The 288358-nt window shown below is 37.9% G+C and overlaps 1 protein-coding gene across 2 annotated transcripts; it reads left to right on the forward strand.

The window, feature by feature from the left end:
- Positions 1-66182: 66182 nt before the first annotated feature.
- Positions 66183-220938, forward strand: SATB2 (SATB homeobox 2). Of its 2 annotated transcripts, XM_070956821.1 has the most exons (11): positions 66198-66366; positions 109280-109456; positions 129052-129178; positions 129832-129955; positions 139577-139679; positions 149706-150178; positions 171657-171869; positions 176848-177003; positions 188070-188267; positions 201153-201155; positions 220483-220938. In XM_070956821.1, the coding sequence occupies exons 1-11, from the start codon at positions 66198-66200 to the stop codon at positions 220936-220938; spliced, it is 2199 nt and encodes a 732-aa protein (XP_070812922.1). The 2 variants fall into 2 exon arrangements, with proteins under 2 accessions (XP_070812923.1, XP_070812922.1); XM_070956822.1 differs by lacking the exon at positions 201153-201155 and having other exon boundaries at positions 66183-66366.
- Positions 220939-288358: the final 67420 nt, after the last annotated feature.

A 288358-nucleotide genomic window follows, 5' to 3' on the forward strand; every position in this document is an offset into this window, starting at 1 on the left:
CAGGTTCTTCAAAGAGAGAAGAAGAAGATACCGGAGCCTCAGGTTGAGTTTGAGATTTGGCAGCTGGAAGACCCAACCCAGTTGTGATTTGGGCTTTATGTAATAGCGAACGAAACATCTGCGGGCGGAAAAGGCCCACAAAGGAGGGCTGATCGGGCTCTAGGCCCTCATCCTCAGATAAATCTTGATCAATCATGGCCTGTTCCTCGTCCCCTGAAAGGGATCCCTGACTGATTCTAGAAGGAGAAACAGGTCGCTCTGGGTTGTGTGATGAAGCCTGCAAGGGCTGAGAGGCGACTGAAGGAACATGGCGACTCAAATAATCCGACACCTTTGAGGATGCCTTTTCTTGCAATCCCTGAGCAATGCCCTGTTTAATAGACTCAGCAATCAAATGGGCTAAGGCCGGAGTCAATTCTAGGTTATGGCCTTGAGAAACTGGAGGTACTACATCCTTGGATGCCTGGGGAATCACCTCAGAGGTCTGGGCTGATTGCGGATTGCTGCTTTGAAAAACCCCCGAATTGAAAACCACAGCTGCCTCTGGATTAATACAATCATCCGTAACCGAAATATCAGGTGATAGATTAGGCAACCCGCCAGATGAGGAATTGGCTTCAACAGGGGTATTCGTGGGAGCCGGTTCAAGCGAAGGACCTGGTTGTACATTAGCCAAGGAAGCTGCTTTATTGCAGGCCTTTTCTATGGCCTTATGACGCCTTTCCTCATCCCTGGACCTTTGGGTCTCATGGGATGCCTGGGTTCTAGGTTTCTTGCTCTGAGTGCCCGAGGAAGCCTCCCCTGCTAGGCCTCTGTGCTTGTGGGAACGTTTCCCCTTGCTGGAAGTAGCTTGAGCCCTGGCGTCCGCCATTTTAAACCGGGCTATAAGATGGCCGCTAAGGTCTACAATTTCAGAAAGGCCCACCGTTGGCCCGTGAGGGCGTGACTCACTGTTTGTTGAGGAGAAGCAGTTGAAACGGCCGAAATCAAAGTTGCAAGTGCTTGCCAGCCGGTCAAAGCACTGCCAAATAAAGCACGAAATTCCCAACGCGCTGTAAAGCCGCTAATAGGTGGAACTGGGCCGCCCGGGAAGAAGGAGGCTAATCCGGACCACGTGAGCCTCTCTGTTAGAGCGCCAGCCAGCCGGCATGGACACTTGAGAAAACGGAGCTCTCGGCGCAGAAAAATAGCCGCCGTCCAATGCTCTCCCGCCGCTGCCCGAGCTCCCCAGGCCGAACGCTACTGAGCGAACTCGTGTGCGTGGCCTAATTGATTGGCAGCCGGCAAGCTCACCGCCGAGCGGTCTTCAGCGGAGCGGAACAGGCTCTCTCGCTGGAACGGGCTGCTACTCAAACCTCAATTCAAAGAGACAAGTTTTTTTTTTTTTTTTTTTTTTTTAGTGAGAAATCCGACGAGCTGTCACTAGACACGACTGGTCCTAACTCGACCGAGTCGAAAAACTGACAGCTACAGCCAGGAGGAGGGACTTTCTTGATCTGCAGACCCGGTCCAATCAAAGCTCTACCTAGTCTCCACCCATCCTGACTGCCGTGCCTGACTACAGGAGAATAATTATGTTCTCATAAACAGTCCATGACCAACCCCTCTTGAATTCTTTTATAAATAAATAATAACTTTATTGTCATTGTATGTGTATACTCAGTATACCCATACAACGAAATTTACTTAACACCCAAAGACCAGGTCCAACACAATAACAATCCCCCAACACACCCCCACCCACCACAAATTCCCCACCCCTAAACCACCCAAACCTAAACCACCTTTGACCCTTATTTGGTGCCAATTTAGTATTGAACTTTAGTTGACTAGATTCTAGGCTTGAGCAATGAATCTTTTGAATGGCAATTTAAAGTCCTAATCCTGGCATTAAGACTGTAATTCCCTGCACAGACTATAATTCCCTGCACAGATAAAAGTCAATGGCCCTTATTTCCATGGAAGTCTCTCTCAGATCTTTCCTTATCTGCATTAACCATGACAAAAGCATGCTCTGGCTACTTCGTTTTTCTGCCACATCTCCATTCTATTCCTTTCATATCCAGCACAGGCTGAAGCCATCCGTGGATGTACTGCAGTTACATTAGGTCCCCCCTCCTTATTTTGACAGTGTCTAAGGAGCCTCAAGGTGAGTGATGGTGATTGGAAACTACAGACAATCTCATATTGGATTGTTTTTGCCAATTCAAAGATGGGTATAGAGCCCCAACTTAGTCATAAGGAAAGCCCTGTGTAAAGAGCTTAAATCAGGATGTTGGATAAGACACATTAGGAGTCAGGCAGCATACAAATTTAATCAATTAATACAATAAAATAATAAAATAAAAGCTATTGGAATAGTTTATGATAGATACTCTAGTCAAACATCCATGTATTCATGCTTTGTACAAACTTATGAACAAACTATTTAGGGAATCATGGTGAATTATTGGAAGAAGAAATTTCATCTACAGTAGTTGGGCAAAAAATAGTGATCTGTTTCACTAAACTGAGCACAGATTATTTTCAATATTGGCAGTGAGTTATATTCCTATCAGCCCCAGTAAGGATGACCACTGGCAAGGAAAAACTGAAGTGGAAATTCAAAGTATTTGGCAGGCACAAGATTGTTAACTCTTGACTAAGAATTTTCTTTAGTATTAATATTTTAGATTTCAGTTGTGGCAAGACAGCTGTATTGACAGAATGTAGATTTGAATAGGAGTGTGGAAAAGCTTGAAACAAATTAAATAAAAATATATAAGTATCTGATCTAGATAATGCACATCTCACTTGCTTTGTGGCCTTTTCCCTATGGAAAGCATTACATAACATACTTCCACAAGAAATTTGCCCATAAAGTAGATAGAAATTGTTTCTTTTTCTTTTTCATGGGGAGGTGGGGGGTGATATAAAAAAATGCTCACCATGTATGACAGCATGATTCTCCTGAAATATGCAGATTCTCCTTTGACTGTCTTTTGAATGGGCTGTTATCTTGGTGCAGTTCTATCTTCACAATGAAAAATATCTTCTTCTAAAGTATATAATTACCCTTTGTCACTTGTAAATTTCCTCTGGTTTCAGAGCTCATTTAATAATGCCAAAGAGAAGTTAACAATAAAGGATTCCTGCCAATTTAGCACCTTGTACATAATGTACCTATAATGATAGTTTGATTGCCTGTGCCCATTATTTCCAGCTTCTGTCTATTTTCTATTACTACACAGAGAGCCATTCTCCTTGCTGGAAGATGAATACAAGGGATGAATACAGATGTTAGCCTATAGAAATTGTTGCCCACAAAATGGCGTTCACATTAGTCTGAATCTCGATTTCAGTTGGGGCTAATAAACACAAACAAAGTTCTCCATCTCAAAGGCACATGGCAAATCAGAAGGATGTTTTGAATAAGAGCTAACCAAGCCCTTCATTCTTGGTTGACTATGCCTTTGAAATATCCTGTTGGGATGGTCCATCTTGGGGCTGAAATAGTACCTCTGGAGAGGTAAGGGGAGGATAGATGTTCCAGTCCATAATACCCAACATCTGGAATTCAGCCTTGTTGGTTGAATCAGCCATCATTTGTTGATCCAAATAACAGAAAATAGAAGGAATTGTGTGCTGGAAACTCTAATGGTGTGGACTGGGAAATCCCAGGGAAAAAGATATTTTACTTTAAAAAGGGCATACTTGTATATAGTGCCCACTGACTGAATAGTAGTCATACTTCCTAGAAAGATCTATCTTTAATGCCAACTAACCTTGTATTCTTCGAAATATGTGGATAAATTTCTGATAACAATTCATGTTTCTGTCCAGTTCAGTATTTTCTGCCAGACATAGCTGATTACATTTAGTTGTATATCTGATTTTGTAGTCTAAAACTCTTTGGGTTTCACTCTGCTTGCTTTTTTTTCACTCAGGGTTGCCATTGCTCAAGCCAAAGTTTGCAAGAATATGTAAATAGTCTGTACTAACACCCTTTTCTCCCCCCCGTCCATCTCTCCCTCCCTCTCTTTGTCCATATCTCTCTCTCTCCCTCTCCCCCTCTCTCTCCCCTCCATCCATCTCTCTCTATCCCTCCCTCCCTCTCTCTCTCTCTCACACACCCACCCACTAGAACATTATAGACTGTTCCTTGTAATGACTGAATTTAACAATGTAAAAAAGAGATGCTCCTTTGAGAACCTCTGAAATGCCTGTACCATAGTTAATTCTGAAGTGGTCACAATAAAGCCCTTTGAAATGTTTATGTGGAAAAAGATCACACCTTAGGATAATCTCTTTAATCGCAACAGGGTTTTTTCCTTTCTTTTTTTGTGCCTTCAATTCAGTTTGGCTCTTGACAACTACCTGGAGAAGTCCCTGCAGTTTTCTAGGCAAGATTTCAGAAATGGTTTGCCTGTGACTGTTTCCCAGGGCTGAAAGTGAGTGATTGGCCCAAGGTCATCCATTGTGCTTAACTCACAATCTGTACTTTTTAACTATGTCCTTGAGGACTGGCTAGGATCACTGCCTGGGATCTTGCAAATTGATGGCATGTATTTAAAGATAAAACATTAAAATAAATCTAATTAGCTAGTCTATATGTTCTCCTATTTTATTGCACATTGTTGTGAGTGAGCACAATTCAGGTAGGACGAAACATTGCTTTTGCAGTTCTTATAAACAGTCTGAAATTGTTTTCTGTTTAATTTAAAAAATACTACAACTACACAATTTCTAAAAACTACATAGTTTTTAAATGTTATACTATTATATCATAATCTAGAAAGAATGGCCAAACTGGCAAACATTGTAAATATGATATGATTTGCACATAGTTTGAAGACTAAAAAATGTCAGTCTTGGTTATCTTAATTATGAATTAAGAGCAAGCCAAGACAAAACAGAAAATGCCAAGCCAGAATTACCATAGCACTAAGTGAGGAGAAAGATGATGCACTATTATGAAAAACAAGAACTTCATTGTGGAAGAACTTTTTTATATAATTGATGGAATGATAATGTATGTTTGACTGGAACTATGTAAACATTATATTATTTGTTAAACCATTTGTACTTTTTCAGATTAGCTTGAATACTTGCAAAAACAAGAAAGATTATATTTTTGCAGAAGTGGACCTTGGAGAAAAAGAGGCTAAGACAGTGGTTCTCAACCTGTGGGTCGGGACCCCTTTGGGGGTCGAATGACCCTTTCACAGGGGTCACCTAAGACCATCCGAAAACACATATTTTCAATGGTTTTAGGAATAATTTTATGGTTGGGGGTCACCACAACATGAGGAATTGTATTAAAGGGTCATGGCATTAGGAAGGTTGAGATCCACTGGGCTAAGATAAGGAGCTTCTCTTTGCCCTGATATCTTCTTGAATTTTTGAAAAAGAATTGCTAAACTTTATCATGGTGTTTTCATTAAAATCTCAAAATTGCCTGCCAATTTTGGTTGGATTAAATCATTGGATGGATGATGTTGAGCTTGGATTTAGCAACTGACTTGAGACTTTAGAAATAGAAGAATTTAAAACTACGCCAACTTTGGTCTGACCTAAGTGTAGTACATAAAATTATCTGCCACAATGCCCTGCCTGTCAATGACTACTTCAGCTTCAACCACAACAATACACGAGCAAATAATAGATACAAACTTAAGGTAAACCTCTCCCAACTCAATTACAGAAAATATGACTTCAGTAACAGAGTGGTCAATGCCTGGAATCCACTACCTGACTGTGGTTTCTTCCCCAAACCCCCAAAACTTTAACCTTAAACTGTCTACTGTTGACCTCACCCCATTCCTAAGAGGTCTGTAAGGGGCATGCATAAGTGCACCAGCGTGCCTACCATCCCTGTTCTAATATTCCTTTTTACTTACTCTTTTCATGTATTCAAATTATGTTTATACTTTTACTTGTTATCTTATATATGCTTGACAAAATAAATAAATAAATAAAATAAATAAAGAATTTTCCTGTCATCATTAATGGAAAAGAATATATACTGCAGTGACCCATAGCACAGAAAAACTGTGGTTTGTGCTTGTTGGAGCTGAATGTGTTCCTATCCTTTGTTCCCAGAGTTCATACAAGAGCTGTCTACTAAATTGATTGCATCCTCAAATTAATTGTAAGACTTCTTCCTGACCCTATGCAGACTTGGAGTGGAGGTAGGGAGCTTGAGACCTCAGAATATCTTTCTGGCTTTCTGGCTTTGTGGTCTCTTCGATCGATCTCTGTAATAGAGATCGATGGAAGAGAATAGATACAGTATCTTGCCATTTACTAATCTGAATAAGCAATAATTCAGTTTGTCTTTATCTTAGACATCTGTCTGAAAGGGACATAGATTGGTACCAGGCCTTCAGACTGGTGTTCTAGATGATCTGTGATAATTATTTTCCCTAAAATAATCGAAGTAAAATAAAAAAAAATATAACCATTCAAGTCAGAATTCAATATCCAAGGAGAATAACCAGTTAGACACTGAACTTGGCTCCAAGTATAAACTCAAGATTTTCTATTGGATTTCAGTAAGATAAGGGCCTAAACATAGGTATTTATATACATACACACTTTCACACACTTATATCCTAACCAAAAAATCTCCATTTTTGGAGAATAAACCCTGATGTGGCCAAATTGACATTGTTCATGCACAAAGAAATCTGTATTGGCAGACAAGAGGAATCCTGAGGATTTCAAAAAAGCAAAATACACTGAAGGGGGAAAGCACCTCAAAGAATCACTCCATCCTCACCCCCTCCAAAATAACCCAAGCCTATGAGACCCAAACATACTGAGCAGCTAGGGAATGCTGAGTGACTATTAGTGGTGAAAAACAGACAATAATAGAAGAGAGAACAAGAGAGAATTTAGAGAGCATGGCTGGTTGCCTAGAATTCTGAACAGGAGCTTTCCAAATTGAATGATTCTGTTGCAAAATCTACTTGTATAAAAATATAATCTGTTCCCTTAAAGATGTAGTCTAGGGCTACCAGATCTGAAAAACTGCTAGACAGCAGCAAGGAGATATAGAAAACTCATAATCCCTTGCTGCAATTTAGTAGTTGTTCAAATCTGATTCAGATCTGATCAAATTTTGGGCAAAATTTAAATGAAAATGACTCCTAATCAAACTCCATCTATGCGGCACACATTCTTCCTGCCTTTGCTTCTAACATATTGTCATAATAGCCTTCAGTTTCACTCATTAAACACCTTAAAAATAACTAATTATTGTTACTCTAGCTAATAAACAATAAAGTAAAACTAATAAAAATAAGTATGAAAATATCATCAAAATAATTACGGTCATTCAGAGTTTTAAAAGTTGTGAAAGTATGAAAAAAGAAATATCTCAGATGACCCTCTCTAGAGAATGTGCTCCAAATGTGGGTGTTGCCACTGAGAAGGCCCTCACCTCATTAAGCAACTGATATGTCACTTTCTGCTAATAATCTGAGTTGGTTTAAATTACTTCATTCATAATAGAATAGAATTCTTTATTGGCCAAGTGTGATTGGACACACAAGGAATTTGTCTTGGTGCATACGCTCTCGGGGTACATGGAAGAAAAGATACATTTGTCAAGAATCATAAGGTACAACATTTAATGATAGTCATAGGGAAACAGTCAATATAAATCGTAAGGATACCAGCAAAAAGGTTACAGTCATACAGTCATAAGTGGGAGGAGATGGGTGATAGGAACGATGAGAAGATTTATAGTATTGCAGACTTAGTAACTAGTTTGACAGTGTTGAGGGAATTATTTGTTTAGCAGAGTGATGGCGTTCAAGAAAAAACTGTTCTTGTGTCTAGCTGTTTTGGTGTGCAGTGCTCTATAGCATCGTTTTGAGGATAGGAGTTGAAACAGTTTATGTCCAGGATGCGAGGGGGTCTGTAAATATTTTCACAGCCCTCCTTTTGACTCGTGCAGTATACAGATCCTCAATGGAAGGCAGGTTGGTATAATCGTTTTTTCTGCAGTTCTAATTATCCTCTGAAGTCTGTGTCTGTCTTGTTGGGTTGCAGAACCAAACCAGACAGTTATAGAGGTGCAGATGACAGACTCAATAATTCCTCTGTAGGAGTAGTAGAGAGTAGAGAGATGGAAGAGAAGGGGAGAAGAGAGAGGGATGGAAGAGAGGGGAAATCAGAGTAGGAGAGAGGGCTAGACAGGGAAGAAGAAAGGAGGAGAAGGAGAAAGGAAGTAGAGAGAAGCAGGAGAGGAAGGAAAAAGAAAGTAAGAAGGAAAGAAGAGAGGGAGATGGCAGGATTGAGAAGAAAGTTTGCTGTACAACAAAAAAGATGAAATGGAAGAAAGGCAACCCTGAATATATATAAATATACTAAGATAAAGAATGAATGGTTAAAAAATAAAAGAGAATAAATTTGAATAAGCAGGAAAATTAGAATTTAAGGGTGAATGAAGATGTTGTTTATATAAGTAAGCAAAGAAATATTGAGATATGATTAAAAAAAGGGAAAAAAGAAAATTGTGGCAAAAATTGTAATTGAATAAAATGTATTTGAATTTGATAAATTGTATAAGATAAGATATGGCCAATACTCTGTTAAAAATAGATGTGGGTGAATGTCGGGGGGGGGGGACCAATAAAACTTGATTTAAAAAAAAAAAAATTCCTCTGTAGAACTGGATCAGCAGCTCCCTGGGCAGTTTGAGCTTTCTGAGTTGTAAGCAGAAAGCTACACAGAAGAGATGTCATTTCATTTTTTTTCTTTTATGTTTTGTTCAAAATGACACCCACATATCTAGGCCTTTTTAATACCTTCAAATTGAATAATCACATCTTTATTATGGTCATAGGCTAGCATAAGAAGGCAGGGATATAAACAAACCATTAATAAAATGTACTTCTCTTCTTATAGAAAAATAGGAGAAAGACAAATTTATTTATTTGTTTGTTTGTTTGTTTGTTTGTTTGTTTGTTTGTTTGACTCATATGCTCCCATCTCATCTAGAGGTGATGTTGTAGTTAGTGTTACATCCACTTTTTAACTTAATGCTGAACTTTGCTTTCAGTTCCTCTCTCCTCAGGCTGCTCTTTGTGCAAGAGTAATCTCAGGTAATAGAGATTGGCTATGTTGGCACACTACACTTTTTATGTTATTAAGGTAACCATGGCTATTAATGCAATTATATTGAAACATATATAATTATTTACGTAAAATTATATATTATAATAGTTACTTATTTGAAATGTCTTTGAGTATTAGTAGCTCGGGTTGGTAGTTATGTTGTTGGTTTGAGCTCCGAGCTTGGCGATTTGGTTGCAAACATTATAACTACCAACAACATAACTACCAACCTGAACTACTAATACTCAAAAGACATTTCAACCAACTTCGGGTGTCCAATGCTAAACACCTTCACCTGCAGAGAAGCTTCCATGCACCAGCAGCTATTCTCCCACGCACTGAAGATGTCTCCTTGAATGGGGACGAAACTTTGCAACTTCATCGCCAAGCTTGGAACTCAAACCAACAACATAGTTACTTATATTAATATCATAATGGTTTCCTCTGTTAACTTTCTGGATTTGCACAATATGTAGACGAACTTCCTAGCTTGGGTTTTGGCAACATATTAAGATATACATAGTTGGTTATTTTGTGTTTCCATATCACACATGACACAGGCATTGTAAACCCCAAGTAAAGGAAGCTAATAATATACTGTACATTTATATATAGGGGTGTGCTGAGCATCTTCAGAATGTATGCTATTTGTAAAGCAGCTGCATAAATCTATAAAAAAATATAACAGGCTCAGCAAGTTGAAAAGCAGTGCCTTCTGTATGCCCCTACTGGTTCTGAAGCACCCTTTCAATCAAGTGGCACAACTTTACCATTTTATATATGTCTGCCGAAGGGTTCAAAGGTAAGGGACTGCAGTTTCAGATTACCACATGATTTGTGTTTAAGATTCACTGCAAACAGATAGCAGTGTAAAAGTTGAGCTCCCATTGATATAACTAAAAAGCATTTAATTCACTTCTGATGACATCTGCTAATGACAATAAGGCACATTCAACCCAATCCTACCAACATTTGCTCAGAAATCAACTCATTATGGATCAATATAATTTTACTTCCTGATAAGCATCATTAAGAGTTAAAGGCATTGTAACTTTTTTTTTTTTTTTTTTGCTAAATAAAGCTCTTTATGTATCTTGAGAGAATTATACTATCCTACTGGGCTGATTCCCCCACTGTGGACTTCTGTTGATACTTTGGACTATATACCCGTCTCCCAAACAGCAAGGCATGCTGTCTCGGGATAATGGAAGCTATAGTTCAGAAAGGCTGCTACTGTATTGTACTGCTCTCTTTAGGGAAAAAGCAGTGTTCTGTTGGTTGGCATGGTGGGAAGAAGTCACCTGTTCTGACAGACGTTAAAGGTGCGAATGATTTAATCTTTTGCTGCATCATTTACCTTTCATATAATTTTTCATAATATTCTGTCATACAATTACTAATTTTCCCAGGCTACTGGTGTTTAAACAAAGGGCTTGTTCACTGCCAGCCATCTTCAATTTCAGTCTGACTCTGTGTTGACAATGATCATAAATGAGTAGCAATTATGATTTTATTTGCTGCTGGAAGGGCTGAGAGTTAAATATTCAACTTCACTGAGAGCAAAGGGAAAGCAAAGGAGCTCACCAACATATGGGCTCCTCCCCACATCCGTACCTTCTAAAGACTTACCCATCTTACTTAGTCTTCCAGCTCATACTTGGGTAATTCCAAGGGTTCAGTGTAGATGGAAGTAGAGAAATCATGCTGGTCAGTAGTGGATTCCACTTACCTTCGCTACCAGTTCTGAATTGTGAGCGCGCGCATGCACGCTCACAGTTCCAAACCGGTAGCAAAGGTAAATGGAATCCACTACTGACCAGCATGATTTCACTACTTCCATCTACACTGAGCATCCGTGAGGATGTCTGGGCGGGTGGGCTGAGCCTCCCACCACTGCCACTACCAGTTCGAAGAAAGGTGGCTATTTGTGAGAGAGTACCCCTGCAGTCTCCTAAAAAATTGATGCAGGAAAAAAATTTCCTGCCTAAGCAGGGGACTGGACTAGAAGACCTCCAAGGTCCCTTCCAACTCTGTTATTCTGTTCTATATGCACTTCTCCAGAATAATGGGGAAAAGATGCTGAGAATTGTGGATGGAGGAAAAGCTCAGCAGAAATCAGCTTTTCCTGCCTCTCTCCCCTTTCCGCTGTTGGGAATGGACTGAGCAGAATTCTATTGGGGTTCAGTTTATCAGTAAAATCCTAATTCCAATGCAGTATCTTTGATATACTTTTTTTAACATTTACATTTAATCAACTGATTTCTTAGGAAACCTGGTTAATTGATGGAAAACAAGACTTATCATAGATCATTGGTTAATTTTCTGCCTTCTCAGGTTTGAGGAGGCCAGGTATATTGGAGAATGGAGTTCAAGAATAATGGGAAGTACTATCCTCTGAGTTCCTGCATGACTCCAGGTTAAAATGAACTGAAGGGGATACTCATTTTATCCATCCTTTGTCCCTTGGTAAGGCCATTCACACACCCTCCTTGCCCTGACTCAAAAGTGTCCACATCAAAGACATATCTGCATAATAATGCTTGTATGTTATAGCCAACCTGTTGCTGAGGTCAGCTGAAGCTGGAATGAGGTGTTATAGACTGAAAGTCAGTTTTCCCTTGGAAATCAGAGGAATGAAATAAAATTCAAATCAATCTATAGTCCTAGTTATCCTTGCTGAATAAGGAGAAGAGAATATCTTCTTTAGTAGCGATGTGATTATTGATTTTCCCCCTGAACAATAATTAGATAATTGGCTCTTTTAAGTGGCTTTTTTGTTCATATTTCAATATTTGTTTTGATGGCAATTTGAAAACTGAATATTTTTTTCCTTCCTCATTCCTAGGTGGTACAAGATTTTCCACTTTTACCTCCCTCCAATGCAAATATCAAAAAAAAAAAAAGACCAAATTTTAACAACAGCGATTTTTACAAAACTTTAATTACAAAATGCTGATATATTCAGTTCAAAAGGAATACAAGATTTACAGTACATGGAATAAAACATCAATTTAATTTGTGCCTTGATCTGATTTTAATAACATTGAGGGAGTTGAGCTCTAGTTTAAGCTGGAGATGGAAGAAGACTGAGAACTATTTTATATTTTGAAATTGGCTTCCTAAACAAATGTGTTTGAACTGTAGCTCCCAGAAATCTCAGCTAGTATGGTCTTCCCTTTCCCTACCTTCTTTCCAAATTCTATTTTTAACCTAGGATTTAGCAGCAGAGAGGGGAAAAAATTAAACCAGTGCAGCAATACCAAAATTATGGTACAAAAATCAAGATGGTAGCCTAAAGATGCATAACTCTTTTTTGCCAACTTTTAGTGGTCACCAGGATTTTTGCTACATAGATTTGGTAGCCCTAATATAGTCTTTTGGGCCAACAACTTGGAAATCCTAGAAACTGTCACTGCAGCATAGCCAAAAAAACCTGTTCAAAACTAGTCATACTAGAGAAGGAAGTCATTTCCTTCTCATTTTATCCTGCACTTCTTAAGAGTTACACCAGTGGGCACCATTCCTTTTCTGTTACATGATGGAGCCTTGTGTTTGTTCATTAGAGGTCATCATTGCAAAGTAAGCAGAATAAAACCCAAAGGATTACCTTTGGCTCACATGGCCTGTGTAAAACAAGGGAAAATAAAGAACTAACTATAAGCTAAAGAATTGAATGTATGCTTTAATAGGCTTAAAAGAGGCAATAAAGTGTTCAATCGATTTAAGGATAGGCTAGGTTTATATTGATCCCCCTTTCTCCAGAGAGAGAATAAAAGTAGACTTCAGTGGGAGGGTGAGTAAGTTGGAGGAAATGGAACTGACATCATTCCCAGTCTGTTTTTCTCTCTGAATCATTAAAATATATTTGTTTGCCTTATTCTTCCTCAACAGACAAGAACTTATGACCCAAACACCTGCCAAATACAATTAATGAAAGTTGTACATAGGATCAAAATGCAGGGTGCTCAACTGTGTCTGTGCATGTTGGAAATCACCCTATGAGTGTCTACTTCTGGTTTAGTGATTAAAAGCGTAGGAAACCCTGACAGAAGGAAGGAAGGAAGAACTGGCAAGCCATCAATAAATTGGTTCAAGAAGTCTATTGGATAATCTTTTCAAATCTCTTTTTATATTGTCCTTTCCATTTCAGTGTGAATACGCTTACTTCTTTCTTTTATTCCATCCTGAAAATAAGTCCTCCACTGACCAGATTTGGAAGAGGGAAAAGCTCATGGTCCTGGTTGGTAGTGGGGTCTCTGATCTGTTAGCTCCAGCAAATATGTTGCATCTTGTGACTTCCTGGAACACATTTCTAATTCACTTCCTTTTCACTCTCCCAGACAGGAATGCTTTACTCCCACAATCTCTCCTTGCCCCAGACCCTGGACATTTAATGTTGGCAAGGACTGCAAGAAAATGTTGAGGACAATTTGCAGGTGTTTCATCCATGAAAATATACTGTATCCTAGTTTCTTCTACTTATAACAAAAGAGCCTCTCCTGTCTCCCTTGGTGCAGCCAGCAAGGACTTTTGAACACCTTGTATTTATTATGTTTGGAACCCATTTCATGACTTTCCTGGACATTTCACACATGTAACTTATGTCTATCCTATAAAATAATAATGTGCACTTACAATCAATGTTATTTATTGAATCAGCCCCCAAATCCCTACAAATGCAAAATGAAGCAAAATATAATGTTTGTCAATCATCTCTAAAAGAAAGTAAAAGTGAATACAACTAATGCTGGGATATTTTTATAATATATGCTTTAAATTATATTGATATGCTATAATGCATGCTTCCTAGGACTAAGAGAAACAGACTGGCTCAAGGTCACCAAGATGGTTTTATCTCCAAGCCAGGACTAGCACTCACCATCTTCTAGTTTCTAGCTTAATGCCTTCAGCACCATACCAACTGTCTCTCTAACATAATGTATAGCTTAATGTAATGTAATCGCACATGTACAATTGAAATACTTTTGTATAAAATGTATAAGATGTTTGTTCTGCTTGAAATAACATTTGGTGTCTTTGACTCAAAAGGCAGCCTGGCTGAGAAATTTCATATGGATTATTGGGCAGGAACTCCTGCCAGAAGGAAGTCCCCATGGTCTCCAATAGGAATCAAGATTCCTGTGACTTCCAAAAGCTCCCACTTCAACTGATGCTGTCTTATGTCTTGGAATTACTGCTCCAGTAGGATTTCTATATACAACTGTTTCAGACATCTGAATCCTGAAGCTGCTACCTCATTTGTGAGATTTGTGAGGGTAGAAATTAATGTTTTTAAAACTTCCTCAAATACAAGGAAAATTACTACTTAGACTACTTCAGTGCATGTGTCCTTATACAGCTTTCCCCAAACCAGCCACTTGCATACTGGCTGGGGACTGGGAAAATATTAGTCCCATGCATCTAGATCTTTATAGGCTATGGAAAGTGGCCAAATGAAAGATGTGTGACAGAGGAATCCTTATCTAGACATGCAGTGGAAACCAAATATGTTTTTAATATCTTTATCACTTTTTGGTGTAAATCTCTGTCAGCTGAAGTCACATTTTGAGTCTATCCCAGCTAAAGATCAAATCCCAGTTTTGAAAAGAAAGCCCAGCCCATGCTGATTTGAGGCCATATTTTAAAATAATGCACTTGCCCTATTTGTATGCAATAAAAATTACTCATTTGGACTGTCAAATACACATACCTAACTAAATAAATCCCTGGAAAATACCCTTTGAATAGTGCTGCTAGCCACCTGCTTTAAACTCATACCACACCTTGCAGTGGCAGAATTCTTGGGCTTCTAATACAAAATCTGGCTTAGAATGAATAGCTTTTCCCCTTCCAACCCCCCTCCTCCCCCAGTGCAATTGATGAGCATCTCTTTAGCCTTCCACAATCTGGTGCCATGCAAATTGTTGTACTTCCATCATCCACAGCCAGCATGGCTGAGGGATGGGGTGGGTAAAAATAATGAGAGCCAAAGTCCAGCATCAGAATGTGAGAGGCTGCCTTTTCTTGAGAATAATCCCAGCTGCCTTTCTTCTTGGCCCAAAATATGTGGATTTTCCAGGCTGCTTTCATAAATGTCCCCCGAGTCCAGTCATCTTTCCCCTGAAGTAGTTCTGCTTATTCCAGCATCCACAGCCATGAAAAGGGAGGTCTGGGTCTAGGATTTCGTTAATTCTGCTCCTAAATCTTTAACATAGCAGGACACACAAAGATGTAGCAAATAAGCAAAACTTTCTGGGCGTTAAAATGGGGGAAACATCACACTGAGAAGACCACAAAGCTCTGACCAAATCCTTTCCTCCTGGAACTTCCTTCTCTTGACCAAAAGCTGCAGCAAGCTTTGTGCATATGCACATGCACGCACGCACGCACACACACAAACAAACAAACAGAGCAGACAGAAAGGCCTCACCCAGGTCTGAACAAACTGACTGAGTTCAATCTGAGGGCGTGTAGCTACTTCCCCTTCAATCAAATTGTAGAAGTGATTGAAACCTGAAGTTAATCTCTGATGCATCGGCTTCTTGAAAGGGTGGCACTTGCTGTTTCAGGGAAGCTCCTGATAGCCAGGAAAGAGGGCTCTGTGATTGAAATCCAGATAGCAATGGCGTGCTGCCTGGATCTCCAATTTTTTATTTCCCTACCTGAAGATTTTATTTCATTTCTACACTTGAAGACACTGGCAAATGCCCTGATCTTATGTCCTCAATCATCGCAGAAGCATATTCCTATTTGCCAATCACATTCTTTCTTGTTGCTGCTGCTGCTTCACTTGTTGTTAGTTGCAAAGTCGTGTCTGACCTATCGTGACTCCATGGATAACTTTCCTCCTGGTCTTCCTGTCCTCTACCATCCCCTGGAGACGTCGACTGCTTCAGTGACTCCATCCAGCAACCTTCTTCTTTTGCCCTCAATCATTCCCAGCATTAGGCTCTTCTCCAGTCAGTCCTTCCTTCTCATTAAGTGGCCAAAGTATTTGAGTTTCATCTTTAGGATCTGGCCTTCTAAAGAGCAGTCAGGGTTGATCTCTTCTAGGACTGACTGGTTTGATCGCCTTGCAGTCCAAGGGACTCGAAGGAGTCTTCTCCAGCACCATAGTTCAAAGGCCTCAATTCTTTGACACTCAGCCTTCCTTATGATCCAACTTTCACAGCCATACATTGCAACTGGGACAACCATAGCCTTGACTATACACACTTTTGTTGGCAGGGTGATGTCTCTGCTTTTTAGTATGCAATCTAACTTTGCCATAGCTTTCCTCCCCAGGAGCAAGCATCTTTTAATTTCTTGGCTGTAATACCCATGTGTGGTGATCTTGGAACCCAGGAAAATAAAATCTGTCACTACCTCCATTTCTTCCCAATCTATTTGCCAGAAATTGAGAGGGTTGGGAGCCATGATCTTAGTTTTCTTAATGTTGGTTTCAACATTAAGTGCAACTTTTGCACTCTCCTCCTTCACCCGCATCAGAAGGCTCTTTAGTTCCGCTTCATTTTCTGCCATTAGAGTGGTATCATCTGCATATCTGAGGTTGTTGATATTTTTCCCAGCAATCTTAATTCCAACTTGTGATTCATCTAACCCCACCTTTCTCATGATGAACTCCGCATATAAGTTAAATAGGCAGGGTGACAGTATATACAGCCTTACTGAACTCCTTTCTCAATTTTGAACCAATCGGTGGTTCTGTGTCCAGTTCTCACTGTTGCTGCTTCACTACAAACCATTAAAAAGCCTATCAGTTGAAAAGGGGGAAATGCCAAAGTAAAAACCTGAGAATAGTTCTGGGTTTCTCTCCAAGGCTGGCTTCATTTCACTCCTCCTGTTCCCTGCTTCCTTTCTGTGTTTTACCTTCTGTTAACAGTCATCACTTTAGGATCACTGAATCTGCTTAGTCCTCACAGGGCTGAGTTTGGGGATATTTTTACTTGTTTAACAATGTTTTCGTAAATCTATCTGCTACTAATGCAAAACAGGTGATTCCTCTGAGCTGATCCCTCCACGCTGTTGCTTACAGGCTCTGTTTTGGTTACAGTGCTGTTGACACTGATCCATGGAGCCTGAGACTGGAAGGAATTGTCCCACGGCTATAAGAACTTGGTGCCAGCAGAGGCTGCTTGGTAACTGACCAGTATGACTCATATGCGCAGGGTCCAATATGAAGGCTAGTTTGACACTGGTTGCCTAATTGGGAGAAAAATGCTTGAGAGGCACATTGGAAGTCCATTATAAACCCAAGAACATCTGGTTGGATTGCTATGTATAAATAAAAGTATGTTTTTATATTAAAAGGTTATAAGGCAGATCTTCATTGTGTACTCCTTGGATGTTAAAAACCTACAAACTTCAAAAATACGAACAACTTCAAATCCAAAGCTGACTACCAACAGCACAAAGCTGGAAGATTTTTGAATATGTGGACTCTTTTTTCTTTCCAGGTAAGTACAGTAAATATGAATTTAAACATTGGATTCTGTTTCTGCGGGAAGAATGCTAGGATCTTGTTTTGTGTGTACTACTGGGCTAGTTAATGACTGCAATAAAGTTATCTAATTTGTGTGTGCTATTAGGATAAATATTTTGCCCTTATTTGCTGGCAAATAAAACCCACTGATGCAGAAAGAGAAAAGAAATTGTTACAAGATTTCCCCCCCTCCTTTGAAAGTGATATTTCCTAAATTGGCCCAAGGGCAGAATATGAGGCATCTTATAAATGCCTTCATAAATAGAGGTGAAATGATATGGGTGGCAAATACATTTAATAATAAAATAAAATAAATAAGTTTGTTTGGGTTTTTAAAGTAACTGAATAGGAAGTTAGGAAGAAGCTGAATATTCTATTATTTATTTTGTTTTTACCTGCCCAACTCCAATTAACTTGAGTCAGACCAATGATCTATCTAGATCTGTGTTACTAACAGGTTTTAAATGTGCAGTGTTTCCTGCTTTATCTGGAGACATCAGATATTGAAATTAGGGCCTTTTGGCAAGCAAAAGCAAGAGGTTTGGCACTGAGCTATAGTTCCCCCCTTCTATTGGCCAAAGTGAAAAAAATAATTGTCTCTCCCTTGTAGAGATTCTTATATGCCCACTGCTTGAGTATAAAAGATCGGCACTTGCTTCATTTTCTTCTAAACAATGCTCAGAATACCTGCAGGGCTGCAAGGATCAGAAATACAGTTTGTTTTCTATTTACAAAAACTGAAGAGGAGCACAAGCACCTTCCTTCCTTCCTTCCTTCCTTCCTTCCTTCCTTCCTTCCTTCCTTCCTTCCTTCCTTCCTATGGGCAAATGAAACTAAACTGATTCTGCTACGAATCTGATCGTGTCTGCCATAAAGCATATACTTTCTCACCTTTACCAATCACGACAATGTTGATGATATTATTATAGTCTCTATATAACTTCTTTCATTATTTATGGAAAAGAGGTTTGCCTTTAAAGACTAGCCTGCATTTTGTGCATTCATGAAGCAGTATTGTTTTTTTTTTAAGGGCACTTGCCATATTACTAGTTTTGACCACCTCAATATTATACCAAAAATACTGCAGCGTGGGCAGGCTGATTCTTCTAGAAGTTGCCAAATACATTCACATATGCATGAAGTGCACCCTGTTCTTAATTTTTCAAAAATGCAAGTATTCTATAGCCTTTTGGAATCAGGGCCACTTCAAAAGAAATATGGACACAATTTCTGGCTGAACTTCTACCTAGCCCTTCCGTCCATATGAGCAATCCAGTTTAAATGCCTGTCCTCCTTGCATGTGCTCTTCCAAGGACATTAGTCAAATATTGATGGCTTCTGCTTATGTGATGCAGATAGGCAAATAACTTCTGGCTTGAACAGGAATATTAACATATGATCTCCCATACAGATAACAGAAATGGAAGTTTCAACATAGCTGCAGATGGGATAAACTTTACCCTTTAGTAAATGGATCAGGCATAGATAGAAAACCAATAAATACTTATAGTCTTTTCAATTTTTTTTTCTACTTCCCATATTCTTTCTACTGTAGTGCCATAGGAAGAAAAATCTGAAATTTCTGGCTGGAGACTATTTTACTATAAAGATAGAACATGTTGAGTCCTTTTATAAGTTTATGGCACAGATAATATTTTATCTCCTGGATTTCCTGGTTCACATTGCACATATGTTATCTTATATATTGTAAAGCAATTAATGAATCTCATATTTTGCTGAAGTCAGAAGGATGAGACTGAAAACAGTTCCACACTACCAGTATTTCCATCCTCCAATCCTCCAGTTTAAAAAATAACCCATCAACATCTTCAGTTCTTCCAACCTCAACATGCAGAGAACACCAAGAGCCAATCGTCCCTTCTTTTCAGCTGATCAATAAGAAAGTGCAGAAAATGTCATCCAACCTTGAATTCCAAACCAAAATCTTATTTCTACTACACATAACGACAGATGCTCAGTTGCCGATGTTTTAGGTACATTTAGTTCTATATATTTATTTGGAGTTTACTCTATGGTGAAAAGCTGTACAATTATCAGGGAAGACAGACTGCAAAAAAATGTAAACAAAAGCATTGAAAGCCTCCCGAGGCTTCCCAGATGCCTTGTTGCATTTACAATAGCCTGTGAGCTGTAAAGATGAAGTGATAGCATTCTGACTATTTTGCAGTTGTGGTTGCATGTTACTCAAGCAGTTGAATTGAGAGAGGGAGAAGAAAAGTTCTGATTTCTTTCTGGAACCAGTCAACTTAGTTGCCCCAAACAAGGTGAAAGGTTTGAATTTTAAATGGGGTAACAACAGGGGTATCAGCCACCTTATATTCACCACCTAGTGAATGTTTACTAATGGTATCAGGAATTCCACTGTACATCCAGTATCACCTCCCCTCCTGCCATTTCAGTTAGTAAACTGGGCTTTTTTTTCTTTAAACAACATAATCCAGAGCTTCTTTCTAGAATTGCCCTTTCAGAGAAAGATTCAATGTGTGAAAACTTTCCAATGTAAAAAACAAAACATGTTCTGCAGTGATTAAATTTAATCACTAAAAATGAAGAGGCGTGCAAACCCGATATCATCTCCTGCCTACAACCTAGATAAGCAAGAATTCTGTCTCAGGTGCTCAGTCAACAGCAGGTCCTCAGACAGCGGTTCAAAAAGGCCTGGTGAACTGTTTGGCCCTGACCAAATTATCAGGTGCATTGTTGTAAGTGGAGGTGGGCATTCACTTCCAGAGGAAAGCTGGGGATCGTTGCTATACCTGATATGGTCTTATCCACCACTTACCCGCCTCCTAGTATTCATTATGCTGTACTTACACAGAGGCTAGAAAGGATTGTACAGAATGCTGCGAAAAAGACAGATATTATGAGAAATTAGCCTACTCTAAAAGCCAGAAGAAGAACAGGCTGGAAATTAGAATTACAGACAGACAAGGAAAGCTTTATATGAACTCAGAATAATAAGGAAGGGAAATGTGTTTCTACCCATTGACTATGTAATTACTTCTTTGAGGGCATCTGAGAGGCATTTTGTCAGTTAGCTTAAACAGAGGCGGTCTTTGAAATGCAAACTTCTGCTTAAGATGTTTGTCTTTCCTCTGATTTCTCCTTCCCCGCTTCCATTCACGGTTTTTGCCACTGTGCTGCTTAGGGAGTTTAAGAAAAAGTCCCTCCCTCTCTCTCTCCCTCCACCCCTTTAAATAAAACTACATTTTAAAAAGTCTCTACAGTGAAACAAGAAACTTAAGACTATCTTCCAGAAGCAAAACCAACCCCCCTTTTTTTTAATTCAGAAAAGTAACTAAAGGAAAGGACACAGTGGAAAGTTTAATAATTACGTACAGGTGCAGGCTTGTCATGGCTGTTGTTAAGGCACAGAGAAGGCCAGATTGGATACAGACTCTTTGAGACAATCAGCCCCTTTTGGGCAAGCTCATATTGTATCAGTAAGTGCACATTGTCCATTTCAGGCATCTGGTCCTCAGCGTTTAAGGCCAGGAAGTAGTTAGTCACATATATAATATCAGGTTGGACTCAACAACTGGGGATTGCAAGGACGAATGCTCAGTTTCTTGATCTGTCTGTACCTGTAATGTTATTAACCCATTGCTCTTTCATGAACATTCCAGTTATCTCTCTGATTTTTTCCCCGTTTGCCTTCTCTGCTGTCTTCCTCTTCATTTACCTTGGCAAAGTTTACCCAAAGCATGTGAGGTTATACTTGCTAATAATATCTTCAGGGGAGCAATCCATCTTTATTTGGTCTAAAACCGATTGATTAGTTCTTCTTATAGACCAGAGCACTTTCAGGAATTTATCTCCAAAGTCATAATTTGGAGGCATCTATTTTCTTCCTCTCACTGTTTCTCAGTATCCCACTTTTATAGCCATACATTAACCAAAACCATTATTTAATTACTCCAAACTTTGTTGTCAGTACAGTGTCTTTATTTATGATCTTGCCCATATTTTCATTCACTTCCTCCTTTTTTACGTCTCCAGAATGCTGTTTATTTTTAACTCTTCATAGCTCAAGGAAACAAAACTATAATTTTGTTTCTTCATTGTTAAAATGCCTAGCATGCAAGCTAGCATTACTTTTCTATTTAATTTTAACTTGTATTTTTCATTTTCTCTCTCACACGCACTCTCACACACACATTATGTGTGTAATTTTTATTAAAGATTTTTTTAAAAAAAGGAAGATTATATTAGAATCTAATATAAAAAAGAGGGGAAAGAAATAAATTTGCAAAGTTTGGAAGCTGTTTTTTTGTATCTTTTTTCTTTCTTTTCTATTTTTCTTTTCTTTTTTCCCTTGCATTTTTCCTTTTGTTTTGTTCATTTGGAAAATATATTTTAAAAAATATTTAGAATGATCAAAATGCAATGCCTTTCCTATTAGAAAACTTATATACTTATATACTTATAAGTCATTTTTCCCAGGTCTAGAAAGTTGATGTCTGAAGGGAGATGTCAGCACTTCAAGCTGCATTTATTCTAGTGCTGACATAAGAAGGAGAAGCGGAGGTGTCTGGAAAGGGATGTTTGACTTTTCACCTACTTATTTTCCCTGGAGATAATATCCCCTAGGAGATGGGATGGGAGGGGGGAAATTCCTTTGAGCTGGAGCAGTAGATTAGGGGTAGAGTGACTTGGAAGATGGCCAATGAGTGCAGAGGAATGGGGAACGGAAAGGGAGGGTTTTGGGTCTGGAAGTCAGTGTTGGCTGCGATGGAGTCGGAGTTAGAATGTCGTGCTTAATAAATGGGAGTTTTTCATCAAAGACTTTGTTTGAAATGCAATTTATTTGAGACAACCTCGAAACCTGACAGGAGACATACAGTAGTAGAGATTCACAATAGAAAGGCATGTGCTAGTGCAGTTATGGTCCTAGGATTAGAATTAAGGAGATCTACACTCAATCCACACATAGTCATGGAAGCTCAGAAGCTGACTTGGGCTGGTCTGTAGTGTTCTATGTAGGTATTAAAAATTATAGAGAGGTAAGTATTCATTTTGTAAGTACTTTTGATTGACCCCATTTCCCAGCAATATCATTCAAATAACATTAGACATCCACAGACATCCATAAATTCATCAGGGATGCCTGCAGGAAGAAAGTCTTGTTGGCTTCAAGGGTTGACTGATAAGCTACATCTGATTACAGTTTACTGTGTTGTCTAATTTATAAGTATCTTATTCATGGTTAGTACCAGACTCAGACACAAAGCCTTAGAGTATCAGACAATCACTCACATGAGTGGTATGAAAGTAGTGAGGAGAAAAGGCTTTCTTTTTTATTCCCACTGATAAAATAAAGATATTCACCAAATATTAGTGCTGTAAACTCAGGAAATATTTCAATCCAAACTTACAGAATTCACTGATACAGTGATAAGTGTTAGCTTTAAAAAGGGCTCAACACATTCTTGGTAGGCAGAACCTGGAATGACTGCTAAGAGGCAGTTCATATTCAGAGCCAGTGTGCTGTAAATGAATAGTGGCCATCTCGGTGCTCACTGTTGAAAACTGAAAGTTAGTCTAGCTAGCTAGACTAACTTTCATCCAGCAGGGCCTTGTTTTGCCATACACAATGAGTGCATAAATTACCTACATAGCCTAGTTCATGATCAACCAAAAGAAGAGCAAAAAAAGACCTTGAATTTGCTACCATTTGATTTTGATGCACAGAGGTAATTTCAAATCTACATTTTTGTTGAACTGTTTATTAGAGGTTCCAAAGGATCTTCCTATGGTGCTCATAGTAGGGAGTTCTAGGCCTCAACTCTGTCATAACAGACTCCTCCAATCTTGAACCTTTCAAATGTGTTGGAATTATAACTCTTAGGCATTTCAACCAAAGCGCCCATTGAAAGATTATGGACTGGGGAAGCTGAGGCAGCAGATCGTCTCAGAAAGAGACGCCCAACGTGAGTCCTGTTCCTTCTCTTTTCCTCTCATCTGCCAAGCTCTTTTCATAAACATAAGGGAGGAGAAGAGGAGGGAGAGAAGATGAACAGCAAGAGGAAGCCAGAAGCAGCCATCTTCAGGGACCTGGTCTGACCAACTCCCAAAGCAGAATTGGAGAAACTTTTTGCAGCAGCACCATGGTGTGCCTTCTGTGGACAAGGGGTGTGTGTGACCAACCTCAGGAATTCTGTTGGGCTTCCTAGCCAATGACAGGCTTTCCCATGAGTAGCTAGCCCATTTCCCCTTGAAGTTACTTTAAGATTTGTTTTCTTCCATAAATGAAAGCAACCTGTGGCCTGGAATTTGCCTGATGATGTTCCATGCCTTAATTTCCCCCTGCTTTGCCTTCAGTGTCTTCATTAGCTGTTGTTTCTAATTTCTTTTAAATGAATCAGGAAGCCTAGTTTGGCTGCAGTAAGTAAACTGTCTTTGCAAGAAATAAGGAAACTGTTAGATAGGAGTAGCTGCCACATTGTGTGGGTTACTTAATTTTCTTAATTGAAAATATATGAACAAAAATAGACCTCAGACTTCCTTTCCTTTCCTTCCGTTTTCCCCTTAACTAAAAAAACATCCAAGGCTATAATAAAACCAATTGATGTTTTATATAATGGGAGAAGGAAGGGAAGAAAGGCTGGTGGGTAACTTATTATTTGAGGATTTCTGCATTCCCTTCGCTAGATTATAATTATAATAATATTCATTCATGCAGTCTACAACAATGGCACTCTCTGCCCCAAGGTTATTATTTTTCTAGACTCCTCTCAATGTGATTGCTCTGAAAATAGCATTGTTTCAAACAGAAGCAACTACTTGATATGTTTACTTTATGGGAGTGAATGAGGTTTGGAAGTTCATGGAAATTTTACTGTGTGAATGCTTCAGATGCATTGTCAGTAAAGATGTATTACACAGACACAATATAGACCAACTCATAAAAGTAGGCCCATAAAATCAACCTGGAAATTTATGTATAGGGGTTTTTGTTGTTAGAAAGTCTCCTTTACCTAAGGAGAAAAACAGAACAACCAAGGATGTAAAAGTAATGGGAGTAGGAGTGATTTCCAACTTCCTGCTGGTTTTCCCATTGAGTTTCCTTGTGTGTATATATGGTAGGGAGCATTGGAAATCTCCCCTCCCCTTCCATTCCCTTTTCTTCAGGCAGGTAAGTGGCTGCTGCCTCATTGGGGGGGAGAGAGGGATTGGGGGACTGGCTGGAATACTATCATGGGACATTGAAAATGAAGATCACATGATCCCAGCAGCAGTCCTGCAGCATAGCAGCAGTAATGGCACAGAAGGAGCCATACTTTCCCAAATTTCAATCCATTTGAAGTCATAGGTCCTAGATTTTCGATGCATTCACTAAATTAGCTCATTTGAGATATCTCCTAAAATTGTTGCCCTATCATGCACCATTTCACTCAGTTCAAGGTCATAACAACAAGCATTTTAATCGCATATAAAGATTATTTCCATGACATGTTGAACCGCAAACTAACCAAAAACATTTTGGCTGCCATTTTAAGTAAACTAACCTGTTTATTGTTCTCTGGAATATGCAGTCCCAGGCAACCAGATTGAAAAAAATGCTATTTATATTAATTGTGGCTAACTATGTTAATCTCTAGTCAAGCCTGCAAAAATGTCATTTTTCTCTGTATGTAAATAGTTGTTCTTGCGATGTAATCTCTTAACCAAAAGAGTGGCACTCGCTAAAAAGGAAGGGATTGAGATAAAAACGGATGTACAAAGTAATTGCCAAAACTCCCTTGCAATAAGCTTCCAATTACCTTGAGTCACCCCATCAAATAGAGCAGTTGTGCTTCTGCAGACAACAGCTACTAAATAACATCAAGCTACAACAGAGAGTTTTAAAGATATTTTCACCCCTGTGGTTCAGCTAAACTGATGGAAGAGTTGGGAGAAGAAAGAAGAGGAAGTCTGTGGTCTGTTTTTATATGCTTGCATCTGGATTACAATTTATTTATATGTACTAGAGCATATGTACTAAGACAAGGCTGGGTTCTTGAACCCAACCTCCATTCCTGTGGTATGGGTGGCAGGAAATAGGACATTTGGGCAGATAGCTGTTGAGGGGCGGGGGGCAGGTGTCAGGTGAGAGAATGGAAAAAGAAAAATTGGAAAATAAATTGCGAAGACTTTAACTTCCTGTTCTTCTTTAACTTCTGTAACGTCAGAAATATCCATAAAAGTGATGTCTTGCTTAGAGGTGGAAAGCAGAATGAGGATTTTAATGCAAACAAATGCAAAAGTATAAAGTATGTAAGTCAAAGAGCTATTCCTCATTAGTGTTTTAATTCATCCCTCACCCCCTTGCTGCAATGTTGAAAATAACTCCTGTCTTAAATAGGATTGTCTGAAGTATGCTCTCTGTTTTCTTTTCATGCACTTTTCTAAGCTAGTCCTTTGCCCTCTTGGACTGAGAGCGAATATTTTCAGATTAGAAATTGATCACTATCATGGTGGAATAATCCATCAGATACTGATCCAAAGAAAGGGTCTAAATATATCTTCTCTCATGCCCAAGATGTACCTCAGTTTGCCTCCCTAATAAGAGTACTGGAAGCTGTCTAGCATTTTCACATTTGTTTCTTTTTTGGTCTCTTGTTAGTGAAATGGTTTGGTCTCTTGTTAGAGAAATGGTTATTTTTAAGAATGGGAAAAACTGGCATAAAACTGAGTTGGGCACAAGGTCAAGGCAATATCACATGATGAAGGTGGAACATTAGAGTCCCGGGGCCAACATTGTCAACTAGGCAAAGCAGGAATCAAAATATTGTAACACTGACTGTAAAGAGGGAAGGAATTCTAGGAATGCCATGTTAGAAAATACATCTATAATAGCAACTTCATTAGAAACTGTGCTTAGGGTTAGGGTTGCCCAGTTCAAGCAAACGTCCTTGCTTCCAGCCTAGTTTAAATTATGCTACAACAAAAACTGGACAGAACATTTTGCAGCATAAGAGCAAATTGCCCAGCATTAAATGCAAAAACAGGAGTGAACTTCATCAAGAGTTTGAATCATTAGAGTAGGTTTTGCAAAAACAACAACAACAACAAAAAATCAAGCAATTTCATTTATTTAAATCAGATAATGTGTCTGTTTCCTATTCACATGTGTTCACTATGTTCTTCCACAATAAAATCCAAAAAGGTCATTTCTGAGGCCTATATTTTACTCTGTATAGCTTTTAAATACTTTTCACTCAAAGACATAGCACTATTGCTAGAAGTTTCTGGATAGTTGGAACAGGACATAAGGGGTGATTACTCTTAACATTCTGTCTTTCTTCATTTTTTTCCTAATCTCTTGACTTGGTCATTGATTAGGCAATGGGGAGAGAACAATTGGAAGCACTCAAGACAAGAAGAGCAGGAGCAAGTTTCATTCAAATTACAGTCAGAAAGGTTTACAAGGAGTCCTGGGAATGCTGTGGAAGTGATTTGAGCAAGTGGTTGCTACAGAGAAAGATCCCCAAATGTAAGTATGCAACAGAAAACCAATTCATGTTGACCCCTGTGATTATGTTAAATTAACATTATGGGGACATCTAAGTTTAGAAATGGCAAAGTAATCCTTTTGCAGACAAATCGGGATAGAGTGTGTAATGTACACCTGCAATCATTCATTCTTTTTACATATATGTAACTGCTTTCAATCTGATCCTCTTCCTCGTTCTCCCTGCCAAACTACCTCAATATTATTTTTTCATACTAGTAGCTCATGTTTGTATTCAATCCAAATTCATTCAGCATCCATTCATTCTTAATCTGATGTTATCTTGTTTCACTATGCATACTTACTTGATAGACAATTCCCACTGCATTCCACTTACTTTTATTTTTCATGAGATACCCAGCTCTCACTTTCATAAAACAAAGTTCCCAGAAGGATGGTGTTATCCATAGCCATTTTGCTTTTTTAGGGAAATATGGCACATAACTACTCTTCAACCAACATTTCAGTAAATGTTCTACCTGCTATAAGAATTTCGGTTCATGAGGCAAGAACTAGCAGTACCCACACTAGACAGGGCCTTAAAGAAAATATACCACAACTGCCCAGCTTCAAGACCAACAACCGTTGGACTAGGTAACTCAATTTACAAGGGAAGAAGGAAAAAACCCTAAGTTTCAACCTCTGAGGATATAAACCTCTTCACTCCTCACACTACAGCAAGCTATCAACTATTCTATATTGTTCTTATCTGCAATAACTTCTTGCTTAGACAAGCTGTTTCTATGACATGTCTGCCAAATGGAGCCAAGATGTTAAGGTAAAGGCAGGGGTGGGTTCTAAATTTTTTTACTACCGGTTCTGTGGGCGTGGCTTATTTTGTGGGTGTGGCTTGATGGTCATGTGACAATTATTTAGGATTTAGCAGAGGTACTGGTCTACCAGGCTTTTAACTGCTTGCAGAGCTGTACCGATCTACCCATTTATTTTTGCAGGCACTGATCTACTCATGTATTTTTGCAGGCACCGGTCTACTCATTTGTTTTCTTTTAACACTGATCAGCTGTAGGGCAGCCCTTTGAAACCCTGCAGCAAGAATTTAAACAGTTTTTTTCCCTTTAGCCATCAGCTGGGACTCAGGAGGCAGCAATAGATTGGGGGTGGGGCCAAATAAAAGGTAAAAATAACACGGGGGTGGGTGGGGGGACGGGGGGGTAGAACTGGTTCGTTGATGTCATATCGTCACCGCTACCGGCTCAGGAGAACCAGGCCGAACCGGGAGGAACCCACCACTGGCTAAAGGTAACATAGCAGATGTATGAGCTCTTGAGTTCCCCACCCAGAAACCTTGTTTTACACCCTGGATCTGCCTTTAGATTTTGGGATACTGGCTTAGTAGTTCCTGCTTCTGCCACCTATCTTCCAGGGGGATGATTTGCCTGGCATACTCTCCCTATTCCTGATATGTATGTCAGAGCTCTCACACTCTGTGCTGCCTTTCTGATAATTAAAAAATAAATACAAAACTTGAAATAATTTTTATAATACTATTTCTTGGCTACATAGCATAAAGATATGTGGCTAAACAATAACAGCTGCTCATACAAACAGAAAACAACATCTTAAATGAAACTTAGTAGATACTATGAGCAGGCCACAAGACAGTGGTTGCTACAAATGAAACAAGCATTCTCTGCCCAGGACATTACCAATTTCAAAGTAAGAGTACTTAGTTCTCCATCTTAACCATGGTGATATCAACATGATGAAATATACACTCTTTCCCCTTGTAGTTACCCATGCAAAAATAAATAATAGATCCAAAATCTGTACAAAGAATATTTTTATTGGTAGATATGCTCCCATCTCCTCCCCCTCCTCCCCTCCTCCTAGCACCTTTAGTTGTAGTGGGAGATTTTTATTATGGTTATTGACCTGCATTACAAACAAAAACTCATAAAAATAAAAGCAAAGTAAAAGCAAAGCAAAATAAAATATTTCAGTTAGGAGTGGGTTCATCAGCGGATAATAAAAGTCTGTCTAATTAACAAAATTTAGTTACATTCAAGGAAACTGAATCATATTGATCTGATAATAACAATTGTACATAAAAAAGATTGGAATTTCCCAGGTGTTTTACCAGGTAAGATGTTATAAGATGGGTCTTTGAGTCCATATAGAAAGTACCAATGGACATGAAAATAGTTTCAACAGCCCCTTAGCTAGAGGGGTACAGTCTCAACTCATAGGGGACTTTTAATATTAACCCTCCAAAACCATTGTGGAGAGGAGTGTACTAAAGTTATTGCTCTTTGGATTGTGGAGGAGATAGTAGACCATACTTTTTGTAACCCCCAAGAAGCAAAAACCACATAATTTTCAGGAAGATAACTTTAATTATTGTCTTGGACAGAAAAGACTTCACAACTGTACATTCCCAGTCTCAGTTTAGTGAGTAAATTAAAGCAGAATCTCTCTTAAATGCTTTCTTTCCATATCTCTTACATCTGGACTTCTCAAATAATCCAGCTTCTTCATCCTAAACTTTTCCATAGTATCTCACATTCTTTTCAACCTCTATCTTATCACTTCTCTGGTGTTCTGCCCCCAAATTCAGAAGGATCATTTTTGTTTTATTTCTAGCAGAGGAATGGGATGGAATACTCTGACTCTGTGTAAGTGACGAAGAGCCATACCTACTTATAGGAGTGGAGATTGTGTGATTGAATCTACAGACTACAGTCTACATTTGTAACAGATGACATGTCAGGGCATCTGTGATTTACTTTTGAACCCAATACCAAAGTACACAAATTCATCTACTTACTCAAGTTTTTTGCCATTTATATATAACTTATCATTATTCAATACATTTACCTTTCAAACATAATCTACCTGGGTTTTGATCAGTAATTTGCAGATCTATACTTATTACAACCTAATGTTCAATGCATATATTTTGGTTTATCAGCTAATAATGTGGCATCATCTGCATATAACAATATGTATACATTCACATGGCAAACTGACACAACTCTGACATCACCATTAGCATTTCTTTTACATTTATTCATAAATACAGTGAATAACCAAAGGGAAATTACACACCTGTGTTGTGCTCAATGTTGAACCATTTGCTAAGTCAAGGGTGTCAAACTCGCATTGTCATGTGATGTATCGTGACTGTTTTCCCCTTTGCTAAACTGGGCGTGGGCATGGCCAGTGAGTGACACATCTGGCTGGCGGGCTTCAAGTTTTACAGCCCTGTGCTAAGTAGTCCATTTATTCTCATGTATGTATTATTTTCATCATATCTTACTCCTATAGCATTCAGCAACTAACTTCAGTATTCATACAACATGTTTTATAATTCAAACTTATTCACTTTATCATACATTTTTTCTACTTCAACCAACATGCAATAAACTTACTTTCTGACATTCATGTTTCTTAATGAATGTCTAATGAATCTAATGAAAAGAAAAGGTTTGGCCTGTGTACCTTCTGTCTGATTATGTGTACCCACTGATAAATTATTACACTACGTTTCCCAAGTTTTTCTCATAGTCATCTTTTATGCTCTTATGATTAAAATTCTGCCAAGCATTTTCCTAGGCAGACTTAAAGACTCTTCTATTGATTTTGCAGGAAAGATTGAAAGCAAACGAGGTCCAGGCAGAGGAACATCAAAACCTAAGGGACTGGTTTAGACAAAACTCAGCAGCACTTTTTCATGTGGCTGTTGACAAAAATAGGATTGCCAACATGATTGCCAATGTCTGATGACGGATATGGCAGAAGAAGAAGAAGAAGAATTGATTTTGCATTAATCTTGTTACCTTTTTCTTGAACAATGGTGGTATCCTTCAGCATGGATGCATTTTTTGCTCATAGTTAAATATGTTATGCATCCCCTCCATAAGCAAACCATGTCTATTGTTTAACAATTCACCATCTAATTCTTGCAGTTTTAATGTATTGTAACATTCTCATTTTGGTATAAACCAAAAAATGGGGCAGTACTGGAGTTCAGGAGGTTTTTATTCATTTACTTATACTTTTATTGTTTTTAAAACAGTGACAAAAAGAAATGGGGAAAAACCGTGCAAAGATGAAAATATGTACATTGTCAAAGACAATAGAAAATTCTTTTAAAAGAAAATGAGGAAAAATACAACAAAGGGGGAAAAGTGTTATATATCATAGTTATATAAATATACTATAAGTATAAATATACTTAAATAATAATTGCATTAGACAACTATATATAGAATCATAATTATTTACTGTTAAAACAGTATTGAATATCAGGAGTAAGAGTCTCTTAGGACAAGCTGAAGGAAGTGGGTTTAATTACAGGCACTATTTCAAATATTCTGTGGTTACATAGAGAGAAGGGAATGAAGAAAGATGTAAGTAGGAATCAGGAAACAGTATTTCTTTTTTCTGTTTGCCCTGAAAAAGAAAGAAAATTATAATTTTACTCAGTGGCCATTGCAGTACAAGAATGCAAATGCACAAATAAAAGTAGAATAAAATGTACGGAGATTTAAAACCAAATTGAACAATACATCAAAGCATAAAAGCATTATGACCATTCATTCCCTTTATTGCCAATTCTAATCTCAAAGAGAAGAGTTGTTGGAATGTCTGGTTACTGTAGGAATCTTTGCAACCTGCTCAGTAATATGAGAATATATTGAAATATGGCAAAGAGATGGAACAAATAAAAAAAATGTATGATAAAGTGGATGCAAAACTTCAAAGAAATAATCATAGTACAATACTGTGGTTTACTTAAGAGAAATCTAATTTAAGAGAAATTAATATAAAATGTGTTACAGATGGTATATATCTACACCAATAATTATGATGATAGACAAATCGTATAACAATAAATGCTGACCATGTTGTAGCAAAGAACATTTTTATTATGTGTGGTGGTTATGTAAAAGAAAATTTCAAAAGTACCAGAAAGAAATACACAAAAGATGCTCTGAAAATCTTAAAAGTAAGATTTGAATAGAAACCACACATATTTTTATTACTTATGATCTCAGAAAACCTAAATGAAAAGTAACACGATAAGATATAAGTTGCTGCAAGAACAGATTTGGCGCAACATTGAAAAAGAATAATTTTGTTGACAATACAAGATTGGGAAAATAAAAAAGAAGAATATGCAGCAATGACAAAATCGACAATATATAATAGAAGTTCAAGCAAATTTAAGCAAGAACAACTGCTTTTATTTACTACCTATTACACAACAGGGCAAATTTAGACATGTCAGGGCATTTATTAATCCCATGTTTGGCTCTGGGACTAATTACCCTGGTTTAGAGGAGATGAATCGAGGCTTATTCCAAGTTGCAATATTCTGAAAAGAAACGCGAGAAAGGTTTCTAATAAAACTCATTTATTTGTTATAAAGAAAATAAAACACCTCACTAACTAAGAAAAGTTAATTGCTACATTTTTGAAAGTAATTCGGGCCGGCTATGTCAGCCGGACCTTGCTGGAAAGAGAACAAAGGAAAGAGAAGTGAAGGAATGTGGGTGGATGGACATGCGTAGTAGCTTTTGATAACAATTCTTGGCAAGGTACGGAGAGTCAGATAGTCCAGAAATAATGAGCTCAGCTGGTAAATAAAATAACGCAGTGACATTCCCCTTCTTTGCCAGTTGAGCGAATATCAGTTCATCATCAAATAAGGCACATCTTCTCGCGCAGATACTCGTGTTGAGCTGCTGGAAGTGGTTTGTTGAGCATATCAGCAATTTGATCATGTGTAGATACATATTGCATTTTGACAAAACCTTTTTTCACTAAGTGCTTTATGTTTTGGTAACGAATGTCAATGTGTCTGGACCTAGAACCTGTGAAATGAGATTCAGAAATATAAACCACCGATTCATTGTCTTCCATCACGGTGATCGGTCGGATTGGGTGTGTCCAGATATCTGTGACTAAAGCATCAAACCAAGTTAGAGAATTACATGCATCTGAAACACAAGCATATTCAGCTTCAGTAGATGAACAAGAAACAAAATTCTGCTTACGTACTTGCCAATAAACAGGACATCCATTTAAGAACATCATATAACCTGAAGTACTTTTGCGTGATTTCTTATCACTTGCCCAATCAGAATCTGCATAACAACATAATTCTGCATAATCAGTATGTGTTGGTTCTAACAATAACTTCAAATGTTTAGTGTATTTTAGGTTTTGGCTTTAAGTAATAAACACCACCAATTAATATGGTTTCAGCAACAATATCTCCATCTTTAACTATGTAACTTGCTTTTTCAAGGTGGTGAACCTGAAAATTTAATGTTCTAGACAAGTGACTCTGACTAAGCAAATTACAGGTTGCTGTTGGTATGTAATAAACATCAGGAATGAATGCATCGAGCTCTTCAACATAAACAGTTCCTTTTCCTTTAACCTGACAAGGATGATTTGAAAAAGAATAAAGTTCACGTAGTTCTGGTTCAGGCTCGTGCATTTCTGTGAAAAGTTCCTTTCTGTAGGTAACATGCAATGCTGCATCACTGTCCAAAGTCAACAGGAGTCGTCTGTCGTACTCTGGTTGAGGTTGTGGATCATTGGTTAAAGCCAGTGTGGCGAGTGGAGTTTGTGGATCACGCCGGGGACCACGACGACCTTGTCTACCGCCTCTGCCTCTGCCTCTGGAATCTGTTCCTCTGGGCTGGTGCGTGACGGGAGCTGGAACTCGTTGGGGACAATCCCGGGTGGCATGTCCCACACGATTGCAGGTGTTGCATCTTGGCGTCCTTGGAGCGTAGGTCCTTCCTTGGAAGGGGCGCCTAGCTGGAGCTTTTGATGCGGGTGGTCCTCTCAGGTGTGGCTTGGCCAACATGAATGCCTCTTCTTCAATTAAAAGTCTACAGACATTGTCCACTGTGCGTTGAGCAATTGGGACTTGGTTAATTTTTGTAACAGCATCTTTCCATTCATAATTCAAAGAGTTAATGATGATGCTGATCATTTGAATATCTTCAATGTTATGGCCTCTTTCTCTCAATTCTGTTCTCAGACCTTTCAGTTTGGTCAAATGTCCTCCAATTTGTTCACCAGGTTTCAATCTCTAACCGTGGAGTTCAGACATGAGTAAACATGAAGATTCAATTGAGATAGGCCTGTAACAATTTTCCAATTCAGCCCAAATTTGTCGGGCCGTTGTATTTGGTGGAAAAGTGACCTGCAGTTCAGTATCCATGGACATCAATAATGTTGTGCGAGCCCTTATCTCTAAATCTCTTATTGCATAAGTCCAAGGTTGAGCAGGTGGGTTAAATACCATACAGTGAGTACCTTCTCTAAGAAGCAATAGTGTAATCTCACTGACCCAGGCTTTGTAATTGTGTCCTGACATTTTTAGTTTTGACTCACCAGTTAGTGGAGAGACAGAAAATGCCTGGTGAGGAGCCTGCATTTGGTACGCTGGCTGTGCTGGCAGAAATGCCTGTGGTATTTGCTGTGCCTGTTGTGGACCTAAAAATGGTCTTGGTTGTGCCATTGGAGGTGGGCCAGGAGGTGGCCCTATTTGCACTTGTGGCTGGGGCACATATGCAGGCATTTGTAGCTGCTGTGGCTGATGCACTGGAATCTGCTGTATTCCAGTTGCCATTTGTGCTTGATCTGCAATATTGGCATGACCTGCTGGAGATGCAGTCATTTGCCTTTGCTGTGTTCCATCTAAAAGGGCACCATCACCACCAGGGGGTGTTTGAGTTTGGGCCTGTGGAAACACTTGTGGCATTTCAGCTTCCTGTAGTAAATTACTTTTGCCAGCAGATGGTGCTGCACCTTTGGGCAGCTTTGCATACGTGGCATTGTATGCTTTAGAGTAGGAGTGGTTATGTAAGACATGTGTAACTTGATCAGGGAGACTTTCATGTGACGTATGCAGTGCTCTTTGCCTTAATTGGCCTGACACAGGATCCACCAGGGGGAGTGTCTTTGGCTCTGAGCAAGAAGACAATATGGCGCTTTTTGAAAAATTTAAGTTATCTCCCTTATCTTGCTCAAGCATAGATATAGCCATTTTTGCCTGGGATAGCTGCTGTTCATAGAGTTTTATACGGTCACGAAAGGCTTTCATAGCCAGCTCATCCAGGGTGAGCTTAGAGCTTCGAGGAGAATAATGAATTGTTTCTCTCTCTGCGTGGGAGGAATTTTGCTCAGCAGTGTGCTTTGGCCTTGCATCGAGCGTTACAAATTCAGAAGGTTCTGGGAAGACTTTTTCAGAGCTTGGAAGATCAGAAGAAAATGTTACTGACCTCAGTCATAAATCATCATCTTCAAAAACAGCTTCTGTCTTATCTCTCAACATTTCTGTTCCCACAGCTTCTTCTTGTTCCAGGCGTGTGGCTGTAGTAAGGGGCTGGAAATCTGGAAACCTCCTTTCTGCCACCTTCTCAGCAAAATACATTTTGTATTTGTTTTACTTCTGTTTCGGCATCTCAGCAATATAATTAGCGTACCTCAGTAGCTAAAAACTAATTGCCTATGCGCTCTTATCAGAAGTAACAAAACAAGGAAAAAAGCCATAAATCAAACCGTCCTCGTGCTATCAGATGTCAGGGCATTTATTAATCCCATGTTTGGCTCTGGGACTAATTACCCTGGTTTAGAGGAGATGAATCGAGGCTTATTCCAAGTTACAATATTCTGAAAAGAAACACGAGAAAGGTTTCTAATAAAACTCATTTATTTGTTATAAAGAAAATAAAACACCTCACTAACTAAGAAAAGTTAATTGCTACATTTTTGAAAGTAATTCGGGCCGGCTATGTCAGCCGGACCTTGCTGGAAAGAGAACAAAGGAAAGAGAAGTGAAGGAATGTGGGTGGATGGACATGCGTAGTAGCTTTTGATAACAATTCTTGGCAAGGATACGGAGAGTCAGATAGTCCAGAAATAATGAGCTCAGCTGGTAAATAAAATAACGCAGTGAAAAGACATATGGAATATGTTTTCTGGAAAAAAGATTATAAGACCAATTAAAAATAATGGATGAAAGGGCTTTAATAGATACTAGCAATGATCTTCAATGTGCACTATAAAAGATAAAAATCTAAATTGTGGTCAACAGTAAGAGAAACAAGTGGAAGACATGAAGAGAATGTGTCACTAGCATGTTATCCCACAGTGTTTTTATTTGTGCTTAGTAGTTGTTTTCTTTGTTTTATTTGTCACTATCTAATACAGATTTTGTTCCTTCTATTTCAGTATGCTAATAGTAAAAATATTAAAAGAAAACCATAAGAATACTTCTTCATGGATTTTGTCACAATTTAACATCTGTGAATGCCATTCCATGGCCAGGGAAGATATGACAAGAGAGTCCTTCTTGGATTGACCTATATTTGACAAGTAAACAACATCAATATGTTTTCAATTCTCTGCTACAACAGATGCATTTATGATTAACCAAGAGAAAGAGATAATTTCTCCCATCTAGGACCGTGAACAAACTTAGTGCAACGAAGCTTTCTTCAGTAAGGGAAAAGTTAGTGTACAGAGAACATGCTTTATCAGAATTTGTTTTAAATTTATTATGCACTTTGAAAAAAATGACAATGGCTGATGATTTCCAAGTTGAACCCAGAGTCCTATTAACAAATCTGGCTTCTTAAATGCACTCTGTGCTCTCTATTTGGGGCAAAGCTTATATAATACAGATGTTCTGTTGGGTGATAAACTTGAATAGAGTCTCCTATGTCAATGATTCTTGATAACATCTAACAGCAGTCCTGTGGTATTTGAAGAAACTTTTCTCAATGCTGAAACATTCATTAGTCAGTTTCTATTAATAGAAATGCTATTGGAATCTCAGAAAAAGGGCTGTAATTCTTCTGGTAAACTTGTTTTGTGAACTCTCCGGCCTTATTTTTGTCCCCCAAATCTCTGTACCATTAATGCTTAAAATCCAGTTTTCTCTACATAAATATTGTGCAGGTTTTCTAAATGTCTATCACTATGGAAGAGAAATCAGAGTACAAGTACCCTTATGACTGGCTGCTTAGTGACCATTTGAAATTATGACCTACCTGAAAAAAAGAAGATTTTTGATCTAGATCTAAAGTTCTGACAGTTGCCCCTCCCATGGTCATATGACACACTTTGAGCACTCAACAAAATGGATTTTATGACTGTTTGCAGTGTCTGATAATCATGTGAGCATGTTTTAAAATGGTTTTGTAGAAAACTGGCACTTCAAGTTTTCAGCAAAACTGTGCTATAGGAATAATGGATTTGCTTAACAATCCTGGCATTTGTACTTAAATGACAGCAGTATTCCCTTAATGACCGTCACAAAAAAAAATCATCATAACTAACTTCTTTTATGACAGTTACAACTTGCAACCATAATGGGAAGACTCCATTACAGTCATAATTTGAGGACTACCTATACTGTATTGTAATAGAGTTGTCTCAGCTTTTTGACTGCCTGCTTATAGACGCTCTATGTATCCTCCTCTATAGCTGCTGTCTTTGACACCTACACTACGCATGGCATGCTTTCGTGATCTCATGCTGACATTGATCTTAATTGTCTTGGATTCCTTTTTAAAAAATTTTTTGCAGAAATCATTCATCTTGGTCAACCCCCTCATAAGATGATGAGGGTAAAGACATACCACAGAGCTTGTTTCCATGTATACCAGAAGAGGCATGTTCTCATCTCAATAGATGGAGAAAAAAACATGAAATTCAAATTCAAATTTAAAGTGATACTCATTGCTGAAATAAAAATTAAAAGAGGAAAGAACCTGTATTGTAAGTCTGTTTCATGCCTCTTTTAATATATACACTATCTGTTAAAGCTTAGGAGGGTCCTACCAGGGGTGAAATGCTACTGGTTTGCAATAGTTCAGGCGAATCAGTAGTGATAAAAACTACCGGTTTGCGCGAACCGGTAGTTAAAAAAAGCTACTGGTTCATCCGAACTGGTATTTCCGACGATCAGCAGTGGTCGATCGATGTGCTGCATGGTTTATATTCGCTAGAAAGCAGGAAATCCTGCTTTCCAGCGAAGCTAAATCGCATGGCACAGCTGTTCTTCCCCCTCACTGTTCTACTTATCTTCCCAAGCCTCCTTTTTCCACACTCCTTTGTGAAGTGTGTGTTTAGTGTGCACTGTGCATACACACGCAGCATGCTTTTAGCATGTAATGCGCATGTGCTCATGTGCAGCGTGCTTTTGGCACACACATAACAATCCCCAAACACCCCCACCCACCCACCACAAATTCCCCACCCCTAAACCACCCAAACATCCACACAACAGACCAAGTAATGCTATCCAACAGCTCACTGATGGTGGCCCTTTAGTTCATTGTTGAGTGCAATTATAGCTCTGGGATAAAAACTATTCAGAAAACGTATGGTCCGAGTTTTAATTGTTCTGTATCTTCTGCCAGAAGGCAACAGTCCAAAAAGATTGTAAGCAGGATGGGAAGAGTTTCTGAGAATGTTATGCAACTTCCTCAAACAGCGAGATTCGAAGATGTTGTCCAGGGCTGGTAGCTGGAGTCCGATGATATTCTGGGCAGTTTTAATGATTCTCTGTAGAGTTTTTTTGTCTGCTACAGAGTTGCTCCCATACCATGCAAGAATGCTGTATGTCAGGACACTCTCAATGGTGCTGCGCTAGTAGGACAGAAGTAGATGTTGAGATAGATTTATCTTCATGAACATTCTTGGGAAGTACAGCCTTTTCTGTGCCTTCTTCACAAGCATGTTAACATTCATAGTCCATGCGAGGTCCTTCGAGATATAAATGTCCAGAAATTTAAAACTACCAACCCTCTCCATCTCCTCACCATTTACTGTATGTACAATGGTAAATGTACATCTCTCTTCCTCCTGAAGTCAATTACAAATTCTTTAGTTTCATTGTTGTTAAGTGTAAGAAGTGTAAGTGTATTTTCTTTATACCACAATGTCAGCCCTTGTACTTCCTTTCTATAAGCAGACTCATTGTTCTTATTAATGAGCCTCACCACTGTCGTGTCATCTGCAAATTTAATAATTCCGTTGGTGTTATACAATGGGGTGCAGTCATGTGTATATAAGGAATAAAGGAAGGGCTTAGCACATAACCCTAGGGGGCTTCTGTGCTTAGTATCAGAGTAGAGGAATGGTGAGATTCCATCCTTACTGCCTGTGGCCTATCTGTCAGAAAATCCTTTATCCACAAACAAATCCTCTGATTTGTACCCAAATTGGACATTTTAAAAAACAACCTGTTGGGTAGAATGGTATTGAAGGCAGAGCTATAATCCACAAATAACAACCTTACATATGTTCCCTGTTCCAAATGATTCAAAAAGTAACTTTGAGACTAGTCCTCACATTTATCACCATTGCAGCATCCTGCAGTCATGTGATTGCCATTTGTGTGTTTCCCAACTGCTTGTGACAAGGTGAGTTAATAGAGAACATGGAAGTAAAATTGTAAGCCACGTGATGTTTTGCTTAACAACTCTGGTGATTCACTTAATGACCAAAGAGATTGTAAGCCCATTGCAATCTTGTGATGATTTGGCGCTAAGCAATGGAGTTGCTGATCCCAATTCCATTTGCTAAATGACAACTTACAGTATGTATATACAGGTAGTCCTCAACTTATAACCAAAACTGAGCCCAGAATTTATGTTGCTAACTGAGAAATTGGTTAAGTGAGTTTTGCCCCATTTTACAACTTTTCTTGTCACATTTGTTAATTGAATCACTGTAGTTGTTAAATTAGTAACACGGTTGTTAAGTGAATCTGGTTTTCCCATTAACTTTGCTTGTCGGAAGATTGCAAAAGGTGTTCACGTGACCCCGAGACACTGCAATCGTCATAAATGGGACTCAGTTGTCAAGCATCCAAATGTAAATAATGTGACCATGGGGATGCTGCAACGGTCATAAGTGTGAAAAATGGTCATATGTCACTTTTTTCAGTGCTGTTGTAACTTCGAATGGTCAGTAAGTGAACTGTTGTAAGTCGAGGACTACCTGTATTGTAAGTGAATACTGTAGAATAAAGCACCAGCTTCTTGTTTTTTGAAAGCTTGCCTGATACTTGTACAACTACTGTTTATTTTCTCCATGATTCCACTTTACAGATTCAGTAAACTAACAGTGAATAGCCAATCAATTGTTGGGTCCCTTTGATTTTACTTTTATAAACTAGAATAATTGAACTCTTCAGACACTTCTGTAGGTACCATATTTGCCTTTGCCCTTACGAGGTTTTTGTATCCCAACTAGACAATCCAAGACCCAGTTGGTCATTGTTTCAGACATATTTCCTTACCTAAAAGACAAACAGAAAGACCACAGGGGCACAAAATCAATGGGATTGACTTCTGACTTCCTGATGGCTTCCCCATTGACTTTCTTTGTGAGGAGCTGACAGAAAGCTGCCAGGAATTAACTTCCTTCCTTCCTTCCTTCCTTCCTTCCTTCCTTCCTTCCTTCCTTCCTTCCTCCCTCCCTCCCTCCCTCCCTCCCTCCCTCCCTCCCTTTCTCTCTCTTTTCCTTCCTGCCGCATGAAGTTTAGACTTCCTGCCAGTTTCCCCATTGATGTAATTTTAAAAAAGGCATTGTGCAGGTAGGGTGTGTGGGAGTATGGTAATAGTTGAGAAGGGTATGCAGGGATTCACAGACATGCATGAGAGGTACAGGTCAAGGAAGCTATGCACAAGATGTCCATTTCAATCAAATAATGAAAGTAGGGTATGGCATAGACTGGGAAGGGTGTGCAGGGATGTACAAGGGGTGCCACATGATTGAAGAAGGTTCATGGGGCTTGGCATGAGTCAGGAAGGGTATATGGGGTGTACAAGAGGTGCCACACAGGTTGATGAGAGTGCATGGATAAGTGCAAGAGGTGCCAGATGATTCATGGAGAGGGTATGAAGGTGCAATGTGATTTGGGGAAGGTGAATGGGATGTTGTATGGATCATGAATGGTGTGTGGTGTGTGTGTGATATATGGCATGTATCGGGAAGGGCACATGAAACTGCAGCACAGGTCAGAAAGAGTGTGCAGGGGTGCGTGAATAGCCAACATGACATAAGCATAGAAGGGCTGGGGAGGTGGCATAGGTGGGAGAAACTTACCTGAGAAACTTGCTTCCCCATTGCCAATGCTTCCTGCAAAGACTTTGCTTTTGGGAAGCTGGAAGGAAGTATGGCAATCATGATCAAATGTATACTTCCTGCTGGCTTCCCCATTGACTTGTGGAAAAATATCAGGGAGCATTGGAATGACAATCATGTGACCATGATTAACTGTGGCAACATGATGCTGAAGAGGCCACAACGTCCCCAAATTTCATTCTCACTGGATTGATGGGTCCTGGTCAGTTAGTCCATCTGAGATACTTTGTTGGTTGAAAACTTGTTCCCATATGACGCACCATTTTGTCCAATTGAATGTTACAAACAGACAAACAGACACAAGAATTTTAGTAGTAAATAAAGTAGATCTTGCATCGTGGCAGGAGATACTGGTAGCTATAAAGAAAGATTAGTAAAATCAATGTGCTTTTTTGGTCCCAAGTGACTCATTGTGGGCAACTATTTCAGGTTTTATTTGAGGTTTATGTTTGTTTTTGTGTGATTATTTTTGATTTTAACATTGTTCTAATTTTCTTATTTTTAATTATTTGGAGGGGGATTGATGTTTTACACTGTCCAGAGACCTTTGGGGTATCTACATATTATTGGTTTTTATATAGCAATAGAGTATTTAAGATGCATCTCTGTTTTAGAGATGAACCTGAGTCATTGAGAGCTGGGTGGCATACAGGTTTAATAAATTATTATCTCCCAGAAGTCTGGTAATTTTTTTCAGTAAGTGCTGAACCACATGACTGGGCATATATTTTTGTTAATAAAATGACTGTATCTTTAAAAAAGTTGTTTGTGTAATATACTCTTTCTTGAATTGATTCTACTGATCCATTTTTTCACATGTCATTTTGCTATGGATTCTCTATATGTTTTAATCAAACCAGATAATGTAATTAGGTACTTCTTTCTTGATGCATTTGATGACTAAAATTGTAATCTCAGGTGGAATTTATAGAAAGCATAAAAAGCTTCTATCCTGTTATCATTATTTCTTCATTTAACAGAATTATATATTTGAACTGACAAAAACTCAACCTCTAGCTGCTGTCTCCTATTCATTCTCCTAGTCACCCTGCTTAACCAAGTAATAATGGCATTTTTGAACAAATTAGCTTCTCAAATTATGTAAATAAGGCATTATCACTTTCATTCAATCAAGTTTCCTGCAAACAATTACAAAAGAACTGAAGGAATTTTAGCATTTCTAGATCCATATTTATACATTTAATAGTCTGGTAATGAGTAATCCTGGTTTCCTACCAATATATCAGTATTAGATTAGGTGAAATTGCCTCATAGACTTCTGCTGGTTTTTTGACAAATTATTTGGGTTAAATTTTGAAGAAGCCACTGGGCCCTAGTTCACACTGCTTAAATAATATACCTTAAAGTATGTTGAAATAAAAGTTGTACTGTTCCCCCTTTATAGCCAAAGAATATAAGTTTGAACTAATATAGATCTTGCTGAATTTTTTCTCTTGGATCCTTATTTCAGTGCAGAAATCCCCATTAGATTACCTACAGTACTACAGTTCAGGGACTCAAATATGTGTAGTCACAAGGAACAATTAGCTTTAATCAACATAAACAGCTTGTGGAATAAACATATTCCACAAAGCACCGCACCCATTTCACATTTTGGATTTGAAACTTAGCTGAGGACTCCTCAAACCCTAGCATGCTCTGGCTCTCAGAGCTTTTCCTAATTAGATAGCAAGTATTAGGATTCTATAGGCCCACCTGAAAAAGAAAAGGAGACCCATATCTCAATGGTCTGAAACGTTGAGTTTCTAACTTGTCGACCCACTACTGTCTTAAAATGCCACCTATATCCTCTTTACTATTATATCTTGGACTTCTAGCACGGTAGGTGCCTTGGCTCCGTTGTGCTACATTAAACAGGGCATAGGTTCTGCAAACCTTTCCAACCAAGTGACATGGGTTTGAGTGAGCTGCTTAAGTTCATAAAGTAATAGATATTACTCTCAGGTATATGCTCCTACAGCAGAAATCAAGCTGCTTTGAAAAAGGCACGTTGGGCTGTCAGGAAAGGACTTCATATGCCAGATTTTTGCCGACGTTACCCATAGTGGGACTAGAAGCGAAATTCTTTGCTAATTTAAGGGATGTGCGAAACGTGCTCTGCCCGAACCTTCTGCGCCCAGGATAGCTATTCTCAAACCACTGTCGCTTCATCAGTCCGTGCTCGGAACAAAAAAGCCTGTTTCGGAGTACCGGCCAAAACGCTGCTGTTTTGGGGCGGCAGTGGTGGTGGGGGAAGTGAGAAAAGGCGACGGCTGGAAAGAGCAGAGGAAATAGCGGCAATGCACCCCAGACAATCTCGGCGTCGGCCAAGGCTGGGATAGGAAATCTTGAAGCACCAAATTAATTGGGTTTATCTGCCGGTAAAGCCTAAAACCCGGACAGCAATTTCGCAAAGATTGACCTCATCTGTCATTTGGAAGGTCTTGTTTGAGCGCAACTTCAAGGAGTGAACACAAAATCGATGGGCGCCTGTCACCATTTTACCATATTTCAAAAACCATAACTGCGCAAACCACGGTTTAGCGGAATTTGTGAACCGACGTCCGAATCTGGCTCCCAACTCACAGAGCAGCCTTTATATGAAGGTTTCGAACAGGAAGAAAGCTGCACGCAAGAACTGGGATTTCCCCAAACTATGTTAAAAATGCGGGTGACTACTTTTTAAACTGAATTCAGACAACATGCTTAATTCGATCCCTGGATTAACCCATTTTCGGGATTTCAGATAAACTGTAAACCATTTACTACCTGAATTAAATGAATTTTCCCAACACACTTAAAAATTAAAAACCGATGAAAAAATTAACTACAGTTCAACTAGCTATACAAATGCCATTCCTGAATTTTTAACTTGGTTAAAAACTCTCCAACTAAAGAGTTTAGTTTAGGATTACTGTTCTGTGTAATCTAATCTAATCCCTGTTTATGTAAACACAAAATTCGCATGTGTGATCAGAACCATCAGTCTTTTAAACAAACTTGCTTATCCTGCAATGGTATATATTTGCCAAATAGAATTATAATAATAACTCGGGACAATTCTAGCCCACTTAATTGGGGGAAGGAGATAAGTAGGGGTGTTATCATGAAAATCACTGAGATACCTTTGGAGTCTAAATAGGATTGCTGAGTGCACATTAGTCTGATGCTCATTGTCAGAAAACCTGCTGAATTGGAAGATAATTTACTTTTGAGAAAACTTGCAAAGGACTTGCTGGAAGAGCCAACCATCTATTTTATCAATACAGAAGGATTAAACACATACCTTGAGCTTCTGAGTGAATCAGAAGGACTATCAATACAATTCTAGATATGTTTGCTCACTGAGTTCCCTGAGACTTATTCTCCAGTGAAGGTAGAAATAGTGGGTAGCTTAATAAAAATGTCACTGTATGTGACTGCTGTAAAAAGAAAAAGCAGTCTATTATTGCAATTAAGAAGGACGTTTGAAATATAACAGCCAATTTCCTTATAAAAGATGTGGTCATCACGCCTAAAAGTTATCGTAGCCTTGGGATAGTTGTAACTAAAATGAGTAGAGGGCTAAAATAGTTCCTTAATAGGGAAGGCTGCCGTATCAGTGCTTTTAGATTAGGGGGGAGTCTGCATTATAAAAGTAAATACAATTATATATGGCACCAAAAATGTGGATATAAACAGTTTTTTCCTCTTAACAATGTAAACAGTTGAGATTGCCTATTAAAACTAAGTGCCGGGAAAAGCATGATCAATAAAAAGCAGCACTTTTGTATCGTGATGACGACTTAAGCTGTAACTCACTGCCATCAGGCATGGTGACAGTCCCAGTTTAGATGCACAAATTTCTAGAAAATTGAGCTATAAATGCCTATTAGCCTTGAATCTGGAATCCCCTATACCAGCTCCTAGGGAAAAAGAACTGGTGGCTACAACCCCTTCCTCCTTATGTATTTGGGCTTCTTCAGTGCATCTGGATGATATAATGGGACATTGAAAACTGTGATTATCTAGAGATATAACCCTCTTCTGATCCTAGAAGAGTCTTGCATTGTTAAGAATGATAAGAAGTGAAGACTACCAAGAGCTTCCTTGCCTGAATTGTGGCTACAGTGGGCTCTTGAGTTTTAAGAGACTCTCTCAAACTTCTGCCTTTTCAGTACAGCACAAAGCCCAGAAACACTCCCCTCCCTGCCAGGTAGGAAGACAGCAGAAAGTTCATTTCCCTTAAAAAGAAAGCAATGGATCAAAGATGATGCTGGAGCATGCCCCCATCTGTTCTAAGAAGTTGTAAGTCCTACTTTTATGAATGTGTTGCAGAGAGAGAGGTTTATAATTTCTTTCTTCACCACTGAAGTTTACCAGGTTTCCAAGTTTAAGCAAAAACAAGCGTCCTCTGCAATTAAACCCACACATCCTCACACATGCCACAAAATGGAGTATTTGCAGATTGTTGAAAACATCAAATCTTCCACTGCACTGACAAAGCACAGACACAACATTGGGAGGAAGGAGGGGGAGAAAAGTCTTGGGGGGGGAGGACGATAAAGGAAAGGAGAGGTTGTGAGCCTCTGCTGTAGGTGGATTTTAGCTTGGACAAATTGGCTAGTAACAGTGGAAGATGTAGCAGTCTCGTGACCAAGGACTCCTTTCAGGTGTGCCAAAAGTCCTGCGTGCAAAACAGGACAGAGGAGAAAACACAAATTTCATAACCTATGAATCAAAGGATTCCCTGACTCAGACACCCATTCCCAAATTCACCTGCCTAACCGCTTCTAATCCTAGAGAGAGGTCTCTGATTGGGCAGGTAATTCCTGGCAGATCCAGGCCAGTGCTTTTTTCACACCAAGTAAGCTTGGTGCAAACTTGAAAGACATAAAGAATGACGTAGCCCACAGTTGAAAACTTACCTAGCTTTCAGCTACCACGGGAAATAAGAATACTAGTATTTGCTATATATAGCCTTGATAAGATCCATTAAAAGCATATGTGGGGACAAAACCAAGAATTCTGCTCTGAAAACTTTCTGATTTTCTTCATGAGGACTTGCATTTGAGCAAGCAATGGTGTCTGAAGTCTGGGAGATTTCTAACCTATGATATTTACCACTTGATGTGAAATCCACTAGATAGAATCCAGCCCAAATTAGCAGAGATTCTTTGGAAGGCATTTAGGAGGCTTTTAAATATATATTTTATTACTTCTTTTTCTGAGAATATATAACACTTGGCATCAGCTCTTGGAAAAGCAATGTAACACCAAACCTAATGAAATGTTCAACAACTACTCATCAGGGACAGGCCGATTGGCTATTACGCGCCAAGAAAGGTTCTCCAGGGGGAGGCTGTGGCATCTCGGCAAAGTGTTTCCTCCTGCTCTCCTCCCCAACAGTCTCCTCTTCTTTGGCCAATGAGATGGAATGGATCCTCTACTCCAAGTCTTCTCTGCTGACTGCAGGGGAGCTGAGTGGCTCCGGTGGTCCCCTTTGCTTAGCCTCCAGACAAGCAGTCCCTGGCACCTCCCCCCTCACCTGTGCTTTTCTAAAGTGGACGGATCCGGAGAGAGAAAGGGATTGGGCTTAGCCACTGCATCTCCACGGGACCTACTCCTAGGCTCTTTCCGATTTCCCCAAAGCAGAGACTCAGTTGAGAGGGTTACCCATTTCTTTTGACCACTTCCGAACCTCCGTTATGGAGATTACTGAGTGGGTAAGAGTAGTCTCGGGGCTTCGGCGGCCCAGCTAGCCTTCAAAGGTTGGAGGAGGCCTTGGGACGTAAATCGACGAAAGCTTCGAGCCTCCCAACCTAAGCAAGGGCAGGCGAACGAGCGGGCGAGCGACCCGTCTCTTAAGGGCGCCGGCTTCCCCGGGCGAGCGGCAGGCTCTCACCTGTCGATCAGGGCGCTTTCTTCAATCAGCGGCAATAAAGGTGGGGGTGGGGGTTGGTCCCTCTCCCGGAGTGGCATTAAAAGGCAGAATAATTGCCATGGGAAGCGAAGAAGGCGAGGCTTGCTCGCCGAGCTCGGAGGGAAGGAAGCTCGCTCGCTCCCGCACCGTCCCACCGTCCTCTGGGGCGAGCGCGATGGGAAGCGGCGAGGCGAAGTAGCGGGCGTCGCTGCCGCGGGGGAAGGAACCGGAGTATACGAGTGCCGACGGTGCTCCGGATCGGTAGGAGGGCGTCGCGGTGCTCCCGGGAGGCCTGCTGGAGCGGTGAGCGACCCAGTGTACTTCAGGCAGAGGCTGGAGGGCTGCGACGGGAGGGGCCCCCACCCACCCATCCCACCCCCCCGCCCGCCTTGGGATTCGCGCGACTGGAAGCGCTTTGGGGCAGAGCCGCCCGACGTGCACCAAAGCGGTCGGCGAGAAGCTCCCGCCCCAGTGTAACCCGGACAACTGGGAAGGGGCTTTGAAATATGGCCTGCGGGGCGGGCTGGGGCGGGGCCGGAGCTCTTCCACGCGGGAAGTGGGTTCAGGAACTCCTCTTCAGCTGCGGGCTTAAATGGAGAGGGGGCGGTGTGTGTGTGAAACAGGCCTCCAGGGAGAGGCTCGCAAAGGACCCACGTACCGTAGTCTACAAGTTTCAACCTTCTTTTCCGTCTCTCTCTTCCTGGCCTGCAGGGATGGTTCTTTCTACCCCCCCCCAAAAAAAAACTCGCTGTCCCGGTGATAGTTTTCCTACATTTGTACAGTAATCTCTCTCTCTCTCTCTCTCTCTCTCTCTCTCTCTCTCTCTGTGTGTGTGTGTGTGTGTGTGTATGTGTGTGTCTCTTGAGAGGGGGCGGCCGGCATTCGTTTACCTGGCCTTAAAAAGCGCTGCTGGGAAAATCTCCAGCGCTATCCCCCGGGCGACAAATCAGGGTCCGGGTAAAACAGGGGGGCAGATTCCATGTTTCTAAGCAGAGCTGGATCTGGCTTTGAACTACATTTACAGGAGTTCTCGTTGTCCCATGGCGAGCAGTGAAGTGAATGGCCTTTCGCGAGTTCTGCTCTTTTTTGGGCTGGAGCACAGTTGCACGTGGGTGCGCGCGTTGTGTCCTCGGCTAGGAGTAAAACCGGTGGGTCAAAATGTGGTTGGCTCCAGTGCGGTTTTCCGAGGAAACCGAGAAGGGGAACCTAACGTTGCTCGTCTTCGGTTATTCCCCCCGCGCCCCCCCCCGATAATCAGCGGAGGATAATACACGGCAAATCTGCCTTTAGTGAGAAGGAGCGGAGGATGCCACGAGGTTTCCCAAGCCGGCCGCACCCAACAACCCCCCACTTTACGTGCAAGGTGCTAATCGCGTCCAGACGGCAGTGCCTTGAAAGCACCAAAACCAATTCCGAGGCTGTTCCGGCGCTGCGGGTCCTGTGGTTTGTCACCAGCCGAGGCGTGGTGGCTTTGTTCGTTCGCCACTGTGGCCTTAAGGAGCCGCTTTGAGCGATACAAAGCCCGCGCATGGCTTTGTAGTTGGATTCCACGCAGTTTGGGGAGCCACCTTCCCAATTGGAGTTCAGGGCGCCCTGAAGGAGCCTGTGGTTTTCTGAAATCGGAAGCGCCCCCACTATTTGTCCTAAGACGCTGCGCTCCGTGGTCACAGCTGGGCCTCAGGGAGGTGCCCTTCTTTTGCACCCAAATACCTTCGTGAAGTAGCCACAGGTGTCAACGCCCTCAAAGGGGCTTCTGCATTAAGAAGGCGGCATCAAGCGGTAATTGGATGAGGGCTTTAGGATTTTCTCGCGTTTTCTTTAAAAACTTCGTGGTTGATTTTCCTCGGAGCTGCTGCTAAAATTCTTGTTGCTGCTAAGATCAACCTCGGTTGACCGGGAACGGTTAACTTAAAACGAACTGGGGTGACAATAAAAGAGCCCGAGCGGCGAAATATTTCCAGAGCGACCTTTTCAATTCAGCCTATGGATTTCAATCGAAACCTTCCTTTGTACCCATTAAAAACCAGCCGGATTCTCCCTGCTTAAAATCGCCCGAAGCGGACCCTTCTCCTGCAAGTTCAATAAGGCCGGAGTCCTAGGCCGGTTTCTCTGGCTGTGAAATTTGTTAAATTCGATGGGGCTTTCATCCAATAGACACAGGTCTGGCCTTAAATCGCTCGATTGTGGTATTGCAAATTACGCAGAAAGGAGACCTTTAGCCTGCAGACGCGGGATCTAGTTCCCGCACCCGCCCACTTCGTCTCTCAGATCTGATAGGCGATTTTTGTCCTTGCAGTTTTGTGCTGCATTTCCCCAGTTTCGTCCTAATCTTGTTCTGTATGAGATTCAGAAGACCATTTTTGGTTTTTTTTAAAAAAAATGACCCCGTCGATTATTTCCGAATAAGAGTTTTCAAGTTTAAAGAAATGGTATCTGCAGGTTAACTCTGTGGCTAATTGTCTATATGTAATATTTGTGAGGATGCAACATTTTTTTTTAAATTATTGTGCTGACCACTAAAGAAGGAACTGGGTCCCAGTGTTTTATTTACCTGATGTTAAAACTAGAAAGGTCATTTACCTGATGTTAAAACCAGAAAAGGTTAGGTTGGATGCATCCCGAAGTGTGCCCATCTGGTCTTAAGGGGATTTTCTCATAGGTACTTCAAGTAAAAATTGCCGCTTAATTTGGTGGAAAATAAAATCAAGCCATATGAAATGTAGGTCGTCTGTAAGATCGATAATACTAGTGGGAGAGTTTGAGAGTCTTGCCCTCAGAGAGTATAAATGTATTCTCAGAGGCAGGCTGGCCAGCCTGTTGCATTGCCCAGAAATGTGGGCATGTGCTAGCACCCAAAAATCATCACCTGCTCCAAGTCCTCTCTCTTCCTTCTCTGCACTTGGAGCTTCCTTTGGCTGACTTCTAGGCAGCAATTCCCCTCACGCATTTCCCGCAGGGCTTTCCAAAGGCGCTGGCTCCAGGGATCCAGCTCGTTGGTATCCCCACCCCCACCCCGAACCTCCTAGCTAGGTGCACACTCACTCTCCTCGCTTCCCCCCCAAGGTTGTTCTTTTGGCAGAGAGGAATTGGGATGGAGCAGTGGGAGAAATGAGTGCCAGCTGGAGGAATCCTACAAGTTCACCTGCTAACCATACTCCTCAATCCTAGCTAGATCAAGGTTTTGCTGAATTGAGATACGGTAGATAGGGAATTTCAGACCTAATCCATGGTTTATAAATGGCTGAGGTAGCTTAAGGAGAACCAAACGTAAGTGCATCATAATGGTATACTCACATCATTCTTACTGTTGTGCTAGGCTATGGTTTACTGAATTAACCCAACGTTTTAGGTCCTCATTGCTCCCAGAAGTGCAGGGCTGAGTTGTATAAGAAGAATAAAATGTGATGTGCTACTATACAGTCGTGAGTATTGAGTGTTGTATAAAAATATTCAGACTTCCCTCCTAGCCTCGCTTTTCTCTTCCTGGTCTGCACTATGGTAAAATGAAATACCTTAACTTAAAGAATAGCAATAGTACTTAGACTTATATACCGCTTCACAGTGCTTTACAGCCCTCTCTAAACAGTTTACAGAGTCAGAATATTGCCCCCCCCAACAATCTGGGTCCTCATTTTGCTGGCCTTGGATGGAAGGCTGAGTCAACCTTAAACCAATGAGCATCGAACTGCCGAATTGCTAGCAGCCGTCAGTCAGCACAATTAGCCTGCAGTACTACATTCTAACCGCTGCACCACCACGGCTCTTAAAGATTTTTATAAATAGGCACAACTGCAGGTTGCTGCTTCCAGTAACTTGGTTTGCTGGGACTTTTCCCAGGGAGCATCCATAGGGAGCTCTCTTGATCAGAAGTGAACCTTGCTTGTGGATGCAAATTCATTAAACATGAAGCCACAATATACAAGAAAACAGGCACAAACTATTTCCATTGCAACTAAAAGATCCAACATATGGTCCAGCTTTTTGCAGCCTGAAATTGAGAGATTAATTGTTTATCGTGAGACAACCTGCAAGAATCTCAAAGCACTTCCCCATGTGTTTGTAGTGGAGACATTATTCCTACAAATATTTTATCCCTTCTCCCACTCCAGAGCAAGTTGTGGAAAGGAATTAGCCTTAGGAAATGCAGCTTATTTGGGAAAAAAAGAGAGCAAATCAATGAGGGTATAGGTGAGAATTGAACTCCAGACTGTTTTGAATTCCAAAGAGGGTAGCTTTAGATTAATTCTTTCAAAAGTTAAGCAAGTCTTTATTCCGTACTTGGCTGATATGAACCGCGAGACAGAGTTTTGTTGAGCTATCAATGGCTCCACCCCACTCCCTTCCTTGAGTTTGTACAAGGTTGCTACCTAAGTCTTCTGAGAAAATACAGGTTGCATCTCACTTTACTTAGCCATTATAAAGCACTGCCTACCTGCTGACTTCTTTCTCATGCTTCTTTGTAATGAAAAAATGGGCAATATTGTTCTTGGGGATCCCAGCTAGATGCTCAAGCAGTGCTACTTTTTCTCTCCCCAAAGGTGGAACCAGGAGCTTCTTCTTTTTTTAAAAAAAAAAGTGCCACAGAGTCACATTTGGACCCATAGCATAGAGACGCCATCACTGTGGAGATGTATATTCCCAAAGAACGTGCAGCACAAGCCACAAAGGCAAGACAGCAATCCTGGGATGCTCTCCCTATTCAGCAGGGAGTACCATTGATTTCCATGGTTTTTTTTCTTCAAAGAGCTTAGGTAAGGGATAGTACTCCACATGACACTATTGATTGCCTTCCTCAAATCAGAGCCTTCCAAAAAGGATGGACCACAACTCCCATAATGCACAGCCAGTGAGCCTGAAATAGAACTTATGGAAACTGGAAGACAGCAGGTTGGAGAAAACGGCCATAAATAGATAGCGATTATTTATTTAACACATTTCCATGCCAGAGCGATGGAAATGACACCTGGTGACATCCATAGAAAAAATACAATATAAAATATACTTAGTAAAAGAAATAAAACTACAATGGCACTATAACAATGCAAAGAAAATAAAAGAGGTGGCAACATCAAATCAAATAAAATGACGGCATGACTTTCTGAAACAGGTCAGTCATTAAGAGCTTTTCAAAGACCAGCAAAAGAAAGATTCCTGCTGAGCATCGTGACCTTGTTCTAGCCCTGAACTTTCAGCAAGGGTCCATCCTTGTTACTAGGACTTGGAGGTACCTGGACATCGATTACAATGGAAACTACCGTATATAGCTTTCATTCCAGCGAATCGCCTAGATAAGCTACATTGCCTTGAAAACATTTCATTTTACCAGGATAAATTGAAAATTCCCGAGGAGATAACTGTATGGACGACAGGATTCTGGGAGGCTTCGGCGGCCCAACCAGCCTACAAAGATTGGAGGAGACCTTGGGACGTAAATCGACGAAAGCTTCGAGCCTCCCAACCTAAGCAAGGGCAGGCGAACGAGCGGGCGAGCGACCCGTCTCTTAAGGGCGCCGGCTTCCCCGGGCGAGCGGCAGGCTCTCACCTGTCGATCAGGGCGCTTTCTTCAATCAGCGGCAATAAAGGTGGGGGTGGGGGTTGGTCCCTCTCCCGGAGTGGCATTAAAAGGCAGAATAATTGCCATGGGAAGCGAAGAAGGCGAGGCTTGCTCGCCGAGCTCGGAGGGAAGGAAGCTCGCTCGCTCCCGCACCGTCCCACCGTCCTCTGGGGCGAGCGCGATGGGAAGCGGCGAGGCGAAGTAGCGGGCGTCGCTGCCGCGGGGGAAGGAACCGGAGTATACGAGTGCCGACGGTGCTCCGGATCGGTAGGAGGGCGTCGCGGTGCTCCCGGGAGGCCTGCTGGAGCGGTGAGCGACCCAGTGTACTTCAGGCAGAGGCTGGAGGGCTGCGACGGGAGGGGCCCCCACCCACCCATCCCACCCCCCCCGCCCGCCTTGGGATTCGCGCGACTGGAAGCGCTTTGGGGCAGAGCCGCCCGACGTGCACCAAAGCGGTCGGCGAGAAGCTCCCGCCCCAGTGTAGCCCGGACAACTGGGAAGGGGCTTTGAAATATGGCCTGCGGGGCGGGCTGGGGCGGGGCCGGAGCTCTTCCACGCGGGAAGTGGGTTCAGGAACTCCTCTTCAGCTGCGGGCTTAAATGGAGAGGGGGCGGTGTGTGTGTGAAACAGGCCTCCAGGGAGAGGCTCGCAAAGGACCCACGTACCGTAGTCTACAAGTTTCAACCTTCTTTTCCGTCTCTCTCTTCCTGGCCTGCAGGGATGGTTCTTTCTACCCCCCCGCCCCCCCAAAAAAAACTCGCTGTCCCGGTGAAAGTTTTCCTACATTTGTACAGTAAACTCCCTCTCTTTCTGCCTCTCTCGCTCTCGGGAGGGGGCAACGGGCTTTCGCTTGCCAGGCTACGAAAGTGCTGCTGGGGAAATTTCCAGCGGAGTTCCCCGGGCGACGAGTCAGGCTGATAAGTGGGGAGCAACTTCCGTCTCTTTTAAAGGCGGGCTGCGCCTGGCTCAGGTCTACATTCAGGCAGGGAGCAAGCTTTTTCTTGAGAGGCGGCGGGTCAAGGACCCCGGAAGGCTTTTTTCAGGTTTTCTGGTGGGAACTGAGTGAGATTTCTTAAGAACCACTAGAAGGAAAAATCAGAAGACCCACCCGACAGCGAATGTATCCACCGACCCCGTTAACGCCCGACGTTTTCCTGGGAGCAGTGAAGTGAATGGCCTTTCGCGAATTCTGCTCTTTTTTGGGCTGGAGCACAGTTGCACGTGGGTGCGCGCGTTGTGTCCTCGGCTAGGAGTAAAACCGGTGGGTCAAAATGTGCTTGGCTCCAGTGCGGTTTTCCGAGGAAACCGAGAAGGGGAACCTAACGTTGCTCGTCTTCGGTTACTCCCCCCGCGCCCCCCCCCGATAATCAGCGGAGGATAATACACGGCAAATCTGCCTTTAGTGAGAAGGAGCGGAGGATGCCACGAGGTTTCCCAAGCCGGCCGCACCCAACAACCCCCCACTTTACGTGCAAGGTGCTAATCACGTCCAGACGGCGGTGCCTTGAAAGCACCAAAACCAATTCCGAGGCTGTTCCGGCGCTGCGGGTCCTGCGGTTTGTCACCAGCCGAGGCGTGGTGGCTTTGTTCGTTCGCCACTGTGGCCTTAAGGAGCCGCTTTGAGCGATACAAAGCCCGCGCATGGCTCTGGGTAGTTGGATTCCGCGCAGTTTGGGGAGCCACCTTCCCAATTGGAGTTCAGGGCGCCCTGAAGGAGCCTGTGGTTTTCTGAAATCGGAAGCGCCCCCACTATTTGTCCTAAGACGCTGCGCTCCGTGGTCACAGCTGGGCCAACCTTCGTGAAGTAGCCACGGGTGTCAACGCCCTCAAAGGGGCTTCTGCATTAAGAAGGCGGCATCAAGCGGTAATTGGATGAGGGCTTTAGGATTTTCTCGCGTTTTCTTTAAAAACTTCGTGGTTGATTTTCCTCGGAGCTGCTGCTAAAATTCTTGTTGCTGCTAAGATCAACCTCGGTTGACCGGGAACGGTTAACTTAAAACGAACTGGGGTGACAATAAAAGAGCCCGAGCGGCGAAATATTTCCAGAGCGACCTTTTCAATTCAGCCTATGGATTTCAATCGAAACCTTCCTTTGTACCCATTAAAAACCAGCCGGATTCTCCCTGCTTAAAATCGCCCGAAGCGGACCCTTCTCCTGCAAGTTCAATAAGGCCGGAGTCCTAGGCCGGTTTCTCTGGCTGTGAAATTTGTTAAATTCGATGGGGCTTTCATCCAATAGACACAGGTCTGGCCTTAAATCGCTCGATTGTGGTATTGCAAATTACGCAGAAAGGAGACCTTTAGCCTGCAGACGCGGGATCTCCACTTGAAGGAATTATTACCTCTCGATCTAGTTCCCGCACCCGCACCCTACGGTCCCCTTCGTCCCTCAGGTGATTTTCTCTTGTAACTTTCCGCTTGAGCCAGAAAATTAGATTGATCTTACCTAAGATGGACATGGGGGTGAGCCTTTCACTTCATCAAACATACTTTAAATCAGGTCAGAACGCCTGATTATCAGAGATAAGGCTGAAAGATGACCCGCCTCATCCCCAGTTTTTGAGCTCAGGGGAAATTTCCAAAATGTGGACATCCCTTCAAGTAAGAATGGTATCTCCACAGTTGTGGCCTAAACTGTAAGACTAAGTTCTGTGACACATTTTTTTCTCACGGAAAACTTTTTTTCTTTTATTAAATAATTCAATCTTATTTCCAAATAAACGAAATTTGTTACCCAAAGAGAGGATTCCTGCTAAGGAATATTGCAGTTCTGTACATACCACACTTTTGAGGAAATCTCATTGAATGTAATGATCTGGGAGAATATGCATTCAGGCTGCATCCATGCTACCCTTTTTTTTTCCTGTTGTGTTCCAGTTGCTTGTAAAGGACTCTTTGGTGAATAAAAAACTTTTTCTGGCAAATCTTGGATTCAGATTCAGATTCTGGTAGCGACTCAGTGCTTTAGAAGTTGTTGGCAAGGTGATGCACCTTGGGGTTCAAATGCCAAGCAGGCAGTATGCCTGTCTTTCTCTAAAACAATATCAACACATGTTGCTAACGAAACACTGTTGAAAGTGTTTCAAGCAATTGTCTGCGGACCATAACTATGTTTTGGCTTGCTAAGAAGTTTATGCACTTTCCCAGAGATAGAAGTGCTCAAAAAACACATGGTGTTCACAAAGGAAACTGAGTTGTTCCACTTTGAAGGTAAAGAGTCTTTCCCACTGAGGGGTTCAAATCAGGCTCAAAACAAAACCTTCCATTTACACCATGCACTGCTACCATTTTGCTATTCCACAGAAATTATTCACGTTGCCATCAGGTAGTGGAACCAGTGCAAAGTGGATTTAGGTTGGAGTCGTTAGTGCTAAATAGACCTGCAAGTGAGTTGAGTGGGAGAAGTGAAGGAGAGTTGTTCCCTTTTTATGCAAGAAAGAAGTTTGGTCTGTTCCTCTGGGCTGCATTCCGAAAGAGAGGCTACAAAAATCCTCAGGATTTGCTTTCTAAATTTAAGGCTGAGAGTTTAAGTATACATAGAAATTGCCTGGAGAACTCAAGTCTTTTAAGAAAGAAGCAGATATTTTTGAACCTAGTCAATAGTAAATCCTGCTGTGTTGGGAATGAAAGCCAAATGTTTTAGGAAACTGGATTAGCTACCTTACAGAGATGGAGTGTAGGTGAGGGAGAGACCTAATTTGCTCCATCAGCAACACATTTATCAATCTCTGAAATGAGCTGGGTTCATTTTACTAAGGACTGACATTTAAATCTGGTTACAGAAGGGAAACTAGATAATAGAATTTTTCTTTCCTGGATGCTTCTGTGACCAGTGACTGGCTTCTGTAATCTAAAACCTGTCACCCTATGCTTGCTGTTGAACCTACTAGCCAGAGGGGAAAAAGCCCATCCAGCTTCTTCCAAGGTCACAGGCCTAGGACTGGATGTAAAGGTGGTCAGTGTCAGTTCAAAATGCTACATACAATTTTTCTTATGCAATTTTTCTGAATATACTGATCTCAGATCAAGTGGATAGCTAAGGCGGCAAGACAGCATGGGGACACCTTTTGCACCTGTCTTGGGAAGACTTTTAGCAAAGACTTTCTGCCACTTCTCTTCTCACCCCATCCCAATATCAAGGATTTTTTTAATACTATATAAAAGTGGTAGTTGTTATGCAAACTTCAAGTTTGAGTATGCAGAATCAACACAAAGTCTGGCAGCTTCTGGCTGGCTTTGCTAACCAGGACTAAACCCTTTTGTCACCAACCTATGCCATAGCATTACTGTGATCTCAGCATAAGGAGAGTGAAGAGATAACTGGTTCATTTTAGCAGTAGGACAGCTCCATTGAAAACTTGCTGGGCAGCCAGCAAGGCACTGCTTCCCAGTCTGAGGGGCTTCTCGGGTCTCTCTGCATCTCTTTTCCCCCCTCCCCCCAAAAGCTTTTGAATTTTTCTGCCCTGAGTTCCAAAGGGGCTTAGTTTCTCCTCTCGATTTGAACACAGGTGCCTTGCTGGCTTTAGAGAGCTAAATTTATCTGACTTGAATGGCAGTAGCATTGCATGTTGCTAGAGGCAAACAAATTAGAGGGAAACTCATGGAGGGAATTCCTTACCTCAGCCCACCCAAAATGGGCTTACAGAATGGCCCTTCTATAGCACAACCAGTCTTTTACTTTTGCTGTATCTAAAGTTCAGCTGAACAGACTGAACACAGGGTGGCGCTGCCTGAAGGACAAGCCTTCCTCAAGGCTGGGATATGCTAAACAGCCCTTTCTGGCTGAAGCCCCTAAGTCCTTCTTTCCCTCCTGATTATTTCCGATGGGATTTATTAAGGGCAAGATCAGAGCCAACATGCCTGCATTGATAGAAGCTGTTTTACTCTGAAGAAGTTGGTCCAGACTCCAGAGCCTGAGAAAGAACAGGCCTCCTGGTTCACAGTGCCAAATGCTGGTCTGCTTAGAGAGAGAGATAGAAGAGAGGGAAGGCAAACAGCCAGGTTTCCCCTTTTTTTGCCACTGTAAAAAGGCCTAAATTGCAAGTGACCAACTTTAAGAGCTCAGTCTGTGCCCCAGTGCTGGTGTAAAACATTCTTCTTGATTTGAGGATAGAGGCAGTAGGAGTTGATCTACTGTCGTGGATTAACATGCTCAATCCCTATTGAGAAGGAAACTTGTTTTTGTGCCATAAAGGAGAGCCGGAAGCCCACAGCCCACCCCTGTTCTCAATACATTCTGAAGCTGGGAAATCAGCAGCAACAAAGCTAGTTTGCCTTTTTCAGGTTAAGTCAGAATTTTCTTGCCCACAATTCAAATCAGGAGTTGTCAACTTAGAGTTAGGGTGCTTGATTTTCTTCTTGGCTTCTTATTTAAACTCTTGCAAGAACTTGTCCCTTGTGCCCCCCTCCCCCCCAGCAAGCACAGTTCAAGCTCTTAAACCTAACTTGCATTTTACATTTTAAATCTTTCTCAATAGGTGGACAAGTCATTCACTATGGTACTTTCTGGCTCTGTTTGAAGCTGGGAGGTACAATTAGACATCACTTTGTTTCAAGGGATATATGTACATGCATGAAGGTATGCATGCACACACACACACACACACACACACACCACACAGATTCCATGGGGATCTGTTTGAAAGAGTCAGCTCCAGTTAGTCAGACATGATTATATCACACCAGGTCATGGAATAACTTTTTAATTTCATTCTCTGTTCTCCCTGACCTTGGCTAAGCATCGAATCTAGCTTAGGCTGCATCTCTATAAATGACTGTTAAATATTAGAGACATTTGTTACTGGTACAATATCCAGACTTGTGTACAGGTAATAGGGAACTGTACTTACTTACTATTGTCTACCTTTCTCTCCAGATGTTATAGGTATTCCTCTTATTTAGCCTGTTTATGGCCTAAAATGTGCAAAACCATGTGTTTTGTTCTGTGCTGGCTATATGTGTTTTGTCAAGCTAGGCACTGTGGTTTGTAAACCATGATTTACATTTTAGCCAGTTACAATCAAATATAGTTTATTCAGTAAATCATGATTTATCAGTATGCAGTATGCAGCTGGGTGGATGTTTATTTTTTCTAGCAATTTTAGAAATTCTGTTATGTCTAAATTGTCCCATCACACACTGGCTTGGAACCAAAGTCACCATACATCCCCTGAAATTCATTGGGTGCAAGTATTAGAATTGGCTCATACCCCAATTCTGTTTTACAAATCTGCCCCTTCCCCTATTATCCTTAAAACATCCCTGCGCTATACAATTGTTAATAAATTAATATTTGATAAATTGTTCTGAAAGACCAGGACTCAAGAAGGGGATCATACTCAGCATGTTTGCTGAGACCCTTGTTCTTCCAAAACTAATGGGATTTACTTGTGAGCCTTCTAGTCTGAAGATGACACATGACCTTGCCTAACTGCTAAATTGTATTGTTGAATCCTGGCCCACCCAGGCAGATATGAAATCCTCATTTTCTTCTGGGCAGGACTGGACACTGGCAGGAGTGGAATGGGATGAAAAGCTTTGCTCCAATAATTTAGCAATAAGGAGCAAAACCTTAGAATTTGTTGTGGCTGCCTGTCTTATTATTCTTGGACTAATTTTGCAGAGTCGATGGGCAGGCTGCTAGCCTCCAGAATTGTGACAATGTTAAATTTTGCTGTGGTCAATGAGATGTTCTAGCTCCTGAATGGCTTGGATGTTGTGGTATGCCTGAAGAAGGCTGTATTAGTCTTGCTAGATCCACATACAGGAGATCTTTTTTTTGACTCTTGGGACCCCTGGGAGAAATAACATTTCTTTCCATGTCGAGACTAGTTGGAAAGTGATTTGTAAAGAAAAGACTCACCCAAACCTAAACCTGACTTTTGGATTATGAATTGTTGCTGACATCAGTGTCTTATGCCAATACAGGCACCTGGGCATAGATGCGATTGGGTAGGGTAGGGAAAGGACTTTCTGACAGAATGCTGATATGAAACAAACTTATAAGTGAGAATGTCCTTAGAATTAAAATAATATTTGAAAGGGAAAACTGAATTATTATGGAAGCTACATAACTGTAGCATTAAAATAATTATATTGGGGGTTTATTTAATATTAGTAACACTAATAGTAATAACAAGAAGCCTCCTGATTTACATCAATGCACATTTTGATCCAAAATTTCACCACCAAACAAATCTCAACTAAATGCCAGTTTATGTTAGTTCTGAATTATTTTTGTTTTTTAACTATCCTAAGATTAAAGAATGCCCCCTTTAAATGCTGAACACTTATGATTATTGAAGTGTGCAAACAGATTTTATATTTAGAAGAGGGAAAAAATAAGCAAAGCATATTTCATTTGAAACATATGTTTTATTGTAGAAATTTATAAATATATTGGATACATATTTATTCCACTTAACCTAAATACGTTTAGAACCATAATTTCCTGTTAGAAGTTACTATTTTTTTTAAAAAAAACTCAGACAACTCCACAAAATTGAATAGTGATGTTGAAAGGTATAGTTAAGTTTGTGGATCTTAAATTATAACTTGCTGAGTTTTTAAATTATAATGGTTTAAACTTTTTCATAATCCAAGTTTATTTTCAGAAGCCATGCAGGAAGTTTCACAAAACTTTAAATCCACTACAAGAAAATTACCGTTATTCATCAGGAAATAAATGGTGAAAGTATGCAAATTACTCTTAAAACAACAGCACTGCAACCAACTGTATATCAGTATTTAACTGAATGCATTATTCAAAGTAACCCTGGGAGTGGCTAAATAATTTACAACAGTTTTCCTAAAATCTTTTATAAAATATTAATAGTTTATAAAATATGAACAAGTGAACAATCCAGTTGCATTCAAGACTGAACCTGGAAATCCAGTAATCAGGTTATTCACCCAGAACTGTGATGTTAAATGTGATCAATGACCAAATGCATATTCAGATCTTCACTTCTCAGATATCATAAAATAGCTCATTTAATGAGGTTGGATGAACTCTCTCTAGCCACCCACATAATCAGCAGTAAGAATAGTGACAAACCAGTCAGGAGCAGAAAAGATCTGCCTGAAACAAATCTTATTTTCCCACCAGAAATCTCAACTTCTGAAACTAGAAATACTTCTTCTATTTTGACGACCAATCTGGTTAATAAAGGTAAGCGGAAAATTACTATTCTACTGCTAGAATCAAAAGATTAATTTTTTTCTAGAAAATGCCTCTGGCAATCATCCCGTCTCGTTTAGTTTAGGACTTTTTCCCCTCTGCAATTTCGCTTCTACATTTTTCCCAACCTCCTTTTCTGAAACAAGCACAATGTATTTCTGCTAATTTGAAGAGTGGTTCTTTCTGATTCTTTCAATACTACGACTATAATTCTTTCAAATGAGTCTCGTAAGCATTCATCATGGGCAAGCTTCAAGAACAAAGTGTAAGTACTGCATCGCCTTTTACTTTCTCCTGGCAGAACGCTTTTGAAATGTCAAAAAAAAGAGAAAAGTTCTCTACAGATTTTCAAGAAAATATTGACACGTCTTACAAGTACCATTTGTGCAGGGACAAGGGGGGGGGGGGAGTGTAAATTCTCTGCGGAAAAACCATGACTTTTCCAGGGATGGTTGACACCCTCGCCCTACTCCGATTTAAAATGGAAATAACTTGGAATTAATCTCTTACCCTAGTCAGGGGTTCTCCGTAGTTCCGGAGCTGCCAACCAGCAGCGCTTCCTAGAGTGGGGGGTCTCTATCCCCAGATGGCCACAGAAAGGTCGACGGAGAGGCGAGCTGCAGCAGTCTAGCCTAGTAAGTCCATCCTCGTGAGATGGAAGAAGAGCGCGAACGCCGCGTCTTTCCCCTCCAGACTCCCGTTCTCGGCGGAGCCCGAAGTCCAAAGTCACCACCTCGCTTTGTGCCTCTGCCGAAGGCTGGAAGCGTCCACCGCAGCGGCTCGCAAAACTACTAAAGGAGTGTTGGTCTTGGGAGGGATGAGGAAAATGAGAGCCGAGACTCTTCTTTTGCTTTTCAACCGGATACAGTCTCCAGCGAGATTACATTAAGTTTACTTGGTCTTTTTTTTTTTTTTTTGGGGGGGGGGGGGGGTTCTTCGGCCCCGGTTGTAAAGGTTACCCGGCTTCAGCAGCCTCGGCGCATAGGAGGCGCTTCGCCGTAATTTTGCGGCAGCTACTGGGGTTCGCCGGTTCTGCTCACTCGTGCATGACAGTTGCGGAAAGGCTTTCACTTCAGGACGTCAGAAATATATATCTGACAGAATAGGGTGTTTGGTGGTGGGGACGCACCAAGCCCTTGCATTTCTTTCACCCCTCTGACGGTGAAATACCTGGGGTCCGCCAGAGGAAGTCTAAACATAAACATACCCTCTCGGGAGCCCCAAAGGCGGTAGATCCGCGTGGGTTAAGACAACCTAATTTTGCGTGGGCTAAATGCTCGCCTCGATCTACTCGTCGGCGAATAACTCTTCTGAAGGAAGAGGAAACTGGGTTTTTTTTTTTTAAAGTCTCTTCTTCTCCCCCGATTTTTTTTTCTTCATCTGTTTTCCTGAATTTTATATTCGTAATGAAGCTGTTTGGGAAGTCTAAAAAAATCAATCCTGGGAAAAGTTAACGCGAACCACTTTTTTTTTATTTTTACTGTTGCCAGGATAGCTTCGTGGACGTGGCCACGAATTCCTCAGAAGTCAAGTTTGACTCCAGGCAGGCGTTGACAGGACGATACTTTTTCTTCGTTCTTCTTTAGTGAGGGTATATCTGAATTGCCTCCATCTCAACGGCTCTCATTCAAACTAATTCCCCTCGTCCTGCTACTCTTCTAAACGGCCGAAAGAATCCACATCCTCCCAAATCTTTATAAAAACGTTCTACCGTTGCCGCGATTAGAAAAAAACCGCACAACCCCGAAACCCATTCAGGCTGAGGGGATTTTTTTTTTTTTGACCCTCTAGCGCCACCGTAAAATCAAGTACTCTTAAGGGGGCCAAGAATTTTGCTGAGCTGCAGCAGGAATGCTGGTCCTTCTCTGGCAGTTGGGCGGACGAACGGCCGGGCGCGCGCGGGGCTTCCCCCAACGGCAGCGCCGAGGAAGGCGAGAGGAGGAGGAGGAGGAGCAGGGCGAGGGTGGGGGGAGAATTCGCCAAGACGTCTCCGCCTGACGGAGGGAAAAGGATTCCTGCTGCACCACCTTAAGCGCTGAGCAGCCGCCGGCGTTGAAGGGAGAGAGGGTCTTCAGGGTCTCCATGGCTGGGGCCGGCGGAGGGAGAGAGGCGGACAGGGTCGGTTATTTCTCCCCCCTCCCCCTTACCCAGGATTCCGGGAGAAGAAAGCGCGCTCTCGTGCTGTGTGTGTGTGTGGGGGGGGGGGGTGTTCCGGCCCCGCGCTCAGCGTCCGTTAATTCTCCCCAACGGGTAGCGCCTTCGGTAGCGCCCTGTCGCCGTTCCAGCGAAGGCGTCCTCTTCACCTGAGCTCCCTTCTCTGGGCGCGGATCCTACCGCTTGTCCTCCGCTCTACCCCACCTCTCGGCACCTCTCCTGAACGCCGTTTAAGGGAACGGCGGCGCCGGACGAACTGGGACCACTCACTCACCCTTCTGCCCCCGGACCCTGCAGCTCCCGAAACGCTCGCTTGCTCACACGCGCGCACGCAGGACGAAGCGGCTTTGCTCCCGCGCGGACTGTTCCCCGCCCAGAGAGGAGCGGTTGGCCACCCAGCGCCCCTTCGCCTCGGGAAGGAAGAGAAAAAATAAAGAAAAAATAAAATAAAATGCGGTCAAGGAGGGCTGACTCCCCGCACCCGCCCTCCCCGCGGGACTCGCGCACCGGCCCCCTCCCTGCGCTGCGGGGGAGGGCCATGTGCATTTGTTTTGAGGCTCCGTCGCCGCCAGGCCGCTTGGAGGAAGAGACTGACGGGAAGGAAGCGCCTGGAATGGATACCGGGCTGGCGCTGCTCCAACCCTCCCGCCCTCGCGTCCCGAGTGTCCTCCCGCGTGGCTGCTCGGCTTCACTTTTACAGCTGTAGCTGGTTCGCTCGCTGCCTTCCCCCCCTTCCCGCTCCCAATTTCACCAGCTCCCCTCCTGCTAATCCTGCCCCTTTCCTTCGTAATGCCGCCTCCTCGCTTCTCCTCCCAAGCTCCCCCGCCTGCTCCCTTTGGGTTTGCCTGGGTGCTTGCGTGAACCGCGTGTTTCAATTTATTATATATTTATTGGGCTTTAATTCACTGACAGGCGGCTTCCTCTTTTTTTTTTTTTTACCTCCTCCCCTCCTCACCCCCGGTCTTTCTCGCCTGCGTGGAAACGGCCCCAGCAAGCAGCAATTTGTAAAATTCTAGCCGGCCGCCTCGGGAAGGGCTCTATCCTGTCAGAGTGATCCCGTAAGATAAACGCAGATACTATTTTGGGGAACTAGGAAGAGAGGAAGGAGGAAGCAGCGGGGGGGGGAGAGAAAGTAGGAGGGATAGAGAAGGGAGGAAGCGGGGCTGTTGTTATTTTGGATTCCAAGAATCGGGAGGAGGTAGAGAGAGGGAGGGAGGGAAGGAGAGAGGGAGGGGAAAAAAAGGCATCACCACCATCACCACCACCCCCAAAATTCCCAAAGCAAAGAAGGACAACCCCAGAAAGGACTCACTTTGCCTGATGACTCAACGCAACTAATAATCATTTGTCTCCTCTCTGGCGAATCCCTCGTGTTGCTGCTGCTGCCGCTGCCGCTGCCGCCGCCGCCGCCGCCGCCGCGGCTGCTTATGCTGGATAGAAAAAGGAGAGATTGAAAGTGACACATCGGGCGCAGCTCGCGGCTTACCGGAGATCAGAGCACCGGCTTCTGCTGCCGCTACCGCCGCTAGTCCGATAGAGTGTCCCCCTTCGGAAACAGCCTCTCCACCCCTTTGCTTCCCCCTCCCCCTCATTTCTTTCCCCCCTTTTTGCCGAAGGGCTGAGAAACCGCCCCCCGTCCCCCCCGCCTCCTTCCCTCCCGATCCCAGAAGTCTCACCTCTCTTTTCCAGTTACCACCTCGGGTGCCCTTTTAGGAAGAGCTCTTTCCTCAAAGCATCAAGCCATTTCAGGCGCAAGACGACCAGGCATCCTAACTCGGGAACGAAAAAAAGGGGAAAAAATAAGAGCCCCCCCCCAAAAAAAACTTAAGGCGCCAGTGGGGGTGGGGTACTGGGAGAAGCGAAAAAGGCAAAGAAGAAAATAACATAGCAAGAGGAGCCAAGAAAACTTTTCATCCTGGATTCTCTACTTTTGATCCATGGACAGAGCCCAAGTCAGCCAAGTTACGGACAGAGTATAAGCAGTAAGTACTACTGGAAAGCTTAGCCGAACTTGCCGCGGTAGTCCTGAAAGATGGTGGAAAACGCCTGCTCAGAACAAAATAATTGACTTAATAGAAATGTAATAACTGACTTGAGTTGCTTCAGGTTGAAGTTTCAATGTGATATGTTACTCCATTTTATTTGTTTCTGTGTAACTCTAAATCGCTCTTATGCTGTCTCCCCCACCCTACGTTGTGTAGTGAAGCTTGAAAACGCAATCTGTTTGAGATAGCATTTCAACACAAAATTCTAAATCGGCTCTAGGATTATAGGCATATGAGGAGAAATACTCGAGGAGGAAAAACGCTTTTTCCCCCCTTCTGAGCGAAACTATTTTTTCTTTGCAAAACAAAAAACAAATCAACAGACGAATCAAAGGTTAGCCTAACATCCCTATTACTTAGCAAGTGTTTACAAACGGAAAAGATAGCAAATATATGCTGTTTTTAAAGGTTTGTTTAATAGTTTGAAAGTGGGGCTACATTCTTAAGTACTTTTAGCTGGTGTTATATATTTGCTGCTTATTTCTTCAGACTTTATCCAGAATAAGATCAATCTTATTCAATCTTATAAGACTGAAAACTTATCCACAGAAGACAAATTCCTTGTGTGTCCAATCACACTTGCCCAATAAAGAATTCTATTCTATTCTATTGAAATGCGTTAGCTATCTAACTGGATGACTATATTGGTTCATGAGTTATTGTATCTGAAATGCATTATCTCTTTTAAAGCTTAGGCTTTCTTATTAACACATTTGTTTGCCGAGTCCACGGCTTTTATAAATTGCATTCTTTTTCTAAAAGAGAAACTGGAACAGGTAAATAGTTCTGATAATAGTAAGGTTTATAAAGCCAAAGTTAAATGAACGACCAAGTTCTCTAAAAGATAACGTGTAAGATACTCGTTAGCTGACGGTACCCCAAGCAGCATAGGAAGATGTTAAGAAATCAGGTGCAAAACTGTGCCAAGCAGCTGCCGTTATTTCTGCTTGAAGGACTCTCCTAGTTAAATGTAGATGTAACTAATTGACACTTGATCTGGATGCTTCTGAAATGGTATTTCTTGTTTGTTTCTTTCTCCCTCTTTCTCTTTTTAGGTCCTTGCTCATTTTATTGTGACCTGCCTGTGGGAACGTTGTCTCCAACTCAAAGTAATATGGATCGGAGAAGTGAAAGTCCCTGCCTAAGGGATAGCCCAGAGAGAGGGAGCGGCAGCCCTGATGTCAAAGGTCCTCCCCCGGTGAAGGTGGCCAGGCTTGAACAGAATGGCAGCCCTATGGGAGCCAGAGGGAGGCTCAATGGTTCTGTCACCAAATCAGTGGGAGGTAACAAACCTAGCAGAACTAATGTATGCATAACAGTCTGGCGGCTGAGTTATAATAGCACAAGGTCTCAGGGTTCAGGTTGGCGTAGCTTGAGTGTCTTGGTGTAAGATTACGGAAAGAAAGTCAATGGCAAGCAGTTAATGCCCACTTTAACTGATGTCTCTCATCAGTAACCAATAGGCTCATTATGGTTAAATAAAGTGGCTTATGTAGAAAGTGGCATATCTTGGGCACTTTGCCATTTTATATCTGGAGTTAACTTCTTTATGATGCAGTAGAGAGTGCCTTCTTTTTCCTGGAATGCTTAAAGTTGTTAAACACTTTGTCTTAACAGAATACATAAAAAATGTAGATCATCTTTTATTTAAGGGTACTTGTCATTATCTTCTAAATAGTTATATATCTATATTTGGACCAATGTCAACGTATTTAGCCCGTATGTAGTTTTTTATTTATTCTGAAATGGCTTGCATTAAATAAACTATATTAAAAGGGGCTCTTAATTTAGCCCCAAAAATTCTCTATTTTTGTTAAATGCGTTCTGTGCATTTCACACTTTTCATTATATTTCATTCTTAGAAGGATTTCAAAATCTTTAAAATATAGAAAAAGGTCATTTCAAAATCCATTCTAGGTTAATATCTTAGATAACTTAATATCACAAAAGAGTGTACCGATTTTACTAATTAAGGATATGAGGAGAAATATCATAACCCTTTACCTTGTGTCTTACTTGTCACAGAAACTCAGAGGGAATTGGTGTATTATTTCTTTATCTGTTCTTAGTTTAATTCAGTTGAGATTTGTGAGATGTAGTTTAGGAGTTCAGGTGGCCTTCTAAATCTGTAATCTTAATCCATTTAGAAATAATAGTTTGGTATCACTAAGTAAAATATAATGCAAAATAAATATATAAGCCAAATCATTTTTTTATTTTCTTTTGAAAAACTATTTTGTGTGTGTGGAGAAGTATATATCTATTTTAACACTTATGTTGTTTGGATATTATAATTATAGATACTTCATATGTTCTATATAATTTTATACTTTTAAATAATGCCATTTCAGTAATCAATATTTTAAAACCTTTACAACATATAGTTACTTTAAATATTTCATTTTTGAATGTCATAGTTCCTTCATCTTTCACTTCAGTCGCTTTAGGTTTGGAGGTGGACATTATAACAAGGTCATCTTTGGGTGAAGTTTCTAAAGTAGAAGGAGATAATAATGGCAAACTCATAGTTCTCTTAAATATAAAGCATGTTGTAATGCACATGACAGCATTTTTACCGTTCAGCACTTTATTAAAAATGGATCTCTTTACAAATATTGGGTTCTTTGATAAGAAAAGTACAGTGTAGCACCATTGCACCCTTTTTAACAGTTCAACCATTTTGTGTGCATTCTTCGCTTTCCTGTTCAGTAGAGATTAGTAATTGCTAAAGATTACTGAAAAGTTGTATCTTACCTGTCTCTCATTCTGTCTCCCTTGTCCTCCATTTTAGTTATTTATATATTCTTAGGTAATTTAAATGGTTTTTTGCACTGGATAAAAAATATTCAATGGTTTCAGAGCTTTGATGAATGTATCGGGTTGTTTTTAGTATTCTTATCATTGTAATCTTAGAGATAAGAAAAAATAAATAAGTTATTGAAAACTATGAAAGTAATAACAGTTATTGATTTGTTGCTTGGTATACTTTTTGCAACTGTTTCAAAATGAGCCATGGAGGAGAATGGGACAAATTAAGAACATTTATTTTGAGGAAATGTTTGTAAGTTTGCATTGTTGCTTTCTGTTGATCTGTTAAATACATTGCGGAATGAGAGGTTTTTAATTTTTAAAAAATATTATGGAGGGGTTTGCAAATCTTGCCTTACTACTACAGGGCTTTGCCACAAAAATTCTCAATAAATGGTAATGATATCAAGTGTGACAAGAGATTGAATTTTATTCATTTTATTCATTTCTCAGGGTCATCTTCTAAGAACTTATCTTTTCATGCAATGCTAATTGTTTTAAATTAATAAACTATATTATAGTATTAACGTTCTGTTTAATGCAGGTTCTTGTAATTGTAGCACCTGCTTGCCAATTGAATGGAAGGCACTAAGAATAATTTCAAAAAACATTCTTAATTCTATTACACTAAATACTAAGGCAATTATATATTAAAATAGTTAAATTAGACCATCTTAGGAAGTGGGTGATAGATAAAATTGATGTAAATTTTATTTTAGATGCTGTAAAACTTTCTGTCTTATAAAATCTTCATGTTATTATGCTTCAAAAGTTTACTTTGTAAAAATGATCAACAAATCTCTTCATAGAATTAAGCATAAATTATTGAAAAAGATTGCCTTGTTTCAAATAGTGCATTTTTATAGAATAAATTTATCCTTTTAATTACAATACAACCCAATATTTGTGAAGACATCCATTTTTAAAAATAAATTGCTACAAGTATATATGCTGCCATGTGCATTACAACATGCTTAATCTGAATTTTATAGTTTTGAAGATAGTAAATTATAACAGAAAGGGAAAGCGGTTTAGAGAAAGGAGTAAACTAAGGAATCTTGCTACACTGAAGGAATATTTGGTATGTAAAACAATAAAAACATCTCTTGAGATTGTCCAAGTATAATTACTTAGTTTTAAATATAATACATAATTTAGGAAAATTACAAGTTCTTAAAATAGTACTGTAGTTTTTTTAAGGATCACCAGACTGTAATTATCTTATTTCTGTTGGGGAAAACAAAAAAGCCCATTGATACTTCCCATACGATTTTAAAGCACACTCTTTTCTTTATCCCTCCAAATATTATTTGTGCAGACCTAAGATTATAACATTAGTTATGTTAAGATGCATATCTCTGAACATGAACTTGTGGCATATCCTTTTTCAAATTTTTATTTTGAGATGTAGAGAAAAATTACAGAAAACTTTTGTTGCTAATGGCAAATCATGTGTTTTTGAGTTAACACATCTTATCTTTTACAATATTAATTTCAGTAGAACTAGTCAAGATTAGCTGCTGCTTTTCTTTTTGCCTCCCCTTTCTTCTGGTATTCTAGCATTGCAATTCCTAGATGCTCTGTTTTAACCATCTATGTAATAAAACAGAAATGCTGTAATATGTTCATGATTGGCAGGATTTATAGTAAGTCTGTGGGAGAAAAAAGCAAATATCTCTTTAAAATACATATGACGCCTGGGAGAGAGGTTAAAGCAAGCAAGAGCTCTGGGGTGTTGACAGCTTTATATCCCTGCTGGGTAACATTCACTTACTAGAATTGGCGTCTTCTCTCAGTTACTAATTTGCTCCATAAGGATTTTGAAGAAAAGAAAAGGACGATTAATGGCCAGGAAACTCAGATTTCTAAAAATGCTGAATAAAATTATCTGTTCATGACTCGTCAGTTTTTATGTACGTTTATCTTTATTAGTGTTTTAAAACCTTAATAAGACTGTGATCGTCATCTCATTAATTTAGAAATGAGGTCTGTAAAAATCGCTAAGTTGCCTTAAAATTAAATCTCTTATTTTGTTCCTAAGTTAAATACAGAAAAATAGTATAACATGCCAACATCAGATCTAAGAAACAGAGTGCATAAATCTGAAGTTGACATGTTATACTATCTATTTTCATACTTGATTCATTCAGTTTGTTTCTTGAGTTGTATTATAAGGCTGAAATCCACATATTATCAGGTCTTGTATATATTTTTAGACTGATTTAGAAAGTATAGGTTTTGCTTAAAGAGATATCTAGTGGGTGAATGTTTGAATGAAAAGTAGTGTTCTGTAGTTTCTCAATATATTTCAAAGTTAGTATATCATATAGTTCACATGTTCAATCAAATTTGATATTTTTAACATAGATGATAAGCTTATTGAAGGTCAGATCCAGTCACATTGATACTTATTAAATCAGTCCAGTGAATTCAGTGAGTTTATCATGACTAATTTAAATGCCATTCTTTTTAGTGGTTGTATTCTAAGGATATCTAGGCTGGAAGCCAGCCTATTTCTATTCAGTGTATGTATATATTTCTCAAACTGGCTTAGCAGGAAAACATCAAGCTTATACAGTTTACTTAACAATGAATTCAGTGTTGCATAGTACCAAATAGGATTTCAGTTTTTGTTTTAAGACCTAGCATGTCATTGTTGAAATCTTTATGTTTCAAAGATTAATGCTGTATCTAGTAGAACTGGGCATAGGGAATTTGTTATTATCTTTTATTATGGTTGCAAGGGTCATGAGGGGAAAATCACAGTTAGCTTTTCATTGAAACATTAAGATGGATTCTATAGTGATGAGGATGTTCTAATGTGTTAATGGAATAATATTGATGACAATTGTTAATATACTTTTCTCGCAAATAAAGTTGCTTTTGCAACTGAGTGGCAATAACACTATAGTGCTGAAGCTTTCAGTTTTTCTCCTGTTGGTATTGTTTTATATGTGTAGCAAGTACTGTATAATGCAATAGAAAAGTAATCTAGTTTTAGCCATTGTAACAGATTTTTATTATTGCTTGATTTTGGAATATATGTGGTTTACATAAACCTGAAATTGTAGTGCTTTTTAAACATAATATCAATTTAAAATATTGTAAAACCTGTTTATTTTACAGTGTTAATAGTCAAAATTAAAATCTTCAAAATAATTGGGAAATAATAAGCTGTTTAGTAAGTTAGAAATTGAATATTTTAAGAAATCAGAATTTATGATCATTGAGATTTATTTTTGGAGTCAACTATCTCAACATATTTTGTCTTCTCATAAGAATATAGCTCTTTTGTTGGCTTCAGAATTTGGTCTTTTAGTTTCAAGATTATGCAGTTCTATATTCTGACTGAGCATACTGTATAATCCAATAAAGAACCTGGGACTGGTGTTTTACATAATTTTGGAACACATATTCTGAAATACTTTACATAAAGTTATAACTTTGATGGATTTCAAACATCCATCAACATGAGTTGTAATGCTATTTATTTATTTGCTTCAAAGACAAAAAGATTAGCTTGATGAAGAAGAGAATGGCCGATGCCATTATATAAACTAATAACAAAGTCAGTGTAGTGAAGGAAAAAACAAGGAATCCAGCCTCACCTCTAAAAGTAGATGTGAGAATGCATTCTGAATAGATTACAGTTTTATATAGAATGTAAGTACTGTAGTTGTTTAGAAATGATGACTTCATTGGGAAAAAGTATACTCAGAACATTATAGATATATAGTATTTAAATTTGTGATACTATTCTTTTTCTTTCTTTCTTTCTTTCTTTCTTTCTTTCTTTCTTTCTTTCTTTCTTTCTTTCTTTCTTTCTTCCTTCCTTCCTTCCTTCCTTCCTTCCTTCCTTCCTTCCTTCCTTTCTCTCTCTCTCTCTTTCTTTTTTTTTCTTTCTTTCTCACAATTATTTCATTGGGAAATGAGCATAATTGATAGAGTTCTTTTAAACTGTGTGAAGAAGGAAAATATGTTCTTATGTATGTACTTGGAAGTAAGTTCCATTAAAGTAATAAGATTTGCTATACTAATTTGTTTCCATTCAATCCCTCTTCTTATATTTAAGTACTTGGTAGGATGTTGGACTGATTTGTTCCCTAGTGAAGTACATGCAGTTAGACTTGTTATAGATGAAAACTTTGTCCTTCAGTCTTGCAGAAAGGCACACATTTAAGACAATTACTTTTTAAAATGATGGCTATGAGAGTTTATTTGCTGAAAACCTGTTATGTAGATGTAGGCAATATATGCATTTCTCTATAACATGTATGTCTAATGTATGTTTAACTTGGGTAAATATGGATATATTAGTATCAGTATAAGACATATGTTTCAGTAGTGCAAATTCCTTGAACTGAAATTGAAATAATGTCAGCTGAAAGTTAAGAGGAGGGAAAATAGTCTAGGAAGTTGTATTATTTAGTCAATCTTGTTAATTTATGTGAAGAAGTTCAGAGACAGGGAAGTGTTGTTTTAAAAGCAAAATCAAGGCTGGCTGGGTGACTTTAGGCCTGTCACTCTCTGTCAGTCCAACTCACCTCACAGGGTTGTTGTTGTGGCGAAAATAGAAGGAGGAAGGAGTATTGGTATGTTGGCCTTGAGTTATTTATACAAATAATAAAGGTGGGATGGAAATAATAAAACAAACAAATAAATATTCTGAGTTAATAATTAATTTATTATTTCCAAAGTTAAAAATAAAAATGGAATTATTTGAAAAAAATAAAATAAAATAATATCTTTCCCGGTTTGTAGTATAATAAATAACCCAGGTTAATAAATATGCAATATAATAACTTTAATAAATAAGTAAGGGTATAATAATATACGAGTAAATTATTGTTTAATAATAAATAATGAATAGTTATAATTAGCAATGCATTTTTTAAAAAACATGCTACAGTTGGGAATACCTGTAAATTAAGACTTGGAAAATTTTAGTCTTATATGTGAGTAGGTAGTTCATTCAATGTTGTTCAACATCACTTAATTACATGTAAAATAACATTAGCTGACTTAAAGTTGATAGAGTTATTTGCTGGGGAAAGGCTGGTAATTGTTTTGTAGTTCTATATATTAAACCTCAACATCTTCTGCTATTAAAACTAAGTTGTTTGAAAATCCTTATTAGGTTTCTGGTACAACTCTTGTATATAGGTTTGAGTGAAAGAAGAATTGAAAGCATTATCTTTCTGGAGGATATTGACTTTCAACCATAGTGTCTGTTTCAAAATGTAACTCTTTTTTTCCTTCTGAGATAATGATGAATCAATCTTATTTTAATTGGTTCCTACTGTATAAACTCCACAGAAACAGATGCACTTTCATACGAAGACATTCTATAAGTGAAACTCTGTTTTAAGACCCAAAGCCACAACTGACAAACATTCAAGAAGCTGATGATTTCAGAGAAATATATTTAATTATCTTTGCGATGCTGAATTTTCCTACCATATTTAAGTTAAGTATTCATCATAGAGTGTTAAATATTTATCATATATATTATATATATGAATAAACTTCAGTTATTTGGAACTACTTAAAACACCTAAAAATAGATCACTGATGTGCATGAATTATCCTCCCAAAAGATTACTATTAATGATGTTATCATTAAGAAAGTAGGTGTTTCTTTGCTTTTATTTTATTAATAATACATTTTTTTCGAACAATATAATTATTTGAAATTAGGGAGAAATAATATATCATTTAAAAGAAACTTTAATTAAATTGGAAAGAAAATTTTACAATCAATTCTCCTTTTTCTATATTAAATGCATATAGAAATATATGCATATTTTTGGTATGTTATAATTTCTAATACTTAAAATAAAATTAATATGCACATGCAAATACTTTGCAAACTTGATTTCTGCAAATCTAAGTAGTTTAGATAAGTAATGTATAATTATTATCTAATGATATGTATATATTTCCTGCAACAACTGAAAATGTAGCATTAGGGTATTTGATAACAGTGTATTCAAGCATTTTGAAATGCTTTATCATATGAAAAATCTAGTTTAAGCTGTTTCATCAATTTATATATGTGACTGATAAACTTGAGCTCCAGGATGAATTCTGAAAAATGTAAAGTGGGAATGTATTTAGTATAATTTAAAGAAATTAGGTACACTTAAATTTATGGGATTTAAATATTTCATATTGTACTTAATAATTTGGTTTTTGGCAAAATTTATATATGTTTTATGTGATTATTATGAAAATGTCACAACCATAAGTTTCGCTATAAATAAATGGTATTCTATTTTTTTGTACTTTGTAAATTATTTTCTAAATATATTCTATTCTGGAGTCCTTTTTTAAGGTTTAAGTTCTTTAACTGCTCATCAACAGAAGAACAAATAGTAGAAATTTAACAAAGACTGTCTCACCATAATGTAAAGACCTCAGTGAAAATCTGTACACTGTAAAAACAACGATTTCATATAAGTTATTTCACCAGCGATGTATTATGAAATGACTCCATGCTTTTGATAATTAGCCTGTAAATCACATAACTGCTTTATGTTTTCTTTGTATATGTATTTTTAAAACTATTTTTGATAAAAGTAGAATACAGATAGTTTTGATTAATCCAGTCATCATATAGGAAACATTGAATATACCATGAAACAATTGAATGTAGCCATGTGAATGATGTAGAAGTCACTGAAAAAAATTCAGTAAACATAGAAATACAGTACTGCTTGTGATCAGGAAGGATTGCTTATATGCCTCAGTAAAAATGGGAATTAAGACTTTTTTAGCTCTAAAGTATTAAAGCATATTGTATTGTTAGAAATTAACTGTCTTGAACGGAAGTTTATTTGCTAACAACAGGGACCGTGTTTTGTTCATACCATAGGAATTTGCAGAGTTCTTGTTCTTCCTTTGCCACAATGTCAAATTTACTACAGACAGTTCCCTAACTGTCTATGGAGTAGAGCATGGAAAGGGAAGATATAAATTGATTTACAAATAGTTTCCAATCATTTAGTGAACAGAAATGACTACTGTTCCATGACTTGCTTTTTTATGTCATTTGCAGGTGACAGTTTGAGCATTAGAACATGTTCTAATATATCCATACTGATTCCTAATGGTAATAAGACTGTAATCTCCATCTGATAATTTTTGTATCTGAGCACAGAATAAATTAATTTAAAAGTTAAACATATAGTGCCTTGTATCTTAATATTGCCAGTATTTCTACAAATGGTGTTCGCCAAGCTTGCTAGATCACCTGAGTTTTTAAAAATGAAATAACTATCAGCTACAGCCAAGTGTTTTGAAAGTATACTCATCTGCCCTGTAAAGACCCAAACTAAACAGAGACAATAGGCTTTTATCTTGTTGAAGGGAATGGCAGATAAGTGTTTGCCAAATAACTATTTTGAAACAGAAGATGTCCTCAGTGTTACCATTTTATGAACTGACAACTCCTATAGCCATTTTGAGGGGGCATCCAGAACATAGTTTCAAAAATTGATCGGCTCCTTAAAATGCTTGGGGACTCTCGTCTTAATTTATGATTCTTTCTTTTGCATTCATTGTGCATGGAAAGTAGAATGTCAGCCACTGTGTCATACTTAAAGCAGTATAACATTTTCTGGCATCTTCCCCAACATTTTATTTGCTGCTTATACTTATTCCTTTTGGAATTATTGTTTTATATTTTTTGCTCTCCTAGTCATGTATTCATCCATATGAAAGTATATCCATGTACAGTTTAACTTGCTTGCATGGACTACATATAATATTGTTGGAAGTGCAAATTGACCAATCTGTGCAAATTAATAATGGAATACAATTTATGCAATTCTGTGTTACTATGAAAAGAAATTTGATTCCAAATAAATTTTCTTAGGATTATAGCCAAAGCCAGTACCTTTGAAGTTTATGAGTGAATCAATGGAAATACATTGTGTTATGCCAAAATGAAATATTTCAATTCTAAAAAGGATCCTTATGCAAATTTTTTATACTATGGCATTTGCCCTTCATTTTAACTAAATAGATTCATTGATAAATAAAGCTTATTTTCAGTCATTTCATTATTAGCTATTTATTACATGTAGCAAAGCTGGGTTTGAGATTTTTATATTCTGGAATTTAATATTACAATTTAGAAGACAATAGATCTTTGAGAGTTTTATTATTAGTTGATTACTATGACACAACAAAATAATACCCTAGCTGTAGGCCTAGTATTTACTAGACTAAATATAGATTTAGGTCCTAAAATTCATACACTGCCGAGATGCTATATTTGACAACAGCTCCTAGGTAGAAATTCAGTCAATATAAATATGTTGGATTAGTTTTTTGTATTTAGATATTTTTTCTTAATAATTGCTGGTTTTATGCCTTGTGAATAACCTATGTAATATGTTCATTTTATGTCACAACTTAATATGCTTATTTCTAAGATTCGATATTTTATATGGTATTTGCTAAAGGAATAAAATTTTGATTTCTGGGTTATGCATTACTATGCAGTAAAAGGTGCCTTTCATAATGCATTTTCCCAATTTACAAATAACTTTTTTTACTATAATCCTTGCATATGAGCTGAGTACCATGATAGATGTCTCCTTAAATATTATAGTAAAAGAAAATGACTTGTATTTTGAGGCTGTCAATAGTTTATGTTGTTTTGGACCAATTTCCCAAGCAGTGATAGAAAACAGATTACAATAACAATTATACAGTCAGAAGATGCAATATCCATTTCTGCTTTAATTGAGTGAAAGAATAATAAAAACATCACTAAGAAAAATGAGATGGATCTGTCACATTACCAATTTTTAGACCTTGAGAAAATGCAGAGAAACTGAAGTAGGTTTACTTTATCTCATCTTGTTAACTAAAATTTTATTTATAGTAGAAAATATGTTACTTGCATTCACAGATGTGGACAAGGTTTTAGGAATTGCTGTTTTTCAGATGCTAAAGTAGAGTGAAATATTCAGGTTTGTGCTGAACTGAGACGCTTCCTATTGTCTGTATAGTTTTTTTTTCTTTGTTTTTTGCAATCGGAGCATTCATAGCCATTTTATAAAAAATGGATACAAAACTACATTATGTTCCTAAGCTATATTTCTGGTTTGATTCTCAACTTTTCTTTCATGACTGAAATATTCACATTAATGAAATGGACTTCCATACCTCAACTTTTCTCTCTGTAGATTCCTAAAGTCCCTGAAAATTTGGCTATGCTATGTGAGGAAATCTTAGGAGTAATCAGAAATTTTATGTGCATATGTAGAGGAAAGTTAGGAAATATGCCCTCAGCTACATGAACAGAGGAATAACAAGAATTTAAACTAATACACTAAATAGATCTTTTCCAGCTATTTGGATTAATTTTTGCAGCCACATTGTATGGTTTACTTCCCCCTACTGAAAAGTTTATGTCTGAAAACAATTATTTGAGTTAGACCGTCAAAATGTTCCCAATAATATGCCATTGCTACTACTGAATCTGAGCTCAGTATGTCTGGAAGAGATTTCAGTTGAAAGAAAAGTACACAGAATGGTAGTAAAAGTTGATCGTATATGCATTAATAAAAGCAATAAATTAATAAAGTAAATGATAAATATTGATGCAATAATGTTACATATAATAACATTACAATAATAATGTCCCTTCCAAACTTTGGGCTGAATACTTTTTTGAGAATGAACTTATGTAATATGTGCATTTTCTAAAAAGCCTTTTCTATTCTTTATAAAAGTCCATTGCAGTACAAGGCAAGGGTGAAATGCTCCCGGTTCAGACCGGCTCAGGCGAGTAGGTAGCGATGGCGGCGGGCAGTTCGGAGAACCGGTAGCAAAAATCCCTGCCCCTGCCCCCCATGCCCAGCTGAGCCGTGAGATCATCAGAGCCTTTTTTTCTTTTAAATGGCTCTGATGAGCCAAGCTCTGACGATCCCAGTTGAGTTGCCTGCTAACTGGTAGCAAAAATCCCTCCCCCCCCCCAGCCTCCACCTTGCTTACCTTAGCTGCTGGTCGCAACGCCTGCCTTGCTTTGCTTGCTGTAATACCTGCAATCCATTGCATCAGCAAGCAACTGAATCTCCCTGCCTGCAATCAAGCTCATCGGTGAGCAGCTCTATCTGCCTGCCTTCCTGCCTTGGCAACTTTAAGACTTGTGGACTTCAACTCCCAGCAAAGCTGGCTAAGGAATTCTGGGAGTTGAAGTCCACAAGCCTTAAAGTTGCCAAGGTTGGAGACCCCTGTTCTATTGGATAAGTTTTTTTCCCCCTTTGGGAGCTTTAAAAAAAATAGTTAATTGGTTTTTTTTTTTAGTTGTTCTTTTTTTAGACCTAGCCATTTAAAGTTTAGGAAGTTTTAAATTTAGCTGCTTTTATATAAAAATAAAAATAAATTAAAATAAAATAATATTTGTGCAGCTTTCTGAGATTTAGTGTGTTTCTGTAGTGTTTCACTCTAACTACACAAACACACAAAATCTCACAAAGCTGTATGTGGAATTGTGTGTGTGTAAAGTGTGAAAGTTGATTTTTTTGGGCTTTTTGTGGCTGTGTGAAGTTCCTGCTTGTTGTAGGGGCCATTTTGGGTCTAGCACAGCTGCTTTTACATTGTGGGTGAGCCAGTTGTGTTGTGTTGTGTTTTGTAGGTTAAAAAAGGGCAAAGAAGTGACATTGACTTGGCCACGCCCACCCAGTCACTTTATCACCAAGCCACACCCACTAATTAAGCCATGCCCACAGAACCGGTAGCAAAATTTTTTAGATTTCACCCCTGGTACAAGGATATAATGGCATTTCCCAATGAATGACTTTAGAATCTACTCAAATGCGGTCAGGGAATAGAAATAGTACCTTTCAAAGTTGTAATGAACATGAAAGATAGGGAGATTTAAATGAATGACCACACATACAAGAAGTGGCATACCTGTATATGAACAAAGATCTGTCATCTTAGTTTTCGACATTGATGAACCACATAGTCCCCAGAAATACCATGAGAGAATAGCATGTTATTTAATATTGATATGTTTGTTGTCTCAGATACATGAGACAATTTATAAACATCACAGGAAGTAAATGTACTTATATGGAAGAAATATGTATGTGTACAGAGTCAGTGGCATGTTAGTTAAATCTGATATTACATGGAATATCTGCAGAATAGGTTAAATTTAATGATATATAAACATTTGCTGCTTTGGTAATGATAGTTAACTTTTTCTTTCTCCATTCTGCACTCATTGTGCCCTGTAGTCTGCTGAAGAGTATTCACCAACCATGGAGAAGAAGACTGAGGGGGCTATATTGTTGAATACAACTTAATAGTGTAATAGACTTCTTGCGAAGAAGACATGTAAAAGCTTATGGTTTACTTAGTTAAAAACAATTTTCAGAATATAATTTATCTCATAATCTATAATCTTTTGAAGTCAGGTCATATAAGGAGAATAATAAATATAAATTACTGAACAAAGGTAGTCTATGCAACTAGCTTAGTTGTATTATGCAACTATTGGTGTACTAGATTGATGGTTCAGATCCTAAGGCAAAAAAAAAAGTGCATAGTGATCAAAGTTGCAGTTAATTTGAAATTTGTAGACTTACTTAAGGGTTTTTTAAAAATGAAAATTAACAAGCAACATGTTTACAAATATTAAGGGAGATTAAGTACCTTGGGTACCTTATGCTGAAACATTTTGACTTTTTTTTATATATATAAGGCAGAGGATTTCATGCTTCCTGGGCAAGAATATAGAAATCTAATTATTTGAGCTGGTACATTTTGAAAACATAAAATACTTTTTCATATACAATTATTGTATATTTTTACTATGCATTCTTAGGCATAATCAATATATAATATATACCAAACTCTGAAGATTATTGTGCCTGATGGCTGCTGAAGAATTGAAAGAAGTTTATCTTCAAACCAGGGCTTCATTTTAAGTACCAAGATTGTTTATTTTTTTCCTTCCTTCCTCAAATATAATCTAGCTGAATTCTCTGGAGACAATCATCGGTTTAGAACAATAATGTGAGAAAAGAAGAGATAATAAAGCTACAGCTCAAGCTAGAACAACTGAGATAGCAAGGAAAAGTGATTAATATATGGGACATACTAATACAGGAATCCCCACCCTCTGGGCAGCGGCCTGCTACCAGGCCATGGCCTGTTGGGAACTGTGTTGCTGAAGCAGTGGGCGAGTGTGTGAAGCTTCATTTGCGCATGTATTGGATTTAGGCTGCATGTGTGAAACCATTCCCCTCATGCCAAAACTGCCAAAATTGCCACCACTGCCAGACGGGGGGTTGGGAACGCCGGTACTAATAGGGTTAGTACTAGACTATAGGTACTGCAGTCCTTGACTTACTGCCGTAATTGAACCTGAAATTTTAGTTGTAAGTTGTTGCAGTCATAAACTGAGTCACTATGTGACTGGACTTGATTTTGCAAAATATTTATATGACATCATAAGTGACTTACTGAAGTTGTTAAATGAATCACGTGGGCACAAGTCCAAATCCAGCTTATGTAATGGGCATTTTTCTTGCTGGAAAACAGCAAGAAAATGTTGTAAAATGACATCTCAAGATGCTGAAACCAGTTATAAATGTGAGCCAGTTGCCAAATACCCCAAATACAATTGTATGACTTGTGAGGTGGAAAAACGGCAGTTATAACTTTGAGGATGAATAACTTTTTTTAGTCTGTCATAAATTGTTAAGTTGTTAAGTAGCCTGTTATAAGTTGAGGACTATCTTTTGTGGCAAATGTGTTGCATTTCCTAGTTTTGAAGTAGTGGCACTAAATCAGAATAAGGAAAGGAACTGGAACAAATCTTAGGTTTTGGACACAATTAAGTTATGAATTACTAAGCTTTTGTTTATATCTATTTTACCCATGGATGTTCTCCCCCTCTCCCTCTGGCTCCAGTAGCATTTCTTGATCATGACTTGTGTTTTCATCAGGTTCTACTCAGTGGTGCGCTACAACTGGTTTAACAACTGGTTTGGTGAATGCATACTTTGTTCGTGTGTGTGCGCTTGCGCGCAGCATTCAAAATATAGCAATTTGAAGCTCAGCTGCTTACCTACTAGGGCAGCCCCAGTAAGTAGAACAGTGGAGGTGTGGAAATCAGCTGTGCCACGTGAATCAGCTGAGCCAGAAAGAAGGACAGGATAGGACAGGATAGGGCGGGGTTGGGTGGGTGGGGCCAGCTGATCGTCAGAACTAGCAATTCACTTGAACTGGTCTGAACCGGCTGAATCCCACCCCTGATTCTACTTTTGGATTCTATAAAAAAAGCAGTAAAGTGGATCATTTGATTAAATATAGTGAAGTATTCAAAGTATTTATAAGAATTGTAATGAACTGTATGGATTCCAATTAACTATAAATCAAGATCTTCTCTTGAGATCCTTTGCCTTTTTTCCTTTCTACTCCCCCCCTCCCTCCCCATAAACAAACATCAGATTGTTAGATAGGAATAGATTATTCTTGCAATAAGTATGCATTGATTGTTTGCAAAGGTTTTCTTGAAGTCTGATGGAAGGGCACCTATGGCTGGAAAGCTTTAGTAGTTTACCCGGGCTGAAACAATTAAAAGTTTGTTTCAACTCAAATTAAACAAAAACACTTCCTTATGGCTACATAAGACATTCATTTTTATATGTGCTATTATTTAAAGTAGCTTTACTGGCTAATGGAGATCAATTAACTGATACAAATAGTAATGGGCAACCAGAAGGCTGATGACAGCCAAGTAAATAAAGAGCTCCAAGCTATTCTATAGTGGATGTTTGCTCCCATCTCTATATCCATCACTAACAATGAAATAAAAATGTCAATGAACAATCTAGGGTGCCAGAGTAAGCTGCCTTCTGTGGGAAACTGAGAGTTGCATGGAGGAACCCTGATGCGGTAAAGTCAGCAGTGTTGTACAGTGGGAATTTTCCTTTTTTCTTTGCTATTCAAAACCCTGTTAGGGCTTATGCTACAATTTTCAAGGATTTCCTGATGTAAAATAGCAGTTTTCTGTAATCACAGTTGGATGGGGCTCTGGGGATTACAAAAATAATTTCAAGGACTAAATGCAGCCCCAGGGTTGCAATAGGTTTGCCCTTCATTTAAGATGTATGTCAGGAGCAAACTGTTTTTAATAAGAATTTGAATTTGGGTATTTATACTAAGAGGCAAGGAGCTTTTACTTTGATAACAATGTCATAGGGTAATTAAGACGTACATTGCTATATCATTCTTTCTATTTATAATGACTATTGTCAATATTTGCCTGAAATATAAATTAATTTTAAAATTGTAATCCTGAGCATTAAGGAGATTTAATAACAAATCATTTCATATAAATATTATAGAAAATATATGAATACTAATATTTATAGTAAATGTGCTATGTAGGGAATGTTCTTTAAATTTAACAGATTTTTCAGGTTTTATAAACTAATTTTAAACAAACACATGACAAATTTTTCTCAGGATTTTCCTTATGTTCTCAAATGTGGCAGCCAGTCTGCTCTCCCATGATAGAAATGCCATTTGGTACCTGAAGCAGCCCCCCTCCCCTCTTCATTAATCCAGAACTTGCTGTCTGCCATCTTAGTTCTTGCTGCTTTGCTGCACAGCCACATACAACAATGTTCCCATTAGCTACTGCTGGTGCCTGAACTGCTTCTGCCCAGAGCAGCTGCATTTACAGTAGTGGCCAAAATTGTGGAAACCTTTTGGGAAAAGTGTATTTTTGAGGTTTGATGGCTAATAACACCACTTTTTTTGGAGTTTCAAGATAATCACATTCTACTGCTGGAATGGCCTGGGAATAGCCCAGACCTTAACCCAATTGAAAATCTATGGAGCCGACTAAAGAAACTTGTTAGTCAGAAGCGACTCAGCAATAAAACCCAGTTAATAGAAGAATCATTCAATCTTGGCTTCACATTATAACAGCTGCAGAACTAAAAGACTTGGGAAGATATTGTAAGGCCGTAATTCATGCTAAAGGTTACCCAACTAAGTATTAACTGACATGATAATTTTTGTATATCTCGTTTTTTCTATGGTGATAATTTTGGTACATCTCATTTTTTCTACATGTTTCACTTTTCTTCTTTATACTGTAACTGCTATTCTAATAGCAGTTATATAATTTTATGGTACTACTACTACTACTAAAAAAAAAGTGGTGTTATTAGCTAGTTTTAGAAAATACGCTTTTCCCAAAAGGTTTCCACAATTTTGGCCACTACTGTAGGTTCCTGCGCAGAATGAAATGGAGGTGATTTCTTCTATGTATGTCTCAGAACTTCTGAAATTGAGGTGGTAGCCTAGATGACCAGTAGAAGCTTGGCAGGTCATAAACTGCTTCCTTGATAAAGTGTGGTAAAAATTGTGTCAGGAGACTCCTTCAAAATGTACTTTCTGCATGAGTGAAAGTATTTTGCTCATGTGTAAAGTAACAAGAGGGGGTGTGATGGCTCAGTGGTTAAAGATGCTGAGCTTGTCAGCCGCAAAGCGTGTGTGTGAAGCGAACCAGTGGTAACACCGGTTGAAACCCACCACTGATATGTATATATATTTGCATACACACACACACACACACACACACACACACGCACACCCCTACCAGTTTGAAAGCATGCAAATGCGAGTAGATAAATAGGCACCATTTTGGTGGGAAGGTAACCTTTCCTTGTGCCTCAGGATAAAGTCATGCTAGCCACATGACTATGGAAAGGGTTTTCAGACAAGTCTGGCTCCTCAGCTAAGAAATTGTTCTGTCCCGGTCCCACACACGGACCCCCACAGATGGCCCGGAGTTAATAAGCCACACAACAAAATCTTTGAAGATAAAGCTGGCAGCAACCCAGTGGCTAGCTGCCAATTCAGACTTTACTCACACAAAACAAAGATTAGACTGCAAGCATTCCGATAAAGCAGGCAAGGTTTCAACAATACAAGGATTAGTCCAAATGCAGTCCGACAAGGCAGGCAGAAGTCCAGTAATGCAGAGATCATGGATTATTTCTAGTTTTTGCTCGTCACAAACTGAACCGGCCACCACACCCACATTTATAACCTGTGGGGTGTGGTCCAGTGACTCAGCTAATCTCTGGCACGCCTTCCCCACTGCTGCGCACACTTCTTCCTCCACCGCTGCCGAGGATCCAGCCAGCACTTATCTACTTCGTCGCTGTCCATCTGTGGCTGCGGGGACGTGCTTGGCTCTGGGCCTATCTCTTGGCCTTGGGTGTCCTCCGGAGGCATTGCCAGAGAGGAGGGTCCTGGAGAGGGAGGCCTTGCCAACTCCTCTCCCTCACTCTCAGAGTCTGCATCTGTCGATAGCCCAGGCTCAGGCAACGGAGCCACAACAGAAACAGAGATGAACACCATCCCCTACAGTAAGACACAACTAGACAGGGAAACTTAATTTTACTTTTATATGTATGTACATAAACTGTATGTATATATGTGGGTGTGTATGTCTGTGTCAAATAAAGACTGCAACGAATACTCTAAAAGGCCAGTGTTGGTGCAAAAAAATTGGTTAAAAGAACCAATTTATTCCTAGTTTACAGATGGGAAATACTGAAGCCAAGAGATAAACAATTAGAACAACATAGTTGGCAGGATATTTTTTAACTTTCCATTTTATTTTCTCTTTATAGGATGTGTGGGAATCTAAAACTTTGTATATGTATGGCAGAACATCCAAGTTACCAATAGATTTTAAATTGTCTTTGGCTTACTCCCAGGATATGAGAATATACCTAATAAATCAGAAAGGTTTGTTGTTTCTAGTGAAGACTGTACTTCTGCTATCCATGCAATGACATTTATGTTAAGCATAAATCTAAAATTTAGAAACAAATAATTTTCCAAATTGCAGCTGAGATATTTGTTAGGCATTACAAAGACTCTGACTCCAGCATCGTAGGACATAATTTAAAAACATATTTATAAAATATTTATTTATTGAGTTTGATAGCCATCTTTTGACTCTAGGCCCAGGATGGCGAACCTATGGCACGCATGCCGGAAGTGGCATGCAGAACCATGTCGCCTGGCATGCATGGCATCACCCAGTCCTCTTGCGTGTTTCCGGTGCACGCATGCACACCATCCAGGTAGTCTTTTGGTTACTTGCGCGCATACGTGTGCGCTGATCAGCTGGCCTTCATGCATGCGGCAGTGCCAGAAACCAGAAGATCAGCTGGTGAGCTGATTGTTGTGCACGCATGCACGCCAGTTACCAGAAAACTAGCTGACCAGTGTGCATGCATATGTCGGAAACCAGAATCTCATTTCCTGGCGCACACATGCCCACTGGGCAGCTCCTCTTAGCACGTGTGTGCACCGGCCATGCCATTGTCGCCTGCATGCAGTCCTGGGACATCCACCCAGCCAGGAGTGCTGCCGCCAGTCGCTCCCCTGCACCCGCCTGCCTGCCTACCTGGCCGCTGCCATCAGGAAAGCCCCCCCTCAAAGCTGTGCTGCCTGGGATCCACATTGGAGGCAATTCGCACTGGCAAAGCGCTGCCGTCTCTTTGCCGGCACTGCTGCCTCCTTGCAGAGGCAGCAGCAGCTCCTCCTCCTCCTCTTCCTCCTCCTGCCAGCCTCGCTGTCAAAGGGTTTGACTTACCGGAGGGGGGGGAGAAGGTCCTGGTGGTGGTGGGAACATCCATGGTGCCAGTGACTGCAGCCATGCTCCATGGGAAGCCCTGTTGGAGTGCCAATCAAATGTATGCATGGTGGCAGCCAGTGCAAGAGAAGCAAGATGCCTGATACTCAGCTGTGCATCCGGGATGCCCGATGCTCAGCTGTGCAGCTCTGCAGAGTCAGTTGGGCATTTTCCGGCATGGCCTGCGCGGTGGGGTGCATGGCTTGCCTAATTAACTGCACTGTGAGGTGGCCACCCCTGCGGCGGCAAGACAAGCAGGCAGGCACAAGGGAGCGACTGGCCAGAAGTAGCTGCCCGCTATGTTGTGGATTCCAGATTGGTGCAGGAGGCTTTCCAAGCCCAAAACGGGGCGCTGGGGGCACGGATGCGCGGGGGGGCTGTGGTGCATGCGTGGAGAATGCACACATCGGAGGGCTGGGGTGCATGCGCAGGTCTGCATGCACAGGGGTATGGGAGGGTCGTGCACGGATGTACAGGGGGTCACATTGCATTATGGGTGCTGGTATGCACGTGACGACAAAAAGGCTAGCCGTCACTGCTCTAGGCAGTTCACAGTCCAAAAACTAAATCAATAACTAATAAAATAGCATTACAATAAAGTCCCTAAAAATATGATGGAACAGCCTAGCCTCAGTGTCTGGAGAAAAGGTTCTTCAGCGTTTTTCCATAGGCCAACAGGGCTGCTCTTACTTTCTGACAGATGCTACAACAGAGAAAACATGCTTCCTGGATCCCACTAGATGGCACTGTTTCAGAAACAAGACCTGGAGCATGTCTACCCTACCAGATTCGGTGCAATGGGCAGAAATAATTAGAGACAGTGGTCCCCTCAAACAACCCCTAAAAATGCAATTTCTTTATGTATATGCAAATTTTGTTTCATTCACTTTCAATGCTTTGTAATTCGATGGACATTTTACAAAGACTGTTTTTTAGCAATTCATTCTTTGAGTTCTTATAAGCCCATGCTAGTGTCATCAGCAATAGCATCTAATTACTTTATCTTCTGTTGGCCTGTTTTGATTGCTTTTAATTTTTATGAATCAGAGTTTTTTCCATTGATTTGTGTCCAGAATATTGAACCTTTATTATGACTGCTTTCTTTGAGCACTCTGGTTTAACTTCATCTAGTATTCAATGATTTATTCTTGTAGTCCAAGGTATTTTCAATCCTTTACCAACACTGGTATTCCAACGGATTGATATTTCTTGATTGGTCCTTCCTAATAGACCACTTTTAAGATATACATTTTACAGTTGGGAATATCTTGACTTCACACAATACATTTTCCTAAAATGACCACTTTTTATTTCTATTTTTTATTTTTTCTCCCTGTTCTTAGTACTTCAGTGTTCCCCAGTCATTGGCAAGTGCTTGGTCTTAGAAATGTACATTTATAAATGAATGAATGAATGAATGAATGAATGAATGAATGTTGGTTGACATCTCTGTTCTTTAATATTTTGTCCAGATCTGTCATAATCCTTCTCCCAAGTAGGAAATACCAAGTAGGAAATTTCATAGCTACAGTCACCTTTCCTGTACGTTTTTGAGCCTAGGAGGATAAAATGTGTTTCTACTTCAGCTGTTTTTCCATCTGTTTACATTTGTTGGCATGACTTGTTGACTTTATTGTAGGATTTTTGTTAATAATAAGCAGGACATGTTTTGCTCTTTCCCCCCCACTTTGAACAAGATTCCTTAAACCTTCCATTCCCAGACATCAGGGAAGGGTGAAATCTAAATGTTTTTCCTACCGGTTCTGTGGGCGTGGCTTAATTGGTGGGTGTGGCTTGGTGGTCAGATGACCTGGTGGGCATGGCCAATAGTAATAAATGAAAAAAAATAATAAAGTACACAAAACAATAAGAGGTACCAAAAACCAACTTTCACACCTTACATACACACAACACAACACAACACAACACAACACAACACAACACAACACAACACAACACAACACAACTGACTCACACACAATGTAAAAGCAGCTGCACTTCACCCAAAATGGCCCCTGCAACAATCAGGAACCTCACACAGCCACAAAAAGCTCAAAAACCAACTTTCACACTTTACACACAACACAACACAACACAACACAACACAACACAACACAACACAACACAACACAACACAACTGACTCACATACAATGTAAAAGCGGCTGCACTTCATCCAAAATGGCCCCTGCAACAAGCAGGAACCTCACACAGCCACAAAAAGCTCAAAAACCAACTTTCACACTTTTTCCACACAAAATGCCACATACAGCTTTGTGAGATTTTATGTGTTTGTGTAGTTAGAGTGAAACACTACACAAACACACAAAATCTCAGAAAGCTGCACAAATATTTTATTATTTTATTTTATTTTATTTTATTTTATTTTATTTTATTTTATTTTATTTTATTTTATTTTATTTTATTTTATTTTATTTTATTTTATTTTATTTTATTTTATTTATTTAGATAAAAGCAGCTAAATTTAAAACTTCCTTAACTTTAAATTGCTGTCTAAAAAAACCACAAAAAACTCCTAAAAAAACCTCCAATTAACTATTTTTTTTAAAGCTCCCCCCCCAAAAAACCCCAGTTACTTACCAAATTGAAGACACAAGGCAGGCAGATTGAGTTGCTCACCGATTGGATTGATTGCAGGCAGGCAGATTCAGTTGCTAGCTGATGCAATTGATTGCAGCAGCCTAAGCAAGGCAGGAAAGCGAGCGAGTCCAAAAGAAGCAACAAGTGGGCAAATGGGGACCAGGCAATTAGGTGGGCATGGGCAGGGGGGCAGGGATTTTTGCTACCGGTTCTCTGAACTACCCACCGCCATCGCTACCGGATCGCCTGATCTGGTCTGAACCGGGAGCATTTCACCCATGCATCAGGGTGTCTGAGGGTATTGATGCTTCTCCCAGCAATTTTAATTCCATCCTATTTATTCCAGATTAGCATTTTTTAATAAAGATAGATAGATAGATAGATAGATAGATAGATAGATAGATGATAGATAGATAGATAGATAGATAGATAGATAGATAGATAGATATGTGTGCGATATTCTCTTTGTTTTTAAGGTAAGGTGACCAGATTTTAACATTGTTAAAGAGGGACACCATTGACCGGGGGGGGGGTTTTCTATTTTTTTTACTACTGGTTCTGTGGGCGTGGCTTATTTTGTGGGCGTGGCTTGGAGGTCATGTGACTGGGTGGGCGTGGCTAGCTGGTCAGGTGGCCATGGCTATGTGTATACTATAGGGACTACTCAGAGGGCTGAAAAAAGGCATTTCTGACAGGTCCTCGCACTTTTGACTGGTCCTCACACTTATGACCATCCTCACATTTATGCCCGTGCAGCATTCTTAACAACCATGTCACTCATTTCACAACTGCTTCTCTTCACCATGGTGATAAGATAGGGCAAAAAACAAAATATGAGGACAGTCGTAAATTCGAGGACTGGTCAAAAGTGCGAGGACCAGTCAAAAATCACTTTTTCAGCCCTCTGAGTAGTCCATGTGCACAAAAGGACTACCCAGAAGGCTGAAAAAAGTGATTTCTGACAGGTCCTCGCACTTTTGACCGGTCTTCGCACTTATGACTGGTCATCATTTATGCCCATTGTAGCATTCTTAACAACCGTGTCACTCATTTCACAACTGCTTCTCTTCACCATGGTGACAAGATAGGGCAAAAACGTAAAATGTGAGGACAGTCGTAAGTTCGAGGACTGTCAAAAGTGCGAGGACCAGTCAAAAATAACTTTTTCAGCCCTCTGAGTAGTTCATATGTATAAAAGGATACAGCAATAGAGAGGAATGAAGGAAGGGAAGGAAAATTAGAGTAGGAGTGAGGGTAAGAGAGGGAGGAAGAGAGGAGGAGAAGGAGAAAAGAAGAAGTAGGGAGGAGAAGAAGGGGGGGAAAAGAAAGTAAGAAGGAAAGAAAGAAAGAAAGAGAGAGGTGGTAGTTTGAGGAGAAAGATTGCTGTACAATAAAAAAGATGAAAGGGAAGAAAACCAACACTAAACAAATATAAAGATATTAAGATAAAGAATGAATTGTTAAACTTTAAAGAATAAAAGAACAAATATGAATAAATAACAATAATTAGAAACACACATACAAACGTACAATGTATTTTCTTTGAACAGAGTATTTGGCCGGTTCACAAATTTAAACAGTGTTTAGTCATTTCAATTAAATTTACAATTTCTATATTTCCTTTTTGCCATATTTATTCCTCATCTATTTTTTAAAAAAACAATATTACCCTTAATCCTCATCTCTAATCTTAATCAAATTCAATTTTTCCCTTCTATTCTATATTATACCCCTTCCCATTGTCATCTATTTTTATATCCATCCTCACATTGGTTAATTATGTGATTATGTAATACAGTTGTTTAATACAAATTCAACATTTTAATATAAATCAATTAGTTATATAACTATCTTTTTTGTATATTAATCAATATGAACATGAATATTCCAATTATTTCAATGCAATCCAATTTCTTACAAATTAATTAATTATATTTACCAATAATAATAAACCAAATAATTTCCCCCATATATTCCTCCAAACCACAACTTAACCATTTCTGCTTTCAACACAATATACAATTAATAGTATCTCAATTATTACAATTCCCTAGTTAAATAGAGCTTTTTTCCTTTTGTGTTTTAAAATCTTGAATCTCCTCTTTTGCCCTAAATTTCCCATTGTTTGCAGTTTTGCACCTACCTTTTTTGGTGAGGAAAAAGAAAAAGAAATCTCTCTCTGCCTCATTTTGTCACGTTGCAGGTAAAACCCTGCTTTACTTTCAGTTTCGCTTTTTCAGCATAGCTAGGGGAAAAGAACATTTGCTCCAGCAATTTACCTCTTTGCAGCTAGCTAGCCCTCCGCAAAACAGCTGAGAGCAAATCAGCTGAGAGTCGGGAGGCTGATCAAATCAACTTAGGGTAATTAACCTATGCTGAAGCTGAAAGGGGCTGTTTTTTCTATTTTTGCAGGCATCAGTCTACTCATTTGTTTTCTTTTAACACTGATCAGCTGTAGGGCGGCCCTTTGAAGCCCTGCGGCAAGAATTTAAACAGGTTTTTTCCCTCTAGCCATCAGCTGGGACTCAGCAATAGATTGGGAGTGGGCGGGATAAGCGAACGGGGACCAGCGATCCAACAGAGGCAGAGGGTGAGGGTGAGTGAAAACCGTATATTCCCTTCCCGTTCTCCCGCCGTTCCCTAGCTTGTCCTGCATTATTTCCAAAAATCGGGACTTTTTTAAAATGCCGCGGGACGCAGGACAAATTGCTAAAAATCGGGACTGTCCCGCCAAAAGCGGGACATCTGGTCACCATATTTTAAGGGCTATCCAGAGTTTTTGATGATCTTTAAATAAAGTTAACATAAGCAGTAGTGCAGATATAAGTATCTGTTTGGAAGTCCCTTGCCGCCTCTAATAATGTTTGGATATTAGCAATGGATCATCTTTCTTCTGAATCCAGATTTTACATGTGGCAGTTCTCACTCTATGTAGTTTTGAAATTTGAATGACAAAACATGAGCATTATCTTATTGAGATAAGTGCAGTTTAGTAGTTTGAACATTCCTTAGCACTTCCCTCTTTGGTAGTAGAATATAATATGATCTTTTTTAATTCCTTGGCCATTGCTGTATCTCATATCTACTTTCAACCTGCACTTAGCAATGTGATTGCATAATCTTGCTAGCTTTTAAACAATTCTAATATTTTCTGTTGGTCTTCTCCTGCAATTTAATTGTTAACAATACTTTCACAGCAATTTTTTTTTAAATTTGATTTATATGCCGCCCTTCTCCGGAGACTCAGGGCGGCTTACAGTGCGTTAAGCAATAGCCTTCATATTTTTGTATATTTATACAAAGTCAGCTTATTGCCCCCACAAACTGGGTCCTCAATTTATCTTTACTTTATAGAATGTGTTTAATTCAGTGATCAAATGTTTGTCTGGATCTTTGATTTTGGGATTGTAGACGGTGACCAGGCTAGCCTGTGGGTGGGGTCAAATACATAATCAGTTTGGAGTTGCTAAGCTCTTACAAAAAACATACTGTAAGTCATGAATTCCACTGACTTTTATCTAATGCCAATTTGCCTTGATCATTAGTAGATCAGATTCTTGTGTATAGGTAGCATATAGTAAACTTGAAGTGCTTTGAATTAAACTCCTGTTTGTGGATACTTGTGCCTGGCATAAACATCCTCTCTCTCTTCTGAATATCTTCTTTCTGCAGTAGATTGTTCTCTACCTTGACTTTTATCTTTCCCATCTCTGCATAAAAGTTTTCCTCGATTTCTGTAATTTCCTTAAATAACTCTTATTCTTCCCTTTCAACTGTTAATCTAGTTTGTATTGTTTATTTTAACTCTGACTCTTCTTGCTTTTTTCTGGAATTCAGCTCTTCATTGGGAAAAATTTGCTCTGATGGGGGACTGAAAAAGTGTTCCATCCATGCTTGCAGAATGCATAGTTTAATTTTGCTATAGTTCCTCTGATAATGTCTGTGTATAGAATAGTCTCTTAGTTGTTGGAAGAAAGTATTTGCTATAAACTTTTAATTTTCTTGGCAGCAGAATACTGTCTCATTTTGTACATCAAGGCCAAATTTTCCTATTTGCTTTTCCTATCTACATCTATGGATGCTATTTACTTCTAATTTCAGCATACCAATTTTTGTATAATTAATATGTCATGGGGGAGGAGGCTGTGTCATCAAGGTCTTGAATGTAACCCTGGAACAATTCAGCTTCTACTTCCTATGCATCTAGGCTTAAAGCATATCGTAGTTATATTTATTGGCCTGGTTTGTGTTTGAGCTGAGATCACTGTGTTATTTTTAGATTGTGTTCAAACATAAATTCTATAACTTTTTTCTAATAATGATGATTACTTCTATGATTTTATTAGAAGATTATAGAATATCTTGCACAGTAGAAAATATAATGCTCCTTTGGTATGAAGTGGCCCATTTTAGTCCATGTCACTGCTCCTGACATGACTGTAGTAGTAGTAGCCCATATCAGTTCACTGATTTCCAAAATGTCAATATTCACTCTTGACATTTCTGTCTTTATACTACCAAAGATATTGTCAATCATAGTTCTGATATTCCATATATCCAATAGCTAGCATATCTTGCAGCAGTGAATTTTTTCCTCTATACACATCATTAGCTGGATACCCTTTTTATGTGAGTGCAGTTATATCATAGTACCAGTGTCACTTGTATTTGCCCCCTGTATTTTCCTAGTAGCTCATTAGATACCTCTTAAATTGGAGTTTGTGTGTGTCACTTTCTAATGTCATGTTAACATAATCCTAGAAATGTATGTTCATTTGTTTTTTTTCTTCTCCAATTAATCATATTTAGTCTGAACCCATATATTTTCTATTCAAAATAATCACTGCACGTGATACCAAGGGATGATCTTGTAAAAACAATTGCCGTGTAAAAAAGATAGGCTTAATTCTTTCTTCCTAATCCTAAACTCCTGTGGAAATCTGCCTTCCACTATGGCAATTAAACTTAAAAAGAAATCTAGTCTTAGCACAATGGAAGTTTTCCTTGCCCCAATATTTAATCAAGTGAAATTGAGGAAACTTTCTAGGAAATGGTGGACATAGGGTGGTCATGGGGAAAGCTGCAGTCTTCTATTCCAAACCATTTCTTCATAGCACTAATAAAATTTAGAATAGGAGCATCCAATCTCCTGTGAATGTATCTTGGAGATCTGTTAAATGGCTGATGTAGAGGAATGAACAGTCACAAAATATTTATGTCCTTGAAGGCAAACAGGTAAATCACTTCTTTTGGATGCTAATAACAAGATGTTGTGCTCTGAGACTCGGAATAAAGAACATTTGCTCCACATTTATTTCAGGGACAAGAAATCAATGAGAAACAAGTAACTTAGTGTAAAGGTAAAAATGAAGTCTCAGCCAGAATATGTAGTCACATGTTTGCCTTGACAAAGTACAAAGAATTCCATAGAATCAGAATCCTATTGGAAGATCTGAACAGACATTGGGATCATGACTTTAAATCAACTATTACAGTATTATCAACTATTTTAAGAATTTTTCATGACAAGCGAAATGTGGTCTCCTCAATATTCAAGGCTGAAAGTATCTTCAGCTTAATCATCTTGTAACAGATCAGGCCCTTTGGCTGCCTTGAAGGACCTGAGCTACTTTCTTATTTGATGGAATCCATAACAAAATTAAAACATGTGCATGCCTCTATCGAAAGCTCAAGGAAATAGTTAAACTGGACATTTAAGCATGGACTAAAGGACTAGATTTTCCATTAAATCCCCATCAATGGCTTCATGTCTTTAAAATGTTAAAATGCTGTCCATAGATTTAAGATAATAGTTGTTTCATCAAAAATAATATACTTTATGTAGGGTTGCCAGGTCTACTTCCAAAAAATAGCGGACAAGCGGGGGGGAGGGGGTGGTTAAGTAGTAAAAAAATTAAAAAAATTTTTACAATTAAATTATATATTTTCTTACAAACATTTTAACACGTATTAAAATAATCACTTCAAAACTTAAAATTCAAAACATCAAATATATTATAATAATATGTAAAATATTAAATTATATTTTACTTTGCTGTCGGTGGTATTTTTTATTTGATTGCGCAGCTTTGATCAATTCTTTGTGTTTAAGGAATAATTCTTTAATTTCAGTACAACGTTGAGAAATATTAAAAAATATACAAAGTTCAGTTCGAACTGATGGTACAAGCAGTCGGTTACGTTCGTCTGTCCACAAATTTCCCATGACGCAGAAAATTCGTTCAACGTTTGCATTTGATACCGGAATTGATGCACAATACTGGAACAGTTTCAGTAAACTCGGAGCTGGCTCTTTCTTGAAAAAGTACGTCCACTTATCAAGGGATGAATCGCCCTGCAGATGAACATAAACTTCTTCTAAGGCAGGGACTTCCAGCGGTGACGTCAGAGTGTTAGGGACGAAAGGAATGGATCTCCGTTCTCCAAGTCCCTAATATCTTCGATTTAGGAGCTGATTTAGGCACTACTGACCTCAGAGAGGTCAATAGAAAAAAGGGGAAACTCCGAGGACCTCGGGGAGGAAAGCAATCCCCCCGAAGGTTCAGGAAACCCCCCTTAATCCTGATCGGGGAAGAACTAGCCACCCTGGCTGGCCAGAAACGTTGACAGCTGACTAAGAGGGAAGCTAAAATCAAATAAAGAAGACTTCGGTGGAAGGATCAGGAAGAAAAAGAGCTCAAAAGGTACATTTACAATCCATAAAGTGAGGATCGAAGGCGGAAGAAGATAAAACTCCAACTAAGAAGCGAACCATAGCTAAACAAGCGGTGACTGAGAAATAAGCGGAGACGGATTCCATCTTGACAGTGACAGCGCACAAATTAACAACCGGCGAAATCGGAGGAAATCCAGAGGAAACCCAGGAGGAAAAAGTGATCCCAGAGAAACTTGGACTTTGGATATTTTGCTACAGAGAGAGACAGAATTTAAGGAGAGAAAGGGAGAAATTTGACAGACTTTGCCCTTTGTGGAGGTGACAACGAGGCAATTAAGCAGCCGATACCGGAAGAGAGAGCGGCAGAAAAACTCTGTTTAAAGTGGAAGCTAGTGACTTTTGGAGCTAAATCAAACCAACCTAAGTGGAATATTTTCCTTTGGACTTTTGGAGATTTGAAGATTTGGATGAAATTTGGACAGCATTTAGACATTTGGACTTGGACTTTTTTTTTTGAAAGGTGGATGCTTTGGAGTTTTGGTGGACACTGGACACTCAATTTAAAAGTATTGAGACATTAGACCTTGGAAGTAAATAGACAATAAATAAGAAGGATACAAATTTGGAGAAAAAAAAAAAAGAAGAGAGTGATCTAGAAGAAGAATCAATTGTAAAGTATAATTAATTGTATTAAAAGCTGATAACAAATTAGTGATTAATAAGCATAAAAAGTATTAATATTAAATGTACTGTTCTTGAAATCTCATATATAACCTTATATACCACATATATAATTGTTAACTTAGTTTTATATTTACTTTAAATATACATACACTTTAAATATATATTTATACTTATCTTAGCTTTATATTTTATCTTGGTAGTTAAATATCATATTGTTTTGCATGTTTAGTTTTGAAGAATTATATTAGACAGACTAAGTGAATCTAGGATTGTAATCAAGGGTAATTGGTATCGATAAATAGTAATTAATAATAAATTTAAAGAAGATAGTAAATAATTAATTATAAGGACAGTTAACTGATGAATTGCTGAAGTATTAGACTTTTCCCTCACTCCCCCCCTCTATATTTCATCCCCATGTTTAGAGAGTAATATAGGCTAAATAGACATCAAGAATTGAAGAACTCTGTAAAACATTGAAAAGTAAAAGATAGAACTTATAGATAAATTTATATATAGATAGTGATTGTGTGACAAGGAAACTTATCCTAGTTGTTTACCTCCCTGGGATTACTGAAAGCCATAAATTGAATATAAATACCAAAAGAAATATAACAGCCCAAATAGTAATCAGTATATGAAACTCTGGGAGAAGATAACAAAAGAAATACTAATGGCAACTACAGGCTCAGCAACAATTACTAAGTCAAGTAAGAAAATACCATCAAACCAGATGATACTCACGGCCTCCCCAGCATAACAAAAATCAGTTGAAACTACAGAAAAAGATAAAGCAACCCCCACTCTTAGTATGCAAAACATTCACTCCGTATTAACGATGATCCAGGAAGGAATGAATAGGATGCAAGAGACCATGGCCCACAATCATGAGGAGACAAGGAAAAATCACGAGGAATTTAGGACAGATGTGGGAGAGATAAAGGATAATATTAGGAACATGGATGAGAAGATAGGAAAGATACAACAGAAAATAGAGGAAAACGAACAGAGGATTCATAAGGTGGAGGAGAGAATAGAACATACGGATAAGAGAATGGAGAAGATGGAATATAACCAAGCAGCCACAAATAAGGACCTAGAGGACTCATTATCATATCTCGAGATGGAGAAGGCATCCTTCTATTTAAGGTTTCAGAACGTAGAAGAGCAAAAGGAGGAGGACTTAGGAGAAATCATGACTGAGATACTCTCAGAAGTGACCCAGAGGGACAAGGACGAGATACTAAGTGGGATAGATGAAATCTATAGAGTTCACACGAACTATGCCCGGAGAAATAAGTTACCAAAAGAAATACACATTAGATTTACAAAAAAATCTTTAAAAGAAGAGATCTACAGGAGGATGAGAGAGGATACAACTATGTATAGGGGAAAAGAAATTTTAACCCTCAAACAGATACCAAAAAGGACAAGGGACCAAAGAAGGAACTACAACTTTCTAACGGCACAGTTGAATAAATTTAAAATAAAGTTCTGCTGGCTAATACCGGAGGGTCTACTAATCTCCTGGGAAGATAAAAAATATAGAATTGATAACTTAGAAAAAGCACAGGACTTTTTCGACCAACACTTCATACTGGAGGAGGAGCAGGAGAGCAGAGAAGAAGAGGAACTTAAGAGGCAAGAGGAACAGCGGACAGAGAAAGAAGAAAGAGATCAAGAAGAGGGGAGAAGATTGGAAAGAGAAAGAATGGAGAGAGAGGGAGTGAGGGAAAAGACGCAAAGAATTACTAGAAACACAAAAAGACTGAAAACAACGAATAGATAAATAAAGAGAGATGGAAAGAGAGCTAAAACTTATTTCAATCAATATAAATGGACTTAATTCACCAGCCAAAAGAAAACAGACATTTACAAAACTTCAAAAGCTAGAAATAGATATCATAACACTCCAAGAAGTACATATCAAAAGACAGCATCAAAAGTTATTGGACAATCAAAGATTAGGAAGACTATATGCATCTCTAGGAGACCAAAAAAAGAGTGGAGTTGTAATATATGTAAAGAAACACCTAAAAACAAAACAAATATATGCAGACACAGAAGGACGTATCTTAATAATAGAAATGCAAACAGGATCCAAAACAATATTATTAATATCTATATATGCACCCAACGGAAACCAAAATGACTTTTTTAAAAAGCTACATAATATAATCAAAGACCTGGAATACGAAACTGTTTGCATGGTAGGAGACTTCAGTGCAATCATGGACATAGAAAAAGACTATCGGAGTAACAAACAAAGTAAAACCAGAAAGAAAATTCTACCAGAACCTTTCAAAGACATGATCAATGAACTGCACCTACACGACGTATGGAGAGAGGCAAACACACAAACAAAACAGTATACATATTACTCGAACCCACACCAGTCATGGTCTAGAATCAACATGGCCTGGATGACTTCGGACCTTAGAGAGGAAGTAAAAGATATCGAAATAGCAGCAAACACCTGGGCAGACCATAATCCCATTAAAATAGTATGGAAAGGACATCGAAAGCAAAGGAGGTGGATGATGGACACGGGAATAATAAAAGATAAGGAATACATACAGATGATTGAGAAAGAGGTTAAAATGTTCCTACAAATAAATATTAAAGAACAGACATCGCTTCAAAATCTTTGGGACACAATTAAAGCATACATAAGAGGTCTTAAAATTGCGTATATGGCAAAAAAAAAATAAAGAGAAACAACAGTCAAGGAATAAGCTGTTAGAACAACTTAGAATATACGAACTAGAATTGCAGAAGGAACCCCACAACAAAACAATAAAAGAAAAATTAAATCTTACTAAACATAAAATTAATCTGATTACCCAGACAGAAATTGCACAGAAAATCAAGCTAGCAAAACAGAAACATTTTGAGCATGCAAACAAAACGGGGCGCTGGTTAGCGTATAAACTGAAAAAAGAAAGAGAAAGGAGAACAGTATTTCAATTGCAGGACGAAACAGGACAAATATACCATACCAATCTAGACAAAAAACGTATAGTCAAAGATTTTTTTCAAAATCTCTACAAGAAAGAAGAGATCCGGGATGAAGACATTAAGGAATACTTATGTAAAACAAACATTACAAAATTAGAGGAGTCCCATAGAGAAGCATTAAATAGACCAATTACGATGTCCGAGCTGGTGGAAGCAAGGAAAAAGCAGAAAAATAACAAGGTTCCAGGCCCGGACGGAATACCAACCGAGTTTTACAAAAACTGTCAAAATGCAACGGATGAACTGTTACTCCAAGTCCTCAATGTTGCATTATTAGAAGCAGAAATTCCCAAATCCTGGACCGAAACCATTATTACACTCATCCCCAAAGAAGATAACGGACCCCACACAAGTTAAAAATTATAGGCTGATCTCATTGCTCAATCTAGACTACAAACTCTTCATGTTGGTTATAACGCAAAGAAAATAATTATTTATAAATACATACATACAGATCAGAATGGTTTTGTCCCAAGAAGACAGATCAAAAACAACATAAGAACAATTATCAACGTCCTGGAATATTACGAGAAAAGAGTTGACAAACAAGTAGCTTTAATCTTTTTAGACGCACAAAAGGCATTTGACAATCTAAATTGGAATTTCCTCATATTGCAACTAGAAGTCATGGATTTCGGTGTCAAATTTTTACATATGATTAGAAAAGTATACTCCTTCCAAACGGCCAAAATTATGATTAATGGAGATATGACTGAAAATCTGGATATACAAAAGGGTGTGAGACAGGGTTGCCCTTTATCCCCACTACTGTTCATAATTTCATTGGAAATATTACTAAATGAAGTTAGGAAAGATGCGGAAATAAAAGGTTTGAGAACACGGAAAGAAGAGTACAAATTGCAAGCCTTCGCTGATGATGTGGTATTTATAATGGAGCAACCGGAAATAACAGGAACCAAACTTTTAGCGAAGATAGAGGAATATGGAAGAGTCGCAGGGCTTAAAATTAACAAACAAAAAACTAAAGCATTAACAAAGAATTTGACAAAGGTACAGGAGACAAAACTAGAAGACAAATTAGGAATACAAACTGTAAAGAGAATAAAGTATTTAGGAATCTGGCTTACTGCTAAAGCAATAACAATTAGCGAAGACAATTATAACAAATTAATGAAACAAATTAGAAAAGATCTGGAAACGTGGAACAAATTACAACTGTCATTTTTAGGGAAAATCGCATCCATAAAAATGAATATACTGCCTAGATTACTCTATCTCTTTCAAGTAACCCCAATCTGGCCAGGAAAGAACTTTTTTAAGGACCTTAATAAAATAATAACAAAATTTATTTGGAATGGGAAAAGGGCCAGAATCAAAATAAAGTGTATGCAAGATACTCGGGAAAAAGGAGGTTTAGGCCTACCGGACTGGGAGTTATATTATAAAGCAGCATCGCTAAACTGGATAAGGGATTGGATAGACCTCAAGAATAAAAGAATGCTACTACTAGAGGGCTTTGAATTACAATGCAGATGGCACGCCTTTTTATGGGAGGGAAAGGACAAGCACCATGGATATTTCCAGCAACATATTATCAGAGAATTATTGTACAAAACATGGCAAGAGATTAGAAAGCACTATACCAAAATTCCACGATGGTTATTGACAATGGAAGCACTAATATATCCCAACGCCATGGATATAGAGAAAATGAGGAGTTATAAAGAACTACTGAACAGTGAAGGAGAATTACAAACAAGACAAGAATTACAAAACCAGGGTATAGACATTGATTGGTGGCCGTACATGCAAATAGAATCAGGATACAAAACTGATCGGGCACAATTCGGATTCCAAAATGAACCAAATGAACTGGATAAAATATTACAAAGTACAGATGAGAAAATGATTACCAAAATTTATAAGTACCTACTAAAACACAAATTAGAAGAGGAGGTCGTCAAAGAGAATATGATAACATGGGCCAAAAATATAGGATATACTATTGAACTGGATAAGTGGGAAAATTTGTGGAAGATAAATTATAAGATGACATTGTCTATACCCTATAAGGAAAACCTTTACAAAATGTTCTACCGATGGCACCTCCCACTGGCGCGCCTGGCCAAGATGTTCCCAAATACATCTCCAATGTGCTGGAAATGTAAATCACAGAAAGGGACATATTATCATCTCTGGTGGTCATGCCGAAGGGCAAAACAATACTGGCAACAAATTAAAATAACGATTGAAGAAATCACAAAACAAAAACTGGAAATGAGGCCGGAAATCTTTTTATTGGGAATAATCACAGCACAATATACCAAAGAAATAAAATATCTGATCATCCATATCCTCACAGCAGCACAATTGCCCAACATTGGAAATCTGAACAGTTACCCACAGAGGACAAAATAATAGCTAAAATTACAGAATGTGCAGAATTGGATAAGCTCACAAAAGAAACACAAGAGAAAGACAATACTGATTACTATTTAGTATGGCAAAGATGGTACAGCTGGCTGGAGGCAAAAATAGGAATATAAAGATAATTTTCGACTATTCAATAGAAATGCATAGAAGTAAATAAGGAGTCAATTCTATACATACATATATAACTATGTAAATATGTGAATGTAGATATAGATACAAATAGAAATATGAAAATAACCCACCGTTGTAGTAACTTCTAAGAGTCAGTCATTGGACTGAATTGATGTTTGTTCATTTTGTATGTTGTTTTAATGTATTTATGTTGGTTTGTCTTTTTATTATTAATAAAAATATTATTAAAAAAAACTTCTAAGGCAGAAATTTCATCGAAGAGAGTGTTGGGTGGAAGTTCTTTTCGCCATAGTGATAATAACCAGATGTTCGTCATTTCTTCTAAAATTGGAGGATTATTGCGATCAATTAGATTGAAACAACTTAGCGTCTCATATCGGTGATTTTTTAATTAATTTAATTAATCAGTGAAATTATACTGGTACGCAATGGCTCTTTGATACACGTTGATGGCTTCTTTCTTGAACTTTTGCACGGCATTCTCAGGCAAATGTTTTTTACGTAAGGCAAATAAAACTTTCATTCCAAAAAACTGCTCATCGTATTTTTTTTTGCAAAGAATCATACAGCTTACACATGATAATGTGAAGATCACATGCAAGAATTTTCTTGCTTTCCAGCTTCAGTAGGGTGTCTTGCATTATTGACATGAAGAAGTGCGTGAAATATAAATACAATTCTGAAATTGTTGGTTCATCGTCCTTTGCGAGTTCATTTTCCTGATCCGAAATAAGGTTCCAGATAACTTTATGGCACTCATCAGATCCAAGAGAAATAAAATACGTTTTTAGAGGTATCCAGTTTAAAAGAAGTCTTTCGACCGCTTTAAACAAACTTAACCAACGTGTTGGAACATGGCACAAAACTTCATGGAATTCTGACTCGCAAAACTCAAAAAATGATTTCAACTCTTCTCGTTTCTTCGCAGAATTCAAAAATTCGGCAAAAACCTTCAGCACTACATTTCGATATCAAAAGATGACTGCTTTAATGCATTTTTTGCGCTGTTGTGTAAAATGTGATTATTGCAATGAGCAGCTACAATATTGTCATTTTCCAGCAATAATTTTTGGTAAACAGATTTGTTCACTCCATAATTGACCGATGCATTATCTGCTGAGTAAGCTGAAACATTATTTATTTCCAATTCGTTATCACTAAGAACTCGACACAGCTGATTTTTTATTGATGTAGAATCTTCGAAAGAATCCTCATAAAAGTCTAAAATTTTCACATACAGTCCTTCTTCACAAGTAAAATATTGTGCAACAACGGGATACATTTTGCGATTTCCCTTGTTTGATGCGTCAGTGGAGAGAGAAAATGGAATTCCAGTTTTAAGATCATTCAGAACCAACTCAATAGAAAAAGGATACAAAACCTCATTGACAATAGCTGATGATTTGGTTCTTCCACAAGACATCTTTTTTATAATTTCTGAATCATCAAAAATTTGCTTCATTAACTTAATGCTGCAATCTTGAGCCAGGAAAGAAATATGGTGTTTGAGCCCATGGTAAATTTCAGCCATTTCAGCTACAGTCACTTTCTCACTGAAAGAGGAGTCTTTAACAATGAAAAACGAATTGATTCGCTTGTTGCTAGAAGCTATTTTCTCCTTATCTAAATGATTTTTTCTGCTTGCATGCTGTGTGACAGCTTTTATACCATTATATTCAATTGTGAACGATTTCTGACACAATTTACAGTAGGCCGACGTATTTGTTCTGTCAGTTTCGTTGTTGGTAATCCATGCAAAAGTAGCTTCCCAGTCTTTGGTGTATTTGCACACTCCTCTCTTTTGTTTTAAAGAATTTGAAATCTCGCCGCTGTCACTCTCATCACTCGACGCCATTTTAGGTCAGTCGACACAAGCTACAATACATTTTAAAAATGTGAACTGTACATAATTTTATAATATAGTTTTATTTTAATCTCATCATTAATTTTTTCGGAGAATCGAGTTCAATGGATATTCGATCTTTGTCTCATTCTAACTTATGAAAAAAAAGACAAAACGCGATTCTCCTATCCTTATTCTCTTTGACTGTACAGCTTTAGATTACATACCATTTCATCATAAAGCTTTTGAATAAAAAAAATGTCCACTATTTTGTGAAAAAAAATAGTGAACATAATATGAAAAAAGCGGACTGTCCGCTCAAATAGTGGACACCTGGCAAGGGTAACTTTATGTATATTGGACTCACCATAAAAAGCATTTGAAAGGATAAACATTTTGTATGTTCACTTATCCATATTATGTCATGTGGTCATTTAGTATATTTTTTGCAAAAGTACATATAAACAAATTTATGGATTATCTTTTAAATGTTAAATATGTTGTTGTAATGTTGAATTATATACCAGAGCTTTAGAATTTGATTGTATATCTCAAATTATGATACAAATTATTAAATTGTATTAAGCATGGTGGTGGTGATGGTGGCTAAAGGAATAATATTGAGAAATTAGAAAACTGATATTATTCCAGATATTAAGGAAGGGTTGCTGAAAATGTGTGTGAGGCAATATTTTCTACTAATCAAAGCATTCATTCATTCATTCACTCACTCACTCACTCACTCACTCACTCACTCACTCACTCACTCACTTACTCATTCAATTTATATGGGTTCCCATCTCAACAAGTTACTCAAGGTGATGCAGCAATATATATTAGTATTGCAAAGATTTTGTAAATCTTATAATAGTCTTATATTATTCATTTTCATTAGTAATTGCACTTACACTTAATTAACTATTAAGTGTAAAATATAAGCTAGATTTCTTTCCTTCTTAATTTGTATTTTTAGTTTATATTTTAATTAAAAAAATCTTTTTTGCTAGTGTCCTAATTCAAATAAAACAGTATTTAACAGATACTTTTCAAAAAATCAGAAGGGAGATGGGGACTGTGTTAGAATTCCAGAGTTTGGGGCGGGGGGGAGAGGGAGAGACTTCCACTGGCAAAAATGAATACATTGCATGCTAGGAAATTGGTTTGAGTCAAAGTCTCCATAGGCCTATAAAAATGAAATAAATCAAACTTTTGTTCTCTCTTTAGCATTAGCAACTTTCTTGATATTTTCTGTCTCAATTTTAAATAACTGGATTTCAGTTCAAAGACTGAATTTGAATCAGAAAATATCAAGAAACATGAACAAATACAAATAATTCTCAATTTAAGACCACAATTGAGCTCAACATTTTTGTGGCTAAGTGAGATGGTTGTTAAGTGAATCACCATAATTTTTAAGTTAGTAACAGGATTGTTAAGTGAACCTGGCTTTCCCATTGACTTTGCTTGTCAGAAGATTGCAAAAAGGGGTCAAATGATCCCAGGACACTGTAATTGTCATAATTATGAGTTAGTTGCCAAATGTCTGAATTTTGATCACATGATCATCAGAATGCTACAATGGTTGTAAGTATGAAAAACAGTCATAAGTCACTTTTTTCAGTGATATTGTAAGCTTGAACGGTCTCTACATTAACTGTTGTAAGTTCAGGACTACCCATACATTTATTTGATACCTATTAATGTTTTAAATTTATCACTTGGGGAAGAATGAATGTTATATTCTGAGAATTATTCTGCTAATTAATTTTGATGATCATTGATTAAAGATTGCTTGATTTTAAGAATAAGTATAAATAAATAAAATATGTGTGGGGTTGTTTTAATTATTGAGATTTGTACTGTAAATATATGCAGGTTTAACTGATTCTAAACCAGTCTGAGATTTAATATAATTTGAAGAAATATATAATTGTGTTAACTAAATAAAAAACTTTTAGTGTAAGAATCAAATACGTATTATTTTATTTTATACTTCAAAATAATTGTAGTGTTATGACTGAGTCTGCCAACCTCAAATCTGGTGATTTAAAGAAATTCAGAAGATTTTACTTTGGTTGTAGACTACAATCTGTGGATATTTGAAATTTTCACTTATTGGAGATAAATTACTATGTAGTGTTATGTGACTTGATTGAATTATTAGGAGTGGTTCTGTTTTTAAATATTTCAAATAAATATATGCATAGATTCAAAAGGAGAAGAAAGATTAATAATTTTTGAGATCCACTATCCCACAGAAAAATACAGAACTTCAGCATTGCTTTATTTTAAAAGTATATTGTTACATATTTCTATTAAATTGTTATATTTAGTTTTTAAGATAAATTCTGTGTGTTTTTATGAGAAAGCTAGACATATACTTGCTATTTTTTTTAATTCATTAAAAACTTTGCTGGGTCTCATTACCTTGAAGCTGACCATTACACTTAATAAAATGTGGATGTTCTTTATATTTGAAGCATTTGTTATATAAAGCATTTATGTAAAACATGTTTATAATAGGGGATACTCTACAGCAGGGGTGGCAAACTCAAGGCCCAGGGGCTGAATCCAGCCCACGGGGTGCTTAGATCTGGCCCGTGAGGCCGCCTTGGAAACAGCAAATGATCTGCCTGCAGTGCCTCTGCCAGCGAAAAAAGAGCTCTGTTTGTAGGAGCTCGGTTGCAGGAGGCCATTGCAGCTGAAACGGAGCTTGGGAGCCCGTTTTCGCTGGCAGAGCTCTTGGGCCATTACAGGCGTCCCCGACATGAGTGATGTCGAGCTGGCCATGCCCCCCTGACCATGCCCCCCCAGGTCAAACACAACCTCATTGAGTTTGACACCCCTGCTTTACAGTATATCCTAAAGAAATGTCTTCCTTGCTTTCTTTTTGGTGCCTTTTCCCTCCCTGTTTTATAAGGAGATGAACTTTTTCCAAAGGAGTAAATACTAAAACATTAGTTATGAGTTGGTATAATATGAATGTACTGGTGGTGGTGACGGTAGAATGAGGGGAGGCACTATAAAACAGACACTATAATTCTACTTGCAAATATTTAAGTATATCAGTTGGGAGAGAAGTTTTGAATTGAGTTGCCTTGACATTACTTGATTAATTCAGCAACTGTTCATATACACCTAATTTATATAACTTTACCTTTTTGTTAAAAATAATAGATCAGAGCTATCAAGCATACTGTAAGCAATTATTTTCCTAAAGTATTATATCTCAGTAATGTTCTCTTTCTGATTTGAGCAACTGTTTGTGAAACTGTGAAATGTAACTTACTCATTATTTAAATCTCTCCTTTGGGAAAAATTACTGGTGGCTTTAATTGCAGGCATTGTTTAAATGCAAATTGGAGTATGGAATTAAAATTTGGGGAGAAGCAGATTCCGACTCAACCCTTCCAAGACCAAGTGGCTGTGGCTGCCGGCGTCCCGATATAGCCAGCTGATACCATCGCTGACTATTGGGGACGAGTCATTGGCCCCCATGGAGAGGGCTCACAACTTGGGTGTCTTCCTGGACACGTGGCTGTCTTTAGAAGAGCATATGACGGTCGTGGCCAGGGGAGCTTTCTATCAGGTTCGCCTGATTCGCCAGTTTCGACCCTTTCTAGATCGGGACTCCTTACGCACAATCACTCATGCCCTCATCACTTCCCGTCTGGACTACTGTAATGCTCTCTACATGGGGCTCCCCTTGAGGTGCACGTGGAGGCTCCAACTGGTCCAGAATGCAGCTGCGTGGGTGATATTGGGAGCGACATGGCGCTCACATGTAACACCTCTCCTACGCAAGCTGCACTGGCTCCCGGTGGTCTTCCGAGTGCGCTTCAAGGTATTGGTTCTTACCTTTAAAGTGCTCCATGGCTTAGGACCTGGGTACTTACGAGACCACCTTCTGCAACCAATAACCTCCCACCAACCAGCACGCTCCCACAGGGTGGGCCTCCTCAGGGTGCCATCACTAAAGCAATGTCGACTGGTGGTTCCCAGGGAAAGAGCCTTTTCTGTGGGGGCACCTACCCTTTGGAACAGGTTACCCCCAGGGATACGAATGATCCCAGATCTTCATACTTTCCGTCGTGCACTTAAGACCTTTCTGTTTCACCAAGCCGGGCTGGCATAAATCTCTTCTAATTTTTCTAAATCTTTATGTTGAAAATTCTTAACCGATGAACCAAATTGGCTTAATCATCTTATATTCACATTTTATATGTATATTATTTTAACTGTTCAGCGCCCTGAGTCCTTCGGGAGAAGGGCGGTATAGAAATTGAATAAATAAATAAATAAATAAATAAATAAATAAAATTTAATGTTATGGGCATAGGTGGTAATGCTAAAACATTTGACTCAAATTCTGAGGATAGCTTCTACATTTTTATTAACTCAGGGGAAACACCCTATGAAAAATATTCTTGATTCAATTTTAACATTGTGCTTTTTATTAGCCTTTTTGTGAATAGACAGGTACTGACTAATAGCCATTTTGTGAAAGCACCCACAATATTTCCTCAAAACAACCCATTCTCAAAACATCCTTTCCTATTCTATCTTGTATACCTCCTTTCTGTTTTCTGTTTGCCTTTCAGTTCTTCCATTGAGGACTTCTAGTCATCTTCTTTCTTCACTTTTTTATAGTTCCAGATCAATAAACACAGATATACAATGTAGAAAAATCAAACCTGGAACAATGTATAATGAAAAGAAGGTGCCAAATGACTTCTTCAAGCCACAGATATTACTAGAAATTTAGCAACTTATTAATTGTTGGCCAAGTTAAGCTTGCAGAAGGAAGACTCTTGATCAGAAAGAAAACTACAATTTCTGACAATAGGGTTATGAGTGCCAGCCATGTTTCATTTTAAAGTGTCAGTTTGCTGTACAGGTAACAGAAAAACAAGAAGCATTTAAATTGATTGTTTTGAAGATGAATTTCTCCAGCTTGGAAAGCACTTTACATAATTAAATATGCATAATAAATAACATACTTGAATATGATGAAATGGATCTAGCAAGTTGATTTTCATAATATGATTTATTATTATGTGTTTGATTCATCTTAAATTATTCACAATATTATTTAGGCAATATTGTATAATCTGTTTATTAATCCTTACTTATCACATACTTTCATTTGAACCTACTTGATTATTCAGAACTCTTTTGAAATAGACTTGTGAGAATCAGTTCTAGGACGATCAGAAGTGAGCAACCCAACCTGTTACCATAAAAAGTGGAAGGCATCTCTCTTACCCAAAAGAGAAAAGTTTGGCAGTGCACAAGTGAAAGAAAAGGGCACAACAGTTTGAGCCTTGATTTCAGTATAATTAGGGGTTACATTATTGGTTTTTGTTATTTCTATTTGTTTCATAATTTTGTATAAAATATTTATACCTGCCCTTTAAAGTGAGATTATTCAATTTATTACAGAAAAATAAACAGTGAGATGGCTACTACTTCAGATGTATTTAAGAAAGTTTATTTATTTAAAACATTTCTATGACTGCCCATCTTATACCAAACTCTGGGCGATTCCCAATCAAGAAAGTTTAGGAAAAGTTCATCGCACCTAAATGCGATCTCCATCTTCTGAGTCAATATACTTCTAAATACTATTTGCTTCAGTATCAGTGGGAGGTAGTGATGGGATATTAGAGTAGAACCAAGAATTCAAGATTAACTCACTGAGGAAATCTAACCTACCTCACAGGGTTTATTCTGGGTAAACCAGAGGAGAGAAACTAAGTACGCCACTTTTAGCACATGAAGAACAGATGGGATATAAGCTTTACAAATATATGTCCTATTTCTGATTTTCTTAAATGTACAGGTAGTCCTCAACTTACAACAGTTCATTTAGTAACTGTTCGAAGTTACAACAGCACTGAAAAAGCTGACTTATGACTATTTTTCACACTTATGACCATTGTGGCATCCCCATGGTCATGTGATCAAAATTCAGATGCTTAGCAACTGACTCATATTTATGATGGTTGCAGTTTCCTGGGGTTACATGATCACCTTTTGTGACCTTCTGACAAGCAAAGTCAATGAGGAAGCCAGATTCACTTAACAACCTTGTTACTGACTTGACAACTGTAGTGATTCACTTAACAAGTGAATATGTCACTTGTTAAGAAAGGTCGTAAAATGGAGCAAAACTCACTTAACAAATGTTTCATTTAGCAACAGAAATTTTGGGCTCGAGTATAGTTGTAAGTAAAGGACAACCTGTACTTGGTAATAGGACTTGCAACAAGATACATTATTGTACTGATTCAGAAACTTTTCTTAGTTTCTAATTTAGATTCAATACTTTTTCTTTCTCCAGGTTTGATGATCCCCGTCTTTTGTGTCGTGGAACAACTGGACACTTCTCTTGAATATGATAATCGAGAAGAACATGCAGAGTTTGTTCTGGTTCGTAAAGATGTGCTTTTTAGTCAGCTAGTGGAGACTGCGCTCCTGGCTCTTGGTTATTCTCACAGCTCTGCAGCTCAGGCACAAGGTATTACATTGAAATGTTTAACAATTGTAGCGAGATTGGCGGCAAACAAATTTAATAATAATAATAAAAAAAACTGGCTGCAAAAATAGTTCTTTCATAGTACCTAAACATGCACTAACGCAGATAGGGTATGTCAAGTGAAAGCTTTGCAAGTTGACAGGGTAGTTGGTAGTAAATATGCTTATAATGGCCTAGGGGTAATCATTGAGGAATCCTGTACAAACTACACTCCCATGCAAATTATTTCTAGGCTTGCCCCTATTAATATACTAGAAGTTACTTTTGAGTACTGTACATATATATAAAATCAAAGTGTACATCATGAATAACTAATTTTATATGTGTATTAGTATTTAATCAAAGAATATCAGACATCGTACCAACATTTATTCTGCTAGTAAATATATTAACAGATGTTCATGATGAATATGAAACAGCCGATGCAACCGTATTTATTTATTCTTCAAGTAGCATGTAAACACACTATCTTTTATAACTGTATTGTTACAAATGGAGTCAGAATCAAGTTAAATTATCTCATTTGATTTAGAGGATTTAATACCAGTTCTAATGAACTGTTAAAAGAAAATATTTTTTAAATCTGACTTTGTAATATGCTGTCCAAAACTGATGTAAATTGTGGCATGGATGTTTACAACCTTCTGAGTTATCTAAATTCACTTTTTCTTTAAAATATATGCATTTTTTTCTAGAAACCATTCAGTGTCCTCACTGAATTTGAAGATTAGATAAATCTTCAAGATACAGGAAAGATTAACAGCCAATTAAAGAAATGATAATTGATTAATTACCTTTCATTTTAATTAGCTGATTTGATTATTGATTAAAAGTCACTTTTAAATACTGATTTGAAAGAAAGGGACTCCTTTCTGAATAAATATGTTAGAATTACTCTGTAAATTTGTATAAATTAACCTCAGTAAAAATAATAGATAAAAGCAGATGTTTGTAGTTGTTACATGATATATATGTGTAGTACCAAAGAATTGCTTAAGATCAATGAGAGAAGAGATAAAATTTCCTTACCCTAAGTTTACTTGCTATTAAAACAATACATTTTTAAAAAAGTCTGTCAAGCATTAAATATATATATATAAAATATAAAATATATAATATATAATATATAATATAATATATAAAATAAAAAGTCACCTTTTTAGTTGAGCCTAAAATATTTTTTTACTTAGTTAACGTAAACTCACATACATATATATGCAAGCAAATGTATAAGCAAAGTTTAGACAATCTATATACAAAAGCACTAGTCTGCAGTGCATATCTCATTCCCCTCCTCCTGCATATACAAGTCTGCAGGAGGAAGGGAATGAGGAAGAGATGATATGTGCATCATGATACAAACCCTGTGACTTATATACTTGGGTCAGATATTGGGATACAAATACTTTGATTTGATTTGATTTTGATTTTATTGAACTTCTATACCGCCCTTCTCCCAAAGGACTCAGGGCAGTGTACAGCCATATTAAAACACATATAAACTCACAAAATTTAAAAACAATTTAAAACGAATATATAAAAATTTGGCCCATAAAGTTAAAAGCTAACAAATACCCAATTTAAAATTCATATTAAGCCAGCCCGGCCTGTTGGAACAAAAGAGTCTTAAGGGCGCGGCGAAAGGTACGCAGGTCGGGGATCATACGAACCTCTAGGGCCATGATGGCGAACCTATGGCACGTATGCCACAGGTGACACGCGGAGCCATATTAATGGGCCACGCCAGGTCAGCTCTGGGGCGCATGTGTGCGCCGGCCAGCTGATTTTCGGGCCTTCTGGGCCCATCAGAAGTAGGGAAACAGGCTGTTCCCTGCCTCTGGAGGGCCTGGGGGGGGGGGAAGGCCCATTTTTCTTTCTTACCTGGCTCCAGATCCTCTCTGTGTATCTGGGAACAGCGAAAACAGCCTTTCCCACTCCCTTGGAGGCCCTACGGAGGCTCAAAGGGCCCATTTCCCCACTCCCGGTGGGACAGGAAGTGACGTTTTTTCCTGTCCCCAGCCTCCAGAGACTCCTAGAGAGGCTCCTAGAGACTCCTAGAGAGGCTCCTAGAGACTCCTAGAGAGGTTCTGGAGGCTGGGGACAGCAAAAAATGTCACTTCCTGTCCCACCGGGATTTGGGAAATGGGGCTTTTCAGCCTCCGTAGGGCCTCCAAGGGAGTGGGAAAGGCTGTTTTTGCCGTTCCCAGATACACAGAGAGGATCTGGAACCAGGTAAGAAAGAAAAACGGGCCTACCAGGCCATCATGTGCCAGGAGCGGGGGAAGGGGGGAGGGGGTTGTGCACACATGTGCGTGGGCACGTGCGCGCGTGACCCTCCCCCGCCCCCCCTCTCCTGGCACGTGATGGCAAAAAGGTTAGCCATCACTGCTCTAGGGGCAGCTCATTCGAGAGGGCTGGTGCCCCCACAGAGAAGGCTCTCCCCTTGGGTGTCGCCAGTTGACATTGTTTGGCCGACGGCACCCTGAGGAGCCCCTCTCTGTGGGAGTGTATTGGCCAGTGGGAGGCTATCGGTGGCAGAAGGCGATCTCGTATATACCCAGGTCCTAAGCTATGGAGCGCTTTAAAGGTGGTGACCAACCCCTTGAATTGCACCCAGAAGACCACCGGGAGCCAGTGCAGCTCACACAGGAAAGGTGTTACATGGGTGCGCCTTGTCGCCCCCATAATCACCTGCGTGGCCACATTCTGGACCAGTTGGAGCCTCCGAGTGCTCTTCAAGGGGAGCCCCATGTAGAGAGCGTTACAGTAGTCCAGACAGGACATGACGAGGGCATGAGTGACCGTGCGCAAGGCACCCCGGTCCAGAAAGGGATGCAACTGGAGTATCAGGTGAACCTGATAAAAAGCTCCCTTGGCCACAGCCGTCATATGATCTTCCAAAGACAGCCGTGCATCCAGGAGAACACCCAAGTTGCGAGCCCTCTCTGAGGGGGCCAAGATCTCGCCCCCAATAGTCAGCGATGGAACCACAGCTACTCGGTCTTGGAAGAGTTGAGTCTGAGCTTGTTTCTCCCCATCCAGATCCGCACGGCCGCCAGGCACCGGGACATCACATCAAGGGCATCATTGGGGTGGTCCAGGGTGGAGATGTACAGCTGGGTGTCGTCAGTATACTGGTGGAACTTCACCCCAAAACCACGGATGATCTCACCCAGCGGCTTCACATAAATGTTGAACAGAAGGGGCAAGAGGACTGATCCCTGCGGCACCCCACAAATAAGGCGCCTCAAGGTCGCCCTCTGTCCCCCTGCCAACACAAACTGCGTACGGTCGGAGAGGAAGGAGGAGAACCACCGCAACACGGTGCCCCCCACTCCCAACCCCTCCAATCGTTGCGACATGATACCATGGTCGATGGTATCAAAAGCTGCTGAGAGGCCTAGTAGGACCAGGACAGAGGAACAACCCCTGTCCCGAGCCCTCCAGAGATCATCAACCAATGCGACCAATGCCGTTTCCGTGCTGTACTCTGGCCTGAAGCCCGACTGGAATGGATCTAGATAGACAGCTTCATCCAGGTACTGGGGAAGTTGTTGTGCCACCACACTCTCAACAACCTTCGCAACAAAGCGAAGGTTGGAGACTGGATGATAGTTCGCTAATACAGCCGGGTCCAGGGATGACTTCTTGAGGAGGGGCTTCACCACCGCCTCTTTCAGAGAGGGAGGGAAGAAACCCTCACTCAAAGAAGCATTAATAATCCCCTGGAGCCAGCCTCGTGTAACTGCCCGGGAGGCCAGCACCAACCAGGAAGGACACAGGTCCAATAAGCATGTGGCAGTGCTAAGCCTACCCAGAATCCTGTCCATGTCCTCGGGAGTCACAAGGTCAAACCCCTCCCATATAACATTCTCAAGACCCACCTCCGTCACCCCATCTGAATCTACCCAATCTGAGTCCAGGCCTTCCCAAATCTGAGTGACTTTGCCATGCAGGAATTGCACAAAATCCTCAGCCCTGCCCTGCAAGGGGTCTTCCCTCGCTCCCTGATGAAGGAGGGAGTGGGTCACCCTAAACAGGGCTGCTGGGCAGTTCTCTGCAGACGCAATAAGAGCAGAAAAATAATTAGATTTTGCCGCTTTTATCGCCACTAGGTAGATCTTAATATGAGACCTCACCAGTGTTCGGTCAGATTCGGAGCGGCTGGCCCTCCAGTCGCTCTCCAGGCGTCTTTTCCGGCGCTTCATCTCTCTCAGCTCCTTGGAAAACCAGGGAGCCAATTGGGATCGGCACTGGGTCAGAGGCCGCAAAAGCACGACGCGGTCCAAAGCTCCAGCGGCCGCCGTATCCCAGGCGGCCGCCAGTTCTTCAGTCGAGCAGTGAGCGGGGTTTGTATCATGACATTCAAAAATATAATTTAGTAACTTTTTCAATATAGTGACTGATGGGGGACACTCATCCATAAAATATAAAAGAGCTTTAAAAAACATGATTTTTTGATAGAAGAGAATGAAACTGTAACAAATAAAAATGTAGCCTTAGGAAAACTGTGTATGCACATCATCTGTCATTTTGTTAATAATGTACAAAAAAGATAATGTATATTGTATTTTATGTAAACATTAGTATAAATAAGAAAGTGAAAGAAAACATGAGCTATTAGTAAGCTAGGCCATGAAAATACGTTTTACTTAACAGTGTATTTGTGAAAGAATTCTAATCAGAAAGAGTGTAATAAATAAAAACATGAAACAAATATATCTTTATTATTGCATAAATCTGGATAAAATTTTTTTAAAATCATGTCATGATGTTATAGGGATATTGTTCTTTTGAATATAAAAGTCATTGTATCTCACTATTTCTGTCATGGTGAACCAGTTTTCAATCTGACAGCACTATTCATCTTGGTTAATTCATCTTGTGAATTAACATGTGGAACATCCTGAATTAAGCAACCAAGGCATCATTCTTGGCATCTCTAGAAAGAAGGTGATCTCAAGAAAGAATGTTTTTATGAAAGCATGTAACTTCCTCCACTGACCCACACTAGCTGAGCATTTCATTTGGGAAAACATATGGGCCCTCCAACAAGGAAAGACGGATTCAATCAGATAGGTACCAGCTTTTTCATCCTTAGGAAATAGTAGTTTGCTAGTACATTAAGTAGGTGTGTCTGGCTTACAGATTTTTATTTTTTCTTATGGTTCAGAATCTGTATTTTAAACTTTTATGTGCTTATAGAATGTTTTCTGAAAAAACATTGAAAAATAAGATCAAATTTGCCATTTTCTAATCTGGAGACTATCTTTGAGAATTTTCATATGCTGCTTAAATAACTAAGGGAGATCTGTGAAGTTACTAATGCTTAGAAGTTATCTAGCTGTTTTTTGTCCCCACACGTCTCTCTGTTCTACGTATTTCTGATTAGATTGAATATATATTTAATATTTAATGTTTCAAGTGTATTACCCACTTAAAATGCATGTAATTCTTTTTGTTGCATAATGGTATTAAACTTGAAATTCTATTCTTTATCATTGTTAGAGTATTAATACTATTCTATTATTATTTTTACACAGACACACACACACAACGTCGTATAAACCACTAGCATTCTAGCAATGTGGCATTTTATAAGAACAATGCGTTAGTAAATTTGTTTTGGCTGGAGAACTGAATTGACTTTGAAATCCCTGTTTGGGATTTTGTAGTAATATTGGGCAATACTCATTCCACTTGACATGAAGTTCCCAGTGTGCTTTCTCACATACTCTGCCACATGCTACTGATAATAATGGATGGCAGTTTAGAAAGGGATCCTATATGAAACTCTCTCCCCAGCAGCACTCTTTTTTAAAAATATCTTCTGTCTGGCACTGAAGCTTTTAAAATAGCTTTTGATTGTCATCCAATTCAATAAATACTATTTTAAAGCCATACTGTAGGACAAGGGGAGGGTTTTAAGAAAGTAATAGCGTTTCATTTTCTAGCAGTATTCCCTCTCAAAATCCCTGTATTGCAGAAATCTTAAACCATCCATATTGACATCAGTGGAAGATATTACAAAACTTTATTTGGGACAGCTTCTAATTAAGGGGTCGATACTGTATATCTGGGGAGAATGGATCAGAATTCAGAGACAGCAGGAAAATGGAATTCTCAAAGCTGCTTAAAAGTGATCTTGCTTTTTCTCCTTCTCCCTATTTCCCTCCCTATCTCCCTATGGTCTGGATTAGGTCCACAGATGAGATTTCCTATGCCTGTTGTTTACCTCAAAGAGAAAGTTAATCTGCATTTTAATTTGAAACTATTCGATAAAACCATACACTTTTCAAATAAAAAAATTATCAGGGAATTAATTGTTGCAGTTAATTGTCATTAGAATTTATGAATTCATTGAATCATCTTTGCAGAAGAGGATATGCTGCTGTTCTCTATGCGTATATCTTGTGTGTGTGTGTGTGTGTGTGTGTGTGTGTGTACATATATATATACATATACATATATATATATATATACATATATATATATATACATATATATATATAATATATATATATATATATATATATATATATATATATATATATATATATATATACATACATACATACATACATACACATATACACATACAACAATATATATATTGTTTTGATGCCAATATTGAGAGAGCTTTTGATATATGAGTACTATGGAAAAATATATCGTCCTATGTAGCATTCTTATGGAGAATATTAGCTTCTATGAAAATATTTGAACTTGGCGTCATCTTCTTGAAAGTATACAAGGTGTAAGCGCTGAGTTTCTGATAAAAAGGGAAAACACATTTTAAAAATATTTTAATGAAGTTAAATGATGATCAGCAAGATAAGGGAACTTTGAATATTAGCTTCTATGAAATATTTGAACTTGGCGTCATCTTCTTGAAAGTATACAAGGTGTAAGCGCTGAGTTTCTGATAAAAAGGGAAAACACATTTTAAAAATATTTTAATGAAGTTAAATGATGATCAGCAAGATAAGGGAACTTTGAATGCATTTAAATTGAAAGCAGAAATGGGAACAAATACACTGCTCAAAAAAATAAAGGGAACACAGGCAGAAGACATCCGAGATCTGAATGAATGAAATAGCCTTATTAAATATTTTGTTCATTACATACAGTAGTTTTGTGTTCCCTTTAGTTGTTTGAGCAGTGTATAAACTACTGTATGTAAAGAACAAAGTATTTAATCAAGGCTATTTCATTCATTCAGATCTTGGATGTCTTCTGCTTGTGTTCCCTTTATTTTTTTGAGCAGTATATTTTTCTATCTACTATGATTTGAAATGCTCACTTTTGGCTTGGATAGGTATAACAAATTTTAAAATCTCAGCCCTAGAATGAATTCTTTGTCATATCAATATTGTACTACAGTACCCTTTTGTATAAGAGGTTTAGTATCTAAAAGTTTTCTTTTCAGATAAGCTCTTTTTTTAACTTAGGAAATATTTCCTTCCTTTTAAAAAATACTTTATCAAATGAAAGGAAAGGTTGTAAATTCCCCATCGCTTCCAGAACTATCCTACGCATTCTGTTTTTTTAAAAAACAGTCTAAAGCTTTTAGATAAAAACAATGCATATATTTCAATATTTGTTTTCGTGTGCTGCATGTTATCGCAAAATAATTTGTGTGCTATAGATTTATGCAGTAAAACTGAGATGGGTTATATAGTGTAGCCTAAACTAACAAATTGATCAAATGATAGGTAGAAAACTATTTGTGGTTAACTGAAAAATATGTATTTCTGTTCTTTAGTAGTATTTCTATTATTGCACAAATTTATTTCATACTGGTTATAGACAACTGTATTTATAGTGTAACAGTCTGATTAACATCTGATGAACTGTTGTATGCTGCTATATACTTTGTGCCAGTGTTAATGTGCATTTTTGGCATATTATCATTTTTAGTACCCTCATATTTTCAATAAACTATTAAAATGATAATATATATTTTGATACACACACACACATACACACACAAACACACACACACACACACACACTTTTTTGGATGGGAGGCGTCTCAAGTCAATATTGATTCTGGTGGTTGCGTGAACAAGTCAATGCAGCTTTCTTGGCAAGAATTCAGACATGGTTTTAACTTGCCTCCTTCCTAGAGTTGATAGAGTGACTGGTCCAAGGTCACCCAGCTGGCTTCTTTTCTAAGGTGGGACTAAAATGCATAGTCTCCCAGTTTCTTGCCTGCTGCACTACACTACTAGCTGCCCATTCTAATGAGCCTCCTGCCCTAGCAGAGGGCCAGGCATCTGTGATTTTGCAGTTTAACAAGGAAGAGATGTTTAACTATGGCAAAGGACTTATCTTAATATGCTCCATTGTCAGGTCACATCTCATCTGTTCTGAAATAAAGACAAGATGTTTTTCCATGTGTGTTGGGGCTGCAATTATTTGTGCCAAACCCATAGCTGTGATGGAAGCTATGATACCCAGGAGCTATCCAGAACTTCTTTTCCAAGACAAGGAGACTGAGGTTACAGAAGACTGAAACTTATAAACTCTTAACACTGGCCCTGAGCAATTCCTGGAACTTGTAGCAGGAGCACCTTCCTGCTGCCAGGAAGCTAGGTGGTTGATACATCAATAGCATGCTTGATGGTATAGTCCAATTCCTTGCACAAGAACTCACATGTAGACTTCTCAAAACGTTATAAAATAGATGTTTGACTATGATATACGATTCAACATGAGCTATTTTCAAGCAGATATATCTGTGAATGCATCTCAGCTTTTCCAGTGAAGGTGGTATATTAAAAGTTCTGCCATTGTTGAAGGCATTCAGGAATTTGGTAAGAAAATATCTCTGAAAGGATTACCAATCATGGATTGTCTAGTATTTTACAAATCCTAAAATGGAAAACATAATATTTTAGAGATAAGCATTGAAAAACATCACAAAGTTGGAAAGGAGTAGCTTTATTTTTAGAGTACAAATAACTGTACCTTTCTTTAGAAATGTTATCTTTCTAGAAATAAGACTTCAGACACTTTTTATAACAATGTAAGAGATTATTTGTTATGATAGCTAAGAATAAAGTAAAAAAATTGACCTGATGGCACATAATCTATTTATTGTTTACTTAAAACTCTTCTATAAATCAGAAGATAGTTTCTATTAAAATAAATTGCATTTTGGAAAAGGACTGAAGAGATTAGTGCTAAAGAGAAGGTAATAAATCTGGCCAAAAGGAGAATAGTTTCCTCTTTGGTAAGATTAGCTGCATTATCCTTGTTTTGCATGTGTAATTGCTATCAGAGATTTTTAGAAGGATGGAAATGCATAATGGGTTTTAAATAGAAATTTATTTATTTATTAAATTCATATGCCACTTATCTTGTTGCTGTAAGATTTTTCTATATAAATAAATTTATAGTTAGTAATTTTTTTGTGTTTTGTTTTACATTCTAAGAGAGATAGGATAGAAATTTTGCTTATTCTATAAGCAAAACACTTTTCAAGTAAATATGTTGCATAATTTGAGATTATCAACAGATTTATTTATTCATTAAATTTATATGCTGCCCATCTCACTTAAAGATTAAACTGTGCATAATAGTTTTGACAACTTCAAATCTCCAAAGCACCTGAGGGCAGGACAAGAAGCAATGGATGGAAATTAATCAAGGAGAGAAGCAACTTAGAACTAAGAAGAAATTTTCTGACAGAACAGTTAATTATTGGAACAACTTACCTCTAGAAGTTGTGAATGCTCCAACAGTGGAAATTTTTAAGAAGAGATTGGACAACTATTTGTCTGAAATGGTATAGGGTTCTTGCCTGAGCAGGAACTAGAAGATCTCCAAGGTCCCTTCCAATTATTCTGTCCTGTCCTGTCCTGTCCTGTCCTGTCCTGTCCTGTCCTGTCCTGTCCTGTCCTGTCTTGTCCCAGTCCCAGTCCCAGTCCCACTCCACTCCACTCCACTCCACTCCACTCCACTCCACTCCATTCCATTCCATTCTAATTCTAATTCTATTCTACTTCACCCATGCATATATGGTACCCAACACATTTTTATTTTGAATCTCCTATCTGAGGCTTTATCTCTCTTGTATTTGTTTGCTTTTTGAGAGCACAATAGGCCTTTCTGGAATCGGATGTTACAAGAGTGGCACATATGCTACACTTCTGTAGCATCTAATAAATCTAAAATGCATGATATGACATCAGTATGTATCCCTGCTTTACTTCACTGGCTCTGGCTAATAGAAACAGAAAGAGTGATGACATTATGTCATATGTTTTATATTAATAGACATTACCAAGTGAGCCAGGGTGTGGAGATAGAATAAAGTGTGGCTAATGTAACATATATAGTGTCTGTTTCCTTTGTAATGTTTCCTTCCTCAAATATTTTATGCATAAAAATATATCCACTAGCTTCAGGCTGATAGAACAGAGTTATTCATTGTTTAAAAGCTGTTATGTTGTAATATTTTGTCAAAAAGATTCCTAGAAAAAATTTATAAGGATCAGTAATATGAGAGTGCTGCTTGCAAAATTACAATCAAAGGATGATATAGGAGGAGAGCTATGTTAGTCTATGGCAAAAGAAATCAGGAGTCTAGTAGGACTTTTTCCTATTAGCACATTCTATTAAAAGGTATGAGTTGAAATGATGAGTTCATTTCATCAGATACAGTCAGTTAATGAACTGCTGAAACTGATGAAGTGAGGTGCAGCTCATAAAAATTTTTGCCTTTTAAAATAATATGATAGTTGGAAAAGATGCCAACAGAATTCTTGTGGTTTTTAGTCCAAGGATTTACTTCATAAGGAAAACGGGATGGGAGGAGAAGGAGGAAAGAAATAGTCTCAGTCATCAGCATTTAGTTATTGTATAGAAATAACTGTACCATTGATACTACGGAAAAGAAAAAAGTAGAGCAATTCAAATGACTATTTTGATTATCTTGAACCACATTTCTAATCTATAATTTGCTATTGACATGATAGACTGCTTGTCTGAAAATCAATCTTTCAATCTTTTTACAGGATGGAGGAAACTCCATGAACTTATAGCCTTTCCTTGTAAAATTAAACTATTGAGCATTGGGCCTAAGCTGATTCATTGCTCTGTTTGAGCAGTTAATAATGACTGGCAGTTTGATAGAAGCTTCCCAAGGCATGAGTTGAAAGAAGCTGTTCAGTCCTATTAACTGAACTGGGGATAATCTTGGATGCTCTGCACAGCGAAGCATGTATTTTCTCATTGTGTTAGGATTCTTCCTCTGTCCCTTCTGCTTCTTACTGCCAGTGAAGTAGAATTATTCATATTTTTGATAACATTCAATGTTTTCTTAACATTTTTAGAATGTGTTTCAGGGGTGGGTTCTACTTACCTTTACTACCGGTTCGCAACAGGAGTGTGCGTGCACATGCACAGAAGCTTCTGCGCATGCGCAGATCGTACCTTATGACATTCAGGCAGGTGGGTGGAGCCTCCCGCCGCTTTTACTACCGGTTCTCAAGAACCAGACAGAACCGGGAGCAACCCACCATTGATGTGTTCATCTTATTTACATGGTTCAGGAAAAGTAATACAAATATCATTTTTAAATGAATACTTAGTTGCAAGTTATATTTGCCAGTGAGTCATTTTTGCACATATTATGTGGCACAAAAAAAGAATGGGAGAGCAAATGAGACATGAAAGATACCTGAGCCTTGGATGAATATGATGAAAAAACATAGGCCTTGTCTTCACCGGTTGCATATTAAATGAGGTTTAGTGCGACATAAGCAACCTGCATCAACCTTACTGCTGGTTTAATTGCTCTTCCCAGTATGCCCACTGGATAATTTGTGGATGTGGTAAGGTTTGTGTAATCCTGTTTTGTCCTTGCCACTTAGAAAGAGCAAACCAATGTACACTTCTGAGCTGGGGCATTTTTTGGGAGCATGAGTTCTTGCATTGTGGGACAAAATATGTCTTTTTAAACATTACAGGGCTGATTTGCAAAGCAAGGCTAGAGGAATTGCATTAGTAGGAGGCTCTCCCCTTTCTATCTGCTCTCTATACCCATCCTATTTCATTTTTTCAAAGCCAAGACAATTCCCCCACCCATTCCTAAAAAACAGTGTATCCAATAGAAGAATGTGAGTCCAACTCAATTTCAGATTCCTTCTAGGAGTTCTTTTTTTGTCTTTCACAAAAAGTAGTTAGGTCCAGAACAGCTCTATTGGTGCTGATGAGCTCTACTCCTCCTATTCTCCAACCTCTGCTCAGCCTTAGCCAATAGCAACAGATATCTGGAATGGCATGCAACACCTAAAATGCAGCTGCTAGAAGCAATTGGAATTTCTCCCAGAGCAAATTCTCAAAACGCAGGTGTTCTGTTTGAGAACAAGATGCTTGAAAATGTAGTTTTGAGTTCTAAAGCATTTGGAGTTGATGTTTTGCAGACTTAATACATTCTGCACACTCATGAATAATACTATCTGCAAAATGCCTGGAAATTCCCCTGCAAGGACAGTCAAACGTGCCCAAAATTGATATCAATACAATTTGAGGCCTACTATTAAAAATAGCAAACTAGAACTTTTCTGTAATCTAGCTTTTTTTTTTTTTAATTTGATTTATATGCTGCCCTTCTCCGGAGACTCAGGGCGGCTTACAATGCGTTAAGCAATAGCCTTCATACTTTTGTATATTTATACAAAGTCAGCTTATTGCCCCCACAAACTCCTGTGTCAACCTTGAGCCTTGGAGAGATTCGAACCAGCAGTAATTGCAGGCAGCTGTGTTAATAACAGGGTGCTTAGACCACTGTACTATCAAGGCTCTTCAAAGCTTTAAACATTTAAACATATTCCGAGTTCCCTTAAGGCTAAGCACAATAGTTTATATTAGCAGAGTAAAGTTTGTCTAGTGTGTTGAGTTTTTTTTCCATAGTTAGGGCCGAATTCTACTCCTTACATTGGTTTCACATATGGGCATAAATTAAAAGGATTATTTTCAAGTCTGCTCATGTCATGGAGGCATGAAAACATAAAATAAATTAGACTTTTTTGCCCTTCATTAAATACTGATTAATCAAATCAGGAAAGTTGGAGGCTTATTATAGCTTTGAACTCTTCTTGAAACTCATTTACCAGACTTGCCTCTTTCTGTTTCAGATCTAGATAAAGAAAGCAATGCTTTCTTTTGAGACATGCTATATAAAATAATAATTTAATTTCAAAGCATGTTTTTAGCAAAAATATCACTCTTTTGGAAAGCTAATATATGAAGGTCATCCTGTTTATTATTAAAAAGAGGAAAAGGGAAGAAGTTTCTTTTGGTATTTTGTTTAAAGTCTAGAAAAGTCTCAATATATGAAATATCAGTTGCATTGCCTTTATATCAAGGCCAATATTGTGTCCCCTTTATTTATTTATTTTTAAAGAAAAAAGGCTTTGAAATTAAATAATGCTTCTAAAATAATCAATCAGAAAATGTTATTTAATTGTGTTTTCTTCATAGAGTTTTTTTAATTAATTTTGCTAGTTCTTTAATGCTTATATTAAACTAATCTAATCTAAGTTTAGGCTTTGGCATAATATTTCCCAAATGTGAAACAGCATCTATTACATAAGACTAATGTTCTTACAACAAAACACAAAACTCATACAGTATATAAAATTACAAGGCAATCTGTTTGGTATATTTAAATAAGTTCTTTTGTATATGGTTGATGGAAAGCAGTAAGGAAAATAGATTCTCAAGATAATGTTTACTGGCTTCCATTTTCATCAGTGAAAGTAATAGTTTTGCATGTTTTTATTACAATACTGTCCTTATTAAGAGAACACAACAATGTGGGAATTATAAGTACGTGTTTGTTTCTGATTAAGACCTAATTTTGCCAAAGTTGAATAGCCATTTAGCAACCTGCTAGAGCTGATAGATAGTGTATTGTGGAGTCTACTTGAAATATATTGACATAAAAGTATCTGTCTTATATTGAATTTATAGGTTGCTTGTAGAAATAAAAATACATTTAAATAATATAAAATATTATAAACAATGAAGTAGTAATAAAACACATAATAGAACAATACCAAGAACTTGTTCAACTGTCCCATTATGGGTTTTCAAATGTTGAGGCAAATATTTAAATGTGAAATGATTTGTGATACACTCTAAATAATTTTTTGTACAATTACCAAACATTTCACAGCTGAATATCATTCTATATATTTGTTCTTGAATATTCCTTCAGGCCTAAGATTGAAAATCAAAGAGTTCAAATTAAGACTATTTCAGTCAGAATTTTTATTTCTTGGACTGGACACATTTTTCAGGAGGAATTAAATTTCTGTCCATGTAGCATTTTCTGAAAGTAGGGGAAAAAAACAGACAAGAAAATTATGCATGCAACAAAATTAATTCTGCACCTGAGCAAATTTTCCTGCTCTTAGTTGTAGCTTTTCGAATGAAGGTTTGCATTGATTATTTGCCATCACATTACTGCTAACTCCTAGTGATTATGTAGATTTTTTTTTCTGTGATGATTGGTCTTTTAACTTCATCTTTCAGGTCTTTCAATGGTGCATTCATCTTCACTGTAACTGAGTCTATCTATCTTGTTACTGATTGTCCTCTTTCCTTCCTTCCACCTTTTCCAGGATCAGAGCTTCAGAACTAGGTCTTTGCATAATGTGTCTGAAGTGAGATTATTTGAGATTGCTTATTTGTGATTCAAATGGGTTGATTTATTTGATGAACAATTTGTTTGATTTCTTGGCTAGCCACAATATTCTCAGGAGTCTTCTACAAAACCAAAAGTTCAAAAATGTTTTTAAACTGTTTAACCTTAACCTGCTTCTATAACGTCCAATGTTCATTTCCATAGATTGGGGAATACCACTATTTGCACTATTTTGATAGGTAGGTAGGTAGAAACACATCAAGCTGTCTGAACCACTTTTCCAATTTTCTTTATGGCCTCCATGCTAACTGCTAGTTTGCAATATATTTCTTGACTGCTTGTTCTTTTACTGTTAATTATTGATCCTAAAATGCAGAAGCTGTCTACCATTTCAATATCTTAATCAAGGAAATATCAATTTTAAGGGTGGTTGTTGTACTTATTGTCATTTGTTTGATTTTTAAAAATTTTAATCTTATTTTTTCACTATGCTCCTTGACTTTTATTAGTAGGCCTTGTAGTTCCTTTGCATTTTCAGCATTATTATCATAAGCATAGTACAAATTATTTATGTTTCTTCCTTTAAAACCACACTCATCTTCTTCCAATCCAGCTTCTTTTAATGTATTTTCAACATATAGGTTGAATAGATAAGGGGAGAACATACAGCTTTGTCTCATTCCTTTGTCTATCTGGAGCTAATTTGTTTCACCATATTCTGTCTGTACTGTGGCTTGACTCTGACTTTTAGGTTTGTCTTGAGAACAATACATGTATACTTTTGACTTATAAATTCTCTGTCATGTAGTTCAAACACAGTGTCAGTCAACGTCAGCTATTGTGCTTATAAGATCATGTACCCTCTCTTCCATTAGCCATAGTTTCCTTTGATTTTTAAATTGATAAACCAAGTATTTTACTTTTCAGAAATATCTGTTAGGTACAACTATACATTAGGTACGTCAACTCTGACTTTGCTTGGTTTTTAAGTTTTCCATTAATTAACTCTGCTTCATTCCATTCCTATTCCAAGTTGAGAGATTTCTTTTTAAAAAAGGTTGGAATAACTTTTGTATTTCTAATGCACATTTGTCAAATATAAGTATAGTTTACACAATAGAAGAACCATTTTTCTTCAGGACTATTTGCATTAGGACTTGATGTTTCGATAGTCTTTCTATCTTGATACCCAATTTTTTTTGAAATGAAAATTAAATAAAAATGGATTATTTTGGAATAATGTGAGCCATGTCACATAGTTTTGCTGTGTACAAAAGTCACACATATTCTCTGCTTAATTGAAAGTGGTTCTCCTTAACAGGTGAATTTTCTATTGCTTCAGCCTACAAATTTGGAAAAAAGACAACAGTACACATAGCCCTTGAGTTATGACCACAATGAAGATAGGACTTTTAGTTGTAAGTTGTTGGGGTTATAAGTTGAGGTGTTATGTCAGGGGTGTCAAACTTGAGCTGACATGTCATCACGTGACGTATTGCAAATTTTCCCCCCTTCGCTAAACTGGGGGTGGGTGTGGTCAAAACGTGATGTATCTGGCCTGAGGGCCTCAAGTTTGACACCTCTGTGTTATGTGATCAACTTGATTTTACAACTGTAAACATGTACAATCACATATTTGTTATGCAAATCCATTTTTCTGAATAGACATTTTTTTTTGCTGAAACTGACAAAAACATTGCAAATTATAGTCATGTGATTACATGATGTTGCAAATAGTCCTAAATGTGAGCCTGTTGCTAAGCACTTGAAATTCAATTACATGACTATGGGAGGGGTGTGGCAGTCATAACTTCAAGGACTTGTTTGTAAGTAGCTTTTTAAAAGTCTTGTAATTTTGAACAGTTGTTAAATGTCTAGTTGTAAGTCAAGGACTATCTGTAGAAAAGTGTCTGAAAACATGACAGGGATTGCAGCTGCGGCTTTTGCAACCTCTCTATCTATGGGGAGATGCTATTTCAGTGGGCTGGACACAGAGAAAACATGCTTCCTCAGTCCCACAAGATGGCAACATTTAATTGAGGGGACCTGGAATACACTCACTCTGCCTGAATATACTGGGTGGGCAGAAATGTTTGCAGACAGGTGGTTGTAGCAGTCACTACAATTCTTTCATATGTAATGGCTTCATTAGATTTTCTACAAATTCTATCTGTCAGAAGCTTTTGTCTGCATGAACGCCTGTGGTGCCTATTTCCAATTAGCTTGTCAAGAAAACTTGACAGTACCCCATGTCTACATTTCTGGCTGGTCAGAGGCAGATGAAAGGCACAAGGTGAAGTTGTAGGGAGAGTTTTCCAATTGATTCTGTGTTCCTTTATGCTGCTTTGAACCTGTCAACCTATTTTTTGGACATGAGTTTAACATTCTTTTGAACATTGAACCCATGTTCAGAAATAGCCTATTTCAACAAGTTGACAGATGACTAAGCTTGTTTACACTTGCTCAGTACCAACTCACCCTAAGTTAGTAAGAGTGATTTGGGTTTGATTTTCTTGCTGGCAGTTGATGCTTCATGAGAAGGTGTCAGCCCTTTGAAGTAGACCAGATTAGGAAACCAATTTGTGAGATCTAAGGAGGGTCTGGTCTGAGAAGCTTTGTCTGGTTACAGTTTTGTCCCAGATTCAGGTTTCCTTTATTTGACATTGTCTTTGTATCAGCTCTTCCTTTTTTCTATTATAAAAAAAGAATGCACAAATTACATTCCTTAACTTCTCCAGCATTATAAGGACAACACCACCTGACAACCGCTTTATTGAGAGATTGTTGGAGAATCAAATTCTGTGTCATCTTATTTTTCTGGCAGGTCAAGAATTAGTGGTTTGCACTTCAATGTGGGTATCTGGCTGTGCCTAAGAAGAATCAATATTTTATTTTCCTCTTTCAACTTTAAGCAAGAATTCCTGATCATATTTTCAAAGTATTACATGAAGCACACCTACAGTATAATTTTGCAAGCAATATCCAGGAAGGTCAAATGTTAAGTTTGGGGACAGTAGGCAAACAAGAAGAGTAATGACTTGATATTTCACACGTCAGTTTTTACCTTGAACATGCTCTGCATGAATTTTCCTAAGATAGAATATGGTGTCTTCTCCAGGTATAATTATTTTCAAAAATAGCAGGATATTGGAACTAGACAAAACTGAATATCAAAGAGAGCTAAGAAGTGTTCATCCATAACTAATAACGCTTAAAAAAAAGTGCATGTCTGCAGCACTGTAACAAAAAGGACTTGCAGCAGGTGTTTATGTGCAAAAGCACTGAGCGTTATGGTAACACCTGTGTTTCTAGACTGTTTGCCAGGACAATTTCTTCATTTTTAAGAAAGTAGAGACAATCATGGTAGTAGAATAATTGCAGTCTAATACTGTCTGTTTCCTATAATAGGATTTTTCAAACTGTGTTTCAAAATTTGAGGGGAAGGCCAAGGACAAAAAAAAAAAGGGGGGGGGAGGGGGGAAAGTTAACCTTTATGCAGCCAATTTTCTAACGCTAGAGTTTTGCCTATCGAACAGAGATCCCAAGAATTCTTTTTAACACATCACTTGAAAAAAATTGAAAAACTGTGCTTTATAAGATCCTATTTATTTGTCTCAAGATTTTTCAGACATTCTCAGTGTAACTTGGTTGACATGTCTCCATTATCAACCATATTTTTGACTCCTGAACAGTTACTTTGTCTGATGAAACATTCTAGCAAAAATTCTAGCACTTTGAAAGGTTGAGGCAATTTTCTAAAATTTCATCTGAACTATTTATTCTCACTTGCTTTTATGGGTAGATCTAATGACCAAACCATAAACTAATCATACTGATTTTACACACCACACCAAACTAGACAACTATATTATACTCTAGAGTATTGTTTGAGCATAACTTAGGTTTGACTCGAGAGAAGGTTCAGTATCCTTGCTATCCATTTTCATATTCAATCAATTATAATAAATATATAGTAAATATAGTACATATTACATCTCCAGTTATTTTTACTCCCAAGTAAGTATCAAAAGTAGGTTGAGATGCTTTCATGATCTGTAGTTACATAACCTCTAGAAATTATCCCCTTTAAGAGAAGCAACTTTTTTGTTGGCAAGGGGAATACAACATAAAGAACCAGCTCTGAAGACATATGGTACAGCGAATGAGCTTTGTATGTTATAATGCATGATAAGAGTATAGGCTCTATTTATACTGCAGCATGTTTAGCACCAGATTGCGAATTCTTAATACCGAAACAATGGCATGTTTTTAACATTTCTGTTCTCTTTGTGATATGTTTTAGGCATTCTGTGTCAAGCAATAAATACTTCTTTTTAGCAGCCTTTCCATAACAGTTCTGGTCCAGCAAATGTTTAGTAACCTGTTCTAAAAGATTATGTTATGTAGGGCTATGCAACATTTTTGATTTGTTTCCATAAAGATGCCCCAGAATGAATGGAAGCACAAATATCACACCTGTCTTGCAGACAGGTACTACTTTTGTATCCCAGAACAGTGGCATGCTTTTTTCGAGTTTGAATCTGAAGCATTTCATAGGTCTAGTACAGGCCTAGTATATAACAATATGCATTAAACTAGATTCTGTTGTTGTTCTCAAATAGCTCAGAGAGCCACTGTCAATCAATGTAGTATATTATATTAAACATGAAGAGCCAATACTTTTTAGGTTCTTTTTAATTCAAAACCAAAATTATATATTTATAGGACTTTTCACTGTTATAAAATTAGATTTACAAACTGCCAAACTTTAGAATCTCCATACTTACAATAAATGTTCATTCTGCTATTGTAATAAATATAAAATAATTGGTAAACTTCCTAGGTATAGGTTTGGATATAAATAAATAGATAGAAATATGTGTTTATGATTATTTCATGTTTTGTTTGTTTGCAGGAATAATCAAACTTGGGAAATGGAATCCTCTTCCTTTAACTTATATGACAGATGCACCTGATGCAACTGTAGCTGACATGTTACAAGACGTCTATCATGTTGTGACACTGAAAATTCAATTACAAAGGTGGGCACTACTGAACATCTGCCCTTTTTTAATCCTGAGTTGTTCTGTCAATCACACCATTACTACTGAGATTAACACATGCTATTTTCATTAATTTCTGAGCTCATTTTGAAGTGGGAAGCACACTATAAGAAGGGAATTGCAACTGGCAGCTCTTGCTGGGTGATATTTTAACTAGACATTAGAACACAGGCTAAGGTAGTCTGTCTTTAAAAGAGAATTTTCCACAGGTACAATAATTCTATAAAGCCTGACTAAGCGTTTTCACATTATACCTGAGAAATAAATAGTTTTTAAAGGTTTTGAGATTTTAACCAGAAATTCAGGATTAAATGTTGGGCTCAAAGGCTTTTGTCCTTATGTTGCAATCTGCTAAGGTACAATTGTTGAGAACTTATTCAGCCCATGATAGGCAACATAAATATTTGTTCAGTTCTGTATTTAGTTATTTATGTTCAAATCTTCCTAGATTCTAGATTGTAACTGGAAGAAATTTCTAAACGGTACAAAAGAATGACATATAAAATATGAATGTCCTGTTCTTCGTTGTGTTTGGTTTTAAAGAGTGACATAGCTTTTGCATGTAAAGAACAGCTATGTTTGTATGCAGCACTTTCCCCATCTGTCTATTCTCGTGTTCTCTGTTTTTGCAGTTGTTCAAAGCTAGAAGATTTGCCAGCAGAACAGTGGAATCATGCCACAGTCCGCAATGCCTTAAAGGAATTGCTCAAAGAGATGAATCAGAGCACGTTAGCCAAAGAATGCCCTCTCTCCCAGGTCAGTGCCTCTATTGGTAGCAGAGGAACTACAGCCTATAAAATGCAATATAGTATGAAAGAATAAATATAGAAAAAAATCCCTGCAATTATAGTTTTCCTGTGAGTGCAAGATCATTAACAAGTATTATAGAAGAAGCTGAAAATTTGAGAGGGATACCATCGTGTTTGTGATGCCTGTTCTGCATTTTACCTTTATTTCTCTATGTTTACACTATATATTCAGTCTAGATGCACACCCCTCTATTAGATAAAGCTATCAATATTTAGTATATTCCAAGTTACAAAAACTTGAATGTTCCAAGCATCCCAAAATGAATAAAAAGTGCAAGTTAGTTCTGTTACACATTTATAAATCAAAATTCAATTCCAGGTACATTTTTGCTTATATGTCTTGATTATTTAGTAAGCTGATACACCAATCACTATTATTTCAATGTTAAAATAATAATTAAAAAGTTCATTTATCAGCATTATAAGGATTAGCAAATAAGGTATTTTGAGATACCTTTTTAAATGTCTCTCTTATTGAATATTGTGCATAATGTTTGAGAAATGTTCTTACATTTTTTGATGTTTTCTTTAGAATGGTGAAACTCAAAGATGAAAAATACAGTGGAGATGTTCTTGAGTAGGACCATGCAAAGCATTTGAAGGAGATGCTTCACAATGCATATTAGTATGAATGAAACACCGTTCTTTAAATTTGCAAGGCTTATGCTTCAAAAGCTGTTCTCAATTATCTGTGTAAGCACAAACAACATTTCCAAAGAACCAATGGTGAAATGTAAAATTTGTTACTACCGGTTCTGTGGGCTTGGTGGTGGTGGTGATAATATGATTGGATGGGCGTGGCCAACTTTTTTTTTAAACTTTTAAAAACATTTTTTCTATAACCTCTTCAGCCGAAGAGGTTGTAGAAAAAAATGCTTTTAAAAGCCTCTGATGATCCCAGCTGAGCCACACGATCATCAGAGGCTTTTTTTTTTAACTTTTAAAAGCATTTTTTCAGCTGAAGATTGCACAGCTCAGCTGGGCATGGGGGGGGCAGGGATTTTTGCTACTGGTTCTCCGAACCACCCGCCACCATCGCTACCAGATCAGGCGATCCAGTCCAAACCGGGAGCATTTCATCCCTGCAAAGAACCCACTATAAAGTGAAATGACCATGCATACACAAGCATATGAGTTGATGAGAAACTCTTTTCTAGGAGTTGTGCGATTTGTGCAAAAGACACAACTTCTGTAAGAATTCTGAGAGAAATGCTTCATTCACACTAACATATGTTTTCAAATATTTCTTTCAAATGCTTTGCACAATCCTATTGTTAAACAATTTAGGATTGCTTAGGATGGTTCTTTTCAAACAATGGGCACTGGGAATATTTCAGAATAAAGTGTATACTTATTTTTTTTCTGTTTTCAAGGGCTTTTTCCTCTCATTGGATCAACAACACATTATATCCTAGAGACACATTCCCTTTCTATTTAACATATTCAGTTCAAGTGCATATTTATTTAATCAATTTGTCTATGGACCATTAAAACATTACAAACAAACAAAAATACACATTGTGTTTCTGAGGACATACGAGGACAGATTTAGGCTATCCATCCCTATATTGTTGGCAGTAGCAATAGATAATAATATAAAAACACAGTAGAATCTCTCCAAAACTTCTCTGACTCCAGCATTCTATATAACACAGTATTCAACTGGGGATATTTGGGTAGCCTATAAGTATAGACAGCTGAGCAATAGCCATTTTACACTGTAAACACTCTAACAACTGATAATCAGGAACTAATATACAGTTATCAAGACTGGCAGCCATTGATAATAGGTCTTTCATTAATTTATCTAGTCTCTCCCTAAAGTTGTATAAATTGGTATATATCACAACCCCAGAAAATAGCAAAATCCTGCAATTTAAGTGCATGTTGAATAAAAGAACATTTTATTCTTCATCCCTTGGTTTTATTTCATTGGAAAAAAAAGAAACTTCTCTTGTTTGCATTTTCCATACTTTGCATAGTTTTATGTACCTTTATGTAGTTTCTCCTCTTACTTGCCTTTGCTCTAAACCAGAGGTCTTCAAACTTGGCAGCTTTAAGACTTGTGGACTTAAACTCCCAGAATTCTCCAGCCAGCTATGCGTTGAAGTCCACAAGTCTTAAAGCTGCCAACTTTGAAGACCTCTGCTCTAAACCATAGTTTCAATTTGGTTGGTTTCTAGATCTGTGGACCTCAACTCCAAGAATTTCTGCATTAGTTTGGCTATTACTGAAAAATCTGGGAATTGATTCCCACATATAGAAGTTGCTTAAGTCAAAAAATACTGATAAAACATTATCTCCCTCACAGGAGTGCTGCAACCTATCAATAATTTCAGTTGTTCTTTTCTTTAGTTTGACTAAATGTGCAATATCCTTGTATAATGATTACAGTGGCTATGATTGATCAAAACATGACATGATATTCTAGATGTGATCATTAAAAAAATTATACAAAGATATGATTTATAGTTTTATCTCCAGTTCTTCTCTCTGAATTAATTCAAATTGTGCGGGTTTTTTGGGCAGTTGCACTTTGGATATCCATTTTCAAAATTAACTTTTTGTTGTTAATTTTTAAATTATACAAAAAGCAAAATACAGTTTCTTAAAGTTGTAATGGGAAGTTTGAACAATATAAATTTATTGGGAGCTTAATTTTATTATTTTTATTCTGTGCTAAAATTGAATTAAAATAGTTCACTTGCCAAAAAGAAAAGTTTATATTTAGCATAGTGAAATAAATTGAAAGATTAAAAGTTAAAATTGGAATTTTAAATGGTGTGGAACTTCATATCTATCTGGAGACTGCTTTTTAATTCTCACATTAAATTTGTACTTTCTTGCTATCTTCATTAAGGTTATCAAACAACACTGCTCCAGCAACAAACTATTTGAAAAATATATTGCTCTATTGAAACATTTGAACCAAGCCAGTTATTTGCTTTATCAATAAAAATTCATATTTGATTGCATCAACATTTTTTGCTATATATTTTTCAATCAAAACTTTCTGAATCATTAGATTTTTTTAATGTCAATTTTTAATACAGTCAAACATACTTTTAAAAATGCCTTGGAAAGAATGAATGTTACTCATCAGTTAATAACTGTAGTTATATAATTATCAGTTATAACTATATGTGTAATCATTCACTTGTTATAAAACATACAGTTCTCTGTTTTTTTTAAGATCGTTGTCAGATAGATAATAGTTACTTTTTATTATCAGTTCTTTACAGAACAGTTCCTCATTAGTGAGAAGGCTCTTCTCATCTTAGTTCTGGGATTTTCCTGCCCTGCTGAAATAAAATGCTGTGACATCTAGCTGCCATTCCACCATTGTAGCAAAAGTAGAATATGGGAAAGGATCAGTTACTACTTAGCTTCTGTATTTAATACTTCCCCAGAGGTAGTGCTGGCAAACTGAAAAGTAGATGAAGATCTAACAGAGAACTGCACGGTAGGATGAAGATAGCAGTCCAGGAGGCAAAATTGGCATGTAGACATACCCATTGGGGTTTTGTTTCTTTATGCAAAGCACACCAATGTGCCATACTTCTAAAGGATGCCTCTGATAAACATATCCTAAATAGCATGGTTGGGATTTTGTTACATAATATTAAAAGATGCCATTCTGCCATGTATGGAACCTATTTTAGTATTCTTAAGGGATTATAATTTATTAATTTATTTCTAAAATAATAACTTTTAGAATAATTTGTTTTGTTCTGGTTTGCTCTATCATAAATTTTGAGGTACAAGAATAGATATAATGCAAAAGCATTCGATAATTTGATTATCCTGAACTCTGAGATTGGTTTTACAATATTTTGATTTACCATGATAGCCTAAAGATTTTCAGATATTAGGCATATCTGTATTCTTAAATAAATATGGCATTTTAATACAAACCTGACTTTTTACTGAATATATGATAGTCACATACTTTTTTTTTAAACTTAGTACATTTTTTTTCAACTGTGATTATGCACAATTATGTTGAAGAACCTCTACTATCTCAAGCTAGAACGAGGAAATTATAGTTACAGGTAGTCCAGTAATTATAACTATCACTCATTTAGTGATAATTCAAAGTTATGATGGTGCTGAACAAGGAAACCAATGACTAATTCTTATCATTTTGGCTGTTACAGTGTACCCACAGGCACATGATCATAGTTCATAATTATGATAGTTGCAATGTCCCATGGTCATGTGATTGCCATTTGCTACCTTCATTGCCAATTTTTGACAAGCAAAATCAGTGGGGAAGCTGGCAGTAGGTCAGTGGTGATTGTGTGATGTCATGTCTAACTATTGTGTGGGATTTGTTTAATGAAGGCACAGTTTGAATTGTTGCAACTGCTGTCAGAAGTCAGCATGGTCCCATGACAACATACTTTACAACCATGTTGCTTAGCAACAGAGTTGCCAGTCCAAATTACCATTGTTAAGCGAAGACTACCTGTATCTGATAGTCTCTGAAAATGTCCATCCCTGTTTTAAATAAAACTTTATAAAACTGTGTACCAAAGCAGTAGGATCAACATGTTCCCAATAAAAATGGCACATGTCTTCTCTCAATTTGTCATACACAAGGCACAATGTGTCAATAAAGGTGAGACTATGATATACCTTTATGGGCAGGGAGGAAGAAGAGAAACAAGACAGGACATAATATTTTCAGCAAATGATGCAGTCAGTAATATTCTAAACATTCAGGACTCTAGCATTGTTATATTAGTTCTTAAATATTTTTCAAAGGGACTAATGACAAGTATTGAGAAAGAAAAACAGATAGATAAATAGACAGACAGACAGACAAGTAGATCGATAGATTGATAGATCATAGGTGGAATAATAGCTGTTTAATAGTAGTACTGATTATTCTGTTTTAGTTTGGTTTAGTTTAGTAATTATATATCCACTTACCTCCAATTTCTTTCTTGTAGTTCACATCATGCAAAAATTTGAATGTTTTAGATAAGCTGCCTGTTATCATTACTTGACTATTTTTTTAACAAAATCCCTTTTCCCAAATCAGTTTTAAGAAAATATTGTGCCAAATGTGAAATATCATTACAGCCCCCTTGTGATTAATATATTATTGACAGCAGCAAATTACAAAATTGTCTCCTAGGAAAGAAACTGCAGATTAAATGCTGCTGTTTATTAGTGTGCTTGCAGTGCATCAAATATTCCTCTGTAAAGGAATAAAAGGCAGTATCACAGGGATTTTTTTCTCTACCTTTTTTTTGAATGCATAATTTCATTTTCTTTACAGGTACTGATTCAGGGTGCCATTAAAAAAGAACCATGTAAGCACATGGTTTAATTTAAAATCCCACTGATTTACCTTGGTTTATTCTCCTTTTAGATGTTGTTGATAAAGGAAAAGTAGCTGAATATCAGAAGAATGATATTATGAAATATATTTTTAAGCTAAGCACTTTATAAATTAATGACAATGATCTTTTAGATATATTTCTTTCCTATGTCAAGTGACTTTTTAATAGTTTTTGTACATTTTGGAGAAAATTTGTAATTTTATTTGCTTGGCTTGAAAATTATTTAGATATGTTTTATAATCCATAACATTTATTTCACTTCCCGCCTTCATATAAATTTTAATTTCAACTACTATAGGTTTATAATCAGAATATATCTGGATCAGTTTTTGATATACTGTGTATCTTTCTAGAAATATATATACATTTGAGAAATTGTAAACATATACTCTCACCTATTTATATGCATTGAACATTTTACAAAAGTTTTTAAGAAGGTGTTCATAGGTAAAGTAACAGGGCATGAAGATTAAGGTTTCAATGCTCATTATAATGATTAAATTGCATTATTACAACAACATTAAGACATGAAGGTTAGAGATTTTTTTTCTAGTTTGCTATGGCTAAATTGAATGTAATGACTCATATAAAATAGAAAGCAGATGAGTCAAATTTTACTGTTTAATTAAATAATATAAAATAATATCAGAAAACATTATAAGCCTTATAAACCTTATAAGCTTCATTAACCAAACTTTTTTTGCCTACTTTGGAAGTCAATCAGATTGTAGTTACTGGGTCATAGATCAAGGAAATGGAAACAAAAAGATTGGTTACTCTATTATACTCATTTTACTATTAAAATTATTTATCACCTGCTATATCTGGGAAAAGAGGAAGATAGGCTAACAAATATTTATGTCACCGTTATTATGTTGTATTTCAAGTTCACTCTGAAATGATTAAGTCTTGACAGTGGAGAATAGATTGGAAACAACTGAGTGTAGAAATCAGAGAGATAATGATAGGTTATAGTGACAATGCTAACCTTATAGTCAAACATTATAGTCATTATAGCTTACCAATAAATAATGAAAATAATTGTTTTGGTCACAGGAAGGCCCACTTTTCCACTTTACTCCAGTTAGGCAGATTTTCAGTCTAAGGTGCAAATTAGAAGGATTCTTGTTTAAACTTTCAGGAGTGATATTTATGAAACTGAAACTGATAAAATGCTTGTCAGTTGAAAGTTTTTTTTAAAAAAAAAATTCTCACAAGTGTGACTAGTCAAGTTTTCATACATTACTATGTTTTGCTAGAGCTTCTCCCATATTCTAAACCAGGGGTGGGTTTCAAAACCCATCGCTACTGGTTCGCTTGTGGGCATGTGCACACTCACGCGCCTGTGTGATGCTTCTGCACATCCGCAGAAGCGTCCGGGTGGGTGGGTGGAGTCTCCCACTGCCACTGCTACCGGTTTGCCCGAACTGAGGCAAACCGGTAGCAACCCACCACTGTTCTAAACCATAATTTAAGTCAGGAGTGGAGAATATGTGTTTGTCTAGATACTATTGAACTACAACTATCATTAATTTTCATCACTGACCATGCTTCTAGGACTGCTGGGAATTGTAGTTCAGCAATTCCTGGATAAGACTTAAGTTCCATGCTCTGGGTCAAGTTAGGAGTTGGCAACTTGTAAACTGTGGGCAAGAGTCAGCACTCTCCCCTGCTGCAATTTTGAATATAAGGGGTTTTTTTTTGTGTTAATTTGTGGTTTCGAGGACCTGAAGGGGTGAAATGGGTCCATTAAGCTTTGCAGAAGCTTAAGAGAGACATAGCAATCCTTGAAACCTTAAACATCCTCAGTTGATCCATATTGTCTTATTTATCTGAAGAGGGCTAAAGTACAAAATGAGTGCCTGAAAAAAAATGGTATATAGAATAGTATATTTTTTAGACAAGTTCTAATAACAGTTTAGAAGGGGTACCTTTTGATTGCTCTATCAAATGCATACTCTCCTTTCAAGGAATGTAATTATGCTTTCTTTCTCCAGCTTTGCATACTTTTCTTCTCTTCCATTCTCCTTTTCTCCAAATCCTGTTAATGTGTGTACCATAAGTAGTGGGGTCAGCAGGCACAATTCCACCCCCCACCCCCGTGTCTATATTTATTATACGAGCTTGGATGAGTTTGTGAACATGTCACAGTTTTAGAAAAACCTACCTCATGTTATTACTGGGAAATCTTAAATTTGACATAGTTTAGAAATGATATAGGACATTATACCACCAGTTATAAACATTAGTTATAAACTGAATATTTTCCCATTTATATCCTCTGCTATGCATAAAGACTCAGTCTTTCTCATTTTTAACTCTAGATAGGTTTGATTCCCTGGCTAAATGTGCAACAATTATGTTACCGTATTTTTGGAATCTTGAATACCATCAAGATTTCAGGGCAGGGAGCTAAAGAAACGATAAACTAAATTGTTGTGATCACACTCTATGGCTGTAGAAATGCTCCTTGGAAGATGGCAATGTGATGGATGGAGTAAAGATTTTTTTTCTTGAGCTTTGAAGGGTGAGTGTTCACAGTTGTGCTGAGCATCAAGGAAATCAAGAAATCCAGGCAGTTCAAATGTATATAAAGGTTTATTGCAAGCTTAAGCTCTCTACAAGAATCTGAACCACTAATGGTTAAAGCAAATTGGCAGTAGATAAGAGTCAATGGTGAGCTGGACTCAGATCTCTTGTGGGCACAAAGGGACTTGAGACTGATGATGTGTTTGACCTCTCCCTCTGGCTCAGCCTGATCATCTCCTACTTAAATCTGGATAAAACCCTTTTTTAAAAAAACTTTTAAAAGGTGCCATTGCAACTTGTTCTAAAGGTAAATAAGTGAGTAGTGGTGGAAATAAATCTCTCTCTCTCTCTCTCTCTCTCTCTCTCTCTCTCTCTCTCTCTCTCTCTCTCTCTCTCTCTCTCTCTCTCTTTCTATATATATATATATATATACACACACACAAATGAATACTTGAATCAGGACCATGGTACATGAGAACAGAAGTCAGGCATTTCTTTTCATGCTCTTGTATTACTTAAGCTTGTTTGAGATGCAGGTTAGGAAACAATATAGAGTATACCACATAAATAATCAAATCAAAATAACCCCCAAACTGTTATTTCTCTTGATTTGTTAAATTTAATTAAAAATGAATAAAAATGACTACAAGCAAAGAAGCAAGAACAGTTGGGGATTTCCCATCCCTCAGATGCTTTTTGCAGTTCTGCATTTGCAGAACTTTCATAGCATATTTATATGATACTAAATCTTTTAAACTACTTGTTTTGTTAACCTTTTTGCGCATGCTTTTTCCTACTCCAAAATGCATACATTATCTTCTGAAACTAGACTCCATAAAGAATAAGGAATAGTATAATTAATAAAAAAATACACTGAATCAGAGCAGCACAGCAGCAAAAAGAAGAGCTATATTTATCATAGTATATCCTGTGCAATTTAATTCAAAGTCTGTGCTAGATGATAAAAAGATTTGGCCACTAATGTCTATTTTCAGGGGTTAAAAATAAAAGTACAACCTTTAAATATAAATTTTCAGATAGACCTGTTTAATTTGACATGTAGTATTCTTAGTTTCTTCTGTTCAGAATAGTATAGCAATTTGTTTCCTATATGAATTTTCACAAAAAGATTAAAGATATGTTTCTATAAATATTATTTAATGTATTTGCTTAGCTGTTATTCTGTAGCAAGTAGCACAAATATTCCCAGATTCCTGGATGTGTGGTCCCTGTTGCAGTTGGAAGCAGAATAGAAACATCTGAAAACCATTATTTGGATTATATATGCTAAAGTATCTAATTTTACCTTTAGGATCCGGTTCCTAAATCACAGTTCTTCTCATCCTTTGTATTCCCCAATGTGACACAGCTTCTAACATACTTGAAGCATAAAGATTCTTTCGATAATACCCAATATAAATTAAAGTGACAACTGGGATACACTGGAGTCATATGGATTTGCCACAAAATTAATAGGGAAAGCAAATTTCTCCAGTTATATAAAAAGAAAAATGAAGCTAGTCTTAGGATCTATACAATAGTTTTTGTATATGAATACATTTTTGATGTTTGTTTTTGTCAGTTAAGAATGAATGAATGATACATTTTCAACTATATTACTTTCTTTTGGAAGAATTTTGATTATTTTCTATTTAGAATTTATTTATTTGTCTTTTTTCTTGTTTCAGAGTATGATATCATCCATTGTAAATAGCACGTATTATGCAAATGTGTCAGCTACTAAGTGCCAGGAATTTGGAAGATGGTATAAAAAGTACAAGAAAATTAAAGGTAAATTGATTTTAATTATCATTCAATGCCAAACCTTTTAACAGATCATGAATACTTGAAATTTGTTATTCTAAAATGATCAAGAGGTGCTTACAAAGGCTAGTTTATATAGAGTGTCATCAATATTTTTCCAGATACAAAGATCTACTTTGGTTGAAGCAGTTTCTCTATGATCTTCAACAATTTTTATAAGTATTGTATCTCAAGGTAAAGAAAGGAATATTTCAAAAGTGCTTTTTACAGTGAAAATATAATCAAAGGAGCTAAATAGTTTCAAGGCCGTTTATGGATCATTGTTACTTGTTATAAGACAAAAAGGGAGAGCATTCTTACTACATTCGGCTGAGATGTAAAAGCACCTTTGAACATTAAAAAGCTCTTCCTGTAGTCCCAGAATTTCCATTGCAACCACCAAGTATTTCTATCATATTATGGTTTTCTACTTCCTTTTTTCATTCAATTTTTAAAGCTTTTCTTTTTCTCCCGTCCCTCACCATTTTTAAAAATAAATCTACAGTTAATTGTTAAATATAGAAAAGCAGAATAAGACCTTGATTTGAATTAGGAGGTCAAGGATCTAAGCCCAAAGAGTTTTCTGGATAACTGTGTGATGTTGCTAATGAGATTTTGAATTTAAAACTCATTGGAAATGTGTGTGCATATATATGTATGCATGCATGAGGGGCAATGAAAGGTCACAGTCTGTGTGAAATAAACACAAACTGCTTTAATATGGTTCATATAGTATTGATTCTTCGGCTACAACAAATAGGAGCAAAACAGCAATGAAAAAATTACTGTAGGTATAAGTACTGAAAAATAAACAGAACCAAACTTTATCATCATCATCTCCAAGAGGTTTTGTTATATTTTCTTTTCATATTGTCTCATTTACAGAATTTATAAATGAGAATTTACTTTATATGTAAGATGAAAGATTCAATTTCAGAAACTATTTTAGTGTAGTCCTGTGAATTTAAAAGTAAGGGTCAAGTTACTATGAATCTGGTCAGCAAGATCAGCCATCATTCAAGGTCAATCCAGTTGAAGCAACCACTGTTGTACACATATATCTTAATTTTTGTTACATTAAACTAATTATAAAAAAGTTATTCTAATTTAATATTACAAATGGAAAATGACGAAGAGCTTCAAAATCATTTTATTGGCATTTCAGTTGAACATAATCTGCTCTGTGAAATGTGTTTCTGATTTATCCACTAATGTCTCTTTTAATAAAGCAGTGGGAACTAACTGGTTCCTTCTTAATCAAAACCATGATTTCCTAAACATAAGCTATGAGATTCTGTTACAAGTTGCCACATACAGATCTCTTTGGTCAATTCTTTCCCCTCCTGTTCTGTTGAACTAAACAAACAGTAAAATAATTATACATAGAGAAAGATCAAAGTAAATATGACTAATGCATAGCAAAAATTTAAAAAACTTTCTGAAAGAAAAAAAAGCGTTAGGTTCCAGAACATATATTTAATGTTTAAACAAATATGAGAAACTGAACAATCAATAATTTGATATCATTAGCAACAGATGTAAAAGTTATATGCAAAGAGCACTTGAAATAAACATGCTCAAATTATAGTTGTGGAATCCATTACATATTCAACATTGCTATTATGCTTAGTTCATATCAACCTTTGTCTTTATATCAATTGGGCCTGCATTTTGTATTGGTGAGATCTACATCTATTGACATACAAGCTTCTGAAAATTGATTGTAGTCCATTAAAACTGATACTAGAAAAAATAATATAGACTGTATCATTTTTGGGATTGCGTGCTTCCTTGTAATCCTCCTATCGTTTTATTTTCCTTTGCTCTTTCATAATTTGTGTTTGAAATTTTATATTGTACATTTATAAGGAAGTTTTATCTTAGCAATTAATAGAACTTTGTAATAATAATTATGATTACAATAATGATGAATAATTAGCATAGTAAGAATAATAGCAGTGAAATTTGTACCGTATGCAAGGCAGAGGAGTGTATATAGAAAAAAATAAATATGCAATTTTACTTATCTAGGCTTTCATTCATAACATAGATCAATGTTACCATTATTGGGAAGCACCCAGCCTGGCAGGAAGGAGGGATCAAGTGAGGAATTATCCTGGAGTCACTGCGCAACTGTAAAAGGGCTAGGATCAACCTCCCCCCTCCCAGTTTCCTTGGAGCTTTATCTCATTGTTCCTAAAAATAGGCTGTGAGACTGGGGTGATTCCTGTGTTATAGGCAGAGCATAATAAAATAGTTACCTTGAACTCTGCATATTGTTTGTGCCTGACAACCATAAACCAATTGAAACTGCACTTTGAGGGGTGAAATTAATACAGACCCATCAATATGTGCTCTTTAAATTGCTTGTATGAGGTGGGTCATAATTTTTTTGCTACTATATATGGTTACACAAAATTCAGGAAAAATATCGCTTTATTTTTCATTTTCATTTTTTCATTTTATTAAATTTGTATACCGCCCTATTCCCGAAGGACTCAGGGCGGTAAACAGCCATAAAATAAAACACATAGATACAAAATTTAAAATAGAGATAAAACTAATTAAATAAATTTGGCTGAACCATTTTAAAACCCCAATAAATTAAAACCAAATTTAAAATTTCCATTTAAAAAGAGGAAAAATTTAGGTCAGGCCAGCTTGATGAAATTAAAGCTTTACTTTAATATGTAGCTGATCAAATTTAGTATCTCACTGATATATATTCACAATAATATTTTAATTAACTTGACAAGCACTGAAATAGCTAGGTGTGGATGGTGAAAAGTTTATATATTATCAGTTCATATCACGTTGATGCCTTCTATAATTTATTTATTTTTATTATTTATTAAATAAATTATATGGCTGCCCCTCTCACGGAAAGTAACTTTGGGTGCTATACAGACAGCAATAATTGTTTTATTATATATAGTACCTAAAATATTTGTGTCACTTTATGGATCCTTTGTTCTGCCTTTGTTTTATAAAAAAGAACAAAGTAAAAAAAAAAAACTAATGAAAGAGAAAAGAAGAAAAAACAATATAACAATATAAGGGCTTTTGTATTAATTTTATAGAAAAGATTTTCAATGAAGGATGACACTATCTCAAATCAAATAAAATCTTTTTATTTACTAACATAAAGCATATTTCATTGTAATCATCCACACATAATCCAAGTCTGTAAGCAACTCCTGAAATTTCAAACATCACTTTTCTCTTTCTGTATTTTATAACTTTGAAAGCTTATGTACTAAATGAGACCCATTGCATATAATAAGGACTTAGATAGTATTGGCTGTAAAAAGCCAGATGACCACTAGATAGCAGCAAAGAGCTTTTCCTGTCACTTGGTCCTATTTAGTTGTTGTCTGGATTTTTGAAGCAAAGCTCTGATAGTCCTATGGTAATAGTTCTAATTGTGATCTGTTTATAACGTTCTATACAGTGGCCTATATTCAATGTTGTGAAATGCCACTTATTTTATACATCCCTTTGGGGTATGGAAAAAAGAAGGAAAAATCAATTCTGCCTGTGCTGTCCAGACAGTAAATTAGTTAGTTAGTAGTGGAATTTATAATTCCAGGCAGGGAGTGTGCTGACTAGAGGGATATTTAGTTTAGTTTGGGAACATATCTCCTTAAGAGATTGATCTCTGGGAAATGTAGTCTTTATGTCATGTGATGAAGAGCCAGCTACGCTCGGAACAGAACACTGCCAATATTTCTTTCAAAAGACAATGCAATAAGACTTGCTTCCATGGAAGTTTGCAGAGGATGCAAATTTAGTGGTAGGTAGAACTAGAACTCATGGTTTCCCGGATCCTAGCCTGGTGCTTTAACCACTACACCAAACTAGCTCTCCATGGCAATATTAATAGGCTTAAAAACTAATTGTAATCCTGAATTATTGGTGATTAATGCTTTATGAGGCAACTTTATTTGTCATGGAAACTGATTCTTGAGTTCCCATTAGTGGGTGGCTGTTATGTTCTTATTGTGTTTGTAAGCTTTTTATAGATATCTGCTTGTCCATTTTTGATATAGAATTCTGGATAAGGTGAACCTTTGATCTGATTCAGAACTTGATCTTGTGTTCTTAAAAATAACAACTACTTTCTAAACGATTAATGTATTAATATGAAAAGTTAACAGAAGTTGTATAGGAGCTATAGCAATCTTCATATGAGCTCTAGGTAATAAGATTTACTGGAGAATTAGTTGACTGATATGTACTATTTTGAAAATAGATTTTCAGCAGATTTGCAGGAATTCATTTTAGGAAGCATTTCATGACTGCCAAATACTATAGTGCAGTGATGGCTAACCTTTTTGCCATTGCGTGCCAGGAGAGGGGGGGGCGGGGGAGGGTCGTGCGCGCACATGCCCATGCGCATGTGTGCGCAACCCCCTCCCCCTCCCCCCCGTTCCTGGCACATGATGGCCTGGTAGGCCTGTTTTTCTTTCTTACCTGGTTCTAGATCCTCTCTGTGTATCTGGGAACGGCGAAAACAGCCTTTCCCACTCCCTTGGAGGCCCTACGGAGGCTGAAAAAAGCCCATTTCCCAACTCCCGGTGGGACAGGAAGTGACATTTTTTGCTGTCTCCAGCCTCCAGAACCTCTCTAGGAGTCTGTAGGAGCCTCTCTAGGAGTCTCTGGAGGCTGGGGACAGGAAAAAACGTCACTTCCTGTCCCACCGGGAGTGGGGAAATGGGCTCTTTGAGCCTCCATAGGAGGCTCAAAGGAAGTGGGAAAGGCTGTTTTCGCCGTTCCCAGATACACAGAGAGGATCTGGACCAGGTAAGAAAAAAAAAAAAAACAGGATTTCCCCCCCCCCAGGCCCTCCAGAGGCAGGAAACAGCCTGTTTCCCTACTTCTGGTGGGCCCAGAAGGCCCAAAAATCAGCTGGCTGGCACGCGCATGCGCCCCAGAGCTGACCTGGCATGCCCACTAATATGGCTCCGCGTGCCACCTGTGGCACGCGTGCCATAGGTTCACCATCACGACTATAGTGGAACTGCCCTTTTGGGCACACAAATCAGAGATGTGCAAATACAGTTTTCCTGGTCAGAGACCAGACAGTAAATAACACTGATAGATGGTTAGAGTAAACATGAAGTTAAGTGTTGACTGGAAATAAGATTTCTGAAATTACCTCTTTGTTCATAATTGGGTTAAGTGGGTTTTGATGAAAAGAAATAAGTAATTAAGATCATCACAGTTTTTAAATGAATTAGCCACATGAAAATCACCTCCCATGCTCTAGAATAGTTCTAGGAAGTCAAGATTGGTAGTTAGAGTTTTGCTTGACAGTGAGAGGGATGGCATATAAATTTAATAATAAAAAAATAATTTATACTGTGTATCTTTATCTATTGCCTTCTAGAGGCTTGTAATGGTATTATAATTTTGTTTTTCCCAAATGTAATGAAAACTAGCTACAGATATACAGAACATAATGTATATATGCCTATCCTGGTACTGCTATTCTGCATTATTTAGTAACGACAATATTAATATTCTTATAAGATTATACAGATCAGGGGTCACCAACCTTTTGGATGTCAGGGATCACTAAATTCATAATTTTAAATTCCATGGACCACTAATATGATCTGTCTAATGACCAGCTGGCTGGGCGTGGCAAGGTGGCCATGTGACTGGGTGGGCATGGTCAACTCAATGTCACTCAAGTTGAGGGGCACCTTGCCAGCCTCTACTCGCTACGCCTTGCCTACCTGCCCAGGCTCCTCAGGGCCCCAACAGGAAGCAGTTCCTGGAGCTAAGCAGTCATCATGAGAAAGAGCTGGCAAAACAGCTGGCTCAGTTAAAATTGGATGTGACTGAGAAGGAGGCTCAGCAGAAGCTCCTCACGGAGGACTACGAACATAGGCTTTCCAAGCAGAGGGAAGACCTGCAGGAATACAAGGCCAGGTACTGGCACCAGTTCCAGGTCATGATGCTGGCCTAGAATGATGCTGTCCCACTGGAGCTCTTCGCCACCAGCAGCACTTTCCTCCAGCCTTCGCCCAAAGCCCCGCACCAGGAGGCTGAAGCAGACCCCAAGTTGGAATTTCTGCCCCCCTGTGATCTGCACAAAAAGACCCAGAAGGGGGAGACTCTCTGCAGCAACACAAACATTCATTGCACGTATCCGGCCCAGGGACCGTAGTTTGAGGACTCCTGATTTAGTACAATATAAAAAATGCAAATAATTTTTCTGCGGACCATCAAAATTTTCTCGCAGACCACCAGTGATGTACGGACCACCGGTTGGTGACTGCTGATATAGACTATATCAGGAGTTCAGTCTGTATAGAAGCTTGGCAAAAATAATTCCACATCTATTTAGGGTTTTTCAAACTTTTAGGTACAGTTGTTTCCATTATGACTTGAATAGGATACTTATTATTTTTTTAAAAATAAGAATATATTGGTGGTGGGGGAGAAGGCAAGAAGAACCATAGTTCATGATTTTGTCCTGTTATACCCTGTTTTGAGTTGACCAGGCTATGCAAAGCGAAAATAAAACAAAAGAAAGCAAAATTATAAATGAAAAGTTTAAATGGCTTAAAATTTATAAATAGATGCAAATGTTTGCTTCTTGAATTTGCTGTTGAAAGAAGCCAAAATATTTAAAATATTCTGTAGTATTTTATTGATACAATAAATATTTCAAAACTGGGTATCTACAATTCATTGAAGATTTACATAACCACTTAGGAATGGTATATGCTAACAAGGGCTTATTTAGGAGAATCCCTTACAATATTTGTTTGTTTATTTTTTATTTGATTTCAAGTCTGGCTCTTTAATGCTCTGAGTGGCTTACAGTTAAAAACAGTAGTTGAATGTACACTGAAGTAGCAAATGTGCAGTGAAGTTCTTAAAAAAAAATAGGGTGTATATCCCATAACTCATTTGGGGTTATGAATTTGACCCTGTGGTCTGCTGAAGGAGTGTAATGTTTACAGAGCAGTGATTTGGCTGCACATATGTCATGGGAGAAAGAATACTAGTGATTTCAAGTGTTTCAAGTGTTTACAAAGACATGGTATGAGAATTGATGATATTATAAACAACAACAAATAAGAAGGCAAGACAGTATCAGTCATGTATTTTTTTTCTGCATATAGTTACGCACACATACATAGATAAACACACAATGTGAGTTTATGGGATGAAAGAACTAAATGGCCATGTAAATTATACATGTCATATGCAAATAGCCATGTAAATTATACAATATAATATTTTGATTGTTTCTGCACAATAACATTCAGAAAGTATTGGAGATTTTTGTCAGTAGTTAAAATATTAGAGTAGAACTGAGTAAACCCAACTTCAAACCCACCGTCATTGGTAGAAGACTTTGAGCCAATCACTTTTCTCAATCTAATCTGACTCCCAAGATTGGAAATAGAATTGCTACGTATCTCACTTGAAATTTGTGGAGAAAGGGCAAGATATAAATGTACATGTTTCTGAATGAATGACTGAATGACTGAATGAATAAATAAAATAAATCCTAATTGAATGTAAATATTTGGGGACTTAATCTTTGAGTTTACCAGTGCAACAATAAAATATTAGCACAATTATTTGATGCTTGGTTGGAAGGCTGACCCAATGTAATGGACTTGGGTTCTTGAAATTCATGTAACCCTTACTACATGTCAGATTTACAAAGGATAAACATTATTAGAGTTACTTTTAGAGTTATTTTATTGGTTAGCCCTTGGGCCATATCAAAGTGCAGAGTTCCAGACACAAATTATTACTAAAATCTGATAAAAACAATTTAAAATGAAATTGGAATAAAATACAGTTTAAAACGATAACTTTGATTAGCCTATAGGACATATCAAAGCACAAGGTGCAAACACATATTGCTAATAAAATTTTATACAAACAATTTAAAATAAGAGTAGGGTAAAATACAATAGTTATAGGATAAGATGCAGTATAATTTAATACTGTACCTGGATGAAGCGTCGTATCTAGATCCGTTCCAGTCGGGCTTCAGACCTGGGTACAGCACGGAAACGGCATTGGTCGCGTTGGTTGATGATCTCTGGAGGGCTCGGGACAGGGGTTGTTCCTCTGTCCTGGTCCTGTTAGACCTCTCAGCGGCTTTTGATACCATCGACCATGGTATCATGCTGCACCGGCTGGAAGGGTTGGGGGTGGGAGGCACCGTTTTACGGTGGTTCTCCTCCTTTCTCTCTGACCGGTCACAGTTTGTGTTGACAGGGGGGCAGAGATCGACCCCGAGGCCCCTTATATGTGGGGTGCCGCAGGGATCGGTTCTCTCGCCCCTTCTGTTCAACATTTATGTAAAGCCGCTGGGCGAGATCATCCGTGGTTTCGGGGTGAAGTACCATCTGTACGCTGACGACACCCAGCTGTACATCTCCACCCCGGACCACCCCAACGATGCCCTTGAAGTGATGTCCCAGTGCCTGGAGGCCGTACGGATCTGGATGGGGAGAAACGGGCTCAGGCTCAACCCATCCAAGACCGAGTGGCTGTGGTTTCCGACGTCCCGATATAGTCAGCTGGCACCATCGCTGGCTATTGGGGGCGAATCATTGGCCCCCACGGAAAGGGCTCGTAACTTGGGCGTCCTCCTGGACTCACGGCTGTCTTTAGAAGAGCACTTGACGGCCGTGACCGGGAGGATTTTTCATCAGATTCGCCTGATTCGCCAGTTGCGTCCCTTTCTAGATCGGGACTCGTTACGCACAGTCACTCATGCCCTCGTCACCTCTCGTCTGGACTATTGTAATGCTCTCTACATGGGGCTCCCCTTGAGGTGCACCCGGAGGCTCCAACTGGTGCAGAGTGCAGCCGCGCGGGTGGTTATGGGAGCGACATGGCGTTCCCATGTAACACCTCCCCTGCGCGAGCTGCACTGGCTCCCGGTGGTCTTCCGGGTGTGCTTCAAAGTTCTGGTTACCACCTTTAAAGTGCTCCATGGCTTAGGACCTGGTTATTTACGGGACCGCCTACTACCATCAACAGCCTCCCACCGACCAGTATGCTCCCACAGAGAGGGGCTCCTCCAGGTGCCGTCGGCCAAACAATGTCGGCTGTCGGCCCCTAGGGGGAGAGCCTTCTCTGTGGGGGCACCGACGATCTGGAATGAGCTCCCCCCAGAGATACGGAGGATTCCGGATCTGCGCACCTTCCGCCGTGAGCTGAAGACGCTTTTATTTCATCAAGCTGGCCTCGCCTAAATCTTCTCCCTTCTAAGTGTAAATTTTAAATTTTTAATGTATTATAAAATATGGGTATTTTAAATTATGGGTATTAATTCAGCCAAATTTATTTAATTCATTTTATTCGATTTTAAATTTTGTATATCTATGTGTTTTATTTCATGGCTGTGCACCGCCCTGAGTCCTTCGGGAGTAGGGCGGTATAGAAATTCAATAAAATAAATAAATAAATACATAAATACATAAATATATAAAATGACATAAAATTATACTTCAGTATCACCCTTATAATCTACCCCAATCAGTCCCATGTATGCAGATCACAACCAAACCATTCTGTTTAAGTACTGTACTATGTTAAATGTTATTTTCAGATTCTGGCCACACATAAAGTAAGTTGTTTTGATATGGGGATCCCAATGGATCATTCGTTTGATATATGGACCAAGGTTCCTGTCTCTCACCCCCTTATACAAGCAACAGTCAAATAGGATGTGAGCCAGGTCTTCTACCTCTGCTACTCCACAAACGCAGAGACTCTCATTGTAGGGTATAGAATGGAATCTCCCATATCTGACCATTGTGTTAAGCTGCTCAAATCTCGCTTGAGTAAATATCTCCCTAAGATGTTTTGGATAAACATTATTAGTTTAATTTAGTATAGAATATTGTGCCAATATAGAGTTGGTATTAAAGTGCAGTTTAATGCAACTCTATATCTGTTCACTTGTAATCCTTGATATAATTTCAAATTAAAATGAAGGTATATATTTATTATTTATTTTAACAGTGGAACGAGTTGAAAGAGACAACCTGTCAGAATATTGTGTTCTTGGTCAACGTCCCATGCACTTACCGAATATCAACCAGCTGGCAACTTTGGGCAAAACAAATGAACAATCTCCTCATGGTCAAATTCACCACAGTACTCCAATCAGAAACCAAGTGCCAACATTACAACCAATCATGAGCCCTGGTCTTCTTACACCTCAACTCAGCCCACAGCTTGTAAGGCAGCAAATAGCAATGGCCCATTTGATAAACCAACAGATTGCAGTAAGTCGGCTCCTGGCTCATCAGCATCCACAGGCAATTAATCAACAGTTTCTAAATCATCCACCTATCCCTAGAACAGTCAAACCAGAACCAACAAATTCATCAGTGGAAGTATCTCCAGATATCTACCAGCAAGTCAGGGATGAACTGAAAAGGGCCAGTGTCTCCCAGGCGGTCTTTGCAAGAGTGGCTTTCAATCGCACGCAGGTATCATATTTTATTTATTTAACTGAAGCATTTTATTCAATTATTCTGTTAAAAAAGGTTCTTTAAAAAGCATATCAAAAAGACAATCCCTGTCATTGGGTTTTTCACTTTAAATGAAATGAAATAAATGGAAAGTAAAGGAAGAAGACACTTCTCAGTAATTTTATTCCATTTCCTCACTCCACCTTGCAAAATTGGAACAATGTATTAAAAATCAACCACCCAACTATTGTATAACATTTCACAAGACTATGATATAGTGCCTTCTGTCTTTATATTTTTAAAATAAAACTTGTATTTTTATGCTATAGAAACTGGATCCAAATGAGGAAAGATGGAAGAGATTGTTTAGATTCTTTTTTTCATCTCCCTTTAGAAATGTAGAAAAACAATGATCCCAGAAATACCTTTTTGAACTTAATCTGTTAAATTCTTAATAAAACTAGAGAATCAGACGCTGGTGACCTTAGCATTATCTACTTAGGGTAGATAGTTGATTTTTTGTCATTTGAAATTTATTGATCTATTAATTTTGTAATGATTTCCAGCCAAATGAATAAATTTTAAGAAAAATATTATGGCCATTTATTTCCTAAAATTCAAACTAGATTATTATTCACCACATTATGTTGTTCAGATTTAATAATACCTAATACTTCTCTCTCTGGTCCATTAATGTTCAAATTCCCCGTTTCCTTTAAAGACAAAATGTCTCCTTTTTTTTGCTTGATGAAAAGTAGGCTGCATGAGTATATTTGAGATGGAAGCAAACAAACAAGCAGGAAAATTACATCCTGTAATTTACTTCTACTACTTCTAGTTCTGACTATGCACAGAAGCATATTTAACTTTGGATTTTTAAAACAATATTGCAAGAATGCATGAACTAAAAAACTTTTGTGGTTACTTTCTCAGCTGTACCTTTTTAATTATGAAGCATTTTGGGCAGCCAGTAACATTGTTTGCCACATAGACAATAATGAGAATCAATTCCATTTTAAATTGTTTTTATCAGATTTTAGTAATAATTTGTGTCTGGAACTCTGCACTTTGATATGGCCCAAGGGCTAATCAGTAAAGTAAACTGAACTGAACTGAGAACCATATTTGTTAGTTTCCAGATGGTATTACCATTATGGTGCATATAAGCACCATAATACTCATACGCTCATTCATGAATTAATTCCATAGAACCTGAAAATTAGAAAAAAAATTAAATGGGTGAGATCCTCTCATTTTAGTATCATGAGTTTCTCAGTTCGCTGATTTTGGAATTTAATTTGGCCTTGGGAACTTATTATATCATGTTGGATTATTTTGTCATGATTGAATGTTTTAAATGTTTTCCGTTATTGTTTTCCAATAATAAATTGTTTTATTATTATCTTCCATTGGGAAGAAAGCAGTATATATAATAGTGTAATAGTGATATCAAATATTTTGAGTCCTGTGGTTAAATTATACATAATATATTAATATGTAATAGCTGCTTTCCTAAGAAAAGTAACTCTGGGGAGATTGCTTTCTTTTTATCTCTTAGGTTTTCAAGTATATGGATGCAATAATTAAAATGTGCATGGAATTATGTATTTTTTCAGATAAAGCTGTTATTGCCCTGACTATAATCAGGAGCTTACCAGGGCTGGGCTGGGTGTGGGGGTAGATATCACTGTCTTCTTTTTGTAGTCTTCCTGCATTTCCCCCTTCCTTTTTTCATTTTTTTCTTTCCTCAGAAAAGATTTGTAAAGGGGAATGATGAAAAGTTCTACAGTACCTTTTGTTTGGTAATGGTAGAAGCCAGGAAGTATTGTCTGAACATGAGAGGGAAACAAGGAGACCACTGTGGAACAGAGTGATCAGACAGGAAAGTGTTTATGTGAAAACAGTTTGATGTACTTTCATTTCATTTTTCCTTTCAACGTTTTTCCAAGGAAAGGACGTGGGAAATTTGTTTAGGTTTGCTGATGAAATGCATAGTTCTGTTCTGATATGGATATTAAACAGTTTGGGCATTAATGGAACACAATATAAATTTGAATGTGAAATTCAGCACCGTAACTTCTTTCTTGAAGCTCAGACCATAAGAGTAGAGTAGTGAAGCAAAGATGGAGATTTCATCTTGTATTACAATTCACAATGAATTTTTGGGGCACTGCCATATTGGAAATTCCATATTGTATGGCAATTAAATAAACTAGCAGCATATTTTCAATACTTCATTTCTCCTATTAGAATTATAAGATGGCTGTATCTACGGTAATAAAACAAATGTCCCTTTTAATCAACATAATTATAGTTTTCAAGCTGGCCTTGAGAGTATCAGTAAAAATTACAGCATGAGTAATTTGCCTTTATTTTTTTAATGTTGTTTTTAGTTTGAAAAAGTATTTCATCCTTTTGGATCATGCATCTACAGTATGTGTGTGTCTAGATATTGTTCTATTTCACCCTCTATAAAGCCAAATATAATAAATGTAGACAAAATGTATATAATGACATATTTTAAAGTTGACCCAAAAGCAGTTACATTTGTAGATCTTATAATATTGTCATTAAATAAGTCTTTATATGTTTTAGCTTCTAAAACTGTATGGACATATTTTTCAACATATATGTTGTTCTTTAATATTTGATTTGAAGAATTCTTTTCCTTGATAAGTGACTGAACTACTCAGCTATTTGGAACATTTTTTGTCTTTGCCACAGAAGCTTAGGCCTCATATACAATATTTTTAACATGGAATCATAGAACCAATATGTTATTATGGGTGTAATGAATCCCTTTAAAAGAAAATGTTCTTTTCAAAATTATTGTGGCTAATGATTAAATAATACCTCTTTCTGAAATTACATTTCAGAGATATAGTTTACAAAAACTTGGGGAATATTATCCCAGGAAGTTATGGAAGAGAGGAAGAGAGAGAAAAAGAAAAAAAAATGTTTAAATAAAAATATGAATGTTCATAATAAATGATGGAAAGGATCCAAAGCATTCAAAGAATCCAACAGTATTCCCTCTTTCAAAATACATTACAAATAATAAGCATTGTGATTTTATAAAATAAAGCCAAGTTGGAATTCAACTGGGATTCAAAGAACCCGTTGGCTATGCTTGAACAATATACTCTGTACCAGTGTTCCATTATTTGGGATGCACCAGTTAAACAGGAAGTGACTGTGTTTGACACACTATCTCTTCCTGCTATTTTGTTTTGAAAAATGGCAATGATCTGCTGGCACCACTTCAGAAAGCGTTTCCCAAAATTAACCCAAAATGGGTAAAAGTGTCCTTTTTTCTTTCTGTAATGATACACATACTCAGTGGTGGGATTCAGCCAGTTCACACCACTTCGGGAGAACCAGTTGTTAACTTTCTGAGCAATTTGGAAAACTGGTTGTTGGAAGAAATCATTAGGGCAGAGAACCAGTTGTTAAATTACATGAATCCCACCACTACACGTACTCATTACCCAATCATAAAAGGGACATTTAAATAAGACTTGATAAGCAGTAAAAAAGACTTTCTAAATAAGTGTTTTTGGGTAATAGAGGAAAAAGTTTGGGAAGTACTGATTTTTTAAAAAAGCTTTCATCCTCTATTTTGTATCATCTGCCTCATATACTCAAGGGAAGGGGGAAAAGTAAAAAGAGCAGAAAGAGAAAATTTCTAGATTGATTGATCCTGGGACCCATTTTCGACTTCATTTCTGTGCTGATAATAGTTAATTCTTTTATTTCCACTGATATAGCATGGTTGATTAAGGGGAGCCTAGTTTAACCTCACACAACCCCATTGTTAAATTATCTTTTAATCTTCCTTACAATCCAGTTAAGCAATTCTAAGAACATAGCCATTCAACCATTTTTTCTCTATTTATTTTTAAAGACCGAATGGCAATAAGGTGCCTTTTATTTGGTAATACTAGGGTTTTCTGTCTGGAAGTATCCTTGTCTAAAATGCAGAAATACAGCAATAGGCTATTGTGTTGGATCAAGATTGTATGCCAAGATTATCGCTAACAGTGAAGAATGGTTTGGCACAATTCAGCTGGGGAACCTGGTAAAACATAGGGAGAGATACAGATATTTGAAGTTACACGATTGCAGAGAAGGTGTAAAAAAAAAGGACATTTAGTCACCAGACTCATGAATATTAGCATATATAGAGAAAAGGGTGCAAAGTAAGGAGTAAATTCATATTCATGCTGCTTATGTTGCTAACTAATAAACATTCAGTTCTCAGTTTTTCATTCAGAATATAATTTTCTGTGGTCATGAAAAAACTTTTAAAAAAACCTTAACTATTTTTATTAATCCCTAATTATAATTATGGAATTGTATTTAGTCCATAGTATTTAGTATTTATTTATGCAGTGTGGTCTGTGTTGTAGATTAACCAGTCATATAGGTTCATAAAATATGTATTATGACACTGGTTAAATATATTAACCATTTTCTGATTTTTTTAAAAAAAATCCAATGAACAGCAGACATGTAATCCTTGAGTTACAACCATTCATTTAGTGACTGTTCAAAGTTACAATGGCACTGAAAAAAATTATATATGACCAATTTTTCATACTTATGAACTTTGCAGCATCCTTATGGTCACATGATCAAAATTCAAGTGCTTTGCAACTGGCATGTATTTGAGACAGTTGCACTGTCCTAGGTCATGTGATCACTGTAATCTTCTCAGCTGGCTTTCAACAAGCAAAGTCAATGTGGGAAACCAGATTCTCTTAAGAACTGCAATAATTCATTTAACAATTGTGGCAAAAAGGTCATAAAAGGGGGCACAACTTGCTTAACCATTTTGCTTAGAAATTTTGGGCTCAGTTGTGGTTGTAAATTGAGGTCTACCTCTACTCACAAACTGAAAAAGTTACTTAAATGTGTTGAAGAAACTTTCATCCAAAGTAGGCTTCCCATAGAACAAATAGGCGATGCACACCTATATTGGGGTACATAATATATTTGGTCTACATTTGGAAAATCAGGTATTCTTTTGTCTATAGTTCTTTTCACAATTTTATATTAGGCAAATTGAAGTGAAAGATAGCCAGTTTCCTGGTATCTTAACTGTTGCTGCATTGGAGGGGTCTACTGATTTTCTTATGAATCTAGGTGATGGAGAAAGGATCTTTGCTGTCATGACATCGTGTCTGGAATTTCTTTTCCAAGAATATTTGATACCTGCTGAAGGCCCTATGCCTTTTCTTTTTTAATTAGCTTTTCTATTATACAGGTAGTCCTTGACTTACAATTAGTGTAATTAGTTCAATTAGTGATGGTTCAAAGTTACAACAACATTGAAAAATAGGACCATTTTTCAGAGTTACAACCTTTGCAGCATCCCCATGATTATGTGATCAAAATTCAGATGCTTGGCAACTGGTTCATATTTATGATTGTTGCTGTGTTCCAAGGTCATGTGATCACCTTTTGCAACTTTCTGACAAGCAAAGTTGTTAAATATTGGAGATAATTGCTAGTTGAAGGTTTTATCCCGGTTATCTGTTGGAGTGGGGAAATACTTTCTCCTGATTGGTTGGTGGCTGATTAGTTCCCTATAAATCTGTTGGTTGTGGCAGAAATCACCTGCGAAGGGCGCGTAAGTTCAAGAATGCCATCTGCCAAAGAGGTGAAAAGAAAGGACATTTGGCTAAGGTCTGTTGTGCAAACCGACAGCTATCACTGTGAGCCCAGAAAATTGCCCTAAAAGAATGCAGAAAAGATAAGAGAGTTATGGAGAGGACTCTTTTACCGTCTCCAGAGGCACCTGAAAGACAGAAACAGTACTCGGTCAAGGTAGCCTCTCCTCCTGCAAGAAAGTCCATGTCACCGTCCTGATTGAGGGGTCCCCTTGCCGTATGGAGGTGGATATGGGGTTGTCATTGACTATCGTTTCTTGGGGTACATTAAGGGGATTGGTGCCTAAAATCTCAAAAAGACAGTTGGACTTCCACCATGTTCATCTCCGAGACTACCAGAGGAACAGCATCCCTGTCGTCTGCTCTGGCACTTTTAGAGTATCTTTTAAGGACTTTTCAGGCCCACTGCGACTGTTTGTAGTGGACAGTTCCTTACCGAGTGTCCTAGGATTGGACTGGTTTTCCTCTTTGGGTCTGAGAATCATTTGGCATTAACTCCATCAGTGAATCTGATATTGAGACATTAATCTCTAATTTTGCAGACGTCTTTGACAGAAACCTGGGCAGATATACGGGTACACCCATCTCATTTAAACTTGACCCCCAGGTTGCTCCGATCCAAATAAAGTCGCAAAGAGTACCATTTGCCTTGTGCACAAAGGTTGATGAGCAAGGAAGCCTGGAACCTGTCGACCACACAAAATGGGAGACTCCAATTGTGACCCCTCTGAAGTCGGACGGTTCTGTTCACATTTGCGCAGATTATAAATGTACACTACAGAAAAATGCATACTCGGTGCCTGTGGTCCAACATCTATTGCACTCTTTGGGTGAGGGTAAGATCTTCGCTAAACTGGACTTTGCCCAAGCCTATCAACAGCTACCTGTTGATGCTACAGTATTGGCTCAGATGATTGTAATACATCGAGGAGCTTTTAGATATTGCTGGCTAGAATTTGGGATGAGTGTGGCACCAGGACTCTTCCAGAATCTGATGGAGAGTCTCCTGCAAGGCATCCCAGGTGTCGTCCTCTATTTAGATGACGTTCTAGTGTCAGCAGTCAACAATGCCAAACTCCTCAACCATCTGCGAGTGGTACTCACCCATTTCCAGGAAGTTGGCCTCAAGGTTAAAAAAGAAAAGTGCAAGATCGCTGTTCCACAGGTAGAGTTTGTCGGATACCTTATTGATGCCTTTTGGTTACACCCTACACAGGCAAAGGTCCATGCCATCCAGGAAGCTCCCATACCCAAGAACAAGACTGAACTCCAGGCGTTCTTGGGGCTTTTAAACTTCTATAGTGTTTTCTTGCCACACAGAGCTTCAGTAGTGGAGCCTCTCCATTGTTTGTGTGACAAGAAGATGTCTTGGTCATGGGGCCAAAAAGACGCTGTGGCTCCTCTCTCAAGGAACTGCTATCTTCAAACAACGTCCTGGTGCAATACAATGAGAAACTTCCTTTGGTTCTCACCTGCGACGCCTCTCCATTTGGCGTCGGTGCCATTTTAAGCCACCGATTCCCAGATGGAAGAGTGGCCCTGATTGCCTTCTTCTCACAGACCTTGTCATCGGCTGAATGAAATTACAGCCAGCTGGACAAGGAGGTGTTGGCTGCGGTCACAGGAGTCAAATGTTTCCATGAATACATCTACAGCAAATCATTTGACCTTGTGACCAATCACAAGCCACTACTGGGCCTGCTTGCTGGGGACCGCAATACGCCACAAGTTTTGTCCCCTTGTATACTGCGCTGGACTGTGTTCTTAGCTGCATACAGCTACCACCTCCTGCATTGGCTGAGTAAGACACTTAGCCACGCCACCGCCCTCAGCTGATGTCCGCTCCTGACTGTTGTGGAGGATCTGGCTCCAGCATCAGCTGTTTTATTAATTGAAGACCTGCCATCTGGTCCCATTACGGCATCAGAGATTGCTGCATGCTTTGCCAAGGACCATGTCATTGCCCAAGTGCTCAACTGGGTATGGAGGGGGTGGCCAAAGGGACCAGTCAGGACAGAGTTCCTGATTTTCTATGCCTGGCTACATGAACTGTCTGCTCAACGGGGCTGCCTACTCTGGGGAAGTCATGTGGTGGTACCCCAGAGGTTGTATTGGCCAGTTTTGGAAGCTCTTTATATAGGTCCTCCAGGCATCGTGCGGATGAAGGCACTCGGCTTCAGTTATGTCTGGTAGCCTAATTTAGACAAGGCCATCGCTGATTGGATCGCGTCTTGTCAGCCTTGCCAAGAGTCAAGGCCAGCCTCCACATCCAATACATGAGTGGGAAACACCCAAGTCACCTTGGTCAAGGGTACATATTGACTTTGTGGGCCCCTTTTATGGACATACTTTTATGGGGGTAGTGGATGGCTTGAGGTGGTACTCATGACATCAACCACAGACATCAGAGGCCGTGATCAAGACCCTTAAAAGGCTGTTTGTGACCCACGGACTGCCAGACATCCTTTTTTCGGATAATGGGCCACAGCTCACATCAAGTCAGTGTGAGCTGTTCCTAGTGGGTCATGGCATTCGTCATGCCCTGATTGCATCATTCCATCCTGCTAGCAACAGCCAGGCTGAGTGGATGGTCCGATCAGCAAAGGAAGCACTGGCAAGGATGGGCCTGGGGGATTGGCAAACACAGATAGTGGAGTACCTCCTGGTCCAACATGTTACACCAAACTCCACCACCAACAGGAGTCTGGCTGAACTCCTAATGGGTCACTGCCTGCAGACCAACTTGGACCGACTGCACCCTTGGAGATAACTGCAGACTCAACTAGCCAGCTCTAGACATTCTCACCATGACTCACCAGTCATTCTGCAACCCACAATTACACCGGGGGCCCTTCTTGGATTCCTGCTCAGGTAGTGAATGTTACTGGGCTGCGTACCTGAAGGGTGGCGCTCGAAGATTGTAGGTTGTGGCATCACCACATTGACCAATTGCATGGCCGCCTTGGAACCTCTGTCTGCTGCCAGCCAGAATGGACTACACCAGAGACAAACCCGGTTAAGGATACACTAGCTCAGTCACCACAAACAACGATATCAACAAGGAACGGTGGTGATGCACAGATATCTGCTGATTTGGTTCCTCTTGTGATGGAAGTACAAGTGACTGAGCCTTTGCTGGCACCACAAACTACACCTGAAGCAGCGTCAGTCACTCCGCCTAGTCAGGGCTTCAGAGCTACTGGTCTTGAGACAGAACCACATAGGTCGGAAGAGATACATCGCCACATACATACATACATACACATACACATACACACACACCTACACACATACACACACTGCTGAAAAAAATAAAGGGAACACAAGCAGAAGATATCTGAGATCTGAATGAATGAAATAGCCTTATTAAATACTTTGTTCGTTACGTACAGTAGTTTTGTGTTCCCTTTAGTTGTTTGAGCAGTATATAAACTATTATATGTAAAGAACAAAGTATTTAATAAGGCTATTTCATTCATTCAGATCTTGGATGTCTTCTGCTTGTGTTCCCTATATATATATGTATGTATGTATGTATGTATGTATGTATGTATACGTATGTATGTCTTTGGTTATTTGGGTTTTCTCCCGCGTAAAATTGGAAGTGTCTTGGCGACGTTTCGATGAAGTCTCATTCGTCATCTTCAGGCTGGTATTTTCGGCTTCGTGCTTCTAGGAGCAATGTGTGATCGTAGCTGTTTCTTCCTTTTAACTGCCAGTGGGGATGTGAACTGATTGGGTGGGAGCTTGGCTATGTTCTGATTGGATGAAGGTGTGTTCTGATTGGTTGGGGGCTTGGCTGTGCTCTGATTGGGTGGGGGGTTGGCTGTGCTCTGATTGGATGGGAGTGTGTTCTGTTTGGGTGGGGGCTTGGTTGTGCTCGGGTTAGTCTGAGTTGCAGGGGGATTTGAGTTGGTGAGCTGCGTTGCTGTGAACAACAACTTTCATATACTCCTTGATGAAATCCCATGCACCGCCTGCTCCACCACATACATCGGACAAACCAACAGAAAAATAAGTGCACGCATTGAAGAACACAAGAACTCAGTCAGAAAAGAAGAACCAACTTCTTCCCTGGTCCAACACTTTAAAGCCACAGGACATGAAATTGACTTTAAAAAGACCAGAACTATCGCCAAAACTGAACACTTTAACAACAGAATAATCAGAGAAGCCATCGAGATAGAAAAACGCCCTTATTGACAAACGAGTCCCTAACACAAAGAATGACACCAGACCCACACTCATGAAAACCACATAGGATATCAACACCACACATCGATGCAAAAAGCAAACTCAAACCCACACCGATGATGAGGCACGATCACAAACCAGAAGCCAGACCACAGATGGATCATTAGCCACTTTAAACCCGTCCAATCCATACATGAAGCAAACTGACACCCACCATGAAGATGTGGCATGACCACGAATGCGAAGCCAAATAACAGCAACGCAGCTCACCAGATTAAATCCCCCCGCAACGCAGACTAACTTGAGCACAACCAAGCCCCCACCCAAACAGAACACACCCCCAGCCAATCAGAGCACAGCCAACCCCCCCATCCAACCAGAGCATAGCCAAGCCCCCAACCAATCAGAACACACCTCCACCCAATCAGAACACAGCCAAGCTCCCACCCAATCAATTCACACCCCTACTGGCATTGATAAGGAGAATCCAAGACCTTAGTGCCTTCCGCCGTGCCCTTAAACCCCACTTTTTCCAGCAAGCCGGGCTGGCTTAAGAAGAAATTTTAAATGTTTTAATTGGTTTGTATTTTTAATTTTGGGCCAAATTTATATATATTTTAATTGTTTTTAATATTTGTATTTCATGTTTTTTAATTCTGGCTGTACACCACCCTGAGTCCTCAGGGAGAAGGGCGGTATATAAATTTAAAAAAAAAAAATAATAAAAGGAAGAAACAGCTGCAATCACACATTGCTCCTAGAAGCACGAAGCCGAAAACACCAGCCTGAAGATGACGAATGAGACTTCGTCGAAACGTCGCCAAGACATTTCCAATTTTACGCAGGAGAAAACCCGAATAATCAAAGACCTACACACACACACACACACACACATGTATGTATGTATGTATGTATGTATGTATGTATGTATGTATTTGTTATTTTGATCACCATAATGCTCCGTCTTGGTGGGAAAGTGTGTTATGTATTGGAGATAATTGCTAGTTGAAGGTTTTATCCTGGTTATCTGTTGGAGTGAGGAAATACTCTCTCCTGATTGGTTGTTGACTGATTAGTTCCCTATAAAAGGAACTATCTCCGCTAGGGAGTTTTTAAATTGCCTTATAGACAGAAATAAATAAAGAGCTGATAGAGATAACTCTGGCCTTACCTCCATTCTTTGCCCGGAACTTAACAAAAGTCAATGGGGAAGCTAGATTCACTTAATAACTAGGTTATTAACTTATCAACTGCAGTGATTCACTTAACATCAGAAATGTCAGACTCAATTGTGCTCATAAGTTGAGGGCTACCTGTATATATTTATATTACAAGGCTGCCTTATTGTAGCATCAAATAATAATCTGCATTATTGGTTTTAGCAATATTGTTGCATATATTAATTCTATGTTTGGTGTTTGGAAAATTGCAATTTGAAATATTTCAAAAAATTACTGTGGAAGAGAACCTCAAAAATAACTTGATAGAAAGGTGAAGTATGAACAATTCAAATAAATAATGATTTATTATCTGAAATGGATAGTGAGATTTAATCTCATTTGTTTATATTGTTTCAGGCAAGCTTCATTTATTCATTAGATTTATATCCCACCTTTTGTACTGGAGCTTAAGAAGGCATAGGGCTTCCCTCTGTTTATCCATGCAACAGCCCTGTGACATTTATCTTTTTTTAAAAGTTATGCTTACTTCCATTAGTATATGTATGTATGTGTGTGTGTATGTGTGTATGTAAATCTTACAAATTACACTCCTGTCCATTTCCATATTTTTCTTCTATAGAAATCTTTGGCAGAAATGCCTTCTAAATTTCTGGAGGATTTACACTTAGATGCTGAGCTGAAATGAATCTGATGAAAATCTTGGGTTTGTACACTCTGCCTTTTATCCATCACAAAACATCAGTGGGGGAAAATGGGGCATTTCTCCTGGATTTTCACTTTTTACAAAGCAGTATAAATATATATACTGTGGTAATCCTTTAAATAAGACAGAAGATTATAGAGGATGAAAATTAATATCATCAAGTGAAAATAATTGAAGTTAAAATTCTAAACAAGCGCAGAGATTTTTTTTGGAATGGTAAACACATTTGGAATATTGAGAGAAAGAGAAGGTTGTAGATGCTTTCATAGCATGACTGCCATGTTAAACAGGACTTGCCAGAAAAACAGCTATTAACCAGAAGCCAACTTTGTTCACCACCATCCAGTATAGCTCCCACTTATAGTTATCAGTTTTTTCAGATCAGATTGGCACACAAGGCAATATTCTTGCAATACTAAGGATTTATACAACCCTTTATAAAAAATAGGAGGCAGTGCTTTGATTTAATGGTTATGTTGGAGGAGGGAAGATTGCACCTTCAAAAGGTTCTGCAGGAAATAGGTTCATTAAATCTATTTCAGGCTGATTTCAGACTGGGATGTAGGGATGAAACAGCATTAGTTACACTTTTGGATGGGCTCAGGATGGGCGACTGCTTCCATTTTGGCCCTCTTGGTCTCTCAGCAGTCTTTGATTCCATCAACCATGGTATCCTTCTAGTGACTGAGAAACACAGTATTGTAGTGGCGTACTTCCTTGCTCTAAACTGGTTCTGGTTAGTATTTGTAGTGGTGAAGCCTCTAGGGTCATCTGTTGGCACTGAGTTTATTTATTTATTTATTTATTTATTTATTTATTTATTTATTTATTTATTTATCGATCGTATTTATATGCCGCCCTTCTCCCGTAGGACTCGGGGCAACTCACAAGATAAAACAACACGACAATAAAATGATATTAAAATAATCCAATTTAAAATCCCCAAGCAATTAAAACTCCCGGCAGATCAGGGAATTTGTTGAAAAAGCCATGAATTTAGGTCACCGCGGAAAGTGCGGAGGTCGGGGGCCGTCTGGAGCCCAGTGGGTAACTCATTCCAGAGGGTCGGGGCGACCACAGGGAATGCCCTAATCCTGGGCGCCAGCAGGTGACATTGTCTGGCCAATGGCACCTGGAGGAGGGCAATCCTATGTGAGCACACTGGGTGGTGGGAGGCCGGTAGGAGGTGGTCCTGCAAGTACCCCGGGCCCATGCCATGAAGGGCTTTATAGGTAAGCACCAGCACCTTGAGTTAAATATAATTGTACGTCTACTGTATGTACACTGCCCAAAGCACAATTTGCAAGTGGGGCATCTTATAAATTATTTAAATCAGCAAATAAATAAGCCTAAGGAAATCTAGATTTGTTTCCATCACAATAAACTGTAGAGTACATTCCAAAACAATAAAACATGGCTAGATTGATTAAGATTAACCAAAGCTTAGCATGATTTCTAGATAGAGTTTGTATGTACTTTTCTGGTGTTCTTTAGAAAGCCCACCAGAGATGAATTAAATATAGTGTAGTGATTGGAGTTGTGGTTTAATCTTGCATTTCCTTCACAATTCCCCTCTGTCATACAAGCACTTATTGTCTTTCCTAAAAATTAACAGCCTAATAAAGAGAGTTTATTAAGCTAATGTAATAGCAGCATTTTCTTTGAGGACTAAAACATTTCATTTTAATATTAAAAATTGAATTTCTATCATTACACATTATATACATTTTATTTAAATCAGCTTGAATACGGTCATTCCAAGCCTAAGCAGGTATCTCACGAGAGATACATACGTTAAGCATTAGTTAAATTAGTTTTTAGGTTCTATCTCATACCAATATATGATAATTAAAATTTAAAAATAATTCCACATTGAAACGGCATGTTATGAAACATAATTATCTAAGCTATAGGCATACACATGTGCACGCAGAATAATTTCATAAAAGTTACAGATCTGTTTATAGAAGATCAGAAACCATTATTAATACTGCAGTTTTATGCATGCTTATGCAGTAATCTCCGCTTACTTTATTGGAATGTTCTCCCAGGGAGATGTATACAGAATTGCAGCCTTACTATTTCTGTTGTGAAAAATAACACTGCATAATATAATAACATCTTTATTGTATTCAACATGTTGAAATAGTTTAAATCCCTATAAAATATCACAATGTTTGCTGGGAGCTAAGAAGCATAGAAAACTAAAATAACCAAAGTAGTCTTTTTGGTTTTTTAGTATTAACTCCTAATATACTGGAATTTAAAAGATAATTTTATGTTTTATTCTACATTATAATGTTTTTCAATCAAAAGTATTTCCTGCTTGTAAGTTTTGCATTAATTAGGAAGGAAGGCCTCTTAAGGTACATTCTATATTCTTTTTTGTATAATGGAAAACATTATATTGCATAGTCCTGATATGTTTAAAGAGTGACCTTGCATGCTAAGAGCAATTATACAAATTTGTATTGCCTGTTTGTAAAATTCCAAAGTCATTGCCCTTCAGATTTATTGGAAATATATTTCTTAAAAATTCTCATCTAGCATGTTGTTGTCCTGAAATCTCTGGAGGGCACTCGGTTGCAGAAGCTGATGTGTGTTGTTGGCCTTATACCAGTGGTGGGTTGCCCCCGGTTCGGACCGGTTTGCAAGAACCGGTAGTAAAACTGGTGGGAGGCCCCACCCACCACCCTTGGATGTCATCATTGATGATCTGCGCATGCGCAGAAGCTTCTGCGCATGTGCAGAAGCAAGGCACGCACACTCGCTTTGCTCGTACGCACACATTGCAAACCGGTAGTAAAGGTAAGTAGAACCCACCCCTGCCTTATACATATGATTGTGACTCTTTAGATATTGTATTCATATAGTGAAATAAAACCAAAATAATTTTCACAGTTTGTTCTACTAACTGCCAAAATTTATTACTGTAACATTTCAGATAAGAATCTGGAATGTTTATTATCAATAACAAATAATAACTCATCTATAAAATGCACTCATTAGGAATTCCAGACTGCAGATTTTGTTTAAAAAAAGAAAGAATAGAATAGAATAGAATAGAATAGAATAGAATAGAATAGAATAGAATAGAATAGAATAGAATAGAATAGAATAGAAATACTTTATTTGGCCAAGTGTGATTAGACAGACAAGGAATTTGTCTCCGATGCATAAGCTCTCATTGCGAATGCAAAATGACAAAATACTAATAACCCTAATAATGAAGTACTAATAATCATAATAATGATACCAGTAAGAGAAGGTAGTGGAACAGATGAGAAAGATAATAATAATACAGCCATACTACATGGGTAACTATACTTAAACATAAGACAGTACTGTGGGAATTAGGTGTTCAGCAGAGTGATGGCACGAGGAAAAAAATTGTCTGTGTTTAGTTGTTTTCGCATGCAATGCCTTGTAGCTGCGGGCCGAAGGGAGTAGTTGAAACAATTTATGTCCAGGATGTGAGGGGTCTGTAGATACTTTCTCAGCCCCCTTTCTGACTCGTGGTTCTTAATGAAAGCAGGCTGATTGCAATAGTTTTTTCTGCTGAAGTCTGTACCTATCTTGTTTGGTTGCTGTACCAAACCAGACAGTTCTAGAAGAACAAATGATAGACTCAAAAATTCCTCTGTAAAACTGTATCATCAGCTCCTGGGGTAGTCTGAATTTCCTGAGTTGACGCAGGAAGAGCATTTTTAATGATGGTTCCAGTGGTGGGTTTCAAATTTTTTTACTACCAGTTCTGTGGGTGTGGCTTGGTGGGCGTGGCTTGGTGGGCGTGGCAGGGGAAGGATACTGTAAAATCTCCATTCCCATCCTACTCCAGGGGAAGGTTACTGCAAAATCCCCATTTCCTCCCGATCAGCTGGGACTCGGGAGGCAGAGAATAGATGGGGATGGGGCCAGTCAGAGGTGGTATTTACCGGTTCTCTGATCTACTCAAAATTTCCACTACTGGTTCTCCGAACTACTCAAAATTTCTGCTACTGGTTCTCCAGAACTGGTCAGAACCTGCTGAAACCCACCTCTGGATGGTTCTAATGTTAGGAGTCCATTTCAAATCTTGGGAGATTATAGAACCCCAAAACTCAAAGGAGTCTGTTGTTGATCCTGTGTTGTCTAATATAGTAAGAGGTAGTAGAATAGAGGGCTCCTCTAAAATCCACTTTCATCTCTACAGTTTTAAGTGTGTTCAGCTTCAGATTATTCTGGCTGCACCACAGGGCCAGTTGTACAACCTCTTGTCTGTATGCAGACTCTTCACCATCTCGAATGAGACCAATTACTGTTGTATCATCTGTAAACTCCAGTACTTTATCAGTATAGAATTTGCACAGATTGCCTCCTATTTTTAACTGAGGTATGATTTCAGAAAAATTCCAGTAGTTAATAGAACTCTCAAGGGTAAATTGATTCATGAGATACCTAATGTTAACTGCTTTATTTACAGTCACATTCTTTCACTGTGAGTTGTATTGTGTTGGGGTGGTGGTGCACGGAGGCTCAGCCAATCTCATTGTACACATGTTGTACTCTGACAATAAAGGTTTGAATTGTATTAAGTAGCGCACTTTTTCTGTTTGTTTTTACAATCATCTTGTAAAAGTCTTTTTTGAAATACTGTTGTTGAAGTTGGAAAATGATTCCTATTCAAACAACCAATTTACAAATGTAAATTATTTTTTTTCCTCAGTGAGCAAAGACAAATATTTGATTAGTAAAAATTCATTTATAGGTATAGGTATTTTCTAACCCAGAATTTCAGGCTATGCACTAATGCCCAGTTGTGAATGATTATCTTCCATGAATTATGATACTGTACTCTTAGATATAGATTACAGCATCCATAATTGGAGCTCTAAAATTCATAGATTATCATCATAGATAACCAGTTTTTAAAAATGTGATAAATATGTGTATATCCAATGGGATTCTAAAGCAAATGTGGGTTTCCATTCTCTGTTTCTACCCTTTGGCAGAATATTACAGAAATGAACAAAATCTCTAGCTAACTTCAGGCATTTCCTAAAAACACCAATGCTACAGTTAGTCTGGCTGGACTGGTTTCTTTGCCATACACCTGGTATATATCACTTTAAGAATAAATCATGCCTCATTAAATTACAATTAAATGAAATCATGATCATTTGTTTTTCTTGAAGAAGATGCTTTGCATATTGAAAGCCTAATTTGTTGCAGGTGAGAAAAAAATGAACAGATTATTTAGTATCACTTTATTTTTATTTTTATTTCATAATGCTGATTGTTGATTCATTTTTGTGTATACCAACTCAGATATGAATATAAACCAGGGCTCTCATGATACTTTGTTTTATTGACTTTGTTATCACTCTGTCATCTATTATCAGCACAGTCTGTCAGAGCAGTCTATTCAGAACTGTATTGTAATAGATTTCCATCCTGAAGCATTTTCTCATGAACAAACTCTTCACATTTCATTGCCACCTACTTTTTACCATTTTCAGAGGTGTGCTGCAAATTTTTTCTCACTTTTTGTATTCTTTAAATATAAAGAGTTGCATAGGACACCTCTGAACCTGATATTTGAAGCGCTGTTCTCTTGATAGCTTAACACAGTGAGGAGTGTATGTGCATATAACCATTCTGCTCAGATTGCTTCGAAAATCAGGTTTTACATAACCCTACTGGTAAGACTGAATTGTTTTCCATAGGTTTAGAGTAGTATTTGGCTCTCAGAAGTTTATGACCAGTATCATTAGTTTTCCACTGGTATTTCAATATTGCGGCTTCACTTAATACTTCATAAGGAAAGTGGTTCTATACTCCTGGATCCTCCATAGGGTATGCTGGGGCTGAGCTTCACACTCCACTGCCTCCCCTCCCAAAAGTCATCTAGAGCCACAGCACCAAAAGCCCCTTTGTGCTGAAAAAAAAAAAAAGATGAAAACCAGCTCCTAAGCCTCAGTGCCAAAATCCTCTTTGTGCTGTGAGTAGGGGAAGTTGGAAGCAGTCTCTTACCTTACTAAGGCTTGGGACTGGGAGAGACCAAGACCGGGTAGCTTGACTTGGAAAGGTTACTTGCTTAATGAATTGTTATTGGCAGTTAGGTTAATAGGGCAGTGGGGAGTTCTGGTATTGCCATCAGTAAATGATGCAATCACATGCTGTTGTGTTTTACAACTGTATTGCTTAGCAATGGAAATTCCAGTCTCAATTTTGATCATAAGTCAAAGATTAGAAGATAATGGTAAATACAGTCAACACAATGATCTCTACAGGATTTCTGTTTGTTATTATACAAATTTATTTACTGAAAGGAAACATTAACAATTAACCCAGTCAGTAGGCTTCCATACTACTGGATGTTAGACCAAAATGAAATGAAATAGTTATAATCTGTATTGTACATTGTCATTCAACTCACAACTGAAAGTGGTCAAAGAAATCTGATTAATGATTTTTTTAATATTCGAGAAATGGTAGTTGCTGGGTAACAACAGTAATAAGGGGCTACTACCTTATGTTATTTTGCTTGTTCATTGCCAAAGTTTCTGATTAGTAAGAAATAAGGCACTGGAGTAAGTCCAGTCATAGCCCAACCAGTAAAGCTTTTGTATTCTTGTTATTAATAATTTTCAAACTTGTTCATATGTAAGAAACTAGCACACTTTTTGAGAGTCTTTTAACACAGGAAAATGATGTGATCATACTTTCCAAGTATATCTGAATTATCTGTTTTGAACATGCAGGTTTTATGTTAATCTATATGCAACTGCTTAATTAAGCAATTACTTTGCTTTTTAAGCATGAAAAAATAGTATCTAGTCCTATTGTTTTACTAAAAATAAATATTTATTTATTATTTATTAATGTTGTTTGCCACCCATTTCAAGTGATGAGTATCTGAAAAAGCAAAATCAATTGTTTAAAAAGCTATTCTTTGTGTTTAAAAGTTCATCCCAAGCTCAATAAATATTATAAAATAAAGCTACAATATATACAATTGTATTAAATAGTTATTAGGTTAACAGGTGTAGATTTATTTATGTTCTCAGACCAAAAAAGCACAATTGAGAGTAATAGTTAAGGTATCTGGTAGTTAAGGTATCATGCTAAAAACCAGGAGACTTTGATTTTTAGTCTCTCCTTTGGCATGAAAGCCAATGGGGTGACTTTGGGCTAGTCATTCTCTCAGCCCATGTCATCAGGTTCCGATGACAAACTGCTTAGTCAATCCCTCTCATAACCAATGGATCAACATTTGGTTGATTTGAAAAAAGTGAACCTTGCACTTACACAAAAACATTAGGATGAACCCCTTTTCAAAAACACAAAACATAAAACATAAAAAGGGAAAACACAGTTTTCTGAAGCAATAACAAGAAAAGGATATCATCCAACTTTTTCAGGCCATAACTATTATAAGAAACTTGGTGATCTTTGTAGTGGTTATCCAAGTTAGGTCTTGCAGTAGGAAGATTGTAAAGTAAACTTTGGATTTATGGATGCCAGATGCCTTAGGTGATATCATGGGCAGTGTTACAATACACAGATTACTGTCTTTACCTCTTAGCAGAAACACATAACAATAGTTTTGCAGGAGATTAAAATGTTTGCCTACAGCCCGCATGTAGGATGTGTGCTAATTCCAGCCAAAGTGAAAAGTCTAAGGTAGTGGTCAATTAATTGACTATTATTTTTTACTTTAAAAAAATTCAAACTACAAAAGAGGGATATTGTCAAGTCACTGCATTTTTGAACCTTATACTTACAGTGCCCATATGTTCTTTACTATAAAGGACAGACCTTTGTTTCAGAAAGCTGTTATTAAATGTAATTATTTGTTTTATTGATCTTGGATTTACATTCTCCTTTGTAGAGCATAAACAAATGTATTTATTTTTGTCAAATTCATATAGCTACCCTTCTCACGTGAAGCAGACTCCAGGATGCTCCCAATGCATATAAACAAGGAATTAAAACATTTTACAAACCCATTAAAAACAATAAGAATACATAAAACAAGACTACAAGAGGGTAGCTATTATCCATAAAACAACCAATGTAGAAGCTCCCTATTACCAGAGGGTTCCCAGACTTCCTGAAGGCTTATCCTTATGAACTTCTCAGATTTGCCCCCTTTTCAGGTTTGTCCTTTCCAAGACAATATGCCTACTACACTTATGCTTGGTTATACTTTAAAATATTGTCTTTTTTATGCATCTAATTGTATGCAGATTTAGAAGATTAATCAGTAGTCAGATACATTTTATTCATGAATAAAAAAGCAAAAGCATGTAACTGATTTGAGGAAATATTTTTAATATAAGCATCTGTGCCTAGAATAATTATTTCATATTTTGCATTAATTTGCTATATATCTTAGCATATTCGTTAAGAATTATATCCCTTCTTTTATACAGAAGCTCAAGGCGGCATACATACTGTTCCCTCCTATTTTTCCTCTCAATCACAATCCTGGAAAGTTGATTAGGTTGAAGGAGAGTGATTGGTCCAACAAATTTTTTTTAGTAGTCTTCTCTTTGTGATTCTAGTCTGCTTCTTCAGAGTATTAGTTTCACTTTTTCATGTATGTATGAATTTCTCATATTCAGTAATTGTGAGCATTTCCCCCATATATCTTGACCCAGGGAAATTTTATATATTGAAATAAACTTGGGGCACATTAATTCGCTATAAACTCTATTGAACTTTCCTACCTAGAAACAATGCAGCAAATGATTTTCCCTTCTAAGAATGGTATTTCAGAGGAGTAGGCAATATGTTGAAGTTCTATGCAGAGTGCAGATAGAAGGAAGGAGGAGGAGGCGGCTGGATAAAGTACCGTAACATTTAGGCAGCAGTTGTACCATTTATTTGCAGCACAAGTAGGAGTTATTTTCTAGTTATGAATCTGCTATAAGGAGGAAATTTTAGTTGGAATTCTCTAGGACAAAGGAACACAAAAGTACAGCAAACAATTAGAGATTCTGTTACTCAAAGACTAAAGTCTTAGTATCAGAGTAATCAGTATTTTTTATGTCCTATGTGCTCTGTAACTTTTTATATTCTATGACTTTACTTGGTTTCTAAAGCTTCATACAGGCTATAGTACAACTGAACTGCTGACTTCTTTCATGTAAACGATTCAAACAATCTAGATGTATTTGATGAATCTGACCATTGCCACCTTCTGACTTTTTAAACAAGACAGCAATTTCCAAATTAATTAATTTTAAAGATGAATTATCTTAAGGATTTCTCATATTTGCAGCATTTTTCCCATTAGAAAGAATTGACAGTTTGCAGTGAATGAACTGTAACATCCGAACCTTGCCAAACATTTTTCTTCGTAAGTCTCCTGAGCTGTTTAAATGTCTGAACTAAATTTACCAAACTTGGCAGATTCCTGAAGTTGAACAGAACTGCCAAGTGTTTGCAACCTCAAGCAGAAAAAGTGAGAGCTCTAATAGTTTTTAGGCACCTGGCTATAATTGTAGTTTTATAATGGTGTCTTACTACTCACTTGCCTCTTTGGCAGATTTGTATTTGGGTTGTTCTTAAGTGAAAGGTAGAATTTAAATATAATTGCTCTTAAATCAGCCATGGTCCCTAGAAAACAAGATTTGTTTCTAGAAAACATTCCATGTGCTTTGACATCTGATGAAAGGTCTCAACCCTGCAACCTGGCCAATTATAACTAACACATTTTTTTTAAAAGACTTGGACTTTTTTTTAATTTTTTGAACCAGGGATTGCTATCAGAGATACTGCGTAAAGAAGAAGACCCTAGAACAGCTTCCCAATCCCTCCTGGTAAATCTGAGGGCAATGCAGAATTTCCTCAACCTACCTGAGACAGAGCGAGATCGTATATATCAGGATGAGAGAGAGAGGAGTATGAACCCCAATGTGAGCATGGTGTCTTCAGCTGCCAGCAGTCCAAGTTCCTCCAGAACCCCCCAGGTAAGGTTCAACCCTATTATAATTGCTTTCAGTGTTGTCCCCTCATAAAGAAAACCTAAAGTCAGGCATCATATAAGATGGCTGGTTAGGTTTTTCCCGGACTGATATTAATTAGAAAAGAAAAGAAAAGAAAAGAAAAGAAAAGACATTCTTAAATTCTTAGGGTTTTAAATTATGTGGTCTTTTAATAACACTTCTGGGATGAAACTGATATACTATTTTTTAAATTAATGCTGCAAATATAAAGAATGAACATTCAATTAAATACATGAAAGAATTCAAATATCTACAGGGGAGGTTACATACCTTGGCTGTGATCTGAATCTGCTCAAATCAATGGTGTACCCTTGGTCAGAGCTAAGTATGTTATTTCCTTTCAGGACCAATTGCGCACTTCATTCTCAACGTGTGCTTGAACTTTTTCATAATTTTAGTTAGAGGTTGTTCCTTTAATTTTATCCTATGGTTGTTTTCAGTTGCTTCAGTACCCCATCTTCTGGTTGGCAAATTGACCTCCAGGGTGCATCCAGAAGTGCTGAAATAAAATTAAAAGGTTGTTAGGTTGATTGCAACTAACTAATAGAATAAAACCTTTCAAAATAAGTACTTGGATGTATTTAAGGGATTTCATTAAAGATATTTTAGAGGTCTGTAGTTGGTTTCAGGATACAATTCAAAATGTAAGTGCTAATCTTTAACCTTCCAAATGGTTTTGAGTCATGAAAGTTTAAGTGAACCTGTCCACCAAGGCACACATGCCTGTTGAGTGTGGTTAACTGCTAATTAAACTGCTAATAGTTGTTGCCAAAAGTATGAAACAGAATCTCTACTAGCAGAGAGCATGATAGGATGGTTAATGTTGTGTTTCCTCCCACAATTGTTGGTGGAGAAAGGAACCACTGAAAATTAATGTCTGAATCAAACTTTAGACACAGTATCTATTGTGTTAGAGAAGACAGGGAGCACTCAGCTGGTATGAAATGGCTGACAGAACATAAATAAATGCTTGAAGGACAGGAGATCATTGTATGGATTAGCAAACCTATAACATTTTACTCTTTAGCAAATTTTTAAAAAATCATATTTTTAAAAAGTTGGATCATAATGCTGAAGTTGGAAAAAGCTAAATGATTTTATAGCTAGATCTATTCTATTCTATTTAAACTATTCCATTCCATATCATTCTTCTGTTATCTTCTTTAAACAGGGTATGTGTAATTTACATATGCATTTTTTTGAGTTTTTAGTTTTGTAAAAGGTTGCTTTCTAAAGATTTTCCTTTTCTTCTTTTTCTTTATCTCCCCTTATTTGGCATAATATAATTTTATATAATTTTATATAATATTATATATTTTATATAATTTTATATAATATTATAATATATATTCTTCTTTTTGTCTTTGCTGTTTTTCCCATTCTATATAGGTTTTTAAAAAATAAAATAAATTTCTTTTTCAAAGTACAGTATATTGTATTTTATATACTCTATACATTATATAGTTGTATTACCATTTAATTTATGTATAATATTGTAAAAAGATTAAAATTTAAAAGATTAAATATGTACAAATATTTCTACATATTTCTCTAAATATAAACATTTTGTATGCATTTTACATGTTTTTTCAAGTACTTTTTACTTAATGCACAAACTTCTCAAGCATATTATGTATTGAGACGTTTTATCTAATACATAGTTTTCTACTCATTTTTAAAGTGGAGAAGAGATAAGAGTCAGAGAAAAAATTGAATTATAAATTCAGTAGGAAAAACGAGTTCAGGAAAAACTCTCACTCTCATTTTATTGAGGATATTGTTATACTAATTTTTGGTGATATTTCTAGAGATCACTTTATGTTTACTTAGAATTTGGGAGGTTATCAAAATGGGCAAGGCTGGGTGTACATATCTAACTCCTTTGGTGAAACTGAATATATGCAATAAGTGAAAATTGGTATTTATGACTGTTTTGCTTCACTCCATGTACTTACTCTCCAATTATCAGTGTTCTTTGTTTCTTTTCTGTCTTTAAGAACATTTGATTATAATCACAAGGCTTTACTCTTAGATTTTGATGGCGATGATGACTTTTCCTTCTCTTTTTTATGCCTCAGCCTTAGGGTAATAATTTCTAGAGCAAGATATAGGTAAAAGTTACAATATTTAACAGAAAAAAGTATAACATTACTAAAAATAGAAGAGGGACAAAATTAACAGCAAAGGTAAAATATAACTTAAGAGGGGCTTTTCTTTGTGTTGGAAAAATAACAAATGTTGATTGAAAGAATTTATAAGTGCCTCCAGGCAGCTAACAATAACTCTGGGAGCCTTGTAATATTTGATATTTGGTTGGCCTCCCTATGGAAAACATAAGATGCCTGTAAATGAAAACTCATTTGGTCACCCTGGTAAGAGTCCAAGAAGATAACTATAACATTTATGCCAGTTCATTTGAACACTGGCAAGGAATTACATCCAAGATAGAGAAGTGAGCACGGTAAATTATCTAGAGAATGGAATAGCTTTCTTTTAGAAAAAACAAAATCTGCAATGGTATAAACTACCTTCTGCTGCTGAAGCAGGGAATAATTTCTATATGTTAACTTATTTTACAATGCATATATGATTTATTTTTGCCTAAATCATAGTATTGAGAAGAATAATTTAATGCTAGAAGAATGCTTTAAGAAATAGCCATGATAGGCAGACAGGAGAAAACATATTTGAAATGAAAGACAATTTTTTCCCCCGATGCCAAAGTTAATCCTATATAAAAAATACTGTTTCCATAGATACCAATCTGTGATACAATTTTGCAGTATAGTAGATAATCTCAGGGTATCAAGAAATATAGTAAATGTTCATTTTCTCCTCCTTATTACATTGCTTTTTAAAATTGTAATTTTCCGTTTGTAGCTTTCAAGCTGATCAAGTTCTGTTTTGGAATGTGTATTTGATAGTAGATAATCAATGCGAAACTGATCAGAAAAAAAAGAGTCCAAATGTTTTGAGATAAATATGGCAATATTTAAATATGGGCTTCTGCTGCTTAATTTGTTCTTTGGTAAAAGTCAAGGGATATTAGAAACAACAACAACAACCAGATATCAGGCTGATTTTAACAAAATGTATTTATATACTCCATTCTTTCATGTTTGCTCCATTTTGTCTATTTGAAGAAAAAAACACCAGATATCAGGCTGATTTAAGCAAAGTATATTTATATACTCCATTCTTTCATGTTTGCTCCATTTTGTCTATTTGAAAAAATAAAACTTCATTGAAATAAAGTAATAATTATAAAAATACAAAGTAGCAACTTTTAAACAATCTTGTTAACACACTAGAAAAAAGTGAATTTTCAAGCCCTTCTAATAATGCAATTTATAATCACAAATTTGGTTAAAATAATTTTTTTATATTGAAACTAGAACCTGGTAATCTTCCCTTTAGTTTTGTAATTTTAGTGCCATAATAAAGAAGATTCTGCTTCTTCAGGGCACAAATCATGGTGGAATAATTCAGAGCTTCTCCAAATTGATCAGAGAACATAGGTAAACATATTTCAAAATGGTTCCAATCCTATATTTTTTTTAATATACTGAATATATTCCTGAGATATTTATATCACAGCAACTTTTAAATCTGGGTTTGTCAAATACAAGGCAAATGGGCCATAAACCTGGTTCTCAAATACAAGACAAAACCTCACACTTCCTTTTTTATAATACCTTGTTAAGACATCTCTTTTTTTGTTAAAGATGATAAAATATTTAGCCCTGTTAAACTTTCAACCAATATAAAATGCTTACTCTGTATGCTGTTCTAATGAATCAGCATGAAGGAAATGCTATTACTTTTTTCAGTCTTTTTTATCCTTTTCTAACTTTTTGCTTTAACATGTATTTTAATATCCTAAAACTTTGCTCAACAGAATAACAGAGTTGGAAGGGATTTTGGAAGACTACTAGTCTAGTTTAAGTAGAGTCCTTGGTCATTACGTTATGTCTGCATGTTTCTTAAAACTGTCCTTGATTGAAATGATTGTTCAGCATGATTTATGAATTCTTGCAATAACTGATTTGAATTTTACTAGTAAAAGTAGTAGCCACTGTAAAATGCTGTAGATTTCTAGATTTTTGTTCAGTAAAATCCCATGTCAATTCTTTTAGTAGATTTATCTGTGAAGGAAACATTCTCTCATTAGTGTCCTTCAATTGTCATAGAAATTGATAGGAAATCATTTATTTAAAAGGAATGTAATGGAATGTACCCAGCTCCTCCAATGTGGGTTTATGAAGTAAATGGCAGCATATTAAGCACACTGGCAGGCATAGAGTTATTAATCTTTTTTTCATACCCACTGATTTTCTAGGTGAAATTAGGTGACTCTCTGGCCAGCATAATGATGGGAAATGGTAGATACTCAAATGACATACATATAATTTTAATAAAGAATGAAAGAGACTTGTGGGAGTACATTAAATTGAGTAATAATTTATTATGTAGAGACCTCTATGCATTTACTCATTTTTTCTGGAAGAATTGACTCTTCCTCTAAAGTATGATTTGGGGGGAAGCAAAAATTCAAATATTCATATAAATAATATTTTGTATTTGAGGACTAGCTGAATAAAATAATTGTTTAAACATTACTTCATCCGATTCATAATCTTTTAATTTTCTAGTATATATTTTTGTGTGTTTTGAAAGTCAGAGCAACTGAAGAATACTGTGTGTATGTTTGTAGAAAAAGAGAGTGAAAGACAGTGCATACACATGCTTTGTATGTCCTATAGGAATGCCCTGCAATTATTTCCAATCACAATTAACCTGATTAGAATAATGGACAGGAAGTGTCCCTCTGTAGCTAATGCAGTTTGGCATCAGCTGACTGAAATCCTTTGATAATTTCTGCACAGATGGCTGGGCTGAAAGCAGCACTATTTTAATTATTATTTTCATGGTCTCTCAATAGGCCAAAACCTCAACACCGACAACAGACCTCCCCATTAAGGTGGACGGAGCCAACATCAACATCACAGCTGCCATTTATGACGAGATCCAACAGGAGATGAAAAGGGCCAAAGTGTCTCAGGCTCTGTTTGCCAAAGTAGCTGCCAACAAAAGTCAGGTGAGTAGGGGATTCTCTTTTAAGAGCAGGAATAACTTTGAGGTCGACACATTCCTTCTATAGATAAAAATATACCTATACAATCTTTTCTTATTTGTGCTTTGTTCCAGAATAATTTCTTTCTATGGATTTAAATAGACTGAATAGCTAAAACACATGGATCCTGTTTAAAAAAGTAAAAAAATAAATAAATCCAAAACTATAAAATAAGGACTTCTGAATAATGGTGTTTTTATATGTTTGATAGAGACCTTAAAGAGTTATAATCACTATTTCTTGGTTTTCAGTGTTTTTTCTTTCAGTAAAAAGATGAAATGGAGCAATATTAAAACATAGAAAGTGAGGGTCACATACTGATTTTAACAGAAATATTGTGAATCTACACATTAATAATGTTGGTTTGATTATAAAATATATCAGGACCTTTCTTATGTTCTTTTTCTTCTAACAGTTCATGTTTTCTGATACACCTCTTGCTTTTAGTTTTGCCTAAGGCTTAATATTCACAGAAAAGAAAAAAAAATGAGTGCAATATGAAATACATAAAAGGAAAATGCCATGGACCCCTTTTATACACTGTTAAAAGAATAAAAATCTCACGTACCACATGGCAAAATATAATGAGAGCTGGAACTGTTAAACGAATAAAGCTGTTAAAAGCATAATGCCACTTGGCACAACTACTGTGCATTTAACGGTTTTCCACTGTGTAATAAATGACATATGTGATAAAAGTGCAGTAAAATAAAAACTGCACAATTGATTTTGCAAACGTGCCTTTCTGCCTCTTCTTTTTGCAATTTTTTCATACACAAACACATATACACTTAAGACAAGATAGTTTTTAATAAAGACTATTTAGCACAAACTGAATTACCAGGCTTTTTTTGAGGTTTGGCTGGAAAATGCCTGGGATCTTGCTGTCACTGAAAATAATTTGGGTATCTCAACAACTTCAATTAGTGCCAGTTGAATACTGAAATTCCAGAGGAATCACCCATGAGTTATTCTCTTTAACTAGAATATTTTAATTGTTCTTGATCTGAAAAAGAAAACATGCAACATGTAGAAGCAATAGAGAGAATTTAAAAAATGAGCAGAAAGGTTGATCAAATGTGTGAAAATAAAATTTGCCGTGGTTAACTCTTTTGATATATTGCAGTAACTGCAACGTTTGGTTTATGTTAGGAATAGGAAATGTATTCAGCTTCGATAACCACATCAAAACCTAATATTATGAGCTTGGAGTTTCTGTTTGCATATCAAGCTCATTTATGAATATGTTTTCAAACTATTCTTGGTTGCCATGGTATCATTATTTTATAATATTGAGTTGTGGGGAAGCTAGGGCAAAATTTGAGAACTGTTGATGCTTTTAATGTTTATAGCCTAAGTGTCAAGATCCATTTATTTATTTAGAGTTTAAAGCCTAAAAAACATCTCAGAGACCTACTTTGTATGAATCTCTGGAAAATTAGTAACCACCATTTAGACCTGTTTAAAAATATCTTGCTACCACAAGTGTTCTAATTAAATTATTATTGAAATCCAACTCTTCAAATAATACTATTGCTAGATCATATATGACTTACATAGTGTAATACTTTGCTTCCAGCTATGTGCAGCTCTAGGCCTCTGGAGAAACTCACAAATGGAGTGTGATATTACCAATATCAAGTGATTATCTATACTCTTCAGACTGGTATCTTGAGTAATTTATTCAGAACAGTAAGAAAGCACAGGTATTCATTACATGAAAAGTTCTGCTGACTGCTTGAAGTCTCATTTTTCTAGGCCGCTGTTCATGAAAGAAATCTTTGCACAGAACGTGGTATAAAAGTGACAGGTTTATGATTTGGAAAATTGTTATTTCTATTTCTACTTTAGAAAACTGTTAGTACCAAATTAAAGTCATATATTGCATAAAACCTTTCTCTAGAATCCAAGATTTTAGATTCAAATTCAAATGTAATCCAGTTTACCATCATCCAATACTAGTCAAGAAAAGACTCATTCTAAATAATTCTCTGGCAATGATGTTAGAGATAGGAAGCAAAACATTAAAAGGGGCCCTGAATGTTTCAAATTATATTAAAAACTATAAATGATCGCACTTAAGTTTGAGATATAAGTAGCTGTTTCAGAAGGGTGATCTCAAAATTGGCAATTCGTAGAATAGACACAATAGGCAGATGTTATACCCTAACAGGCATATTCAGGAGGAGTTAGTTACAATAATCAAAAAAATTTTGATAGTTCTAAATCTGAAATGAGGGTAACTAGAATAAAGGAAACATTATGCTGAACAGTTTAAAAAATTAAGGGAGGTTGCAAGTTGTGTGAAATAGTAAGAATCATAGTAACTGCTTGCTTCTGGAGAACAATTGAATTCACCTTTATTGATTTGTGTGATTCACTTATAAAGGATAAGGTAATACTTTAGGAGAAAATTCTGGTCTCGCAAATTGAAAGGTTTTTTTGCAATGATTTACTCATAAAAAGGATACACGAAGAGAAACACACTCCATTCAGTTCTCCCATATGGTCAACATTTCTAATAACAACTTTGAGCCAGGGATTCTGAATAATATCTGAGAAAAATAAAGACCATCTGAAAAGATGTGAAGAGAGCCAGTGCATTTGAGCTTCTTCTCAACACCAAACATAGGACTCACTGATGCTGAGCCACATGTATCCTGGTCTGTACAACTCCATAGATATAGGCTACCATTTTTACTTGGGATCACATTTGGAATTTAATAATACATAGGATTTTCTTTACCATCTTTGAAGTCACAATTTGTAGCAAAGGCATTGCTACAAATACCACGACTACAAAGTGGTGTTTATTTTGGAGCATGCCATGAAGAATTATAGAGTTACTTCCCTGCCCTTTTAAATGAAGATCTGTATATTATGGAAAGTGGAAACTATGGCTTAAATATACTAGAAGTACATGCTTTGTGTATTGATAAACGTGTTAATTTAAATAGTAATATATGTCATTATCAATATTATAAACATGATTTAAAATGTTTGTTTACTTTTAGCTTTATTCTCTTCTCGCCCCACTTCCCCATTTTAAGAAAAAAGGCACAAAATTTTCTTAAAGGAAGCACACACTATACTTTTTCTTTCTCTTTTTTCTTTCTCTTTTTACTAAGCTTTGTGTAAAAATTAATTTATTAAGTTTTACTATGATCATGTGATAATTCTTGTAAAAGAAATCTTTAATTAGAATAAATGGTTCAAGTAAAAACTTGAAGGAATAGTTTAGCAGAACTAACAAATAAATTTCCACAAGTATTAAAGTTCAGCATACTGCAATTGAAAAGTAATCATTGTAAACTATAGAGATCAGACATACTTGTCAAGATTCCATGCATGTCAGAATTCAGTATTACAGTACCGCCACTCTTTTATCCATTCCACTTTCTTCACTTTTTTTTTAATCAGCAGGAGCTTTATTTTAATAGAGATGCACTGGATTTGTAAAAAGAAGAGCTCTATGAGTGAGTTACCAGTTCATACTTCTACCTGGCTAATTTCATGCTGCTGTAGATTTCCAAGCTGAACATTTCTTTTAGAAGCCTTTGCTTTGAGTACAATTAGAAAATAATTTTCTGTGGCTAATTTGACTAATAGCAGATTCCCAGTCTCTTAAGACATCTATCACACATTATAATTTTTCTCACAGATGCTGACATTTTTCTGCACTGAAGATGTGGGTGAGGAAATATCCTTTAACATATATTTTGAGTACAGTTATTTTGAATCATTCTCACTATAATCTCTTAATTTGCCTTCTCACATATTTGCTGGAATGTTTCTGTCAATGCAGAAACATTCAAATCCTTCAAAAATTATAAACATCAAATTAAAATTAAATACTCAAGATATATATTTCCATACAATAGTGACAAGTAACCAGCAGTGCATCATTATGGATTACTATTAATTTTTGTTTAAAATGAACCACTTTCAGCTTCTTAGTATGTTGGAAATTACAAAAGTAAAACCTAGAGAATTCTAGTCTCTGCGTGCTTTCCAATATCAAGTTTAAATTTCTTCTTTTTTGCATTAATTTGTTATTCTCAAAAAAATGGTAATTTACATTACAAATGTATAAATATATTGATATTCTCAAGGAAGTTGTAGTTTGTGATTCAATTGATATTGGTATACAACAGGTGTTGCAGATGTCTGTTCAGCCATTACTCCTTAATCAAAAACTGTTTTAAGCCCTTTACGTGGCAAAAGCTTTGAGTCTATCAAAAGCTTTACGGAACAATCTCTGTATATGAGACAAACAGGTTTTGAATTTTTAGTGATGCACACACCAACCTGGTATTTCTGGGAAAAAAATACTTTTCTAAAAAAAATACAGTAGATATCCATAATAAGTAGGGAGCATAAATGCTATATTTGATACAGGGGAAAAAACAGTATTTATGCTCCCTATCTATTGAAATACTTTCCCAACATAGGAATGGTATTCAACATATCAATTCCTCAGCAGTACTTGCCTCATCTTATGCTTCTCTGATTTTCTATATTTTTGTTATGTCTTACATAATGCTACTGAAGAATAATAGTCTTATGGATGCTTTTCTTGGCATGCACCAGACTTAAAATAAGCGCCCCATAACATCTTCACTCTTGGCTTTATATTTTTAGAAAGTATTCTAATTTTATCTTAAACATACTGATGGATTCTTGAAGAGATAGTGTCCAGGGATATGTGAAAGAGAATGCCTGCACTGCATTCTCTCTTATTTTCATTATAAAAGAGACATTTCTAGTCATCAATTTCCTGCACCGTTTTAAAATTAAAAATTTGGGCTTGAACCTGGATAGGAGAAGTTAGGAATGGAATAATTTCTTCCCTTTATCTACTATTGAAAAATTCTGGTACAGTGAAGTAGCACCAGGTTTTAAAGAACTTTTCAAAATTCTTTCAGCCACCTTTTTCATTTTCTGGCTTGTTTTAAATCTACGTATTTTTATTCCCAATGCAGATAATATGGGCTGGGGGGAAAAGGATGGATATTAACCAGGTAGTTCTTAGTATCAATTTTATCTCAATATTTTTATCTATGCAAAATTTTGTGTCAGCATTTTAAACACAGAAGTCAGTTTTAGAATTTTCTGTTTCCCTTTGCTATAACCTCCCTGAATAAATCACACAACTACTTGAGGTTTTTTCAAACATAAAAACTTTCTGCCCTACTTAATGTTCACAGAAATAAAGAACCTTAAAACAAATTACCAGCTTGCAACATCATACGGTATTTAGCATCTCAACACTATTTATTTACTTCTGACCTTTTGTATGCCAGCTGTTCTCATGGATGGAGTAGCGCCTTCTTAGAAAATAAAAATGGTAGTTGGGTAATGCAGTACATGAAGTTGTATGCATCCCCCCCCCCTTGATAAAAAAAGAGACCAAGTTAACCTGCAGTGATGGAAAGTGCGCTAAGGAATTAAAGAGTGACAGACAACAATCTCATCAATATCTTATTGGGCAAATGAGTATTTGTGACTAGCCACACCTTAATGTCAGAGAACGGTCCTTAACAGCACTTTTATATATGAGGTCACAGTTTGTTCTCAGAAATTAAAACATATGCACTGGTCCTAAAACATGTTCCCTACCTTTGTAATATTATTGTGTTTCTCCAGTTGTACATACAAAATACTGATTTTTCCCCTTGAGTAAGGCATGGTATAGTGCACAGCCAAAAAAGATTAAGGAAAAACACCTAATGTTTCACACAAGAAGAACCAACAAAAAAAGCAGAAAACCTAGGTCTATTTTGCACCATGTAGTTGACACAATTACAATAGGAAATCTTTCATAAATTTATAATGGAATTGTAAACTAGATAAAGTTTGTGTAAAGATATCCTTTGACTTCTCTTTGGATTCTATAAATCTGTGTGAACACACAAATTATACATGGAGAACCATATCATTTCTTATACTCAGAAAATGAGTGTCCAGATGGACCTTATTTGTACCAGAATGAATAAGGCTATATTTCAGTGCTTGGGTTTAACAAAAATATCTATTCTCTTCACATGGGACATCTTGCGAAGCTTCTAAACATATGAGCTCTTTCAGTAACAACTTAAATATTTTGACTTCAGTTTTTAATGACTACTGCTGACCTAAATATTACAAAGTTTATAGTTAAAAAATATGATATATAATGTTCATTTCTTTTCTCATCTGCCTTCCTTTACTTCTAGGAGGTTCCCAATCCACCATGTTTTGAGTACTTGTGCTTATTAAGCAGGAAAATTGGAAGATTAACAAATGAATGCTATATTTTACTGTCAGATACATTTGATTAGGAGTCACAGTTCTTATAAAATATGACAAGAAAGCTTAATTGCCCAAGTTTTTAAATATAAGAAAGTGAGATTCTCTGGGGATATTGACAAAATTGTGTACAAAAAAATTACAAGCTGAGTTTTTGCTCGTAACTGTACAAGCAACATGACATTTATGTATTTTCTGTACTTCTTAAATAGAAATGTTTCCATAAGTTACAGAAACAGATTTTACTATTTGCTTAATTTTATTTTAATAGATAATCTGGCATCAGCATTATTAACCGAGTAATTTCAGGCAGTATATACAGTGCATTAGATTAAAACTGATTGAATTTGGTAGATATTAGGATTACTACACCCAACCTAACATATTTTCTGATTGCATGGACAACATTTCTTTCCATGAATTTTCTATCCTATCTTAATCAATTTATTGTTGCAACTACTGGTCAGAATACAAGCAGGATATACGAAGCAATACTGATTTAAAATAGAGCTTCAGTATTTAACTTATTAACTATAATATATATAAAAAAGAGACCAAAATTAATCAGAAATCAGACTTGAAAATTTTTTAAATGATTTTTAGATTTCAGTTTTAAAATTTTGATTTAGAAGATACATTCTCCTCTTCCCACTCATGGCAGTATCTTTTGTATTGCTGCTGTTTTGAACCAACATGCCATTGTAGACACAATTGTGTATGAGGAAATTCTACTGAGCTCAGTGAGATTAATTTCTACATACAATTTCCTGCACCATTTTAAAATTAAAAATCTGGGATTGAACCTGGACCGGAGTAGTTTAATTTACATTAGTAAAGGAATGGGGTAACTCCTTCCCTTTATTTACTACTGAAAAATTCTGGTACAGTGAACTAGTACCAGGTTTTAAAGAACTTTTAAAAATTCTTTCAGCCACCTTTTTCAATTTCTAGCTTGTTTTTAATCTACTTTTATTCCCAACACAAATAATATGAGCTGGGGGAGGGGAAAGAATGGATATTAGCCTGGTAGTCTTTAGTATCAGTCTTATCTCAATACTTTTATCTATGCAAAATTTAGTATCAGCATTTTTTTAAAACAGAAGTCAGTTTTGGAATTTTCAGTTTCTCTTTGCTATAACCTCCCTGAATAAATCACACAACTACTTGAGGTTTTTTTAAACATAAAAAGGAGTTTATTTATTAATAATTCATGAGTTCTCATCGAACATGCACGAAGCAACGGTGCTATTCAATAGAGAATACTGTCATCATCTGTCACTGTTTTATTTGACATTTACACTTTTTTTTTGCAACATACTGAAAAACTTTCTCAGATAGCACAGTAAGATTATTTCAATAATAATAAAAAACATTGCAGTGCACATTAAACTTCCCTCTTGATATAATTTCTTGGTATGGAATTGTGTGTCTTGGTTAGTGGTTCCATTATATGTTTTCAATAGTAGCCTCTCCTGGCACTTGAAACCTTTTTGGCTGATAAATATATGATCCTGAATGGGTGGTTGTTAAACTATTTGAATAAATAAGTTAAGAGCTTAAGTGAAAGATAGATTTGTTGAAGAAAAATATCCTAATAGCTTGTGAAAAAAAAGGTAGATAATAGCTTTTTCTGAAAGAAGTTGATATAAATGAATTGCCATTGTTGATGCCAAATAAATATTTAGGGAGGGAGTGCTACAGTGGTATAAAATTGGAAGCATGAAGAGGGCATTTAGCACAATAACAATTTAGAGTTAAGAGGGTTTAAGCAATTTCTTGCTAATATTAGGCTTATGAAAATCTTTCTGCTCTGTAGGTTAGTTATCATTTATAAAAATTGCAGAACCAGCTGATACATTCATAAGCTAATTATTGTAGCAGCTGGGTGTACATGGTGCAATATGTCTGAGGCTATGAAGTATCACTGATTTTTTGGGTCCTGCTGTGATTTGTGTACATGCATACCCAGGCTGTAGAAGACTAGATCCCTTAATCTGATCAGTCAAGCACAGAGTTTCTGGGAAAACTGGATTTCTCTTTCCCTAAATAACAAGAACGGGCTTCACCTTCAGAATGAAGCTTTACTAAATATGCCATTAGCGTATTTCCACTGGGGAATCAAGTCATTTTCTGGTGTCCTAAGGATGGGACCTTTGCCTGCTAACTTCCTGTGCCAGAAATTAATTTGGTTTGCTCGTGTCTTGCATGCATGGTCACATGGCAGTCTAGTTCATTCCTTAATAGTTTCATGGTCAGGACCTTGCAAGGTGCCAGGCAAATTGAACATGATGCTGCCTAAAGTATAATGACAGAGAGCACACCATCCATAATGAGACCTGTAGTGTCAAGCTAAGTGCTGGTAATGAGTGCAGATTATAGGAGTAGTTATCAATCAAATACAGCTGAGTGTTGCATGAAACATTCCAAGATCATAAGGAAGAGGAGAGATGTAATCTGTCACATCTCTCTTTTCAAGCTAAACATTCTGAAAAGGCAACATCAACCTCAGGCCAGAAGATCTCAAGATCACTCAGAATATAGACTTGGAGCCGTTGTAGGATTTTTCTTAGCCTTTGTAAAAATATGAAAAAAAGCAAAAACGGAAACCAAGTCTGAGGACTCAGTTTTCCAAGGGAATGTGTTGAAGCCATATTTGTTCAAATAGTTTGTATGTATTCAAGTAAAAAGTAAAAAGAATGCAGGAAGAAGTACTCCCCCCTTCCATGTTCTATTTTACATTTCAAAAAAAAAGAATCCTTTGTATAGAAGGACCCCTGAGAAAACACTTTAGAGCTGAGAGTTTTAAAGGTCTGTTTGCTTGTTGCTTTATTATTAAAGAGACATGGGATTTTCTGTGAGGAGAAGAGAATATGGGAGTCAACCATCACCTGATTCTGTGGTTAGTCATGTACCATACAGAATAGTAAATGCAGATATTTATTCCAAGTAAATGATTAGATATCTTCTTTTTATTTCCCACCACTCCTAGCTTATTGCAAGAAAAGATCAGGTCTGCACAACTGTGGCCTCTCACTTGTAAAAACAAGGCAGTGTTGTGTTACAGATTAGTTTATAAATCCCCCGTGGCTTCACAGTTCAGTGCCTACAGCTGCTGCAGATGGGCCTGGCTTTTTGTCTCTTCACTGTGCTGCAGCCGGCAGTTGAAGGAGAAAATGGAATGATCAGGTTATTAACATGTAGGCCGTGAGGAAGAGGCTGCACAATGAGAACAGCTGGTATGGCTGTCTTGGCTGATGCAGCGGAGATAATCAAATCTTGCTTTTCTTTCTTCTTTTTTTGGAGAGGGAGGTAAAGGCAGAAGATGCAGTGGAGAGTTAGGCAAATCATCACATGATATTATGCAGTTGTTAATATTACACTTAAAAATATAAAAAACTAATACAAACTTTTAAGAACTAAAAGAATAAAAGGAAGAAATAGAAAGTACAGGAAAAAAGGAAGTAAAATAGAAAAGAAATAAAAATATAAAAATATAGTGCACCAGCGTGCCTACCGTCCCTGGCCTAATATTCCTTTTTACTTACTCTTTTCATGTATTCAAATTATGTTTATACTTTTACCTGTTATCTTATATATGCTTGACAAATAAACTTATGATTATGATTATGATAAAGAAAAGAAATATATGAAGACTTCTCTCTTCATCACAATGTATAAACAATTTTAGTAATTTATCACATTCTCTTAAAGTACAACAAATTATCTCTTTCTTTCCATATCTCAAATCTTATCTTAAAAAAAATCCTTGATGTCTCCTGGTTCAGTACTGATCAGCAAAAAGTCTATTAAGGGTTATCAGAAATAACAACATATATATTTTAACCTTGATCAAATAAACAACCTTTATATTCCTTCTTTTTATTACATTATTAGTCAACATCGTATTTTAAAATATTTGAAGATAGAGCTTGTATGGGTTCCATGTTTGTTTGTTTTATGCTATTGCTAAAATGCTAGCTGAATTCTGTGTCTCATCCTTGTGCCCTGGCAAGTTGTTACATTTCTTTAACTAATTTAAGCTATTTTTATCCCAGGTTTTAGCAGGTCTGGATAACATGATTAGGTATTAGAACTATTAGTCAAAGCCTGATAATAGGTACATCTTCCCAATTTACTGCATATTTAAGAATGGGGAGGGAATTTAAAAGCAAGAGATTTTGTAAGTGAGGCTGGAAGGATGGATCTGGAGGAACTTTGAAGCTGAAGGGAAGTTTTCTTCCCAATGGAGAACCTTCATCTGCCAGAGTGTCAGGATTATACACACTCACACACACATACATACACATATCTTAGTACCAGTGTGGGCATAGGTTGATAGCTCATTAATATACTGTAATATTAAAGGAAGATACATTATTGTGAATGTGAAGAAAAAATAAATAAATAAAACAGCCCTAACAATAAGGAGGATCTATGGTACCTGGTAATTAGTAGTAAGGTATACTGGTTTTTGCCCCCATTCCCATTGTTCAAAGTCTTCCTACCTTGGTTCCAAATTCTGTTATATTAGCATATTTCTTTTCTTTCACAATTACTGTAAAAATTATGAGAGTTCCCCTTCTCCCATCTCAGAATACTAAAATTAGTTACATACATTGTAGTAAACGATCTGGAAAAAGCTGTTTTTCAGTAGCAGTCAAAGCTACTATTGAATTACTATATTACTGCTTAACAATGCATGTGCACTGATATATTTATTTATTTACTTACTTTCTTTGCAGGGTTGGCTGTGTGAGTTGTTACGTTGGAAAGAAAACCCAAGCCCCGAAAATCGAACACTTTGGGAAAATCTGTGCACCATTCGACGATTCCTGAATCTTCCCCAACATGAGAGGGATCTCATCTATGAAGAAGAATCTCGGCATCATCACAGCGAACGTATGCAGCATGTTGTCCAACTTACTCCTGAGCCTGTACAGGTCAGTGCTTTGGTTATCCAATTTAAATGTTTGTTTTGCTCTATTTTATGTATTTCAATTGATTTCTATTCCATCTGTCACCTGGGAACTCAAGATAGCCAACATAATATTCTTTTCTTCAGTTTCCCCCCTCAACAACAAATGTAGTTTAATCTAATGATGTAGATAGAACTGAAGGAGGTGATTGATCTGAAATTATTCAGTAGGTTTTCATAGTTGAGCCTGGATCTAAGCTTGAATTTACCTTCTTTTTGGTCTAAACTTCTATTTGGTGCATCATATTCCACACTACGTTCTGAAATAATTAAGTATTAGAATAAAGAATGTGTTGAGAAAGAACTCTAAAACCAATAAAAATATAATAAAACCAGAAATATTTCTAAAACCAGAGAAACTGTTTCCATATCCTAGATTTAATTTCACATGTTATTAAAAATTGTATAACAATTTTAGTTCAGAGAAAAATTATCAGCCTTCAGTGTATGTAGCCTCCAATTGTAGCTGAAGCCATGTTTAGAGATAGAGTCTGTTTAGCAGCTGACCTGGATAATTTAGTCCACTTGGAAATCTCTTTAAATGCACAGTGTTTCTGCATTTTGTCATGGTTTCTTGTGTTGCTTTTGCAAAATGATATTCTTGTATTTGTTAGCCGTTACAGAGTCTTGAATAAATACATTTTTATTGATTGATGAAATATGAAGAAAAGGATCTAGAATGAGTTTGTAGAATTTTGGACATTCTCCAACAACGTTGTCACAGTACATATATTTTTTATATAATGGTACTCTTGCATCAATCAATATGTACTGGCTTTAAATATTGTAAGTGGTGCATATGTATTAAAAGGGTTGAATAGATATCTATATATTGTTCAATAAAATATGTCTCCCATCCTTTTTCTAATCTAATATTTTTAAGTAGTATTCTTAAATGAATTCATTAAGCAAAACGTATTTAAGACTATATAGATGGATGTTTTTGTGATTTCCTATCATCTCTCTCCCTCCCTCCCTCCTCCCTCCCTCCCTCCCTCTCTCTCTCACAACAATAAATTAAAATATAGGTGTCACCATGATATCTAGACTGTAATTGCACTGCAACATGAATAATGCCTGTCAAACATGATCTTCCATTATCTTATTTGGAGATGATCCAGAAGACTATTAATAACTATTTGATAACATAATGATAGCTTAAAATAATAAAAATAAAATGCCTGATCTTGCAACATTTCAAGTGATAAGTAATAATCTTATCTTTGCCTCATTTGCAACCGAATCCTAATTCTATTCTTCAATTGCATTCTCAGTGAATGATAAATTTAAATTAGTACATTACATGGAGTGATATTAAATATAATTAAATTTTATTAGCTTAACCAAAATTAATAACCAAATCTAATTGTGAAAAAAATATTTAATCTGAATATATCAGGGTTAGCCAAATAATTATTACTCCCCTTATTGTTTTATTTTGTATATTGTAAACTAAATGGGATAAATTATTCCAACTTGCGTAAAAAAGATAAAAGTGTTGAAAATATACTGTATTTTATCTTCTAGATTTTATCATAGAAATAAATGGTTTTCAAACTTTAAAACTGCAACCTTGTTAGTTAATAAATTCCTGGACCTTCTGATTAAAAGGCAAAACTCTAGTGATAGAAAAATGACTGTGTTTGAGTGAACCTCTTTTTTTAAACCCTCTGTTTTACATAAAACCCGAACACATTCTCATAAATCCTAGAGTTCCTCAGAACACATTTTAAAAAATCCTGATATTAATAACTTGGTGTGTTGGTAAAGGTGCTGACCTAGAAACATGGAGACACTGAGTCTAGATGATTAGGGAACTGGATGCTACAGCATATAAAGAACGGTTGCAGGAATTGGGTATGCCTACTTCAATGAAAAGAAGAACTAGGGGTGACATAATTGCAGTATTCCAATATTTAAGGTGCTGCCACAAAGAAGAGGGGATCAACCGAGTCTCTAAAGCTCCTGAGGGCAGGACAAGAAGGAATGGATGGAAACTAATCAAGGAGAGAACCAACCTAGAACTAAGGAGAAATTTCCTGACAGTTAGAACAATTAATCAGTGGAACAATTTGCCTTTAGAAGTTGTAGGCGCTCCATCACTGGAGTTTTTAAAGAAGAGATTGGACAACCATTTCTTTGAAATGGTATAGGGTTTTCTCTTGAGCAAGGTGTTGGACTAGAAGAGCTCCAAGGTCCCTTCCAACTGTATTGTTCTGTTATGTTCTTGGCTTGGCATGCTGGTTGTGATGATGTAACATGGGGACACTGCAATGGCCACAAGTTCGAATGGTTGCTGAACAAATGGTTAGTCAGCAAGGACTGTCCGTCCACACATGTGTGCATGTACATACACACTCACACCAACACACACAGTACTGTACTGTCCCGAAAACTATTAAGGAAGAGAGAAGGGAATGCTCTGCCCAGAGTCACTTACTTGTGACATGAGTCGTTCTGTAAGTTAGATAAATATGTATGTTGAGAGGGAAAAATTTATCACTGACTAGAAAGTTTCATTTTGTTGAGACTTGGTAACTGTCGAGTGTTGGTATGATTAAACCAGATACATTTTATAGTGAAAGGGCTATTTTGAAAAGCTCATGAAATCTCGGGTTCCATTTTTTGTTGAACTATCAGCCTGAATGTCCTAGGAAGGGGAGAAAAAGCTGTAAGTGACATGCAGTCCTATTTTGTGGATCCCTACTTACAAATTATAGCTCTAACATTCAGTGGCCAAATGGCAAATTATGGTAGTGTCATTTTTCTATTTAAAAGAAAAGAAAATAGCATTGCTAAGTTTTTTAATATTTCCCAAATCTTGCAAAAATATAGAAAAGTGGCTCAACATTTTAGTCTCCCCCCCCCCCAAATAATCACATTGAATTATTGCTATGATCTTTGGGATCATTGGCATTAGAAAAAAATAATTAAAAGGATACAGCCTCTTCCTATCATAAAAATAGTTACCACAATTTTGTTGTATATTAATTTATTACAAGATTAATAACACAAAGAAGGAAAAATCTTGTTCTCAAATGCATTATCATTATCTATTGCTTTTTAAACTTTTTATTTTAAGAAAAGAAAATTAATTGTATGCATAAATTAGCCAAATAGAGCAATGGAAGTGAGAAATTTTTCTGCAAAATTGGGGTTTCTATTGATGTCTGTTCAAATACTTTGGCCACCTAATGAGAAGGAAGGACTCACTGGAGAAGAACCTAATGCTGGGAAAGATTGAGGGCAAAAGAAGAAGGGGACGACAGAGAATGAGGTGGCTGGATGGAGTCACTGAACCATCAGTAGGCGTGAGCTTAAATGGACTCCAGAGGATGGTAGAGAACAGGAAGGCCTGGAGGAACATTGTCCATGTGGTCGTGATGGGTCAGACATGACTTTGCAACAACAACAACAACAACAACAAATTAATGTCTGTATTTCCTTGTATAATACTATTTTAAATGAGGAAATAGAGATATCCAGTTTTGCAAAAAAAATTCTCACCAATATTTTATATTGGAAGTTAATGGAAAATATTAGGGCATATACATACAGAATAGAAATTACCATTAAACATGAATCATAGCTATTTACCTTTCAAAATGGTATTAGTATAAAACCTTAAGATACATTCAGATATTGTAATATAACTAAATTCATTTAAAGATGAAAGTGAATTGTGCAATTTTTGTAACATACTGAATGCATGGTAGACTTTTGCTAAAGAATGCAAATACTTTAAATAATGTAATTGTATTGGTTGCCTGCAAAGTACAATACAATATTGTTTGACTAAGGAAAACTGTATTGACAATCTTGAGTGATGTTAGCTAAAACTGTACGTGCTTTTCTGTGTAATGTGGTAGAATCTATTTGCACAATACACAATATGAATTTGAGTGGATATGCTGAGTCAGTAAATATGCGCTAAACCAACATCCTCTGTATATCTCATAACCTCATTATAATTATTCTTTGTCTTTCATCACATTTTATTTGATAGTCTCTTCTGAAACAAAGTTCTTATTTTTTTTATTTTTATTTTATTTTGAATTTGTATACCGCCCTTCTCCCTGAGGACTCAGGGCGGTGAACAGCCAAGTAAAAACATCAAGTACAAATATTAAAATACAGTTAAAATATACATATATAAATTTGGCCCCATTAATTAAAAACAATAAACAAAACACTTAAAAACACTTAAAAAATTAGGCCAGCCCGGCTTGCTGAAAAAGGAAGGTTTTAAGGGCACGGCGGAAGGCACCGAGGTCTTGGATTCTCCTTATCTCTGGAGGCAATTGATTCCAGAGGGTAGGTGCCCCCACAGAGAAGGCCCTCCCCCTGGGGGTCACCAGCCTGCACTGTTTGGCTGATGGCACCCCGAGGAGGCCCTCTCTGTGGGAGCGCACGGGTCGATGGGAGATTGTCGGTGGCAGCAGGCGGTCTCGAAGATAGCTAGGCCCTATGCCATGGAGCGCTTTAAAGGTGATAACCAACACCTTGAAGCGCACCCGGAAGACCACCGGGAGCCAGTGCAGCTCGCGCAGGAGCGGTGTTACATGGGAGCGCCAGGCTGCTCCCGTCACTACCCGCGCTGCTGCATTCTGGACCAGTTGGAGCCTCCGGGTGCTCCTCAAGGGGAGCCCCATGTAGAGAGCGTTGCAGTAGTCAAGGCGAGAGGTGACGAGGGCATGAGTGACTGTGCACAGGGAATCCCGATCAAGAAAGGGCCGCAACTGGCGGATCAGGCGAACCTGACAAAAGGTCCCCCTGGTTACAGCCGTCAGATGTTCCTCCAAGGACAGCTGCCTATCCAGGAGGACTCCCAGATTGCGAGCCCTCTCTGTGGGGGCCAACGACTCGCCCCCAATAGTCAGTGATGGAGTCAACTGACTATATCGGGATGCCGGGAGCCACAGCCACTCAGTCTTGGAAGGGTTGAGCCTGAGCCTGTTCCTCCCCATCCAGATCCGCACAGCCTCCAGGCACTGGGACATCACTTCAAGGGCATCGTTGGGGTGGCCTGGGGTGGAGATGTACAGCTGGGTGTCATCAGCGTACTGGTGGTATCTCACCCCAAAGCCACGGATGATCTCGCCCAGCGGCTTCACATAAATGTTGAACAGGAGGGGCGAGAGGACCGACCCCTGAGGCACTCCACATATAAGAGGCCTTGAGGTCGACCTCTGCCCACCTGCCAACACGAACTGCGACCGGTCGGAGAGAAAGGAGGAGAACCACCGTAATACGGTGCCCCCCATCCCCAACTCTTCCAGCCGGTGCAGCATGATACCATGGTCGATGGTATCAAAAGCCGCTGAGAGGTCTAACAGGACCAGAACAGAGGAACAACCCCTGTCCCGAGCCCTCCAGAGATCATCAACCAACGCGACCAATGCCGTTTCCGTGCTGTGTCCAGGCCTGAAACCCGACTGGAACGGATCTAGATAGGATGTTTCCTCCAAGAATTGTGGAAACTGTCGCGCGACCACACTCTCAACAACCTTCGCCAGGAAGCGAAGGTTGGAGACAGGACGATAGTTGGCCAATATTGCCGGATCCAGGGACGGCTTCTTGAGGAGAGGCCTCACCACCGCTTCTTTCAAGGCGGCGGGGAAGTGACCCTCACTCAACGAAGCGTTGATAACACCCTGGAGCCAGCCTCGTGTAACCTCCCGGGAGGCCAGTACCAACCAGGAGGGACACGGGTCCAGTAAACATGTGGCCGCACTAAGTCTCCCCAAAATCCTGTCCACATCATCCGGAGTCACAGCATCAAACTCCTCCCAGGTAACATTCTCAAGACTATTCCTCGTCACCCTGCCCTGATCTACCCAGTCAGAGTCCAAATCCCCCCGGATCTGAGCGATTTTGTCATACAGGTATTGTCCGAAATCCTCCGCCCTGCCTTCCAAGGGATCCTCCCGCGCTCCCGGATGGAGCAGGGAGCGGGTTACCCTGAACAGGGCGGCCGGACGATTCCCTGATGACGCAATAGAGGCGGAAAAGTAGTTAAACTTTGCCGTCTTTATCGCCACTAGGTAGGTCTTACTATGCGACCTTACCAGTGTTCGGTCAGATTCAGCGAGACTGGCCCTCCAACCACTCTCTAGGCGTCTTTTCCGGCGTTTCATCTCCCTCAGCTCCTCGGTGAACCAAGGAGCCGCGAGGGATCGACACCGGGTCAGAGGCCGCAAAGGCACGACTCGATCCAAGGCCCCACCAGCCGCCCGATCCCAGGCAGCTACCAGGTCCTCGGCCGAGTCGTGTGCCAGATCTTCAGGAATTGGCCCAAGCTCCGTCTGGAACCTATCAGGATCCATCAGGCGCCTGGGGCGGATCCATCTAATTGGGTCCGCCTCCCTGCGGCGGGGTGTAGCGGTTCGAAGGTCCAGACGAAGGAGTGAGTGATCTGACCATGACAAGGGTTTCATGTCTATATCCCCTATAATAAGACCACTCAACCACTGGCCAGAGACAAAAATCAGGTCCAGTGTGTGTCCCCCCCTGTGAGTGGGGCCATGAACTAACTGGGTCAGGTCCATGGCCGTCATGGAAGCCATGAACTCCCGAGCCATCTCTGACGTTTCACCAACGGACGGCAGATTGAAATCACCCATGACCATAAGCCTGGGTGTATCAACTGCCACCGTGGCTATCACGTCGAGTAGCTCGGGCAGGGCCGTTGCCACGCGGCAGGGAGCCAGGTACGTAAGCAACAAGCCCATCTGAACCCCATGACCCCATCTCACAAAGAGGGACTCACACCCGGCAATCTGTGGCACAGTGGTCTCCCTCGGACCCAGACCTTCGTTAATAATAACCGCCACCCCCCCGCCCCTCCCCTGGGCCCTCGGCTGATGGAATGCTCTGAAGCCTGGTGGACACATCTCAACCAGAGGGACCCCTCCCTCCGGGCCCAACCAGGTCTCCGTAATACCCGCCAGGTCCGCTCCCTCCTCTTGAATAAGATCGTAAATGAGGGGGCCCTTATTTACCACGGACCTGGCGTTGCACAGCATCAGCCGGAGGCCCAGGTCCTGAGTATCTGAGCCACCTAGTATCCGAGGGGAGCCTTGAGGACCGGGGCGTGCAATCGCTCTCAAGTAGCGAGTGCGCACCCCCGGCACAGGATAAGGTCCTCTGCTCCCGCCATATCTGCCCCTCCCATTCACCGTGCTGATGACATCCCCAATCCCTTGTCCTGCGCCCTCCAGCCCGTTACCCTGTGCCAGGCTGGGCCCTGACCTAGGTGGATTACCCCCCCCATCCCCTTTGGTCGCCCTCCCAGTTCCCCTTAAAAAATTATTAAAAACCCTAATTAAAAAACCCCTCAATCCCCGCTTTAAAACATGCCACCTCTCGGGGCTCCAAAGCCCGTCCTTAAGGTAGGCCTTCGATAGAGTGGAAGGCCATCGCCGCGAGAGGGGGGCATCTCGCAGCGCAAGCAAATCTGCCGAGGTATAAGCCATACAAGTATGATGAGATGGAAAAGGGGAACCTTGGATGTCAGCGAAATTTAAAGATAGTCATTGAGGTGAGAGATGGCAAAAGAGGCTGATTATTGATTTCTATTTTAGTCCACTGGCCTGTGCAACCCTATGTCTCACATTCTTTTCTCAATTCTGTTAATCAATTAGAAGAGCAACAAAAACTGCTAAAATTGCATGTACAATATTCTTAACAAAGTGGTCAGATAATCTCTGTAATAATGTCATTATCAGAAATTCTAAATATTTGATTTTGCAATAATTGTTTTAAATTCCCCAATTGTTATGTCAGAAAGTTTATTTTAGAAACTTTTTAAAAAATAGAAATGTCCTGCTACATTAATGGGTTGCATTTCTGATCCATACTTATACTTTATTTTGTTCTTTTAAAAATTATTCCGTGATGAATAATAATAGTACAAAAACGCCCAGCAATAAGATGTTAATAAAAATAAATAAAATCAGTAAAATAATTGCAGAGAGAGAGAAAATAGAGTCACATGCACATTTCGAATAATGAAGCAATTATTGTATTTTTATGAGAATGTGTATCAGTGTGCATATCTATTAGCACTGCACTTCTCTTAATAGGGTATGCCTACTGCCAACCAAAATTAGCTCAGTTGGTCATACAGAATTAATTTCCAGGATTCCTCCAAAAGAACAGATTATCTAGATTTACTTAAGTCTGGTTTCAGAGCTGAGTTTGTAAGTGAGACAACTATTTTATCAGTAATTTACGTCAGTGTATTTTTTTCCTTCATATTATTCATTTCTTCAATATTATTTAATATCTACATGAAACTAGTAAGAAAAGTTAATCTAGGATTTGGGACTTTTCTTATCAGCATACATGTGACATGTAGTTTGATCTCACTTATTACAAGAATATATGATAATCTTCTGAATCTATGCCTGAAGGCAATACTGGACTGGATGAGGGCTAATAAATTGAGAAGTCAAGCAAAATCCTGGATTCCCAGGAGTCAGATTCTGGAGTTACAATTCTACCTGTTTGGGGTAAACTAGCTCTTCCTCTCTGAGAAACCGAATAATTTGGGATTACTTTTGCTGCTTTTTCCTTAGGTGGTGCTACCTTCATTGGTGTCCCTCTACTGTTGTTCCATCTGGCCATAGTGACACATATATTAGCTATTATTAGTTTGGAGTACTGCAGTGTATTGTGTTTGGCATTACTTTTGTAAAGTTTTCAAAATCTGAAACTGATCCAAATTGGTCCAAACTGTCAATATCACGTTGTATGTCCCCTGTAAGAAAGACATACATTGGTTACATACATTGTTTCAAGATACAATTCAATCCAACCATGGAATTATCTCCACAAAATGATTGGTTTGGGGGATATCCACTAGCATTAGTAACTTTACAACAGTTAACACCAGCAAGAGTGGGAGTAAACTCACCTATTTTGGTAAGTCAGAAGTGGAAGACTAAAGCTAGAATTTATCTCTAGTGTACTGAAAGGCAGGAGAACTCTGCAGGTATGAAAGAAACCAATTCTTGTATAAAAAGGAACTCCAAATCAGATCCAAATGTTACTCCATAATAGTCCTGGTGGTGTAGTGTTAAACTGCAGTATTGTAAGCAAACTCTACCCACAGCCTGAAGTTCGATCCTGACTGAGCTCAAGAGCCTTCCATCTTTCCAAGGTCACTAAAATGAGGACCCAGATTGTAGGAAGCAATATGCAAATGCTTACATTGTGAACTGCCCAGAGAGTGCTGAAAAGCACTATGAAGTGTTATATAAGCTTAAAAGCTATTATTATTGCTAAAGCTGTCTGGACAAGGCTGAAGCTTTTACACAAGTGCCAAATAAGGAGACTCCTAGGTCAGAAAGTGCCCCATTAGTTACTGGGACAGATTTTTCAACTTTCATGAATACATCTGGAAATGATAATGTGGCCAGACAAAATCTGCAAGGAAGTCTGAACTTCTCTTTCAAGGACATATAGTCAGAAGGAACAGATTCAGTATACTTATATGAAACATAACCTGAGGCATTGTGAAAATTGACATGGAAAAAAATATTCCCAAATTTTCAAAGAGAAAAAGACCTGAGTGGCTTTCAGGCAAGCTATGATGAGTAAAGAAAGTCAGAAGATTAAAGCTTTGGGCAACAAAGAAGACACAAGATTAATATACAGAGAGACTTCCTGTACCAGGCAAAGAAGACTGTCATTGTTTCTAAAACAACTGAATATGGAAAACACTGTGGTTTATAGAGTAGAGGAAAAGAACAGGATGCATATTGTCTCCATATCTATTGAACTTATATAGAAAATGTAAGACTGGTAAGAGATAAGCTGGAATCAGAATACCAATAATAATTTGGAGATATCCAGATGAAACCACTTGGTTAGTCAAAAGTGAAGATTTAGCATAATAATCACACAACTGAAAAGTTAAAAAAAACATGTTAATACAATATTTAATGTTTATGTTGCTTAATGTCAGTATGCTTACTGAATTTACCAGTTGATCACAAAAAAATGAAAATGGTCAATATTTGTTTTCCTGAATTAAAAAAAACCATAAGAATTATTTGCTTTCTTGGATTCAAGAATGAGAATGATCAGTTGCTGAAGAGAAATAAAAAAGAGATTATTCCTAAGGAGGAAGGCAATTAGAAAATTACAAAGGATATTTCTATGACAAAAAGGATAAATTATAATTGAAACTATTGGTTTTCAGACAAATTCATTATCAGGCTAGATAACATCAGCAATATAGGCAGACCATGGGGAAGTAGAGTTTGCCTGCTGTTTATATGTGGTAGCTTGCCTACTAGCTTTGATTGGGGTATATTTTCTTTTTTGATTGCTTTCTGAGTGGAGGATTGTTTCTTCATTGGTCTTGTTTATATGGTGCTCATTCCTTCTTATCTGCATTTTGTTTAATAGATGTGTGATGAAGAATGATGTGATTAATTCTGTTTGCCTCTTTCTTCCATTCAAAAGAGAGGTCAAAAAAGGTTCTAGTCTAATCTCAAGTACAGAAGTTCACTGAGTGATTCTGGACCAATCAACCCCATCTATGTCACAGGATTGTTATTGTGAGGAAAAATAGGAGGAAAATAGGAAGGAGGGACTTTGAATAAAAGGTGGGATATGAATTTAACAAAAAAGAAAAATAATAAATGTTTAACTTAACTTTCCTCCCAGGAGCATTGTGAGGATAAAGTGTGGTGATTCCAATGTCTTTCACCTCTTTGAACAGTTTAGGCAATATTCTAAAGATTACAGAATTTGTCTTACATTTTTGTAATCTCCTAGAAATATATGGTTTATGTTGGATAAGTTGAGGCATGGGTGCAAAATATTTTAAGCTAGTCTATGAGAAGGGATAGGAGGGAAACAGCTGTAATATCTTGCCATATTAGCATGTATAATATGTATCAGTTTGCAAACAGATTTTTACAGAGAAGACTTCTGACAATTATCTGACATTTACAGATGAGTCTGTATGATCCAGAGTAAAACATCTAAAATTAAACCCAAAATTCATTCATTTCTCTTTTTTTTCCAAATGAATTGATACATTGTGTAAATGCCTGAGCTTCCAGGTATATCATGCAATGGACACAGTGTCTTCAAATACAATATTTAAATTCATGATGTTACTATTTTCCAAACTACCCAAATTTGCCCTTGAGAACCAAAGTATTACAGAAATCCCAGCATGCTCTGTTTGTATTACAATTTATAAAACAGTTTTAGAATATACTGTGCAGGAAACTATTACATAGTTAAAACCTGGGGGAGGGAGGGAGGGAACTAGGCAACAGAATAAATTGCTAATTAAAGGCAGAGCTGACAGTTATACATTTAGCTTAATATTGTCTAATATTTTCCAGTGTGTATGACTCATTCTTGAGAGTTAGAGAGATACAAATCCCTCTTTCTTGAAGAATATCCTGTTATAAGTTCTATATTGCCTAACCTGATCCCTACCTTAAAAAAAATTAGATGCCTTCTCAAATACTGTTAATGTACCTTCCCCCACTGTGTCAAATATTGATTATAGTGTAGTGTATTTTTGTCTTTAATAGGCTGGGATAGTTTAAATTTTTTGAGAGTGAATTTATTAGGCCTCAAAAGTTTATAGTAATTTTAATACAGGAGATGCGTAAAATCAAATATAACTCTCAAACAAAATAATTGTCTTTTTGCTACAATTGAATTGCCAGATTTTGCAATTTGTTGCTTCACTATAGAGAAATATGTGCTTATGTGGTTCACATTTAATGAATGTTTCCAGGCAAGAAATATTTTGTCATTTTTGAAATTGTTCCATATTTTCTGTTTTCTCTCACAGAGTTCACATGCAGTTTCTGTGAGAGCTTTATGATATATTTAAATAAAACTCTGTGAAAGTTTTATGATAAATTTTCAATAATATTATTTTTCTCCAATTAGAGATATTGAGTGCAGAACCTATCATATTAAAGTTTATACCAGATACTATTAACCAATTCAAATGAAACAACATTGCCATAAGATTGTTTTATTCTTTTATTTATTTATTTATTGGTTCGATTTATATGCCGCTCTTCTCCGGAGACTCAGGGCGGCTTACAATGCGTTAAGCAATAGCCTTCATACTTTTGTATATACCTGCTTAGTAGAGCTTTCGCCCCCCCAAGCGGTGTTCTTTTTTATACAAAGTCATCTTATTACCCCCACAATCCGGGTCCTCATTTTACCTACCTCGAAAGGATGGAAGGCTGAGTCAACCTTGAGCTTGGTGAGATTTGAACTTGCAGTAATTGTAGGCAGCTGGTGCTACTTTACAGCACTTTAGTCTGCTGCGCCACCAAGGCTCTTTATTCACTTAGTGAAGTGATACGTGCTATGAATTAAAGACAGAGAAAGTAGCTTAGAAAAATTGCATTTTCTCTTAAGGTTCCCCAAGTTTCCTCACGTGCTCTATTAGAATTTCCTCAAACTCTTCCTAGTGGATTTAATATATGTCAGAGGGTTTACAAATGTCACCTTTCACACCAAAGAGCATTCAAGGAAAGTAAATACAGAATTTATTCATATAGTTTTCCTTTTGTACTTTTTAGAAATACAGCCCTAAGCATTATGACTTGAGGTATGGATAAGACCACAATTTAATTTTCACTATAAAGTTAAAATTTATAATATTTCTTAATATATAGTTTAAGAAAAATATATTTAGACAGGAATATTTTACAATAAAGTAAGTTTTATTTAACTTAAAACTGTAACTTATTTGGTTTCAGTTTCTCAACATCCATAGTCATTCATTTTTAGAAAACTACTGGAAGCAAAAGTTGTACAGAATCAACGTGTCCAAACATAAATGAAGTAGCAGGTTTAAACAAGAAAAGCAAATATTTGCAAATATTTGAATCCTACTTTATTTCTGAATGAGTCATAGCAGAATGAAAAAATAGAGGCTGAATTATATAGCTCTAGTACAGGTTAATCATACATTTTCTGGATGTCCCAAGGGAGATGGGGAAAATCTCCCTTGGGAGATTTGTAAAGCACGAAGTGGTAAAAGTTTTTGCGATTAAGGTAATAATTATTTTACTATGTTTGTAGTTAATGGTGTTTTTGTAAGTGTACATTTTATATAAAATCAGACTTCTTAATTTTTCTTAATTAGCATGGTTTTAGTGCCTTAATAATTCAATAACATATTGGAATAGTTATTTATAATTGCTAGTGGAAGTTTATTGCTTTCTTTTAAAAGTATAAAACAGGAAAAGTACAATTTTTCCAGATTTCTTTTTAATAAAACATGATTTTAAAATGCTAGATCTTTTTAACAGCTATATTTTTATTGAATAACACTATTTTTCTCTCCAATATGTCAATGGAAAAAACTCCAAACTAATTGGAGTTGCTTCTTTTTTTTTATTGAAAAAGTTTTTCAAATACAGATTTTTCCCCTTTTCTCCCCCTCCTCCCTAGCCCCCCCCTTACCCTTCCCTTCCCCTGTGACTTCTTCATAATAAAACCCAAATTCATAACAGATTATATCATACTTTACCATCCACTTACTCCATCTCCATATGCTGACCCTTTCTTTCTAATATTATCATATTATCATATCCCCCTTATACTATACTATACTATACATTTCAAAGTGACATTCTATTATAACATTATCTAATAACTCCTAATTTAACATAATAATATTATTATATCTCCCAATTTAGCGATTTCTGCTCATAATCTACCCTTTTACTACCCCCATACATATATCTCTTAAGTCAAATCTTTTGTATATATTAATATAACATTTCAAAACAACCTTCCACTATAAGACTATATAGTAAATCCTAATTTAACATTTATTCAGTTCAGCTACCCATTTCCTTCCCCCCATCATTATATCTCTTAGCTCAAATCTTTTACATATATTCACATCTAGACATAATATCCCTTTTCTTTAAACTAAACAATCAATAACCTAACCTATCTCCACCCACTTTCCTACAAAACTACCATATTAATATCTTTATTCTTCTGCCCACTCAACTAGAAAAATATTCCCTTATGTAAATAAAATCCTAAAAAAATAACTTTAAGCTTGTAATCCATATAATATCTTCTGTAGTGTCTTTCAGCTGGATGATAAACTCCATCGCCCATGTTAGGGTAACATTGCATCCTAATTCCAACAGTATTTTCAGTATCTTCAATCTTCAATTACCATCTGCCACCATCCATAACAAATATCTTCATGTTGCAAAAAAAACCACAACAACCACCCGAGTGACTTTATATTTATATTCCATATAATGTCTATAGAGGTGTCTTTTATCCAGATTATTAATTCCAACCACCATAATAGGGTAACAACCAGATCTTCTGCATGCCCCAATCCAGTAAATCTCTTGCCATGTAACTCAGCATAAACATAATATATTTATCAAGAAATCCAAAAAACGAAAAAGATATTTCCAATCCATTCGATTTAAGGCCCTTTTCACATCCCAAAAGTTCAGCACTGCAGAGATCTGTCACTCTCCTCAGGATAAAATAAACCAATACTTTGCCCATTATCTTTTCATATATTCAGTCCTCTCATAAATAACTGGCATTACACTGTTGTTTAGTTTAAAAGTTTTTGTTTTTGTAAGACCTACTTCTTCTTTTCTTGACTTTTTGTGGGTTGGATCTCCATCCTGAATTCCTTTCTGTAGATTGTGTATCGACTGTTTGGTTTTCATGCTGATCTATAACTTGATCTTGTTGGTTTTGCTTTTGTGGCTTAAATCTTTCTGGTTCTGTAAATTGTATATCAACTGATTGGCTTCCATGCTGGTTTGTGGCTTAATAAATCATTACATTAGAATCCGGTACCGCCTCTCTTATATTAAATAGTCCAGCAGAGACCTCTAAGAGAGAATCCAAAAGTGGCTCATCTGTGGAGACCTCTGTGACTTGTTGTTTCTTCATTACTGCCATCTCCTTCTGCTTTTCTTGAGTTTCTATCTCTTGTTGATTTTGCTTTTTAAGGACCTTGTAGTAAAATTCTTCCGCTTTTCCAACAGTATTTAACTGATATCTTACTCCTTGATATCTCAATATTATACCCACTGGGACATCCCACCTGAATAGAATATTTTGTTTTCTTAGCTCAGTCACCAAAAGTCCAAATTTCTTTCTATCTCTTAAGATCTTAGGCGGCAATTCTTTATATATCCAAATTTTTCTCCCATACAGTTGTAAAGTAGAATTAAAGGATTTTTGCACAATATCATTTCTTATTTCTTTATCTGTAAAGTAAATTACCACATCTCTAGGCAGTTGCCTTTGCTTTGCAATCCAAGAATTTACTCTATAGGCCTTATCAATTTTACAGGATACCTCCTCAGGATGAACCTTTAAGATCCCAGCCAGAACTTGAGCAGATATTTTTCTTAGGTCATCACTGTTATTTTCCTGTAAACCTCTAATTCTGATCACAAATTCTGTCAGCCTGTATTGCATCATTACAACTTCTCTTTCAATCCCTTGCTTTATATCTTCTGCGTTATAAGTCTCGTGACCAGCTTCCTCTTTAGACTTTACTTCTAAACTATTGTCTTGAATATTTATTAAATCCTTTTCAATTCTTAGTATTTTGTTGTCCAAATTATAAATCTTATCATCAATTTCCTCCATTTTAGACTCTAGTAATTTAATATTTGTATCCAACTTTATAACAACTTCTGAAAAACCATTAGTCACTGTTACAATCTTTCGTTGCAAGTTATCATACTTTAGTTGTATCATTTCTTTAATTTCCTGCCTTAATTTTTCAAATTTCTGGTTCACAGTCTCATGATATTTTGCCATTTCCTCCTGAAGAAATTCTTTTAAATTAAAACCATTCTGCAAAGTCTGTAGGCTCAAAGCTTGTTCAAACAGTTGTGAGTGGGGGAGCACCCCCCCCCCGCTTGTCTATCAGGCTTTATAAGTTTTAACACCATCTTGCCAGCAAACTCTTTTCCCCCCCCAAACAAGATCAAGTACAAATCTCCAAGAAGAAAGGAACTTAAAATAACTAATTTTCTTCCAAATTGTAGCCAGTACTATATATTCCGCTATTTTGTATCTATTACGGAAGGACTCTCACTTTCGGCTTTCTTCTACTTCCCAAGCCTCAGCGGTCGCCATTTTAAAGTTTTTTTCTCTTTCACTCTGAAATGCTTATAAATTCAGTAAGGATACTTGCAATTTAGGGTCCCAAGTCCAAGTCTCATCTTTTTTAATAAATCCATCTGTTAAGTTCGTTAGTTAATCCGGTTCCAGCGCCTAGCTCTGCAAAAAGGCAGAGTTCTCCCGATGCCCGGAGCGACGGCGAGCAGAAATAGGGAGCCTCAACCTGCTCGTCTCCAAGAGTCAAAAAAAAGCCTCTGGGGACTTCGCAGAGGGCTCTACCTGCCCTCGCCTGCTCTAACTCACATTTCCGTCAGGAAATGGAGTTTTTCGAGCCGCCCTTCAGGTGTAAAGGCGGCTCTTTTACAGGCAACGGGGCGGCGGTCACGAAGGACCGTCTGGCGGCGCCGGAAGCCAGACAGGAAGTCAGAGTTGCTTCTTAATTGACGTGTACAATAAAAGTTTTTGGAGAAAGAGGGCATTTTACTTTGTGAAACAGAATTTTAAAATTTCTGCATTTTCTCTTTGGCATATGTTATCCCTTGAAAAAAATATTCCTCAGGATGTTTTTCAATAGGATAGCATTCTGCTTTGAATTTAGAATTAATCTTGATTTTGACCCTCAAGATTGTAATCTAAAATTTCAGTTGTCATTCACTGTGTTTTTCAAAAGCATAATCTTGAGCACTTATTCCTTTTCTATTTCCTCACAACAGTCATGTCTGAAATGGGCTATATGTTATGAGAGAGTTGTTTCTGTTTGCTTAGGCTTTTTATGCAGGTAGTATATTAAACATGAAAGTCAGGTTGCGGTAGTGGTTAAGGCATTATGCTGGAAACTGGGAATTCTAGTTCCATTTAAAGCTCAAACTTATCTGGGGGACCTTGGGCCGGTCACTTTCTCGCAACCCTAGGAAGCAGGCAAGGGCAAACCACTTCTGGGGGAAAAACTTGCAAAGAAAATTGCAAGGACTTTTCCACGGAATCTTGGACCTAATTGAATGGAGCAAAAAAAAAAAAAATTAAATGTGTACAGAGCAGAGAATACATTGTTCAGTGATAAACTTTGAACTTTGATTAATGAAGTCCAGGACTTTCTTACTGGAAAAAAACAAGAGAAAAAGACCAGTATTAATCTACTTGTTGCAACAAGGAAGATAGCATGGCATTTTAGCGGGAGTTTTATATTTTGCTGGTTTGTCTTTTGGCATTGCAATGTCTGGAAATTGTGTGAAATATTAAGCATTTTATACTTTGATGTCTCATTTTAGGCATTCTATAGATTTCATAGGCATTCTATAAAATGCCTAATTTCACACATTGACATATACACTATTTTCTATATAAAATATTGTATTATGTAAAATAATTGTATTTACTTTCATTGCTACATTTTCTAATAGCTATAGTGCTGTAAAAAGCTGAACAAATGATTGACTTTTGTGTTTTTTTAAACTGTTAGTGATAAAATGAGCAAAAGCTAAGTTGCAGACTGCATAGAACAAAATTGCTTTCCTCATATATTTTGGTTGCCTATGATTTTGTGGAATTTCATATAAGGCAGTACAACTCATTCATTATAAATGTGGAAAGCCATAAAAATAGGGTATATAATCTGAGATGGAGAAACTACTACTTTTGTTTACTGTAGAATTACAGCTGTTCTGTCAGCAGAAAATTATTAGTTATTTTAGGTAATGAATACTTTTGTAAATGTATTGGATAACATTTACCTGCTTCAATTGAGTTCCATTCCAGTTTAGAAGCTGCACCTAAGAACAGATCTTTTACTTGAAAATATTAAAAATAGTCATACTCACTGCATCAGCTTGTTTCACTTCAAACTGTTGATGAACTATTTGGGGTGTATGTGCATGTGGTTATATAAAAATATCAAGTTACATTTCTGTATTTGTGTGTGTGTGTGTGTGGGAGACACTGTGAGTTCCTCCCTTTCTACTTCTATCTCAGGCATAATGGTAGTAACTGAAATTTAGAACATGTGCTCTTCCATAATTGTTCAGGAAATGCAGGACCTCTTGGCTGATTTTGTCATCTATTTGATAACTGTCGAACTATTTTGTTGCAGTTAATTACTTAACCCTAGCCAGATTTTGATTTTACAACCATGAGCTTACAGCGGTTTGAGATCTTAAAATGCTACTTGATTACCCTTGAATGCCCATTAATAATTAAGGAAAGATTACCAGAATAATTATTTGCTTATTTATGTCAACTGTTTATTGAACAACAAATGCCTTTAATTGATTAAAACACTTAAGAAGAGATATGGTAATATTTCCATTTGTTCTTTAAAATATGTTCATGAAAAGCCCTCCAATAGATAAGGGATAAATATTTATTAGTATTTATTTTTTATTTTCCCTCGTATTTTCCTTTATACTAGCAGGAACTAATTTTCTGTCACTTTGAAAGTAAAAAATATTTGCCTTCTGGGATTTAAAATTTGTAATAATCATCAATAAATATAACCAGTTCTGATAACAAAAGTGATTTCACTTGGCACTGTGACCTACACTCACTGCTGCTGCGGAAGCATAAATAATAATGGCCCTCCAAAGCCTAGTTCCTGTTTGCTAAATATACTTGGCTAGCTTTGCATTCCTTGGTGCGCAATCATTAATGCAATTGTCTTTGACAGCATTTAATTAAAATGCTTTTTCTATTAAATTCATAAATACTTTTCTTTTTATATTTTTTGAGACATTGAATGCCAAATATATGAACATCCCCTTAAATAATTCTCTCTTGTAAATTGTTAATTAAATCTAACTTAGTGTCTGCTTAATGTTGGTGGGAGAAATGAAGAATTAATACCCTGGAGTAAAATCAGCTTTTTCTTAGTAAATGTTTATGTTTGATATAGATAACTCTTTACCAAATTAAAAGAGCTAATTCCCAGACAGTGAAAGCTAATATGTGTGTGTTTTCATCTAAGTACCTCTAAATTTAGAGAGACAAAAAGGTGGCAGCTGTGGCATGTAATATAGCTCACTTTAAAGGTGAACAATGCAATTGCATTGTGTCAGTCTTTATTTAAAAATCCTGAATTGTTTAAAGCCTCTTAGAAGATGGAAATATCACTAAAATAACACTCACACTAAAACCAGTGTGTTGTCTTTCAGGATCCCAGGTACAATAAAATTGTAGCCTTCTTCCTATGGCTTACTTTTTCACATCTGTGGGAATGCGGGGGAAAGACTGACAAAAACAGAACTGTGATATCATGATGCACGCTCACTTTTCTCCTGTATTCCATGTACTTCCAAACAGCACACAGCTTGCAGAGTGATCCCGCAATCCTTCTTTCATCATTCTGATGAAAGCAGCAGGATCCTGTCGACACTGCTGCTTTTCAGCCAGAGCTTTTGAATCGTATTTAAAGATTCACTTCTAAAATCATAGAAGATTCTACATAAACTATTCTTTTTGTATTAGATAGTTCCTGAATTTACATAAACTCTAATAAGAGTGCATGTGTGTCCTGAAGATCCCATGCTTAGATTGTAGAATGAGAAAGTAAGGGTTCACCTATTGTTCCTTTAAGTGAGGTGGAGTGTTATCAATATATAAAATTAGTACATAGATTGTAGATGGTAAAGACAGATTTCAAAGGATAGTCCCAGACATATTTATAGGTCTGTGCATTTTAGATAAGTATGTGGATTTCTATAATTTCATTGTGTCTTAATACTGTATATGAGCATTTGTTGAGAGAAAGAGGGGGAGCAGGGATAATTTAGCATTAATAAATTATTGACATTTTAATGTCTTGGCACCTGGTAACCTATAAAGCTTAATAAACAGGAAACTGCCTAATATAAGAGCAGTCAATAGTATATTCAATCAGGACTCTGCTGTTAATTGCTAGTTGACCTTAGAGATTTCCTTTAGGAAACTATTTTCCCTTACCTGAGATGAAGGACAACTAATAAGGCATTTAATACTCAGGATATTATTGCTGAAATGTGAAAACTGGATGTGAAAGTACAGTACAAACCCTTATATATAGTGCATAGGAAGTATTTTCTGGTGATTTGAGAATGTTTATTACCCAAAAAGTTAAGCAGGAATAGAATTGGCAGATCTAGGTACTGAGAGAATTGCAGGTTGCCCTTGACTTTAACCATTCATTTAATGATGGTTTGGTGTTATGACGGCCTTGAAAAAAGTGACTTAGGAAGTTATGACTATCACACCATCCCAACAATAATGTGATCACAATTTGAGTGTTTGGGAACCCGCATGCATTTATGATGGTTACAACATCTTGCAGTCATATGATCATGATTTGCAACCTTCCCATCCTTCTTCTGGCAAGCCAAGTCAATTGGGGAAGCTGGATTCACTTAATGACCATGTGATTCTCTTAATGATAGTGATTTGCTTAACAATCATGGTAAAAATGGTCATGAAATTGGGCCTAGTCCCATGATGACTTCCTTTACAACCAGACCAAGTAATGACAGAAATACTGGTTCCAATTTTGATCATAAGTCAAGGACTGTATGTTACCTTCAGATTTTATATAAATTATATAGTGGTCCAAAATTTTATTTCTTTTTGCTTGGGGCAGAAAATCAAAATATAATTCTTTCTAATTATTAATAACTGACGTTGTGATGCCTTTCAGAAGCAATCACTTAATTTGTGGTGGGTTTGAGTGACTTCAGACCTTCCTTGTCTTTGAGTAGGATAGAGGAAATGCAAGCAACCACATATTTTTGTGTCCTTTGGGGAAAAAAAGAATTCTTGAATAAGGTTACTAAAAATGAGCTTTTGACTCACAGGATGATCCTGGACAGCCATTTGATTTAAGATTGATGGTTATTGTTGACTCTCCACTATTTTGCATCATTATGTTTCTTTTAATATTAGGCACAACACACCTTTTGTACAAGTCTAAAATATTTTTTCCTATATTTCCTATATCCATAAGCCCAACCAACAGAAGGGGCATGATTCAACTGGAATTATATGAATTTTACTTTGGAAGGAAGAATAAAGCATTAAAATGTGTCTGAAAGATGTTTAAAATTTTTAAACAGTATTTTCTGCAAAGTATATATATATATATATATATATATATATATATATATATATATATATATATATATATATATATATATATATATATATGTAGGTCTTTGGTTATTTGGGTCTTCTCCCACGTAAAATTGGAAGTGTCTTGAGAATGCTCCTGGAAGCACGAAGCCGAGAACACCAGCCTGAAGATGACGAATGAGACTTCGTCGAAACGTCGCCAAGACACTTCCAATTTTACGTGGGAGAAGACCCGAATAACCAAAGACCTACATACAAACACCCGCGAAAACCTGAGAAAACATATATATATATATATATATATATATATATATATATATATATATATATATATATATATATATATATATATATATACACACACACACACACACACACACACACACACACTATATATAGACATATTATTAAAAATGTGTGAACAGCAATATAGTTAAATAAACACTAATTATGGATTTCTCTTAATATAATTGGGTATATAATATGCAGTGGGATCAGGGAAAAATTAATCTGTTTTTCTACATTTCCATTCATCAGTTGTACAAACTAGTAATAATTATTTTAGTTAAAATTCATCTATATATAAGAATATAAGAATCAACACATGTTATCCAACAATATTTTCTAATAATATAGGTAAGTATTGCATGAATAACTCCTCTCCATTGAGATGATGATATGGACTCTTAAATATCTCCAAGAGATTGATAAACAGACATGGGGAAAGAAGTAGTAATGTCAAGAGCAGCAGAGGGTAGCTGAAATAGGAGCAAATCAAGAGTCAAATGTTGGAGGATAATTGGACCCAATAGGCATAATTGCTTATGCCTTTCAAGTTTTGCTCAGTGAAAAAGAACAAAAAAAGTTAATAATTTCCATGGCCCAATATTCAGGGAAGTTTGTTTCTCAGTCCATTAAAGTATGGATTGCAGCCTGAATAATTATATTTGAATTGAATCAGACCTAGATTTACTACATCTGGAGTTCAGGACCAATAATATATGATATAAAACATTTTCAAATAAAAAATAAATTTTAATTAGACTTTATTTTCAAAAGCAAAGGTAGTTATCTTTTGTTCTTCAGAGATTAAAAGGTTTTATTTGTGCAAATAAAGGGTGCCAGGAAAAAAAGGTAACTATTTGGATATTAGAAAAGATTCAAAACCCATTTTAGGTCAATGAAAGATAACAATGTTCACCTTGCCTCCTCCTTGACAACTCTTCAGTAGAGCAAGAGGTTAAACAAACCAAAGAGGAGAGGAGGAAAATAAAAGTGGGTGATTTTCAAGATTTGGTTTTGAAATGGTAAGCATGGATAGATGATGGGCATTAAATTAAATTCATATCTCATTTTGAGATATGTGCAGATCAACTGAGAAATCTTCCAAGAGTTACTGGGATAAAGAGGCAAAGAAATACTGGTGAACCTAAGTAACAGTTGCTTTATATTTTTAGAAATGGGGGATTCAATTATTTTATTTTTTCATTTCATCAGACATTGAAAGAGTCTAGCTACAAACTAAAAAAAATTCAGCATTGGTATGCCTCTCTTTGATTTTATCTGCTTGAAGAGAAATTAGCACACTTACTGTCTCAGTAATAGGATGGATAGATATTTGCATAAAGAAAACACCTTTGTTGCTACCCAGGGTTGGTCTGCTTTTCTTGGCTTTTTCTTCTGTGTTGGCAGTTTTGATTATATTTTGATCATGTGTACAATTCTCTTGTATAATCTTAAATGAGTACTGAAATCAAGGCTTTGCTGTTCATGTGTAATTATTTGTGTATAGTTCTGCTAGTTCCTTAACAATCTATTTTTCATTTTATTTTACCAATTTAGATTGTTGGCCTGATTAATTTAGGGTTGATTATTGCCCCAAAATCAGGCTTTAATTAAGCCACTGAATGTACATGTAATTTCTACCTTTGGCATGCTATCTTACAAGTGATTTGACTTATCCAGAAAATTATCATGAGGACTCATCAGCATCTTCAGGAAGAATTGGGGGAGGGGAGTAGAATCGTGAAAGCAAAAATATGGTATCATAAGCCCTGCCTCTTTTATTTGTGCATTATAACATTAGACAAAAGGAATAGATCTTGCAATGTGACACAACTTTCATCATTTTAATGAAACTATCAAGATCCAAGGATGCCACTGTGGCCAGTCCAATGTTTCCTGCAAAGCATTTTCCTTGATCTTCAATTTTATTGTTTAAGAACAAATGCTAAGATTAAATCTGAAATCAACTGAATACAAAGTATGTACTCCTACACTAAACTATGGTTCCCCTTTTGACATTGAGCAGTGATTTTATTTGTTGTGATTCAAGTAGATAACATTTACAGAAAATTAATGCCTTGAACATTCTAGTATATAAAATTACCTAGGAAAAGTGCTGATTTTTAAATATATATATATTGTTCAAAGAAAGCAACATTTTAAGAGGAGGGGCATTTTAAATAAATAATTCCAACACAGAAATCCTCCACTGATGAAATTAAATTTATTGTATGTCACATCTTAGTTGTTCAATTTTCTATGATACCAGTATTTGTTTTCTGAAGCAATTATTAAACTGTCTTTTAAAAGGCAATACATGAGAAATGCCAGTAGCACTTTAGTTACAATATTAAAGGAAAGTTATATCTATCTATCAGACTTCCTACCATTTTACACGCTCATATTGATTTCTTTTGACACGGTCTTCATTTATTGAGTACTTTAACTCCCCTGCCCATAACAGTACATGCTGCTAGCAATTGTAAAAGGAAGCCAAGTTATATTAAACCTGCCTGAAGTCAAAATGTAATCTAACATCTGTAGTCTGTAATTTGTCATCACTTCATAGATAGGTTTTAGTTGCTGTTGTTGTTTAATAATGATTTGAATTTTCCTGAGAATGTAACTATAGGTTACTGTGTTGTTCAAAAAAGTGATGGAACTAAACCATTGTATTTAATCTTGTTTTATTGCATCACTGTGTAAAACCATTGCTTCCAACTCCAAGAAAATAATATTAGTATCCTTACGAAGTTCTTGATTATTAAGTCAAAAGACAAAGGGCAAAATCAACTTTAACCACTTCTTGAAAGGAAAAACAAGCACAGGTGCAAGTGATCATGCTGTGCAATGTCCTAGGAATGTTCAGGAATAGAGCTTTCTAGCAGCTTCTAGAGTCTTGGCAGGATTATCCATCTAATAAATCAAATTTTGATCCTGTTGCCCATACAGCCAAGTTACAATTACATTAAAAGTTGTAGAATATCTACCAAAACATTATTGCTATTATTATCTTCATTCTATAAATTGCTGGCTACAGATAAGCCATAATACAATCCTCCCTAAGATATGTTTATAGAGCTTGCAAATTTTTGTTTTGAGAATATCAGTAAGCTGCAAAGCCATCCCTAGCATTAAGGGAAAGTTGGAAATGTCAGCATTTAAAAGATCTTCTCTTATTTATTTTTCGATTTAAAACATTCATATACTTTTTTCATAATACATCTCAATCTGATTTAGCAACCAAATGTTAAAGCAATACTAAAGCATAGTAAGATAAAACAAGCAATCTAGAGCATGCCCATTATGAAATATAGGAAAAACTGGACATATGGCTGTGTTTGTGTGTGTGCACGCCAGTGGTGGGATTCAAAATTTTTTACTACTGCTTCTGTGAGCATGGCTTGGTAGGTATGGCATGGCTTGGTGGGCATGGCAGGGGAAGGATACTATAAAATCTCCATTCCCTCCACACTCCAGGGGAAGGTTACTGCAAAATCCCCCTTTCCTCCCGATCAGCTGGGACTTGGGAGGCAGAGAATAGATGGGAGCGGGGCCAGTCAGAGGTGGCATTTACCTGTTCTCCGAACTACTCAGAATTTTTGCTACCGGTTCTCCAGAACTGGTCAGAACCTATTGAATACCACCTCTGGTACACGCATGTACTTGTATGCACATACTGCTTCCATTTTTTTGGTAAAATCTACTTTATACAAAATGTTTTCCTAACTCACTACCGCTTTATTGTATAGCATCTTGATTTATTTTCAACTATTGTTCTGCTGTTGTCACTCAGAATTTTAAGAGTCCAAAAGCTTTTAACAAAAAATTAAAATCAACAGCTTCATTAATAGATATAGGAAAAGAATAACTTTAACCAGTAAGCCATATGTTTCAGAAAGGATTCTATTCCTCCTATGAAGATCTTTCTGTAGCTGGAGCAGGCACACAAAATAGATCTTCATTTCATTTTCATTCCAGTCACCACCTCATTCACCCTGTAGAAGTCATTCACAAAAAGTTCAAGCTACTTTTTTTTGTAATTGAGGACTGTGCTTATTGAAAAAAATAATAATTTTCTCTACTTTCAAAATTTAGTAGCAATATACTGACATGACATGTAGAAGCAAAGCTAAAAATTTCAGTCTTATACAGACAACACAGTTTTAAAAAGTTAACCAGGTTTATTTTTTTATTTTTTTAAATGGCAGTTTGTTAAAAGACAATGAAACTTAAAAAGCTAAGTGGTTAATCTTGATGCCTTTGGGGGCCACTGAACACAGTATTTCAAATAAAGTAGTATCCATTCCTAATGCAAAATAAATCACTCTGGAAAAGAAAAGTGTGTGTATGTTTGTGAGAGAGAGAGAAAAAAGAAAGAAAGAGAGAGAGAGAGAAAGAGAGATTTTTCTTGGAATATTAATGTGTCTTAACTGGGTGTATTTTTTTTCTTCTTCTGGGCAAATGTGTCTGATTCTTGGAGACTGGAGAAGTCCCTGCAGTTTTCTTGGCAAGGTTTTTCAGAAGCAATTTGCCATTGCCTTCTTCCTAAGACAGAAAAAGTGACCGGCCTAAGGTCACCTAGCTGGCCTTGTAACTCAGGAGGTGACTAGAACTCATGGTCTCTTGGTTTCTTGATTGATGCTTTAACCACTACCCCAAACTGGCTCCCGGGTGTAATATTATAGTTCTATATAATAATAAATATTGGTATTTAGCAGTAATCTTTTATGAAAAGAAGGAGATAAGGCTGTGAAAGAGTATTTTAAGTATTTTTAAAAATAACATTCCTGCACTCCTTTCTGTATATTTCCTTTTCTCCCATCTAATCTATTAACAACCCTGGCTAAATAGCGACTGACTTCAGTACATCCCATGAGAATGGGACTTGCTTCATAAATGATTCATTGTGTCTATACAATCGTTTAGGAAGCATAATATACATCGACAAATGGAAATATGAAAGTTGTGATCAAGTCAAGTAGCTTTCATGTCATACTTACAAATAATAGTTACAGAAGTTACAGGCATTAATATGAACACACCTAATAAGTTTTGTATTTATAAAGATATATGAGAAGTTAACATTTGTACAAAACAGTACAAATTTTTTTTAAAAAGGAATTAAGCAACCACATTGTAAAGCAAAGAATGAAGAAATTTGGTGATGTAAACAACATAAAGATGTGGCTCCTTTTTCTAGTCATGTAGGAGAGTTCATAAATGTAATAAAACTAGTCTTTTTAAAAATTAGCCTTGCGCCTAGAGTTGGTAAAATTTTGGTTAGATACTAACAGACTATATTGCAGGAAAGATTTTACTGATTAGGAAATAATGTGGTTGGGAAGATTCTACTCGTTTCTTTTTCACATAACAGATAGCTTTTTAAGAGTGGAAACAGAGACTATGCTGTGCTAATATCAACTCTGTAGTAAATATTCTTTATTAGCTATCAATAGCAGAGAAAATCAGTTATGGTGGATAAATAAATGGCAACGACTCCAGCTATTTGCCAATCTTCTCACTGAGGAAGTTGAAAGATCTTTACCAGGAACTACAGTTTTTCCAGGAATATAGTTTGAAACCACTGCCTTGATTTATTACAACTAATACAGATCATTCCCATAATGATATACAACATTATATATTTTCCTAAATGTAATCATTCCATATCATACTTCCTTCCCTGCAGGCGTGTACTGTTATTTTTTACACATGGTTCCCAGCTGGATTTCATTGTGGCCTTCAAAACATATTGCAGTGTTGTATGATTTAATAGGAATCACTTATCTTTTTAAAGTCAGCTTTCATCATATTAGGTATCTGTACATTTTCTATCTGAATAAGTTAATACCTTAAAAAGTGAAAATTAATACCTAAGAAAAATCAATTTTTAATAAACAAAACAGTTTTGTGCTTTGTCGTTTGTGTACAAGAATGGTTGCAGTATTGCCATAACCTTAAAGTGGAAATGCATTAGGGAAACAGAAACATTTGAGACCTGTGGCTAGGGTAGAAAAACATGTTTCAATTCAGATTTGCAAGGAGATGGGAAATGATTTGAGGAAAAAATAGGAAGTCATTTCCAGATGGTCACAATTGTAGAGAAAACTCATGTGCTTAATGAAGGGGTAGAGGGAGGAGTGAAAGTAGAAAGCTTAAAATCAAAGCCATGTTTGAATTATAATCCTAAATTACTTAAAAATAAATGAAGAGAGTTGACCTATTTATAAACAATACATTGTATTTAAGTTACAGTCCGCTTTTATACAATCCTTTCAGGCTTTGCTGTTTATACTCAATCAATGACAACTTGTACTGGATGCAAGATTCAGCTCAGATACAACTGTCACTTTTGCTTCTTGTTTATACATGCTGTAAGAAATTTGACTTACTTTCCTTGATAACAAAGCTGAAGTTCAGAATAATTGGTAACTCTGATTTAATACAAGCCACCAAAAATATGTAACTGATACCAAAAGAGGAGGGCAGACATTTTTCAGTCTGTGAGGCAAAATGGCTAGTTGAACCCTCACCTTTTATTCTACAGCATTATCTATATAAATAAAAATGTAAATGTCCGTTTGTACATAACCGCACATCTCCGAAAGTTCTTCACCGATTGCTTTCAAATTTTGACACAACATTGCATTTGACTACGGGCGTGTTGTTATATACCTATATTATATCCATGTCACACCTGTGACAGGTAAAAATATGAAAAACATTGGAAAACATTGAAAGACATTGACAAACATTGAAAAACAGAGCCATCTGCTGGACGTAAAACCAACATGGCAACCTCCCAGCCCTGATTACGCTCAACAGATTTCTGCTCCTTATATTTAGACTCTCCATATTGCTTCCAAGAAACTGCGCATTTGGAAGGCAGAGACACCCGAGGGCCATATCCTGCCACCAGGCTCGGCAGGTAGGCAGCCGGTTCCCCACTGGGAAGCCCTCGCAGCTGGTGCTTCTGGGCTGGGCAGGGCCCACCCGAGCCTGGCTCTGACCTCCCCCTCCCCTGGCCACCCCACGAACTAGCGTCGCCCGCCGCTGCTGCCCATCCCCCTCGCCAGCAGCTCTCGGGGCTCCCTCCAAAGAACACCTGGCAACGAGGCTGCCTGGGTCCGCTGAGCAGGAAACCTCCATCCCTCGCCTGGCCCGAATCGCGCCTGGCCTAGCACTACCATGGGTCCCGAGGTCAGAAAGACCAACCGCTAACTGGCGCTATGCGAATCCGGTCGGTGAGTGGGAGATGGAGCCTCGGGGTCGCCTTTGACCAGTGCCGCCTTTGATTCCCAGGTGGGCGCTCTGGCAGTTCACGGAGCCTACATGAAAATTTCGGCCTCAGGCAGAAAAGGGGCTCCGGGGAGACTTCGGGGGGCGGAAACGGTCAGGAGGGAGGATGGCCGGCCCTCCTTCGTTTCGCCTGGAAGAGCGGGGGATTTAATCATTCCCCTGTCCTTGGCAGGCAGGGGAGGAGAACTGCACAGCAGGGGTCCAGTGGGATGTGCGTGGCTCCTGCCTTTGCTGCTTTCTTCCTTCGGATGGGAAGCCCCAAACCAGCCTCGAATCCCCGCCACACCTCCTCCCTCCCTCCCTTCCCTTCCCTTCCCTGCTATGCATCTCCCCGTCGAGCCCCCAGAGAACATCTTGTAGTTTCTGTGTAGTTTCTGCTGTGGTGTGGAGAGCTGTGAAGGCCTAGCCTGAAAAGGTAAGAGCGATGGCGGGAAATGCAGAAGAGGCCAGGCCAGAGACAGAGATAAACAGAGAGAGAGGGAGAGAGAGACATAGAGAAATACAAAGAGACGGGGAGGGGAGAGAGAGTCACATACAGAGATACAGAGAGAGATGGTGGGAGAGAGAGACACATAGAGAGATACAGAGGGGGGAGAGAGAGACATAGAGAGATACAGAGAGAGGGAGAGAGAGACAGAGAGATACAGAGGGGGGAGAGAGAGAGAGACAGAGATACGGGGGGGGGAGAGAGAGATACAGAGAGGGGGGGAGAGAGAGATACAGAGAGAGGGGGAGAGAGAAACACATAGAGAGATACAGGGGGGAGAGAGAGACAGAGAGAGATACAGACGGGGGAGGGAGAAAGACATAGAGAGATACAAAGAGAGAGGGGGAGACAGGAAGGGACGATTTTGTGGTTACCATTGTTTTTTAGCAACCGGTTCTCTGCCCTAATCACCAGCTGGGTAGGCGTGGCTCTGGGGCTGTCATGCGACTGATGAAAGTGAGTGATGTCGAGTTGGCCATGCCCAGCAAATGTTCTTGGAGAGTTTGGAACTTCAGCCTTGCTCTTTTAGCCCAGCGGAAGCACCAGACTGGGCCACAGTAACGCGTGGCCGGGTATAGCTAGTGTTAATATATTTCTTCTCTTTTAACAGGGGGAGGAGGGCCTTGAAATTAACAGTCTACAAAATGGGGGTGGGAGAAACCTAACATGCTTAGATAAATAATTTTATGTCAAGTTATTAGTGCTACTGTTTAGAATATAAAGCTTCAATCTAAGTCATCAAATACATTGGCTGGAAGGCTTATCAATTTTCATTCCTGAAATAGCCCTAGACAACAATTGATAATCAGTTCTGATCTTTCATTTTATCATCAGTAACCATGATAGGCTGAATTGTCATCTGCAGATGTGCATAACTTTATTGAGGTTTGGGTTTCTACCAGTCAAATATAGAGAAAAGTACAGACAACAGATACATGCTTTACTTGCAGTTGAAGTATTTTCATTTAACTTGGTGTTTAAATATAGTTGAATAGAAATGGGGAGGGGGGAGAGGAACCATCTTAAGTAAATGCAGTCATGTGAAAAATAAGTATACCCCATTGAGGCCTTCAGAAAAAAGATTGTAGATGTCAGGCCATCCCAGCAAGTTCTGCCTAAGAGCAGAACACAATTGCTAAAAGACCTCTTTAAGAATCCAGAATTTCATTACATAACCTACAGATAGTTTTTGCCACTAGTGATTTTAAAGTGCATGTCTACTATTAGATTTTACAAAGATAGGTTACTTTTATTTGCGATACTGTCAGGGCTGTTCTAAATAGAGTGTAAGCAACTCTGGAAAAAAGCACTAATCTTTAAAAATGGCTTATACATCCTATACATAGCATAACTGTAAGATAATTAACACATGTATACACCTCTTTGTACAATGAGGTAATGATCCATCTTGAAATAGATACAATATTTCCAGATGATAATTAAGATCAGTGCTGCTTTGTTAGCCTATGATTTTGAAAAACTAGATTGATTTTAGGAGACTACCTTTAAAAGAGTAAGCTGATTATCCACTATTAAACTAATAGATCTCATAACAAGTGAATTTGTTGTTTTGAAAATAGGGTCCTATTTAGTCTTTTTATTACTTTAAATAATGACTATAATATATAGCAACATAATTTTTCTGAGCCAATTAATTTTAGCGGATGATGTCAATTCCATTTTTGAATAAAATAATTGTAATATACTTATTATGTTGCCCTTAAAGTTGAAGAGTGTAGGACCTAACTTGTACCAACAACTAAGTTTTAGAATTGAAATCTACCTTCCAGCCTGCCTGTCTGCCTTTTTTCCTGACTCCCTCTCTTTCTGTCTAATACATCACTGGACCACACATTGGTGAAAGGTGATGGTGCAAAACTTCTGGAACATTTATTTCCAGCTGTGACATTTTATTCCATTCTTACTACTGTTGTTTTGCTTGACATAGTGGATCACAAGCGCTATAAAACATATTTTTCCTGTTTTCTGCATTGGTGATCACTGCAAATATTGTCATAATTTGCTTTGTGTATTGAAGTGCTGCAGAAGAAAAATGTGAAAAGTAAAGAAAAATTCTGTACAATTGAATAATTTCACCATATACCTGGTAAACAATTGAATTAAAAAGAAACCATAGAATGCTGCAGTTAGAATGTTCAGAGTTAACATGTCAACCTGATTACCACCAGGATCAGACAGAGGCAGTTTGTCTCTGGATACTGGTTGCTTATATCTTGCTTGAGGGTTTTCCGTAAATTGGAACTGTTGCACGAATAGAATTCTGGAACAGATGGGCATTTTCTGTCATTCAGCACAGCTCTTTTTTACATTTATTCATATACATACATACACCTAAACTAACTGTCTGAGTGTTAAAAGGAAAAAAATGAAAGCAAACAATGTATTGTGGTTCTTGTATCATTAATAGTATAAACAATACAACAGCAAAACTATCCTAGGATTTTAAGCTCAATGCCAAAGATCCATCTCTAGAACCAAAATCTATCTGTAGACTTAATTTTTAAAAACATTATGTAACTTGTCCTCTGACCAGGCAGAGCAGTGATAATTTCTTATTTTTTGAATATGCTTTTCCTTCTGACTCAAGGCTTCCTTTTCCTTATCCCATGTTTTTTAATGAATATACCAGTACTTGAGCTGTAAATCAGAAGTAGTAAGTCTTCATTTCATCATTCTAACAAATTTCTTTCAATTATCTCTGCTCATATTGCCCTATGTGTGAAACCAATAAAATGAGCTCTTTTTTTTACATATGAATATTTGATTAGCAGGGATAAATATGAAGATACCAATTTGATTAACAATGAGCCAGATTTGTGTGAACATAATTTTTATTAAATATATAAATTTGTTTGTTTTGAAGGTACTTCATAGACAACAATCTCAGCCAGCAAAGGAAAACTCCCCACCAAGAGAAGAGGCTCCAGCCCCGTCTGCAGAAGATGCATCTACAAAAAAGCCAAGATCCCGTACTAAGATTTCATTAGAGGCTTTGGGTATCCTTCAGAGTTTCATCCATGACGTTGGCCTTTATCCAGACCAGGAGGCCATCCACACTTTATCTGCCCAGTTGGATCTGCCCAAGCACACCATCATCAAATTCTTCCAGAACCAGCGTTACCATGTAAAGCATCATGGGAAACTAAAAGAGCATTTAGGTACAGTGGTGGATGTAGCAGAGTATAAAGATGAAGAGCTGCTGACTGAGTCAGAGGAGAATGACAGTGAGGAGGGTTCTGAGGAAATGTACAAAGTGGAAACTGAAGAAGAGAATTCAGAAAAAAACAAAGCAACTACTTCAGAGACTGAGCAGAGATAATGTGAAAATATCACAGGCAAAGCAATACATGGTTCCAATATTTTTTTTTTGCTTCTTTCAGAAAAAAAAAAGTGTTTTGGAATTTTCCAGCGTGCATAGAACACGTGAAAATTGAACAATTATTTTGCATAGTTCAGACATTCCCTTGTAACAGGCACTTGAGTGTTACACTTTTTTATGTTTTATTGAGACAGTTCATTGTAATTCACATAGGATTACACCATTATTAATCTTGCACTTACGAAAGGATCCTCTAGTAAGCAAGTTACAGGAAGAAACAACTTATGAAGGAAACAATAACAGTGTGCAGGTGTGTGGTGTGTATATAATATGCACCATATGTAAGTGGATTTTATACACACACACACACACACACACACACACACACACACACACACACACACATATACATATATATGAAATCTGCATGGGATGTAACTAAACTTTACAATCAGAAAGTATAGACTGTGAAATCAGCTCGTTAAAAGATGAGTCTTGTTTATATAAACCACTTCACAATGAGTCGCTTTGGCTTTTAGATAAATTGCTGCCTGCTCTCAGGGTGTGGTTACTGTTTTGAATATCTATTTATTTTCTATGTTTATCCCTGATTTTTTAAATTATTAGTACGGCTTCCACTTTGGCAGCTTGAGGGGTAATTTTTTGAGGTATGCATTTTAAAAATCCTAAATCAACACTGCCAGAAATAATAAAACAGGGAGTGAGAAGATGAGGGACAAAATCAGGGCACCTTAAAAATAATTTTAAGCCAAGTAACTTCTAAACAAACTTTAGTACACAATGCACATTTAAATTCACAGAGCATGTTTTGTTCTATATTATTTCTGTAGCAAACAGATGGATTTTCATGGACTTTTCAGTGAAAGTTCGGTGCACAGTAGACTTGTCTCTTAATGAAGTCTTCATGAGCAGTTACTTTACAAGATTTATTGTGTGGATTTTTATATTGAGCCACAGTTTATAGTGGTATTGTTTTTCAAATGCGCAAATCATCTACATTGTTGTTGCACCACTTTTTATTAATTTCAGTGAGACTTGTGCAGCTACAGTTCTTGCTCCTTTAGTTTTTGTCTGATATTGATGTTAGGAAAATTGTTGTTTATATATGTTGATGTTGCTTTTCAACAAAGATTTTTCAAATGATTTTTTAAAAAAAAAAAACCAATCACAGTTATTTTGGGCATGTTTGACATATTAGTCAGTCAAAGAGTCTGATAGTTCTCCAGCGCTGAATTTCCTTTTGTACCTCTTTCATTTTTGTTTTATTATTGCTGTGCTACATTTGGAGCTTTGTGCATAAGGCTCATTATCTCAGTAAGACAAAACTTTCAGGCTGCAGTGTCCCAAGGTATGATTTTCATGTAATGCGTGGCAAAGTTTGTGGGAACAAATGTTCTAAACTTGCTGCACTTCTAGGCAGTGAGAAATAGCCAAGCAGTTTCTATTTAGTCACTTCCCTGACTCTAACAGAAACCTTTTCCCAGTGACCTAGCATAGCAATTCCATTACATAAAGCAGAACTAATGCTGACTGACTCTTCAATAGTATAAGCATTAAAGCTGCAATCTACTATAGTTTCCAACCAATTTTTGAAGCCATGGTTCTGATACAAGCAGTGTTCAGTTCCTTGTCCACATTATATTTTTGAAAGGGTTCTATGACTTTCTAATGGGTCTAGGTTGCTTTGCGGACTTCTAACTTTTTTCTTGACATGTGCTTTGTAACTTTTAACAAAGACCTCATGCAATATCACTTGGAAAGCTATTTTATTTCTTGCACAGGCGTTGTAATATATAACTGTTAATACTATTTATATATTTGAAAGGTATAAAAGGCAGTCATTAAAGCAAACCTCTGTATAGATATTACTCAAAGCATTAATAACGTAACAGGGAGATGACGTGTTGCAATACAAGCTAATTTTAGCTGCTCAGTAACCTCTAAAGTTTTTTTAAAGGGGCTTCTCCAAAATCAGTATTTGACATCAACAAATCTGTAGCTGTGTCCATTTTCTATATCCTTAAAAAATGTTGGCTTGCTAACTCTTCATACTTTATTTCTGTAGTATGCTGCAGCTTTAATCAACATTTCAGAAGGCGCTGGTTTATGTTTTCCTTCAAATTATCTTTTCAGATTCTTCTCTGAAACACTCTTGCTGAAATCAGTACATATATGTAATATTGGTCAATCTTTCATAAGGTTATTCATCTCTTTGACGGCATCAGCATTGGTGTTTTTTTTAAAAAAACAACAACACTTCAACCAAAAATTTAGTAGGTATTTTTTTCAATGCTGAATCTTGCCTTTTTATTTTAAATTTCACTGTCAATTTTGCAGTGATTCTTTTAAGTGAATCTGTGGGCATTTTCGCCTGTGGTCTTGCCAGAACTTTAGCGAATTACAATGCATATATGTCTATTTATTCAATATTCATCATATTATATCTATTTGGAAAAAGAATTTTTTCTTGTAGTGCCTCTTAACAAAGCACAATTTTCCGCCTTTTTGTGAAGTAAGAGAAAACTAAAAAAAAAATGGTGTTATTGCGGTATCAACAATGTGAATGAGGATTACCATATTGTAAATGTTCTTTTTCCATGTAAATCAACTTGATCTTTGTTATCACTAAGTGATAATTAAATTTTAACTTATGTGCATTGTTAGTCTGTTAGAATTTTTTGGTTGTTAAAATTAAACACATTCAGTAAATGACTTAATTTGTGAAATCATTTTTGGGGGTACATCCGTTTTCCTTCCCATCTTCCTGAATTGATACAAAATCTAAAGAATGAAAAAAAAGACCAATTTTATTTTACAAATATTGTACAAGCTACAATAATCTTAACTGTGGGTTTTTGTGGGTTTTTTGCCATAAAATGTAAGTTTGAATTTAACATTGGCCTTTGCGCCAACTTTTGTTTCTATAATATTGAAAACGTGGAGATTGTAATTAGTTGAATGAGGCAGAAATTGTAGGTAACTCTTGGACAAATTAATTATATTGAAACTATTTTCTTTTATTTTCCCTTTTTGGGGAATATCTTTTTGCTTCCAGAAATCAGCCATATTTCCAAATCCATCTCTTTCTCTATATATATGCAAAACTATATTGCTCCATTTGTCAAAAAGAACCCTAAATTCACACACTTTTGAAGCAAGTATATCTGTATCTTTGTTCATTCCAAACCAAGTGAGGACAGAGATGCAGCTACATTCCAAAAGTATATCAGTATTTGGGATGGTCAAATGTTCTTTCAGTCTTCCAGTTTGGCTGAGATTTGTTACTATGCAAGCCAATAATTTTGGCAGCATCAAATGCCCGTGTGCACCAGAAAAGTCATCCCACTCTTCTAATATAAAGATTTATATGATCATAAAAAACTTTTTGAGAGCCAGTTTGGTAGAATAGTTAAGGCATCATGCTAGAAACTGTAAGACTATGAATTTTATAAAAATAAACACATTCAACAGAAGTTACAATTAACATCTTTAATGGTTGCATCTCCTCAAATGGGAACAAAAGAAAAACAGTACAACAAACAAATGGACCTATATATCAAGCAAATCAGAGCTCCTCCTTTTTTTATCTTTTACTACTAAATTTCAGTGATCACAAGGAAATGGCTCCTGGGTATCTTAAGCATCTCCTCCTTATGAATCCATGAATATAAAAGGAAACCCACTCTCAGAAGCTTAAGTCTCTGTAGATACCTCACCATCATCCCACCTTTGTTCCTGATGCTAAGATGATGAAAAGCAGGGAAATGATATGGCAGGAAAATGCTTTAGATACTTGGATTCTGGATTCTTTTATTCCTCTATAACAGGGATGGGGAACTCTGGCCCTTTTATGACTTTTGGATTTCAATTCCCAGAATTCCTGAGCTAGCCAAAATTCTAGCAATTGAAGTCCACAAGTCTCTGGGTACAGAGGTGGGGAATTATGGATGTCCACAGCACAGCAGTCCAAAAGTCTCTGAGAGTCCATGAGTCTCTGAGAGCAGAGGCAGCCATGCCAGCCCAGAATTCTGGGAGTTGAAGTCCACAAGTCATAAAAGGGCCATAATTCCTTACCTCTGCTCTATAATATGTGTGAAAAGATATGCAAATTTAGGAGTTGGCAGACTTAATTCTCTCCTGTTGCTGACAATGGAAGAAATCCATGTCCACTTTTTCCTGAAAGTCAATATCTTATTTATGAGCTAACATATCTTGTCTAGTACTGTTATTGAGCCTAAGATATTTGGGGTTTTCCCCAAATTAGAATAAAATAGGCATCTTTGCAGCAAGCCCTCAGAGAGAGCATCAGATTTCTCCCTGAAACTCCATTTTATATTGAAAAGTAACATCTTGATTCCAAGATGGCATCTTCTCAAAGCTGAATTTAATTTGGGAAGAACAAATTGCAATCATGGTTATTTCTTTCATGGGTATTGGAAAATATTTCTTAAACACATTATTTTGTTTCCCCCCCACCCCCCATTGCATGGAACTTCAAATAGATCTTTTAGCTTTTCAATAAAGAATACACAATATCGGAATAATTATCAAGCATACAACATAATAAACATGCAAAATTGTGTGGTGGTATAGCCTTACTGAATTGTTTAGTATCAGAAACTTGTAAAGGCTCTTTGAAGAACAGATAATCTACTGAAATTTGCTGTTTATAACATTCAAAACAATCCAAACAATCAACTGAATAGCATTTGCTATGTATTTTATCAATTCAGAAAGTTTGGGAGGAGAGAGATTATGTAGGTAAGCACTCTGAAAGAACATACGGGCACTTCTTACAAATTTTTGAAAAATGATCATTTGGTAGGCTATTATGGCAGAAATATTTTTATTAATGCTGCTTTTTCACTATACTTACCTGCTGCTGTTGTCTCTTGTCAAACATATTTGAATCTCACAGACATATGTATTTCCATTTTAAATTGAATGTGAGTGGAAAAAATAAACATAGAAGTGTTTTTCCCCTTAATTATGGTTATGAACATACTGTCTCTCCCCCCATTCCCAAACCTTTAATTCATTATTAGTTTTGTACCACTTTTGCAAATACGAAGAAGAATGAATCAAAACATTCTGGAATGATCACTTTAGGAAATCTAATATACACTTGCCAAATGTTGTAAATTGACTGGGTCCTTGAGTAGGGAAAAAAAATCAATGTACAAAATTATCTCCTAATTTCCACTTATAATGCAAAGCGTACAACAGCAATTAAAAAAAAAAACCTGTCTCCAAACAAACCAATCTTATGTTAACCTACAGTATGTGATGAAAAATAATCTAATACTTCCTGTATCTAGGAAGACAAGATTGATGGAATCTTGATGCAAAATATTCAGCAACTTTAATAAAATATGTGAATTATTCTTTCTAAGTGTACCTATGCTCCCTTACACACATGCTGGTATGGTCCAGCCAAAATTAAGCAGGAATAATTGTTTTCAAGACCAATGAAGCAAAATGAATCGTGATTAAGGATAAAGACAATGTTAACAAGTGTAGGCATTAAGCCCCTCGATCATGCTTTCCTTGCTTTTTAATCTCAGTAATAAATAAGAATAGACGGATTCTTAACGCCTGCTGTAATGTGTACTTAAATATTGATCACGGGTATTGATTAATTTTAATGGCAAAATTGCTCCAAATATGGATATGAATATTGTATAAAATGGTGGGGGTGGCCCTTAGCCAATAGATCTTCTCAAGGGAAACTAAGTACTGACTCAGCTATATGCGATCAAACCAGGGATGGATTTCAAAACCTGTCACTACTGGTTTGCTTGTGGGCGCGCGCATGCTCACATGCATGTGCAACCGGGTGGATGGGTGGGTGGGCAGGCGGAGCCTCTGCCGCTGCCACTACCAGTTTGCCTGATTTGGGGCAAACGGGTAGCAACCCACCACTGGATAAACTGGACTGCCCACTACAAAAAAATATTTTCCCAAGGAAAGTCAGCTTAGTATCAGAATATTTAGAAAACCAAGGAATCACAATAAGCTGATTTTTATTGCCATGTATCTTCCTATAATGCCCAGTTATAGGAAGACATATAAATGACTCCATAAAATGACCTCACAAAAAAGATGCCAGGCTTTGAACAATCCTGAATTGGATTCGCACCTCACATGGCATCTCCTGGGACTCTGTATAAATAAGGCATAGTATCCTCCCCTGAGTGTGACTGCAGGGTCCTACATCAAACTAGATTATATCATGATTGGCTATAAACTGAGGGCATATAACGGTGCAGTATCTTATTTTTTTAATATAAATGATGCTGCGCTTCAATGGCCTAGAGATTGATATTTGAACATAGATCTTTTAAAATTTATATTTTATTGGGTTTTGCCAATCTAGTTGAAATGTTTATTTAGATTGTTAGTCCATGTATGATGTGCTATATGCTAAATAAATAAATAAATAAATGATAAATTAAAAAAAGATAATGGGAAACAAGGAGGGACCTGGAAGAGCAGAAGACAGTAACTCTCAGTAAGGAAATTATTAATAATTATTTGCTCTCATGTCATCTTTGACTTCTAGCCACCACATAGATAGATTTTCTCTATGATGATCTCTCCCTAACTTTGTCATTCAGATGTTCCATTTGTGAATTCATCATCACCACTGTCATTGAATCCACCCACCTTACTGCTAGTTATCTTCTTCTACTTCCTTCTACTCTTTTCAGCAATAAAGCCTTTTCTTGAGAACTTGGTCTCTTCTTACATATTGAAAGTAGGTTGATTTAAACCTGGTCATTTGTGCCTCAAGTGAGAAATCTGGGTTGGTGTGTTTGATAAGTTGTTTGTTTATTTTCTTGGTAGTATTCCTGTGATATTCTCTAACATGTCAGTACTGTATTCTCAGTATCAATCTGCTACAAAGTCCAAGAAAAGGAAATTATATTCCCAATATATAGATATTACTTCTGTTTTTTCAAAACTTCATTGTTTTTGTACCCCTCTTCTATTATAGTTACACGCTAATGGTTTCACTAGGTATATTTTATATTATATCCAATGAAACCCTTTGCTATTGTATTCTGATTTGCCTAAGTCTGTAAAGAAAAACTGTACCTCCACTATCCATCCTCATTTAGAACTGTAACCATTTTGTGCTTCAGAATAATGTGCTGGTCTCCAATTCAAATGTACCACTAAAAATGTATCTATAGAGTGGTCGTTTTGTGTTGGTGAATCAATGCTGTGTATTCCCAAATTTTGTGGCAAAGAGAACATTTTCTGTTTCAAAGGTCAAAATGTTACACAGAGGGATGAAAATTAGTCCTCAAGAAGAACTGCATAGAAATAATCTCTGTAAGCATCATTCTTGTTCATGTTCATATACATAACTCACACTATGGGAAATCACTGTTGATACCCCCAAAATGGGGAGAAACATTTCTAAGCAAACTCCATCCTTTTGTCTATGCATTGTGATGTTGCATGGATGAACTACATAGACTTGAGCTTGCATCATGATGTCACTTTTCATCCTTTTGACAAAACCTCCAGATTGTAAAGCTGCCTCCGTAATGCAAAAGCAACTATGCAGGGAAGTGTTTCTTAATAGCCAACAGTCAGTCTATCCTTTCACTAGGATCTCTGAAATGATGCTTCCTATCATCTCCACTGAACAGGATGAACCCACCTTTCATGAACGTCAATTCTGAAATTAGGTGGCCCAGCAGTATCTGTTCAGTATGGCCCATGGCATGAGCAAAGTCCAAACTTTATACTCTTTTTCGTATTTTTGATTGCTCAAGGAAGTTGAGATTAAAAAAAAAAGGGTGCCTAATGCTTTACAGCTATTGAAGGCTCCTATTTTACCTTTTAAAACCCCTGAAATCTTTTGCTAGTCTGCCCACTTTTGGAGAGTGGCCTAATGTGTCTTGTAAAACCTGGTGATGTCTAAGAGCCAACTGAAATTGTCCCTCCCCCAAATGAAATCCTCTTAAAAAAAAAGGCACGGTACACTTCAGATCCACATTCCCCTATGATTCCAGGTAGTAACCACTTATTGCAAATCCAAATCAGTTAGGCAAGGGTCCTCTCTGTGAAATACCATCTCACACCCAGTGTTCAAGTTCTTATAAGAGATGCCTAGATGCTCATCACCAGCACCAGTGAAGGCTGGCAAAGCATTTTCTGTTTACACAGGAGTGGATGGAAGAAACAAAATTGTAACACTAAGATAACAGTAGGTGCTTTTGAAGCCAGTTTGAATTATATTTCCAAGAAGAAAAATGGTATGCTAGGCTTCATTGATAGATTTGAGAGTGTGCATGTTGGAACAGATGAAAAATGCAGACTGAATGCTGTAAACTTTTGGGTGGGCGAGATGGCTATTTTGATGGGAAAATAGCGTAGCCCTAGAGATGGGGAATTTGTTCTGGTTATGGCACAGAGAAGAAACCCATTCAGATTTCGTCACTGAATACCAGAGATATCTACAGGAGGTTCAGGGTAATGGTGGTGGTGGGGATGGTAATGATGAAAGCAACATGGTGTCAAATCAATTCATACCAAAAGGAGATGCTTGCACTGTGATGGTGGATCACTGTTTTCATCATTTTGTGGATGCCTTTACTGAATGTGTTTTCCATTCTTTTAATATTTAAAGGACAGTAAAACCAAGAAGTTTTGCCACAATTTGCTTCAATTTCTCATTGATTTGATTTGTTTGCAGATTTTCTGAAGGTCAATTACCTTGATTAAACAGTCATTTTTTTTATCATCCACATACATTTGAGAATATGCCCTATGTGTACTAAGTGACATATTTCATTGGGTCTAAGCCTTCTCTTTTCTTCTCTTTTTCACCATAAACTATTTTTTTTAAAAAAAAAATCGTAGAAATCCTGTATGATATAATATTGAAACCAGCAATAAACAGCTAGGAGTTACTACCTGCCACGGGGCAGTTACTGCTTCTCAACCTCAATTCTTTTTATGGAATGGAAATCATTACAGCAAGCCACACAATGCAACTGTGAAGCAGAGAACCATTGCACACTTCAGTTTCATACCACAAGTCAGAGGGCTGTTTGCCACTGATTGAGTGTAATTGACATTATAGCAGAAAAGAAATTTGGTTATGTTGCCAGATTACATTTCATGTATGCTGAAAAATCAAGCTGTGTTCCAGAAATCCATGTCCTGTAAACATTATGGATATTACTCTCACAATTAGGAAATATATTATTTTTAAAGCCTTGGACTTTTTGATAGAATCTAAGCTAGGACCCAAGCCACTCAGAATATGCTTCCATAAGATGAAAACATACTTTTATTTCCTTAGCATTATTCTACCAAATAAGTGTTATCTATTTACAATTCTTCCTTTTTTTTTTTGTCATTTTCTCTTACAAACATATTGTGTAGGCTGGAAAGCAACAACAACAACAACAATAACAACAACAAAGAAATAAGGCAGAGAAAATATTAGGGGGTAGATTTAGAAATTAACCTGCTTCTCTTGGATGTTTAATAAACAGAAAATCTTATGAACAGTAGAATCCATTTAGCTAATTGGTTATTGGCTTTCCCAATACCTTAACTAGACAAATTTCAGGTGACCTGAGTCTAATAAAACCTTGATGCTGAAGGAACATTCTTTATACATTTTAAATTGACTTTTTCCTTTGATAAGGTTTTTATTTCACTAAATAACTCTCATTCACTCATTCATTCATTTTTAAAAATATATAGAATATGCTGCCCATCAAATTAGAATTTTATTATAACAGCTTGAAAGTGCTGAAGTTATCTTTTTAAAAAAACAAACATTAAAACAGTTCTTATAAATGATGAATCAATCGATTGATGATTATGTGCTGTCAAGGTGTTAGCTCTTAGAAACCCCATAGATAGATTTTCTTTATCAACAGAATACACCAATCATAAAATTTAGCAATAATAAAAGCATAGACAAAAAATAAGTGAAAAGCTCCACTACGGCAATAAGAATACATTAAATGGCTGAGAAGACTAAATACATTTTGATCTAATGCAAAATAGAGCATAAAGTTTGTTCCAGGTATGCCCTTCTGATTAGGCCATTCCAGAATGGGGGACGTCACTGTAACAGTAGGTGGGAAAGACCTTGAGAGATGGGAGAAAGAGATGCTGCCTAGGAAATGGTCAGATAAGAATGTCTATGGAGATTCTCAGTCATCCAGATCATGGTTGTCCCAAAGGTACTTTTCAAGAGGCAACTGGACTTTCTTTGTTTTTCCATGAAGACATTTCACTTTTCATCCAAGAAGCATCATCCAAAAAGAAATCTGAAAGTACATTTCTCCCTCCGCCTCTGTCATTGATCTTAGATACTTGTAGACGCATACAGGAAAATGTGTTACTTCAAATACTGTAATCACAAACTGTGATGTATGAGATAACCATCCTCTTGAACTGGATTCTTCCAACCCCTGGGTTGAAGGGTCTGGAAAAATTCAGTTTATATAATTCCAGTATGAAAACGGCAGTGCTCTAATTGTTGAATAAATGTAGATATCTCACATGCTATAAAAATAATGTTCAAGATATTGCAATCTAAATTTAGACAAAGGATGAAACATAAACATCTTGTTAGGAGAGACAATGGTACCTATGATTAGACTGCTAACTTTTGATGGATTATGAAAAAAGTTAGGAAAATACAAAAATGATGTATGTCTTTGCTTTATTGTTATATAATGTCTTCTGACTATAGAGATCACAACACAATGTGAATAAGCCTTTAAAAATGGGTGTTTAGGACATCTTATCTGTCTATTGAAAAAATGATATGACTAGCATACAACAGAATGGAATATGGAATTCCAACTAATAAACAAATGCACCAAAATTGTATACTGTCATATTTTTTTTAATTTATATGCAGATTCTAACCTGAGAAATGCTGGACTAGAATAAACATTGGAATTAAAATTGTTCGGAGAAACATCAGAAATTTTTAGATATGCTGATGACATTCCTTGAATGGCTGGAAGTGAGGAAAATTTAATTCACTCATTTGTTAAAGATGAAAGAAGAGAATGAAAAAGCCAGTCTTCTGTTCAATATTAAAACAAACAAACAAACAAACAAACAAACCATGATTAGATCAACAGAAACACCCTATGAAAATAGTTAGCGAAGACCAGTGGTGAAATGTAAAATTTGTGGGTGTGGCTTGGTGGTGGTGGGTAATATGACTGAGTGGGCGTGGCCAACTTTTTTTTTTTTAACTTTTAAAACCATTTTTTTTTTTGCAACCTGTTTGGCCGAAGAGGTTGTTCAAAAAATGCTTTTAAAACCTCTGACGATCCCAGCTGACTTGCCTGATCAGCAGAGGCTTTCTCTCTCTTTTTAAAAAGCCTCTGACATCCCAGCTGACTTGCCTGATCGACAGAGGCTTTCTTTTTTCTTTTAAAGCCTCTGACGATCCCAGCTGACTTGCCTGATCGGGAGAGGCTTTTTTTTCCTTTTAAAAACATTTTTTTGGCCAAAGAGGTTGTAGAAAAAATGCCTTAAAAGCCTCTGACGATCCCAGCTGAGTCGCACGATCATCAGAGGCTTTTTTTTTATCTTTAAAAGCATTTTTTTGGCCTAAGAGGTTGTAGAAAAAATCCTTTTAAAAATAATTTTAAAAAGCCTCTGATGATTGCGCGGCTCAGCTGGGCAATGGGGGGGGGGAGGCAGGGATTTTTGCCACCGGTTCTCCAAACCACCCGCCTCCATCGCTACCTGATCAGGCGATCCAGTCTGAACCGGGAGCATTTCACCCCTGGCAAAGACGGTTATGATTTTATTTATTTTATTAAATTGATTATAGCTGCCCACTCCAGTATATTTTAGAGATGAGATTTTATTTATTTATATGGTTTATATAGTCACCCATCTCACACTGAGTCCTTCGGGAGTAGGGCGGTATACAAATTCAATAAAATAAATAAATAAATAAATTACCATGATTCACAGAATCTCATGGTAACTTAACAAGATTTACAGAAAACCCACCAAACCTACCCCCCCTTACTGATTTTGAGTAAGGATGCCATTATTTAATGAGATCTGGACAACTGAATGAGATTGTGCCCATTTCTTTCTAAATTAAAAATAAATAATTATTTTTGACATTTTGTAGCTACTATCTAAGGGACATTGTTGTGCACTGGCATCAGTGACCATCATGATGCTAAGCTCCTCAGACAAACTAACCAAGCTCTTTCTAATCTCAGCAGTTTTGCTTATTCTTTGCTTTCTTATATTTCATTTGCCCTGTTTACAGTTACAGTATGTACATTTTAAAAATATCTTTTTTTTTCCATACAAAAATAGAACTTTTGTGTTTGTATTTTAATTTAAAGAAACATTTCTGCATGCATTTTGGTATTGTTTTGAACTGAAAACTATCAACACTGAAGAAAGAGCAACTGTGTTCCACATATGAACCTGAGCAGTACCCAATAAGTTCCATTATTTCACTTGAAAAGACTTGATATTGTCTGAGCGGAGTAGAAGAAGACGTCCAAGGCAGAGCAGATACATGTCATTGAGAAGCCACCTTGAGTTAATCATTGCATCTCCATGTAAAGAGGGGAAAAGCTCCTGCCCCAAATCCTGCCTTGCTGCTTTTAATCCAGAGCAGGGATGTCAAACTCAAGGCCCAGGGGCCAGATCCGGCCCGTGATGTGCTTAGATCTGGCCCATGGGGTCACCCTGAAAACAGTGAAGGACTGACCCGCGGTGCCTCTGCCAGTGAAAATGGAGGTTGTGAGGGCTCTGTTTTCGCTGGCAGAGGGTTATAGGAGGCCGTTGCAGGTGAAAATGGTGCTCGGGAGCCCATTTTTGCTGGGCCACCACAAGCGTCCCCAACATGAGTGATGTTAAGCTGGTCATGCCCACCCTGGCCACATCTACCCCAGCCCCTCAGCCCTCCAAACACAACCCTGATGCGGCCCTCAATGAAATCGAGTTTGATGCCCCTGATCTAGAGTTTACTGACAATATTAAATTGGGCATATTGATGGATTCACTTGACCTGAATAAATCATATTGTATTGTGCAATAAATAATATTGCATTTATGATTAAAATGCAAAATACATTGGTTTTATATATTTTTTTTACTTGCTCAAAAGCTGGGTATTAACAGCCTCTTAAAATTTTCCATCCAATTTGTGAGTATAAAATTTGGGTAGAGGCTTTTTCCCAATTTTCTCATTATATATCTAGGGCAAGCCCCTGCTCAGAAGTGAACAGAGTGCTGTTGTTTAATGGCAATGTTGGAAACTAGGGAGGCTGCAACCACTACAGATAAAGAACACAATGTATACACAAACCAAAACGTTAAATAAAGGGAACCATGTTCTCTTCATGAGTCTCTGAAATTCTTGTTTCGTTTGGAAAAAAAGTCTAAAGCAAGAGACATGATAATGGGTGTCTGACACATGTTAAGATTCTGCTTGTGACCTCTAGTTAGTACTCAGCTTTCTTCAAGTAATGGGTAAGGTTATGAGACATGAAGGGTGAGACATTCACCATGATAAATGCATGATAAAATGGACCCAAGTAGTGTGGGTGCAACTTGTAAAATGGGATAAAAAATTAAAACAAATTAAAAAAACAGCTTTCCTTAATCAGAGGAGTTACTTTCCATGCTCATAACGATGCAAAATTATTGTTCTAAAATTACTTTCTGATTTCTTTTTTTTTTCTAGCATGGATGGCATGCTTCAAACATTTAAAGTAAACAGTATATCGTATGGTTCTTCCTCTTTATTTTCTGGATGATTGACTTCATTTTTCCCCTGATCGTAATTGGATAATAGAAATTCTTGAAATAAAACCTTTGAATGCATCTAAATAACTTCAGCTCTATAATGTCGAAAGCTATTTTCTCCTTCAATCTTCTTTAAAAAAATCTTTTAAAAGCTGTCATCTTGTGGAGAAGAAAAATCTACATGGCACACACACACTTTCTTCAGAGCCTCTTGCCCTCATTTCAACAGGATTCAGCCAAGGAAAGCTTTCTGGTGGGCTTTATGTAGATGGCCCACTATATAGGCCATCTACATCCTGATCTTTATGCTGACAACTAGAGCACATCCCTCTTGGATCTGGGCAACTGCTACAGTACATTTAGGCCTTTCCCTCCAGAGAAGACTTTTTTCTCTTTTTTCTGCTATGTATTCAAAATGGACTATGATTAACATATATATGTGTGTTTATGTATATATATATGTGTGTGTGTATATATAAAGAGCATATATATATGTGTGTGTGTGTGTATGCATGTATGTGTATGGATATATACATTTTTTTGAGAGAAGGCATCAGAATTTCACTTTTTAATGTGTGCCAGTGTGTTCACAGAAAAGAATGTCAATAAGAGTTACCTTATCTTATTTTTTTTATGAGACAGCAACAACTTGGTAGGTATTGTAACACAGAGAATTTCTGGCCTATAGGTATCTTCATCCCAAGATTGGATAGCCAGACTAATGGTGACTACCAGTTCAATTTACTGTAGCTTATACACTGTCTTTAAACAGCGTATTGTTAGAATTGTTCTTTTGCCTTCCTCTCTTCTTTCCAATTTATATTAAATTAAACCTGCCCACCCTTGTCCCACCCCAGCCCTGTTCTAAGAAATTAGCCTCTGGTTTTAATCTGAACCTTTTCAGAAATTTTAGAAGCTGATAACAGTAATTATTGCTCTGGGACAAACAGTTATAAACTTTATTGTGCAGGATCTCATTAGGACAATATGTCTATCCTAGCACTGTGCAAAATCCTTTGGATGGCATTCCTTGAAACAGCGCTCTCTCTCTCTCTCTCTCTCTCTCTCTCTCTCTCTCACACACACACACACACACACAATCAAAATTAGAAGAAAATAGAAAAAACTGAGAAGATTAAGAAAACATAGATGTAAGATTTCTGTCCTGCTTTCCATCAAATAAGGCTTTCTTTCCTCTTCTTCCTTTCTCTTTAACCCCTTTTAAAATCCCCAAACCCATAAATCATAAGTTCAGCCTTTTCTTCTTTCAACCAACAATCCATATAAGGTTTCCAGTCTTTCATAAAACTTGTATTGTTTTTCCCCTGACCAAACTGGTTTTCCAAGCTCTGTCAATTTATAATCCAGTCTTCTGCAATGAATATTTCATCATTTCCCCATCTTTACCATATACAACACTAGTTGAGGGGTGCTTGGTGCTCTCTGAACTTGGTTGTTTTTTGGCAGATGTTTCATTACCCAAACTAGGCAACATTACCAGCACTAATGACATTACCTAGTTTGGGTAATGAAAAGTCTGCCAGAAAACAACCAGGTTCAGAGAGCACCAAGCACCCCTAATTTCAACCCTGAGCTACAAATATTCTCCTGTATTGGTACAATACTAGTTTTCCAGATTTCTTTTTCCAGCTAGCATCCATAAAACTCAATAGAAATAATTCCAGTTTCATCGCAATATTAATCTGCAGTATCTTTGGCATTGTTATATAAATTTGCACCCAAAATCTCTTCACTTTTTCACAAGTCCGCCCTGCATGATTAAAAAGCTCCCTCTTCTTTCTGACACTGGTTTGATAGTTCTATATACATTTTTGACAGCTTAATCAGTGTCATGGAAGTAGCTTTTTGATCTATCTTATGAAATAGCCAATGGTAAGCAAGCTAGTATGTTATTGGTGACATGCTATAGTATAGAATGTAGTGTGTACTATCAGTTTTTAAGGTTCTTCAGATGTAACTAATTGGTTTGTATTGATCCAATATTTGTATGTATGTGTATATATATATACATACAAATAAAACATGAGGGGAGGCAGAAGCATTAAATGTACACAAGGATATAACACATTGCTTTGATACACAGAAGAAAAATATAGATAGCTCTTTAGTAGGCTGTTCCTACTAAAGAGCTTGGAGAAGATCCATTGCTCCTTTTCCTAGTTTATTTAGTATCAACACAAGTACAAACTTGTGTTTGAACTCATTGGGGCTTTACTTTGATTTTCATCTGTTCAGCTTGTAAAAGACATCACAACCCTAAAGAAAGGTTTTCAGATAGATAAAAACACTGTTTAAGAGCTTAACCAGAAACGCAAACTATCTAATAATAAGCGTTTGTAGATCCTTCAAACAAAAGGAAGAAGGATCTATTTTCTGTTTTATAAACTGCTGAGAAATGTCTGTAATTGAAAGTGCATCAAATGAAACAAACAAACAATTAATTAATTACTTCCTTCTTTCCGCTGGCTTCTTTTATGAACAAACAATAACCAAGAATATAGCATAAGAAAGCTTCATTATCACCTCATTCACTTGTCAGTTCAAGAAGGGTCAACTGATTGCCTTGGCCCTTCAGCAGAAGTTCTTAGCTCTACTTTGGCGAAATTCCACTTCCTGACATCCCTTCTGCATTCCGAACACTCTAGCAATCTTTGTCTTCCTCCATCTTGGGGGAGTGGAGGGGGGGTCATTTGAAATGAGATGCTGCTTTTCCTTCTACCACAAGGAAACCTGAGGAGGAAATGTGGGGCTGCACTGATTACTAGTAGCTTTTTTAAAAATGTTGATTGTTAATAAACCAAATACAAAACAAAGATCAGTCAAAGAGATGACACAAAGACTGAAATGAAAAGTCAACCAATAATAAATAAATATATATATATATATATATATATATATATATATATATATATATATATATATATATATATTTACTGATTCCAACTGAGCAGGGCAGGAACATATGGAAACCAGTCTAGTTTCAACAGACTAAAAGTATTCCGTCTTTTAAAAAATAATTCTTAAATACATCCTTTAGGCCTTAGAACTTTGAAGTTAGTGCTCATACTTTGTATGCAAAAGTTTCAGGCCAAATCTATCATTTCATTTTTCTATTTCTCATTTTTTGCATTTATTGCTAATCATTTTTCCATTGACTCAGCCCATTCACTACATTCACTTTGAGATTTCTTTCTTTAAAAAAAAGATTACACAAAAATTGTATAAATTTGAGGGCACATTTTCTCCCAAATATGTGTTTTTGTTTGCCTAAAAGATAAAGATTTTGCTTAAAAAATTATATATTAATACTCATATCGATTCATTTTTCACAATACTCATATGAACATTTTTATGTACATGATTTTCAGAAATATGTGCAACTTATTGCATACAAATAGTCTTCATTTACTTATTTATTTTTATTTAATTGCCGCCCATCTCATTTTAAATGATTCTTGTACAGCAACCATACAGTTATAACAGTGATGAAAAAGTAACTTTGTAATGATGTAACAAAGTAACGATGATTACCTGTACTTTTGTGTGTATGTGTGTGTGTTTGTGTGTATGCGTTAACTCCAGAAAAGTTACACTTTAGTTTGAAAATGACAAATACATTGATAACTTGTAGGCATGGCGGAAACTTTACAGAACTACTTCTATGGAGTAATTAGAAGTACAGTATGTACAACATACTGATGACCATTTGACAATATTTATGTGTTGTCACCGGTTTGTGTGTGGGTGAGGGGTGTGGGGTTACTGGTTTTAATTTTTTTATATATTGGGTTTTTTATTGCCCAGAGTCACTGAGATATAAATCTTCTAAATAAATAAAATAAATAAATAAAATTTAGCAAATAAAAGTGGAATGATCACACATTTCCTGTGGTTTACTTAGAGGAAAAGCTGAAAGGTTAAGACAATGATGAGCACAAGATAATTAGACATTTGGGTGACAGTGTAAATCAGCAATTTTTCAATAACTATTGATTTAATAGTAACAATTATCAGCTCTAAAGAAGACTCTAAGAATTATTGTTTTTAGTCACTTTAATGTGGATTTATATTTCTAGATATGCAAGTCATCTCACTGTAGGACTCAAGGGGATCATAGATACTGTTTTTGCTCCTTGCATATAACTTCTATAGCTAGAAAATTGTCATCATCATCATCATCATCATCATCATCATCATCATCATCATCTGAACTCTAGAAGCCTGAAAACTACCCTCCCTCACCTTGAGATATGCAATACAATCCTTTGTTTCTTTACATCTTTACTTGGTGAAAAGTTATTTTGTGTTCAGTGAATCTAAGAACTATAGAACACAGATAAGTGTGCAGATGAGATCCTTCAGGATATGATAGCTTCATCTCAGTCTCAGGATTACATCTCCCTCGTTGCCTTGGAAAGAGAAAACATCATTCAAGAAAAAGCGAGATATTCTCATAACAGGAATTCAATCCAGTATCTTATATATTGATGATACTCCTATGGGGTAGAGAGTTTTTGATAATTGGTTATTTGGTCATTAGAAACAGAGACAGGTGCATTTATAATAGATATACAGTATAGACCACATGGAGACTTGCCTGCCTAGTACAAAGTTGAATATGGCTTGCACTATCATTCTAGATACATAATAAATATTGCTGGGGAAGAGACAATGATCACGGTCCATCTTGCTACCAATGATATTGGGAAATAGAGTAGGATATGCTTGGGGACTCAATTGGGATTGCTCTGTATAAGACTGAAAAACCACCTTTCTCACAGACAGGCCAGGGTAGACCAGGGAAAATTCTCTGATCTATTGGTCTCAAAACCAATAAGCAATAAGTATTGATATTCTGCAGAGTTTCATGATGAGAACAGAAAAACCACTATGGCTTGAATTATTCAATGAGAATATAAATACAAAACTTAAACCCCAGAGAAACGAGCGGTTTACTTGTCAGGATTTAAAATTCCTAATGGATTAAAAAATTAACATTAACAAATCTCATCACACTGAGAAAGAGGAAATCTAATGCTTGGGGTAATAATATTGGCACACAACCATGGTCCTGCATTAAAACACCTGTGCCAATAAATATGTCTTAGATCTGCTTTTTATTAAGAGCAGCAACAAAATACACCCATTGCTTAACTTCAAGATATCATTGAATATAATTTAGAAGAAATTAAGTGGAGAATCACAAATCATTTTCATACTTTCCTTCTGTCCATCTCCTTCCTTCCAGTTAAATGAAACCACTTTCTCTCCTCAACTGTGCCCTAAGAATGTGTGGAAATCCTACAATATTTGGTTCCTGCAGTAAAGAAAATGCAGACAACTCCTCTTATCTATTGTATTGTGTCACTGGTGCTATGGCCACAGTGCAGTTCTCCCCCTGTACAGAATATGACCTGCCAGTACAGGGGAAGCAAACCATAGGCAGGTTTCTTCAGATTGGAATACTTTTTGCCAGGGCTCTCTATGTTATACCTGCATATAAGCTTGATTCAATGATCTTTAATCACTCTAGGATAAGTGGGATGTTCACTTTGCTCCCTGTAAGCTGGAGGAGAACTTTGGAAGGAAGAAATATTTTTTATTCATACAGGCTCTTCATGTGATTTAGAAGCCTAGAAGATCAAGTCTCTTCTATATTCTTCAGAGTGCCTTGATAAGTAGAGAAATCTCCTGGCTGCAGGGGCTATCCTTCCACCTCACAGATGATTGAGCATTTCTTCTGTTATGGATTGATTCAGGTAGAACTAGAACTCAAATGGATTTTTATTGTTTATTGTCTCCAAAAAGCTTTCTTTCTTGAAAGTACCTGCATTTTCTGCCTAAAGGCTTCCCCAAATGTCTACTGACCACAAAATCAAACCAGAGTGCAGATATTGTTTCTTACTCTCACTCTGAATTGACAAGTGTTTCCATCAATCCTAATTTAAGTATCTATAACTAGCACTTTATGTCTCAATGCTTGCTTCAGGCTTGCTTGCTTTGAATAAACATAGGAGATAATTCCTTGTGATTCTAGCAATTAACACAAGAGCAGATGGTGCTTAGGTGTGTTGCCTTCCACCATTTTGGTGTTCTCTCAGCAACTTGCCAAGCAATAGGAAAGTCAATTCAGTTAGCAGGGCAATTCCCTAGCACGGTATCATCCTTTTTGGCAAACCATCAAGATATATAAATTATCTAAAATAATAAAAAATAAAATGAAATAAAATAAAATAAATTCTGATAAGAAGACAACAACTTTCCACCTATTAAGGAAGATCTCTGAATTGAAGGTGAAAACTGGAAGGCATTATCCACTGTGAAGGCATGCTAAAAAAGAGAAAAAAATCCAACATTTCATGAAGGAAATCTCCATTCCTGAGACCACTACCTGAATAGCCACCCTGAGTCTTCGGAGAGGGGCAGCATATAAATTGAATTAATTAAAATTAAATTAAATTAAATTAAATTATCACAAATTTATATCTTGTTGTAAGTTTCAGTTAAGTTGCAGGAATCATTCCCCAGGGTATAATGAGGTTCCTAATAAAATACCCCAACTGCAAGACACACATGGACACCACATTTTAATTTGCATCCTTCCAGAAAGTTTGATAAAAAAGAGAATGTGTGTGTAGATAATGGTCACAGTGAGTGAACTGTATTCAGATTATATCAACCCTGCAATAAAAAGTTAAAAGAAAGAAGCACTTGACCAAATTTCCAGTATATTTTAGCAGTTGTCTTGAAATAGAGGTAGACACACCCAGATGGCTTCCTTCTAAATATGGAGTATTGAATCTGTTTTTAAACCCAAAATAATACCTTTTGATTGGAAAGATTTCAGTCACATTATTTGTGCATTTTATTGAGGCAAGGTTGCAATTATTAGCGTCACTAGGAATTTGGGACATTTAAATACAGTCTTTAGTTTGCTTCAGAGCAAACCACATCCCTAGGCAATTATTGTTCTATCTAAATACCTTCAGACCCAAGCTCTGAACCAGCCCTGGCTTTTATTGCTGGTGGTCTCTTTGTAAACCAGCTCCTGCAATGTGAAGGCAGAACAGATGAATCTAGAAAAAAATGAGGACAGTAGGAGGAATGCAGGAGACAGTTTGGTGGCTAAAGGCCCTAAGCTAAAAGCTTCAAGCCTGTCAGCTCCAGTCCTGTTTTAGGCAGGAGGGCATCTGGGTGACCTTAGGCCTCTCTCTCAGCCCCAAGAAAAAGACAAGGGCAAGCTGCTTCAAAAATGCTACCAAGCAAACTGCAGAGCCTTATTGAGGCAGTTGCTAAAAGTCAAGGCTGATTTAAACGGCCCCACAGACAAAGGGTGAATGTCTGTGAGAGAGAGTGTGCATTTAAGAAGATGGGCAGCATGTAACAGAGCTTTTCCCATGAGAGCATCAGCTAGAGGTTTGGACTCTGTTGGCCTTGCTGACAAGAATTTCTGGGCATTATAGTCCAACACATCTGGAGAGTATTGAACTTGGATGTATTGAACTAAGTAGAGCAAGTGAAAATCAGCAGAGACATCATGGAGGTTTCAAACAATCAAAGCGGTAGCTGCAGTGCCACAATCAAAGATTTGCCTCTTTTTTACATCTCTTATGTCAGGGGTGGGCAACTATGGCTCTTTTATGACTTGTGGACTTCAACTCCCAGAATTCCCGAGCCAGCCATGTTAGCTCAGGAATTCTGGGAATTGAAGTCCATAAGTCATAAAAGGGCCATAGTTGCCCACCTCTGTCTTATGTGATACATATAAAAAAGGGTTAGGATTTTGTTTACATGTTTCTGGCTGCCATTTTCATACACAACACACACACACACACACACACACACACACACACACACACACACACACAGAATCTATGAAAACTAGCCTTAGTTCTTATTGAAAACTTTTGATTATTTTCAGTTAAATGCCATTTCCTCACCCATAGCATTGCTGTTATAGAAATCTAAATGGTGCTATTTTTAATGACACTGTTTTTAATTTGGTCAACTTGTAAGAGAGAGGCAGTTAAAAAATATGAAATATAAATAAATAAATAAATAAATAAATAAATAAATAAATAAATAAATAAATAAATAAATAAATAAATAAATTAGCACTGCCTTTTCTTGGCCTGGTTTCACACTAGCCATTTTATCTGGAACTGAAGTCATTTAAACCGATACTTGTTACAAAAATGCAGGCTATGTTTCTACAAAACCATGATGATCCAGCATTCCATATGTTGTTTCTCTTCTCTTTTAAAGATTGGGTTGGTGATGGGATGCGACAGTTAACAATGCCCTCACAAACCAGGAAAATAAGGACTAAATTCAATAACCGCAATCATTAGAATGAGTTCACAGAGTTACCAAGATGATTTTAATAAAGGTCTTCCCATCTGGTGTGTTTTAAAAAAGAGGCTACTGCTTCTCTCAACTACCCTTCCTTTAATTACTGATTTTTTTTCTCTTTTGAATCGGGCGAGAGTTCAGGAAATGACTTATTAAAAGACTGGTGGATTGAAGCCACTTCAAAGCACAAGAAATTGAACAGAACTTGGCAGAAGTGCTGTAAAGAGGAAGTAAGCTCCATAAACTGGACTACACTAATACACTATCAACATATTTAGGACTTTGCATCTCAGGATAGGCATTGGGGAATTTGTTATGGGGAATATAGTCCTCTATTAGGCATTTGATGGATCCTCTGATTTAGTTTTCTTTTCTGCTGATTTTGAAAAAGCAATGACTCTGATCATCACAGGCCCCTCTAATGGGTTATGGATAGCGTTAGAGCTCCAGACTTTGGTATTGTTGTCATCTAGTGGCCAACTGGATTTTTGTAACCCAGGTATGGCAAATCCTATCACTAGGGCATTCTCTGTTTGCTGATATGTGCAATGAATAACTGTCACATTGGAATCTATAGGTAGTTTTTATATCTGACTTCAGTTTCGTTATTTGTTTAGCTTGTTGAAATAACAATTTTGGATTGTGAAGGGATTTAAAAGAGAGTGACACAGAGAGAAAGACAGAGAGAGAGGGAGGGAGGGAGGGAAAGAGAGAGGGAGGGAGGGAGGGAGAGAGAGTTGCTGCCATATTTCTAGACAGGGTGGAACCTGTGATCACATGCCCTGAAAAAAAGGGTTGTCCTTGTCTTGTTTGCTGGTTGGTCTTAGTATTTTAAAGCCCCATTCAGAAGGGATGCCATCTCCTGATGCAGGCAGTGTCACAGCTATAGATCACATTCTGTTTTCATCTGCATTTAAGGTGTCCACTGTACCCTTGTCTTCTTAACCCCAGATCTATTTCAAATGTGTTCTTGCTACCATCAACAAATCCTGCTAGGAAACCACCTTGAGTAAGAAGCAGGAGATACCATAGGGTAGATAAAACATGGGGTTTTTTTGCCAGCCACCATGCAAGTTCCCTCAATGGACCATGTGAGGTATTCAGCCCTGTGTTAAGAAAGCTACAGTATACAGTATAAAATCTGAGGCACCTAACCATTTCCATATATTTCTTATCAACATGGTATTGATAAGAAATGATTCTGGGTTACGATTTGGAAGGGGGACACTTCGTCCTCCTTTGGGACAGCTGCTGGGCAAAGGCCTGTGCTTGTGTATGTTAAAAGGCAGCATTTTTGTCTTTCTTTGGGGACCCACTGGATGAAAGACTCTGGCCTGGCCCTGTAAGTTGTAGGAGCTTCCCAAGCTGCTGAGCCTGGAGCTAGCCTGCAGTTACATAGTCAGATTCATTGAAGCCTAATGCCTTATGACAACTGTCTACCTGTAAAGTAATAATGGGCTGAACAGGCTCTGCAAAATTGATAGGCTCTTTCTCCCCGAATGAAAGTGCCAAATGCAGTGGAGCTGCAAAGCAGCCCTTGCCATTTGCAAGTTAAAATATGGAACCTGCAGCAACTAAACACACGGGCACATCATGTTCAAAACTCTGTGCCCCCTGACTCTGCTTGCTCTTCAATTGACTGCTTTGTGAGGGGTTCCCTGCTTTAAATTGTGTGTGTGTGTGTGTGTGTGTGTGTGTGTGTGTGTGTGTGTGTACATGCATGCAAGCATGCCTTTGAGCCAGTTTTGACTTCTAGAAACTGCCTGGACAAGTCTTTGCAGTTTTCTTGAAATGGTTTCTCAAGAAGGGTTTGCCATTGCCTGCTTTCTAGGGCTAAGAGAGAAGGACTGACTTTGTGCCTAAAGAAGGACTATAATTCAGAGTCTCCTGATTTTTAGCCTGGTTCTTTAACCACTACACCAAACTGGCTCTCATAATATTTCTTATACCCACTTTAAATTTTTAGACTTGCTTGGAACTATCTTCTTGAGTTTAGGTTGATAGGGATCTACATGTGGAGAATGTGTTTGCTTTTAACAAAAAAAGGTAAAACCCATTTCTAGGGTTCCCCATACCCCATTCCTTCAGCCCACAAACAAGGATTAAATCTTACAATAGTTGCTATGGGTCTCTCATCTGGACATACCTGATCCTTCAAATGGGTATACTGTTCCTGGAATATTTTAGTGTACCAATCCTGGATCAGACAGCAGTTTCAGAGTAAACTCAGACAGATGAAGAGAGGAACTTAGGGGGCAGGGCAAGCCAGCTACAGTTCCACCTCTTGCTTGTTACCAGCATCCCTTCTCTATAAGTGTGGGTCTGTTGAATGGAGAGGTTGTCAACACTGGTGTGGACTGATCTTCTGAGAACCTGGCCTTTGAGATAATGGCTGTGTCTCGCCATCTTTAGAAGTATGAAACATTTCTCCCCCCCCCCAGCAATTGCTTTTCCTGAAATTGAAGTCCTTGAATTGGCTTTGACAATTTGTTTATATAACGAAAGGATTCAACAGAGGCATGCAGGCAAAAGAAAAGGGAAAGGAACCTGCTTTGGATAATTATGCACTTTGGTTGGGCTTCTGTTTCATCTCGGGGATGGTCTGTTTATAGATGATTGATATATAATATTACCTTCATTATCTTAGTTAGGCAATAATGGGTGGAACTCACATTTTGCTGCTACAAAAGATAACTAAAGAGTGGCAAGAAGAAGTGAGGGAAAAGATGCACACCAAAACAAGAACTCATTACCTCAAAGAGATCTCTGATCATAAATTCATGCCTTAAATGTACTGAATGCTTCCACCGAATACATTCACATTCTGAGAATCTTAACCCCATATTTTCTGGCTATAATAAAGAGGAAATCCTACCATAACTCTTAAGGTACAGATAAAGGTTCCCCTCGCACGTATGTGCTAGTTGTTCCCAAGTCTAGGGGGTGGTGCTCATCTCACAGCCAGCACTGTCCGAAGACATCTCCATGGTCATGTGGCCGGCATGACTAAATGGCAAAGGTGCACGGAATGCTGTTACTTTCCCACCAAAGGTGGTCCCTATTTTTCTACTTGCATTTTTTATGTGCTTTTGAACTGCTAGGTTGGCAGAAGCTGGGACAAGTAATGGGAGCTCACCCCGTTACATGGCACTAGGGATTCGAACCACTGAACTGCTGCCTTTTGATCGACAAGCTCAGTGTCTTAGCCACTGAGCCACCACATCCCTTACCATAACTCATAGTGAAGGCCATAAGTTAGACCTGTAACAAAAGTGGCAGTGCACAACTGCACCTCTCTATAGGAATGGTTCCTTTCAGATATCCAATCTCAGTGACTATTTTTTCTTGGCTAATAATCAGCATTCTAGGGCTAGTAGACATTCTCTTTCCTTATTGGGCTGCTTTGATTGTGGTTCCCCCTTTTAAAAAGCATACATATTAGGGACGTGTTGTGAGACTTGTTCCTCTTAGCTGATGGTTTGTCTATATCTTTGTTTTAAGTTCCTGTCAGCCATCATTTCCTGAGTTTGCTAATAGCAGGAACAACGATAACAAAGGGCAGCACATTGAGTTGATCTCAACCTAGACTGCCATCCTACCCAGAATATCTAAAGAATAAGTTTATTGAATTTAACAGAACTTCCTTCTGCATAAAGAAGCATAAGATCATGCTGTACAGTTCAGCCTTATATTATCCTATTCTTCCCAAGTATAGAAAAGGGAAGTCCAAGAGGGGGGGAAAAACATATCGAGGTTGGAGCTAAGCTGCAACTGAGCAGTTACTCACTTCCATTCTAAAAACTTTATTAAATTCACATTATGAAACATGCAGCCCTCAAAACCCAGGACTAAAATCTTCATGACTTGAGGGAACAGGAAGAGAAGGGAGAGAAGTAGAAAAACATGTGAGAAGGACATTAAATCTTGTATTGTAAAGACTACTGTGACCAGCCCACAATGTTGTATATAATTTTGCAGAACAAATATCCGCTCTTTCAGACACTGCAAGGACACATTTTTGTACCGTGCAGGCCAATCCTGTGATGTTTGACAATCTTGATTCTAACCCTTGCAGTAGCTTTGACCCCCATGCTGCTCACTGTCACATCTGTGGATTTATCTTGCTCCTTAAAAAGGCCATTAACTCTGGGTAAATGATCCCTAGGCTGTTTTTAGAATAATTAAAACCAAAAGGCCAATAGTTACTATCAGCTGTCTATCAGCAAAACTTGTGTCTCCAAAATGTGGGTTCAATTTCTTGTTGTTAAAAAGCATAAAGCCATATGTGGAACATTATCACGCATCTTTGCAAAATTAGCAGAACTATTTGAAAACCCCAGCCTGTGTCTATGAAATTGCCGCCCCCTCCTCATCTCCTGCCTCCCATCTTCCCTCCAGAATATCAGGTGAAAGTACTTGTGAGCATAAGGGCAGAGGTGGCTGTAAATTGGCTGGATGAAAGTTTGAATACAAGAGATGATACAAAAATGGTTAGAAGTATTCTTGGAAATCAAGAACCCCTGGGTAGCTATTAGAGCTAAGGAACAAACTCTATTTTCTCCTTCATTTATTCATGCCAGCTCCTGTCATTTTCAGCCAAGCAGTAGCCAATTTTCAGATAATTGTCTGGTCTACAAAGATAGAAAATGGGAAATGCTCAAACCCTCAACAAAGTCCCTTCACCAGGTCTGAGACCCAAGTATCACCTGTTTTAGGAGGAAGGAAGGATGGGGGAAAAAATCTTTTGTGGATCTGTATTATGTATTTTTTGGAATGCCAAACTCAGGTTTTGTTTAGAAACAGGGGAAAGAGAAATTTTGTTGCAAAAATGCTTGCAAGGTGGATTGGGGTTTGCCCATACGAGAGTAGATCGATAAAATCATCATTATAAAGCAGCTGGCATTACTGTATATGGTTGTTGTGTTATTAAAATAAAGGCTGTTGATTTGTTTAGTATCAAAAAGCTACCCAGCTGTGATCTAAATATTTCCTAAGTAAAGTTTTCTTTCATATGCCATTAGTTTTATATCTTGCATGATGTTTAGTTTTTTCCCATAGTAGACATAAAGAGAAAAATCACTGCAAAGGATCTTAGATGTAAAAGCACAGGGTGTAGTTCAAAGAAAACATTTCAGAACTAGACCTTAAAAACACTCAAGCCCAAAGACTTCTGGAAGCAGCATTTTGTTAATACCAGTAACAGCCAAGTTCTATATGTAAGTAGGCTACACTTTGTAATCTCTTAAATATATCTCTCGTAAATAAAAAAATATATATAAAATATTCTGAGTTTTTTCCTTGCTGCTGTAAAATTGCTAAGTAGATTTGAGTGCAAACTGTGGTACTAATATTTTGTCACCTTTGTAAGATTTCTTTTGTTTACTGGGACCAAGTCAAAAGTGCTGGTTTTAATTTTAAGATTATTGACATCTTCAAACTTGCATCTTTTCCCAGATAACATACAGACGTAGTTACTGGAGCTTTCTTCAAACTTCCTGGCACTGAGGTAAGTCTAGTGACTACATACTAAATGGCAATTTCTATGCTAAGACTTGGTTTTGAAATACTCTCCTTAAGAATATCTTCTTTTCTTATTTATTGGTTTAATTTATATGCCGCCCTTTTCCGGAGACTCAGGGCGGCTTACAATGCGTTAAGCAATAGCCTTCATACTTTTGTATGTACCTGCTTAGTAGGGCTTTCGCCTCCCCCCCAAAGCTGTGTTCTTTTTTATACAAAGTCCGTTTATTGCCCCCACAAACCGGGTCCTCATTTTACCTACCTCGGAAGGATGGAAGGCTGAGTCAACCTTGAGCCTGGTGAGATTTGAACTTGCAGTAATTGCAGGCAGCTGGTGTTACTTAACAGTGCTTTAGTCTGCTGCACCACCAAGGCTTCATAAAAGGCTTAATATCTCCTTTAAGCATTTTTAATGGTGCCAGGCAAGTACTTTTAAATTTTTCTAAAGAATGTTTATGTCATATCATAACTTTTAATATAATCTTTGCTGTTAAACACAATCTTAAACACTAATAAACAGTCAATAGTCCAATCATGGACAGTCATCTGCTTCTAAGGCAGGGGTGTCAAACTCACGTCATCACGGTGGCGTCACATGATGTATTGGGACTTTCCCCTTCTCTAAACTGGGAGTAGGCATGGCCAGCATGTGATGCATCCGGCCTGTGGGCTGTGAGTTTGACAGCCCTGCTCTAAGACAATCTCCCCAAAGAACAATCCTTTAGAGGTCAGGACTTCAACTCCCAGAATTCCCCATCCAGGTTGCTATTGCTGAGAATTCTCTTAGTTGAAACTCATTCAACTGGAAGACTCTCAGGATAGGAAAATCTCTTCTAGGCTGTTCAGATACAGGCATGAAACAATAGCCTTGTTATTTATTCTTACTTTCTGGTTAGTGATAGGCAATTGATTTAAACCATGGAATGAAGCTGAAAAAGTTAACAAAGAATATATGCCTGAAAGTTGTTGTCTTTTTGGTCTCTTCCTGTAGTAGGCCTTAACAACTACACTACAATAAATTATTTTGATTGGCTGAGCTGATTCAGCAAATATAAAACCATAGAGCAGGCTACCCTGCATTTACATCCTCTGTGAGGTTTTTCACATGGCCAGTTCTGTTCCTAAGTAGAAATGATCTTCCCACTGTTGGTTTCTACTTGTTAAATTTGTCTTCTCCTTTTATTTCTTTGAGTTTCACAAGATGACCTTTGGTATTTTAGATGATTGTTTGTTCAATTGCAATGTAATAAATTCTTTTTAAAAGTGTTCTTATAGGCAAATATCCTGGGTAACAAGTTTTCATCTATGTTGTTTTCCCTTTGAGATTAAAAAAAAAACTTTGCTTATCAAATAATTTTGATTTAAAAACAGACAGAATTCTGAGCTCACTCCAATTAATTATTTGTAGGTGGTAAATCTTTCCCATAATTTATTGGACCCAAACTGCTCATAGGGAGTCATATACATTTGAATCCATGTAATAAAAATTGACACAATAGTGAGACCCATCTGACTCATTTTCAGTGACAGAAAGAAAATTTTATAGATTTTTTTAGGACAATCAACTGCATATCCATAAGCTATATTTTATACTAAGAAATGTATACATATATCATATACAAGAGATAAAAATGTTAAGGTAAAAATGATATGTTCCATAATCATACAAATATTCTATGTAGTATTTCCTATATGCTTGTGATTTTCTTTTTCAAATTACATTTTGATTCAGGAATGAGACAGATTAACTATGAAGGTAGCAAAGCTGACATGGGGAACCAACCATACATAGCAGTGTTTCTCAATCTTGGCCACTTTAAAAAGTGTATTTCAATTCTCAGATTTCCCCAGCCTATTCTCCATTCCCATGCTGGTTTGGGAATTCTGGGAATTGAAGTCCACACTTTTAAAAGTGGCTAAGGTTGAGAAACACTGATCTACAGTATACACATCCGTCTGGGCAGTTAGCTTCCTTCCGATGGGAAAATCGTGGAGATTTATGATTTTCTTTATGCACAAAATAATCAATAAACAGACTTCTTAGATAAATACACTGAGGATACAGGTTTATATTTCTGAGGCTCTTATGATCTCACACTTCTAGAAGATGAAAGGCCAACCAACCCTGTAGTGGCAGTTACAAAGGTGGTAACAAATTCTGAATGTGAGACAGACAGTCCATTATTTGATAGTATCAGGAATGGATCTTGAGAAAACTGCAGGAAAGGAAAGAAGTGAAACAAAACAGAATGAAAATAGAATGGAAGGGAGAAACGACTGAGCGTTGTATAAAAAAGTTAGAAAACTCCTAACAGAATGAATGGAAAATGGACACAAAGAATGTAAAAGCTGCTTGGAAACTATAAGACAAATATGTTACTGAGCTCCAGAGAAATAAAAATATAAACAATTAAAAAGAGTTAAACAAGGAACATTCCATAGAGTGAATGGACATAATTTGAAATCAAATTGCAGGAAAGGAACAATGCAAGGGATAGAGATTTGTGTGGGGATGATATGAATACAGAAAAGTAAATATATTACATATATTGGAGTTCAAGAAAAAAATGATGAAAATGAGCCCATGCATGTTTTTAGAATGTTTAGAAATTATAAAGGTGGGTGTAACTGGAAAAAAAGTTAAATTTTGGATGCGGTTCACTTAATGAGTGGCTGGTTGATTTGGTTCATTGTTCTCTTCTAAAAAGGATAGGTAGCATGAGTGAATGCAAAAACGAAGAGGGATTTGCTTAAGTGTAGCTGAGAAGGTCTTTGGCAGAATTCTGATCATAAGGTTACAAGAGGTAGCAATGAGCGAAATATATATGGAAATTTATGCTATATGGAAATGAAAGCTGTTTATGTTAGGAAAAACAAAAATTAAATGTAGTAAGAATGAGATCATGATATAAGTAGACGCACGGGCATTCCTATTAACACACAGCATAACTATTAACACTATCCCAAATTGTCAGCTAGCAGCATATATTGTACAACTTTCAGCAGACTCTTCTTTTCTGCAAACTCCAGCTTGCAACTTCAATTCAGATTCACGTGACAAAAATGGTTGTGACCTTCTTTTCTGTCTAGACAAAAATGTCATTTTATTTAAGACCTGATGAAATTTTGATTTCAAGGAGAGGAATGATTTCCAACTATCAAGAAACTTCAACATTTTGTTTTATAATGACAGCTCATCAGTTAGCTATTCACATAACAACTCTACCTACCCTTCTTGCCCCGGCACATCTGATACGTTGAAATCAAACAATAATGCATTTAGGAAATATTTATTTGTATGTACATGCAAGTACCAAATATGCAAATTCAGACATCTTAAATTGCTTACTCGTGATAAAGTTATAAGATTTCAAGGACTTTTGAAATTCATGCTTTAATGAAGAGATTGTAATTCACTCAATTTGATTTTTCTTTTACTCTGTAGACTATAATTTAGTAGGTGATGCTAATATTGATCCATCTCTCTCTCTATATGGCACCAATAATTTGAAATGATCTCATATCGGATTCATGTTGTTCATCATAAGGGATCATCGGTGAAGACCAAGTGGGCATTCTGACTTTCCTCCTCTTCCCTCCTCCTCCTCCTCCTCTATGATCTGACTATAGTCTAAGCAGTGCTTTTAATGACCCTGGGGTATATTCGCCATGGGCGAATAGGTGGCAGAAATAAATGAATGAATGAATGAATGAATGAATGAATGAATGAATGAATGAATGAATGAACAATCCTCTTTTCTCTATCTGGGTCTGAATAGATGGCAATATCCGGCTAAACTTGTTTGGGCTGAGAACCAAGCAGTTAGTACTTGGATGGGATTCTTTCAGGGATGCCCAAGGCTGTAAATTGGACTGGAAAGTTGGTGAACTACTTGTGTAATACTGCAAAGAAATGAACTGTCCTTGAAGATTTTACTTTTTCTTTGGGTATGCCTATTGAATCTGCCTGCACTTAGGTATTTGATTAGAAATTAATGAATTCTGCAACTTGAATACACACACAAACACTCAAGTTCATTTATTGATATTACTTATCAAGAAACGGTTTGTTGGGTTGTTAAATTCATTGCATTATTTGACATAGGTTAAATATGAATCTAAATACTTACAGTATAAATACATTCAGTTCCGGATTTTAGACAGCAGTTTAAGATTGAAAAATAAGGTATATTGCAAAAGGTTTTCCTCATAGAGAAACGTCATTTATGCAACAAAGATATAATATATATACAATATATACCTGTGTGTTTGTAATTTCCACTTTTTTTCCTTTGCTTTCTTTTAGGACTTTTTCTTTTTTAAAAATTCTGATTTGAAATGCCAAACTAAAAAAAACAGACTTACCTAATATGGATATTGTGATTTTTAGAGTAGATGGGGAAAGGTTTGTTTACTAAGATATTTTATGTTACTCTAAGCTGATTTTAATGGATTTCATTTGTGCTTATTAGTGCATTTTTCTATAATGCAACCTGATGTATTTTGTCAGACTCCTGAAAAAGTTAGTAGTCCATTATTTTTCAAACAATGTTCCCAAAGCAAATTTCTTTTCTGGATTGGATTGACAGGTCATTAGTGTTACTGTTCATTCTGTTCTAATATTTCTGAGTCACTGGTTCTTATAAAATCTCCCGGTAAGCACCATATATACGGGGAAATTGATTTAAGTGTCTCAAAGTTAAAAATGTATTTATTTACATATCCCCAGTTTTATTATAATTTATCATCTTTAGTATTTCTAGATTACTAGACAATCGTTTGGGGGATTCTTTCCTTATCTCCCTGCTTCAGATACAGCTAATGCTTTTTGGAAGCCAGAGAAGGAAGAACCTGGAAGATAGGTTTATACAGACCACAGCACTTATAGGCCTAATACAAACCATAATCTCACTTATATCAATATACCATAGCAAAATGGCATGATTTTGGGACACAACTAGCAAAAATTACATAAAATGCATGTCACTGTCCTTTTATATGCTGCATATTAGGTGAAGATTCCTGTTCTTCTGGCTGCTTCCAAGCCAGAATGGAGATGGGTTTGATCCATAACTATAATTCAGTTCATATCTGTATTGTAAAGACATTTCAGGTTGTACTTCCAATGAAACCTGGATCATTTGTTAATAATTTACAATAGAATTCATTAGAGTATTGTATTAATACTATTTTCTTACATACAAACTAACCAACCCTCCCCCTCCCTAAAATTAGAATTATAGCTCATTTGTTGAGTTTATCATAATGGAAATAGGTAACAGATGTTTCTGGAAGAGACACTTCTGATTCACTGATTTAGTGCCTTTGAACTACTTTGGTTTTAGAAACAAAAAGGGATATTAAAAAAATGTTAGCAAGATTCTGGTTTCCTTTTCCTAGGCCAGGTGGAGGAACCTTTCCCACCCCAAGGTTTCATCTGGTTCCCAGGTGGAAATTGCACATATAAATGCTGAGATCCATCAAGTTCTCAGCTTCCAGGTTGCTAATAGCAGTTTGAAAGCAACTGTTTCAACTAAAATGCTGGGCTGGGGTGGCTTGGAGGAGAAGTTCTTGGAGGAAAAGTTCTTGGAGATTGTTGGCCAGTTAAACATATGTGAATATGTACCTACAGGATAAGAAAAACCGAGGCTGAAGGTTCGTTCTCCAAGCTTGTGGATTGGGTTCCAAACATTTTGTTACTAAACTGGGTAATATCTTCAGCAGAATTTAGAGAATGTCAGTGTCAGTGTTCTTCTGTTTATAAGGGCTTCAGGTTTGGGTGTGTCAAATGAGGGTCTTGTGATGGGTCTTGTTTGGGTGTGTTAAGTGAGGGTCTTGTAATGGGTCTTGTGATGGGTCAGGTGTGAGTCATCAGGGAGAGTGTTGTGATGGGTCTTCTGATGGGGAAGTTACATCAGGTGAGGGTTATTGGGAGGTGAAGTGCTGGTTGGGGGGGGCTTGTATGGGTTGGTTGAGGGTCGGTGCTGTCTCTGATTGGCTGTGGGGTTGATTTGGATTCTGAGGGGTTTGTAGGCTAGTTGTAGATCAATGTGTCTGTTGATGAAATTGCTTTGTGGAGTGCCAAGCTTTCATGAACTCATGAGCATGGTGGGTAATAATGTGGCCGATGATTTTTGTGTTGCTCCAGTCAAACTGGTGCTGTTTGGTGTCAGTGTGGGTAGAGATTAAGGATTTGGGAGTGTGGCATTTGACTGCCAGTTGTGTTCTTGAATCCTGGTTTTTAATTGATGTGAAGTTTGTCCCATGTAGAATTGGTTGCAATGATTACAGTTGATTTTGTAGATTATATTGCTTCTTTCATCCTTCTGAATCTTGTCTTTGGTTCTGGATAATTCCTGGTGGAGTGTGGCTGTGGGTTTGTGGACTATTGCTATTCCTAGGGGTTGGAGTATTCTGAAGTATTCTGGCTGTCATTTCCAATACTCCTTTTGTGCATGGTAGAGTTAGTTTTTGAGTGGTGGTTGGCTGTGTGCTGTGGTTTGGGTGCTGTGTGTCAGAATATAAGGGTTTTTGGATAGCCTTTATGGAGAAAGACATCAAGCAGCTGTTTCTCTTCTGCTTTTCTTAGTATTGTGGTGCTGCAGTGTGTCTTGGCCCTTCTGAAGAGTGTCTGGACACAGCTTCTTTTGTGTGCAATGGGGTGGTTGCTTGTGAAGCAGAGGATCTGGTCCATGTATGTGGGTTTGCGGTAGACGTGGGTTTCCAGTTCTCCATTGTCTAGTCTCCTTATGTTGATGTTGAGGAATGGGAGTCTGTTGCCTGTTTCTTCTACTAAGTGTCAGCTCTTCAAGATAGATCAGACTAGGAATCCCATGTCATGTAGGTCAGTCTAGTGGTTCTTCCTCCAGTCCCTCAAGGCTGTTCCCTCTTCCATCTACACTAAGAAGAAGAGCTGTTAGTAGAACAAGACTGTCTCCCCACACTTGACATATTTTAAAATAACTGTATGTGAACTGCTACCAGTAATAATAATAGGAAATCAGAAATTCCATTGTTGGGAGGGACAATCTCATTTTATTTACTCTCAGTTATTCTCCTGAAAGTGGAGACAGGTAGAGCAGCAATGGGGAAATATCTGCCTTATTTATCCTCCCCTTCCTTTTTTCTCACCTGCCTTCATCTGTCAGAGCTTGGGATTGGTGTTTTAGCTCTCACTCTTGGAGGGAGGAAGCTTGTCTTTGAAATTGCCTTGGTGTCCAGAAAGCTATGCTTATCCCCCTGCCAGCACATCTGCCCAGCAATCTGTCCAGGGATGCCCAAGCAGCCCCATCCTCCCTTTAATAAACGGAAGACCTGAATAAATGGATACATCTAGTATTTTCATAAAGGGAATAAACAGTACATTTCATGGCCAGATTGCTGTGCATAGAATTGGACATGTTGGAAGTCTCATTAATTGATAGTTTCTCCAGCAAGTGGTACCACATTCTATATGAGCTTGTATGGGTTCAGCTGTAGTCAAAAACAGTTCAGTGAATTTTTAAGAACATTGGTTCTTTCTGCATTTCTTATAGGACCATAGCTCATGGATCAGAGCTCCTATGTAAAGGTAGCACCCAAATATAATATAGTGGTATTATTGCATAATTACCTATTGGAGAAAATATGACTTGCCAAAGAAAATTAAAAAAATGTGTCTTCTGGCCCACCTTATTATTAAATCTTTCTCTTACTGTATGTGTTAAATCATAATATTATCTGTGGATGTTTGCCAAGAGTAAAAAGCTGAAAGAATTTTGAAAGAGGACATCCCCATGCCTAACCTTAATAATCTGAAAATACACACAGTAGTTGGCATCATAAATTGGATAGCTTTTTACTCTTGCAAACCTTTCACTTTTTCATAGTTCCTTTAGATAAACAATGTTTCAAGGAACCAGTTCACTAAGTGAGAGTAGTGAAACTTTGCCTTTAGTCTAGCTATGAGAAGGATCTTGGAGTCCTAGTGGACAATCACTTAAATATGAGCTAGCAGTGTGAGGCAGTAGCCAAAAATACCAAGCAATCCTAGGCTGCATTAACAGAGGGATAGAATCAAAATCATGTGAAGTATTAGTTCCACTTTATAAAGCCTTGGTAAGACCACACTTGGAACACTGCATCCAGTTTTGGTCACCACAATATAAAAAAGATGTTGAGACTTTGGAAAGAGTGCAGAGAAGAGCAACAAAGATGATTAGGGACCTGGAGGCTAAAACATATGAAGAACAGCTTCAGAAATCTCTAGTCTAGTGAAAAGAAGGACTAGGGGTGACATGATAACAGTATTCCAATATTTGAGGGGCTGCCCCAAAGAAGAGGGGGTCAACCTATTTTCCAAAGCTCCAGAAGGCAAGACAAGAAACCATGGATGGAAAGTAATCAAGGAGAGAAGCAACCTAGAGCCAACAGTGCGAATAATTAACCAGTGGAGTGGGTTGCCTTCAGAATTTGTGAGTGCTCCATCACTGGAGCCTTTTAAGAAGTGATTGGACAGCTATTTTTCTGAAATGGTATATATGGTCTCCTGCTTGAGCAGGAGATTGGACTAGAAGACCTCTAAGCTCCCTTTCAACTCTATTATTCTGTTAATTATAATTGTGAATAATGAGGGAATGAGTAGAATAATTAGTAATCTAGAGTAAGATGGAGATTCCCATCAGGAGCTATACAAGATGAATCCAAACAATTCAACATGCATGATCAGAGCAACACATCAAATGTCAGGGAAGGCAGTGTATGAGGCACATTGAATGAATAAATTTGCCCGTGATATAATATCATTCTTTGATTATCCTGGGCTACTTACATACTTTCGTTCTTTTAATGTCATAAGTTAATTTTAGTTCAATAAAGCAAAGCAAATTTGTCAGGCCATTACAAACTGGCATGTTGGTTATTTAGACAGTCAAATTAGGAGAACTTAAAAGATATGTAGGGTTTTAACATTGGATCTGTTTTTAATGGTGGGCATTTTCACTTGAACAATTAAGAACTATCTTTGAAAATTAAGTATTATTTCTGTAGTGCAATGAAATGTCAAAATATTTCACAAATTGAAGTAATAAAAGAATTCTGGAAGCAGATATGTCAAAATGGTGGTGGGGGAAGGGAAATCACATTTTTAATTTAATGAGTTGATGAAATGTGTCAAAACAATCATTTGGGCATTGAAACATCAAAATCACACTTTCAGATTTCTCTCAGAAAGTAAAAGTTTTGACAAAACTTCAGTTTTGACAAGATATTTTTTCTAAGAGGGAAACAAAAGACGAAAGAGAAGATAGATGTTTTGTTTTTCTTTAACAACAGAATTAGCATTTGCATTGCTCGCATTTCTTTTTTGTTTTGTTTTTTTACTGAGGATGAGATTGGAACAGTATCATTATAACAGAGTTATAACAATATAAATGATTGCTGTAAAAACAGCTTTCTATTATTTGAGTAGTTGGTTTTAAAAGCCATTATTTTTAGATAAGCCACAGATTATATAATTAGCATATCCCAACCATATTGCTCCTGCAGTTTTGAATTTCACATCCTCTGTCCTCTCATTATAATTGGTTTCTACGTCATGAGCTTGAAATTGTTGAATCTAAATAAGTGCTTATGTACCTTTTTCTTGCAGCCTGAAATACTTCCTTAGTGATGAAGATACAGTTGTTATATGTTGTAGATCAATTCTGGCAATCTATTCATATAGTATTTCAAACCTTCCTTTTAGGCATAGGCCATTGCAGAGGATTTATGCCACACAATATTAGAGCAGAGCTAGGCCCCTCTTCATCAGATTAACACAGAATATACACCATATTAATTGTAGAGATTTTCCACTATAATTTATTGCTGTGGTTTTCAGATAGCTAGTCTGTAACGTTGCTACAGCATAAGAATCCCCACAATAGGAAACTGGAAACTGTGACATGGGAGTGATAATTTATTTATTTTATTTATTAATCAAATTGTTACAGCTGCCTATCTCACCAAAGGCGACTCTCGGTGGGGCACAACAAATAATGATAGTGATTTCTTGCTTTCTATACTGTTCTTCCTCCTTGAGGAAGACCCATGGGTTTAAAGAAAGACAATAAAAATACAGTTAAATAAAACTGCCAGCAATAAAGCCAACAACTGTAAACAAAAAAAAAAAATTGCATACAAACAGTGCAATGGAGTAAAATGGAGTTTACAAACAGTAAAAATGGAGCTCATTTAAAAAGGGGTAAGTAATTTTTAAAAGGCAGTTTGAAGCACAGTTGGTCTTAACGTGTTGGTGTCCCATAAACATGTGGCCAAAGACCTATTTTTCAACTGGTAAAAAAAGAAGCCAGCATGAGCTATGGGAGGAGCTGTCATTTCCCTTTATAATTAGGGCACTGCCATTCATGTGGCGCGAGTGGGACTACCAACAAGGCCTTCCCCGCTGAACTTGTGACATGGATGGGCAATTTAGATGAGATGAAATCTAATGAATGAATGAATGAATGAATGAATGAATGAATGAATGAATGAGGGGAGTTAATCTTTTAAGTATTTATCTTGTTAAAATTCTGATTTTTAATAAACCATACTGAAAGTGTCCCACATGGTCATAGATATCAGCAGGTGGGCATAAATCACAAAGGAAAGTAATTATGTTAATCTGCCCCTCATAGACTTGTATGCAAATGCTGCAATCCAAAAATAAAGTTCACAAAGCCATACACAATTTTGTCATTTTGGCTTTATCTTGGATTTGAACGTGAAACAGTTGGACAACTGAACGAGAGAGAGAGAGAGAGAGAAATCTTCATTCAATGCCAAATTGCCAAATCCTAACACTGCAGAAAGGGTAATATAATTGTCAATGATGAACAGCATTTGGATGTTAGACTGGCTTGGAATGCAGCTTCAGAAACAGCCCAGCAGGACATCTAACAGAGCCAGCCGGGGTTGACAATGACCACTATTGTCTTGGACTGCTCTGGATTGACAGAATCCAAAAACAGTCTCTCAGAGGCCTGCCGGTATGGCTGCCCACCACTCTGCTTGTTCCTGGATAGCCTAGGAACATATCTAGCTTGATAATATTGTCCCCTGAAAAAGAATTCTCAGTCCCATCTCCTTTTCATTTCCCACTTTTAAAATGAGGATGAATTATGGCCACCCTGCAGAGATTCCGCTTAACAGTCAAGGTAATGGCAGTGGCTGACATGTGTGTTCACAGGGTTGCATCCAGTGGTGGGATTCAGCCACTTTGCACCACTTCAGGAGGACCATTTGTTAACTTTCTGAGAAGTTTGGTGAACTGGTTGTTGGAAGAAATCATGAGGGCAGAGAACCGGTTGTTAAATTATTTGAATCCCACCACTGGTTGCATCCCACCGTAATGGGAAGAAGGAATGGTTTTGAAATAGTGGAGGAAGAGCTGCTACCAAGACAACATCAGATAAAAGAAACCCGAATCTGTGGCAGAACTAGTAGTGGGTTCCACTTACCTTTGCTACCGGTTTGGAACCAGGAGCGCACATGTGTGTGTGCTTGCTTCGCTCGCACGTGGCGCTTTTGCATATGTGCAGAACCTTCTGCACATGTGCAGAGAGTCCATGATGATGACGCCCAGGTGGGTGGGCGGAACCTCCCGCCGCTGCCACTACCAGTTCACCTGAACTGGGGCGAACCGGTAGAAACCCACCACTGGACAGAACTGTTGAGAAAATGTCACAGACAAGATCCCCACCTCCAGTTCTCAGAAAGATAGAGAGAGGGAGATTGGAAATAGAGTCAAACTCACAAGATTCTGTTGCTATAGCTTTATAAGGCCTGGACGACACTGGGTTCCTGGTCTGGTTTATCTTGAAAGGCTGACATTCACATCTGGATGCAGGTTAGCTTTGCATTTAAGCGCCATCGAAAACAACCTAGTTGTGGGCTCCCAGTAGTCATTTCAAGAGCTCAATCTTTCAACAGGGTCAGCCAGTCCACCCTGAGACACAGCATGAGAAATGTTATGGTCAACAACAAAAAGCAATCAAAGTGTTTTGGGGACTTGGAAAAGCTGAGCAAGTCAAAATTTGACATACTTGTGGTTGGGGTTTTCCTCTCTTTAGGGAAGGTTTTATTGTGTGATACACCATCGCCCACTTAATGTCCCTTTCAGTGGCTTGCATTTACACTAGAACTAGAGGATGTTACTGGCAAGCTCCCTCCCCCCAAAGTGATTTGTATTAATTTCTTTTCTGACTCTCTTCCTTTTATAAACAAGCAGGCTTAGATCCCTCTGCTCCATTTTTAGTACCATGTAGTCGATTTTCAGGAAATGGCTCAAATATTTATATATGCCTCTGCCCCACCTGGGAAAAAAAAGAAAAAAATATATGTTTCCTTCAGGTTTTCTTTTGGTGAATGAGAGACTAGAGTGTTTTCTCCCCCCCCTTTCTTTCTTTTTTATTTAGAAAAAGGAACTCACTATTTTAAAAAACAGTCGATCTGCAGCAAGTGTTCAAAAGAGCCATTTCCCAAGTTTTAGGTCAAGTGGTCTCTTTTGGATGCTTAAAATAACGGAGAACTCCTCCTGTTATATGTTATAATTTAGACCCATATGAATGTTGCTATATTCGGCTTTAAACTCCAGTCTGAGTAGTTCCTGGATCACTGTCCTGATGTGGTTAATCTACTGTATAATATAAAAACACTATTTTTTTTTCCTGAGCAAAAATAGCTATTTCATTACTTTCATTACACAGCATGCTCAAATGTGCAGAAGTGGGTCTAGCATGATGGCCCATGGCCAGCCATTCTTCTGCCCTGCCAATGTTCCACATCAGCATGCAAAGGCTTGTTTTGGTTCTTGTCCATATGATGAGTGAAGAATTTGGACCCATGATGCAATAGAATGATAGACCTCGATTTCCTTTCTTTGTGAAGAAATGGGTACTGATCATTCAGGCAGAATTTCTCTTCTGGATGTGGCCCCTGGTCTGCTAAAAGTCCCAAGAGTCTTCTTGGAATTTGCAGCCTTAATGAATCCAAGCAATCAACCAATGCATTATTTTATATAAGGCACTTTAGGAGAGAGGGAGAGGAAGGTGGGGGGGGGGAAGAGAGAGAGAGAGACAGAGGGAGGGAGAGAGAGAGAGAGAGAGAGAGAGAGAGAGAGAGAGACAGAGAGACAGAGAGACAGAGAGACAGAGACAGAGAGACAGAGAGACAGAGAGACAGAGACAGAGATGTCTGATGATTGTTAATAAAGAAAAGAAATCAACAAGACAAGTTTGGACAATGGAAAATTCAAATCCATAACACAAACATTATATCACAAGTTGATTTGGAGCTTTATTCTTCAAAAATAAAAGCCTTTTCCTAGTTGAATGATTAAGGTTAAGTGTGAATGCAGGTAGGTATTTTTCAGAAGACTGATCTAAAATTATTGCATAAAGATCTTACATATAGACAGGTAGTCCTCAGTTTACAGCCACGATTGAGCCTAAAATTTCTGTTGCTAAGTGAGACATTTATTAAGTGAGTTTTGCCCCATTTTACAACCTTTCTTGCCATAGTTGTTAAGTAAATCACTGCAGTTGGTAAGTTAATAACCTGGTTGTTAAGTGAATCTGGCTTCTCCGTTGACTTTGCTTGTCAGAAAGTCATGAAATGTGTCCTTGGGACACAGCAATGGTCATAAGTATGAACCAGTTGCCAAGCATTTGAATTTTGATCACTTGGTCATAGGGATGCTTCAAAGGTTGTAACTGTGAAAAACGGTCATTAGTCACTTTTTCTTGCCATTGTACCATTGAATGGTCACTAAATGAACTGTTGTAAGTCAAGGACTACCTGTAGTTGTGCAGTGAGGGATTTCTTGAGGGTTATTCTAGGTATTCTTTATGACTTCTAGAGGAAGATGAAATAGATTACAGTTAGGATAAAAATAGAGTGTGTAATAGGTGTTGAATGGAACATATACTGTACATCATGACCACCTCAGAGTTGACGTAATTGGAAGAACACCTGATCAGCTCATTCTAAGACAGCAAATGTTAGTGCAATTATATAAAGAGAAGCCTGTTCTTTGGACTACATTTAATATATAAAGGAAATCTTATAACAGGCATGCAGGACTTCTGACTTTTGCCTACTTACTTGCATGACAAGTCACTAGAGTCTCACCTATCATCTGAGACTCCACAAATAAGATGCAGCCACTACTGTGTTGAAAGAAGCCAATGCCTCAAAAGATCCTCTTCCTTGCAAAGTACATAGAGTTTTCTCAGTGTAAAAGCTAGGAGTTGGATGCTCTGGCTTCTGCATGGCTAGGTCTCTATGCTCATGGTTTCTTTCACAGAACCTATGATCCAAGAGGAACTCATGGCCTAGGGTAGGATTTTCTAACCTTGGCAAATTTAAGATGTGCTCTTCAACTCCCAGAATTCTGGGACTTGACCTCCACGTCTCTTAAACTTGCCGAGGTTGGGAAACCCTGACTAGGGGGATCATGGCTTGCCCATCCCTTACCTACATGTTTAATCAACAACCTAATACACATTAAGAATAAAAGCTCAGATGTCCCCAAGTTGGTTATGCGAGTTGATGCAACAACTTCATAGACTTTAACTAATTTTGCAATGAAATTAACATGAAAGTTAATGTTCAAACGTAAACATTTTACGGTATAATTCAAAGTCCGTTAGGATCAAGTAGAATGGTGATATCTGTTAATAATGTCCTTGTTTGACCTTTGAGGCAGACAAGTCATGTTTTGGATAACCTCAGAGTACATCACAAGCCAAAGTCTCCTGTAATTTTGTGGGCTCCAGCAATATTACAATATCCTGGAAGGGAATTAATAAATGGTTGTTTTTAGTTCCCTGTGCATTTTATTTTTCTTTTAGTCAGCAAGACATATTGTCTGTGCCGATGGAATTAATGTGAAGTGCCTAATGCAAAAAGCATTTTTTTCTCTCTTTGGCCTCAATCAATGCAGCTGTGGAGATGAACCCACTGAAGGGCTATTTATAATATTTATTTCATAATTAGATTTTTACATTTTTTTTTACCTATGTCATTTTGATACTTGTAGCTTTCATCTGTTTGTTTTGTGCCACCCAGAGTCGCTTTTGGTGAGATGGGCAGTGATACAAATTTGATAGATAAATAAAATGAATAACTTTTGCTGTTTTGTTTATGGAAAAAGAGGTCTGCCATCAAGAAAACTGTTGGGTGTTTTTTGTTTCCTTTAAGTTAGTCAAATCCTGGTAACTGTCTAGACAATTTTTGTTGGCAAGGTTTTTGGAAGTGAGTTGCCCTTGCTTGCTTCCTTGGGTTGAGAGAGAGAGTGACTGGCACAAGGTCACCCAGTTGGCTTTGGGGCCAAAGTAGGATTAGAACTCATAGTCTTCTGATTTCTAGCTTGATGCCTTAACCTCTGCACCTTTTCTGTTGCATTGGCTGCCTGTTTGTACATCATATGTCCAAGCTTAGGTTGGCCTTGACCCTGCAGCCTTTTTGAATTCCTTGTGAAAACCTAGATGTTTCCCCAAGTATGAGGACTCATCAAGTTAGTTGAGGCTTTCAGGTATTACTAATTCATTTTTGACTGGTGGTGTCATTCTCGATCAACATATGTCAATTCTATGTTTTTATTATGTTGATGTTTGCTTTGTTGTGTTATCTATTTTTAAAAAATTATCCCAGCCTTGCAATTGTGAGATGGGCAGCCATACAAATCAAGTAAGGAAACAAATGAATAAGCGTGGAATAGAGGTTCAGTTTGGATGTTCTACTATGTCGATGTTCCAGGATATGTGGTAGTGAGAGTGAGGAGGAAGGAGTGTCAGGAGCAAGCACTGATTTGTGAAGTCTAAAGAACTGCTATTTTCCTCTGACCTGCCTTCCCAAAGGTCTGGTATTGTGCCAGCTGTAGGGCAAATTGCCTCCATCTCAGTCCAAAAGACTAAATGCAGCTGATCCTCTAAATCATTCTTCCAAGGCTAATTGATATATTACCCATAAAATGTAATTGAGCAACCATCTAATGTCCACAAACATTCCGCAGAAATAGGGGGAAGTTGAAGGGACTTCGGTCAGGCTAACAGACAGGGGTAGGGTTCTTCTCCTGGAAAGTTGAACTGGACCAACCCATCTTTTCTTGCAAACAGGACTGATAAAAAAGCAGAATTGGTACAGGGTTTTAATTCTCTTCAGCTACACAGGAAAACAGCAACACAGGCTGCTGGCAGTGCAGGCAGACCATCAGCAGGGAAAATAGGATGCATGCATGAACATCTGCTCCAAACCCCTTGAAAAGTAACCATGCAGTAGCGTGGGAGAAACATCTGTGCAGTGTAAAATAAATGTCAGCTTCTGCAATTCAGGCAGGTTGAGTGGAGAAAGACAAAGGACAGGTTAATGTTGTCTCAGCTTCGGTGGAATAGTATTATTTTCCTACCAGGAAGGCATAGAGAGTCCTTCTGACTGAGAGGCTAAAACCTCTTATGGGGCAGGGTCTGAGAGCAACATCCCCCTCCTGTACTGTTAACCTAGTAGGAAACGGGGAAGGGTGAAAAAGGCTGAGAGTGCACTTAAAAACCCTCCTATTTGTGGAGATGGCAGGCTTTTGATAAATAACTGTATTTGCCGTTCTGACAAATTAAATATTTAGTAGGACCTATTTTGCCATCTGTTTGCAAGTAGAGCAAAAAAGAAAAAGCCAAAAACTCTTTGCTTCAAAAAACTGTTCCATAGCCTTGTTTTCTCTGCATGTTATGCAGAACATAACCTCACTGAGGTTACCCTGAAAGTTGGAGTGGGGGGGGGAAGGGAAGGTGGGCAGACAGGTTACACTAAGTTATTTATCTTTTCTCCTTTTCCAGCTCTAGATTCGTTCTCTCAGTCTTCTTCTCATAGACAGTGGAAAACTGCGCAAGAAGAAATTATCCCTACCCCAGGATCTTTAGATAATAATGACCTGACACTTGTGCTGTTCTCATTCCCATGTACAAGTTTAGATCCAGGGCTAGAGGTGGCTTTTGAGGTGGGGGATATTGGTCCAGCAAGGAGAAAGTGCACTAATGATAAATTGCAACAGACTTTTGTACCCTGGCCCCCAATAGATGCCTTAGTATTCAGGGCCCCAACCTCCCAGCCAGTGATCCTGGCTTACCTAGGAATTCTGGCAGTGATTTTCCAATTCTCTGGAAACTTCCTGATATGGGAAAATTGATTTAAACTATTGTAACAAGAACACATTTCCAGCCTGATTGAACAAGCAGTTTAATAGCACGATCTACTTCAAGCCATGGTTAGAGAAAGAAGGAAGAATTGGGCTGAGCTGCAGCCATGTCCCTCAGCCATGAGAGTTGGTTCTTCAGTTTGCTTGCCACTTACCTACTGGGGCAACAAAATATTTCTGCAGATGGGGGAATTAACAATGGGAGTGTTCTAACAAAATTTTCAAGACAGTGTGTAGCGGGCAAGAAATTAATCTCTGACTAACTTTATTTGGGAAATCTCTAGATTGGCAGATGAGGGGCAAATGCTCAACCTCTACCAACCTCTGTTGCCCAATGAATAGCAAAGATATAAAGTCCTAGAATTAAAGGCTAGTTCTGGCTTCTGCTGTGGCAGACCCCAACATGAGGGCGATGCTGGCCCAGGTTTTGTATTTGCAAAAGGCGATTTATGTAGTCAGTTCTGAAGGTGCAAAATGATGGTTCATGTAGAGCAGGAGTGTCAAACTCACATTGTCACAGCGTCGTCACATGATGTATCAGGACTTTCCCCCCATTGCTAAACCAGGCAAGGGCATGGCCCAGGGGTGGGTACTACTTACCTTTACTACCAGTTTGCAATGGCATGCACAGATCGTCTATAACGACATCTGGGGTGGTGGATGGAGCCTCCCGCTGGTTGTACTACCGGTTCTTGCAAACTGGTCCGAACTGGGGGCAACCCACCACTGGCATGGCCAGCACGTGATGCATCTGTCCTGCGGGCCAGGAGTTTGACACCCCTGATGTAGAGAAAACAAGTTGCTCAGGCAGATGCACAGCAATGAAAATCCAAGGTCTGTTTCTTCATCCTGTCTTTCGTTGGCCACTTTCCCTCTACCTTCCTTATCCCTTGATCTTACTCTGCACTATGGGAAATAAGCATCTGGCAGGCCAAGTCTAGTTGGTGAATGGGCAATTATCCAAAACTCAGGTGTGTTGTCCTCTGCCCCCACCCCCAAAAGGCATTTCTTTCTAATACAGACATGTCTGCAAATAATTTACGAACTAATACTATTTTACAGCTTCTATACCCTCCAAATGAACATTTCTCTGCTACCTTATTGTTATTTTGTTGTCTTTCTTCTATGCAATGGAAGTGAGCTTGCCTATGATCTTTACTCCCCCAGCAGATAAATATAGCCTTGATATGTGGACTCTTAGTTACAATATATTTTTGTTAAAAGCCAATTAGCACATGGAGAGAATTCAGAGCAGCTTTACAAGCCATTGGATTTTGGCCAATGAGCCATTATGCTGCAAAGCCTTAATGTCTTTTTATGCATTTGTGGAGTACAGCTGGATTGTCCAGAATGGCCCAATAAAAAAAATCAGGGAAAGAATGATTTCAACACAGATTTAAAATAAATCCTACCTTCAGTCAATTTCCTAATTCATTGTTTGTTGGTAAGTGATCTAAGGACCAAATGGATGTGATGCAGGAGAAGGCTAATTAGGTTTTTTATGAGTGTTGGTTGGTGTTTAATTAATAGTCAGGGTGGGAGTAGACTTGTATATTATTTGGATTGGTAAGGTCCATATTTATTTGAAGGCCAAATCATTGTTCCCCTCTCCTATATGCAGATCACAACTTGGGAAGGATTTTATCAGGAAAAGCAGGGGTGGGTACTACTTACCTTTACTACTGGTTCGCAATGGGGCTGCGTGCGTGCTCTTCTGCGCTTGCACAGAAGAGTTTTGTTGATGTCAGAGTCAGTGGGTGGAGCCTCCCACTGGTTTTACTACCGGTTCTATAGAACCGGTGCAAACCGGGGGCAACCCACCACTGAGGAAAAGTATATAACAGAACTCCAGTCTCTTTGGCTAGCATCAATTAAAATAAGCGTAGGACTGTTCTGGTCACAGCTGTGCTGGATTATATTGGCTTAGTCTAAGAGCTGCTTGAAAAGGAACTGTTGGTTCTGATCCCCTTGAAGGGCTAGTTTTTGCTTTCTTCAACTCCTTCTCAGTTTAGCTCTCAAGGTTGACTGACCTGTTGTAGCCAACTGCTGTATTCTGAATAGAAAGATCATTTGCTGCTCCTCAAATTAAGTGCTTTTCATTGGAACTGGTCACCCCATTCAGCTCAGAGTAAAAACCAGATAAAGCACCAAACGATGGACAAGAAAGGGTGAAATGGCTCCAAAATCCGCAAATCTTCAGCTACTTATTCTATGATTTGGACTTCAGAGCAGACTTTAGACCATTAAATGTAAGCCACCTAGAGTCATTGATTGAGATGGGTGGCTATAGGAAGTGAATGAATGATTGAATAAATAAGTAAATATATTTTAGAACGTGTTTAATCTGATTCAAAGGGTTTGGGGCCACTGAGATACATAGCTTGACATCTATCCATCCGCATCCACAAGGGATGCAGGGTTTGACATATGTATGATGATGTTCTTACGGATGTGTCACCATTTTGATGTCATACAATTTTCTACACTGCTACTTGTTGGCATTTGTTCTGATCCTTGACATTTGGCTAATCTCAAACAAACTAAGCAGGATCAGATTTCCCAAGAATTTGAAAAAGCATCCTGGAAGAAGACAATGTTAGATTTCTTCTGTACGATGCCAAGAAAATTAAATGGCTTGGAAGACATGAAGAATCAGAATCATCATGGGTAAAATCTAGCTGTTTGTTAAGAATTGATATTAACTGGATGGCACATAATTAATCATTGCTGTTCAGTCATTGCCTTCATTTTATCCCTTTCCCATGAATGAAATTGCTTTGGTGGCACAGTGGTTAGAATGCAGTACTTCAGGATAACTCTGCCCACTACCAGGAGTTTGATCTTGACTGGCTCAAGGTTGACTCAGCCTTCCATCCTTCCAAGGTTGGTTAAATGAGAACCCAGATTGTTGGGGGCAATATTCTGACTCTGTAAACCGCTTAGAGAGGGCTGTAAAGCACTATGAAGCGGTATAAAAGTCTAAGTGCTATTGGTATTGCCTTAAGCCATTCTTAGCTGTACTGGTGAATACCAGTATTACCTACCCACCCCCGTTATTCCAGCACTGTCCAAATTTAGGGTATTGAAACTTTCTCTGCTGTGAATGCCATTCATGGCACTCTGTCATTCATGGCAGAATTTATTCTGTGTGGTGCAAGAATTGTTGCCCAGGTTGATGGAGGAATCAAATAACTGAGGCAGGATGGGATGTTCTGAGAGTCTTGCTGCCCATTCCGAGACATGCTTGATTTGCTGGCCACTGCTTTTTCCCAGCTCAGCCTTTGCAGACTTCAGTCTCTTGAAACAGCTCTCTTCGACAGAGGGCTGCCACCTGGACAGAGAAAACTAATGTCCCTTCCTTCCCTTTTGGATGAACTGTGCTGCTGAATTCAAGGGAAAGTGGCTTTGCAATGAAGGAAGCGTTGAAATGTATCCGTTCCCTTGGAGAGAACAAAGTCTGAGTAAAGCATTAACATGTACATTAACCCAGATCACACATGGCAATGCAAATCCTGCCTCCCTTGCTTACATAAAGTGTCTCTTTTTACAGACCTAATACAAATATTAGCTATCATTCTCCTATTAATTATTGTTAAAGATTTAAAGGGTCAGGGAGTCTAAACCTAATAATGTTTTGGTCACTGTGGGAAAGGTACAGAAAGATTCCCTGTGTGATTTGGTGTTCCTTCTGCAGATGCGGTGCTGGCATGCATACACTTAATGACTTAATGACTACTGGTTTCACAGTGAAAAAGAAATGCATTTATAAAATGCTTACATTGCTAAACTACCCTGAAAATATCAGAATTGCTCTTGCCTTTTTACATTTTTTTATTTGAATTAACATCTAGCCAATGCTTTCTCTGAAAGATAGCTTATAAGAGTCTCTCATCCAAGGAACAATAACTCTACATCTACTTATAGTGATGTAGCATACAATTCCCTCTGATTGTTCACTGGGATCCTTTCAATGACTTCCTCTCACCCATACAACGTCTTACCTATCAACGACTTCTTCAGCTTCAACCTCAATAATACACGGGCAAACAATCGATACAAACTCAAGGTAAGCCGCTCCAAACTCACTGAAAATACGACTTCAGCAACAGAGTGGTCAATGCCTGGAATGCTCTACCTGACTGTTGTTACATCCTCAAACCTCCACAGTTTCAACCTTAAACTGTCTATGATGGACCATTCTCACTCCATTCCTAAGAGGTCCATAAAGGGGGCATGCATAAGCGCACCAGCGTGCCTACTGTCCCTGTTCTACTATCCCAATTTATTTATATTAATTTCCCTCATTCATGTCCATGTTCATATTCATACCTGCTATCTTGTACATGTGTGGCAAACTAATAAACAAACGAACAAACAAACAAACAAACAAACAAACAAATAAATACTTCACCCTTTCCATTTTGCAAGTATATAGGGGCTGCCAGAAACTGTTTCACAGAGTGCCAACACTATAAAAACTCTAACCTTGGGACACCAAGTCTGTGGCCTTCTTCAGCGGTATAAGCCCAAGCCAGTAAAAAAAGGTGGGAATTGTCATCCAGGAAGACCTTGGGAGCCACAAGTGCCCAAAATTATTGGTCAATTTTCAAACTAATTCTGCTGCATGCTCCTCATCTTTTTTGGTGTGTTTATCGGTTTATTTATTATTTCAATCTATATGGTGAACAATCTCAAATACATGAGACTGGGTGTCTAACAACAGGTAAAAATAAAAAAAGACATAACAATAAAAATAATGCATACACAAGTGGCAACCAAGGTAAAAACAAATTTACAACAAACTAGCAACAAATCAATCCACTTATTATATGGAATCTATCACACATTTACACTTCCAAGCTCACTGTTCTTTACTTGTCTTAAATAAAAAAAGATTCATCTACCTTTGAAGGCAGTTACTCTGAACAATGTGAGGATTCCAGGGTGTTTCTGCTGGTCCAGGGACAAATCAGTGAAGGGTTTCAAATTATTACTACTTTATTTAAATTTGCATTCTACCTTTGACCCAGAGAGCCCTCTTTGGTCCCCCAAAGAGGAAAAAGCCCATCAGGCCTGGCCCTTGGACTCAGTAGAGCAGCTCAAAAGGTTCTGTTTCCTTGAACTCTGGAGGCCTGGCATTCCTCTGATTAGCAGTGGATAATCATTTTCTAGCAAAAAGGCTTCATTTTTATTTATTTATGAACTGATCATATCAAAATGCAACAAGATCGTGTTACCTTTCCTAAAACTGGGAATTCAACACTTTTAACCTCTTAAATTGTTCCATTGTTGAACCAATAGGGCCATGATGGTGAACCTATGGCACGAGCCATACCGGTGGGCACACAAGCTCAGCTCTGGTGCACATGTGTGCTCTGGCCAGCTGATTTTCGAGCCTTCTGGGCCCACAGGAAGTAGGAAAACAGACTGTTTTCAGCCTCTGGAGGTCTGGGGGGTGGGGAAGGCCTGTTTTTCACTCTCCCCAGGCTCCTACAAAGGCTCTGGAGCCTGAGGAGAGCAAAAAATGGGACTTCGGGTCCCACTGGGAGTCAGCAAATGGGCCGTTTCTGGCCTCCGGAGGGCCTCTGGGCGTGGAGGTGGGAAGGCCATTTCCACCCTCCCCAGGCTCCTAAAAAGCCTCTGGAGCCTGAGTAGGGTGAAAAACAGGCCCACCAGGCCCATCGTGCCATCGCGTGCCAAAAGCGAGAGGAGCAGGAGGGGTGTCACACGTCCATGTGCGGAGGAGCCAGGGCACATAGAATTATGGGTGTGGGCACATGCGCGCACAACCCCCCCTGCTCCCCCCGCTTTTGGCATGCGATGGCAAAAAGGTTAGACATCACTGCAATAGGATATAGCAAATTTGAGCCACAACTCCCATTGCCACATTTTGATGGCAAGTTTGGAAGTTCTCATTTGGAAGTTCTCGTAGCACAGAAAAACATATCAGACCATAAGATGTGAGTTGCCTTGCTTGACCTCAGATCTTTCCAGAGTTGGCCTTAACCATAATTAGTTTGAAATTAGCCTGCTGAATTCTAAATGGTTTCTTCTCAAGTCAGCATGCAAAGGATTGGAACCGTGGCTTCCTTTATGTTGCAATCTGGGAGAGATGCTGATGGAATGGGAAGTCATTTAGTTTGCACTCAAACATCCCCAAACAGCTGGAGTCAATGAGTGTGTCATCTCTGAACCTTCAGTGTATAGAGATTTCATAGTGCCTTCCTTCATTTCTCTCCTAATTACTGACTTGGGTTTCAAAAATATCAGAATGCATTTATTATACAGATGATGGTCATTTCTGAAAGGGAAACATATTAACAATTCCCTATGGTAAACCACCAATTGTTCTTGGAATCAGAAGAAGTCTACCATCATTTTTGCCACCAAATTCAATGAGGAAGGGAAAATATTCAAAACCCTTTCTAAAGTGAATCTTCAATTGGGAGGCAAAGTTAGTTTTAATTAAAGTTTTGAAGCTATGTGTCAGATGAAGGGGAGAATGTGCTCATATCACTTGTTCTCCAGTAAATACATTAGAAAACAAAGAGCTTTCATCTACATGCCAACAATTTCCCGTTCAGAAATTACCATCATCTGTATAATAAATGCATTCTGATATTTTTGAAACCCAAGTCAATTTTCATCTGCACACCAACCAGCGACAACATGCTGGTTGGCAATGTTCAAGCGGTAAGTGTATGACATTATTTGAACACTGTTGGGAAGAATAGACATGCTTAAAAGTCAGTTGGGGCTCAAATTCCTTTATCTAAATTTTCATTTTAAAAAATAGAAAATTGGACCCAGATGACTATGAAGGGATTTTAAGACATCAAAAGTGAAGATGGTGAATGAAGAAATGTAAATTCAGAGTGTGGCCACATCAACAGCTAAGGATCACGATGTTAACCAGAGGTGGGTTTCAGTAGGTTCTGATCAGTTCTGGAGAACCGGTAGCAGAAATTTTGAGTAGTTCGGAGAACTGGTAGTAAAAATTCTGACTGGCCTCGCCCCCATCTATTCTCTGCCTCCCAAGTCCCAGCTGATCGGGAGGAAATGGGGATTTTGCAGTATCCTTCCCCTGCCACTCCCACCAAGCCACACCCACCAAGCCATGCCATGCCCACGGAGGCACACCCACAGAAAAGATAGTAAAAAAGTTTGAAACCCACCACTGATGTCCTGTCCATTTGTACCTATGTCCTGATGTCAGATATAAGTCATGTGATTTGCATTGCAACATGCAAAACAAACTTTGTCATAGTTCCCTGTTATCCTCTGTGGGTACCTGTGATCAACAAAACTGAATGCATTTATTTGGAGAAGGTTTCATCTGACTGGGCAGTTTTCAGGGGATTTCCTTCTGCAAGAACCCCCCCCCCTTTTTTTTTTTTGCCAGATAGTTAATGTGCCACAATTTAGTACTGCAGCGAAGAAATAAAACAAATTTAACATATGGCTTGGAGCGACATGTGTATGTAGCTAGTCAATATCATCACTGGTACTGATAACTATTTCACAGAGGGTGGTGAGGCCTATTTCAGTGAAATTTCACATTTTAAGTCTGTGATTAAAGAATTAATTGTGTATTCATTAATGAATGTGGAATTACAAGATGTAGTCAGTTAATCAGTGTGATTAATTGAATAGAAAGGCAATAGGATATTCAAATATGTAACAGTTAATTGGGGAATTCAGAGAAGAGAATTTAGGATTTTAGAAGAGGAGGAACTGTGTCACAAAAAGTCTGGGGAAGTCATTTTTCTGCAACATGGTGCCCACCTCCGCTGCCACAATACCCAGCAGTAATGGAGTATCTCCTTTGCCAAGGATTTCTGGGAAGTAATACCAGTGGTCCATTCTCATCAACTTTGGTCATCTAAAATGACTTGGGATCTTCAAAATCTTGGTGGAATAAATCAGTCTCATAATGTCGTTATGTTTTTTTAGCACGGGACTATTGGGCTCAGGTTTGACATCACAATTTGTCAAGACTTAAAAACGTATTTTTAAAGAATTGTTAAGCACTTCCCACACACCCCACTCTCTCAGCTAAACTTAGAGCAGTGGGTTGGCTGTGTGGTTTCTGAAATTGCTTGATCAGTGAGAAATACCAACGGATGAACTGGGCAGTTGTTCCACATCCTTGTTTTCAGAACAAATTAATTGAACAGCTAACCTGTTCATCAAAGGGCAAGTCCATTCAGACATCACAAAATCAGCAGACAGCCATCCTCTATTTAGCAATTCCGTTCAAATAGTTTGTTTATTAAATATGTGGCTGTGTTGCTGCCAAACAATCTTGATTCTGGGAAAATGAACTTTAAAAATATCAATTGTTGCAAGACTTATGATTAAAGTCATGGGAGTTGGCAGAATACTTGGAATCCAAATGTGGCAGTGACAGCAATGGGAATTTGCTTTCCATTGTAGTCTGATATTTTATTTATTTTTTATCTTGCCTTTATTTTTTCCTAAATATCTCAAAATGGCAAATGTACCTAATACGCCTTTCTCTTATTTTCCCAAAACCAACAAAACCTTGTGAGGTGAGTTGGGCTGAGTGAGAGAAACTGGCCCAAAGCCACCCAGCTAGGTTTCATGCCTAAGGTGGGACTAGAACTCACTGCCTCCTTTCTAGACCAAACTGCCTCTATTGGATAGGGTTGGCAATTGACTATGTTGGAGATATATCCAGACCAGAATTAGGAGTGAGAAGAGCAAATGTATGTTGTCCTTATTTCATTGGATTCAATCCATCCATTGGGTGGTTCCTCTTTGCTAATGAAACTAACCTGAAATATCACTATATTCAAATAAAAAGAGCTTCTGACTGTCCTTCAAAATGTCCTTCCTTCCTACGAAGATGGAAGATTCTGACAGAGACTGGAGCTTGATATTGCTCTTTTGAAATGATCATTTCTTGAAAGAAGAATTCATACCTTTTCTGGAAGATTTGAAGGGTTAGTGGCATCTTGTATCTTACTCCTAAAGAAGGGCCCAGCATTCAAAGGCTGGCACTTGTCCTATATGAAGAAGAGGCACTTGGTAGAAGGAGAAGCTGATAGAAAGAGACTCCTCTGTCCCAAACTCTATAAAGCTGCTGCCAGTCTAAGCAAACAAGACTGAGTGAGGTGGCCCTACAGTCTGATCTCCCAACCCCTTTGGGAGCTGGTGCTGCTATTTGGGCCACTAGTGTCACATGGGTGACTGAGATGCACACACAATCATTCTATGATTGGTTTGTTAGTTTATTAGCTTCTCTTCCTCAGAGTCAGTTGACAGTTGGAGCCTCTTATAAGTCTAGCTAAATAAATATTTTCCCTATTACAACAACTCTGGTTGGACTGAAAGGGCCTTGAGAGAGTCACCTTTTTGTGACCAGGAAAGCACTAGATGCTTGCTCTCACCTCTCCAACCCCTTAACCTACTGTCTTAACCTTAAGTCTTGACCCCTTAACCTACCCCTTAACCTTAAGCCTTACCTTAAATGACTGGCTGTCATTTACGATCTGCTCTGAATTTGTCTAAATGATATCTGTCTTATGACATGCAGTTATATGTGGTGATTGTATGTGAGAAGTTACATGATTTATTGTTAAAGCATTTTGCATTTTCGATGCAGAATAGAAGAGAAAGGCATTCAAAATAGTGAATGGAGTAAAGATGTAAGGCTGCATACTTTTCTGTAAGGCTCTCACCTTCCTAGGAACAGCAAAATCATTCTGGATTAATTAAGCAAGGATAAAAATTTATTTGGCAGAAAGAGGTGGGGGGAAGGGAAATATTTGAAGTGTCACAACACCTACGTTTTATATTCTTACCCATCTCAGTCTTTGCAATTCATCTGATAGCTCAAATACTATAAATTTAGTTGAAGATAACAGAACAGATGGGAAAAACATATGGTTTGTAGGTAGTGTGTGGTGGTTGGTATTTGTAGTACATTAGGGGAATTTATTTTATTTTCTCTATTTTCTAGTGTAACTTTTTTCATACTTTGTCAAGCACCTTTTTTTTTTTTTGAAGAAAAATTACATTAAGTGGAATGGTGGTTACTTATAGCAGTTCAACCATACTTTTTATCATCCATTTTCTGTCTTTGGTGTTTATAACTTTATATAATATGTTGCTCTATTTTGAACTTAATTAATAGACTCTGGGCCCCTTTGTAGAATAATTTTTCAATTCTATCTTTAACCAATAGGGCAACCCTATAATTCCTCAGAAGTACAGTAAGTTCTATTGATTTAAATTTGACATATTCTTAGGTAAATGAAGACAGAATTGTAACCTTCATTTTTCATAAGCAACACAATAGCTATATGTTGTCATGACTTTGGCACATTTTGAAACATACATATAGAATAAAATTGGAAGGGGCCTTGGGGATCATCTAGTCCAGCGGTCCCCAACCTTTTGGGCACCAGGGACTGGTTCTGTGGAGAGAGGTTTTTCCACAGACTGGAAGGGGCATCATTTCATATGCTGCCTGCATCCCACGGATGGGGCTTTTCTTGTTTGCACAGCCCAGTTACTGGCATGCTGCGGCCCGGTGCCAGTCCATGGACCGGGTGGTTGAGGACCTCTGTTCTAGTCCAACCCCCTGCTCAAAGTGGAGATCCTATACAGAGGTGTCAAACTGAATTTCTTCAAGGGCCAGATCAGCATTGTAGTTCTCCTCTGCAGGCTGGCTGGGGAGGCGGAGTAGGTAAGATGGGAAGCAAACTGCCGGCCAAAATGGGGCATGGGGGGAGCTGTCTGTGTCCCCCCCCATGCCCCATTTTGGCTGCCAGAAGCACCACAGATTTCCAGGCTGGCTATGTGGGCCAGATTTAAGCACACTGTGGGCCGGATTTGGCCCATGGACCTTGAGTTTGACACCTCTGTCCTATACTATTTCAGAAAACTGACTATCCAGTCTCTTCTTAAAAGCCTCCAGTGATGAAGCACCCACAACTTTTGGAGACAAGCTGTTCCATTTGTTAATTGTTCTCACTGTTAGGAAGTTTCTCCTTAATTCTAGGTTGTTTCTCTCTTTGATTAGTTTCCATCCATTGCTACTTGTCTTGCCTTCTGGTGCTTTGGAAAATAAGTTTACCACCCCCCTTCTTTGTGGCAACTTCTCAAATATTGGAACCCTGCTATCATGTCACCCCTAGTCCTTCTTTTCTCTAAACTATACATACCCAAGTCCTGCAACTGTTTTTTATATGTTTTAATCTCCAGGCCGTTAATCAGATTAGTTGCCCTTCTCTGCACTTTTCCCAAAGTCTCAACATTTCTTTTATATTGTGGTGGCCAAAACTGGATGCAGCATTTCAGGTGTGGTCTTACTAAGGCTTTACCGTATAAAGCGGTACTAACGTTTCACGTGATCTCACTGGTCTGACGACTGACCAGACTGCATGCTGTCATGGATCAGGCTACATGCAGTCATGCCAGCATGACTGATCTGAACAATGGTCATGACAGTGGACAGTGCAGTGGAGGAGAGTCTCCATATCTACACACTGAGGAACATTTGTTTGCTCTTTATCAGCTTAGTTTTCTGAAGGGATTTGCTAAGAATTTAAATGATGCCTTTCTCCTTTCAACATCAAAGCTTAATGGGTTGTTCCTTTGTTTTGCTACCATACCTTTGATTTGGATGACAGGAAAGCAAAAGTTAATTGATACAATCACCTTTATGGGTATCTTGTACAAGTCACTATGATATCCCTCTGTTATGACTTCATATTGCAAATAACAGGAATAATGTAATCTAAGTCACATATTAAATACCATTGCACAATATTTATGTCCACACACACCCCACACCCCCGAAACCATGTCCCCATTGATACATTATACATCTAGGCTTTCAAACACATACTCTTTTTGCCTAATATGTGTTTTAAGACCCATTGGATGGGATCTTATGATAGAAAGCTGAGAAGGCTGTCAAAGTATAAATACATTCTGGAATGAGAAAGAGGAATAAATGCAGGACTTGGGTATTGTACCAAATACAGCTGTTGTTGGCTGACAAGAATCTTTTATCAAGTGCAGCACTGAACATAGCTTAACAGACAGGGAGGGTACCATTTAGGTTTATAAATCCCTTGTCAGCTACTTTGTTCAGTTGTTTGCTATGTTTAAGGATCTGATCATGGAACAGGGAATAAAACCCTGATTCTGCTGGAATATCACCCATCCCGAAGCCTATTTCCTTAAACAAGTTCACAGGGAGACTTTCATGTTTCGCATTGAAGACTCCAAGTGGGTTTGGGTCTGGGACAGCTTTCATATTTATGTTCAGGTCACTTTGCCTGGGCTAGTTCAAGATTTCATGGCTCTTATGACAATGATGAGCTTTTTTGTGATGATTTGCTGACTCTGATGATCACTAATGGCTCAGAAGATATAATCTCTAAGTGGAGGAATCACTAATAACTCAATTGTCACAAAAATATTATTTGATTAGGTTTGATCTTCAGATACCCATAACCCTGGCTGTATGGAGGGACTTGTTTTGATAGTCAAACATAAGAATTGATGAACCAGGCACGTTTTTAATTGTTCTGGAAGTATTTGCTCCTGCCACTCATATTCCCAAACCTCTAGTTTTTATTTGGAATGAGCAGGTACCTAAGCCATTAATGTGGTTCTTTCCCACACCCTTGAACAAATCATAGAGCTGTTGTAGTTCCAACAAAATGCTTTTCATTCAAGCCAAAAATTTCTATTTTGGTCTCATTCATCCACAGGACATTCTTCCAATGGTCTTCTGACATATCCACAGGGTATTTGGGAAACAATGTTCTTTTGGAAGAGTAATGGCTGGTTAAAGTCAGGCTAGATTACTGTAAAATGTTTATTTAGGGCTGTCTTTGAAAATGGTCTATGAATTAGCTGCAGTGCTGCCAGAGTTTAGATGGTCAAAATGCAAGGTGCTGAATCTGTGCTAGTTCAACTATTTACTGATGAAAGTCAAAGTTCTGGTCTTGATATTTGGGACCCTAAATCAATAGAAGCTACTACTGTATTCAGATTTTGTGTGGCGAATCCCTACTAGTGGGGCCTTTGAGGGAAAGAGAAACTAGCCTAGATACAGTATACCTTTTGTTTGTTCTAGCTCCAGAATTTGGATCCAGGTTTTCAAAGGACTGCATGTTCAGTGTAAAATTACCGGGACTGTAACTTCTGAAAGAAAAATGCTAGTTAGAAGCCTATCTATAAATCCATTATAGTGATGGGTAGTAAGATCCTTAGCAGCAGCAAATTTACCCCATGAAATCCTTTCCACTTGTAGATTTCTATAAAGAGTTGAAATCCTACCTGTTTCAAATGATTCATGTGTTGTATTAGTCATGCTGTTGTTTTTAAAGTATGCATGACATTGGCTCTGGAAATGTTTGATTCACTGGCTGTATTATTATTAATTGCATTTTTAAATATTTCATTTACTTTTATATGATCACATTTCCATTTTTTATTGTCTTGGCAGTATTATGTTCAGAAAAATAACAGTTTAAGGCAATTTTAATGCATTGAGGAATTGGTGAAAAACTAGTGATCTCACTAATTAGAAGCCATTAATTACATTTTGCTTAGCATCCTCCAGAGACCTAAAGCAGATATTTTACACAGGTGACTTGGTGTCCCCACTCATACAAAGGAAATGTTTACAGCTGTCAAAGAGGACAATGTTTATATTCCTCCTTTTTAAATACCTACCTGATCAAATACCTCTACATAATAATGTAGCTAGACTTGGACTTTTTATTTTATTTTATTTCTTGGTTTGTTAAGCATGCTTCACTGGGATTGGGAGCTGGGGGGAGGGCTGAGAAGGAAGAAAATTGTGTCGCTAAACAAAACCAAGGTTGGTATTTCTGTCCAAAGGACTTGAACTTGAGGAAGGCGATCTCAGGCTCAAGTGACCATTGGGTTCCTTTTCTGAGCTCCTTCCCTTTGGAGAAACTACAGTGTTGAAAGATTGTGGTAAAGCACCAGACAGCAGCAGCATATTTTTCAGAGGAACAAATAAAAGTTAGATGGGCTTATCCCACTGAAGAAAGCAAAAACTATCAATAGAGTCCTTCGGGAGAAGGGCGGTATCTAAATCTAAATCTAAATCTAAATCTAAATCTAAATCTAAATCTAAATCTAAATCTAAATCTAAATCTAAATCTAAATCTAAATCTAAATCTAAATAGACTCCCTCCACTCTCTTTCAGGGAAAAATATTATGTGTGTGTATAGAATGCAGTTTCTTAAATCTTCCTCTTTAACCTCCTTTTGGACTGAATCAATTGTAATTTTTGCTCTCTGTGTTGTACATAATACATTAAAAATATCAATAAGCTATTCAGAATCTATTAAACTGACCTGTCTTTTTTTGATAGTCTTATTTTATCTACTAAAACACACTTCCTTGATCAAATAATGGGACAAGTTTATACACCCCTCAACTTTGAACTAGGACGTATTGAGAGATATGGATATGTTTCTCCAGTCTTTCCCTGAAAGTAATGCAAGGTCCTTTAAAAAATTGGGTTATACATTATGAGGAAGAGTAGAACACAGCAGAACCTTTGCTGCTCATCGACATTCCTGCTTCACCCTGACCTGGGTTATATCTGTATTTCGCTAAATAATATCATCTTAAAAGCCTCAATCCTTTATTGTTTTCCCCCTCAACCCCTAAAGCCAGGTGCTCTTTTATGTTGCAGCCAATTATAGTTGATTAATCAACTAAAGCTATAATTACAGATTAAAATTTGCCCACCAATTAATCAGTGAGTTTGGAAGTAAAGGCAGCCAGTGGGCTTTAACTGAAAGATCAAGAAACTCGTATTTTGTACTCTTGCATGCTGAGGGCTGGAAATATAGCTTTCAGATCTTGGAGAATGAATCATGTGTAAGACAAACTATAGAAGGGATATCCATAAAGAAGTGATATGGCCAAACACCCTGCTTCCAGAAATTGGCAGTTGTCCTCCCCCCCCTTTTGGGGCAGATGTCTGTTTGTGCTGCACACCAACATTGTTCCTAGGAAAACTGAACTTACCTTGCACATTGTCAGTAATGTTACAGTTGAGAGAATGCCAAAGGAGAAAGCTGCATAGGTAAAAAAATAAAGGGAGCAGAGAAGGAGCAGAGAACTTTATTCTTAGCAAGAGGAGGCTTGGAATCAAAGATGTGTGAGGAATGGTTGGAGGCACTGAGTTTGCTTTGTCTGGAGAAAAGAAATCTGTGGAAGATGTCATAACTGTTTTCAGGAATCTGAAAGTGGGGCAGAATTTTCCACAACTGTTCTAGAAGACAAAACCTAGGAACAATGGGTTCTTGTTACAAGAAGGTAGGTTTCAGTTGGACATCTGGAAATTTCCCCAACGGCAAGAGCTGCTCAACCACAATTTACTACCTTGGGGGAGGGGTGTGTGTAGACGCTTATTTCCTGAAAGTGTTTAAACAAAGGCTGGATGACCATCTGATGCAAATGCTATGCTTCCTTTCTAGGAGGGGGTTGGACTAGACCAGGGGTGTCAAACTCAATTTCATTGAGGGCCACATCAGGGTTGTATTTGACCTCAGAGGGCTGGGGTGGGCATGGCCGGGGTGGGTGTTTGACACAGGCTCAAGATACATTTTTTCCCATTTGCATTCAAAACAATTATTCCAGACAAAGGCAGATTTACTTTTTGGCACAAATTGTCTCAATTCCATAATGTACAGATTAAAGACATGTAGAGTCCCCAGTGCTATGGGGCTTGACTCTTTTGTATAGGAGTAGATATGAATATGTGCATAATATTGTCAGAACGGAGATGTTCAAAAGCCTAAAACCCATTTTGGCCAGCAGAGACACCACAGGCCGGTCCTTTGATAATTCCAGGCTGGCCCTGTGGGCCAGATCTAAGCACCCCATGGGCCGGATCCAGCCCATGGGCCTTGAGTTTGACACCCATGGACTAGATGCTCTGCAAGAATCCCTAATCAACCCTAATCTTCTATGATTTCCATTATCGCCTTTTGGTGTGAACACATTAACCAAAGGTAGTGGGTCAAGTGGGGAATGTCACCAATGGCTCTTCCTTTCTTTTGGCTATCAGAGCAATTCTCTTTGATTCTGTAAATAATTGGGAACAATGATAACCATCAGAAAACTTCCCCCAGAATGAAAACAGATTGTGGGAGAAGGTATACCTGTGGAAAATGTGTTTTCCTCAAAGTTTTTAAGTGAAAAGAAGCCCTCTTTCCTATTCTTGCATGGTGACCCTAAGCATAGAAGGTGGAATCACTGCTGTCTAGATAAAGAAGAAGAAAACGTGCTCTCATGAAAAGAAAAGGAAAAAAAAAAAAACCCTGAAAGCAGAAAATGATTTGTTAATGCTTCTTTCCTATTCATCTCCCTCTTTTTGGTTTAAAAGACAGGCAATTTCAGGCCTTGGAGTTGTGTGTGCTGTTGCAACTGTGGATTTTGTACTTTTCCTGCTGCCCTTTGATAATGCAAGAGAAAAATTAATCCTTTATAGCCTGTGATTATCTGTTTACAGCTTATTAAAGATATAAATGCCAGTAATTTTAAATGACTATATTAAGTTGTCCTTGAAAGGGAAAAGAAAAAGAGACAGCATGTGGACAGCATTGAAAAAGCATTTATGAATCATTAATACAATTCAATCTGGGGCAAAAGAACTGGAGATGGAGCAATTTCAAGGAGAAGCTTAGTTTTATGAAGTATGTAGAGAAATGGCTCTTTAGTAACATGGGAGAAATTTATGGCTTGCTGTATGAACTTTATAATCTCTGAGTAGAGATTATAAGAAGTTAAATGCAAGGCACTGCTGATAATTTTAAATGAGCCATTCAATTATATTAGTGTAGTTAACTGATAGCACCCATTGCAGATTGGGTGGAAATCTAATGTAGGTGGCAATTAATAATAATTGCATGTTTATGAAACAATAGAGTATCAGTGTTTTACATAATTCGGCTTAGAATAGCAGGTTATATAAACAGCTGTGTTCTAAAAGAAACCATTTAGTAGATGACTAATTACTGTATATCACAATTAAATATTTGCATGATCATTGAAATGACACTTTTAGAAACAAAGTGCTGGAACTGTGAAAACCATAGATAGGTTGAGTTTTCTCAACCTATTTGCTATGAAAGTCCAGTCATTTTTAAAGGAAATTTAGGAACAATTCTTTAAGTAGTAACAAGGGTGCTTGTAGCAGCTGGGATTTTTGTCAAAATGACAAAAGATGCATTGTATATACTAATGCAAGCTCTATCCCTTGCTTACTTGTATGCCACATCATAACATGTAAAATTGGGACAGAGTTCACCCCCACCAACAGGCACCTACCAACAAAATCAAGCTGATTATCTTATAATTGGAGAAAAAGTAGCTGAGGGTATGCTAATGAATCTAATGAAGGGAGAATTTATGAGAATTGTCCCCTTTTATCCAGAAGTTAAAGGATGGATTTCAGCTCCAAGATCGTAAGGTTCAAGCCATTAGTCTGGCAAATACAATGTACTGAAAGCAAAATGTGACTTGTTTGGTTTTGGCATAGCCTGTGAGATCAGATATTGTGTTTGGTATATCATGATGAGGGAATAGATAGGGAACTCATCAGATTTGCAGACAACACCAAGCTGGCAGGAATAGCCAGCACTTGAGAAGATAGGCTTAAGATACAGAAGGATCTTGACAGATTTGAACATTGGGCGCTATCTAACAAAATGAAATTCAGTGGTGAAAAAAAGTAAGGTTCTACATTTAGGCAAGAAAAATAAAATGCACAGGTACGGTATATGTGGTACCTCGCTCAATAGTAGTAACTGTGAAAGGGATCTTGGAGTCCTACTGAACAATCACTTAAATATGAGCCAGCAGTGTTGTTATGTATTGTTACTTTTAAGCGGGAGTTTCAAACCTGCCTACGTTTCTGATTGGCTGACAGTCCCTCCAGGATTGGATATAAGGAGGGCTGCAGCCTCTGAGTTTTTGCTGAAGTCTCACTGTAAATTAAAGAGCTGTTGTCACTTGCTTGGTTGTGCCTCTCGTTATTCCCGAACCACTTCATTGGCGACGAGGATGGGATTGAGGTCACAAGAAGCGAACCAGTGAGACCACGAGCTTCAGCTAGGCGACGAGGCGAACTACAGGAGGCATACCGAACATGTCTGCCTACGTTCCGCCCAAGCCTTTTGATCCAACCCGCGAAAAATGGGTCTCGTACCTAACGAGGTTCGAATGCTCGCTCGAAGCCAGCGACATGCAGGGGCTCTCCGCTAATCGGAAGAGGGCCCTCTTCCTAAGCCACTGTGGACCGGACGTGTTTGAGATGGCAGAGTCACTGTGTGAGCCAACACCGGTCCAGACCGTCTCCTGGGACACCCTGATGGCCACGCTCCGGGCTCACTACGCTCCCGTGCCCTCCAAGTTCGTGCAACGATACCAACTCAGACAGCGCGTTCAGCGAGAGGGAGAACCGGTCAGCGCATACATGGCCAGCCTGAGAAAAGCCGCAACCCATTGCAACTATAGAGACTTAGACGATGCATTGCTTGAGCAACTGATCTGTGGTGTTCGGGACATTAGGCTGCAACGGCGCCTGCTCGCCAAGCCTGATTTGACACTTGCTGGAGCCCTAGACGAGGCCAGGGCTCATGAAGCCTCCACAAAAGCCGCAGAAACGCTGCAGCGTCCGCTGACCAGCAAAGACAACCCCAAGTCTGCCCCGGTGCACAGAGAAGACGCCGGATCCAGTTCGGAGTCCGAGTCAGATGAGGACGTCTTCCGAACGGAGCACCAGAGAAAAGACTCCGGCAGCCCTCGGCGAAGCTGCCCCAGCTGTGGAGGGCACCATGATAGACTGTCCTGCAAATACAGGGAGGCTATTTGCAGGCGTTGCAGAAAAAAAGGGCACTTGGCGCGAGTCTGTAGAGCCATTCTGCCCAGAAAACACCAACCACGTGAGCGCCGCAGCCAACCAGAATCAACACGCCAGAAACAGCCAACGAGAGAAAGCGGCGTGAAAAAACGGCGCGAATTCGAACCTCGAGACGGCCGCAGCATTCACATCGACCAGGCCAGCGCAGAAATCGAGGACAAAGTCAGCACGGTGGTCGAAATCAATGGCAAGCCATGCTCAATGGAGATAGACACCGGATCAGCTCTCTCCATAATGTCGTGGGCAACCCTAAAGACCCTCCTGCCGTCGTTCCGGAAGGACCAGCTCTCCAAACAGAGACTGCGCATCCTAGACTACCAGGGGAACCGAGTCCCCCTCGAAGGCGTGGGCACATTCCGAGTCACCTACGGAGACTACGAAAGAGACCTGCCACTGACCATCGTCACGAAGCAGCTCCCCAGCCTTCTCGGCATGGGGTGGTTCCGAGCCCTCGGCATGGGTTTCACCGGCGTCCACCAGATGCTCAAGTCATCATTAAAAGACAGCCTCCTGACCGAGTTCCAGGACGTTTTCGGGGACACGTTGGGCAAGTATGTGGGGACCCCTATCTCCCTTAATTTAGACCCCAACGTAGCCCAAATAAGACTCAAGGCCAGACGGGTGCCTTTCGCATTGAAACCAAAGATCGATGCGGAACTGGACAAACTAATTAAACAAGGGGTGTTGGTTCCCGTTGACCATGCAAAGTGGGAAACCCCCATAGTGACCCCAGTAAAGTCTGACGGCTCAATTAGGATCTGCGCCGACTACAAGTGCACGATCAACAAGGCTTTGCAGCCGAGCGCCTATCCAGTGCCGATCGTGCATCATCTACTACACTCCCTGGGGCCCGGAAAAATTTTTGCCAAATTAGACCTGGCCCAGGCCTATCAACAATTACCAGTTGATGATGCCATGGCAGAGGCGCAAACGATTGTAACTCATAGGGGTGCATTCAAATGCACCAGGCTCCAGTTTGGGGTGAGCGTCGCACCCGGCCTATTTCAGAGCACCATGGAGCGCCTTCTGCAAGGGCTCCCCAGAGTGGTGCCCTATTTTGATGACGTTCTAGTCAGCGCTCAGGACGAACGTCAGTTAGGGGACAGAGTAAGGAACGTCCTTTCAAGATTTAGGGAAGCGGGACTAAAGTTAAAGAAAAATAAATGTATGATCGCTGTCCCCTCCGTTGAATTTTTGGGGTACAGGGTGGACGGCACAGGCATCCACCCTACCGAAAGCAAGGTGAGAGCGATTAAGAGTGCACCTGCCCCCAAGACCAAAGCAGAGCTCCAAGCCTTCCTTGGACTGCTCAATTTTTACTCAATGTTCCTGAAAGACAAAGCTACCATCGCAGATCCCCTACACAAACTATTGGGAAAGAATGTACCATGGGTCTGGGGAAAACCACAAGCAGCCGCTTTTGAGGCAGTAAAGAGACTTCTATCGGAAGACAATTTCCTAATCCAATACAACGCAGCGCTACCGCTTGTATTGGTTTGTGACGCCTCCCCCGTAGGAGTTGGTGCCGTCCTAGGCCATAGACTGCCGAACGGCCTAGAGGCGCCCATTGCGTTTTACTCTCGCACTCTGTCAAGCGCAGAGCGAAACTATAGCCAATTGGACAGAGAGGCTCTGACTACAATTGCGGGGGTTAAAAAGTTCCACGAATACCTCTTTGGCCGGCAATTCGAACTTGTGACTGATCACCGGCCCTTGCTAGGACTTTTGGCAGGCGACAGGCCCACCCCCGCTGCTCTTTCCCCACGTTTGACTAGATGGGCTATTTTTCTTTCGGCCTATTCATATCAGCTTGTACATCGACCCGGACGGACCCTGGGTCACGCGGATGCCCTCAGCCGCTGTCCCCTACCTAACTTACTGACCAATCCAACACCAGAGGCCTCCGTCCTTCTACTGGACACATTAACTTTGGGACCTATTTCCTCTGCCGAAGTGGCAAAAGCCTCAGCCAGGGACCCGATCATTCGCACTGTGATGGGGTGGGTGCTTAAAGGGTGGCCGGTCAAGGTGGACGGGGGGGACTACCAAGGTTTTGTAAACAAACGAAACAAACTGTTTACGCAAGGTGGTTGTTTGTTGTGGGGTGACAGGGTGGTAGTGCCAACAAAACTACGAACAAGGGTCTTAGAATTGCTGCACGAAGGGCATCCGGGCATTGTCAGAATGAAAAGTTTAGCCCGCAGTTATGTATGGTGGCCCAACATGGACCAAGTTATCTCCGAGTGGGTGGGAAAGTGCAGACCCTGCCAGGAGTCTCGCCCTGATCCCCCGGTAGCGCGCATCCGAGAGTGGGAGAAACCAAAGGGGCCATGGGGGAGGATCCATATTGATTTTGCTGGCCCCTTCCATGGGCAAACATTTTTAATTGTAGTTGATGCCTTCTCGAAATGGCTTGAAATAATTCTAATGCCCTCTACCACAGCCGAGGCTGTTATTAAAGCCCTTCGCAAGCTGTTTGCCACACATGGCCTACCGGATACTCTAGTATCTGACAACGGCCCTCAATTCACAGCAACCCTGTTCGAAGGATACTTGGCCGGACTGGGCATCCGCCATGCCCTATTGGCCCCGTTCCACCCGGCTTCTAACAGATTGGCCGAACGTTTTGTAAGAACGGCCAAAGAGGCCCTATCCAGACTAGATAACGGGGACTGGCAGGCCAGGATAGATCAATTCTTAGCTGTCCAGCATGCCACACCATGCACAGCCACAGGGAGAAGCCCAGCAGAGCTCCTCATGGGCAGGAAGCTTCGGTGCGTGTTAGATAGGCTTCACCCCAACTACTCGCACGAAAATTTCAAGGGAGAGACCTCTGGACTAAGACAGTTTCAGGTTGGGTCCCCGGTGTTCGCTCGCAACTATGCCAGCGGACTTCTATGGGTTGCAGGAACCATAGTGGGCATAACAGGCCCGAAATCTTATACGGTAGACGTAGGGGTAGACAGACTCTGGAAGCGCCACATAGACCAACTGAGAAAAAGGGTAGTCGGCGAAGCAAACATAAATTTAGACATCTCCGAGCCTAACTATAACAACTTTCCCAAAACAGCTAACTCAAGCCCGGGTTCGCGAGAATACTTAGCTGACAAGCCCTGGTTCCAGCGCTGCCCCAGCGAGTCGTCACTCCCAACCGGGGATAACCACGCCCCGGACAAAATCCAGGAGGTTCCATTGGCAGAGCCGGGAGAGACAGAAAGTCCCTCCGACCAGCTCGACGCCCCACCAAACACTGAACTGCGCAGGTCAACTAGGACGAGAACTCGGCCTGGGCACCTGCGAGATTTTGTGTGTACTTATGTAAATTTTTGAATGTTAGTGCCTTCTGGGAAGGGAGGGGTGTTATGTATTGTTACTTTTAAGCGGGAGTTTCAAACCTGCCTACGTTTCTGATTGGCTGACAGTCCCTCCAGGATTGGATATAAGGCGGGCTGCAGCCTCTGAGTTTTTGCTGAAGTCTCACTGTAAATTAAAGAGCTATTGTCACTTGCTTGGTTGTGCCTCTCGTTATTCCCGAACCACTTCAAGTGTG

The sequence above is a fragment of the Pituophis catenifer genome, unplaced genomic scaffold (genome assembly GCF_029215685.1).
Source record: "Pituophis catenifer annectens isolate HBS135680 unplaced genomic scaffold, rPitCat1.0.hap2 SCAF_1, whole genome shotgun sequence".
In the NCBI taxonomy this organism is placed as follows: Eukaryota; Metazoa; Chordata; class Lepidosauria; order Squamata; family Colubridae; genus Pituophis; species Pituophis catenifer.

What these genes read in the sequence shown, in the direction of transcription:
- SATB2 (XM_070956821.1), top strand. Translation starts at nt 66,198, where the DNA reads ATGGATCGGAGAAGTGAAAGTCCCTGCCTAAGGGATAGCCCAGAGAGA. An exon ending in TGTCACCAAATCAGTGGGAG is followed by an intron (nt 66,367 to 109,279) that starts GTAACAAACCTA and finishes TTCTTTCTCCAG; the next exon opens with GTTTGATGATCCCCGTCTTT. An exon ending in TGGCTTTCAATCGCACGCAG is followed by an intron (nt 150,179 to 171,656) that starts GTATCATATTTT and finishes TTTTTGAACCAG; the next exon opens with GGATTGCTATCAGAGATACT.